The 245,835-nt window shown below is 43.4% G+C and overlaps 2 protein-coding genes and 2 long non-coding RNA genes across 13 annotated transcripts; 2 read left to right on the plus strand and 2 right to left on the minus strand.

Moving 5' to 3' along the window:
- Positions 1-17,008: 17,008 nt before the first annotated feature.
- Chrna1 (cholinergic receptor nicotinic alpha 1 subunit) lies at positions 17,009-36,649 on the minus strand. Of its 5 annotated transcripts, XM_052725580.1 has the most exons (10): positions 31,472-31,654; positions 27,683-27,700; positions 25,068-25,213; positions 24,905-24,949; positions 24,080-24,189; positions 22,252-22,447; positions 21,571-21,820; positions 19,327-19,550; positions 17,659-17,898; positions 17,009-17,340 (listed from the first exon to the last, which is right to left on the minus strand). In XM_052725580.1, the coding sequence occupies exons 1-10, from the start codon at positions 31,512-31,514 to the stop codon at positions 17,209-17,211; spliced, it is 1,404 nt and encodes a 467-aa protein (XP_052581540.1). In that variant the 5' UTR covers positions 31,515-31,654; the 3' UTR covers positions 17,009-17,208. The 5 variants fall into 5 exon arrangements, with proteins under 5 accessions (XP_052581540.1, XP_052581541.1, XP_052581539.1 ...); XM_052725581.1 differs by lacking the exons at positions 27,683-27,700; positions 31,472-31,654 and adding an exon at positions 36,456-36,649 and having other exon boundaries at positions 21,571-21,808; XM_052725579.1 differs by lacking the exons at positions 27,683-27,700; positions 31,472-31,654 and adding an exon at positions 36,456-36,649.
- A 650-nt stretch (positions 36,650-37,299) lies between these two features.
- Positions 37,300-39,664, plus strand: LOC128102072 (uncharacterized). The gene is made up of 2 exons (XR_008215313.1): positions 37,300-37,414; positions 39,134-39,664. It is a non-coding gene; the product is annotated as an uncharacterized LOC128102072 (long non-coding RNA).
- A 6,112-nt stretch (positions 39,665-45,776) lies between these two features.
- Positions 45,777-52,878, plus strand: LOC128102134 (uncharacterized). Its single transcript, XR_008215327.1, has 2 exons — positions 45,777-48,811; positions 50,763-52,878. It is a non-coding gene; the product is annotated as an uncharacterized LOC128102134 (long non-coding RNA).
- Positions 52,879-63,710: 10,832 nt separating this feature from the next.
- Chn1 (chimerin 1) lies at positions 63,711-217,292 on the minus strand. Of its 6 annotated transcripts, none has more exons than XM_052725346.1 (13): positions 217,072-217,292; positions 171,948-171,986; positions 167,134-167,189; positions 162,266-162,297; positions 158,854-158,967; positions 134,603-134,891; positions 108,306-108,383; positions 88,201-88,285; positions 78,915-79,088; positions 78,137-78,214; positions 73,157-73,294; positions 65,866-65,971; positions 63,711-64,490 (listed from the first exon to the last, which is right to left on the minus strand). In XM_052725346.1, the coding sequence occupies exons 1-13, from the start codon at positions 217,088-217,090 to the stop codon at positions 64,319-64,321; spliced, it is 1,380 nt and encodes a 459-aa protein (XP_052581306.1). In that variant the 5' UTR covers positions 217,091-217,292; the 3' UTR covers positions 63,711-64,318. The 6 variants fall into 6 exon arrangements, with proteins under 6 accessions (XP_052581306.1, XP_052581305.1, XP_052581303.1 ...); XM_052725345.1 differs by lacking the exon at positions 217,072-217,292 and adding an exon at positions 206,059-206,137; XM_052725343.1 differs by lacking the exon at positions 217,072-217,292 and adding an exon at positions 187,520-187,673.
- Positions 217,293-245,835: the final 28,543 nt, after the last annotated feature.

The raw sequence follows: 245,835 nt of genomic DNA on the forward strand, positions 1-245,835 counted from the left end.
GCCCCCTAGAGACCACCAGGAGTCCGAGTTTGTATGTAAAAGCAAAGAACCTTTATTGCAAGCTCAAGCTTGGGCTCTCTGTCGGTTCCGACTCAGTGGTTGGACCAGAGAACGCTGAGCTCAGTTGAGGCAGGGTTTTTAAGGAGTAAAGGATGGGGGGTAGGGGACTTCTGGATTCAGATGGGGGTTGAACTCCTGGTTGGGCAGGAGTGGGGTAACAGAAGTCTTGTCAAACAGGGATTGGTACTGGCGCTGCTGCAAGGAAATTGGCAACCTATATACAAGCTATGTAAGCTATCCTTCATGTTCTAGAGCATCTAGTACTTGTTTGTCTCAATTCTGACTGATCTCCCACAGGGTACAGTTTGTGGCTTTTCCTGGTTATTGTAAGGGTGAGGAGCAATTCTGGTATTGTTAGTTTGCAGCCTGTCATGCTGCACTAATGTTAAATTAGGCCTCTTCAGACCGGACTGAATACTGAGGCTGTCTTGGCAGTAGGAGCACTGGCTTCTCAGGCAAGCCTTGGGTCTCCATGGGACATTAGACCTCCTGAAACCCTCACAGGGGCACCTTCACATAAGTGGGAAAATGGTAGGGGGGTGGTGGCGCATGCCTTTAATCCTAGCAATGGGGAGGCAGAGGCAGGTGGATCTCTGAGTTTGAGTCCAGCCTGGGCTACAGAGCAACATTTTAAAGTCCTTTGGCTCCTCTCACTAGGCCTTTTTCCCATCATGACCTGCAGACATTCTAGGGTCCCTAAACTCCTGTGAACAACACCCTTCTTGTTCTCTCTCATGGAGTCCTGGAGTGAGAGGAGGGGTCTCAGATCTCAGCATGTTCCAAAAATCACATGGCCAGGCACAAGAGCTAGTTTGGAAACCTTTGGAAAGGTGAAGCAGGAGAGGGTGGGGGCTTTCAGGAGATAGACACGGACAGGTGAGTCTCTGGGTCCTTTCTCCTTCCCCCTGTAACTGCAAAGTCACTGTCACTTCCCCACTGCCACCCAGCCAAACCACACAGCTGCCTCCAGAAGCTGGAGAGGGAAAGTGAAAGGTGGGCTGGAGGGCGCAGCCCTCACTCTGGCTCCAGCCTACTTCCCCATCACTGGCCTGACCCTTCCCTTATGCATGCTGGGGCACTTCCGATTTCTGCTGTGCCAGGGGCTCTAATTTCTTGATGGTTCTTACATCCCCTGCAGGCAACAGAGAGATGGCTTGTTCAGCAACATTCTCAATGTTTAGGGCAGGACCATTCTGTTGTTGGGCTGTCCTGGGTGTTAAAGAGGTTCTGTGGCATCCCCAGCCTCGGTCCTATAGGTCTTAGCTGGACTCACACATGTACCAAACTAAGACTCTAAGTCATTCTCCGATCCAGTTCGTAAAAGATTCCAAGGAGTTCGGCGACGATGTCTCCATTCCAGCCTCTCGTGTGTAAACCACGCGGGTCCCTTGCGTTTTACTGATTCTTCTTATCAAGGCCAATCTCTGTCAGCTTCGCAGAGGCAGGACCTACACTGAATTCTCCTGGAACAGACTTTATAGAAAGCAGAGAGCAGGTAAGGCCAGATACTCTTCATTCCTGAGGCAGAAGTCTGTTCTCCGAGCCAGACCTACAGGGAGCTCTGGCACACATCAGACCTGACCAGGGCTGAGGGCAGGGGAGAGGCTGGGAACACCGCGTACCTGTGTGGTTCTGTGTCAGCTCCACTGCGGAGCTGTCGGAGTGATTCTGGCCCAGACACTTCCCTACAGAGATGGTAGCTGCCCTGATTCATACATTTTAGCCCCAACCTCTTTTTGTTTGATTTTTCTTGTTGGGACTGCCAGCTCACAAATAACAACATGGAAACTTATTAATTATGAAAGCTTGGCCTTAACTTAGGCTTCTTCCCAACCTGCTCTTATAACTTAAATTAACCTGTTTTTATTAATCTATGTTCTGCCATGTGGCTCAGTTTCCTCTCCTCTGTATCGTAGGTCCGACTTTAGTGTCTCACTGGTAGCTCTTACCTTTTCTCTCCCCGGAAATCTCAACCATTTACTGCCTAGCTATTGGCCATTCAGCTCTTTTTTAAACCAGTCACAATGACACGTCTTCACACAGCGTAAACAAATATTGCTCAACAATCTCTCATCTGTAAAATGACAGTTCTGAGCTAGAAAAAGTGAATTCTATGAACGCTGTGGGCCAGCCAGTGGGCTCCTGGTTGGATGGCAACGAACCAGAGATACAGCCCTAAATGGGGTCTATGTGGTGGACCCTCTCCTCCCAAGGATCGGGGATCAGAGTTGAGTGGGGTGGGGGGAAGAGTGTAAGAGCCGGAGATGGTGCGTGACTACAAGGAACTGCCGTCTGGACACGGAAGAGCATCTGCACAGTCTCAGGGCCTGTGCAAGCCCAAGCCAGACCAATCCCAGCACGGAGAAGGCATTTGGGCACGAAGTCCCATCGCAGCTGATGATCTGTCGCCAACTGTCAGCTGCTGAAAGAGGAGGATGGCTTTTCTCTGGGAGTGTGGCCTCTGGTACGTCAACCACGTCCCCGTAGAAGGCCACACATCCAAGAGAATGGGGACAACACGCATCGGACTAGATGGCCAAGAAGAGGAAGAGGAGGAAGGTACAAAGTTAAGTGAACAGGGAAGGGGGACAGGTTTGGGAGGAGTAGGGGGAGGGTGAGTATGATCAAAACAGATACGAAATCCCCAAAGAACTAATACATGCACAAAGAGCTTAATGTTTCTAGAAAAAAAAACCAAAAACTTATTCTGAGTTTTTATTCTTCTTCCTTAACTAGCTTACCTTTCATTGTCAAAATTTCTTTTTTCCCCCCACAAAATAATGGTTATAATAAAATGGCTAGTTTTAAAACTGTTCCCACTTGTTATTGACAATATTATGCTGTCCTCTGGAAAAATTATTTCAGATAGTCTACACGAAATGATGAAATCTAGGAATCACTGACTAGAATCTTGGCCACCCAAGTATAGAATGGGCAAAGCATACTGCTGAGCTGCAGTGAACTGCCACTCTCAAAGGCCAGACCAGGGGTCCATGGCAGGCAGGATTTCTTCGGTACCATGAGTTTAGGATGAAATAAATCTCCCCTCCCATGGCCATCCTTATGATACCACAAGTGGCCACCAACATCCTGAGAAAAGCCATTAGATAAACAGGAATCCGGAGCAATTGGGGACAGCAACTATGAAATCACCCCAATATACTTGATTCCTGCCCAGTAAATTTTCAAAAATTAATTAACAAAGATTAATGGTGTGGATGTGCTAGTCAATGAAGGGTTACACTGTGCTTCCCGTGCCCCCCTCCCCAGACCCTACAGGACACGTGTGTCCTGGGACAGCAATGAATGTGACTTAACACGTTTATAGATGACAATGTCAGTGTGTCAGTGTCAAGAGGTACACCCCGACTTTAAGCTATTTGGAGAGAGCTTCAAGCAAGTTTTATGTGATTTTACTGGTTGCATTCCTGTTTTAACTCACTGGATGTAGTACTGACGTCTTAGCACAAGGGGGCACTGCTGCCTAGTTTATCTAAGTAGTATTTTTTTTTCTGGGAGTGCCCCATTTATTTTTAATCTTTAAAATTTGTATTGTAGTGGACTTCATAAAACTGTTTCGTGGAGGTATATAATGCACTTCAGGCATATTCTTCCATACCCAGGCACCCTCCCTCCCCTCGGCTCTCTCCACCCTTAGTCCTGTTCCCCATACAGTCTCACTTCCGCTTTCAAGTCCTCTGGACACATATGACTTCACATATTTATATAAAATCCAGGACCCCGAAGTGAGAGAAAACATGATATTTGCCTTTCTGAGACCGACTTAATTCATTTAATACAGTTATCTCCAGTTGTCCATTTTCCTGCAGTTAATTAACGTAACTCCATTCTTCCTTACGGCTCTGCACCATTTAAAACACTGCTGTGTGGTGACTGTGTGTGGTTTGGCCATCTTCCCGAAACACAGCCCCAACTATCCTACCAAAGCCAATGATATCTTTGTGCATGGTGTATTGTTTTCTTTCCTTCCCTTTCTTTCTTTCTTTCTTTCTTTCTTTCTTTCTTTCTTTTTTTGTTGTTGTTGTTTGGGATTTTTGTTGTTTTTTGTGAGTTTTTTTTTTTTTTTTGAGACGTGGTTTGTCTGTGTAGTCTTAGCTGTACTGGGACTCGATCTATAGACCAGGCTAGCCTTGAACTCACAGAGATCAGCCTGCCTCTTTCTCCTAAGTGCTGGGATTAAAAGCATGTGCCGCCACCACACGGTGGCTTATTGTTTTCTAAAGTAAATTTCTCTGAAGTGACATGGTTAGAAGACATAATTTTATTTATTTTTGTAAGCAGACACTACTAGGCTAGACTACAGAGATTTTTTTTCAGTCTTGAGGTTCACAATAAAGAAAGCGATGTTATTCAGACACCTCGGGGTGTGGTGTGAGCACAGCAGGGCTGGGATAAGAACCACTCTGTTGGACTTTTCATGAGGGTCAAAGTCATGCTGAGATGTTGTGGCATCTAGGCCTCAAATGTGGAATGACGTACAAAGACTAAACAATGAAGTAACCCAATTCAAGTGAGCCTTGACTCAAGATCATCTGAGTAGACTGTTGGGGGAATTTACAAGTAATGACATGATTTTGAAGGATTTCTTGCTTTGTTTAAAGGATATGCTACAGAATTTTTTTCCATAGCAAACTCCTTAGTACTGTACATACAAACAAGGCAAACCCTGGGGCCAGGGATGTAGCTCAGTGGTAGAGGATATGCTAACAGCCTGCACAGGAGTCTGAAATCTAGCATCATAAAAATAAAAAAGTTTCAACTGTCTGAATTACTGAAGTAGAATCTACACACTATTTTCATAGGTACCACTTTTTTTTCCCCCAAAACAGGGTTTCCCTGTGTAGCTTTGGTGCCTGTCCTGGATCTCGCTCTGTAGACCAGGCTGGCCTCAAACTCACAGAGACCCACCTGGCTCTGCCTCCCGAGTGCTGGGATTAAAGGCGTGCGCCACTGCTGCCCGGCACAAATGAAGTTTACTGCTATCTTACATGGTCTCATATAAAGAAGTGGCAGGCTACAACTCATTTAAAGTGGGAGGGAGCATCACTGGGGTGGGCAGAGAGCTGTGTAATCTCACACACCCGAAAACGAAATCCACATAGCATGAAAGAAGATTTTCTTCATTCCTGGCTGAATTCAACCTTTGCAAAGAAATGTGCTCAGTGAAGGAGGAGGAGGAGGAGGAGAAGACAGTTTTGGGGGCTTCCTATAATCATTATTTGTGATTCTTCTATGAATGAGTCACAGATTTGAGCTACGTTCCCTGTGGCCAGCCTCTCCCGTGTCTGAATGCTGATGTTCAGTGTCACCTTTCACCCAGTATTGTCCCCTACAGTTCAGTCCTCGAGGGCAGGGCCATGCTAACTTGATTGCTGTGTTAGTGAGAAGCATCCCTGGCAATCATTTAGAAAAGGTCCTAGCCCATTGCCAGACACAGTCCAAGAATGGAGCCGTTTGAGGAGACCACCAAGTACTCTGAGAAATGCCAAGAACGTAAGACAAGAGTCTTGTGACCTCAGTTTCCTCAAAACATGGAGTTGTTCTTGGAGTGTGTTTTTGTGATCCTCACGTGTGTAGTGGATAGGAGTGAGTTTACTTCAGATTACTCATTGCAGGTGGTTATTGTTACTTGTTTATATGCCTGTGTGGAATAACATATTTTAGCCTTGTGCAGCTTATCCACCATGTGCAGCTTGTCTGCCACGTGTGACTTGCCCTTGTGATTGGACACTTTACTCACGTGACTCCTCTAATTGTCTGATGCCCTGAATAAAGTCGGCGGCTGCATGAGATTTCAGTCTGCTTCATTTATCGACTCCGTTCTCCCAGGTGCCACCACCAACTAGAGTGGTCAACAGCCCATGGTGACTGATAAAATTAAGGAGGAAGCAAATGGAACTTTCTGTGATTAAAGGTTGTAGTATTTTGTTTGATCCTATAGCTTGATTGGTAACTCCTTTTAAACAAAAAAAAATTTATTTTTATTTTACTGTATGGGTGCTTTGCAAGTGTAATACATGCATTCGTGATACCCAGGGAGGCCATCAAATCCCCTGGAACCGGACTTGCAGATGGTTGTGAGCCCCTGGGTGGGTACTGGGAATCAACCTGGGTCACATTTGCAAGAGCAGCCAGTGCTCTTAACCACTGAGCCATGTCTCTAGACCTCATCAGCTTCTTTATTATAACTGGAGATGGCGGTGGTAACAAGATTCAACACAGAGGATTTGTAGTGTAGAGAGTGCTCGGGGCATGTCTGACACTTAGTTGAGCGTGTTGCTGTCTGTGAAAGAAAGGAATTGCATTTAATGAAGTAGCTAAAAATACTTTAGAAGCCAAACAAAGCTTTAAGCCTGACATGGTGGCCAATGCCTACAATCTCAGCATGTAGGAAGCAGAGGCAGGAGAATTGTGAGTTTAAAGCCAGTCTGATCCAGACATGAAGTTTCAGGTCAACCAGGACTACCTAAGGAAGGCTGTATCTAAGAGGAGAGAAAAAGTGTAGATGAAGGGTAACAGGGTGATGAAAATATTCTGAAATCACAGGGTGGTGATGGTTGTACAAATTGTTAATATATAAAACCCACTGAATTGTGGGCTTTTACAAGGTGAATTTTATGATATGTGAATTATATCTCAATAAAAATGTAATGGAGAAAAATTCAATTCCATATATATGTGTGGGGACATAATAGGCACTTAACCCTATCCTGACTTTGGAGTGAGTATAAAAGAAGGTCCTGGCACTGGTGGGTCTTGTTTAGGGGGCACTTCAGAGTAGAGTGCCAGCCCTTTCCCCTCTCATTGCTGAGGAAGATGTTGCTATCCACATCTGTGACTTCCGGACTCAGAACCTTTAGTAGGTGACTCGCCCAAGGTCCCATAGGAAGTGTGGAAGTAGAGATAACAGGAAGCAGCTGGCTAGTTCCAACAAACCACCTAGGATCATGTCGAGGACAAAGACTTTTCCAGTCATAAAGTAATCAGCCAAGCAGACATTGCAGGATGTTACTGGGTGCAGGTGTGTGGCAAGGAAAGGTTAAAAAAAAAAAATGGCTGTGAATGGCCAGTAGCTGGGGAGGTTTTCCGGGCAAAGGCTTTGAGAAAAAGCTTGTGGGTAGGTAAGGTTTTCCACTGCAGCGAGCCTGTGCGTTCAGGGACGGGGAAGAGGGGCTCACGGGATAGAAAGATGCACACACTCAAGTTCCCGTTAACACACTGAGATGCGTGTGGATTTTATGTTCACACCAGAATTCACACGAACACAGCTGAAGTCGCTGGTGTTTGTTTTGACCAAGGCATCGAAGGTCAAGTTTCTACCAAAGAAGGGGAGAGGAGTAACAACAAACTGGGCAGTTTGGCTGTCTATTCACTTACCCACTTCATTTTATTTGGTAAGTTATTTTTAGTGCCTACCTGACTATTACCTGAGACTAGAAATAAAAATCTTCCTTTGAGAAGATTCCAAGCCAGGAGCTGTGATCAGATACCCAAGGGAGTAAAATAAAGTGCTAAGTGCCATTCTAGGAAAGGGTTGTAAAGAAAAACAGAAACACAGACCTGAGAACACGATGTTAGCAGGCATGAAGGCTCCCACCATAACAGCGTTTAGGAGGCTGAGGCAGGAGGATTTCTATGAATTTGAGGCCAGCATAGGCTATATAGGGAGTTCCAGGGCACTAGACTATGAATTAGGCCCTCCCTCCCTCCCTCAAACAAACAAAACAAAAACCACTGTGTTGCATCAGAGTTGATTTTTTTTTTCAAGAGTTTTGTTTTTTCTGGCTAAATAAAATTACTCTTTTAGAAGATTCTGTAGACTTCCTTAGCTGAGCCTCCACTGGCTGATGGAGAGGAGCAAGATTTAGGGAAGAGACAAATGGGACTAGGGGTAGGAACCCAAGTGGTTAAAAGTGGGTTTAAAATTTAATCTGGACAATAACTCCTACATCCTTTCAGGATCATTTATTTATTTGCTTTTTTTTTTTTTTTTTTAAAGATTTAGCTATTTATTATAAGCGCCAGAGATGGTTGAGAGCCACCATGTGGTTGCTGGGAGTTGAACTCAGGACCTCTGGAAGAACAGTCAGTGCTCTTAACCACTGAGCCATCTCTCCAGCCCTGTTTGTTTGTTTTCAAGACGGGGTTCTCTGTGTAGCCCTGGCTGGCCTAGAATTTGCTCTGTAGACCAGGCTGGCCTCGAACTCAGAGAGATCCGCCTGCCTCTGCTTCCCAAGTGCCAGGATTAAAGGCGTGTGCCACCACCACCTGGCTCAAACTCATTCCTTGAGGAAAGGGCTGATGGAACAGAAGGATCCATCTCATCCAATGCTCTCTACTGGTACCCATTTTGACCCATTCCACATATAAGAACCCTTTTGGAGAAGAAAAAAGTACAGTTTGTAATTTAAAAAGAGAAGAAACCTCTTTGTGTTGCAAAATAATGTACATTTTACTGTCTTCACTGCATCTTAGTGTGGAGTGGCGTCAGGCACGGTCATGGTGTTGGATGACCACCAAGTCACCATCGTGGTAACTCATGCCTCTATCTGGGTAACCTCAGGTCCCTTCTGTTTCCAAGAACCTGACTATTTAACATCTCTCATGTAAGTGGAATCACATATTTGAAAAAAAAAAATATTTATGTAAATGAGCGCTCTCTCTGCATGTAAGCCTGCAGGACAGAAGAGGGATTCGATCCCATTACAGATGGTTGTGAGCTACCATATGCATGCTGGGAATTGAACTCAGGACCTCTTGAAGAGCTGTCAGTGCTCTTGACCACTTAACCCATCTCTCCAGCCCAACAATTTTTATACTTTCTTATCTTGCATTTCCTTTACCTACCCTCGTTTTGGTGGACTCTGGGCTGTTTCATTCTTCTGACTATTGTAAATTGTATGTATTAAAAACATTAGTGATTAACCCCCAAGTTATCAATAATGCATCAATGTCACATTAAGGAAAGAAATAAAGGCTCTTCTCCTTGGAGACATGCTGTGGGATGGTCTGTATGTCAAATGTGTTACTGATTGGTCAATAAATAAATCACTGATTGGTCAGTGGCCAGGCAGGAAGTATAGGCGGGCAAGGAGGAGAAAAAACTGGGAAGTGGAAGGCTGAGTCAGAGAGACACTGTCAGTCGCCATGATGAGAAACAGCATGTGAAGATGCCGGTAAGCCACAAGCCATGTGGCAAGGTATAGATTAATGGAAATGGATTAATTTAAGCTGTAAGAACAGTTAGCAAGAAGCCTGCCATGGCCATACAGTTTGTAACCAATATAAGTCTCTGTGTTTACTTGGTTGGGTCTGAGATGCTTCGGGACTGGCGGGTGACAGAGATTTGTCCTGACTGTGGGCCAGGCAGGAAAACTCTAGCTACAGAGACATTTAACTAAGAGCAAGTCTGGATTTGAGTAATCTACTTCATGTTCCCTGTGTCTTCCATCTTCCTCACAGAGGACTTCTCAATCTGTATTTATTGGACAGCCCAGAAAGTATCACATGGGTAGGGCCTAGAGACCTGATCTGGCAGTCCGGAGATGGGGGCTTACCTGTTCCCAGTCAGTGTAGTGTAGGCTTATGATTTTGGTGATCTGGTTCGGTGGCTGGGCGGCGCCTTCTTTTGTGTTCTCAGGTCACGATTTGCTCATTCTTCAACTCCTCAGCTGATCTTGTTTCCTCAGACTGCAGACTGTAGGATTCTGAATCCTCTCTCTAATGGATCTCAGCTGAGCAGGTTGTTTAGTAGGGTAATCTCACCAACACCTCCAAGTTGTTGGGTTTCGTAGGATTGGCAGCTGGGCCCTGGGTTGGCCTCAGACAGAGTGTTCGGATCCGTTCTGGTTGCTTCCCACGGAGATGACTCCTTCCCCAGGTGCTGGGATTAAAGGCGGCCCTGTTCCAAGCTCTCAATCTCCTTATTTTCACTAACTCCTCAGCGGGTAATAGCTTAGTTTCTGGTCTTTATTACAACCACATCTCGGCCGCCGCCGCTCTGCCTGCCTCTGCCGAAAGTATCACATGGGAAAGGAGTAGTTTTACACGAGATTAAGTCACTGGGTCCAACTGATCCAGACAAGAAATAATACTATGAACACCATTGTTTATCAACCAATATCTACATGTTGTGTTTAACATTTATGGTGGATATTCATTTTAGAAGACTGCTTTCAACCTTTGTATTTGCTGTTTTCAGCTAATGATACATACACATGCCTTGTTCTGGGTCAGGGGCATAGAAGAATATATAATTTAAGATTATAACTTTGCACCAGGTGGTGGTGGTGCACACCTTTAATCCCAGCACTCGAGAGGCAGAAGCAGGTGGATCTCTGTGAGTTCAAGGCCAGCCTGGTCTACAGAGCAAGTTCTAGGACAGGCTCCAAAGCTACACAAAGAAACTCTGTCTCAACACCACCACCACCACCCCCAAAAAAATAAGATTACAGCTTAAACAATCAGGCTGGGTACACAGTAGGACAGCAGCCTCAAGTCTGAAGTGACTTCAAGGTATATTATTAACTCTGGCTGTGAGGTCTAGCAAAAGTTCCAGTCTCTTAGAATGGAAGAGATACTTTCATAATCTTGGCCCCTCCACAGTGAACAGCATTGCTGTGAACAGTAGCATTTGGGTGTCTGCTCAGGTTCCTGTTTTGTAGATGTTTGGATACATACATCAAAGTGAAATTGTTGGGTCATGTGGTAATTCTGGGTAGCTTTGGAGGAAACTACCCAATTGCCTTGCACGGAGCTGAACCCTCCAGCGTTACCTGCCGGTTCCCACTTCTCTGCCAGCCCTTCTTCCCCGTCAGCAGTTGTGGAAGAGTATGGGCCAAGTCCTGAACTCGGAGGTAGAAAAATTAATAGCACTGTAGGGTGGGAGGATGGCTCAGTGGGTAAAGTGTTTGCTGTGCAAGCCTGAGGAACTGAGTTCCAGCCATGGACTTCACAGAGAAGTGCTAGGCTTGTGACATCCGTCTGTGACGCCATCACTGAAGGGCAAGGCAGGACTTGGTGAGTCCATGTCCGACGTCCAAGTTGAGGATGATAGAACAGTAGACACACTTGCTCAGGAAACAATGGGGCTTATGCAGTGGGGTCTGACTCAGCAGTGTCCCCACAGGCCTGTGTGATGGTACTGTTTGGGAAGGACTGTAGAATTTAGAGGAGGTGGAGCCTCGGAGGAGGCAGCAGCTCACTGTGGGTGGGCCTTGGAGTCTTGTGGACCGGCCCACTTTCCGTCGACCTCTGTAACTCCCCTGTCATGCAACAGCACCTTCAAACTGAGCCAGAAGGAACCCTTCTTCCTTACGTCGCTTTTGTCCGGTGTCTGTCATGGCAGAGACAAGTGACTATTATCTTTTCTGCTTTGATTCCGCTCGGTCCACCAACCTAGTAGATGCTGTTTGCATTCACAGTGAGTCTTTCCCCATGTAGCTGGTCCTGTCTGGAAGTACCTTCGCTAGCACATTCAGAAGTGTGCTTTACTAACCCCCATGTAGCTCTCAATTCACTCAGGTGAAAATGAAGATTAGCCGTCCTACAGGCTTTGCTTTTTAATGTTGTTGTTGTTTTTATTTTGTTTTTGAGGCCGGGGGATGTTAGATTTATAAAAAGGTGGCAGAGGGTGCAGAGAGCCCACATGTGCCCTCCACCCAGTTTCCCTTCATGCTGGCATAGTGCTGTGTCTGTGGAAAGGAAGCCTTTAAGACTGACGCAATACTAATTAGTAACCAGATGTTGGACTTGCTGCAGAGTTGGCCAGGTCTTTTCTCTGTCCCAGAGAACAGCCAGGACTCCCTAATGTGCCCGCAGCTCAGCTCCTTGTTTGTTAATCAAGGCTTCTAGTGCCCTCGGCTCCCAGCCTCATGTTGCCCTGTGTCCAGTGGGAACCATGTTCGTTGACTCTCCAGTACACTTGGAGAAGCTAGAAGGGGACTGAAGAGGTGAACGGGATGGGATAGTGTGCTAGAACACTGAAGGGCGTTACTGCACCTTCAGTGGGCCTGTTCATCAGCTGACCTTCCTGCATCCTCTCATGGTGTGGGAGGGAAGGGGTGGGGAGAGGAAGGGAGAGGGGAGAGAAGCTCTCTGGCATGCCTCTCCCCATCAAAGCACTCACCCCACTGAGAAGCCCCCGAGACTTTGTCTGAAGCTGACTACCTCCCAAAGGCCCCATCTTCCAATACCGCGGCACCAGAAGTTAGCGTTCGGTATTTGGATGTGGGAGAGACACAGTAACACGGTTCAGCCTGTAGTGCAACCAGAACGGAGGGTGAGAGAATCTCTGCTGCTTCCACACCCAGGATGGGGGAGTTTGTTGTAAGACCCCTCCTCACATTCCTGGATCCCCCATCTTCACGGAGCCCTGGAAACTCATCTCCATAACAATGCACTTGCCTGTGTTCTAGGCCCTCCTTTCCCAGGAAGCCTTCCTGCCATCCAGACAGATGTACAAACACAGACACATAGGCCCCACAAGCTGGACCCTTCACAAACACCGCTAGGTGGGGCTGGTTTCCTGCAGCCCCCGCATTAAGTTTATTGGTAGCCTTCTGAAAATCAGGCTTTAACTAATGGAAGAATGAGACTCTGGCTTGAGGCCAGATCGACAGAGCTGTTTTTGGAGTTTAATGGAATGCACACTGGAGCAGACATGTAGCTACCCAGGGCCAAGCTGCTGACTGCTAGGACGGAGGAGGTGGAGGACATGTGGGGGTCATGACTGCTTGGAAAGCAATGGACTGTAGCATACATGATAGGGCTGGGTAGATGGCTCAGTTGATAAAATGTTTGCCTTACAAGCACATATACCTGAGTTTGGTCCCTAGAACTCCTACTAAAAAAAAAAAAACGTCTGGCACAGTGGCACACACTTGAAATCCCAACTCTGAGAAGTCAGAGCCAGCAGGTCCCTGAGGCTAGCCAGCCAGCCTACTTGGTGTGTTCCAGACGAGTGAGAGACCCTGTCTTTTTTAAAAAGAAAATGGTGGGTAAGGGCTGGAGAGATGGCTCAGCCTTTAAAGCTAGACTCACAACCAAAATATAAAAATGGTAAATGGTGCCTGAGGAATGACATCTGAGGTTGTCCTCTGGCCTTCAAACACACACAATCACATGCACAAAGAACACACACACACACACACACACACACACACACACAAACCAAGAAAACTTCCAAAACCCAAATAAGTGGTAAAACAGTAGGAGTTACAGACCTGGTCGTCTGTCACTAGGCAGCTCTGTGATCTGAGAGAACTCTCTGGGGGTTGTAAATTCCTTGAGTGGGAAGCATGTCTTCAAGTCTATTCTCAGAACCTGTAGTCAGAGTTCAATGCTGAGGCCTTAGGGTTACTCTTCTATTACATTTGCTGTAGAATGCACAGACACAGGATGTGACATTCATCCATTTCTAGGTCTACAGCTCTCAGGCATCAAATAGATCCATGAAGCTGTGTGGTCATCACCGCAACCTGCTTCCCAAACTTTTTCACTTTGCCAAAGTCCAAGTCTGCCTCCATGAGCAGTAACCCTGAATTCCTCCCAACCCCCCACAACCTCTACTCTGTGCATTTCGAGGTACCTTAAGTGGATTTTAAACTATGGCTTGTGGTCACATGGTCATGTGACCAAATGTGAGATCACAGAAAAATTTGACAACAGTAAAAGGTTGCCGAACGTGCAATTATCAAAAGTTAACTCAAAATCAAACACGTCATGATGTTGAGATAGCTGGGACAGTGTTCCCATGAGTTGCCTTGTGGGACTTCACTGCAGTCTTGGGTGTGCACGTGCTTCGCACAAACACAAACACACACACATGATGCTTTTCACTGGGCATTGCCAACATGCTACACAACATCCACGAACGCTGCCTGATACGCCTCTGCTCAGATTGGAAGCTAGTGAGTATTAGGAATTGCGCTGTTCCTACTGCTCTTATAAATACTTCATGGTTTAATTACTGAAAGCAAATACTTTCAACATTTATCTCCCATCTTCCCTAGCATGTAAGTATCAAATTAGTATATCTTTGAATGGGATTGTGTTAGACAACAAACACATCCTCCTCAAAGGCAAATTTGTGTTTTATCCTTAATAGGTGATAAAATTATGTGCACATCAAAGGATTTTTAATTAAATTTCTGTTATTTATTTTTATACATACTTTATATTCCTATATGACATTTTTCAAGCAAAAAGTGCTCATGATGGAAAAGGGTTAGGAATCAGATCAATTGCTAAAATGCTTGTTTTGGAGCCATGTAGACCTGAGTAGGAGCTCCAGAACCCATGTCAACAAAACTGTGTGTGGCATGTGCTGGGCAAGAGGAGATGAGCAGATCCCCGAGCCCGGAGCCAGCTGCCTAGCCAGCCTGGCCTACTTGGCAAGTTCCAGACCAGTGAGAAACTCCATCTCAAAACAGATACACAAACACAACAACAACTACAAAAAACCAAAAGCAAAACAAAACACACGCACACAAAGGTGAGTGGCACTTGAGACACACACACACACACACACACACAGCACCCTATGTTCATTTTGCTCATCTGTGGACAGGCACCTATGAGAGATGGCTTTCTCTTGGCTCTTTCCTTTGAGGTGCATTCTCACACAAATAAGTACAAGTTTTTTCTTCCTTGACTCTCTACCTAGGAGTGGAATTGTTGTTTGGTGGCCCTGGGTGCGACTTTTGAGAAACTGCCAATTGTTTTCACTTTAAAACAGAACTGTTTGAAAGTGCTTAGCGCTGCTGCTGCGGGGGTGACGGGTGCCCCTCGGAGAAGGAGATTGAAGCCACCTGGGCTCAGACTGGCCTTCTGGCTGTGCAGTTTCTAGCTCTCCCTGGGGATGACAGGGATCAGATGTGTTTGTGACTCAAAGGCCTTCCCTCACGCCAGAGCTGCATGGTTTCTCGGTCTGGGATCAACTGTACTAAAGCTTAAAGTTCGCCACAGAGAAATTATTCTCCAGACTTCAGAAATGGCCACGGTATGTGTAGACATCTCCAGTTTCATTCCTAGGACTTGAACTCCAAATGTGATTGCTGTAAGGACTGAAGGAAAAGCCAGGAAGTTTAAATGGGAAAGCAGAAAGTGGGATGTCACTAAGATCAGAGTGCCCAACAACATGGACCAGAGGTACAGAACAGCTTAGATCAAGCTAGGTGTGGCCAGGACAGCAAGGGAGCAGGTGACAGGCTCAGCTGGGAGTTGTCTGAGCATCTTTTTATTTAACTTTAAAAACATTTATATTCTTATGTATGAGTGTTCTGTTAGCATGTATGCCCGCATGCCACAAGAGAGCATCAGATCGCATTAAGGATGGTTGTGAGCCACCATGCACCATGTGGTTGCTGGGAATTGAACTCAGTGCTTGTAAGTGCTGAGCCATCTTTCCAACCCCCGTTTTAGAATCTTAAGGTCTGGATTCAGATTTCAGCTTTTCTGCTTCTAGTTGGAGTAGACCTTAACTTTCCCCAAATTTACACTTTTTTTTCATTTGTAAAATAAGGACATTATGGAAACTGTGTGAAATTATTTGGATAAAATAAATCCATATAGGTGAGATGATTCTCATGGTGTCAGCGGCTTACCCTGCTCTTCCTAGGTCCTGAGAACAAATCCCTGGGACCCTGCTAAACTGGGAAAGCTGGGGCTCAGTTATAGCTCCATGCACACGTGCGTTTGCAAGTCTCTGGGTGCAATCCGAGCACTCTTCTGAAAAGGCCTCTCTAACAAAAACCACTTAAGAAACCTTTCTCCCTTTCCTGGTTTCAGAAATGTACTTTATTTATTTATTTTTGTTTTTGTTTTTGTTTTTGTTTTTCGAGACAAGGTTTCTCTGTGTAGCTTTGCGCCTTTCCTGGAACTCACTTGGTAGCCCAGGCTGGCCTCGAACTCACAGAGATCCACCTGCCTCTGCCTCCCAAGTGCTGGGATTAAAAGCGTGCGCCACCACCGCCCGGCTCAGAAACGTACTTTAAATCATGAGTTTTGGGTAGTATTTGCCTGTTGATTGCCCTAAAGTTACCTTTGGACCAGGGAAATGGGTTAGTGGGCGAGAGTAATTATGGCTGCACAAACCTAATGACCTAAACTCCACCCTAGAACCCGTGTTAAGAGCTGGAGTTGGCAGCATGAAGCTATAGTCCCAGCACTCCGTGGCGGGTGGTGGGAAGCATAGAGAGAAGAAATCCCTCCCCGCCCCCCCCTCCCGCCACCTCCCCGCCCCCAAGCTTGCCTTGAGTAGGTAACACAGCAGCAGAAATAACAAGAGAGACTCCGCCTCAAATGAAAGGGAAGATGAGAACCGACCCCTAAAAGTTGTCCCCTGATTTCCATGCATGTGTCATGACATGCACGCGTGCGCTCACACACACACACACACACACACACACACACACACACACACACACACAGACACACACACACACATGCACGCTTTTTTTTTTTTTTTTAAGTTTAAAGCTACCTAATTTCCTTTCTGCTGTTTCCTCTGTGTCCACATCAAATGCTTTGTCTTTGGGGGGAGTCTGGTAGACAGGTTTTCCTAGTAGGTATGAAACTGTATGTCTAAATAAAGGACTCTCTGTGCTTTAAAAATAACAGTTAGTAGGGCTGGAGAGAAGACTCAGTGGTTAGGAACACTGGCTGCTCTTCCAGAAGACCTGGGTTCAGTTCCCAGGTTCTACATGGTGGCTCAGAACCATCTGTAACTCCAGTTCCAGGGAATCCAATGCCCTCTTCTGACCTTCATGGGCACCAGGCATGTGTGTGGTATACAGACATACATGCAGGCAAAGCACCCGTACATGTACAATGTTTTTTAAAGAAAAGAAAACAAAAATAATTAGCAATGTCAATACAACAGAAAACCTTGAGTATCCAAGCAAAACTCAGAAATGAACACTTTTTTTGAAGGCTCACTTTTATTTACTACAAAGGTTTTATTTACTACAAGACCATAGCAGTGTGAACAGAGATCACCACCATTAACAGGACTTGAAGGAAACAGCATGTTTGGTAAGTGTGAAAATACTAAAGAACTTCCTCTTTCCCGTCTTCCCCAGTGCTGGCTGGGGCTGGGGCAGAGGCCGGCTCAATCTCAGCTTCTGTTCACCCTTGCTGATGTAACTCGATGAGCCGACCTGCAAACACAGCCAGTGTCCCGATGAGACATACCAGCATAAAGATTCCAAGGAGAATGTGGTCCATCACCATCGCAACATACTTCCATTCCTCAGATGCCTGGGAGGGAAGAGGGCATTAGGCAGGATCCCTTAAGATGGGACACAGGCTCATAGCATCCCCTACTGGCCTGGCCTTCAATATATAAATCTCCAACCTTAACACTCGAGTCTGATATTATGATCTTATTTTTTTTGTGTGTAATTATTTTACACCAAAATGAGTTACTAAAGTACCCTAGGGGTAGTCAACCCAGCACATCCGAGGTCAGTAGCTGTAGCTTGGAGCCAACTCAATGCTCAGGTCAAACCCACCTGTCACACTCATGCGTTTGATCATTTAAACCCAGAGGTGTAGACTTGAAGCCACAAAGCTTACATTATTGGACTCCTGGTCTGACTTCATGGTCTCTGCGATGTACTTAACACCCTCGATGGCACTTTTCACCTCGGGGTGCTTGATTAGCGGAGAGTGGAAGCCCACAGGTGGAGGCCCCGGCTTCCCGGAAATGTCAGAGATATCTATGTCTTCTGTGAAAATCTTTTTCTCTTGTTTGTCTCTGGATGGTCTTTTCATTGTGGAGAAAAACATAATGTTTGGGATAGTGTCGATAAAAACCTAACATAAAAAAGAAATTCATGGCATGAGACTTCTTGTCAACATTTCAAGAACCACTGTCTTTGAATTTTCCAAAATCTTGGGCAAATCACTCAGCATCTCTAGTCCTCACCCTCCTTGAACTTAAAACCAAAGGACAGCTCTGCAGGGTCAAGGACAATACATCTGGCTGTAGGGTACAGCTGTGTTCTGTAATGTGAGCAGTTGGCCACTGGAGGGAGCCTGTGTGCAGCCACCAATGCTGCAGGCAACAGAACCTTCCTTGACAGCATGTTTTCGGGGCCATATGATTAAAGACCAGTCCTGAAGCCTCAAGTACGTAAACATTTAGCCACACAGAATTACTCGACTGTTTCCTTCTGGTCTTGTTCCTGATGTTAAGTATACAGAGTCGTCTAACAGGAACAGTTAGTGTCCTCCAGAAAGCCTCCATGGTAAGCCATTATTACTGACACTAATTCCACACAGCTTAGTATCTGTATGATGTTTATCAAAAATGGGCATATTTGGCTCAGGGATATAATGCTTGTCAAGAATGTTCAGGGCCCTGAGCTCAATCCCCAGCATGACCACAAAATCAACTGATTAAAATAAAAAGACATACGTGAGGTATTAACACATTTTCAGTTCAATAACATAAATATTCGAGAGCACTCTCCTCACACCAGGGCCCTCCTCTCTCTCCTCCTGCTTATTCTGTTCTCAACTGATGATTTTCACCAGTGAAAACAAGCACGTCTGTTCACAAATTGGGAAACACACCAATAGAAATCTTAAGAATGTCCTTGTCTGGTGTGGTGGCACACGCCTTTAATCCCAGCACTCGGGAAGCAGAGGCAGGTGGATCTCTGTGAGTTCGAGGCCAGCCTGGTCTACAGAGTGAGTTCCAGGACAGGCAGGACTACACAGAGAAACCTTGTCTCAAAAAACAAAAACAAAAAACAAACAAAAAAAATCCACCCAAAACAAAACAAAACAAACAACAGCAGCAAAGAATGTCCAAGTGGGAAGACAGAGATCTATTAATTTCTTTTTTTCTTTTTCTTTTTTTTTTTTTGTTTTTGTTTTTTGAGACAGGGTTTCTCTGTGTAGCTTTGCGCCTTTCCTGGAACTCACTTGGTAGTCCAGGCTGGCCTCGAACTCACAGAGATCCGCCTGGCTCTGCCTCCCGAGTGCTGGGATTAAAGGCGTGCGCCACCACCGCCCGGCTGGATCTATTAACTTCTAATCAGAGATTGCATAAATTTTTGTGGGTTTTATTTATTTTACTTTTCTTCTGTCTTGGGGAAGGCTACATGAGCTGTCCCCACAAAAAACTGTTCCCGCTTCCCTAAGCCCAGGAAGGTCTTTCATTCCCAAGTATTCCAGGTGTTAGCTAGGATGTGGTTGGTGTCACTGAAGGGGAGACCTGTGAGTCTGGGCACTCACCTTCCGCACCCACTCGGGCATGACGTGGGTGCTGGGCGAGCGGTGGTGGGTGTTGATAACAATGACGGTGATGATGATGGACGCGATGACGAACACCATGGTGAACAGCATGTACTTCCCGATCAAAGGCACGGCACTGGAGGTGGAAGGGATCAGCTCCACGATGACCAGGAGGAACACAGTGAGGGATAGCAAGACAGAGATACTCAGTGTCATCTTCTCCCCTGGAGAGACACAAGGAAGAAATGCAACGCCCACCCACTCCTGGAACCCCAGGACTTCAGAGTGTGACTGTATTTGGGTATGTATTAAGAAGATAATTATGGCAAAGAGAGTGGGGGAGTTACTGGTGTCACAGTAAGGGGGACTTTGGGCACAGACGTGTACAGGAAGACCATGTGAGGACGTGGAAAAGGTGTCCATGCCAGGACAGGATATTGGCCTCAGAATAGACGAAGCCTGTTGGCTCCCTCCTCTCAATTTGAGCTTTCAGAGCTATGAAAACCCCACGCTGCTATGGTTTAAAGCCCCCATGTGGCATTCCATCAAGGCAATCCTCATACGCTCATCCAAGGCGAAGGAATGTGGCCGGCATGTTCTCCAAGGATAATCTGGGGATTTCTCCCCTGTGTGACCACAGCGTCTTAACCCTACTGAGCATCAAGTGGCCGCTGTTTCCATTACAGGTTGCCAAGCAGCGAAGGGCGACTTCATTTCATGCCCTAGACTCCTCCTTTTTGTTGGGACTCAGGAAAACAAGAGAGATTCTGGGTTGGCAAGCTAGACTCAGGGTGGAAGTTTGACTAAACCTCAGTCCTGGTCTTTTTGTTAGCCGGCAGATGGCTGGGCAGTTCAGAAATACATTTCTCTCAGTATGAAGCGAGGTGCAAGGCCAAACTGAAAAAAAGATGAACTCTGCCATTGAGGGGCTGTCTTCAGCATGCCCAGGGACCCCTGACCTCCCTCTAGAAACTTTGTCTTCTCACTCATTTTACAAGGTTTTTTGTTTTTGTTTTTTTTTTTAAAGTAGGGATTTCCCTAAACTCCTGTCTTTTTCCTGCAGGCCCCGAGTCTCAGGAGTCCTGGCTAGGCAGATATCAGGAAGGTCAGATGGGTGTTATAGCAAACCTTGGGTTGCTCTTGTTGGGGTCCCTGGTGGAGGGGGTTCTCTCATATTGCCCTGCCTGCTGTTATTATAGACCTCTTCATAGCCTTCCAGATGGTAGATGTACAGTCAGCCTTCTGTATCCGAAGATTTTGCAAGAATTCAACCAAACTCGTGTTGGAAATGTTCAGAAAAATTAAATTATATCTACATTAAATATATGCCGCTATCCCCCAGACAATATAGTATGATAGCTCTTTGTGTAGCCTTTACAGCATATCAAGAAATAATTTTAAGTATCAAAGGTTGTGCAGAAGTTCCCTGTGACTACGATGCCATTGTATACGAAGGACTCGAGCATCCTTGGATTTCAGGACCCGTGGCATCCTAGAACTGGTCTCCTGTGAATCCTGGGGAGTGACTAAACACAGCAAACACAGAGCAAAGCATGGAGTTCTCAATTCTACTCCCCAAAGAGTTAGAATTATGAACGTTAAGCTATCAAGTTACTTAGCATTTCTTCTCTAATAACACTACTATTTAGCTACGTACTAAGTGGTCATAACTCTTTCATTATACAGTCGTAATTCAGCATTTATAGATGCTAATTAGTTTCCGTGTCGCACTAGGCAGTGTTTTCTCCACTTGCTTTCAGAAGTTTCATTTGCTTGGGAAGTTGGAAATATATATTTGCAGCCATCAAGAGCACTGGCTGCTCCGTTCCCAGCATCCACACTGCAGTCACAACCAACCATCTATAACTGCGATTCCAGGGGAAAAGATGCCCCCTTTGGGCCTCCGTTAGCACCAGGCACACCCATGTATGCACACACATACATGTAGGCAAAATACTCATACATGTTAAAATAAAGAAGTAGAAATGTGGGGGTGTGTAGGAGGCTGCAGAGATTGCTAATGATCAAGAGCACTTGGTACTCCTCCAGAGAACCTGAGTTTGATTCCCAGCTATGAGCTCCACTCAAGTCATACAGCCAGCTCAGCAACTGTCCGCCTGCATCCTGTCCAGAGCCGTGATGATTTGGGTCCCTGTGCCTCTGGTAGCACACAGTTATTCCTGGCTACCCCTGAAATAGCAGCCCGGGCTCCATAGCAGCCGTAGTCATGGCAACTGCACTCACCTGAGTCTGTGGGCAGGTAGAACACCAGGCTGGTTAAGAAGGAGAAGAGCAGGCAGGGAATGATGACATTGACGATGAAGTAGAGGGGCAGGCGCTGCATGACGAAGTGGTAGGTGATGTCCAGATAGGGGGTGTTGGGGCAGCAGGAATAAAACACCCAGTGTTTCCAGCCCCGGGCCTCCTTGATCACCCACTCTCCACTCTCCATGAAGTTACTCAGATCCGGCTGGTCGCTTTCCTGAGAAACAGACTAAGGTTTGCGGAGGCCCGCTATACCACTCTGAGGAGGGTCAGTGATGTGGTAACCATTTAGAGGGTCACTTCCCCAAGAGGGATGTTGGGCCCCCTATGTTGGGGTAATGGGTTTTTTCACATAGCACGCATTGTATAATAAGTTAGGGTTATTCATTTTGGCCCCACACTCAAATCTCTGGGAAACTATAAAACACTGATACCCAAGCCCTGCTCAAGACTCATTCATCAGAATTCTTGAGACAACACAGCAAAGGGAACTCTTAGAACTCCCAGGCAGTGCATCAGGGACCTTGGCACGCAATTGGAAGCCATACAACTAGATGCTTCTCTAGTTCGGAGTGAGCCTGTGATTGTCAGGAGGCTGACTTGGATACCTGGGTGGCCCTGTTCCTGAAACCAGCTTCATCCCGGGAGGCCACCGCTTACCGGGTTGATGGCCACCACAGAGCCATCATAGGTCCAGGTGCCCAGCTTCATGCTGCAGTTCTGCTCATCGAAGGGAAAGTGGGTGACAATGATCTCACAGTAGCTTTTAAAGATGGCTGGAGGTGTCCAGGTGATGTGGCCAGTGTAGTCCAGGAGCACCTTGGTGAACTTGACAATGGCGAAGTCGCCATCTGCACTACGGTTGGGATAAGGGAGAAGATGGCTCCAATGCTGCATCCTAATCTATGACAGTGCTCCCCAAAGTCCTCCTATAATAAGACTCACTGCGGTAATGCTCAAAAAGCACACATCCCTAAGCCCTAGCCAAGTGTGCTGGAGTGCTCCTGTGATTGCAGCACTCCAGAGGCTGAGGCAGGTGGATTAAGAGTCCTCAGTTAGTCTGGGCTACATCCCGAGACCTACCCTGTCGATCGGTCAGTGAGCCAATGAAAGAAAGAACGCAGATTCTGAGTGTGAAGCAAGCCCCCAGTCAGAGTATCAGAGAAGAATGTGGGAATCTACAGGAATAACAGGTGACATAGGCCCATGGCAACTCAGCTTTCCTTTCCAGCCCCAAGAGACTCTGGTAATGCCAGGCCCCATCTGTGTACTTGGAGAGTTGACTGGGAAACCTGGAAATTTAAAACAAAACACTCCTAGCAGCTGAATACAGCGGTGGAGGACTGGTGCCCTTCTCAGGGCTGTTTAGAACTTGGTGGGCAGGTCACAAACTCAGACGCCTTCTGGCCAGCAGGGGAGGGGCCATTGTAGCTGAGAGAGAAGGGCGCAGAGCCAGTCCCTCCCCCCAAGTGTGGGCCTTCAGCACCAACCTGCAAGACCCAACATGGCCTCATAGCTGGATCCCCTCTCGTATACCTCTAAAAACCCAAACTTCCGTTTCCTCTAGTTCTGAGGATTCAGTACAAGGGTTTCACGAGGTAGACAAATCCTCTGCCCGAGCTGCATCACCAGCTCTTTTTAGCCATGGAGGTGTTCCTTGTGAGACTGTGGAGAGGACCAGAGCTGTCGTGGGGTTCCCATTAAATTGCGTCCATCAGCATCTCTCTACAGAAAGGGACCGCCAAGCCATGGGGAATTTGGGTCAAGCTGGAATCCCAGCTATAGCTGGGCGGCGTGTGGTAGAAGCTAGGAGGGCCGCCAGAGGGCATCATTTTCATCCACCGCCGAGACCAGCCCCAGGAACATCTGCAGGTACGCACAGCTCTCCCAGCCGCGGTTTGTGTGGGTTCTGACTGCAAATCCTCTAGCTGACTGCGCATGCTCCTACTCCTGCCTTGGAAGGACGCTCTTTGAAATGAATATTCCCTGACAAATGAAGGGCATATGATAATGAACGTGTCATTAAGCCAAGTGTCTTGAATCACATTATAATTTCACAACACGCAGTCTGTTGCAGGGCCTCGTGGATGGCAACGCAGACATCCGGGTATTGGTGCTGGGACGGCGGCGTTCCAGAGACTCCTGGGAGTTGAGACCCATTTGGTGGCGGGATGTGGGGGAGGGGAGGCGGAAGGGGGTGGGGGTGGGGGCGGTATTTGATTCCAAGGAACTCAGAGATGGAAGTCCAGGTGACTCGGATGGTTGCCACACACCCCACTGCGGCTCTCCGGGATTAACGTCCCCACCCACAGCCCTGATTCAATTTGGTCCCATAATTGTTTCTATTCATAACATGGGACGCCATATGGCACCCCTCGCCTGTCAACGTGGCTCTGATTTTAAGGGTTATTTAATGCAAACGCTGGGGAAATGCATGTGGCAGTCCTTCCGAGGGGACACTTGGCCCACCTTTCGTGTCTTTGCTTACTTGTTATAGAGAACAACATCCGGCCGCCAGATCTTTTCCGAGGGGATGTGAATTTTTTTCACTCCGCCATAGTCTTCCGGATTCCATTTCAAGTTGTAATCTACCCATTGCTAGAAGGGGAGACATTTCCCTAATTAGGGCGTGGAATCGACGTCTTATCTAGAGTGATCCAGAGTCCCCATGGGCCAGCAAGCTTTAGGAACACAATGTCACCAATGGATTTGAATTTCGGTGGAATTCACTCCTGCAAGTGCTAGCCCATACTTCAGAATGGGCCCTTAGTTGTATCTTTACAGAGGAATTAAGTTAAAATGAGGTCATTAGGGTAAGCCCCAGGCCAGCGTCCTTATAAAAAGAGGAAATTTAAACACACAAACACACACTCCACACACAGACACCAAATACACAGAGAGAATGTTTAGTGAACATGACAACAGCTATCTACAAGTCTAGTAGAAACTTCTGGAATACATTCCCCCTCACAGTCCTCAGAAGGAACCAACTTCAATGACAATTAACTTTGGAACATCTGGGCTCCAGAACAGAGCAATGACAAATTCCTGTTGTTGAAGGCTTCTAGTTTGTATTTCTTGGCTATCGTCTCCCTAGCAGATGAATCCACACAGAGAAGAATAAACATGAACATTGAACTCAAAATCAAACAGGATATCAAGATATACCAGATATGTACGCTCCCACTGTTCCAAGGGACCTTACTTTCATCATTTTGGTATTCCATCCTATTTCCTAGATTTCCTCATCTGGGCCCAGCTTTGATTTTAGGTGAATAAAAGCAGCGTAAGTGCAATCGCCCAGTCGCATTACCTGTTTCAGACGAACATTGGTTGTCACAATCTGATTGACTTCATCCTGAAAACAGAGAAGCCCCTCTTTAGGACATGTATAGGGACACCAAGGGGAGAGGGTCCAGTGTGAGGGTGGTGGCACATGGTGGGTGCCACAGGGAGCCCCCCAGCACCCCTCTTACCACATTGATGAGCTGGATCAGCTGGAGGCCTACGGTGACCTGCACAATCTCACGGTGGTCCTCCACCGGCCGTACCACGCTGCTATAGCCCTCAAATAGCTTCGCCACCAGACGGGTCTCGTGTTCGGAGCCCAGAGCAAGGCCAGCTGGGCAGCAAATGACACATGCCTTGTCAGACACTGTTCCCCATCTTGCACACACTCTCACCAGGGTTAGAGGCACAGCCAGCTAACGAAGGGCACACAGAGCCCCTGTCAAAGGCACCTCTCTGTCCCCTCCCAAACACAGTTGCTGGTGGGGTCCCTTACCCAGAAACAGTTGGGTCGGACAGCGCATGTTCTCTCGATAGGTGACCTTACTTAATGCAGCCCCTGGCCATCTCACATTTGCCAGGAGACTACACCCAAGAAAAAACCAGAGAAAGGCTTGCACAGGTGCTTTAGTCTCGACATGGTAGAAGACAACCTCGGACTGGCTGGGTCCTATCTCAGGATGCCGTGAACAGTTGAAAGGGGGTGCTGGTTTACAACCCCGAGGCTGGCCACAAGGAAAGTAAAAGGTGTTGGTGAAGTTATGGAAAACTTGAAACCTCACACACGTTGGTGAGAATACAATATGTTGAGTTCCTCAACTATCTAAATCCATAGTTAACATGTGACCCAGCAAGTTCACTCCTGGTGTACACCCAAAAGAATAACCAAACTGCGTATCATACTCAGATGGTGGGAACTACTCTGAGTGTCATTAACAGGTAAGCGGATGGATAAGTTGTGGTACAGTCGAACAATGGAATATTATTGAGTCATAAAACGGGAATGAAGTGAGGATACTCTTGCAACATGGATGCACATTAATAACATTAAGCTAGTGCAAAAAGTCAGATATCAAGGGTACATGCTGTTTGAGACATCTGGAAGGGTAAATCAGTAGAGGTGGAAAGACAGGTGGGTTCCACTTAATGGGATCAGAGTGTCCTTTGGAGACAACAAAAAAGTTCCAGAACTAGGTAATAGTGATAATATCACTGAACTGTGTACTTTAAATGCTTAAAACAGCCAAATTGACGTAATGTGTGTTTTACCTCAATTTTTACAAATTACTTCCGGTAGAGCCATGCACCAATTAAAACAGAGGAAAATAAATAAATAAAACCCAACCCCCCTGTACTTTGATGACCTGGTAGGACTTCTACTCAGAACATAGTTTCCTTCTTGGCTCTACCAGGTACCACCCCCGAGGCTGCTAAGGCAAGCTGACTGTTCTGACCTGACCTTCAGAAGGTGCAGGACTTGCCCAAGGTCACTCAGCTAGCAGAACCCTCACATTCCTTGTGGTAATCCCATATCAACTCTTAAGTTTAGGAGTGTGATCTGGTTGCAACCTCCCAACTGCATCTACCCTCCCCCTAGGAGAAAATCCCTCCCAAATCCATCATATGCTGAGGTTGCCTACCAAGGGGCAATCCATTTGCCCCGATTCGTGTAACCAGATATTCCCTTTCCAGAGGCTGTTGCTGAGGCCGCCATGACTTCTCCATGGGCCAAGACAGCTTGAGATACTGAATGAATGAGGTGTGTTCCATCTTCATGCGGTAGTGTTGATTCTCACTTAGAGCCTGGATCTTTATGAAATGACTGATGCTATGTGATGAATTAGTATGTAAAATCCTATGAACATCTGTAACCCTCCTGAATCATTATAATGATTCAGCTGGTGACCCCTCCCCACCCCCAGCTTCACAGCGGAGAACTCTGAGGTTCAGTTGGTAGTCTTGCTCTCCCATTCCCCTCCTAGTGAGAAGCAGGATTGTAAACAGGCAGTTTATTTCTTCTCTAAAGGTAAAGAGTAATCTCCATTTGGACTTGAACCTTTCAGCATAGTTTAAACCTCTCCACTGTGGCCCTCGTGGACCCTGATGTGGTCACATCTAGCTTCCTGAGTTTCCTGAACCTCAAAACGTCCAACAGTACCAAGGAAGCCCAATCCTCAAGCTGTTGGCAAGCTGATGACCCTCAAGAGAGGGTGCTGTGTAAGACACTTTTTTTTTTGCACAGGAGGGAAGAACATGCTAGAAAGCAATGGATAGAGTGCTGGGTCAGCATTATGTCCCAGGAAAGCTCTGAGTCCCGCCCAATGGCTCACTAAGAAGGGGAGAATTGGGATGAGCATACCAGCATGCCTGAGGCACTTAGCTCCTGCCCTAGCCAATGCAAGGGGCCTTGTTCCCTCCACAGGGAATATCCACCCCACTCTCTTTTTCTTAAACTGATTTCAACAGGCAAGGTGAGGAGTTGAACCGCCCCCTCCCCCCCACACACAGTGTTTATAGAAACCTTACTGTGGCCCATTGCCAGGAAACAGCCCATAGGACCATCAGTAATAGAATGAGTAAGCAAGCCAATGTGAAAGAATTTTACAAGACTCCAAGGAAAAATTCTGCGATCCCCTTCCCAGCTCCGATATGGCTTGGAGAGCGGGAGTCAACACATGCTTGTAAAAGGCTTTCATTAAAAAGGCAGGTTATAAATAGAAAACAAAGCAGGTCAATATCGCCCTTTTTTAGCCAAGTCACACTGATACTCTTTATTCCAATGGTGATGACATTGCTAACTCACCAAACATCAGCCGAACATCTGCAGCATGCAAACATGTTTTAGGAATGGTAAGATATTTGAAGACGTGTAGCAGGCTTTCCCAAATCATGACGCAGAGACTTATATTAGCCATGAATGTTCAGTCTTATCTTATGCTTGTCCCAACTAGCTTACAACTTATTTTAACCTGTTTCTCTTCATCTATGTTTTGCCTCTGGGCTTTTTACCTTTCTTTCCTTCTGTAGTATGTCCTATTTCCATGCTTTCTCTGTGTCTGACTGGCTGGAGGCTGCCTGGCTGGCTGGCCTCCGGCATCTCCGTCTCTTTCTCCTTTGTTTTCTTTCTCTCTCTCTCTTGCCTAGATTCCTTTTCCTACTTATTCTCTCTGCCTGCCAGCCCACCTATTCCTCTACTGCCTAGCTATGGGCCATTCAGCTTTTTATTAGACTGATCATGTACCTTAGGCAGGCACCTGAAAGAGCAACACATCTTTACATAATTAATTTACATAATTACATAACCAAATGTAACACACTTGACATGGTTAAAGTAGTATTCCTCAACAAAGGTGAACCTCTTCTCTCTGTCCACATGGTGATTGACATTTGCATTTACATAAATGAAACTGTGAACACATTGGAAGGCCACGTGTCCTAAGAAAGGTGGCGGTGGGACTCTTGAGTGGAAGACAGGAGAAGATCTCCACGAAAGGTGTTATGTAAACAGAACAGTGACTGCGGTGTGTTCAGTGAGCAGAGAGAGTGGCCCTGACAGGAACGAATGAGAATTTTGCCCACAGAAGACTGATGCCAAGAAGGTGAATTCAGCCACAAGTTTCTATATCATGTGGGTCTTATCTGTAATCTATGTGTGAGACTGTGTGTATTTGCACATGTGTGTGTATATGCAAGTACATATATGTACATGCATGTGGAGGTCAGAGGACAACCTCAGATGTCATTTCTCAGGGATCCACCTCGTTTTGGAGACAGAGTCTCTCATTAGCCTAAAATTTACCGTGCAGGCTCGGCTGGATGACCAGTAAGCCATAGGCATCTGTCTGCCTTCCCTTCCCCAGTTTTATGTCCCTGGGATTACAGACATGTGCACCACCATGCTTGGTTTTTTTAAGTGTGGGTTCTGGGGACTGAACTAAGGTCCTGTGTTTATAAGGCCAGTGCTGTACTTACTGAGCCATCCCACCAGCCCGGTTAGCATTTGTACGCAGGGAACTGGCCTCTGGTTTTGACCAAAGGAATTCTGAACTGCAGTGAGTCACTATAGGTAAATCTTACTCCAATCTCATGCTGTGTCTCTACCTGGGTGATTTCAGGTCGTTTTAGGCTTGTGCATGGGACAAACCAAGTTTTTAAGTGATCACACCTCAGGATTTAGGTCATCTTGCCACCACATGTCAGTTCACACCTTCTAACTTCAGTTTCCTTACAATAAAAAAATTGAGGCTGTTGGGCTGCATTTTATAATTCTAAATTTCTTTTTCTTTTCTTTCTTTCTTATTTTTTTGTTTGTTTATTTTTTGTTTTTTGAGATAGGGTTTCTCTGTGTAACGGCCCTTTGTAGACCAAGCTGGCCTTGAACTCACAGAGACCCACCTGCCTCGGGCTCCCCAGGTGTGTGCCACCACACCTGGCTATAATTCTAAATTACTGTGGACTACTGTCACATCCTTTGCATGGCTCCAGGAAAGGACCTGGCTGGGGCAGTGAGGGAATTATGAAAGAAACATAGACAGACACACGGACACAGAAAAACTTGGGTCAGATGGCTGGTCTCTCAGATGGAGAAACCATAGTATCCTGGAAGCTCAGCATGTTTATTATATAGATTGAACGGGGTGTAGTGGTTATTACATACAGTTAAACAAGGAGGCAGGGTTTATGGTATCCAATTGGAGCAGGGGACAGGATTAGCTATCTCAGTGGGAATAGCTCTGTAGGGGAGCGGTCTTCAGGCCATATTATCCAGGGGGGAGAAAACTAGGGTAGACATTTTCTGCACACACTTTCAGTATTCACACATGGACCAGAGGAAGGCTTTGCCATTTTCCTCTGAGCCTTACTCTAGGGGGAAGGCTTTCCTTCCTATTCCTCTTCGCGTCTGAGGCTCAGGGGTGCTTGACATGGCCATACCCAGGTCACCAGCACACATTACCCAGGACTTCACCCCCCCCCCCCCCCCCCCCCCCCGAGAGCTTTCTCAGCTTCCCACAGGCTGCACATGGGAGTCAATGCAGGAAACTTCAGGTTTGCTCAAAGCAGACAACACATGCTTCTCTGAAGAGCTGCACAGGGATTTGTTGTCCTAAGAGATCTTGTAGATATTTTTAGAAGCATGTCACTTAAGAATTTTCACTGAGGAGGCTGGAGAGATGGCTCAGAAGTTAAGAGCACTTGGTGCTCTCGCAGAGGACCTAAGTTCTGTTCCCAGTGCCCACAGGATGGCTCATAACTATGTGTAACTCCAGTTCCAAGGAATCCAATGCCCTCTTCTGACCTCTGTAGTCACTGGGCACACATGTGGGGCACATACATCTTTTAAATTTTTTAAAAATGAGTTTTCAGTGAGTGTAGTGTTTGCAAACACATGTGTACACATACTGAACCCGATTTGGTTGGATCAGTTTCAAATTCCACAGGATTTAATTGATCTGAGTTTAGATATTTTCTCTAACTTCGTTATTGAAAATAAATATGTGTATGTATCTGCTCTTTGCTCTTGCCTGGAAGGCCTGTATTTATTAGAGCAAAGTCAGATCAGGGAAGCTGCAGGCTGTTGGCCACCTTGCACCTCTGCAGGATGATATCACCAGTAAACATCCTTTGGAAGCAATCAACACACAGCTCCTGTTTCCCTCCACCGGAAGTCTGGGCCTCGGGAGAGCGGGATAGCATTTCAGCTGCTGTGATGTGACACATTCCACAGCAGAGAGTAGGTCAAGGGCTGTGCAAAGATTCCTAAGTCCAACTCAAACTAAACCCACATGTTAGTAAGAGCCTTAGAAAGTGGGGTGAGAGGGCAGCGGCTGTGCGTTTATATGTCTTTTTTAAAAAACAACTCTGAAGTTGAAAAAAGAGACAAAACATTTTCTCTGTAGAGACAGTTTAAACCTCCATTTAACAGGTTTCCCTTCCCAGCACCTGTAGCTGCCAATCAATCCTCTTCATTCTCAGACAGATCCTAGAGCAACAAAAGGCCCATGAATGTCCTTATTTGTGACTATACGTTGCTGTTTTGAGTTCCAATCTTGCAACACATCATCTACAAAGTTCACACCCCAAACCATTCGATCAATTTACCAAAATAATAAAAAAATAAAGTAACTAAAAAAAACCAATTAAGGCTTTAGTAAGTTTATGATTTTGTGTTGGGACACACTCCTAGGTACCTTTGATCACATGCAGCCCTCAGGCTATGTGTTGAACATGCCTGCTAGGGATTTGAACATGGAGGCAGTTCAGAATGCTCCCATGGTCTACTAGCCGCCCAGATTGTACAAGTGACCTAAGGTGTTTCCACGGCTGAGTCTGGGACCAGGCAACACTAGAGCAACCAGGATATCTTGCTTGTGGCCTTTGACTAAACAGCTCCCACTTTAACTGGGTAAACAAACTAAAAATCTATCCTCAGGAGTCTGTTGGAGCCGACGTCAGGAAGTGAGCGGTAGAGAAGCCTGAGGCTGGTGTGGCTGGGCATCCTGGGTTCCCATCAGAGAAACTGAGGTCTGGGGGGAGGGCGGGGGCGCTAGCACTTCGGACTCAGAGGAGAGCCCCCATGCCCGGCGGCACTTACCGGAGCAGAGGACTAGCAGCAGGAGGAACGCCGGGAGCTCCATGGGCTGTGGGCGCTGGTGTGGCCTCCAGCAGCCAGCCGCCTGTCTGCTCCCTGGCACCCTGGCTGGAGCTTGGCTGCTGGCGTTGGAAGCCAGCTGACTGGGCGGCTATTGTTTCACACCACCTGTGTGCATGCATGACAGCTGAGCTGCCCACAGCCCCAGAGCCCGGAGAGCTACTCCAGCCTTCTGCGGCTATGGTCACGCCTCGATTTAAAAGATCACTATAGTCATGCTGGGTGTAAACTGATTAAAGTTTACATATATCATGAGTCAGGGGCTTATTGTTCTGTTTTGTGCTGAAGATCAAACTCTGACCTAACAACGGGTTAAATAAAAATAGCTAAAAAATGCTCTACCACTGGACGACACCCCTAGCCTTACATATGGGGTTTTGAATTATGTTTATTTGTTTGCTTATTTATTTATTCATTCATTTATTTGTTTGTGTGAGGGTAGTGGTGGGTATGCCATGGGGCCTGTGTGGGTCAGAGAACAATTTTCTGAAGTTGGTTTTCCTACTATGTAGGTCCTGGGGATCAAACTCAGGTCATCTCGCTTGGTGGCAAGCACCTTTACCTGCTGAACCATCTCGTTGGCCCATGAGTCAGTTATTAATGGAGAACCTTGTGCATGAATCAGTGGAGGCCACGGGTTTGAGTAGACACCAGTTTGTGTAACTGTCCTTAATCACACAAGGCCACACTCCCTAAACGTGGATGCAGTTCTGTGTCACAGTCGGGCAGAGCATGCCTATCTTCCGTACCTGCAGGAGTTTGGGAAGAGTGGTTGGTGTTGAATCAGCTGCTGGAGAATTCCACATATGATCGCATGCGGCTTTTAACACGGACAGCTTTTCTGTGAACTGGGCCCCAAGTGGCTATCCCCTCCCCCGTCTCTGCGTCAAGCAGAACCTAGCCCACCCAGAGCTGGTAGCTGGGCCCAATGCAGCCTCCCATGTCCTATTATTACAGCAGAGCACTTAGTGGGAAAAGGCGTCCCGCCCCAGTGGCATTTGTTCCAAATTCCTGCTTCCCGCTGTCCCCTCTCAGCCTACTCTCCCTCAGGGACGCAGAAAGCAGAGGAGTTCAGCTTTTCAAGCCCTTTGTTTAAAAGGTCCCTGAAAACAAGATCTGCTCCACAGCGAGTAGCTTGCAATTGTTCAACTCACTGAAGCTTTTCTTTTCAAACCAAACGCGGCTTCTTTGTAGGGTTGGACTGGGTTCCAGCAGAAAGCAGACCTTTGAGAGCACCCTGTCTGCTCCATGCCCCCCCAGCTCCTTCAGGGATTGAGTCCTGAGTAGTCTCGCACCTTGAGCCTGAGGACAGCATCTGGTCAAATCATCCCATTCCACAGGGTCCGAACAACAGACAGAGGACATGCAGGATGGAGGAGAGAGCTGCAAGCCTGCGTTATATTTTCCTGTTTAAATTCTAGGATATCAGTTAACCGGTAAAAGTAATCCGTCTTCCCCCTTCTGTGACCCTGTGACTGCCCAGTCAGGTGAACAACCCTCCCGCTAATTCCTCTCATCCACACAGGAGCCCTGTGACTGAGTTCCAGAGCCAAACTTGAGCAGAGGCTCTGGCGTTTGTCACCTTTCTCCCAGACCCACAAGCTCAGCAGACACTTTGCTCACCCAGTGATCGAAGACCACAGTTTTATTAAATAATTTTCTAGTACCTAACATGGCTTTTAGCCTCTTCTTAGTCTCCGATATCAGTTTTCTTGCCTTCCTCTGCAAAGCTATACATTTTAGAGTTAATCTCTATTTTAATTGTTTTTCTTTAAAAAGCACTTTTTAGATTTATTTATTTTATTTTATGTATGAGCATTTTGACTGCATGTATGTCTGTGCACCACATGTGAGCTTGGTGCCTGCAGAGGTCAGAAGGCATTGGATCCCCTGGAACTGGACCCGAGGATGATCGTGAGCCATCATGTGGGTACAGAGACCCGAACCTGGGTCCTCTGCAAGAACACGTGCTCTTGATTGCCAAGCCATCTCTCAACCTCTAGAGTTTATTTTTAACCACATGGTCCCAATGCAAAGGACCAAATTGTGCCTTAATCACCCTCGCTACTGAACAAATAAGCCCCAGAATTTCTATAGCTGCACACAATAAATACTTGGTTTTCACTCATGAAATTCTGAGTGGGGAGAAGGCAGTGGGGCGCTCACCTCCACACAGTCGCTCAAGGATTCAGGATGTCCCAAGCAAAGCCAAGGCTGCCGTGGGGGCGGCATCCATCCCCCCAGAGACTAGAGGGGCCAGGCTTCTCAGTTGGGCAGTCTGTGGGCGCAGGAGAATCTCTCGGGGACTAACTGGCCTTAGTTAGCGGGTTGGCACAAAGAAGAGGTGAGGGTAGGCAGCAAACAAACCTGGAAATTTGGAACCTTTCGCTTTGAATTCCAAAGAGTAAGGGATCCACATGGCAAGAGGGCTGTGAGCTACAACAGCCGTTTTAGACTTCTCATTAAAGGAAGGGTGGGACAGGGGTGGGTGGCTCGTCGTAGAGAGCTTGCCTGGAAAGCACTGGGTTCCATCTCCAGCACTGAATGAATGAATGAATGAATGAATGAATGAATGAATAGGGCCAATGAAATGGCTCAGCTCAAATCCTCAGATCCATAGGGAGGAAAGGGAACACTGACTTCTGCAGGTTGTCTTCAGATCTTCATGTACGTGTTATGTCATGAGTCGGTCCATACACACACACACACACACACACACACACACATACACAGGTACACACACACACACACATACACATACACAGGTACACACACACATATACATACACAGGTACTCACACACAAATCACAAAGTACAATAAACATTTTAAAGAAAAAAAGCTTAAAAAAACAAACACTTTAAATAAATAAAGCCATGATTGGATCAGGTCAAAGGCATGAGTAGGTAGAGAAGCAAAGGAACCTTCAAGGCTTTGGAGGAAGTGAGGATGTAGCAACTGAGCGTGGGAAGGAGGAAGTCAGAGGCAGGAGAAAATGAGGCTGAGGGCAGTTCTGGGTGCCTGGAGGAGGACCTGAGCAGGGCCTGTGGCTCTGTGGCTGTGTTAACATGGCTGATGGAGCCAACGCAACATGAGTACAGGGTTTAACAATATGCCGACCATTGGTCCCTTTGACATGCACAAAATCCTGGCCAGGGAGGATTTAAGAGAGGTAGAATCAGAGGTGCACCTCTGTAAAGGGTGGCAAAGAGATGAGGTGGGAGCCAGTAGGGTGATAGGAATTCCAGCCACACCCCCATGGTCATGCATGCTCTGTCGGGACACTTTGTTATTTCCGCCTAGTCATTTCCGGGTCATACATCCTACTTAATCCATTTGCTTCGTGGTCATGTAATCACACATGATGTGACCATGTGATCTATGCGCATGTGTGGAGTAGCCACGTGGGCCTGTGTGCACATGTGTGGGGGTTGCCTTTAAAAAGGCAGGCCCCATGTCATTCCACACACACCCCCCGCCCCCACTTCTCCCACAGCAGGCCTGATCACATCTATCCCTTTCTCCATGTCTTAATAAAACTCTTGTTAGTGGATTCTGTTGTGTTTTGTGATTTTTCCTCACAGGGAAAGAACACCACTAAAAACCATCATAGGGGCTGGAGAGAAAAGACTTTGTGTGTGTGTGTGTGTGTGGGGGGGGGGATTGTGCCCCTTTTTCCCCAGGGAAGAAATCACAACATATGTGCATGAAGATCACAGTGATCCAGTAACAATGACAATGTAGCTAGGAGCAGAAGGAAAGAGTCATAAAAATGTTTCTGGAGGTGAGATTTATTACTATAACTTGCAAAATAACAGTAAAATCTCATCCTGCTGGAACCCTGAGGTTCTACTCTTGCATGTCCAATGGCTTTAGAATATTCTTCCTTCCTTTTTTTTTTTTTTGAGTACATCATGATTTACTTAAGCAGCTCTTTATCCAGGGATGCTTGGGCAGCTCTCTTTACATTTCTGTGGTGTGCATTAGCTTTTCTGCAAAATCATACCGTGAACCACCTTTCCTGATTGTCGTTTAGGACACACTCACTCCCCAGAGTAGAAGTGCTTAAATAACCTCAGTGCGTTTCAAACAGCCTGAATCTCTAGTTAGGACCGATGGGTCACTTCAGGCCCACTCTTAATGAAACCCTTCCTCTGGTTCTACCACACTGCACTGTGATGGTGGCTCTGGGGTTGATCAGCCTCTCCCACTGCAAAGAGAGAGTAATGACTGGGTCTCTTTGCTCGCCACTGTAGCCACATCTGGTCGATGGGAAGTCAGTCATGGTTGTGAGGAGTGAATGGAGGTAAATCATAATTCAAGAGTAGAGTGGCTGAGGCAGGGGGATTACTGGCTCCAGGTCAGTCCAGGCTATTGTCAGACCTGCATCAAAATAATCATAAATGACTAGGATAGACCATGCTGCATGCTTTTATTTGAGAATAAAATGAGAATGTGACTATCAATCTATCAATAACCCCAATGCCATTGTGGGTCCGTCCGAAGTGCTTATGATTGACTAATGAGTGAATGAAAGGTAGCATAGTTATAAAAAGCACACCAAAGAAAACAATAAATAAGTAAAAAAAAAAAAAGCACACTCATTTTCATGGTTTGATGAATGGATTATTGCAGATCCTTCACTTCTGTCTCCACTCACATTTTAGAAAGTTTATTCTTAAGTAATTCCATGCATGTATACAATGTATTTAGATTATACCCACTCTCAACCCCCATCCTCAATTCTTCCTGTATCCCTTCTCCTCCCAAATTCACATCCTAGTCTTTTAATCAAAATTACAACCCACTGATCCAATTAGTGCTGCCTCTACCCCACTCACATTTTTTAATTTAATTTAATTTTACGGAGACGGGGTCCATGACTGGCCTGGAACTAGCTATGTGGACAAGACTGGCCTTGAACTCACCTAGTCCCGGGATTAAAGGCGTATGCCACCACACTGGTCGCCATATTTTGATGGGGGTCCAAGGATGCATCTCTTTTGCAGAATGCTGCTCAGCAGCCCAGCGGCCAGCAGGTGGCAACAAACAGTCATTAAAGTGGCGGTAGATAAACGTCAGAGCCCTCTGAAAGGGCTGGTTCTCCGGCCTGCTGTCCCCAGGTCCCCACTGTGGAAACACCAAGCCGGCCAGCCTGGAAGTCCTAGGACTCCGCCCGTAGCTCGGTGCATTCCCAGGAAGCGGTAGGCTCCCCTCAGAAGAGTCTCAGCTAGAATCCAGCTCAGCTCCCACCATTGCTCAGCATAAAGTCCAGAGGACCTGAGCAGAGTGGCTGGAGAGCTGGCTGCGACAGGTTTTATCCAGTTTATACCAAGTGACCTGCCTCTGTCAGGGCTGCCGTCTGCCAGAAATGCTCAGGCTTTTAAATTCTATTTCGTTATTACTGTTGTTTTGAAGTTTTGTTTGTCAGACAGGGTCCCTCTACATGCTCTAAGCTGACCTCAAACTTGTGACTCCCCTGTCTCATCGCCCTGAGTGTTTTCACTTGCATACCTGTGCTCTCAAATCCACCCTCACCCCCAAACACACAGACAAGCTCTGAACCCCACACATCAGGCTGATGGTTTTGTGATAACATGGATCACATGATGCTTCCTATGAGACACAAACCAGACTTTCCAATTCATCAGGGGTCTCCCAGTCTCGGTGCGGTTCATAGCAATAAGCACGGCCGTCCTATCCAGTTATAATCTCTCCTTTTCCATGAGAGGAATAGGGGAAGGGGAGTATCAGTAAGCCAGACAGAGACCTGCTGTCTCCCTGTTCATTTGTGCCGGCAAACTTTATGTCAATTTGCCTCAAGATAGAATCATTTTAGAAGAGGACTCCTCAATTGAGAAAATGCCCCGACTTGAATGGCCTGTGGGTAAGCCTGTTGTGCGTTTTCTTAATTTATGACCGGGAGGGCCCAGCTCATTGTGGGTGGTGCCACCCCTGGGCTGGTGGTCCTGGGTGCTATTACAACAACAACAACAACAACAACAAAAGGCAGGCAGAGCAAGGCACGAGGAGCAAGCCGGCATGCAGCACTCCGTGGCCTCTGCTTGGTTTCCTGCCTCGAGTTCCTGCTCTGCTTGAGTTCCTGCCGGACTCCCTTTGGTAATGCATTGTGACGCAGAACTCTAAGCTCAAATAAACCTTTTTTGCCCCCACGTTGCTTTGGGTCATGGTATTTTATCACAGCGATAGAAACCCTAACTAAGACAACAGTGAACCGGAATTCCAGCTGGGCAGAACCCCTTGGATGATGCGGTAGATGCTTTGACCGGCAGACACTGCTCTCTCGGTCTTGCTCTTTGCTCTTCACATTCCCTGGATCAGGCACAGACCAAGAAAAGGGGGTCTCCTGCGAAAATTGAATACACCCTGCCTCCCAGAGTTCATTACGAACTATTCTTTGTTATGCAGGGTCTCAGTAACAGCAGTCTGCAGAAAACGCTGGTGCCTGGGAGGCCACGCTGAATGACAGTGAATGGGGGCGGGTTTGCTAGCTCAGGGAAGAACCTGAGTGAGGTGCAGAGGCTGGGCAAGCAGGAAGGCAGTAACTGGACCGACAGTGAGACTGGGTATTCATTTTAAGGAGCGTTGCTAGATATTTAGAATACACTCTTACTTTTGGCATTTTCTCAAGAGAGATAAAAGATTTGCTTTCTATTCACTTTTTTCCTGGTCTGGACCAATGCAAAGCCTGGACCACGTAGAATCCTGGATTTGTGTTAGTTACATAAGCAAACTTTAGTCTTTGCCGTGATTTAGAAGAGTCAAAACCATGAGCATTTCGCCCCCATTTGTCAGCTGCCTGCGTTTCTATTCTGAGAGGTGTGAAATGGTGAACATTGTTCCTCACTTGGGTTCCTCAAATAACTTTTAATTAGTTCCAATTTGGACTAAGAATATTCTACTGTTGACACTCTGACAAAAACTATCAAAAAATAAAATTAATGAAGAATTCTTAAAAAACCTTACATTAATAGTACAGCATTTTTTATCTACCTCACCAGGGACAGATAATTTAATTTTTAAAAATTATTTATTTATTTATTTATTTATTTTGGTTTTTTGAGACAGGGTTTCTCTGTGTAGCTTTGGACCTTTTCCTGGATCTCACTCTGTAGACCAGGCTGGCCTCGAACTCCCAGCCTTTCGAGTGCTGGGATTAAAGGCGTGTACCAGCACCGCCCGGCTTTAATTATTTTTTATTTTTATTTTTTTAATTTTGTCTTTTGAAGAGTTTTCTCACAGGAAGAACTGCGTAGGTAAAGAAGTCACCTAAATGTTATTTTTGAACCTGGGTGTCTTTTTCCACAATGGGATTTTCCTGTAATCTTCCGGTGCCATTAATGACATTAATGCAAGAAACACACTCGAATCTTCAACTGTGACTGTCTCCAACCTTTGAAACTGTGTCTAGCTGGATGATGACTGTTTTCACTATGCACTGGAGTGGTGATCAAACCTTCCTAAAATACTGCCAGAGGTGAACGCTTACCGTGCTCCCAGAATATGTAAAGCAGACGCTGCAAACACATGTAAGAGCAGTGCTGGAGTATTAATGGACCCGCTTTCCCTCCTCCTGTCTTCTCAGACAACAGACCTGGCTGTCTACCCACCATCTGAGCAGAGTTCTAACGGCTGCAGATCCGTGTGGCTAAAAGACGGACAACTATGGAAGAGCTGGGACTCCAGGGGACAGCCCAAGGAGCTGGGACTCCAGGGGACAGCCCAAGGCCTGAATCCCTTTGAGCAACAGCCTGGAAGGGATCAAAGCAATCTTTCCAAGGGCTTCTGCTGCAGAGTAGAGCACGTTTGTGGGGACTCTGCACACAAACATGATCTAAGCTTGCTCTAAATTGGCAGAATGATAAATGCATGGGCACGTTTCTTTTCTTTTTCTTTTCTTTCTTTTCTTTTTTCTTTTTCTTTTTTCCCAATACAGAATTTCTCTGTGTAGTTTTGGTGCCTGTCCTGGATCTCACTCTATAGACCAGGCTGACCTCAAACTCAGTTCCTCCTGCCTCTGCCTCCCAAGTGCTGGGATCAAAGGCATGCGCCATCACTGCCCGGCATGGGCATGTTTCTTTAGAGAAGGCCAGAGTAAACTTGACAAGTGCTTAGAGTCTCACGGTCATGGTTTTCTGAAGTCTATGTGACTCATCTTGGGAGTGTATCTATGACGGGGGGGGGGGGGGGGGGGGGGGGGGGGGACGGGGGGATGGGCTTGTGTGTGAACATGCCATGGGTGGGATTGTTAGGGCTCTATGGGTGTTGGGGGGGCGGGCAAAGCGCATGCTTATTGATGGTGTGTGTCGTCCTTTCTTCTTGTAATAAATTAGAATGCAGGTAACAGGTCCACAATCATCTAACTAGACTTTTCAAGCCCAAGTCCAAGCACTGTTTTCATTTGTCACCCTAATTTTAAGTACGTTGACCTCATTCACCTAGTACATGGCCCATAGTCAGTATTATTTACATCACTATCCTCTAGGAGTCCCTTCTGTGTGCTGGACTTTGTCACAATCCAGGTCATCCTGGCAATTCCCAGAGGTAGGGGCGGGGCACCTGGGGCCTCTGGGTAAACACAGTAGTCTGCTGGGAGCACTGATGGTTATTGTTGAAGACTTGGAGGAAAAACATTAATTTAACCGTTTGTTGAATGTACTGCCAATTCCTCATTTAATTTTCCATGAAGCAAACAAAATTATGCAATAGCTATGTTATGACGAAAACCCAAATGCTGATTAATACTTACAGTGATATAATAACAATGTGTAAACCATGAACTATGTCTGCTCGGCTGCCAGACTTCCAGCCACAGGACAGCTGGTGATGCAGGGGAAACCATCCGAAGAGGCTTTGTCTATGGGGAGAAGGGAACAGCCCCACCTGCCCTCCCGGTAAGGTAGCCTGTGCTCAACCCCCAAAAAGAAGAGGAGGAGGAAGGGGAAGACAGAGGGTGTAAATGAGAGCCAATAGGATGGAGGACAGGGCTTCTCAGAAGGTTAGTGTCCTGCTAGACTCGGGGGAAATTCCATGTTTTTCCAAACAGTCTCCCAGCCAAACCCTATACCATGTCTTATCTCCTCCACTCCATCTGCAAAATGTCAGTGTAAAACAGGGGTTCACTTGAAACTGTCCTTTTCTCCCCTCCTTTATCCAGGAGAAGCCCGTACTCCCAGAGAGCAGTGGATGGATTCCAGAGACCCTTCTTGCTTCAGGACAGGGTCTCCTGTAGCCGAGGCTCCAACTTGCTATGCAGCTTGAGGATGTCCTTGAACTCCTGGTCCTCTTGCCTTCACCTGTCCCACAAAACTTTAAGGTCTGGGAATGTATTAATAGCTCGGTGGTAGGGTGCTTTTGTGCAAGGCCCTAAATTCTATCCTCAGCGGAAAAAGTGGGGAGGGGGAGTTTGAGGAAAGGGGGGAAGAAAGAGTGTGCACAAGCTTTCTCCTTGCAGACAAAGCCTCTTCGGATGGTTTCCCCTGCGTCACCAGCTGTCCTGTGGCTGGAAGTCTGACAGTCAAGCAGACATAGTCATGGTTTACACATTGTTATTATATCACTCTAAGTATTAATCAACATTAGGGTACTCAGCTGCTGCAGAGCAAACACCACTGTGAAGTGTCCTTCAAGTGCTAAGGAAAGAGAACCCACCTCTAGATGATGGAGCCTCACCCAGCATTAGACTTCCTGCCCACTGTCTGTCTGGACTTCTCTTCATCCCTCTTATAAAAGCTGTCTGCACCCTAAAACCCCTGGATAGAGACTTGAGATGGGGGGTCTCCTCTGTCCCCTGAGAAAGAGACTTGAGATGGGGGGGTCTCCTCTGTCCCCTGAGGTAGAGACTTGAGATGGGGAGGGTTTCCTCTGTCCCCTGGATAGAGACTTGAGATGGGGGTCTCGTCTGCCCCCTGAGATAGAGACTTGAGATGGGGGTCTCCTCTGTCCCCTGAGATAGAGACTTGAGATGGGGGTCTCCTCTGTCCCCTGAGATAGAGACTTGAGATGGGGGGTCTCCTCTGCCCCCTGAGATAGAGACTTGAGATGGGGGGTCTCCTCTGCTCCCTGAGATAGAGACTTAAGATGGGGGATCTCCTCTGCCCCCTGAGGTAGAGACTTGAGATTGGGGGGGTCTCCTCTGCCCCCTGAGATAGAGACTTGAGATGGGGGTCTCCTCTGCCCCCTGAGGTAGAGACTTGAGATTGGGGGGTTTCCTCTCCCCCCTGAGGTAGAGACTTGAGATGGGGGTCTCCTCTGTCCTCTGAGGTAGAGACTTGAGATGGGGGGTCTCCTATGCTCCCTGAGATAGAGACTTAAGATGGGGGGTCTCCTCTGCTCCCTGAGATAGAGACTTGAGATGGGGGGGGTCTCCTCTGCCCCCTGAGATAGAAACTTGAGATGGGAGGTCTCCTCTGTCCTCTGAGGTAGAGACTTGAGATTGGGGGGGTTTCCTCTCCCCCCTGAGGTAGAGACTTGAGATGGGGGTCTCCTCTGCCCCCTGGATAGAGACTTGAGATGGGGGGTCTCCTCTGCCCCCTGAGATAGAGACTTGAGATGGGGGGTCTCCTCTGCTCCCTGAGATAGAGACTTGAGATGGGGGGTCTCCTCTGCCCCCTGAGATAGAGACTTGAGATGGGGGCTCCTCTGCCCCCTGGATAGAGACTTGAGATGGGGGGGGGTCTCCCCTGCTCCCTCCACCAGGTTGGCAGCAGACCAGGAAGCAGCAGACCTCAGATTCCGGTAACAGAAGCGATAATGGTTGTGCTGATTTCACGCAGACTGGCCCTTTTCTCTAAAATTCCTTTCAGAAGTAGTTCATGTTGTTTTGATAACATTCAACTCCATATTGCTTGTTTTGCATTTCAAGAAAAATAAAGACAGCTTTGGCTGGTGCTGGGGGCCCTATTCCCAGAGCAGTGGACAGCTTCCAGGGACCCTCTGAGCTTGGTGACAGGGTCTCTCGTAGTCTAGGCTGGCTCTAATCTGCTATGCAGCTGAGGTTGTCCTTGAACTACTGATTCTCCTGCTTTATCTTCCAACTTCTAGGGACTGATTCTTAAAACAGCACACAGTGGGCCAGCATGATGGATCAGCTAACAAAGATACCTGCTGCTGAGCAAGACCCACATGGTGGAAAGAGAAAACAGCTTTTACAAATTGTCCTCTGACCACCTCATACACACCACGACATGTGCACACACACATGAACAAGTGCAATAAAAAGAATTTCAGAAAAGAAAACAAAGAGAAAAAAACAGTATACAGGGCCCCTGCCTCAGTCGCTTTCTCAGGATACTGGGAGCCCAGACAGACATGAGGGACATTTAAGAGGCTTTTGGGTTGGCAACAAAGTGCCAGAGGAGTCACAAATGGGAGATTTGGCCATGATAGTCTTTGCTTCCAGCCAGACTGGTTCCAGACGTAACAGGAATTAATTCTGTAAGAAGGATGATGCGCCTGTCCTGCTCAGAGCACTTCAAGCTCTACTTCTTAAAAATGCAATTGTCTGGAGACTGTTTCCAGGGGAAAGCACAGGGCGGGTTAGGAGGGCAGCGCAGTGGTGGCTGGGGGGGCGGGGAGTCACTTCCCGTCCGAAGGCTATTAGCACGTGACTTGAAGAGAAGAGACCTTGTTTTTTAGGACAGCCACCTAAGGATGTATTCTCGGGGGGGGGGACTCTGGGACCAGCATCCTCAGTGGCACACATCCATGTGTAGAATGCACTTGGCCCATATACGTGAAAACTGAGGCTCTGTGGATTCCCTCCTAGAGAGGAAGCAGGCCATCTGCCTCCTCCCCTATGATTTGTGAAGGGCAAAGACGCAGAAGCACTAAGCCCGGGAAGTTGGAAGGAAGTCTGTGGGCGGAGGGAATCAAAGGGAGACCTGGGAAGCAGGTTGGGAGAAGGAGAAGTTGCTGCGAGAACACAGCGGTGTTTCCTGGGAGGTGGCACCGTCCAGATCCTTGCCGCACCTTTGAGGTGAGAGGCCAAGGGGGAAAACTTCGATGCAGACAAGGACCAAGATGGGGGACAGGCCAGGTACAGTGGGGCAACGGAGAGGAAGGACAAGCACGATTAAGAAGAAAACTCAGCAAGGCGGTCAGAGCTTGGCAATTGGCACACTTCACCAAAGCAATTCTTCCCTCTGGATTAGACCAGGATAAATGCAAATAGACCTATGTTCCTGCCACCCCCAGGGGGAATCACTTGGGACACCTGTTTGGGGATCTAAATTCTGACGTGTTTGATTTGTTACAAGATTATTTTCATCACCTAAAAGTCGCCTGATACATTTGTGGTCTGTGTTTGTGTTCTCAATCTGCCTTTTCAAAGCTAGGCTCATTTCCAAAACTCCACTCGGGCAGCAGTCAAGGGTGGGCATGATGCTCACCAGTTAATGATAAAATTCCACAGTGAAGTTTTCCCGGTATTCCCAGGGAGGAACCCAGAATTAGCAATTGGGCTGTGACAACTGTAGTGTGTGTCCCCACACAGGCTGTGTACCATGTCCTCAGCCTGAGGAGGGTTGGCCTACGGCGAGCAGATGGTGCCTGGTCCACCATCCCTTGCATGCCTCTCCCATCTGCAAAGGCTGCCTGCACATCTTTCTTGGAGTCCTCTCTGTACAGCAGAGCCACAACTCTGGCCCTTGCCCCAGGGGTGGTGCTATGGTTTGATCATTTGGACAAATTTGTCCCCAACACCCAGAAGATAAAAGGCAGGAAATGTGCAGTTCCTATTCCCATGTTGGGAGTGGCTGGACCACATCACGCCACTTTAACAGGGAGTCCACGGGATCCTAGAGGCAAACATAGGGTAGGGTGCCCTCAGGCACAGGGCTGGGCTGGCACAGCACATGCTGGGCACTGCCTGGCCTAGGGTAGACTCCCTCCTCCCCAGGGACTGACCACAGGCCAGTTCACATCCAGGGCTGCTTGTAACAGAAGTTCCTTCAGATTGTCACCCCCATGACAGCTACCCACCAGAGGAAGCGATTTCCTCCCAGTCTGGCCGCTGTGGAGCAAAGAATGTGAAACTAGATAAAGGAAATGACCCCAGGGCTTTGGTCAGAGGTTTGGAAAATTCTAGTATTCTGAAAAAATGACAGTTGACCCACCAAGACCCAAGGCAGAGTCAGGAGTCAGGGGTAGGAGGAGAGAAAAGCCAAGGACTCTTGTATTTTCTGAGTGGCCGAGAGCCCTGCTCCGAATGGGCCATCTAACTTGCTGATTTTTCTATAAACAGACCGCCTCTTCCGGAAGACAGAAGTAAGTTTCACTTCCACCCACACGCAGGATGTTAAAACATTTGAAGAATGATTTGTTCTGGACTGGAGTGGGGTGGGGAACACCCATGTGGAAATGTGGAAGCATTCCATGTCTCTTCCTCCAGGTGTATGCCATGTGGCGAGGGTTATGGAAGCAGAGGGGGCTGTAACAGCCTTTGTGAGTGGCCATTTCCTGGCTTTGGGACAGTTAAAGGGAGCCCTGGGTGGCTAGGCTGCTGGGCCAGAGCTGCGGGTTTCGTTTCCCTGGGGCTGACTTTGGAAAGCAGCTCGAATGCACCTGATCACATTTGGATGTGCTCCTGGGGCAGGCCGTCCCAGGGTGCAGCAGGGATCCAGCTCTCACACCCTGATGGAGCTCGGCTTCTTGTTGAACAGAAGTCACTAAAGACAGGAACTCAGGGACAATAATGTCCTTTGGTGCCTTTGTCTGGGCACCTCATTAAGGTAGAGACCAGCCCGGGCTTTGACAGGACAACCTCTTCCTGTGTGTTCCAGAGGAACATAATTGACTACAAAACCCTTTTCTGATGTCACTGGTGCAGATACAAACCCAATTAGCCACAGAGCTAACTCAGATGCATCCTGGGAACATGGAAATACCACGTTCTACAGCTAATCAGCCCCGTGGAAGGATGACACATGTGGATGTCATCAGGAAGGGGTTTCCGGGGACATGAGGGGCTGTGCGCTCTTAGAGCCTCCTACCATGTGGGTGAGTTACAAGGCTCCGGGCATTAATGATCGGAGACCAGCTCCTGTCTACCCAAGGCCTCTGGGTCTCAGGGTATCACTGTTTTATTCAAAGATCATTTTAAAAGACTTGCGGGGTTGGGGATTTAGCCCAGCGGTAGAGTGCTTGCCTAGCCCTGGTTTGGTCCTCAGCTCCAGGGGGTGGGGGTGGGGTGGGGGATGGGGGGAACAGGACGGGACAAAAGACTTGCTCAGGCCTTAATTCCAGCAGTTTCTCAGTGGCTCCCACAAGTCTCCAGGATTGATCTGACATCTTGTATGACTTCTCTCCCAAAGACTAAGGAATCCTTCTTTGTGACTCTCCTGAGACGCCAAGTCATTTCAAAGCTTAGTAGGATGTTCTGGCCCACCCTGAGTTGGTTTGAACTGTCAACATTGACTGAAGTCCCTAACAGGTTGGGCATAGGGATAAACGTCACTGAAAAGGGCAAATGCAGAAAGGACAGTGCCTAAGTTTTGACTGGTCAATATGACGGTGGTGATCATCAGTCATAGTGACATGGACCACAATGCTGGAGAGTCACTGCAGTCTCTGGGCACCTGGCTTATAGTAACAAAGCTCCACTTAGAAGCATCTGCCAGAGTAGGACATTAGGCTTGAATCAAATGCTCAAAAGCCATGCAGAAAGCTGGTTGGTATAGGGACTTCCAATGGCATTGAACTTTACTCTGATTGGTGGCCTTGTCTTAGGTGTCTTCAGTTACCCACATAACACACTAATCCTTGCTTCTGTTCTGGTGGAGTAGTGGGTGGCAGGGGCCTGGGCAAGACCTGGTGGCTTATACACGCTCCCTCTCCACCAAACCCTGGCCTTAGACCCTTTTAACTTGACAGCTGATGCTTTAGGTGGTCTGAGTGTGGTGGCTGGGCCTCTGGCTTTGGACAGGCAGATAGCATTCTGAAAGAAGTATGGTTGACTTGGATGTGATGAATCCATGCTGTCATTACAGCACTTGGGAGGCTGAGGCAGGAGGATCCTGCATTGGAGGCCAGCCTGGACTGGATAATGACACCTTATCTCAGAAAAAGAAAAAAGAAAAGAAGAAAAGAAAAGGGAACAAGTGGGTAGGGTCACCGAGCACAGTGTCTGTGGAAGTCAGCTGTCAGCAGCGGGAAAGGGCTATGTGAGGTTGATGGAAGGGAGAGGCCTGTGGTGAGTCACCGGGAAGTCTGGAGAGTGAGCCTCAGGCCTTGGCCCCAGCCAGCCAGGCACAGTCACTCAGGAGTCCCAAGCCAGTGTGAACACACAGCTGTTGTGACTGCTCTTTGCAGTGGTCCCTCCTGGCTCCTGCCACGCCACACCTCTGTTTCCTCACTCAAGACCAGGTGTCCCTCAGTGGCCTGTGACTCACAGTAAGGCAATAAACATGCTCAAGGCCAAAAGTTGAGTGCATTTAGAGGAGCTTGGGGACAGGGACATATACATAGGTAGGTACTAGGAAGTTACAGCTCTCTCTCTCTCCCTCTCACTGTGTGTGTGCGTGTGTGTGTGTGTGTGTGTGTGTGTGTGTGTGTGTGTGTGTGCGCGTGTGCATGTGCGTGTGCATGTGCGTGTATTGTTTGACCAGGAATGAGGTAGGTTGTTTTAGATACTTGGGCATATTGTTTCCACAAGTGGAACAGAATAGTTAGGCTGGGGGGTGGGGCTAACTCATTCTTCGTGGCTATGGGCTATTACCCAGTACACCCTGACTCAATTCCTCAGGACCTCCGTCTACTACCCAGCAGCCTCTACCACCTTCCAATGGAGAATACCCAACAGCTTATTATCTTCGAGGGTCCACAGTGAGGGTTGAGCAAGGTGGTGTCTCGACCTTCCAAGACTTTCCTTTCTGGGCCGTAGCCTGTGTCTTGGTCCAGGCCTAGTGTGCTCCATGGTGAACATCTGAGCTCTTCACTTCTCTTACCCGCTCCGGGCTGTTCTGTCTCCCGCAAACCTCCACGGGGAAAGGAGAACATGTAGCTGGAGAGTTTCTCTCCTGGTCCCGCCAAGCCCCAGCAGTTCCACAGCCCACTTATAAAATAACCATTTAGAGGCTTATATTACTTATAAAATTGTATGGCCGTGGCAGGCTTCTTGCTATCTAGTTCTTATATCTTAAATTAACCCATTTCTATTAATCTATAAGTTGCCATGTGGCTTGTGGCTTACTGGTATCTTAACATCTGCTTCTCATGGCGGTGGGTGGCAGCGTTTCCTGACTCAGCCTTCCTGTTCCCAGAATTCTCCTCTCTTTGTCCTGCCTATACTTCCTGCCTGGCTACTGGCCAATCAGCACTTTATTTATTAACCAATCAGAGCAACACATTCACAGCATAGAGAACATCCCACAGCAAGAACAGGAGACACAAGCAGACATACTGTTGCTCTAGAGAAAGCTTAGGAGCAGGCTGAGGTCTAAGAATGTATGTTAGCTAGGGCCTCTTCTACCTTACTTTGGCAGGCACCCTACTGGGACACTTTCTGTGAGTCTTGGGTGTCCAGACATTTCACTTAGGAAGTGGGTATGCATCCAAGGGGTGCTACATCCTGTTCCCCACCCTTTTCCCAGTCTCCTGCCTTGGAATCAGAAAGTGTGGCTGCAGGCTTCTGCTGTGAACCTCCTCAAAAGGTCTAAGAAACAGCTCCTTCCTCCTTTATTGTGGCTCTGATTCTCTCCAGAGACCAGATCGTGCTGTATCTCTCTGATGCTAGGGCCTGAACTATCCTCCGAGGTTCTGCCATGCTGATGCCCACCCCCATCTCTCTATCCATGACATTACCAAACAAAGTCCTGAGTCACCAGTAATCTGTCCTGGTGTCTTTCTGAACCAGCACATCTAAAACCTAACAGAGAGCTAGCATCACAGTAGCGAAGGCCAACTTGAGAACTGTTAGAAAAATGACAGGCACTTATCAAGCTGAAACACATCTTCGCGGGGTCTGAGGTTGCTTGAAAGCCTGTAGGCAGCCTCGAGCTGCGAGCGCCCCTCAGATGCACTTTGGAGCGGCAGGAGTCGCCCCTCAGATGCACTTTGGAGCCGCAGGAGTGGGGCACAGCTCTTCCCCCTGGAAGGCAGGAAGAAAACGAGGGGGCTGAGAAACACCAAGCGAGTTCTGAAAAATTCTAACAAGCTTTCTCTGTTTGTCTTCTCCAGGCTTCCACAGCCGGTCTGCATGCAGTTGGGATAAATTCAGCCCAGGAGGAAAATCAGCCCTTCCTCCCCCTCTCTCCTCCCATTTTAGGTGAGAGGAGGAGGTGCCGTGGGGGTAGAGAAAGATCTGGAGAGCTCACCAGCTGGTGCTGCTGCAGAGCTGAGCCGAGCCAGCTTGCTCCGCCCCCACAGAGCAGGGCCAGAGCAGGAACACAGAGGCACCCCCTTCCGTCCCTCCCACCCCCCAGCACCTGGGTAAAGAGCAGGTAGCCGAGACACATATGAACCGCTGCTCCCACAGCTTGCCTGCCCCAAGCACAACCCTGCAGTCAGGCTAGAGAGGCAGCTTCCGGGTTTTGGAGCTCAGCATCCTTTAGAAGGACGCAGTTTGAAATAGAGTCCTGCTTGGGAACAGCTTTCTCCTCCCAGTACAGAGTTTGGCCAGTGGATTATGAAGGGATTGCGGTGGGGGCAGTTCTAGGGATGGGAGTTGGAGATAGGGGGTGTCAGTAAGTGGGGTCGGGGTGCCTGGGAATGGGGATCACATCAGGGGCTTGGGTAAGAAGGGGAAGCCAGGAAAACTGGGGTCGATGGGGGCTTAGGGCCTGGGGATGATAATGCAAGCCCTCAGCATCATTCAGATGCAGCCTCGCCTCTCCGGGGCATCAGGAAGAAGATAGGAAGCCGTGGCCCCAGCCTTGCGCAGCCTTGTTAAAGGCCTTTGGAGCATCTGCATGTAAAGCACGTGACTATTGCACTCCTGGTCCCTGGGTTGGTTCTGGTAGACAAGAGATCTCAGGGGAGCAGAACTCCTTGAGTCAGGGCCGACTTGAGCAGCGTATTTTGTCTCAGGACGCTACAGCTATGGGAGTCAGGTACTTGATATCTACTTTTGGTTCACTTATGGTTTTTAGGTACCACACCAGATGGTGTCCCATCTGAACCAGGTGAATATTATAGTCTTACTTTGGTATCTCTGATCTTTACTTTGAACCACAGGCTGAACTCTGAGAGCCTCGTGGGGTGATGCATTTTTGACTGACTGTTAATGCACATCTTTTCAGGGGGTACATCTTTTCATGAGTGCACATGGGGGAAACTTCATTTTACAAAGGGGCTTTTCCCAGTGTCCTGAAGAGGAACTCCAGCCTCCTGGTCCCTCTGTTCAGGTTGAATCACGCTTGAAAGCATATCTCCTTCAGGCACTGTGCTTACTACGTACCTTTAAGGACTGTTATATACACTAAGTATCATTAAGTCCCTTGGTATTTGCAGGTGACTGGTTCCAGAACCTCTCCTCCCTTGGATACCAAAATGACAGTTATGTGTAACTACACACACACACACACACACACACACACACACACACACACACACACTCCTGTGTTGTTTAAATGGTCTCTGATTTCCATATAATACCTAATGCAAGTGCCATGTAAACAGCTGCTGTATTGTCTTGTTCAGGAAACGGAGACAAGGGAGAAAAGGCCTGTACTTGTTTGGCCCAGAGGCAGCTCACAGGCTCAATTTCACAGTCCTTGAATGAGAGTCCAGACCAATGAGGTTCAAACAATGGGCACTGGTGAAGCTTAGTGTGTGGAGACACTGGGAGGCTCCAACAGTTATACCTTTGCTTTGCTTCATTCACAGGGATGCCTCATGGTCCTTGGTGAATGGATAATTCTAGTCTTGCTTTTTTTTTGAAGCTTCTAGAAGTTTCCCTTCTGTGTCTATTGAATCCTTGGTTGGTAGGGCCAGTGGATGTGAAGGCTCGAGTGTGTATATCTGAGTAAGGACTGCATAGGTGTTACCTCAGGAGGAAGAGGGCACTACATCCATGAAGACATGGCTGGGGCCTAGACAGAACATAAGATTGAAGTGTCCTCTTACCAGCTGTGACAGCTGTGACCTGGATATGTCAGAGGCTGAGGCCATCTGAGAGATCCAGCGCAGCTGAGGACCAACGCATTTTATTGTCCTGATGCTAAAATTCTGGCTATAGTGTTAACTACTATTGCTGCCGCCCTGGGTCTTTTCTGTAGGCTGAACCATGCAGACAGCTCTTCTACAATAACCACCAGTTTGGCCACCTTTGACTTCAGGTGCACACCTCCACTTACCACCAAGCTGAGAAGCTCAATGTTCCCCTGGCTGCGTGGCCAGCAAGGCACTATCTGCTGTCTCCTTTTGGCTCTGGTGGAGTAGCTTGAGATGCACTTCTCACTGCGGCCTGAGTGGAGACAGGAGGCCTGTGCAGCTGCTGTGTGGTTTTGAGTGGCCCGCTGAGGATCTGGACACAGCATGGCCAGTGGGTGAGGCGGAACACTGCGTGAGGCGGTACACTGCTCTGCTACTGTGATAAAGGCATTCTGAAGACACTGTGATGCAGGACTGGGCTGCTTAAGTTACCATACCCAAATCATACGGACGGGGTGACTGAACAGTGCAGCCCCAAGGTCAGAGCGCCTGTGGGGTTAGTTCCTGGAGCATTGTCTTCCATGGCTGGCAGCCTCCTGTTCACTCCATCACCATAGTTGTTCCTCCGTGACAAGCAAGCTTTGGGGTTTCTTTGCTTCTTCTGAGGACATTGGTTAGTTCGGATTAGGCCCCTGTGACCTCATTTGATTAGTTACCTCATGTTTCTACGTGTAGGCACATTGGGTACGAGGGCTTCAAGATATGGCATTTGGGGGAACACAGTATAGATCATGTACAGGCAGAGACACACGTGTGGATACATTAATGGAATGAATATTCTGGTCGTAGAAGGCAATTTTGATTTAGATTTAGATCTGTGTTTTGTGATCTCCAGGCTTCTGCGTTATGAGGAAGAAGACAGCAGATACTAGCCTTTAAGGAAATACATTTTTCTTTTATTTTAAAATGATGTGTACAATAGGATTTTATCCGGATTGTGGTCAATGGCTGGCGTGTCTACTCCTCCTCATCTCATCCACATCCACCTCTCTGTCTGCACGTTTGCACTGAGAGATATCTAGAGCCACACTGACGAAATGCTTCTTTCTAGGTGGTGGAATCAGAAGTGATTTTGCCTGGGCTTTTTTTTCCTTGCACTTACCTCCATGACTCAGAATTTATAATAAGGTACACACATACGTATCCTTTCCAAGCAGACGGTATTGATGAACTTTTATGTGCTGACAGTGCCTCTCATGTGTACTCCTGCCTTGTTCCTGAGTGTCCTGGCTGGTAGGCCCAGCACTGTTACTTTGGCCAAACACAGCTGAGTGTGGGACTCCGCAGGGAGCAGTGAGGAAAACTTTGGAGGACACTCGGGTGCCATTGGAACTCACAGCCAGTGGCATCATGAGCCTTTGAAGTCTTTTTTTATGACTGGCTGGCCAGGCTTGTAACTGGAGTTTTTACAGTTCCTGGAAGGGCAGCAAGGTGTCCCAGATGCTGCGTGATTGGCTGCCCTGTGTGGACAGATACCCAAGGTTTGGAGGTTGCAAAGTCAAGGATGTCGGATGTTTGTGGCTCCTGTAGAAAGCACAGGCAGATTTGCAGGGTTTTCCCTGTATTGGAAAGCCAGCAGGCACTCTCCTGCCTGAGGCAGCTGTGAGACTACCACGGCCAGCATCTGTGCGTGTTGGGCTGAAAGTGGACACAGAAACACTCCCACCCCGACCCCAGCACATGCTGTCCCCTGCAGACCCGTGAAAGAGATCATGGGAAGTCCTTTTCTCCAAGGGGTCCTTGGCTCGAACCCAAGGCCTATCAACAATCATAGCGTACGTTCCCTAAACAGAGAGTGGTTTTGCAGGATGGCACATTATCCAGCTGTGAAGACCAGCTAACCACAGTTAGGTGCCATTGCACCTAATGACATGGATGTCACCCACAGGCACACAGCTGAGTGGACAAAGCCAATGCAAAACGAAGATAGCATCATTTCTTTAATGGGAAGTTCAAGCCAAGCAAAACAAAACCGTGTCTTCAGGGATGCACGCCTCAAAGAGGGCACACAGGGAGAAATGATACAGTTCAGAATAAGACTAACCGGCGGAGAGGGGAGGGGTCAGCACTGGTCAAGGTTTCCCAGGGTGGATGAAGAGTCCTGGACAGTGTTCTCTTTAACCTGGTGGTGGTGACAAGGATGTTTGCTTTATAATTATTCATTAAACTGCTGAGTTTACATCTATTATGTATTTATTTGTGGCGTTAAAGACTGAACCCCGGATCTTGCCCATACTAGGCAAGTACTCTCACTTGGAGACCCGTGAAGGCCACACTTCCAGCCTCCATGTGTTTCTCGGAATATATTTAATATTCATAATGGAAATATTAGCGAGGGTCCTGAAGGCTCCATGTTTGGTCTTGTAACAGATCCTGTGGTGTGCGCACAGGGCGGAGACATCTATAGGAATGACTGAAAATCAACGGCAGAGGCAGAAGCATTACCACAACCCGAGGAGCTCAGTGGCATCCTGTAGGCTGGGTCTGCATAAGCTCCTGGCAGGGTGGGTGGGGGGCACACTGGAGATGGGTTGAGGGTGAAGAGCGGGATGAAGGTCTCCACAAATGGGTAGCTGATATCAATTTTTGTTGGACCCATGGTATGGCTCAAGAGGGTTTAGAGAATGGGAGGATGAATTGATAATCCCCAACCTTGTTGCTAGCACAGGTTAACCAATTAATAGATTCGCAATTCAGAACCATCCTCAGGTATGTTATAGTGAAAGAGAGAATAGAAAAATGAACTAAAAGGACTTGTAGAAACCCTCAGAGAAAAATAGGTAAATAGGAGAGAATTTAAAAATTGATACAATTATGCTTACTGCCAAATTCTATTATAAAATCATCTTCATCAAGGCTCCACAGGGGCTTGCTTGGGGAATAGTTTGGCAGCTCCTCGAAAAGTTAAACATAGATCGAGCTAGCACACGATCCAGCAGTTCTACCTCTGGGGGTATATCCAAGAAACAGAGAGCAGCCTCAAACAGATCCTTGTACAGTGGTGTTCACAGTGGTAGCATCATTCATCATCATACAGAGGTAGAAACAATGCAGTATCAATCAAGAGATGGGCCGGAGAGATAGCGTAAGAGTGCGTAAGAGTGCTTGCTGTACAAGGACCTGAGTTCAAATCTCCAGAACGGTTGTTCATGTGCTTATAACCCCAGCGCTGTGGGGAGGCTGGGAGGAGGAAGAGACATGAGCGAGCATCATTGGGGGCTGCTGGCCACAAACTTGATAAACTTCCTTTTGCTATAAGTAGGAAGGTATTACCGACAGATACAGTGAAGTAGATTGGGCATATATGCACATATGAGCATATTAAAACCATGTTGGACAAACCAGGTCCCCAGGCTTACAGGACTTACCAGACCAATGTAGGGGGCAGTACCTTCTCAATTTTAATTCCATAAAAAAGGATGACTTCTGGGCACAGTGGCACAGGCCTATAATCCTAGCACGTGGGAGATGGATGTAGGAGGATGTACTGTAATTTTCTCTGGTCCTACCTGGTCCCGCCCTGCCATTCCCCCCCACCCCAACCCACCAGTTCCCCCTCCCACAGTCTCTTATAAAATAACCACTAAGAGGCTTAATATTAATTGCAAATTATATGGCCTATGGGTCAGGCTCATTATTAACTAGCTCTTATAACTTAATTCAACCCAGTCCTTTATTCTATGTCTGGCCACGTGGCTTCGTGGCTTACCAGTATTTCCACATCTTGCTTCTCCTGGCTGTGGCTCACAGCATCTGCCCCACACTCCTTTCTTCTCCTCTCTGTCGGGTTGGAATGTCCCGCCTAACCTTACTCTGCCTCGCCACTCGCCAAACAGCTTTATTTATCAACCAATCAGAGCAACGCACGTTCATAGCATACAGAAAGACATCCCACAGCAGGAGGATCTGGAGTTAAATGTTGGATGGATGGAGAGAGAGAGAGAGACAGAGAGACAGAGACAGACAGACAGAAAGAGAGAGAGGGAGAGAGAGACAGGGAGAGAGAGACAGAGACAGAGAGACACATGGAGAGACAGAGAGAGAGACAGAGACAGATAGGGAGAGAGGGAGAGACTGAGAGACACATAGAGAGAGACAGAGAAAGAGACAGAGAGAGGGAATAGACAGACAACACTTAGCACTGTGGTCTGTGATGGCCCACAGACAACACTTAACACTTAGCACTGTGGTCTGTGATGGCCCACTGTCATCCAACCACTCAGTGCAGGAAGAACCAGTAGGCAGAGGGTTCCAAACTGTCCTCAGAGCTCCAGCTCATCATGGTCCTGGCTGCTTGACACACCCGCTCCGTTACTGAATCACTCCCCATACATCCAGACCTGGTCCTGTGCCTCCTGTCCGCTCGATCTGCACGCCTCCTGCAGCTTTCCAGCTGGGTCACACCTGGTGTGGTCACACCTGGTGTGTACACACCTGGTGTAAAACACCTGGTCTACACACCTAGTGTAAAACACCTGGTCTACACACCTGCAGCAACCCTGGTGTGCTCTGTGACCGGAGCACCCCTGCCCTGGCTCCACTAAGACCTCTTTGAACTCGTCGCCTCTGCAACCCTTCTGTAGCCGTTTTGCAAAGTGTCATGTGTGATCTGAGAGCTAATATCAGCAATTAAGATTAGAATATAAGAACCCGGAGGAAGCCGGGCGATGGTGGCGGTGGTGGCGCACGCCTTTAATCCCAGCACTCGGGAGGCAGAGCCAGGCGGATCTTTGTGAGTTCAAGGCCAGCCTGGGCTACCAAGTGAGTTCCAGGAAAGGTGCAAAGCTACACAGAGAAACCCTGTCTCGAAAAACAAAAAAACAAAACAAAACAAAAAGAACCCGGAGGAAAACAAAGATGGCGGTTCTGAGGAGTCTGAGAGACCCATGGAGGCTCTGAGGGGTGACGGCAGCAGAAAAGGAGTCTGCAGGGGGGTGCAATAGCTTCAGAACAACTAAAAAGAAGAAAAAGAAAGAAAGAAAGAAAAAAGAAAAGGAAAGTCTTACGAGAAGATGCTTTTAAAACGTGGACTCACGAATTGGGAAAGAAAGAGGGTGGACCAGAGCGGACAGCAGCGCGCTTCTCAGGCAGCAGGCTGCAGGCACAAGGTCGCGCCCGGTGAGCTCTGGGGCTCCCAGCCCTGATGGCAGGGAGATGCGGATGTGCAGCGGTCTGGAGCTCCCTCGGAAACTGTCATTACTGAACAGAACGGTCCTAGGGGACCGCCCGCTGGCCCCCAACAGGGAGCTGCTGAGGCTGCAGGCCGAACTGCTTGCCCTGCTGCGAGATGATGGGGAGTGCGGGTCGGCTGTGCTACCCGCAGGCTACAAACACAAAGGTTGAGTCAGAAGCCTCAGCGCCGCCGCCTCAGTCACCAAGGGTAGAGAGGTGTGCAGCAGCCAGGAGCTCGCACAGAGCCTGATCCCTGATGCCCTGCCCAGCCACAGCATTACCCTGAATCTGGGCAACAGCAGGATATTCTAGTGAGTCTCAGCAATGCCTCCCTTTTAGCTTTTATTCCGAGACAGGGTCGGTTAAATTGCCTTGGTTGGCCTTGAACTTACTCTGTAGTCCAGCAAAGCCTTAACCAAGCCTCTCACTCGGGAAGAAACAGAAACAAGAGAAAGAATATGAAAACAAAAACCTAAACTGAAGAGACAGAGACAGGTCAGTGCTCCCAAAGACCCGTAACCACTCAAGTAGGAAGGGGTGCAGAGAGGTCTGGGAGGGTGAGCGCCCCTGGAGGGTGACAGACACCACATCAGGCTGCCTCTGGGGAGGCGATTAGCACTAGGATCCTTTAATCAAGAGCAAAGCTATCACTAATTTATTTGACTTTAGGTAGCCACCACAGCCGGGTGGGAGGCAGAGGCAGGCGGATCTCCGTGAGTTCGAGGCCAGCCTGGTCTACAGAGTTCCCTGACAGCCAGGACTGTTAACACAGAGAAACCCTGTCTCAAAAGAAGAAAAAAAGAAACAGTAGCCACCGACCACAGTTGAGGGTGGCAGTGAGGTGGGGCAGGGCTGATGGGTGATGGAAGGTCTTGGCTTTTTTTGATCCTCATGCCTCAGTTTACTGAGAGCTGGGATTACAGCTGAAGCCTTCAGGTCTGCATAACTCGACCTTTAATGTTTAACCCACCCCTGATGCTTCTTGAAAAGAAAACAAAATATTTAAAAAATGAAAGATGTGAGTGTGAGACACACACTCAATGGAAAATTTGCTTCTCAAACAGCTTGAGCAGAAAATCTCTCATCCCCATGGCAACCAGATTCCACTGCGACCAACCGTACATCTCTGCCAGGTCACCCACCCGTTGGCAAGCCTTGCACATCAGCACTTCCTAGCAGAACATGGATGACAGCGCCCACACAGTGGGCGGCCTCTGGGGCCCTCTCTCCGAGCGTTGTGTGGGGAGGGCCACCTGACATGGAGCAGGGAGAGTGCCTCCTGGAAGTCTGTGAGACTTAGGCAAGCCCCTGCCCTTCCTGCAGCCCTTCAGGATTCTGGGACAAGTATGTGCTTCCATACTGAAGCCCTGACAAGATGGGGCTACTTTAAAGAGCCCCTTGTGCCCTCCCTTCATGATCAGATTATCTTTTATCTTTTGACTTTTTTTTTTTTTTCTTCTGAGACAAGGTTTCTCTGTGTAACAGCCCTGGCTGTCCTGGAACTCACTCCATAGACCAGGCTGGCCTCGAACTCACAAAGATCTGCTGCCGCTGCCTCTGACTCTCAGTGCTGGGATCAAAGGCCTGTGCCACCACCGCCTGGCTAGATTATCATCTTTTTCCCTCTTGAAAATCAGCACGTTTAAGATGAATGGGTTTATATGAAAAGAAAAAGACAGGAAGAATTCTTCCAGGCCCTGAATGGGTGCAATCAATATCACCAAAGAAGCAGAAATTCTTCTCTCTTTTAAAACTAGGAGATGTTGAAGACCTCATTTCCCTCAGCTAGACTTGAATAAAACAAATTTTCTAACAGAGAGGGGAGAAAGTCTAGGCCTAGGTCTTCTTTCCCCAGGAAGGGACTCATAGCCTATCCACAAATTTACGTGTTCTACTCTCTATCACAAAGTTATCCTTTTAAATTACATGATGGCCGTAGGCTTATCTCTTCCCACTTCGATCAAACTATAATTAAATCCATTTTCTTTACCACTTTCTTTCCTAACTTCATTTAGAGAGGGAAGCCAGGTCCTGGGCTCATGCACCTGAGTGTGGGGTTACATGTGGGAAGGGGGTAGAGCCGCAGAGTACTGCTCACCGGAACCCCCGAGCCTGGAGTCCTCCATTTGGTTGAGCCCAGTACTAGCCAGCTTGGCGGTCCAGATATGTGATTACAGTGCTCCAGAGAGGCCACAGCCTGAAGGGCATCTTAAATCCAAGGCCTGTAGAAAGCTCAGTGCCACCTGGAGAAACTTACTGAGCTCTTGCCTCAAAAAGTGAAGCAGAGGAGGAGATGGAAATGGAGGAGGACGGGGAGGACGGGGAGGAGCGGGAGGAGCCTGGGGTTGTAGCTTAGCAGTAGAGAGCTTGTGCATCTGTAGGCAGCCTAGGCTCAGTCTTTGATACAGCAAGACAAGCAAACCGAAAGCTGGTGTAACTGCCTGGCAGAAATGAAGACTTCTAGAGACACTTTGGCTCTCCCTTTGGCTATCCGACAGACACCCTGAGGAATTGGAATTTCCCCAGGAATCGCTTGCTGGGAGAAGGCAAGGCCGAAACCTGGTGCCAGTCAGAGAAGGAACTTGTCTCCTGGAAGATTCAGACAGTTCTCCTAACTGTCTGACCACCTAGCAGGAGAGACTGGAGTCCAGATGATGAGCAGTACCACATCTTGACTGGGACTGCTCAGGTATACATGCTGATTCCTTCTGTTTAGAACTGAACCGGGTCAGGGTCCTGAAGATGGACTTGGGAGAATCACTGGACCTCTTTTCTTCTTTCCAACGTGGTCACATTGATTTGATCTCCCTTTTCTGCTTATCACCATATATTGTCTCTTTAATTGACCTATTGAGGTTGGGTGGCTGAATTGAGCTTGTGAGGCTGCCAGGGCTTGGGCTCAGGCTCGGTAACTCCAGGACACTGATTCCATTCTCATGCTTTGCTCCCTTGAACAGATCCTCTGACCCCTTGAGTTGGCACTGTTTCCCGCTTTGATCTCTTGGGAACAAGCCCTTCCTTGCAGGGTGCTGTCAGCACCAGATCAGCCTAGAAGCAGGCTGCTCATTCTCCTGAGGTCTCTCTTTCCCGTGGGAGGGGCCCAAGACCTAGTCATCATCCTTGCGGCCACCCCTACAGACCACAGGACAGCTCTCTTGGTTGTGGGTATAAAAAGCAGGCCCTCAATTTGGGTGATTCGGGGGTTCAGGCCTGGCTGGTCAGTGGTGCTCTATTCCTCTTGCCCACAGAGCAGAATTTATAATCAGCAAGCTTGGTCTCCAGTCCCAAGCTGTAGCCTTTCCCTGTAATACCACAGAAATCCTTGGTTGTGCTCTGAGCTGAGCATGTGTGTTTGGGGGTTGTCTTTGATTGGGACCAGATTTCAGTGCAGGAGGAACATACCAGTAAGAGACTGTGGTATTGCTGGTAGATCCCATGGACTTTCTCTACCACCATACTGTATTGCCTTGTGTTTGATCAGATTTTGGAGGGGAGAGGAAGTGCCTGATGGTAGGCACATCTCTCTATACCTCAGGCAAAAGCCAAGCAGGGCCTGTCCCTTTCTGGGTCATTGGTAGACTCCTTGACACTCAACCATGGAGCAGTTGATGTGTGTGTGTTAGGCACAGGGCCTTTCTTGCTTGTGAAAACTCTCCAGAATGACCTCCCACCAACCCTTTGCGTCTCTCCACCCTGAAGCTAGAAGGAGGAGGAGGAAAACAAATGGTGGTTCATGGGGTAGAGGCCGGGGTTTTTTTCTTTCTATAACCCACATTCAGACCTGAAACAGTGTGAGTTTGCAATATAAAAGACTCTAGCTTCCTCTGCAGATGGCTAACTATGAAACCTGGGAAGCCAGAGCCAAGCCAGAGGGAGAGAGAGAGGAGGGGAGCGGAGGGAGAGAGGAGAAATCTGTCTGAGCAACCCAGACCAGCCTGTCTTCCTCCTTCCTTTCCTCTTTCTTCCCTCCCTTCCTCTTTCCTTCCTGCCTTGTAACTTAAAAAGTCAATTTTCAGGGGACCTTAGTCTGAAGCAGCTTTTGAGTGTGTGCTAACTGTACACAATCCTTGACTCACTTGTCAAGCAACAGTATTTGGGGTATCGGTTTAGGAGTTCCACCAGATAGCTCTCAGAACAATTCAGTCTCAGCCAGGGTATGAAGAATTCTGGAAGTTATTGATCACCTCTACCACAAACCACTGTTGTGGGATGGGGGGGGGGGGGGGAATGTAGAATTACCGGGGATGCTGTCTGCCCAGGCCTTGCCAACATACCCTCGGATTTCATTGACCTGTGGTGATCTAATGGGCGGCTGGGCTCTAGAAACCCTAGGCCAGTGGTTCCCAGAGTGGGATCCTGGGACAGTGTCTGCATCATCTCCAAGTAGTTAGAAATGGAAATCCTGGGCCCTACTCCAGGCCTTAACTTAGGAATTTGGAGTGGGGCTTGAAAACTTGCCTCCCAAGTTGCTCAGGTGAGGAGGATGCTTAAGTCTGATGCGGTTAGAGAGGCAGGAGTGGGTCCAGCCACAGCTGGTCTCATCGCCGTGACAAGGAATGTGGCCTTGTTTTAGGTGTGAAGGAAGTTATGGGAAGAATTTGAACAGGCTCTGGCTGCTGCAAGCTAGGCAGTGAGGAGCTGACTCACCAGAGGGGGTCTCCTGCAGCAGCAGAAGGGACAGTTGGTTCTGGGGAGTGGGGGTGAGCGGAGTCAGCTGAGAGGGAACGGCACGGGTAAGCCTGTATTTCACTCTCCTGCATCAGCAGCCTGGACCATGAGGCAGCTACCATCAGCAACTCAGAGCCCTGTTGTCTTCAGCCTGCTGCTGTTTCCTCAACCACATACTCACAGGCCCAGGGCATGTCTGTAACCTGGGCTACAGGATGGAGACACAGGCCTTGGGGCTCTGAGGCTCTTCCCAATGACAATCTCCACTGACCCACCACAGTACCTCTCTGACACTTGGCATGACAGAGAGAAACAGATCTGTGGTCCCTGGAGGAGTCAAGTTAGCAATTCTGAAACAGAACAAAAAGGGCACATTTTCGGATCTTTAGAACAAAAGCTCTGGAGGGCTGGAGAGATGGCTCAGTGGTTAAGAACATTGGCGGCTCTTGCAGAGGACCTGTGTTTGATTCCCAGCCCCCACATGATGGCTCACAACCACCTATAACTCCTGTTCCAGGGGAGCCAATGCCGTCTTCTGGCCTCCTTGGGCACCAGGCACATACATGTACACAGACATTCATGCAGACAGAACACACACGTACATAAGATAAACAAGCCAGGGATGGACGGCACCCACACCAGTTCAATGGAAGTTTTTAGGTGAAGGTTTCACAGGTCTCCTCTGGCAGCCCACATGCTGCATGTCTGCAGTCCCAGCCACTCAGGAGGCTGAGGCAGGAAGGTCGTTCAAGTCACAAGTTGAAGGAGAGGTTGGGAAACACTGAGTCCCCGTCTCTAAATCAGGAGATAGGTCAAAGCCTCACCCAGCTCCAGGTTCCAGGGAAAACACGGACCAGAGGATCATGTCAAGTGACACTGTAGGATGCATTTGCAAATCTAACAGTTTGGAAAATTCCCAATGAATTACAAGGGACCAAGGAGGACCATCCATACGTGAAGTCAGGGCAACCACATGCAATGCAGGGTGCCTTATTTATTTATTTATTTATTTATTTATTTTTAGAGTGCCTTACTTAAATCATAATGTTGGGAACAGGCAAAAGCACCTTGTCCTAAGTGCCGCCATTTTGACTTCAGATTCCATTTTACCTGTGTGGTGAAACAAAGTTCAGGTTCCCAAGTCACTAGGGGAGCCGAGAACCTTCCAACAGCTGACCCACCTCATCCCTAAACCATAGAAATAGTCGTTATGCATCTTTAGTTCTCTAGAAACATTATGACTGTTCCTAACTATAGAAGGAACAAATGAATCTGACTGGTTGGACTGAAAAGCTTGCATTGCATGTCAATTGACAAGGATGCAACATTCAGGGAAGCCCCTCGTCTCTAAATCTTGATTGGTGAAAACTCTAACTGTAACTTGGCAACAAAAGTTTGTGTTTTTTTGTGCTTGAATACTTGCTTCAACTGGTATTGGGGTCGCAGTTCAGCTCACACAACTGTTCTGCAGTCACGGTTGACCAGCCCCTCCCCTCACCCCTCTTTTGTGCTGCCCTGCAGTAAATCTTGCCTTGCAGTAACCTCTTCTGAGTGCTTGGGTTGATTTGGAGCCTCGGACCACAATTCAGTCAATTACAAAACTTGGGCAATCAGGAAAAATTGGCTCTGATAATTTAGGGTAATAAAAAGGTATTGTGAGGCCTGGCACATGACTCATACCTATAATCCCAGCACTTTGAAGACTGAGGCAGGAGGATTGCTGGAAGTTTGAGTCTTGCTTGCTACATAGTAGGTCCCATGGCCAGACTGGGTACAGAGATCCTATCTCAAAATCCAGGAAGCCGGTCAGCTCTTTTAGATGCCTTGACAGTGTAACTTCCTGTGTTGTGTTTTTTTCCCCAAATAAAAGGCCCTGATCTGCGAGATGTGTGCGCAAATATGGATGAACTTCACGGCTGTAACTTACCATTATTTTTCAGCGTAGTTTTTCAAATTCTCTGCCCTGCTAGGTGAGCAGCACTCTGCCCACCGCCCTGTGGTTTGTTTCCACTTCGAAGGTGATTTACGTTCCGTCAGTCAGTCTCTGTACTTAACCAATCTGCGTGTTCTGTTCCACACTGCTCAGTGTGGTGCCATTTTTCATAGGACACTGGTTGAAAAGACAGCTGTGATGGAATATTCCTGAAGAGCCACACTCTCCCTCAACGTAAACAGTTGTGAAAAAGCAAACTAACAACGTACCCACTACAGCCTAGGGCAGAGTATGTAGTCTTGCATTTCCATCAGTTCCCATTGCTTTGAGGCAGACTTGATAGCTCAGAAATGCATTTCATTTTTACCTTTTACTTTGAGCCAGTTTCTCCATATTGCCTGGTCTGGTCTTGAACCCTAGACTCAAATGCTGTTCCTCCTTTGGCCCCGAGGGCCCTCCCCCCAGTAGCTAGGACCATAGTACACTGCTGTGCTCAGCTGTCCCACTGTTTGCTGGAGACAAGTCTCATGCACCTGAGGCTGGCCCTGAACTCCATCCTCCCACTTCTTCCTCCCGAGTGCTGGGATTACAGGTGTGAGCCTCCACATGAATTTTGTTTTGTTTAAAGCAGGATGGAACTCCAGTCCTAGGTGTGAGCCCTTCTAACAGTCCAAGAGACAGAATGAGACGGTTGTCTGCTCAAAGCCACATGGCTGACTGCTGACAGTCCCAGACCCAGATCTCGGGCTCCTGGCATAGAGTGCAGAACTCCTCTGCCTGACAAGCTGCTTGTGACTCATCTCAGCGGTGTGGTCAAGCTTTAGCACATGACCCCCACTGTTCCAGAAAGACTAGGTAGGTGCTCAGAAGTCGTCCTTTCAGTGAGCCCTCTTCACCTCAGGAATCTTAGAGGAAAACTGCCCCCAAAGTGGAGAAAACACCACAGCTTTCTGTTAGAGTAATAGGAGAAAAAAAAATAAATCCAGGAAGTGAATGTTGACTTCAGGCAGTTTAAGTTATTTTAGGAGATTACCACAACACCTCCGTGACCACAGGCAGGGAGGGGCAGCGACTGCTGTCAAATAAATGCCAGACACGATTTTCTAACTATCCTCTCCCCATGGCAAGACAAAGAGCTATGAACAGTTTTGATTCCTAAAAGCCAAATTTAATAAATTAATAACTGCATGCTAGGTAAAAATATAAATTTACAGCTGAAAACCAATAATTTAACAGAAAATACTGTGTGGTGCATTTTTATTGATAGGATAGCTTACTGAAGTAACAGAGCTGGAAACACATCTTGCCTTTGCTGAAGAGGAAATACTATGGTCGAGGAGAAGAAAGAGAAGCTGGAAAGGAGTGTGTGGAGTTGGAGTATGGTACAGTGATGGTGAGGTTACAGCCAGGGCACTGCTTATGCATGTGTGTGCGAGGGTGCAAGCATCAGAAACCGATGGCATGGACCCCAAAAGCGAAGTCATGACAGTTACTCTGGGAAGCATGCTGGGTGACAACCACAGACAACCCAGGACAGAGAGGCGGTGCAGGTACAAGTCTGTGATTCCTTGATGGGGGGTTTCCTCACCAAACAGGGTAATCATGCAGTAGCTTGAGTGTCTCTTAACATGATGAACAGCCAGGATGACCAGAACCGGAAGGCGTGTGCTCACTGTTTTACAAGGACAGCTGTGTGGTGCTACAGAAAAGACAGGGAGTTCCTTCATTTTAATCTGGGTATTTGGCCAAACCTCTAACCAAGGAACAATTCAGCTAGTGAAGCTAATTAAATTACTAGAAACCATTCCTTCATCTGTAAAACATGTCTTCCTTCCTCAAGTTAAAACTCTAGAATAAAATGTCTTCATTTTTGATAAGCAGCTCCACCACGAGTCTCTGATAGCGGATGTCGTTCAGGGCGGCCATTGGGTCTAGTTCTGGGGATCGCATGAGGGTTGGACCAAACACAATCCCAAGGTTCTCTGCACTCATCAGATTCTCCTTCTCGTGAAGGGTCACTCTGAAAACACAAGTGAAACAGAGTCTTCATCAAGTCTGAGCACCCATGAAAACCAGAGCCACAGCAAGGTCTGTGTCCACTAGCTAGCTCTCCCCAGTTATTTTCTGTGCTTCTCGTAAACTTCAAGGAACGTAACCTCATTTGAAGTAGGTCATGCTGATAAAGAATTCAAAGTCCCGGGGATTGCTGGGGCTCACATCTGGACTGTGTGCATTCAGATATTTGTGGATTCTCCTTCTAAGACATATTTCCAAAAATGGAGGAGGTGGAGGAGGAAGAGGTCGGCCCTCCCTTTCCTTTGGCTTTCTGGCTCCCCCTGGGCCTTTCTGCAAGTGAAATTTGAGTGTCTAGGCAAGTAGCTGTGAGAGCATGGAAGAGCAGCTCACAGTTAGGACAGTATATCTTGCTGTTACCCTATAGCTTCAGCACAGAGCATGTCACAGAGTATTTATTATAGAACATGTCACTACAGCCAAATATGAAGCAAACTTCAATTTACAAATGGCGTTAGTTGTGAGCATACTCAAAGACAGTGCTAACTCATGGTGCCTTTAAAGTGGGAAAGGCTGGGTGTGGTGGCTCACACCTTTAATCTTAGTACTACAGGCAGATCTCTGCGAGGTGGAGATGAACCTGGTCTATAGAGTAAGTTACAGGTCAGCCAGGGTTACAGAGGAAGACACTGTCTCAAAAACCAAAGACAAGAAGGAGGAGGAAGAAAGAAAAAAAGAAAGAAGAAAGGAGCAGGTATCCCAAGTGACTGAAATATGCATGTGCTTTTGGAAGATGCAAGCTTTGGGGCACATAGGATTTTTGTTTCTAATTGATTTTAGAATTTGAGGCCCTAAATCCATTGACATCATATGACTAAGAAATGTTTTATTTCAACTGGTAGAGATTGATCACCATCAATTATAAAACAGCTTAAACTCTAACTAAAAGTATTCCCCCCTCCTCCATCGCTGTTTATGCCACTTTCCACGGTTGGCACCAGCAGTTAAATGGCCTACCATCCTATACCAAGCTTGAAGTGCTTACTTGGAGCACTAAGCCAAGCCAAGTGAGTTGCCTTACAAACTGACAGCAGCAGCCCTTTCCCTTCTACACAATGTTCACCGACGTCTCAGAACACTAGCATACTCACAAGCAGGTCCTAGAACTGCAAGACATGGATGTCAGGATGAAGCTGGCATGTGGTACTGCAATGTACAATATTTTTAGCACCCTTTCCCAACTAACGCAATTTCTCACAAGACAATGCTGCTATGCACCTACGCATTCCCTCAAGAGAACATGTCCTTTCTTTCACCTTTTGCTTAATCTTAGTCTTGAGGTTTGGTTGTATCACAGCAGTAAGCTACAAGCTGCCACTTGCCTCTTGAGATGTGCCATGAGGTACCGGAGGGTTTCGCAGTGGGCAGGCGGCAGCAGTCTCAGAGCTTCGTGAAGGGTCTCCAACTGCTCATCAGGGTCCATCATTTCTACAACAGCAAGGAGAGATGCTCTAGCAGAAACCTGAGGTGAATGCTTATGGACTACTCTTCCATGATGCTTTTGTAAAGCAAGCAAAAATGAGTTCTCACAGAACCTTGCTCATAAACAGAACAGCTGTCCAAGGCCATCTTAGGTCCAGTGTGGGAACAGGGTTTAATGAGCTTCTCCCCCCCCCCCCCCCCACTTTTTGCAGTTGAGGAAAATGGACACACTAAATATCCAGAATGTAACTGTAACAAATCCAGGCACATGTACACATACAAATAAAGCCTTATACACTCTACTGAGTTCATCTGAGAACATTAAAGACATACGTATTGCTCAGAATATTTTAGAAACCCCCCTGTAGTATACAAGCCAGCCAGCCCACTACCTCTTGTGACTCCTGGCAAAATCTTACTGATAATATTTTTTTTCTTTTTTAAATGACATTGTTTTTCTTTGTAGTGTTATGGGCAGAACCCATGCCTCATAAATACTAGGCAAGTACTTTACCACTGAGCAATACCCCAGCCCTTTATCTTTCTAAGCCAAGAAAGTATCAGCTAACATTTGCTTGCTCTAATTATTATACTATGTGTTATATACCAAAATGAAGTCTCCCTTCAAAGCATGAGGACTCTAATTCTGAAGAACACACAGCAGGCAGTTCTAAGTGTGCTATGCCATGGTGGGATCCTGGGATCAGAGGCTCTTCCAAAGGAGGAGCATGAAGGGAAGCTCTCCATCTGGACATCTGAGATCTGCACTGGGGACTCACATGCCAGTCCGTTACTGTAAGAACTCTGCTCCACCTATCAATCATACCTGTAACACAAACAGCTGAAGAAGCCATTGCAATTCTGCACTCTTGAAAAACCACCACAGCACGTTCTCACTCTAGCTACAAGGAGTGCCTTAAATGCTGGGTCTCAGGCCAATCACAACGGGACCTCACTGTTGAGTCCTAATCAAGATGGCAGCCTTGAAACGCTGGGAAGGCTCCATCTGCTCAGCAGCCAATGTTTAACAGAGAAAGCTGAAACTCTGGTCTTTCTCCCGTATCCACAGCCCAGCTCAATGACAACGTAGACTATGTATACTGGTCTGGTAACGGCCAGTGCAGAACAAAGGCTGAGCTAAAGTATGGCAGAGCGGGCCCAATGATTCTCAGAATGTGACTAGTGATGGGCGCTTTTTAGTTCAAAAGAACCTTTGACTGCTTTGCAGCTTTGGTCCAAAGCTTCCTCAATTCCCATTTCATTTCTTTATAACAAAGAATGTGTTCTTTGCCTTTGCCATGATAGATAATGCATGACCTCCAAACTGTGGGGACTTTAAAGAGAATCTGTTCATAACAGCTATTTTCTCAGATGCTGAAATTCAGTAATTGAATTTCTAGAATAAGAGAAGGAAATTCTGTTTACTATGGAAGTTAGCTCTAATCACAGGGCTAAATTAATTTGAAATGACATGATTTCAGAAATTAAAAACAGATTTTTCTTTTTAACTTCTACAATTAATCTTGACCAAGAGAAGCTTGAGACAGTGGGAAGTTGTGACAGCACTAGTGTGCTGTGGGATGGTCTCTATGTCAAATGCTCTGATTGATCAATAAATAAAACACTGATTGGCCAGTGGCCAGGCAGGAAGTATAGGCGGGACTAACAGAGAGGAGAATTGAGAGAACAGGAAGGTGGGAGGAGACACTGCCAGCCGCCATGGTGACAAGCAGCATGTGAAGATGCCGGTAAGCCACGGGCCATCTGGCAAGGTATATATTTATAGAAATAGATTAATTTAAGATATAAGAACAGTTAGCAAGAAGCCTGCCACGGCCATATTTGTAAGCAATATAAGTCTCTGTGTTTACTTGGTTGGGTCTGAGCGGCTGTGGGACTGGCGGGTGACAGCTTTGTCCTGACTGTGGGCCAGGCAGGAAAACTCTAGCTACACTGGTGTGCTAGCACAGGGGAGCTTAGCTCTGTCTGGAGGGGCTGACAGTAAATACTGAGGCCGGTATCACACAGTCTACAGTACACAAGAGTGAGGCAGGCACTGAGAGACAGCCCGGAGGATGCACGTGCTGGGCGCTTGGCTTTTAAAGGTCAGGAAAAACCTCAGTATGAGGGAAAGGGCTTGAGTAAAGCCCCAGAAGAATGAAGGAAGGAGATGAGGAGGGAGACGTCCCAGCTGAGCTGTGTAATGTCCTAAGGGGCATGCCGGTAAGACTGCGGGGAAGGGGAGCAGGGATGGCCGCAGGAGAATGGAGGGGTGAAGTCAGGAAGGAAGACACCTTTTTCTCATGTCAGCTGTGGGCAATTCGGAAGATTTATGGAGAGAAACGGGAAGGTTATGAATGAAGACGGGCTGTATCTGATGCTCATTTAAGCATGCTATTTATTTATGCATTGATTTATTTGTGTGTGTGAGTATGTGTGGCACATGTGTGGAGGTCAGTTCTTTCTACCACATGGGTACTGGAGGTCAAACTCCGGCAATCAGCCTTGGTGGCAAGTGCCCGTTACCCACTGAGCCCTCACATGGCACTAATGTTATTTTCTCTGGTTCCCTTTCCTCTAGCTGCCATGCAGAGCACAGACTACAGAAGGGCAAGAACACAGCACAAAAACCATTTCGGGACCTAACACAAAAATCCAGGTCATGACAGCAGTTTGGCAGGTGAAGCAGTGTGAAGGATGAGAAACTGTTTTATTCCGAGTATATCTTGAAGGCAGAGTCCATAAGATTTCCTGATGGAGATGTCTAAGGAAAGGGAGACCAAAGAAAGATCAAGGTTTGGGTGCAGACAGCTGGAGTGGTAGAGAAGGTCTAGGGGACAGCTCTCTCCGAGATTTTCAGATGTACAAATGAATGCGCTGGCCTGGATGAACCCGCTGTTGCAGGAAGAGCTCCCCCCCCTCCCCCATTCCAACTGGTTCCAGCTGGGAACATGGCAAAATGCACTGAATACCTGACATCACACTGACCAAAGAGTCTTTCCTGGACATCAGCCCTCCTTTCCTCCCATGCACACAAGATTGCCCATTGTCAACTTTCTAGAAAACAAAACTTTTAGCCACAAGACTGTTACAGCATCATTTAAGAGGAAAACAGAAAAAAATGCAAGGTGTTCAGAGACAAATGGGCATTATCAGATTAGCTGTCATCAAATGTAAGAAGTCTGGCATGTGGAGGGCAGGAGGGCATCGAGACAGGCAGGTTTCTCTGTACGCAGGCAGGCTTTGTGACTGTCCCATCTGTCCACCATCAGTGGACTGGCTGTCTACAGAAAAGCAGTTAAGTGTGAAAGTTACTGGAAGTTTCAAGACAAGATTTAAGCTGGCAGTGGCCTTTAATCCCAGCACTCAGGAATCAGAGAAAGATGAATTTGAGTTCAAGGCTAGCCAGAATGAATTCCAGGACAGTCAGGGCTACACAGAGAAACTATGACTCAAACAAAACAAAACAAACAACAAAACAAAAACAAAAACAAAGAAAAACAAAACAAAACCAAAAAACAAAACAAACAAACAAAAAACCAACCCAAAACCAAAACCAGGAAAACCAACCAACCAACCAACACAACCTCCAAACTATGCAATGAATTAAAGGGAAAAGTCTAGCTATACAATCCCGTAGAATATTTATTTAATGACTTAAGTCTGTGCATTTCCAGGTCAAATTCCAAGCTTAATAGCTAACAAATATTTCACACCTATTACTTAAATGAAGGACTAATCCAGGCCTTGAGGAAAATAACACCAGAGGCATCAATCATGTCCTGAAGGTGCCAGTGCAGTGAAGAGACCAAGTCATGGCTACCGCCTGCCCATGATGGGAATGAGGCCCAGGGGTGGGAATGTAATGAAGGAGAAGGACCAGGAAGAGGGTCTTGGAAAGTGTGGACACTGAGAGCTAGGAAGCAAGCCCTCGGGGCCTGATCAAGATCTAATTAAGGAGTGTCTGGAGTGTGTATCGTTAATTCTCTATAGAGAAGTTCAGTGTGAGAGTAAAACTTCCCTAAGCTACAGGACTTAGCAAACTGCAGAGCAGAGGAGACCCAGAAAGTCCTCCCTGCCTGGCTCATCCAAGGCTGCACACTTAGGGAGTGATGTGGCTTTCTAAGATCTTCTGAAAGGAAGTGCTCAGACTCCTGGGCTGGGGACAGCCCCCACGTGGTTTCCAGCATGGTCTGAGAGTGCTCATATAGGTGCTGGCTTTCTGACAAGACCCCATAGCAAGGCTCGCCTCTGGGCCTCTGTTCTAGAGCAACAGAATCTCCACTGGGAAGAGAGTGAAGAGGAAGGTGGCAGACTCAGAGCTCAGGGGCCATTTCCAATTTTAGAGGCTGTGCAGCCGGCAGAGGCAGGGTGATCTGACTCTCCTACACTAGCATCCCTTCTCCTGCCCTCAGCCTCTCACCTCAGCTGTCACACTGGGACTTTGAGGAAAGCTGTTCACAGCTTTTGCAGAAATAAAGCTTTAACATAAACTATGATTTCTGTTGTGAAGGGATGGTAAACAATGCCAGAAATTTCTAGGGGGTAAAAACTGAGGGACTTTTTAAAAAGCCAAGAGTTAACCACACTAGGAAGTATCACCTAATCCTGCCCATCTCCTCTCCATCATATGTCTTCTCCTGATTCCTGCAGAAGCTAGGCAGGGTGCAGAGTGGAGACAGCAAGGGCCTCAAGGAGAGAAGGACAAGCAGGTTGGGGTGCAGGACCACCTCTAGCAATGGGACCTTGGCCAATTTAGGGCCTGGCTCATGGCAGGCACCTCAGGTGCACCCCTGTAATTGGCAAGGCCTTTGGTCTTCCTTCTGCTTTTCTGAGGGATGCCTGTGTCCACACACCTACAGCAAGAAGCTGTAGATTATAGTGGGAAAGGACACTGCTCCACCGCCATCAGCATCCGACAGGAACCACACACTTACATGAGGCACAAGGAGGGCGCCAGGGGCTCTGGTGTCACACACGTCACTTACTAGTTTAGACTATACAGGAGGCATGTATTTATTTGTCTCAAAAATGTGAGGGAAAAGAGGGTTTGCTGATTTCAGACAGGAAGGCTTCCCAAACAAATCCCACAGTAATGGCAAATAGTTTGGAAGAAAAACAAAGCGAAAGATTTTCCTGGCAGTAAGGGTGGGGTGGGGAAAGGTGAGGTCGTGAGAGCCTCAGTGAGGCCCAAGGCCTCAGAATCTGACAAGCGGCTTGGGTGTTACCAGATAGGGTGTGGGGTTGAGAACGGGGCTGTGAGTCACTGCTCTGGCCTGTCTTGGCTCATCTGGACAAAGCAGGTGTCATTCCTTCCCCAGCAGCACAGCAGCAGGAACAGGCACCTGTCTACCTACTGTCATACTGCGGCAGGGCTGTGCAGGCTGGTGAGTACCCTGCACCTGTCTACCTACTGTCATACTGCAGCAGGGCTGTGCAGGCTGGTGAGTACCCCGCACCTGTCATGCAGCAGGGCTGTGCAGGCTGGTGAGTACCCTGCACCCGTCATACTGCAGCAGGGCTGTGCAGGCTGGTGAGTACCCTGCACCCGTCATACTGCGGCAGGGCTGTGCAGGCTGGTGAGTACCCCGCACCTGTCATGCAGCAGGGCTGTGCAGGCTGGTGAGTACCCTGTACCTGTCATGCAGCAGGGCTGTGCAGGCTGGTGAGTACCCTGCACCTGTCATGCAGCAGGACTGTGCAGGCTGGTGAGTACCCTGCACCTGTCATGCTGCAGCAGGGCTGTGCAGGCTGGTGAGTACCCTGCACCCGTCATACTGCAGCAGGGCTGTGCAGGCTGGTGAGTACCCCGCACCTGTCATGCAGCAGGACTGTGCAGGCTGGTGAGTACCCTGTACCTGTCATGCTGCGGCAGGGCTGTGCAGGCTGGTGAGTACCCTGCACCTGTCATACTGCAGCAGGGCTGTGCAGGCTGGTGAGTACCCTGCACCTGTCATACTGCAGCAGGGCTGTGCAGGCTGGTGAGTACCTTGTACCTGTCATAATGCAGTAGGGCTGTGCAGGCTGGTGAGTACCCTGCACCTGTCATGCAGCAGGACTGTGCAGGCTGGTGAGTACCCTGCACCTGTCATACTGCGGCAGGGCTGTGCAGGCTGGTGAGTACCCTGCACCTGTCATACTGCGGCAGGGCTGTGCAGGCTGGTGAGTAGTCCTGCACAGAGGACACGCGTTCTAGTCTGGTGCCCATCAGCTGAGGACTGCCTGCAAACTCCCTAGACAATCACCATCAGCACTGAGTCCATCCTAAGATGGCCGCAGTTCAATCCCCAAGGCAGGCCAAGAGCCACCCATGTTTTCTATCTTCTCATCAGGCTTTCCCATGCTGTACCGGATCTCTCACTGACGCAGGAGAATCAGAGCTCCAGGAGACTAACCATCAAAGGCCAACAAAAGCTCTGAAGAGAAACTAAATCCAGAACAAAGGCTGCCACTGCATTGTGAAAGTCCAAGTGAAGAAGCCAAGCAGAGGAATCACTACGTTACTAAGGAAGTGACGTTATTATTTAAAGATGGGGAGGCCATCTGGGTTTAAAGATAGAAACAAAATGACAGGAATAGACTATTTTTTCTTTAAAAAAGCGACACCAACACCTAAAATCTGTTAAGATCTCCCTTCTTTAAAGGTGAGATGTGAATTGCAGGTATGAATTTTGAAACAGAAATAAAATTTTGCAAATGAGCCATTTTCTTCTCAACTAGAATTAAAAACCAAAATCTAGAATTTTGGCTGAGGAGTAGTGAGGCCCCAGTTCAGTTTCTCAATTCTGAAAACAAAGCAAAACTAAACAAACTCCACATTCCTAGAAGAGTAACTGATGGGCTAGAGGCAGTCTGTGAACTCTGAAGGTCTGAGCATTTGGGGTAAGTACCGAAACTGACAGGAACGTTTGCTGAATCAAACTGGACAGCAGTCTTGCTCTGGCCTTCATTTACCAAATATGGGTCCATGTCCAGGCAGCACTGGTACAGATTATTTTGGAAAAGTAGCACAGTACAAACTTGGAAGGGTAGAAGGCCTGGATAATCTGGCTAGGGAAGTGTAAACGCTTGCAGACACACAGTCCGATGTGGAGACAGCTGCAGGGACATGCTGCAGGGGACACGCTGCAGGGGAAGCAGTTACTCAGAAGAGGCAGCTTGTCGGGTGGGAACTCACTCACTGGTACTTACTGGCAGACTCTATGAACTTGGGGTAGGCATCATACGTGATGAGAGGAATTGGCAGATCCCTGAAGTACAGTTTAAGTGCACCAGTGATAATGTTGATATCTTCATACATGTTCACAGAAATATCCGCCTTTTCACCATCTTTTAAAAGAAAACAAACAGTCAACGCTGAATTCACAGCCAGTATCATTTTAACATGATTTGTTCATGATTATATTTTAGAGTCAGGCAACACTTCAGGTTTGTTTTTGGTTTGGTTTTCCATCAGTAAGTATTTTAGGCTAGCTGTGTAGAAGTTGGTGGAGATGCATCATGCCGGGACTAGACAAGTGTACACTGGAGTGGCTAGCTTAACCTCTGGCTATGATGTTTTTACTTGTCAGTTAAGTGATTTTTATCTTAAAATAAAATAAAAAAACGTATTTTCATTACTAGCAACCAACATTCTAGTTTATAAGACAAAATTCAGCATGAAACATGATCTATACTAGTGACCCACTTTGGTAAAACAGCAAGTAATTTTTCAGATTTTTCTCTTCTTAAGCTACTTATTTTTCCTTGTTCAGCTGTACGTGTGTGTGTGTGTGTGTGTGTGTGTGTGTGTGTGTGTGTGTGTGTGTGTGTATGTGTGTGTGTGAGAGAGAGAGAGACAGAGAGAGAGACAGAGACAGAGGGGGGGCAGGGGAGGGACTGGAGTGGAAATAATTTTACATTTCATAGTGGCCTGACAATTCCCAGGGGAACAATGCAGTGTTGCTTTCCTTTTGTTTTATGGAAACTCAATTTGCAGAAGAGAGCACAGGCCAGGCCTGCCAACCCAAGTTCAATGCCCAGGACCCACATGGTGGGAGGTGAGGGCCTACTCCTTCAAAGTGTCCTCTGACCTCCACACATGTACCACCCCCTAATACATAAATGTAAAATTAACAATGATGATGATAAAAGGTCCCTTGTTTTATTCACCTGGCTTCACAGAATTAACATCTGGATCTTGCCTAACCAAGCCTTATGAGTAAACGAGACAGTGAGAAACAAAAAAGCTAAGCAAACAAAACGCCCACAAGCCCCAAGAAAATGTGCCAAGATTCTGAGTGTTGAAGTAAGAAGAGGTACCATAGAATGGAAGACCATTTAGAAGTGTTGGGCACTCAGATTCTGAAGCAAGACTGTCTTCAGAGAGTCCTCCAGTGCTGTCCTGTGTTTAATAAAATCTGACTCGTGGGCTGGGGAGATGGCTCAGCAGTTAAGAGCACTGGCTGCTCTTCCAGAAGACTGGGGTTCAATTCCCAGCAACCACATGGCAGCTCACAACTGTCTGTAACTCCAGTTCCAGGGGATCTGACACTCTCACAAGACATACATGCAGGCAAAACACCAATGCACATAAAATAAAAATAAACAAAAAACTCAACTTGTACCTATTCAAGACTTAATTAGTATCATTTCCTTGCTAGATATTTGTGCATGTCTTCATGCCTATGTGTGTGCATAGGTGAACAGATTTTAGTAATGAGAAAAAATGTTAGTAAGCTACAAAAGACACACACAAAAGAAACCATCAATGCATAGTGACAGAAGTCAGTCTATAATGCCTTCATGACATACATTATAACTTGAAAAGACAAAAAGGTTTGTGATTACCAAGTATTTGAGGGAAGAATGGACACACAGGTAGAGTTTGAGGACTTTCATGTTAGTGAAATTATTCTGTATGATACTGTGATGTAGACAGAGGACATCCCAGTGTAAACTCTTTTAGTTAATGATGTATCAATGTTGGGCTATCAATAACAACAAATACACAATAGTAATTCAAGATGCTAAACCAGGCAGGGTGGGGCATGCTTGGATCTGGTGTTCAGGAGGTGGGGGCAGGAAGGTCAAGAGTTCTAGACCAGCCTGGGTTAACATAGTGAAACTGTCTCAAAAAACAAAATCAAGTTAGTAACGGGAATTTGGGAATCGGTGCCAATGGAAAGGATTGCACAGGAAATTGTTGTACTTTCAGTTAAGATTTTCTGAAACTCTAAAACTACTCCATAAAAGCCCATACAAAAATAATCCAGACTCTTTGAAGCTGCAGAGTCCTGCAGCCTTTCTGAGCTCACAGTCGATTCTGAGTCTGCTTCTGAGTACTTCTTTCATGCAGGGTAAGGCCATGCACAGGACAGGACAAAGCAGGATAGAGTACTTTCTGGAAACAAAAGGCAGTGTCCCCTGGGGAAACTTATTTATTTATTTTTGAGACAGAGTCTCTCTACATAACCCTAGCTGTCCTGGAACCTGCTACATAGACCAGGTTGGCCTGGAACTCACAGAATCCACCTGCCTCTGCCTCCTGAGTGCTGGAATTAAAGATGTGAGTTGCTATGCCCAACTCTAAACCTGAATTTTGTTTTGTTTTGTTTTTCAAGACAGGGTCTCTGTGTAGCCCTGGCTGTCCTGGAATTTGCTATGTAGACCAGGCTGTCCTTGAACTCAGAGGTCCAGTTGCCTCCGCCTCCCACGTGCTGGGATTAAAGGTGTGCGCCACCATAAACCGGTTCTAAACCTGAATTTAATAAGAACATACGCATAACTGTCTTCCATTTGTCTCACTTTAAAGTGATTTCTGTTCAAAGTAATATAGACAACCTGGAATGTGAAATCCAGGTCCTGCACTTTACTAGCAGAGTGAGAGCTCACTGGCACTGTCTATAACATCTTTGTTCTCTGATTCTTTCTTTCCTTTTCAGCTCTCGGCTCCCCATCCACATGTTCTGGGATCTTGGGGTGAGGCTCCACCACGGCTTGTCAGTGTACCCTCCATATGCTGTTTGTAGTCGCACCGAAGACAGAATGGAGCAAAGCTGTAATAGCACCTGCCGACGTTACTGTAGGTAGTGCTCCAGCTGCTGATCGTCTCCCATCTCCTAGGCGAGGCAAGACTTCCCCAAACTTGCCTTTACCTTGATTTTGGACTAAAGAGACCATGACAGCACTCTGTGGGCCCTATCTTCCTCCTTCTGCAATTTCATTATTTGAAAGCTAAGCTTCCTGGAACTGATCATTCTTGGTTACCTCATTTTACTTGGTTATTTATTTGATACCTGCTTTGAACATTCAGAGATTTGGGCAGCATTTATGTGCAGGACTGATTTAAATGACCTGCACTACTGGTTCTTCCACACCGGTGTTAAAACTCTTTATAGAATTCCTACAGTTGACCTGCAGGACGAGTCCTGGAGGAGGTTCAGAATAGTTCCCAAAGCCCTGGCCATGGGAACCAAAGAAACCATCGGGGACTTTAAAACCTGTTAGCAGTGTTACAAAAAGGTGTCGCGGTGTTAATGAAAGGAAAATGTGTCACTAAGTTGCTTTCTGTGGTTAATGTGATCTCCAGTTTCTTTGCCAGTGTTTATGGAGTTTTGAATATCATGACTGCAGTCTGGGAGTGGTCAGGCTTAGTAGCTGCCTTTCAGATAAAGGAAAGGCCTCTTCTGGTATGGATTCAGGATGTTCCTTGATGTGTCTCTGTATACAACACATCATTACTTTACCTTCTTTGCTTGCATACAACACTCAGGCTGGCCTACATTCTCCCTTGCAGGTTGATAATACTTCACTACTTCCGTTTTCTGCTTTTGTGGCTTATGAGAGGACTGCCAGCAGAAGCGTATGACACACTAGAAGTGTACTACTCATTTTCGGGGGGGGGGGGGGGCTGGGCCACATTGGGAGAGAGAGCACTTGCCAGCACATGAGGCCCTGGGTTCAATCCACAGTGCCCCCCCCCCCCCCCCCCCCCCCCCCCCCAGCAAAGCAAAGAGGCATTTAAAAAGATCACTGATTTAGCCGGGAGGTAGTAGCTGTGGTGTGGACCTTTAATCCCAGGACTCAGGAGGTACAGGCAGGCAGATCTCTTAGTTCAAGGTCAGCTTGGTCTACAGAGTGAGTTCAGGACAGCCAGAGCTACACAGAGCAACCCTGTCTCAGAAAAACAAACAAAAAACCCCCCACCAACTTTGTATTTAAGAAAACAGCTTTTCTTTGGTGCTACCTTATTCTAGTACACACAGGCAATATAAACTGGATGGCCATGGAACAAATCAATCAAAACTAGCCCCTCCCCCTAAGAGAGGGTTTCTGTGTGACCCTGGCTGTCCTGGAACTCACTCTATAGACCAGACTGGCCTTGAACTCAGAGATCCACTTGCCTCTGCCTCCTGAGTGCTGGGAACAAAGGTGTGCAAAAACCACATCCAGCACAGATCAAAACTTAAATGTTATTTTTAATGTCTGATTAATCTGGCCATGTGGCACATACCACAAATCCCAGCATGGGGAAGCAGAGGCAGGGGAATCTCAAGTTTGAGGCCATTCAGGGTTATCAGGAAGATCTTACCTCCCCCGCTTTGCACAACATAAAACAAAACAAACAGCCCACGGGGCTTCCCACAGTGGGCAGGACTGAGGCCACAGCTTCAGCTCCCCCAGCCTTCTGGCTCCTGTATGTGAGTCAGTCAACAGGGGCCTGGGGACTAGAGCTCCCAGGAAGGCTGAGTGGGTTCACTCAGGCTGGGACAGGCGAGATGACCGCACCCTCTCCCACCTTTTCTGTGGTTTGGTAAATTTAATTCACCTCTGTTTGTGATAAAATTGGACCAGTCTTAGATATTCAAATGCTGATGATACAGCTTCATGTTTCTTTCTCACCAGGAAATTTGACCCTTTTAGGTAGCCGATGCAAAGGTAAGAAGCTATAAGTTGACTTTTGCTGTTGTTTTGTTAGGCTTAATTTTTTCAGACAGGCTGGGCTCAGATTCACTGTGTACCAATCATGACCTTAACCACCTGATCCTCCTGCTTCCCTCGAGTGCTGGGATCAAAGGTGTGTGCCACCGTGCCCATTGGGATCTTTTGCAGACTATGATAATCATCAGTCAACTGTGACCTGCAGAGCGCGACTGCCCCAGGTATGTGACGTCTGTGCTGAAGACATACCTCTATCAAAGGCCATCTTGACGTCTTCAATCAGGTCACTGAACCCAGAGACTCGGTACAGTCCTTCAGAGTTAAGACCTGCAATAAATCAGTAAGGCATGGGAACTAAGTTTCTATTCATTTGCACCTTTCCTTAATACTTGAACTTCTCTCCATACCTCAAGCTGGACAAGTGATGTATCAGAAAAAAATAATAAACCACATGCGATTAGAAGTCTTTTCCCACTTTCCTCCTAAAAGGAGTCTGTTTCACTCAGTTTTTACTTCTGACCCACTGTCACCTGGATATTTATAATTTGGCCATCATGTTGCCTAATTAGATCGGGTGACATTAAATCTTGAGGGAAATCACTCATCACCCGATTCTATCATAAAGTCTTTTACATAATGGAAGATGGAGAGTCGGAACCAGCAGGCCTGTGGCAGTTTTCCCTAGTGGGTAAGAATAATTAGGGTGCAGCTCAGGTTTCTGGTCTTCGTGTTTTAATAGGGCATTTCTGCCTTTGCTTCCTGGCCTGAGTAGGATTTAAAACCTGAAAGGTGAATTAATCTCTGCACAGAGATCTTTGCAGACTGCACACATCATCCATTAATGTATCCTAAATATGACTTTCCTAACTGCTTAAATGTTCCTTGAAATCAAGCTGTTTATTAGCACACTGCAGACTTGGAGAGTCGATGTCTTCTGACACCTTTCTCCCCACCACTGAAGACAACAGCTGCACCAAACGAGGGACCAGAGGGGAGGGAGGGAGCAGCCGCACCGGAAACACCTCACCTCTGGATTCGATCTCCCGGATGCACATGTCCACCACCATTGGCCGCTTGGTGATGTGCGCTTTGACGAGTGTTGTAAGGTCACAGCTGTACACCTTCTTCACATGCTTCAGGTCTGGCTTACAGTCATTTGGGACCATCTTGGAACACTGCTTGTGAACATTCAACCCACAATCTGTGAAAGAATGAAGGAAAAAGCCATGATGATTTTCAGTCTGACATTCTGGAGCATTTCTTTGAGCAGAAGACACTTGGTGTGAAGTGCAGCTCCTCCAAGGAGATGGACAGCAGCCCCTCTCAGAACAGTATGAGTAGAACTCGGAGGCCAGGATTTTCTTTCTTTTTAAGATAGTCTCATTATGGAGCCCTGGCTGGTCTGGAACTCTCTACATAGACCAGGCTGGCCTCTAGATATCTGCCTGCCTCTGCCTCCTGAATTCTGGGACTAAATGCATGTGCCACCACACCCAAAGAGGCCAGGATTCTTGCTAATAAGAATTACTGTTAATAAGAATTACATAACTTCATTATTTAACTTCCCGAATGACCCCAGAAGAAGCAAAAACAAAATCGAGATGTGTTCCCCACACCCAAACCAGTGTTAAAGAATTATACGTAACAGAATGTCACACCACCAATGCTAAGATTTGAGTCTGTTTGTTTTCATCATAATTCTTATGACATGTTGAAAGGTGTGGCCTTTTGAGAGATGCAGGGCCCTTTTCACGTATAGGTCAGTGTTGCTGTGAAGAGGCCTGTGGGAGAGAGTTCTCTCTTCTGCCTTCTCTTGACTTTCCACCCTCCGCCATGGAGGATAGAGCCAGGAGCCCCTGCCAGATGCTGGTACCTTGAACTTTCTACTTCAGAACTCTGGTATCTAACACTTGCTCGTTGTAAGTGATCTAGTGGGAGGTTCTTTGATAGAGCGGCACAAGATGGACCAGTCAGATGACTCAAGAAAATTTACATCTACTCTAAGTAGCAATTGTATTTCAAATCACTTGATATAAACTGGAATTGGACACCCAAAATAAGAGTATTCAAGGTCCGTTTAAAATGAATCTGTTCCTATTTATATCTATTTATAAACCCTTTTTATAGGTAAGAGTACATATACTTTCTTGGGTAGTCTAAAATAGCCATTACCATTCTTTTTACTATGATTAGTAGGTAACATTTATGGAGGACTTAATATTATTGCCAAGTACCATTCCAAGTGCGTTGTCTTTATTATTTCCTTTAAAACCACAAAGACCTATCAAATAGCTACTTTTTTTTTTTCATTTCCTACTTATATCTGAAAAAACCAAGTTAAGGGATTTATCCAAGGTACATAGTGTTGCTGATCTCGGCCCTAAGGTGACACTGGAGCCCTCAAGTCTCCATGTTGGATTGCTCTACTGATGCTATTCCTCTGGTTTTGCAGGGTTCTAACATCTTGGGCACTGGAACCCAAGAACTTCCTGGTTAATGTTCAAGATCCCTTTTCAATAGTAAGAGTACAGTGAAGTTTTATAAGGGATGAAGAAGAACAAAAGTGTTCTGCTAAATTAGACTAAAGTGATAAAATATACTGAATAAATAATTCAACTAAAATAAACGCCATCTTTATGTTTTAGAAAATATAACCTTTCTGTTTGTTAAGTTAAAACTCTCATCAGGACCTCTTACAAAACTAGCTAAAATGAAGTAGATGCAGCTCACGGCCAGGCCTTAATGAAATCGTCTTGAGAAACCCAGAGTGCCTTGGCAGCTGCCTCGGCTCTTGGGCAGTTTCATTTTGCTGTCATCTGCAGTATGATGGAGAGGGTGACATTTCTAGGAACTGAGCTACTGTGCTGGAGGGAGCTGGGTCCTTGCACATGTGGGCCTAACTGAACATCCCAGAGAGGGCAACACCGCTGTGACTCACGTCCAAATACTGTCACCACTCAGGACATAAAGGTTCCCAGACCAAAGTCCTCAATCTACCACCTGAAGAAATGAGGCAGCACTGATCCACATAGTTAATCAAGGCCCCCAAAACGGCATGACCAAAACTAAGACCCTCTCAACATCTTACATGAGAGATTTCTAATTTGACCATAAGGCAAACCAGTGGCTGAACAAATATACAGCGAGAAGACCCCTTTCCTCTAAACATTCACATGTTCTAGAGGACTTGTAAAAGTTAGTGTTTGTTATAGAATCTATGAGCTATGTTATCTGGAGTGAGGTATCACACTGTTTGTGTTTAGTTACATAAAACAGTAAGAAGCGTGCTTCTTTTTGCATTGTGCAAGCCTTGGTGCTCCCGTATGGACAGAGCTCTGGGTAGTAATGTGTGCTGGCTGAAGTTAGAGCCTTTTCAAGGCAATGCTGCACAGTGTGTCACAGAATGGTCATCACCAGCTGACGGTGAGACTAAACAGAACTCAAGGTCCTAAGATGGGTCTGAGTCACTAGGGTTGGAGACTTCATATCTACACTGTTCTTCATACACTTCATTTAGAGAAAAGCACCTTCAAGTAACTAAATGTGTTCTTTCTGAATTCACCAAATTTGGTGAGCTTTCAATGAATTTCCCTTTCAGACATCTTACCAGTCTCTTACTCTACCCTCTGAGATCTCAGCAGCAAAAACGAACCCCTTCCTGTCTACGGGTATCTCAGGCCCTGTTCTCTTTTTCTATGTTTAACGGTGTTGGGTCCCACCCCTTGCACATGTCAGGCAGGGGCTCTACCATTCAGTTGACTTTATGTATTTTTCCCACGTTGGAACTGTGTGACTTCCGGGCTTCAGCACCACTGATTCCTTCCCTTGTTCTGTTATCCAATCCATCGCACAGGTATCCTCTCACGTATCAGTTTCCAGTTGCCAGGATTTTCTTCAGTTCTTTTTACAGCAGTATTTCTTTTCTGACAATTCTCATGTTTTCAAGAATGTTTGACTAGAGCATTTTATGACAGCTGCTTTTCTTGTCTGGTAATCCCAACATTTCAAGTTTTGAGTTTAGGCTTTCCTGGTTCTCAGTAGAATAAGTAATTCTGAACTACATCTTGGCTACTATAAATGTTTTGAGTACAGCGTCTCTTTAAATCTCCAATTTTGCCGGGCGGTGGTGGCGCACACCTTTAATCCCAGCACTAGGGAGGTAGAGGCAGGCAGATCTTTGTGAGTTTGAGGCCAGCCTGGTCTACAGAGTGAGATCCAGGAAAGGCGCAAAGCTACACAGAGAAACCCTGTCTCAAAAAAACAAAAACAACAACAACAACAACAAAAAATCTCCAATTTCAGCAAGTTCTACTTTAAACTTACAATGCCAGGCCTGGCTGACTTTTGAAGATAAAATGTTTACCTAGTCTATGAAACACTTTGTGTGTGTGTGTGTGTACCACAGGTGTGCAGCTGGAGAGCAGATGGTGGCACTGGATCCCCTGTATCTGGAATATAGAGTTACAGGCTGTTAAGAGCTGCCCCATGTGGGTGCTGGTATCTCAACTCCTGTCCTCTGGAAGAGCAAGAAGTCACTTAACTGCTGCGCCAGCTCTCCAACCGCAGGAACTTTCTCTCTTTATTCTAGCTCTCAAAGTTTTCTCATGGTTAATGCAGATATCTTGTCATAACTTAATTTTTTGTGTATGGTAGTAGGTGTTGTAATTATTGAAGAAAAAAAGTGAAACGCCTATAGCCAGCTAGAAAACTCTTTTAAAGTGTATTAAAAGTCTGGAATTTAGTAATAGTGTGGCTGTGCCTTGTACTTCATGTATAACATAGGTCACAGGCAAACTTGTGGAGAGAGCCTGGAACAAGCCATCAATGCACAGATGAGGAGGATGAGCCCCACGTGTGTTCAGGCTACTGCGCTACAAGAGCAGAGCTGCACTGGCCTGCACAGTGACCAGCCTGTGCTCTGCTCATCCACTCCCTCCTTTTTCTTGTCCACAACACACTGCACACTCCGAATACTTGTTTCAGCACAGTCTTTTGTTAATAGTGTGTACCGTACTAGTACAAAGCCTTGACTTTAAAAACATGTTGCTATATTTCACCCGTGCCTGGCTTGCGATTATCTTTGCTTGGTCTTGGAGGGCTTTTAAGAAGCAGTAATAAGCCGGGCAGTGGTGGCGCACGCCTTTAATCCCAGCACTCGGGAGGCAGAGGCAGGCGGATCTCTGTGAGTTCAAGGCCATCCTGGGCTACCAAGTGAGTTCAGAGAAACCCTGTCTCAAAATCAAAAACAAAAACAAAAGCAAAAAAGAAGTTAAAAAGCAGTAATAAAACCTAGACATTATATTCTTGTTTCTTAATTATTTAAATAAGAATACTCATAAAAAAATGAATAATTATCTTCTAAAATGTACATTACCATAATTCTGTTAACCTTTAATCTACCATTATAATGTAAATGAATGATGTTGGTTATTTACTTCAAAGCATGGCTCTCTGTGCTTTCTACAAGTGCAGCATGCACGTGTATAGAAAAGTCGGTGCATACAAAATCAGATAGCCTGAGGCTGGGAGTCTAAGAAACATAGGTGTTTTAAGAAAATATAGACTAAAGAGTAATGTAGATTCCTTATTGATCTTTTCCTATCTGTTGAATATTTCTTTTTTTTTTTTTTTGGTTTTCCAAGACAGGGTTTCTCTGTGTATCCTTGGCTGTCCTAGAACTCACTCTGTAGAAACCCTATCTCGGCCGGGCGGTGGTGGCGCACGCCTTTAATCCCAGCACTCGGGAGGCAGAGCCAGGTGGATCTCTGTGAGTTCGAGGCCAGCCTGGGCTACCAAGTGAGTTCCAGGAAAAGGCACAAAGCTACACAGAGAAACCCTGTCTCGAAAAACCAAAAAAAAAAAAAAAAAAAAAAAGAAACCCTATCTCAAAAAAACCAAGAGATGACGGAAAACTTTCAAAGGATAAATATAAGACTGTTGGTGCCATATACATGTTTTGATATGATATGTGGATGCATCAAGTTTTATGCTTGGGTTTCCATTTTTGAGGTTATACATGGGGAAGGATATGAAAAAACGTATTTTTTTCTTCTTTCTGTAGCACTGAAGATTGAACCAGGGCTCTGTGTAGGCTGGGCAAATGCCTACCACTGAACGACATCTGCAGCCAATAAATTTTATTGTTAAATGTACCTCTCTGGTATTTTCCACTATGAAAGATATTCATTATTTTTAATTGTGTCTATGTGTGTCTCTGTGTGGGTATGTACATGTTCCTGCAGGTGCTTGCAGAGGTCAGAGGTGTTGGATGCCTGAAGTTACAGGCAGCTGTGAGCCCTGATGTGAATGCTAGGAGCTGAACTCAGGTCCTCTGCAAGAGCAGTACATGCTTTTAACTGCTGAGCCATCTCTTCAGTCCCTACCCCCTATTAAAAGTGACTATCTCACGTTCTAATAGGCATCACAAGTCATCATTTTCAAAAGCAAATTAAGAGAAATGGCGTATGCCTTGGAATATTTATAAAAATATTACTTTCAACCAAAAGAGGCTACATGAAAATTTTTAAAGGGATTCTTCAAATTCTCGCCAACTTTTAAGGAAAACCACTACTGTTAGGTGTAGCCAGTTGAGGCACTAATAAAAGTAGAGTTATTTTTTTCTCTCTTCAAACTAAAAGTTCAGTATCTGTATACTTAAAATAACTTCTGTTATTAGGAGAAAACTGCTATTTCTCGTTTGAGGGCAGAAATGACAATAATAGTGATGAAAATATTAAAGGATCTTCATAGTTTAAAACTCAGCTCAAATGTCTGCTTTAAAACAAGTATCATCCTTCCTTTTTTCTTAGGGTATTCTGTCAAGGCTAAAATAAATACAATTTAGGAATTCTGGTAGTATAATTTCTTTTTGGGAATAACATTTCCTTGGAGAGGGATATCTGATAAATTTCAGTGATTACATAAGGACAGCAGAATCTAGAAACTTACATTTCATGATTTTAAAAAGTTTGGGAAAATTAATCATTTGAATGAGCATCCTTTGAGTGTGTGTGTGTGTGTGCGCGCGCGCGTGCATGCATCTGTGTATGACTGATTTATTGGTAGACCTTCATACAGAATCCAGACTGGTTTTGAACTCATAATCCTTCTGACTTTATCTCAAATGCTGTACAGGCATATCTACAAAGCCCCTGGTGTCCCCAAAAGGGACTATTATTCCACCTACCACAGTAAGTTTGTGCTGTCTATAATCTTCATTATTTGAATTCTGTTTTAGATAAAGTAGGAGGCTCAAAGGCCAGATGAGTCCTAGAGTCACTTTAGATCTAAAATCCTCACTGTCAATACAAATGTAATTGGTTATCAAAACAGAACTAATGTGAGTCTAAACTGTCTTCTCCTCCTCCCTCCTCCTCCTCCTCCTCTTCTTCTTTTAAAAGAAGAGCGTCACTGTGTAGCTCTGCCTGACCTGGAACTCACTATATAGATCAGGCTAATCTTAAACTCAGGTCACTGCCTCCTGAGTGCTGGGAGGCTACATCTACCAAAGTAGATTCTGATTACTTAAAAAAAATGATTTTTGTTTTCTGAAGATCATCAAGGTAGGTTTGTGGAGTTTTTGTTTTTGAGGCTGAGTTTCATGTAGTTTAGGCTTGCTTTGAACTTACTATGTAGCTGAGAATGATCCAGAAATCCTGACCTTGCTTCCACTTCCCAAGTGCTGGAATTACAACCCTGCACAGTATACCCAGTTTTAAAAACTGTGTGCTGGGAATGAATGATGTGAGCAAACACTCTGCTGAGGCACATCCCCAGCCCCTCCCTCTGTATTAAAAACGAAGGTTGACCTGTGCTTACATTAGGTAACATTTTTAAGGACAGAATGAAAATTCTCCAGGCTTTTCTTTTAGCTTTTGCCCTTTACTCATGGTAAGAGATGGAGGCTATATACGTGGTGCTGGGGGGTAGAGTTAGGTCAGTTTATTTTTCCTTGCTTATGTGAGCACTAACACGGCTGTCCAAGGCATTTCTTCCAAATGGGACTGTAGCATGTTACCACATACAGTCAGACACACTGGGTCTGTCTTTTGCTGGTGGCTGACAGGATTCTCCTGTACATAGCCTTCATTCTTTCAAAAGGTAAATGGTACACATCATTAATTCAGAGGAAACCTTATGTTAGTGACTGTCAAATGCTAAGAGACTCTCTCACTGTCAGCTGGCTAAGGATGTCTCACAAAAAGTAAATGAGGCTGACTGAGACCCTCACTCCTTGAGCAGGTGATCCTGTTGTGGAAGGAGTATGCCATCTGCCTTTGAACAATCATGCAGATCAGTGGTTCTCAACCTGCGCGTCAACCTACCCTTGCATAGGGGTATCAGACATTTGCGTTACAATTCATAACAGTTGCAAAATTACAGTTATGAAGTGGCAACAAAAATAATTTTACTGTTGGAGGTCAGCACAGCATGAGGAACTGTATCAAAAGGTTGCAGCCTTAGGAAGGTTGAGAAGCACTGGTGTAGATGGTCTTCCTATCACATTTGACCAATGCTTTCCAGCCCTGCTGCTGCCCTTTAGTTCAGAGACAATACCACAGCCTTCCAAAGAGGCTTCCTTGTGGATTCTGATACCTGATCCAGGGCTGAAGCACTCCTGGACAGACCCTTCTGCACACATCAGTTCCACTGTGCCATCTTGTCCTTCGCCCCACGTCAGGGAGCATCCTGAACAGGACTGGCCTGTGACATCTGTCTGGAAACTGAGAATTCCTCAGTGATGTTCAGAGAAGTGACTTTGACTGTTTACATGCAATACATACTGTGGTCTGCTACTCAAAGAAAATGCAACTTAGCAACACACATAAAAATGTCTACATATAATGCACAAAAAATTACTCAATTTGAAAATCAGAAAAAAGAAATTAGTGGTAAGTCTGACAGTTATCATTTTGAAATAATTTACTCTTAATATACTTCTAAAAAAAAAAAAAGCCAGGGTCTTAGGTATCCCAGGCTGACCTTGAACACACAAATTGGCGCTACATATAATCTTGAACTTCTGATCCCTCTGCTGTCACCTCCAGAATGCTAGGTTTACATGTGAATGGCACCATGCCTGTTTTTTTGAGGTTGTAGGGACTGAAACCAGGCTTTGGGAATGTTAAGCAAGTACTCTACCAACTGAGTCACACCCCCAGTCCTGTTAGCATATATTTGAGTAAAAGCTTTATGCTAAAAGACATGTAAGAAGATATTTTAGTTTTAAAAATTAAATAGCAGAAATTTAATGATCAAATATAACATTTAATATTTAGAGAAAATACTACATATTTGAGGTTTGAATAATAATTAAGGCCATGCTAATATGTAGTCTGAATAAAGGGCAGTATTGAGAATAGTGGTTCTATGCAAATAAATTACACATGATGTGAATAATTATTTCATTTCCCAAAGTATAACAAATTCCTGCAATGTGTATGTGGATACACACATATTGGTAGGACAAAGAAAATTACATTTATTCAGAGCTATCAGGATCCCAATTTGGGAAAATAGAGATTTAAATTGTCTTTAAAACGTGCTTTCACATGTTAAGAATTTATTTTTTATTTGAATGTAGATTTATTTACTTTATGTTTATGAGTGTTCTGCTTACATATATGTCTGTGTACCACATATGTGCCTGGTGCCCACAGAGTTCAGAAGATGACATCTGATTCCCTGGACTGGAGCTTCAGATGGTTGTGAGTCACCATGTAGGTGCTGAGAACTGAACCCAGGTCCTCTGCAAGGACAACAAGTGCTCTTAACCTCTGAGCCATCTCTCTAGCCTACCACGTTGAGTATGTCTTTATGGGTAAAAATTTCTAAATGTAGACCTAAAATACCATCATCATTTTTCACAAAAAGGATTTGTTACCATTGAATATCTTTATGTATCACAGAGAAAATATTAATGATTAAATGCTTTTTCAGAACTTGGTAATCATCTTTGAGGATAAATCTTCAGACTTTTTACAGCTTTGACTTTGATAAAAAATTTTAGTAAGGACAATTCAGCTTAACAAGTCAGCTTTAAAATTTAGTTTCCAAGGCAACAATCATATGTCCTGGCACACTACTTAAAAAAACCAAAACCCACTACAGAAGCAGTTAGCGCCACACCAAGGGCAAGTGACGACTATGACTGCTGTGCTTTTGTCTCCTGAAACAAGCTGACCTCTTCCTTTTCAGGGCACTTCCACATATCCCTGACGCTCTGCCCACCAAGTGTGAGAAGGTTATGGGCAGACAGACCCAGTCTTCAGAGTGGCTGCTGACCCAATGGGGAGAGAAGACAGGGCTCTTACCTGCACATTTCACTCCCTGAGCAATGAGGCCCCACATGAAGTTGGCACAGTATTCACACCAGTGTGGCCCTCGGAACGTATGGACCTGAAAAAACGGCAAAGTGGAGAGGGGAGACATCCATGAGGAGGTTGTTGCGTATCAATCAAAGCAGCATTATACAAGCCACACTGAACCGAAGATGCAGCATGACTACATTTAGAAAAACTGATTGAGTGGAACTGACAAGTGACATTCATTTCAGAGCTTCAGGTCTTCTTTTAGAAGTGATGACACATCAAATCGATACACTGCAATTTCCTTTTGGAAACAATTTCCACCATGGAATTTTCCAATGAGTCGTCTCCTCAGGCACAAGTCGCCTCTTTGACACTGACATGCATGTCTGAGTGTGACGACTTGGAGGCTAAGAAGCAGAGCTGCCAGTGTCCTGAATCTGTAAAGACTGTCAGGTAATCCAGTTTCTCTGGCAAAGTGCGTTTTACATAGATTAAAGTGACACTGACTGCAACCGAATCACTGAAAAGGGCCGATTCTTCAAAACATTTTATATTTACTGTGTTAACAAACAAATGCATTTTAGTACCTATAAAAGCTACAGTTAATGAGAAACCGAAGGCTGGCATTTCAGGCCTGTGATATCACATTGGCTCCCACAGACTTTTATGTATAGAAAAGGTAAAGTATTCTAATGCTGGTGAAAAATATCACCATAACAGAGAAGCCACGAATCTGAACCCTACACATTAAATAACAGAATTAGGAAATCTTTTCTGGTGTGTGGCACATGCTTTAAATCTCAGCACTGGGGAGGCAGAGGCAGGTGGCTCTTTCTATGAGATCGGATTGAAAGGGCTGTATGGTGAAACCATGCTTTTTAAAAAAAAAGAATGAATGAATGTTACCAATTTTGGGCAAATTCTGGTTGAAACTGCACTAGGAAAATAACAAAAAAGGAGAGGATATAGGAAGTCAGTTGATTTACAGCCAATTAGACTTAATTAAGGTCATTTCCTCCTTCAGGAACAGAAAACATGGAGAAAAATCACCCAGTGTGATGATTTCAATGTGTGGATCTGCCAGAACAGTTCTGTGAAGAGCAAACTGCAGCTAAGGAAGCCAGTTTTCATAACTGTGATATGATCCTACTGACTGGGTCTCAGAAACAAAGTAATGACTCTGAGATATGTATATGAATTTATATATATTTCACAAATGTATATAATTTCTTCAAGCCTAAGATGTTACAAATGTAACATATTTCATTCAGAAAAACTATACTGGTTGGATCATGAAACATCACTGATTATAAAATAAAGCTCAACTTTAAAGATATTGAAATATGAAATAAAATCTCTCTAATATAGTCAGTGAAATTTCTGGTACAAATATCCCTATGGGGCTGCAGTGGGTAACTCACAGTTCATTCCAAATAGGTATGTGTTTGTGATCATAGCAAGCAAGCTTGAGGGTCAGGTTTCACGTTAATTTTGAAAAGTAGGCCATAATTCCTGTTATATCTTTTATGAAAAGGGTCAGGAATACAATACACACTTGCCTCTGAACTGCTAATGATGTTCAGAGCCTATAAACTGAAGGCATTTCATGGAGCTGCTGGCACAGGGCCCAAGATCAGCAGATTCTCTGCAATGGCCTGTGCTTGTCTGTGCTCCTCAGAGTGAATGAAACTGGATGAACCACACTTCACTCTGATGGGAACGTGAAGTAGACCACAGGTCAGGGCTCACACAAAGAGGTATAGATGATGAAATCACTACAGCGCCCTAAAGTTACTTGGAGAAAGTCTTTGGGATACAAAATGGCCCACAGGTTGCTGGGTCTCATGACAAGCATGTATCACTCACATGAGTGTTACGAACGAGTGAAAATGGAATGAGAATTTGGAGCAAGTCCCAAGAATGACTTTATACCTGCCACTTCACCTCGTGGTGACGCATCTGAAGTTACAATGGGGGAACAATAGTAGATGGTATTTTGTTTATTACTTAAACACAAGAGCACTAACTACCAATGTTAGGACAGTACCTTTCTCCCTCGGGAGAGCAGTGGTGAATGTGGCATTTTAAGACACAGGGCATCTGCTCACATGACACATGATGAAGAAAGAAATTTAACTGTGCAGGCCCCATGTTCTCTAACCAAAGGTTGCATATAGCCATAAGCATAAGCGACCCTTGACACACATGCCACCATATTTGGGCTTCCCTCCTCTTTTCTTAGATCTAGGCCTTGCTTAAGTCTCCATAGCACCAGAACCTCATATCAGAAAGCAGCTGTTATGGAATTATTACTCCTACACTTCAGGCTGGTACAGATTTTTTATAAGGGCATTCTGACATTTGTGGCTATTCTGTTCTAAACACTGTTAAGAAGTAGCTTGCACAGCCCCAGCCAACTGCCTTGGAGGCTTCACCTCTGCTTATATAGTGTAGTTAACCAGACTCCCTGTGGACTGTACATATAAAATGCACATGCCTCACTTTTCCTTCATTCTGTGATCACAGTGACTCCATGGCAGTGGATTAGGCCTCTTCTTTTTTATTCCTCTAGAGTTCATCAAAACAAATAGTGACTTCATTAATTAATGGAGCACTGTATTTATCAATAAACATTTATTGATGATGGACACAAAGAATGGACACGAGATTAAGGAATACATGACAGGTTGATCCTGGAAAAAGTGTCAAGTGCCCATGAAGAGTGTTTAGAGTGTGGGGTTGAAGGGAGACACACTATGCTCAGGCCGAAGATGTAGCCCCTGAGCTAAGTTCCCAGCCAGCAGATGAGATAAAGCTTTATGAGGAAGGGGTGTGTGTGTGTGTGTGTGTGTGTGTGTGTGTGTGTGTGTGTGTGTGTGTGTGTGTGTGTTTGCAAGTGCTCACAGGGCAAGGCTACTGGGGTTTTCTAAGGGAAGGATGTAGTCAAGTCTGGAGGAAGACAGACTGGGCAGGATATTCTGGTAGCCACTGGGTTGGGTGATGTGGGTGTGAACTTGGGCAGCACAGAGGACAGAAGGGAAGGAGCCAGGCTAACTACAGAAGTTTAAGATCTAGTATGTGGGGTATAAAGCAGAAAGAGCCAGTCAGTTTGGGAGGGAGAGGATGGCAGGGAGAAAGAGGTCACTGCTAGGACAGGTCCTTAGGGTTAAATGGAGATAGGATCGGATAGTCACCTTTGGAGTTAGCTGGATAGGAGGAACAGGAAGAGCCCCACCCCCCACCTTGGGTCTCAGGTAGCATAGGCTGATAATGAATGCTGCCAAGTCTGACCTTGAACTCGACCCTTCCAACTCCACTTCCCAGGTGCTGGGACTATAGGCAAGTGCTAACTGACTTAAAAACAGCCTTTAATGTTTTACAGCACAGTAGGGCAATTATAGCTAACAACAATTAGCAGTATTATTTTAAAATAGCTAGTAGAGAGAATTCTGAAAGTTATCAACACAAGGAAATAATAAATGTCTGAGTGAGGCTGATGTCATTACCCTGGTCTGGTCATTACACTTGTGTTGAAATATTACACTGTGTCCCTGAAGAATGCATAATCAAGTGTTAATGAAAAGAAACAGCTCTTCGTCTGTACAGAGCCTAGCACAATGCAAACAGGTGGTATTTACTGCACACAATTCTACAGTCACTGACATCTACTAACAGTTTTACTAGAAACAGTTGTATTTTAATGAGGGTTTAAAAAGGAGTTAATCAAAGTGTAATGCATGTTCAACTATATTTGAAAGGTCAAAAGTGGCACTGCTTAGGAGGGGACTAAGAAGAAAATAAGGAGAAAATGGAGGAGAGGTCTGAGGTGGGTTACAAAAGGCTCTGGCAAGAAGCCCAAGACTACAATAGTTAGGACCTTTAGGTTTTACAAATGCTAACATGCTAGGCAAACAATCTACCACTGAGCTACATGCCCAGCCCATTTGTTTGCTGGCCTATTTTTAAAGTCAGGGTCTTTCTGTAGAGCTCAGGCTGGCCTTAAATATTAGATCCTCCTACCTCCACCTCTTCAGTTCTGTTATTATCATTACAGGCCACTACATCTACCCGACAACAGTGAGTAACTTTTGCCTGGAATGCTCTACCCTACATATAGTAGCTGCCTATCAGAGACCAGCAACTGGTCAGTACATAAGAATAAACACCACTGCGAACTTGATAAACACACAACGAAGAGACGTGCGTTGTGCACCACTGTCATTCTCACTGAAACTGCCCGAGGCTTTTGCTTTCCTGTCTTCTTGTTCTCCGAGGTCGCCAGCTTCTTCCTTCATCTGCCCTGCTCCCTTTCTTAATTCCTGGTTCTTAGATGTTGTCCTGGTTAGGTTTCTGTTTGTCAATTCCACACAAACCTAGACATATCTAGGAAGAGGATATCTTGCTTGAAAACAATACCTCCATGAGATTGGCCCGTAGGGTATTTACTTAGCTAATGTTTGATATAGGAGGAGGGCACAGCTCACTGTGAGCAGTGCCACCCTTGGGCAAGTGGTCCTGGGCTCTATAAGCAGCAGGCTGAGCAAGTTATGATGAGCAAGCTAGTGAGCAGTGTTCCTCCAGGGCCTCTGCGTCAGCTCCAGGCTGACTTGCTGCAATGACGAACTGTAATGTGGAACTGTATGCTGAAATAAGCCCTTTGCTCCCCAACTTCCTTTCGTGGTTATGGTGTTTAACACAGCATTAGAAACTCTGATTAAGACCGCTGTAGACTAGGAGATCTAACAACAGAATTTTGTTAGTAGTGGATATAAACCAGGAAAATGGTCCATCTCAGATTTTTCTTTTAAAGTTTTATTTGGATGAGTGTTCTGCCTGCACTTATGTCTCTGCATTAGCTGTGTGCCTGAAGAGGCCACAAGAGGGAGTGACATCCTCTGCAGCAGGGGTTTTGGACTGTTGTTAGCCACCACATGGGTGCTGGGAATCAAACCTACTTCCCCAGGGAGTGCTCTTAACAGCCGAGCCATCTCTCCAGTCTGCCTTGAAGGCCTTTTAAGCATACAAAATTTTTGCCTTTTTCTGAGTTTTAGACAATTGTGTCGATTGAAGTGGTCTTGTGATGAGTGAGAGATTTCGTCGACATCTTACTTTGGCACCTCCAAGTAGAACCCACCTTCTGCTTGCTATTAGACCTTGAACACACACACGGGCTTTGTAAGCTGGGGTGTGGGGGGCAGATTTCTTTATAATCAGTGATACCTGAAACTAATGATTGTATCAATTTAATAGAAATGATGCCTTTGGAGATTCTTTCGGTAAGACAATTCAAAGGAGTAGTCTCTGGCAGCATGGGACATTACCAGTCAGGATGGCCGCCTGGTTAAGAGGACACAGGACTATTTTTCCTAGGCTACCTCTCTCTAAAGCTGTTGGTCCCTCTTGACAGTCAAAGCGGCAGAGTACATGGCACAACACACTCCTCAATGTACAAACAGCATGATCAGGCAGTTTTAAAACCGTTTCCTCCTTTGCTCCTGGAAAAAAGTCGTTATTAACATGGCATGTGTGATTACTCTTCACCTGTGAACAACTCCTTTCATGTTAATTGCTCTGTTTAAACAGTAAGATGAAGCTAATTAGTGAACCCCAAATAAAGTCTTATCATTGAAGGCACCAGCCAAAGCCAGGCTGAAAAGGGCACAGAGGGTGTGAGATGGGAGGTGTGTTGGGGGCAACAGCCAGTGTCACACTGTCTCCCAGGCAAGGACCTTGGTAGACAGTGAGGTCATCCTCGTGTGTGTGTGTGTGTGTGTGTGTGTGTGTGTGTGTGTGTGTGTGTGTGCTAAATGAACACACCTGCTACCTGCTTCTCACCGTGTTCACAGGATTTGCAACTCCACTTTGAATACCAATAACAGAAAGAGCAAAAAAGCAGCCCACTCCACAAAGACACAGAACAGTGCATCAGCATCCTCATTACCCCTCTCAGTCAAACACACTCCTTTAGAGACAGGAACGGAGGCACGCGGCCTTGTAAACCCCAGGGGAACTGACAAGAACATTAGGGCAGGGAGGTTTTGCTGGCAGAGGTGACAATGACATTTCAGCTGCAGCCTTCTCATTCGGGAGGCTCTGATGACTCAGTCCTCCAGCATGGCACTGGGCAACAAAAGAAGGGAGCAGACGAAGACAGACACACGGGCGGAGCACAGAGCGTAGGCGGCCAGGCAGGAAGGGCCACTTGTGCACTCCTCACTTTTATCGTTTAGTGAAGCCACACTACATTTTCCTTCCTGTTAAAAAGTCATCTCAGTGCATAGTGCAGGCTGGCTTGGGACTCAGGATCTCCTGTGTGCTGGGGCTATGAACCTGCACCATCAGGCTGAGAGAGATGATCTTCAATCTTAAATTACCAATGTTAGTCTCACCAAGATAGTTTAAAAAATTTTGATCACTTGATATGAATTTACAATCTTAATCTTAATTTGACTAAAGTTAAATGGTATGCATATATACACACATTGCATACATACAAAGCTGTAAAGAGATGCATATCATATCAGCTGTGAACATTAGCAGTAAATACATGAATTTGTACAGTCTCCTGCAAACAAAGGTGAGGTCGTAATTAAAATAGTGTATCAATACAGTATCTTCTTGCCTGTTACTTAGTCAAATCTCATCAAAACTGCCTTCAAACTCTTGAGAAAAACATACAGAGGACCATTTGAGTTGAGTTAAGCCACCAACACTGTCATCATGCTGGCCATTTTGATGGAAAAGACTGGCAATGCTGTGACCTCAGCTGGGAAGAGAGAAGAGTGTATGGGGCTCGTGCTGAAGCAGTTTTAAGCAAGAGTTGGAGACAGTTAAGTGCCTGCGGGAGGACAAGTCTGTGGCCAGCCGCAGACAGAAATCAGGAAGACGTGGGACAGCTGGTGAGGGGCCTAGGTGCTGATGACCTCTACAGCTAGCTGCTAGAGGGAGGGGCTGCAGGGTCTGCACAGGTGTGAACCTAACTGCACAAACGGTGAATGCATCAACCTCATCAGCAGGACAAAGGAAAGAAGACTGGCGACTTTTTATTTCAAGAATGGGAAAGCCGTTCAAAATTGAGGGAGGTACCATAAAAGTCCCTCCAGACTGACAGTAGCCTACCCAAATCAATAATGTCCTCAACTATATAAGCAGTAAGTCACAGAGAGAGTTGATACAGCATGGCCAGCCTACGGCAGCCAGCCTTCCTTTACCAGAAGGACAACTACTGGGGTAACACAGTCTCTCAGCTCTGCTCCCACATGAGAAGCACCATAAAAACGTGTTCGATTAAATGCATACGAAACAGCACTTTGAATATGGAGAAACTAGTAAATTATTATTACCTCTATTCCTAAGAATCACTCCCTGCCTAGGGAGAGGGCTCAGTGGTAAAGTGCTGCGCTGTCCTGTTCAGTCCCTAGAACCACGTGACAAATCCGGGTACAGCGGCAGGTGTACGGTGAGAGTGCTGTGGAATTGACCAGGGTTCACTGGCTAGCCAGTCTGGCCTTGTGGGTGAGTTCCAGGCCAAGAGAGACTAGGTCTTAAAACAAAACAAAAACCCCAAACAAGGTGGATAGCATCCGAGGAATGACACCTGAGGTTGGCTTTTAGCTTCCACATGCATGCACACATACCTCTATACACACCCGGGCATACATGGAACTACACACAAACATACCTGCAACCATCCCCCCACACAGATAGATACATTTACCATAAAGGGTATTTTTAATAGAGTTAAATTTCTTTTTTTTTTTTTTTGGTTTTCTGAGACAGGGTTTCTCTGTAGCTTTGGAGCCTGTTCTGGACTAGCTCTGTAGCCCAGGCTGGCCTCCAACTCACAGAGATCCGCCTGGCTCTGCCTCCCGAGTGCTGGGATTACAGGCGTGCGCCACCACTGCCCGGCAAGAAATAATTTTTTTTTTTTTTTCGGTTTTTTGAGACAGGGTTTCTCTGTGTAGCTTTGCGCCTTTCCTGGAACTCACTTGGTAGTCCAGGCTGGCCTCGAACTCACAGAGATCCGCCTGGCTCTGCCTCCCAAGTGCTGGGATTAAAGGTGTGCGCCACCACCGCCTGGCTAAATTTCTTTATGAATTCTAGCCAGGCAGTCAGTCATTCTGTCTGTCTACTCACTAATCCTGAGAGACATGTTCTTGCTATGTATATAGCTCAGGCTTACCTGGAACTCACTCTGTAGCCCAGGATGGCCTTGAATTTTTAACTTTCCTGTATCTCTACTCAGTGCTAGGACGACAGGTGTTAGCATCCTGAGCTTTTTTGTCTGTTTTTAATCACACTACACAGTATAAATTATGTAACAAAAAGCAAAACAACAGCAGGGCATGGTGGTCCGTGCCTTTAATCCCAGCATTCGGAAGGCAGAGGCAGGCGGAAGGCAGATCTGTAGACCAGCCTGGTCTCCATGGCAAGTTCCAGGACAGCCAGGACTACACAGAGAAACCCTGTCTCACAAAAACCAAACCAAACCTGTGGTGATATTGTGTTCCCCAAAAAAATATTGTGCACCCTAATAAACTTATCTGGGGTCAGAGAACAGAACAGCCACTAGATGTAGAGGCCAGAAAATGGTGGCACACATACCTTTAATCCTAGCATTCCTAAGGCAAAGATCCATCCAGATCTCTGTGAATTTAAAGCCACACTGGAAACAGCCAGGCATGGTGACTCATGCCTTTAATCCCAGGAAGTAATGGCAGGAGATAGAAAGGTATTTAAGGCCTGAGGACTAGGAACTAGGCTGGTTAAGCTTTTAGGCTTTGGAGCAGCAGCTCAGCTGAGATCCATTCTGGATGAGGACTCAGAGGCTTCCAGTTTGAGGAACAGGATCAGCTGAGGAACTGGCAAGGTGAGGTAGCTGTGGTCTGTTCTGTCTCTCTGATCATTCAGCGTTCACCCCAATACCTGGCCCTGGGTTTGTTTTTTTATTAATAAGACCTGGTAAAATTCGTGCTACACAAACCAAACCAAACCAAAATAAAAAAAAGTCAAACAACAAATACAACCAAACCACTTTCCATTTCAAAACACTGACATTTAAAGCCTATACTTTTCATCCTTTTCTCCTGACAGCGTTCCCTCTAAGTTGATGCTCAGGCTGAAGAATGTCAGATGTTGTAGATGGCAAGACAGCTTAGGAGCACAGCCAAGCCTGATGACCACCTGAACCTGAACCCAGGACCCACATGATAGGAGAGAACTGTCCGCCCATACCATGGCTTTCAAATGTCTCCTACCCTTAGCACAAAATAAATAATGTAATATTTTAAAAATCCAATGTATGGGGCTGGAGAGATAGCTTAGCAGTTAAGAGCACTGGTTGCTTTTTCAGAGGACCTGGGTTCAATTCCCAGCACCCACATGGCAGCTCACAGCTGTCTGTAACTCCAGCTCCAGGGGATCTTACAACCCCACACAAACACACATGCAGGCAAAACGCCAATGCACATAAAATACATAAATCATCAAAAAATCCAATGTAATATCATAAAACAATAGTGTATTTTGAGAGTTCAATTCAGTGGTAAAATTGGACACAGTAATCAATATTAAAAAAAAAAACATCTTTTAGTTACAATAGTAAGTGTAGTAAGAGTCAAGCAGTGCAAACGAAAAGTTGTGGAGTCCCAACCCAAGTGACACATCTCCAACACTGGTCCCACACTTAAGGCTCAGGGGTCATGCAGAAGACGAGGCAGGATGATAGGAAGCGCCAGAAGAACAGAGTTTGCTGTGAGATTGTGACTCCTGAGAGATACCAGAGAACCTACAACCATGAAATCACACCAACATGGCTGCCTAAACATGACCTGAATTAGTACAACACCAACAGACACACTAACGAGGGTGGGTGGGTGGGGCTCAGGAAACCTCAGCCCTACAAAAGAACTATGGCAACCAAAGAACGCTGAAAGTGAGACACAGTCTTCCTGAGGGAGGAGCATGCCACATGGTTATCCAATTGGTACCAAATGATCAGTCCTCTTCAGGACATACATACAAGGAACATTATACAGAGTGGGGAGGTTGTATTTAGGAACACACACACACACACACACACCAACATATATATGTAGCACACAAATACATACATAAATACATCAACAATTAAAAAGAGGTCATAAATTTGAAAGAGTATGGGGGTGGTTTATATGGGAGAGTTTAGAGGGAGGAAGAGGAAGAGGGAAGTTTTCTAATTATAATCTCAAAAAAGTTTAAGATGCTTTATTTTTAATTATGTGTATGCATGTGTATATGTGCAAATGAGTGCCACTGCCCATGGGGGCCAGATGCATCAATTCTTCTGGAGTTGGAGTAGGAGTAATAAGCAGTTATAAACTGCCTGTCTTAGGTGCTGGAAACAGAATTTGGGTCCCCTGTAAAAGCAGTATGTATTTGTAACTGCAAGCTATCTCTCTAGCTCACAGATTTAATTAATTCACTGAGATAGGGTCTCACTATGCAGATCAGGTTGGTCTTGAACTGACAGAGATCTCCCCATCTCTGCCTGCTGAGTGCTGGGATTAACAGTGTGGGTGCCACCATGCTTGGCCAATTCGTTTTCTTTTTTTTAAAAACTGCATATTCACTTTAAAGGTACATACTCTCTGCTGTTACTGAATGAAGTCTTTTATAAGTATCAATGAGACCACACTGGCTGATGAAAGCTTCCTATGCCCCCCTTTGGGTCTGCTCTGTCACTGGCAGCACTGCTGAACCCTCTATGGTGGGGATGGTCTTCATTTGCTGCTCAGTTGTTGTTCTATGTGTCTGGATCCTGTTACTAGGTATATAGATACTTTCAAATAGTCTTCTTGAAGAACTTACCCTTACTTTCAATGATAGTCCTTGTCATAGAAACTACTTCACTGAATATAAACGACTTAGATCTGGGCCAGCTAGCATCTTATCCCCCTGGCAGGAGCTGCTGCACAGAGATGGACACGGACATACCATCAGGCAATGAGTGCCAGGCTTGAGCCTCAAAACTCTCCACAACAGGCCAAACATCGACAAGATGCCTCTGCCACCTTCCTGCCATGGAAATGATTCTAAAAATAAGCTCAAAGTTAGAAGACTGGGTTCTGGTGGCATTTTAAGCCCCCCAGGTTGTAGAGCATTTTTAATGGTGGACTTCTAATTATGTGACACATTGGCAGCCTGGCTTGGGCTTCCTAAGATTTACAAAGAAAAATCTTACAACTGTTCTATCAAATGGTAAATATTCTTCAATAGATCCATGTAGCTAAACAAAAACCAAACCAAACCACTGAGGCCCCACAGTCAGCATTGAAGCAAACCTGCATGCTCTCAGGAAAGGATGTCTCTGTGAACTTGACTGAGCCTGAGCAGAGATGAGGCCAGGCATTTCAAACGTCTGAAGTGGAGCTTCAAAGGCAGTTTGAAAGGCAGGAGAAAGAGCAAGCAGGAAGGAACGCTGAGAGACAGCTCACAGAATGGCAGAAGACACATGCAAACTATATATTTCATGGAGTTAGTATCAGGATATATTAGAAATTCCTGCCACTGAATGTCAAAGCCACCATTCATTTTAATTTTATTTATTATTATTGGTGTTTGTGCACATACATGGTGGGGGCACACCTGCCGAGGCGTGCATATGGAGGTCAGAGGACAACTTCTGTGAGCTGATTCTCTCCTTCTACCTTGGATTCTGGGAATAAAACAGGGAAGAGAGAGAGGGGGGGGGGGAGAGGGAGAGAGGGGGGGGGGAGAGGGAGAGAGAGACAGAGACAGAGAGAGACAGAGACAGAGAGACAGAGAGAGACAGAGAGAGACAGCGAGCGCACACAAGTCTGCTACTCAGGACTCAGGGGAGTCACAGGAGCTCAAGTGCAGCCTGAAAAGGAAGCATGGTGAGCCTCACCTCAAAAAAGAATGGGAGGCTTGAATAAGCATTTATTAATGGAAGATATATAAACGACTAACATGAAAAGATCATGTACTACTATCATTAATAACAAGGAAAATGCAAATCAAAACTACAGTGGGGTACCACCTCACACACCCGTTAGAATGGCTGCTACCAAAAACTACACCAACTAATGTTAGTGAGAACGTGGAGAAGCTGGCAACCCTGAATGGTGTGAAATGGTTTAGCTGCTAATGAAAACAGCATTGCAGTTCCTTAAAAGATGAATCCTATTTCTGGGTATATACCCCAAAAGACTGAAGTCAGGATCTCAAAGAAATATCTTTAGCCTCTGTCAATAGCAACTTTTTTTTTTTTTTTTTTGGTTTTTCAAGACAAGGTTTCTTCCGTGTAGTTTTGGTGCCTGTCCTGGATCTCGCTCTGTAGATCAAGCTGGCCTCGAACTCACAGAGATCTTCCTGCCTCTGCCTCCGGAGCGCTGGGATTAAAGGCGTGTGCCACCACCGCCTGGTGTCAACAGCAGCTTTAACTGTAACATTTGAGATATTTTTTTAACAGCCATGGTATGGAAAAAAAAAACCTAAATATTCATGGATGGATGAGTAAAGAAAATGGGTATATAGCCAATGAAATAGTCTTACTTTGACTTCCCATTGCTGTGATAAAAACACTAACCAAAACTTAGGGAAAGGATATGTTTTGGCGTATATATCCTGGGCCACAGTCCATTGAAAGCCAAGGTGGGAACTCAAGCGAGGCAGGAAGCTGGAGGCAGGAACTGATGCAGAGACCATGGAGGAGTGCTGCTTACTGGCTTGTTCATCGTGGCTGCTCCACCTGCCTTTTCACACCAACAAAGCCAGTTGCACAGGGTGGCACTGCCCAATGTGAGCTGGACCCTCCCACATCAATAATCAATCAAGAAAGTACTCCATAGACTTGGAAATGGGCCAATCTGATGGAGGCAATTCCTTAAATAGATTCCCTCTTCCCAGACATGTCTAAGTTTGTGTCAAGTTGACAGAAACCACCCAGCATAGGAATATTTATTTAGCTTTTAGAAAGAGAGAACTTTTTCCATATGATAAATACAGATGAACCTGAAGGACACTGTGCTAGGTGAAACAGGCCCATCCACCAGGACAAACTACACATCCACTTATGTGTGCTGCCTAGTTAATAGCACACTTATTTAACAAGGTAGATCTCATGTTCTTCTCACAAAAACAAAACCCCAACCTCAAAAGCCAAAACTCAAAACCGAACCCTGCCCAAATTTTAAAGGACTCTGACATTTCTGGTTGTGCTCTGCAGGCTTGCTTCAGGCTGTCACATACTACAAGAGAAGTGTGATGTCCCACAACCATTTCACATCATATTCACACACTGAAGACTGAATTCTGGGGAAGGGGGCATTAGTAAAGTATTTAACATCCATCTTCACACAGAAAACATCATGTTCTGCGTATACTCATCATATTGGGATTTGCTCCTCAAGGATCATGTGACAGTTACTCTACCCTTTGTATGTCTGGCAGGGCAGTGCACATGTAGGAGGTGCTCACAAACACTTGAGGGGTGAGTGATGAGAAAATGGAGAACATGTCAGGGAAGCTGAAGCGCTCTGCTCTCAGATCTGAGAAACACTGTGGCCAACATGTTTCAAGACTGTTAATGTGCTTCTCTTGTAGTATGTTAAACAGTGACTTACCGTGGGTACACAAGAGTAGATCTTTTCTGGGTCAGATGGACATGGGAGGGACTTCTATAAACAAGAGGCTGTTTCTAAGACATATCTGTCCAAATGAGATCATTTTAAAAATGATATTCTAGCAAATATGAGTGGGGAAATAAAGAACATTGTTAAATACTTTCACAAAAGGTAATTTGTACCAGAAAGGCAGTATCAACAAGGGAAGTAAAATTGTGAGACTTGGGAAAATAAAACCAGGCTACAAAATATCTTAGGACTAATGGAGAGATGGACCAGTGGTTAAGAACTCTTAGGACTAATGGAGAGATGGACCAGTGGTTAAGAACTCTTAGGACTAATGGAGAGATGGACCAGTGGTTAAGAACTCTTAGGACTAATGGAGAGATGGACCAGTGGTTAAGAACTCTTAGGACTAACGGAGAGATGGACCAGTGGTTAAGAACTCTGGCTGTTCTTCTAGAGGACCCAGCTTCAGTTCCCAGCTCCCACAGCAGATGGCTCACAACTGCCTGTGACTCTAGTTCTGGGGTGTCTGATGCCCTTTTCTGGCCTCTGAGGGCTCTGTAGTTATGTGGTGCACATGCATACAAGGAGGCACTCATAGAAACACATGAAACAAAAATAAATAAATCTTTAAAAGGCAATGGTTTGTGAGAATATGAATATAATGTGTTGCTTCTGAGATAAGTAGAGTAACTCTTGCCCCATGAAATGGCTGTGAAGCATAATACACAAGCCACCAGGACTCCTTGGAAAATGCTTCTTTCTGGGTTATTAATGACAGGCACAATCTTTTTGATCATCATAACGATCTAGCCTTGCACTTGGGGTATCAGAATCAGGTCCTCAGCCTTTTTTTTTTTTTTTTTTTTTTTTGGTTTTTCGAGACAGGGTTTCTCTGTGTAGCTTTGCGCCTCTCCTGGAACTCACTTGGTAGCCCAGGCTGGCCTTGAACTCACAGAGATCCGCCTGGCTCTGCCTCCCGAGTGCTGGGATTAAAGGCGTGCGCCACCACCGCCCGGCAGGTCCTCAGCCTTTAAACCATCAGCAAGGTGGAGTAAGGGGGAGAGCTGTAGTGCTGGGGTAGCAGACAGGCCACTACAGAAAAGTACAATGGGCTTCCAGACCGCAGAGGCAGAAGGTGGAGGCGGAGGCGGAGTCCTGTCTGCTCACTACTTTGGGGTCTCACAACATCAGATAAGCACTATGCCAGGTAGCAGCAGGAGTGAAGTTCTTACAGGGACCTTATAGGCGAATTTTCAAACCGCCCAGTTTCTGCTCATCAGTCCTTTCCCTGTCTGACTGCAGAGGCAGAGAGAACCCCATTATGTACTGATCTTGACTATTTTTGTCGTCTCTGGCCCACATTCAAAGTGAGAAGAGAGGGAGTGTGCTTAATATAAAATATACATTGCAGTTCCTTTAACCTGTTTGCAGAAAAACTATTCCTTTAAAATCTCATGTGGGATACTCCAAGTTCATGTCCATAAAAGGATAGTACATTACTGCCAAAAATTAATGAGACACTTTAGGCTAACCACACTAATGAAGATGAGGCAGGAGGAGCTGGAGTTTGAGGCCAGCCTGGGCTACATTTTAAGTTCAAGGCCAGATGAGGCTATATAGTTATATGGTCACAACACTAAAAAAAAAGCACAGAGATTAAAACATGATGTGTTCATAGTTCTTGTTTCCTTTTCAAAAGTCTGTAAATTTGGTTAATTTAAAACAATACAGGTCCTCAGAACGATCGTGTATTGAGATTTTCTGCTGTCACGAGAATTGGTTTCAAAATTACAGGTCGACCATGTCACACTGTGTACTCAGTAAGTCAGTCAGTCAGTCAACACTTCTTAAACACGTACCAGCACTTTCCCAGACATAGCACAAAGGGAAAGAGCAGAAAGAAAGAGAAGGTGGTCACATGGTTAGTGGGCACAGCATAAGGGAATGGGGAGGTATATTACTGCAGTCAAAGAAACAAATGCCTCTGAGGTATGTATCAAATGGAAGAGCAGAGGGCCCAAGTCCGTGTGCATCCTAGAGGGAGAGGAAAGACCTCTTCAGCGGGAGTGTGGCCACTGTTGCCCTTCTGGTTACCAAGTGGCAGGACACTGTCTGCTGGCAATGTGCTTAAAATTTCTTCATCTAGAGGGCACTGAATCACTAACCTTATTATGTAAGGCTCCTGCTATGGTGTAGTTTGAATTATATCACCAATTCACACTGTAGGATTCATGTCTGCACATGGCAACATTAAATCTATTAATACCTGACACCACCCATCAGCATGCAGAAGGCAAGTAGTATGTGGAACTAAAATCAACCACTTACCACCTTAATGAATAAACCAAAGTCATATCATAAAGTACATATTCACTGTAATTTCTCTATGCAGTGCTAGGGACTGAGTTCTGGGTCTTGCACATGCTGGGCAAGTGCTCTACTACTAAGCTATGCCCCAGTCTTATAACTGCTAATACGTTTTTCTTTAAGTATTTAAGTTGCCGGTGTAGCCAGGTTTCTGTTATTACTCTGTCTAATATTGATTCTTATGTTATACAACTTTTTGAATCAAGCAACTAACTAGACAAAACATTTCATAATTCAAATGGGAGGACATAAAAAACGAAGAGGATTTCATTGTACTCTGTGGTACAGGAAAAACTCAAATATTCTTATGTAAACCCCACTCTACCTGGGAGCTGGCGGGAGCCCCCAGGATCATTGAAGGCTCTCCACCACACTGTGATCTCTACTATTAGGAAGTAGGTCAGGATTCAGTCACTCTTCTGTATAAATGAATTAATTGATATTAATGCAGAAAAAAATAACCAGTCAGAGGTAATATGTCATAATATAAAAGTAGTGACTATCATGTGCCCCCATGGAGCAGGAACTTAAGTTTCCTACTATAGAAAGCGAGGTTTAGAGATATTAAGCATTTAGGCTAATTAAGCAATGGTACACATCACAAGCAAATGCCTGAGGCAAAGGCTGTCTTAGTGCTCTTCCCAGAGCCTGGGAAAGTAGGATACAGTGACTGTGGAGGGTGGGGCAGCTGGCTGCTTCTGTTTTGCTTTTGATGTATTTTTTTTTTCTGCATAGGGTATTAGGATGGAGTAATACTTTTAGCATTTTTAAAAATTCGCTTTATTTAGTGTGTGCTTCTGGGGGCACAAGTACTCTGGCATGCATGGGGAGCTGGCTCGCTCCTTCCACTGCGTAGGTCCCAGATATGAAATCCTTCAGCCAGGAGCCAAGGAAGCACCTGTACCCATAGAGCCATCTCACCAGCTCAGAAGAGAGTCATCCTTTAAAGAAGCTGAGTCATTAAAAATACATACAATTTCAGGCTGGGCGGTGGTGGCGCACGCCTTTAATCCCAGTGCTCCGAAGGCAGAGGCAGGTGGATCTCTGTGAGTTCAAGGCCAGCCTGGGCTACAGAGTGAGTTCCAGGAAAGGCACAAAGCTACACAGAGAAATCCTGTCTTGAAAAAACAAACAAAAAGCAACCAAATAAAAAAAAACCTATACAATTTTTATGTTAATTAAAAGAAAGTGTATACATATATTGAAACATCACATGGTACCTAATATATATGTACAAATTTATGTATCAACTATAAATAAAAAATGAAAATTATGGAGTAATATGTGATGTTATCATACATATACATGTCTAATATAAAATCAGGATAAACATGTCTCCTGTGACATTTAGTTTATTTTACTTTTTGGTAAAAACATCCAGAATCCCTTCTTCTAGCATTTTTGGAATTATGCTCAAATTTATTCTGACATCTTACGATAGCTTTTATAGAATGTGGTATATTTATCTCTGAAATGATAACTCCCTAAGATATAGTAGCTTTCTATGATGTAAGTAACGATGGAGGGGAGGGGAGGGGAGGGGCGGAGAATGGAGAGGCAGGAGGGAAAGGGGGAGAAGATGTTACATAACAGCAGACTTCCCTTTTTATTTCCCTGTGATCTCCAATCCCAGGGTCCAGCTGCTCCAAATGGCTTCCGCCTTGGTGAATGCTTTCACCAAAGGTAACTGGTGCTCTTGGATTCACCCCAAACTAAGAGCCGACAGCTGTGCACCCCACCAGGCAGCATTACCTAAGAGGCCGGCGAGAGGCCGGCGAGAAAAGCCCACCGAAGGGGCTGTGTGAGGGCCTGAGGTTCCTCTGAACACAGCCACTCAGAGAAAGCCACCGGCAGGTCACATGACTGACAATCATCATGGAAACACTCCAGTTTTCCCACAGCAGACCTGACTGCACATGTGTACAAGAAGCAGTGCCCTTCTAAGCCAGCATCTGTGTGGGAGTGAACTCCTGCTGGGGCTGGAATCCTTCCGGGGAGATTCTCTGAAGTCAAGTATGACTCTTTTTTCTTTTTTTGTTTAATAATGTTACTCCACAGGCACATTTTAAAAATAATGGAGTTATTTATAACAGGAAGAGTCAAATTCTGAGACTTCTGACCTTCTTAGTTAGTGATCCTAAACTACGGAGAATGCGTCCCTGGCTCACAGGAGGCCCTTCCTTACAAGGACAGCGTTAAAGAGCAAGTCTCAGCTGGGCCTCATTGTCTAGCTCCAGAGAAGGAAGAAGTCTCCCACGTTTTATGTGCTTAAAACAAAACAGACAAGAACCAAAACCCAAATCAACAAGAACAAGTGTGCTGAGCCAGGAGTGAGCTCACAGTGCAGCCTGGCATGTGCAAGGTTCCGGGCTCAGTCTCCAGCGGGCATCTTTACAGTGATCTGGGGGGCGAGGGTCACACGATCACACAGCACACACACAACTTACTTCTTATAAAGCTATGTGAAAAGAACTAAAAAATATATCTGCAGGGGACGGGAAAGTACATGCTTGCTTATGTAAATTTTTCAACTTCCAAACAATAATGATAAAAAGCATTTACAGAACCCGATTTATCACTAAAATGACAATCTCACAGGCCTATTTTGCTAGTAAACCAGACTGAACCTCTTTGAAGATGCCTTGGAAGTCCCAGAATTTCTGGAACATGCAGATGATTCTTGCTTACAAACTTAACAGCCACTTTGGGGGCCATTTCCGTGGTAAAAGTCCTGCAGGACCAGGCTATAAATCACTCAAGCTCAGTAGCCTGCAGCATTTCTTTGCTTGTTTACTTGTTTATTTATTTATTTTTGGTTTATAAGAGGTTAAGTTTGGTTTATAATGTGACTAAGACTGGATGTACACATGACTTCTATTTTCTGTCAAGTTTTGATTTGCTGAACTGTCTCAATTCCATTTTAAAGCAAAATTATCAGTTGAAAAATAAGGTTTATATGGTTAACGCCAAATGGTATGAAGACTACACTCTATTCCTCACTATAGAAAATGCGGAGTACATTGAGGCATAGTGTTTTTGTTTTTTAGCATGAGTAAAATAAATGCTGGTGTTAAAAATCAGGGTGGTTTATGAAGCTGGGATGAAGTCACTTGGGAGAGAGCCTGGTACATTCTATATGCCAAATAAATGTTCAAAAAAGTTGAATAAATTAACAGATCAAAGACAGAAATTTTCAGCTCTAACACCTTTTTTGCAAACAAATATTCCCATTCTAACATCAGCATTAATGATAATCTTTCTAAACTGAATACTCTTGAGTCTTAGACAACTTCTGACTATTAGGAAGTTACCACAGAAATGCTGGCTCATCTGCCTATTCAGTGTAACTAGGTCTCTTTACACATGACTTCACTTTGCATACCGCCTGAATTGGAACGCAAGGCCTTATACCATGCAAGAAGTACATGCAAGATCTAGACACATCTCAGACCAACACACATTATCATCTTCATAAAAGAAGATTCAGGTACACTGCATAAAACATGTTACAGCAGTAATTAAAAACAACATATGCAGGGTGCAAGCCAACACCGAGAAAGTGCGGGGAAGCTGCCAGTCACAGCCTCTGTGGTCACAGGGCAGCGATTCTCCTTTTATCGTGGTCAATTTGTTAATGGAGGGAGGAGAAAAGACGGAAACTATGGGAAATGCATACCATCTGCTCACTCCAGATGCAACTGCACATGCCTGCTACAGCAAAGCATGTAACCAGAATCGAATATGTAAGATCTAATCCCCTGAAATCGCCAACAAAGGTATTTAGACATATTGCAACACAGATACATGCAATGCCAAACGCATGATTAGGAGACCTTGATCACATCAGTCAAGACTTACCAGTGTACACACAGTAATTCAGGAGAGCATTAGCACAGCATCTGAGAAAATGGGGCTGGATTTCTGTGAGCTCTATTCAGCCATTCCTTAACTAAAACCGGGATTTAGACATCTCTTTCCTTGAATAGCAAGAACATTTCAATCAAGTCATCCTAATTTTTCAAAGGCATCAGAAGACGAGCCTCTAACTTGCACACTCTAAGTACTGAGCGTTCCTTATAGGAAAAGGCCAGAAACAAACATTCTTACCTTGAAATTGTGAACCTTTTCATATTTTGGAATTTGTTCATTTTCTTTCAGAGTTGCTCTTCTAACAAGCGATGTCAACTGCGAATAAGCAAAGAGTTTCAGAGGTTGCCAGATTGTCACAGACGACTTTTGAGAACCCAGTTTCATTCCCAAGGCTGCTATCAATAAATCTTGCTGCCGGCCCTCTTGTTTTGGTTTGTGAATTGTAGCTCCATTAGTTTTCCTCCCCGACCAAGACTCTTTGGATGGCATTTTGGAATTCAAAGGAATGAAAAACAAACAAAAACAAAAACCAAGAAACAACCTTGCAGCAGCTGTAACTGTTGGTGAACTCTACTCAGCTAACACATGAGCATGCTGCAGCCAGCTCAGAATCCTAACCTAGAGAGCAGCGGCCATGCCACACGCTAGAGCCCGGGAGGTGTGGGAGGTGATGAAGCAGTTCTTCACAAGGCCGAGTACCACACAAATTCTCTCTTCCTTTCTTAACAGGGCTCTACAGTCAAGCTTCTGGAAACTTAAGAGTCTGGAGAGGAATTCAGTCTGTGCTAACACACAAACCATGCAGTATCTCTCTTTGGGAGTCCTTTTAAAAAGGCAGTCAATCGTGACAAATGATACATTGCTGAAAGCTTTCTTCTCTGCTCAATACAGCAAGGTCCATTCTGAATGAGAGATGCCTACATACAGCCTGCAGTCAGTAGCTAGCAACAGACAGCCTGCGAACTCACTCACAGGAGGAGGCGGGGAGGGAGGGATCTGCAGGAGGAAGCACGACTAGACTGGCCACAGTAAGAGACGAGACAACCAATGAAAACCCAGGAACAGTATTTAAGTGCTGTGTTCTCAACTCACTCTGCTTCCCCCTCCTCTCGCACAAGATTTTTCTTGCTGGCTCAAGGAAAGAAAAAAAAAATATGTAGGAAGGTAATGAGCAATGACTGAGTCATGTAATAATGACAGAGGAAAATTAGCACACAGCGCCAGGTTTTTATTTAAGAGCAAAACCAACCAAAGCAAAAACTCTGGTGCCAGGTAAACTGTGAAGGGCCAGCCCATGTCTTCCTTTGTGCATCCTATGAGGTGTGAGCTGCTCTACTAAGGTGAATCTAGCCTTCTTATTTGTGCATTGTGGTGAGGTTGGTTAACTAAAATCCAGTTTTATTAAAGATGAACAAAAATGGCCACATATTTTGATGAAAAAGAAAAGGAACTTAAGTCTTGCATTTTCATCCACAATAGAAAGCATACATGCAGCACTGCTGATATCCTCTAGTGTAGCTTGGTCCACACTGTGTTTATTTGGTTGTAGATCTACACTTAACCAATAACATCAATAAGCTAGTTTTCTAGTCTCAATACTTTTGGTTCGGAGTTTGAGACCAGAGGAAGGGAGCTAAGACTAATCCCTCAGTTGCACAGAGCCCAGATGAAGTGTGGCTGTGCTTACCAGACCCTGGTCTATTTGTCTGCAACCGCAGAAAATGGGCTGCTGGCTGAGAGACTCAAACCCAGTTCTACTCAAGAGCAATGACTACAGCTCCCTAAGGGACTATGAGAAATTCAGTCTGCCTCCCACACCCCTTTTCAAGACAGGGTCTCACTGTATAGCCCTGGCCATTCTAGAACTCACTCTGTAGATCAGGCTGGCCTCAAACTCACAGAGATCCATTTGCCTCTACTTCCCGAGTGCCGGGATTAAAGGTGTGCACCATCATACATAGCTTCAGGCTTTCCCATTTGGGTTCTCTAACCATCTTCCATCTGTTTCCTTGTGCTTGCTACATAATTAATCTTATGATTAATCTGAAAGTTTGTATTGAAATGAATTGGGGGTTGGAGGCTGTAGCTTAGCAGAGAAGCATGTGTTTGGACTGTACAAAGACTTGGGTTTGAGCAGACCCAAACCAAATCAAACCAAACCAGAAATTAAGTCAACTAACCACCACACATTATCTCAGATTTCATAAAATATACGAGGTATTCCACTGAAAATTCTAATTTAACTGAGATATGAGACGTCCTTCAATTACCTTACAACACTGGAAGCAATGAGTGGTATTGGTGCCTATGCGCATGGGCACCTGTAAAGGCCAGAGATCCATGTTGGCTGTCACTGTTGGTAAGGTGTAGCACCTTATTTTTCTAAGAGAGCATCATCAATGAATGTGGAGCTCACTGATTTGGCCAGTCTTATTGGCCAATTAGCTTCAGGAGGGACAGGGCTCTGCCTGTCTCTGATCCTTTGCCCAGACACACTCTGCCACATTCAGGTTTTATGTTCACAAAGAAAGTACTTTACCTCCCGAGCCATCTCTCCAGCCCCACGACTGACTTGAAAACAGGCCCAGTTAGTCTCTATTTTCTTGAGTCTATATAGTCCCATTTATTCTTTTTTTTTTTTTTAACAATAATGGAAATTTAATCCAGGGCTTCAGGCATGCTGGTCAATATCTCCCACCATACTATATTCCCAGATTCTTTGTATTAAAAGAAATTTAAGTAAATAAAAGACAAAGGAAGAGGGGCTGGAGAGATGGCTCAGCAGTTAAGAGCACTGACTGTTCTTCCAGAGGTCCTAAGTTCAACTCCCAGCACCCACATGGTGGCTCAAAACCATCTGTAATGAGATCTGGTGTCCTCTTCCCTCGTGCAAACATACATGCAGACAGAACACTGTACACATAATAAGTAAATAAATCTTAAAAAGAAAGACAAAGGAGACATTAACATTTACTCTATGCATGGCTCAATTTCACAAATTCAGCCTCAGATGATCGATAGCAGATTATAAAACAATACTACTGAGAGGAGACACACTGGAAAAAAGTTTTCTTGCCTGACATAAATGATTTGTCATGTGAGGACTAACTCCTTGGACATGTTCAGCTGAGAGTCATGTTAACCCAGTCCTCAGTAGGCATCAGATTAAAAAAAAAAAAAGACCCCCAAAGGCAAAAAGAATGGTATTTGTTCTTTCAACAACGTATAAAGGAAAGTTCCTAAGTAAAGAAAACAACTAAAGGTGTAACCCAAGTGGTGGGTGTAGCACAAATTGTTAGAAGGTCTTATTAATAAAATCAAACCTGGAGCCAGGTATTGGGGTGAATGCTGGATGATCAGAGAAGCAGAACAAGTCACAGCCACTTCACCTCAACAGTTCCTCAGCTGATCCTGTTTCCTCAGACTGGAAGCCTCTGAGTCCTCATCCAGAATGAATCTCAGCTGAACTGCTGCTCAAAAGCCTAAAAGCTTAGCCAGCCTAGTTCCTTGTCCTCACACCTTAAATACCTATCTGCTTCCTGCCATCACTTCCTGGGACTGAAGGCTCTTTTTACCACACCTGGCTGTTTCCATTGTGGCTTTGAACTCAGAGAGATCCAGATGGATCTCTGCCTCTAGAATACTAGGATTAAAGGCATGTATGCCACCATTTTTTGGCCTCTATATCTAGTGGCTGTTCTGTTCTCTGACCCCAGATAAGTTTATTAGGGTGCACAATATTTTGGGGAACACAATATCACCACAGGTGGGTTTGTCTGTTTTGTTTTTCTTGAATAGTTTGGCCAAGTTTCTATTATGTTCATATCAACCCTTGAGTTTCAGCTAAAATAACTAAAATTCAACTATGCACACAAATACACACTTGCCCCGAAAAATGAATGGTCAGGTAAAGTGAATATTTTGTCTAGTGATAAAGTTTATTAAAGAGTTCTACTGTTTTTCTTAACTTTTCTATTTTTTTTTTTTTTTTGGTTTTTCGAGACAGGGTTTTTCTGTGTAGCTTTGCGCCTTTCCTGGATCTCACGCTGTAGACCAGGCTGGCCTCGAACTCACAGAGATCCGCCTGCCTCTGCCTCCCGAGTGCTGGGATTAAAGGCGTGCGCCACCACCGCCCGGCTTAACTTTTCTATTAATCAAGACATTCTGGGTTAATTACAGCATGGGCAGCAACTAGCTCTTAAAGGAGACAGAAAACAGCACTGTAGGGTGAGTACGTACGTACGTACACACACACACACACACACACACACACACACACACACACACACACACACAGAGAGAGAGAACTGTATCAAGTAACTGCCAAAGGCTTGCCCAGTATTATGCCTGCATATGAGAACAACTGCGCTACTTCTGCATTAATTTTGGGGACCAGCTTCAAGTAAGCGAAGTTCAAACTCTGAAACTCTGAACCACTATCAATGCTCTGATGTTCTAGACAAATGTCTATCATTATGCTCACATGTATCTGGCCACTGCTACCTTGTTAAGTAATAGTTAATGCACTGTTAATTATGGCTATAATTTGTCAGTGAGTACTTATGTGCCAGGTATTCTGCTGATTACATATATAATCTCATGAATGCACAGATAAACTTTGTAAGACATACATACATTATCTTCATTTTGTATTCCAGAGAACTGACACCCACAGAAACCGAATCCCCAAAGCTGCATAGACAGCTAGGAGGAAGTAGAGCTGAGCTACTAAACAGTATGGTATATCCACACGTTTTTGAGAAAACAAGAGGAACTATGCAATCTAAGCGGAGTTATTTTTCTGCTCATGGTGGTTCATCAGATTATTTAATTTCAATTTCAAAGGTTGGTAACAGACAAGAAATAAGAGTAATGAGAACAGTGAAGAAAAGGAAAAGTAACTGATGTTTCCTCAAGCTCAACTTGCAGACCATGGAGTAGGAGATGTTAACCTCAAGGCTCAACCCAAATACTCCTTCCTCCAGGAAGCCTTGGAAAACTTAAACTGATTAGGTGTGCCTTATTTATCTGTAAACCTAGAAGTCCTTTGCTTGTTTATTAATGATAAGATATTACATTCACCCTGTGAACTATAACAACCAGCCTGGCAAGATAGGCCTGTGATCTCAGCAGTAGCATGTTATGGGGTAATCCAAGTGCTTCTGGTTGAATTTAAGGCCCATTCCAGAAGAGAAAGTATGTGCCTGGTACTGTAAATCTGGCCAAGAACCTATGGTTTGGGAGCTCACAGGCCCCAGGGGTGAGCCTACTACTGTTATTCTGCTAAGTGGCCATAGTATCAAACCTCTCTCTAAATTTATTTCTCTTCCCTGTTAATCAGTGCAGCTCTCAGACCTCATCAGAGATGTTTCTTTGTGCAGTGGACAATGGTCAATGCAGGACTTACAACTGGTCAACTTGCAGAGATTAAGTGCTTAGCCACAAATGGGACATCTATACCACAAATACTATACCATAAAATACTTTATGCATATTCTAAATCTGAGGTGTTTCTGGTAGAGTCTCCCTACATTGCACAGCATGACTTTACCACAGGCTTGGGTCTCACTGCACATGTGAACTTTTTACCACGCAAGTGGCCATACCTTGCAATGCCAAAGACTGCTATGTAAAACACTGTATGTTGGGAATCACAGTATTTTTACTGTATGGCAAAGTTTTCTGTTCTTATAGAAACATAAAGGTTTAATTAAACAAATGACTTCCTACAGTCATTCTTCAGGAGGTATCAAATCAGTGTCTTTGGACTGTACTGAGTTAGATAAGAATTACAGCCATCTCATTAGCATGTAAATTTGCCTTTCTTGTTAAGAAATGGTAAATTACACATATGAAAGAATTATTTTTATTTTTAGATGATTTATTATCAGTGATATAACAGTAAGTATATATACTTATACTAAATTTTAAAAGCAATATATTAACATATAAGTATATAAATGTTTGATATATAATAAATATATAATAAATCAAACATTTATATACTTACTTTATATGTCTATATACCCAAGATTCTGTATAAATTTCTTAGGTGGAAAGAAGTTGCAAGCAGAAAAAGCTTAAGAAACCCTGGTCTATACCATACAGCATGCCTGGAGACTAGACTTTCCTTTTGTGTTATGGCCCTTACCCAATGCCCAGTGTCTAGCTCTAATCATATCCTTCCAAGGCATATTATAATGAGAGGGATGCCAACTGAAGAAACAAGGTTGCAAGGGTCTGAAAAAAGGGAAGGAAAGGAGACAGGATGTAGTCAGCAGTAAATACTCTTTGCAATACTGCTTACTGCTTTCCATGGCTGTCACACCAACTCTGAGAAGTACGCAACAATGGCAATCCTATCATCAGGAGAAGAAACTAGTGACTCCTTCAGTTATACAGCAGGAAGTAGACGGTCTGAGATCTGAACCCACGTCTTTAATCTCCAAACTCCTTCTGTGACCTTCAATATGAGCAGGTGATAAAGCTTGGGGTGTTGGGGACACATGCTTTGATAGTCTCACTCCGTAACATGAAACAGAAGGGAGCAAACTTGTGGTACACGTGGTCTGTAAGATCTTTCTTGGTGGAAGCACCAGCAGTGGTTAGCGTTCACTTAGAGCAGGAGTTTCTGGCCTAACTTCAGATCCGACTCTGCCCATCCCTGACACCAACTAGTATCTCTGGGGGTTTATCTAAAGCAGCACAATCACTCTCCTAAAGGATGGAAAAGGGGCAGCTTCTCAGCCTGCATTTTCTCCCTGTGCCATCCTGCGTACAGAGGAGAGAACTGGAGCAATGGGAAGGAGTGAGGAGGGCAGGAGACAGGAATGCTGCATTCACTGCCGTAAATCAAAGGCTCCCAGAAACCCTGCCCCCGTTATGTGTCCTCTATGGACACTGGACCTGTGCTGGGCTGGCTTCCCACTCTCACCAAGTGGACTAGAACCAGAAGCGCAGCACAGAGCCACGCACAGATGCTCACTTCAACTCCATCACTAATTGGCTGGGGAATGTCCTGGGTCAAGTCTTTGTTTCCAGACCTGTGAATTGATTGAAAGTATGCAACAATACAACACTGTCAAGAATTAAATGAGATAATATGTGAGAAGAATTTGCCATTATTTTGAGCCAATAAGTAACCAGTAAGTGGGAAGTTTCCCCTTCTTTCCTTGTACTCAAAGGCCCTTATTGCCGAGATTAGAGCTAGTATTCTATGTGACTATGGCATGAATTAAAAATCCACGGCCGTTGTCTTATACTATGTAAACTTCAGGACACACTGTAAGCCAGGAGCCCTCAATCTGTAGGTCATGGTCCTCACAGGGGTCACATATCAGATATCCTAAATATCAGATATTTACATTATGATCATAACAGTAGCAAAAATACAGTTATGAAGTAGTAACAAAATAATTACCACAACGTGAGGAACTGTATTAAAGGGTCAGAATGTTAGGAAGGTTGAGAAACACTGCTGTAAGCAAGAGCATTCTCTAATTTTAATCTAACCCTATTGTGGCCATTTTAAGTTGTGAAAATCCTTATGCTCAGATTGAGCAATCTCATCAAGGCCTGCTTACAGGGAAAAAAAAGTCTTAACATATTATTCACATTGTCCTGGTCTACTTTCTGTTGTTGTGACAAAGACCACAACCAAAAGCAACTTGGGGAGGAGAGGCCTTGTTTGGTTTACACATCCCTTCCTGATCACAGTGCATCACTGAAAGAAACCGAGACAGGAAATCAAGTAGAGCAGGAACTTAGAGGCAGGAATGGAAGCAGAGACCATGAAGGAGTACTGCTTATTGGCTTGTTCTCTATGGCTTGCTCAGTATGCTTTTTTATACAACCCAGGGCCACCTGCTCAGGAGTGGCCTGCCCACAATGGTCTGGACACTCCCATATCAATCTTAATCAAGAAAATGCCCCCAGAGACTTGCCTATGGGCCAATGAAATGGGAGCATTTTCTCAACTGAGGTTCTTGTTTCCCAGATGACTCCAGCTTATCAAGTTGACAAAAAAAACAACCAGCACATATACCAAATACAAATGACTGATTATGCTTCTTTTTTCCTAAGTGTCTGTTCTTTAAGTAGGACTAAAGCTTAAGCCAAAGGAATAAATCTCCAACTACTGAATGTCAGGACTTACCTGTGGCAAGGGTGTTCTCTAGAAATACCTTTTCCTAAGGAACCTCATGCAACACAAGGAGCGCTTCTCTGTAATATTCTGGCTATGTACATCATGGGTCCGACACACATGTTAAATTAGAATTCTATCCCCAGAGCACCTCATGTCAGTATTCTAGCTGGCATGCCCTGTCGCTTGGGGGAGTAGTGAAACTGGATTAATTTTTGAGTGATCAGGAATTAAAGTTTCTGGTTCAAGTATAGTGAAATCTTGCAATTTCTACAGAATGTAAACACCGAGGAAAGTTATAACAAAGGTTGGTAGATTCACACAAACCTCAGTCCAATATTCAGATGAGTCTTACCTTCATCCCCTGAATTATAACCTGCAGTCTAATTTTTCTCCATGAGAGACAAGAGTCGAAGATATCCCGAGGTACTTACCAACAACATGTAGTGGTTAAATGTTTTACATGCATGATGTCATTTAGATATCAAAGCAAGCAAATAAGACAGATGTGTCAACTGCCATTTACAGATGAAGAAAGAAGTTCAGAGATGAAGAATCTTGCTGAAGGCCATACTGCTTTAAGATGTGAAAATAGGGCTTGAGCTCACGTCTCCAGGACTTCAGATTCTCTTTTTTTTTTCTTGACTACCTTGGCTCTCACAGTATCTATTTTTCCCCCTTTGGTTTCCTGAGATATTTATCAGCCCTGGCTATCCTGGAACTCACTTTGTGGAGCTCTGCCTGCCTCTGCCTCCTGAATGCTGGGATTAAAGGCGTGTGCCACCACCACCCAGCTCTCACAGTATCTGTTTTTAACTTGAATTATTGAAAGGTTAGTACAAATCCTAAATCATTTCTCTTAAGCACATTATATCACTAGGCATTTACAACTGTTACATGTGGGTTGTGGTGTCTATCAGATTCCATGTAGAATCAAAATTTCCAAGTGGACTTTAAGTCAGACATTAGAGACTTCTAGTTTAGGAGTCTTAAATTCCTTTAGTCATGTTCAGATTAACAAATATTTATGTTTCACAGGAAGCTTCCATTTTGCTGGGTTGCTAATGTTTCAGTCACTGAAAGAGTCAGATTATACCTTCTAACTCGGTCTTCATTACACAGCTCCTCTAGCAGTAACCTAATATTGATCAGAACCTCACATAATATCTAATAAACAGATAAGGTACATCGTGTCTCATGTTTAAATGTTTGGTCAGTCAAGGAGCATGTTAGAGGAGATGGTATGTGACAGCAGTGATGCTAGTGTAAAGTATTTTATATGGCAATGGTCAGAGAGGTCTGAAGGCCCAAGTTTCACTTCTTTAAACACTGATACACAAAGAAGGGTCCTTAGGAACACAATTCAGACATGATCACTCGATGTAAACTCCTCTGCGCTGTGACTACTACGCTGCATGCTTTACAGCAAGATGTTTAAGAAAGAAAACTAGATGTGGGAAGATCCAGACCACTGTGGGTGGTGTCATCCCTAAGCAGCCGTCCTGGATGGTATAAAGTGGGCTAGGCAAGCCAGTAAACAGAACTCCACCATGGCCTATGCATCAGCTATTGCCTCCAGGTTCCTGCCATGATCCTGACCTGACTTCCCTGGATGGACTACAAACTTTAAGATGAAATAAACTACCCCCCAAAAAAGAAATAAAACTAGCTTCCTTTTGGGAACTTCCTGAAATAAACCTCTTATATCACATCCACAATATTTTATCTTATGAAATTCTTCCAGTTCAAAGGATCCTAATGAAATCAGAGAATACTTTAGCAACCCTTAACTTTGATGCTTTTCTTCATGCCAGAGACAGTCATTAGATTTTTTTTACTTGCATGTGTGGTGTCTCATGGAAATCAAGGCCTGCATATGAATGGTATATTAAGAAAAGAAGGAACTGAGAGATGGCTCTGCAGCTGAGTGCACTGGTTGCTCTTCCAGAGGACCTGGGTTCAATTCTCAGCACCCACATGACAGCTCACAACTGTCTGTAACTCCAGTCCAGGGGATCTGGCACCCTCACACAGACATGCTTCAGGAAAAACACCAATGCACATAAAATAAAAATAAATAATTCATCAAAAAAATTTAAAAAAATATATACAGAAAGTCAGCTTGAAATGACAGGCCCTCATGAGGCAGAAGAAAAGATTAAAGTCTGATGTAACTTCTTTTATGGTATTTTGTTGTTATCTAAAAGCACCTACCCACTGATGTCCTTCTCTACAAAGGACATTATAGGGAGACAGTCTGAGCAACTGGAGATCTGAAGCTAAACTGGTCAAATGCTATGAAGGTCATCTGGCGGGGGGGCGGGGGCGGGGGCAGTGCCTTACTGTCTTCCCCAAAGACGCCCTTCCCAGCAAAGGCTGGTGAACAGGGATGAGCATGCAGAAGGTGCAGGGGACCGTCCTCAACAACCCAGAATGTATCCAAGCATGTTTAATGCAAAGGTGTTTTCAATCACCACTCCATAAAACTGCTGCTCTAGGAAGACAGGTGGTATTTACCTTTGGGTTTATGAATGCCAATAGAACAGGCCTGAGTGCATGGGGGAGTCCTTGAAAAATCTTTCTGCCCCAAGTCTTACTCTATAATCATGTTCCATATCCAGAAGTAACCTGCAGGGCAGTAATCCCATCCTAGTCCTCCTTCATAAGAATTGTGGTTACTGTATTCTTCTGACAACCTATTCTCTCAAAACAATATCCAGGCTCAGCTTTTATGCTGCCCCACAGCAGGGCTCTTTCACAGAACTAGAGATTCCACAAGAATTTTTGTCACACAGGTTATTTCATTCTGTTCTCACATACTTTTTTTTTTTTTCAGATGGAAAATCCGTCGATATTAAGGCATTTGCTTAGAAGCAGAAAATCAAAGCAGTCGCGATGGAAATCCAGGCCTCATGATGTCATACCCTGCCTTTCTCCTCTCTGCTACACTTCACTGAGATACAGGGACATGATTGACACTGAACTGTAAGTGAGGCTCAGTGTGACAGAGAACCATCAGCAGAAACAGTCACAGCTGAACATAGCCATCCCGACTGAGTTCTAAGCTTGACAACTGGTTTACAGCATTCAGAGTAAAACGGTCAGTGTGCTAGCCAGCTTTCTGCTACTGCAACAAGGCGTCCAAGAACCAATTCACAAGGAAGAAAGGGTTACTTTGGCTCCCCGCTTTTGAGGCACCGGCTCAGTTACTTGGTCCTACTGCTCTGAGCTTCTGACAGCACAGTGAGTCAGTCTACCTCATGCCAGCCAGGAAGCTAGCGGATGTCCTAACATCCCCATCGAGACCACAGACCTACAGGCCTAACTTCTGTTAGCCCCTCTCCTAAAGGCTCCCTACTTCCCATTACTGTCATGGCTGTGGACCAGGTTTTCAAAACATGGGGCTTTAGGGGACATTCTAGTTCAAATTAAAGCAGATAATCTTGACAATTAACTCCTGGCACTTTAAAAGCCTTTGGAAAAACAAAAAACAAAAACCATGATTTTGCCTAAGGCAGGCATTGTGACATGTTGACTGTACTTAGTCACAGGCGGTCCTTTGTCATGTGTCAGAGTTTTAGGGAGAAGTATTACTAAGCTGAACATCTTTTTTGTTTTTACACCTTTTTTTTCCCCTGTTTCTTGAATGAAAACAAGACTGTTCTCTAATATGATCAATTAAAAAAAGTAGTCAGCTAATCAACTAAGAAGCTACCTTTAAAATGTGTAAACTTAGCCGGGCGGTGGTGGTGCACACCTTTAATCCCAGCACTCAGTAGGCAGAGGCAGGCGGATCTCTGTGAGTTCCAGGCCAACCTGGTCTACAAACTGAGTTCCAGGACAGGTGCCAAAACTACACAGAGCAACCCTGTCTCAAAAAAAAAATGTATAAACTTTCAATTACCTCACCAAATAGACATTATAATGTAGAGGACAGCAAGCCATTCCAATTGTATGGACAAAGCCTAAACAGAGATTCTATATTGACCAATATAGAAATTACACAAATTAAGATGAATTTATTTTTAAAAAATAATATGACATTGAATAGAGATCAGATAGCCTGAGAAATATTTTATATACCCCACAAATTCATTAAATAAGGATACTGAAATGTCTAACACATACAACTGCAATAATAAGCACTCATGAATTAAATTCAATCAACAAGTATTTCACTGAGTATGATATGCTGTGGTTTCACCAGTAAAATTGGTGAATAACAGAGTATAGGGCCACATGCTATCTTCACAAGGGCCAGATACTAAAGAGATAAATATATGTTTCATGAATTAGTTATATTTGGAGTATATATTAGTAGATAATAGGTATTTTCACCCTATTAGTCCCCCAATCCCATTTTCTAAGAAAGCCTGAATTTGTCTGTTTACACTCCCCTTCCAAGCTGCTCCATCCTCTCTGGGAGCTTCTGGACAGCTCACTTCCTTCCATCCCTCTGTCTAGATCTGTCTCCTTCCATGACGGGTGTGCCTTTAAACACTCTCAAAGAGCAAACAACCGTATAGTGTGTGATCACCTCATACAGTCTTTTAGCAGAAATAATGTAGACAGGAGGCTGCAGCTTAGTCATCCTAACCACTTTCCCATAACGAGTTAAACTATTTTTTTAAAGTAAGTAAAGCTTAGTGTTATTTATAATTTGGCTCTTGAGTCAGATAATGCATAAATGAATCTCAGATCAACTTAACAATGATCTAAGATCTTAGGAAAGGGATGAAATAACAGATCTTAGATGAGTAGGGACTGTAGGTAAGTCTGTTTCTTTTTCCTAAAACAGGAATGATGAAGAGCACCTCTCCGAGCAGAGATATTGGGAGACTGAGTAGAAATACGTAGCATGTACAGCATGCAGGGAAACCTGTGTTTTCAGTCCCAGGACACAGCATGCGCTCCAAGCTCCGAGAGAAGACGGGAGGATGCTGAGAGTGGGAGCACCACCAGGACTGCTCTCATCACAGTAACGCAGTGCTCAGGAAAGGAAGCACGAACACACGGGGCCGAGAACGGTTACTCCAGCCTCCTCTCTGTGTACTGCTGGAACACACTGAACATAAAGAAAAGGCTGCACAACAATGTCCTTTTGTTTTACAGCTATTAGAGAAACCCGATGGCTGCCCAGGGGTACAAGAAAGAAAGGCTTTAAAAATACTATTTCCTCATTTGACGGTCAAGATGGCTGCAAAATAATGAACTGGAAACATGGTGGAAAGAAAATGTGTGTGATGACAGAAGTATCTTAGCAACACTGCTGAGCAAAGGAGACACTGAATCGAAAATATTTGTAGCACTGAGGGAGCATGAGCCACCTGAAATAAGAAGAATGTGTGGCAATCCTGAACTGCAGGTCTCATTTCTAAAGACTGTTTACAGGACCAAACATTTATTTTTGGAATAAAATTAAAGACTAACAAAGTTCTAGGAAAATTCCTTCATGAGTAGGAACTGTGAGAATGAATCTTAAGACAAGATTAGAAGGAAAAAGAGCATGAGCACTGCTTATCCTTAGCAAGCAGAGTTCCAGGTTTGACCATTTTTTCTTCTATAAACTCAAGCCTACAACTCATTCTGGGATGAGATTATTTGATCATTTTCAAAAGCAAGAAAGACACTGAAATTAGGATAGAGCCAGCTAGGGAATTTAAATGGATGCATTTATTACATTTTTCACTGTCAAAATACCAAACTGTGTTATCAGCTGAATGTTACAAATGCTGATATATTTTACATCATATCTAAAATTACACTGATAATATCAGAACTAATCTCACCAGAAAAGCCCCCTCATCTAGTAGAGAACTTTCAAATTCTCATTTGAGAACCAAAATGGCTACAAAACAATAAACTGAAAACATGTAGGAGAGAAAATTTGTGGTAAGAGGGGTATCTTAGCAGTGTTCTCATTTTTGTAAGAGCCAGTTCTTTAAGATACTGAGCACAGGGTTTAATGCATTGCATCATACCAAAGACACTGTTTCTAATGAATAAAGACAGTGAGCAAGGAACCTGGTGTTTGTCAATGCTCAGCAGCATTGCTGAGTGTGACGTCACTTAGCCTTGGTTCTGAACGCACAATATGTACACTTTGCACTGTGCACGAAGCCCAGCCACACATGACAAGAAATGCTGCCTGAAATCCTCTGGCTCAGAGAAAAAACTACCATACCTTTATATTCCAAAGATTCTGCTCTTAAAGAACTGTAATGGTTTAGTTATGGAAACTTCAGCATCTAAGAACCAAATTAGTATGTCTTTGGGTTATATTGTGTTAGAATGGTTGATTTTAAAAGCTGCCATTTGAGCTGCTGCTGAGTTCTATGAAAATAAATCACTAAATGAAGTTTGGCATGGGGATTAGGCAGAATTACCAACAATTTCTGAAATGGCCCTAAACAGAAGTATTTCTGCATTCTGGACTATGGATTTGTGGGAGGTAGCATTCTCAGCACTAATGATCAAAAGCAAAATAGAATTATCCCTGGAAATGCTAAAGATGGTCTAAATCCTTTTGCATCAAGCATTCAGCCAAGATTTATGTAAAAATAAAGTACATTCATCGTATTAGTAGGCATACACTTTAGTCTTTAAGAAGTAGTAAAATTATATATATCAAAGAATCATTTTAAAATTAATTTCCCTATGACTTATCAGAAATGCTTGACTTGTAGGTTAGTAATATACTTATATGTGAGGGGCCATTCAAAAATGTTGGGTGAAATGTGGTCACGTTAGAAGAGTTGAAGAAGTTCTAATCTGGAAAATAAACAAAGAGAGTGAAGAGAGCCTTCCACTTGGGGAAGACAGGACACTACCAAACTGCAACCTTTCCAGCAACTCAAGTCTGGCACGTTTGTATCTGCTATCCCCAACCCAGTGATTCCGGCCACTGAACAGACTCTCTGAAGAGACAGAGAGCAACACAGGTGCGCTCTGAAACTCTATAAAAGGTGTCAACATTTGTAAGAACCGGGTAACTCTGGGAGTCAAGGAGCAACTTCCAAATGACCGACATACACGCTACAGAATCCTGCACAGTGGGCAGATCCACTCAAAGCTCAAGGCACACCAAGAGGTCCCAGGACAACTAAGGAAGACACCGAAGGGATTTCAGATTCCATTTGGAAACAGATTTATTATGGTATTGTATCAAAGCAAAACATCTACAATTCCATGAAAAAGCTACTAAACCATTCCCCTATTCAGGTGCAGCTAGGTCAGATTTTCCTCTTCTACTCCAATCAAAACAATGTGTCACCATGAACTGAATGCAGAATCATTTCTGAGAACCCTTTTCCCCTTAGTAGCAGTTCAGTCTGGAGAGATTTACAGAAATGTAAAGCAACAGCATTCTTTTTGTTTGTCTATGTTTTGAGACAGGGATTTACTCTGTAGCCCACACTGGCTAGAATTCAATATGTAGCATATGATGGCCTCAAACTCAGTGGAATCCTCCTGTCTCAGCCTCTGGGCAGGCATGCACTACCATGACTAACTTTATAATGCCATTTTCTAAAGCTTTTTGTTTAATCAAATATTATAATAATAATGCCATCATGTTGCCAGGTTATTTTATTATTTCCTTGAAATAATTATTTTTAAAACCTGTTTTAAGTCTCAGTATAATATCAACAGAAAGAAGCCATAGAAGCAAAATCCCTTAATAGTTTTCAATGTTTTAAAATATAATATAGATCTGAGTCCAAGAAATTTGAGAACCACAGACTTAGCTTTTACTGTGCAACCAAACTACAACATGTGCAAACAGAGAGGCAAACACATTCCCCGACACAGACGATGGCTCCCTGTGAGTCTACTGTGACATTTCTGCAGGCACTTCGACTTTATGTTAAGCTCAGAACGAGAACACTGCTCTGACACTTTAGTCAAGTCTCTGTACCACCATGCATTTCAGAACCGGAAACACTGTATTTTAAAGTTGTGTTTTCCTGTGTTTACATTCCATTTCCCCAGCATTAGCATTAGTAATAGCATCCTTATAAAAAGCCAATCCTTATTGTTTCAGGCTTCCCTATTGCCAAGAAGTAGCATGGGAAGAGATACAGTGTCAAGATGTGTTAAAGATGGAGAGGGCCGCTTGTTCCAGTTCCCTTCTGCTTGTACACTGTAACAAACTTCTCCAGTAAGTTCTCTATGTTCTCCGGGGGAATGATTTGAAAAGCATTCCAACTGCCTTGGAAATCTTGTTTACTAAGGAGGTGATAGTAACTGGTCTATTATCAGTTTCTAAGAGCTGAGTATCAATACTGATAATGAAATGCTAACAAGCACTTTGAAGACTGAAATGTTGGAAATCTGAGGTTGTCTAACCTAATTTCAGTCAAACATCAAAAAATGTGAAGGCATGAGGACTTACCTTAAATATAATAAATGTGGTGTGTTTTATATTATTAATGTTAATACATGTTTAGTTATCAATAGTTTTCATAAAGATAAACCATTATTTCATGGTTCAATTATTAAACATCCAAAAGAAATTTATTCATCTCATTCTAAGTACATTACTATTTGATATTCTCATGTTGAATCAGTGTCAATTTTGTACATTTATCACTTTCAATATCAATCCTTTATTAGATATTTAGTTTTGTTGTCCCTATGACACTTGGAATTTGTATTTTCCCCCTCCCTGAATTTGAGTCTTTCTGTGACACTTCAAGAAAGGAGAGTAGCATTTTCCACAAGTGATAGTTGAGAATAAAGCTACATATAAGGAAGGATATTGCTTTATTAAAAATAAACAATTCAATTCAAAATCGAATAGGAACAGCTTTTCTTATTGTGTACGATGGAGTCTTTAGTCTTTTGACATTAGATAGAGATTACTGTAAAGCCGAGAAAAGAGCTGTGGTTCTGCAGTGACATGGCCGGTGGGTGAAGGGCCATGTGACCAATCTCTGGTCGTCTGCCTTCTCCTTCCTTTCTGAGTAATTCAATAACTTAAAGGATAGACAGCGACCCACTTCAACATTGCAGAGTCCAGTGTTCAAGCGCTATGATGGCACCAAGAAAGATTTGGTCAAAAGGTCTGGCTGTCTTTTATGAGTTCATTCTCCAATGAAGACTGTGTTCTCAAGGCTAGCCTAGAATCCCTTGAAACCTCAGCACGGACCTATCATACTGTTAGTATAAAACCCATCCCTAAATGAATGTCATGAAGATTACAGAAAATAGTCTGAAGGAGGTACTTAATACGGTTTCTAACCTATAGACGCTCTGCTTTCATTCGGTTAGAATCTTTAGACTGTATACTAGGGAGAAGAGTGTACACTAGACTCTTTAGATGTATACTAACTAGCAGAGAGCTACATTTCCTGAGCCCAAAGGAAACCATGTGGCAAATTCAAGGACAGACTATGGTGGGCACAGAAACAAGTTGATATTGAACCTGCACATACATCCCTAGCCTGTTCTAGCCTTTAGAATTGAAGTTTCAGAAGTTAAGAATCCTAAACCTAAAAAACCCAAACCCAAACCTCTCAAGAGTTAGCAGAGAGAACTGTGCATGGATTGGGGTGCTGACTAAACAGGATCATCCAAGCTGTCTCTGAGGCTTCTATGTGAGATAAGGTGGAATTCTGTGGAAAACAAATCTCAAAAAGTATGGAATTAAGAGAGTAAAGAAATGTCCAGCTTTTGTGTGCTTTTATTTGGTTCCAGTTTGGTGTATTTTGTTTTTGTTTTTCTCTTTGGGTGTTGTTTTCTTGGTTTTGGGTAATTTTTTTTTTTTTTTTTTTTGAGAAAGAACTTAAAAGTTGGGTGAGTGGGGAAGGGGAAGGATCTGGAAAGACTTGGGTGCTGTGGGATGTCTTTCTGTAGGCTGTGAATATGAGCTGCTCCCATTGGTTAATAAATAAAGCTGCTTTGACATATGGTAAGACAGGATAAGAGTCAGGCAGGAAATCCAAGCAGAGATACAGAGAGAAGAAGGGCAGAATCAGGGGCAGACTCCACCTCGCTGCCTAAGGAGCAACATGCCAGCAGACCAGTAACACCACAGGCACATGGCAATACATAGATTAATAGAAATGGGTTAATTTAAGATGACAGAGCTAGCTAGCAAGAAGCCTGAGCCATAGACCAAACAGTTTGTAATTAATATCAAATTAATTTGATATTATTATTCTGAGTGATATTATAGCCTCTGAGTGATTATTATAATAACAGCAGCTGCAGGACTGGGCAGAACCGGGAAAGTTTTGGCTACACTTGGGGGAGGGAAAGAATATAATCAAAATATATTTAAATTTAAAATTTGTTTTAAATAATAAAAATATAATAAAGAAAAAATTAAAAAAGGAAAAAGAAAGGAAGGGAGGAAGGAAGGAAGGGAGGAAGGAAGGAAGGGAGGGAGGAAGGAAGGAAGGAAGGAAGGAAGGAAGGAAGGAAGGAAGGAAGGAAGGAATTAAAAAGTTCCTTCAGACCAAATACTGTCATCACTTCAAAACTATGGCTAGATGATAATCCAGAACTAAAGAATGCCTTCTTTCCCTCCTTCCCTCTCAGTGCTGGGGCCGTGTGAATGCTGAGCAGCTGTACTGAGCTGGATTCCTAGCCCCTCTTTTGCTTTTTAAGATAGAGTTTTTTTTTTAAGTTGCCCAGGCTGGCCTTGAATTTGTGATCCTCCTGTCTCAGCCTCCTCAGTAGCTAGAATTACAAGGCTGTGCTACTATGCACACCAGGACTTATTTTATGAATCTTAACTTCAGATTAAATAGTAAAGAGCCAATATTATTTAAGCATCCTATTTAGAAAGAAAAAACAATAAATTTAGCTGAACATTTACAATGAATGGCATGATGGTGAACAAGAATGCATATATCTATTAAAATATCGTGATGAAACATACTTATTCTATGTATTGTCTTTTTACACTTACTAATTTTGTATGTGCATGGTATGCATATCATGGCACGCATATGGAAGCCAAAGGACAATCTGCAGGAGTTGGTTCTCCCCTGTCACACAGGTCTGGGATTGAGCTAAGGTTGATAGTAATGGTAGCAAGCGTTGTTACCATCTAAGCCATCTCACTGGCCCTGCTTAATATATGTTCATAAAAACAAAGTGATTGAGCTACTCAACACTACACCTATGTATTTTAGCATGACATGGCAAGAGGCGGCAGATAAACCTTGACACACACAGTTCCTATTCCTTTGGCTGCTGCTCACTTCTTTCCACCAATATGCACAGTTCTCCAAACCTTAAGAAACATCTCCAGAATGTGACCATAAGACTATTAAAGGTCACAAGAGTCCCTAAATCCTGCTTGCTAAGAAAGCAGTTCTAGATCATAAAATAGAAGGACAGATGAAAATCACCTAAGTAATTTCCCAGGCTTCCCCGAAGTTCTCCTCAATCATCACAGCATAGGATTCCTCAGTATGGCCTCCACGGACTCAATATGTGACTGACAGTATGGACTTAGTCTTGGCCCCTTGGAAAACATCCCATACAGAAATGCATTTAGTCACCATCCACACAAATTATTCCACAACAAAAGGACAAGTTTTCTAGCGCCCAGATGCTTTACCTGAAATGGTGATTGGCCCTCCCTATCTTGCAGGAACATTTCAAGGATCCTCAGTTCATACAGGAAAAACATACAGTATAAAGTTTAGCTGAATAACTATGCTTTCCTTCTGTCTCCTGATGGATTTCTATTAGGACCTTGGATTTGGGTAAATTAAAAAGAATATACTTATTTATTCACTCTTTGATTAGTCAACAACAGTTTATATAAAACTCAAGGTGCTGAATCAGAAATGAAATAATACTGAGAGGCTAAGGCCTTGAAATAGGGGTGAAATGGCATAATTTTGTATTTAGTTCCTGTGATCTGCTGGTTGTTGTAGTAGCAGACTCAAACTGAAGTTAGTTTAACTTAAACATGTACTGAACTCATGTTTTATAGATGATACAGGTAGGTGGCTTGCATCTTGCTCTCCAAATGTCTGTTAAACATCTAGAAATAATGAATAAATTTTTTGAGCCAAAACTTTGTATATTTTTTTCTTCCTCCAGAGTCTAGCCTGTTTTTCTGCAAACAGGAGAAAAAAAAAAAACAAATGCTGAATTAAATGAAGTTAATTTTGAAAGATGAGCGTTAGTTCATGGAAGCTTAAAGAGAAATGGGGTTGATAGCCTTGCCTTCTTTAGTTTGTTTAAATTCAAAGTAACTTCTAGTTTACAGGAAGGAACTGTTTTATGGATGGTCCAGGAAGACTGTTTAGAGACCGAAGTCTGAAGATATTTATTAGTGGCTGAGGAAGGAGAGCATTGACTTAGTTGGACTAAAGAAAACAGAGAGTGTCAGGGCAGTGGTAGCTCATGCCTTTAATCCCAACACTCTGGAGGCAGAGGCAGGTGAATCTCAGAGAGTTGGAGGCCAGCCTGGTCTACAGAGCGAGTTCCAGGACAGCCAGAGCTAAACCCAGAGAAACCCTGTCTCCAGAAAACAAAACAAAACAACAGAGAAAGGAATTTGAATGGTCGTAAATGGATTCAACAGGAGAGGTTCAGTCAATGTAATGTTCCCTGACAGGCCCAGTAGCACAAAGCTTGCATCTTAGACACAAAGAAAGGATGGCTGGGGAGTAGCTCATACCAAACAGCAAATGTTAAAGGAGATAACACACTTTAATGATAGTTACTAGAAAGTTATTAGATAAAGACCCAGCATTCCTTTCTGTGGGGAATAAGATAGGAAAGATGAGACTCAAACAAATATTTCCCAGGCGCCACTGGAGATAATTACAAGTATCACCATGTTATTTATTGAGAGAAACTACTTTCTTGATGAAGCAACTAAGAGATTTTTGATGTTTTTGTGAACTGAAAAGACAGAGCATAGAAAAGATGATTTCCCAGAGAAACCTGAAGCTGTGATTTTAGTACAAATTGGGGATTATGTAGTATCCAGGTAGACCCAAGAGAGCAATAATGCCCATGTGGCTGGTGTTTTACATTTTCAAGGAAGACCACATTACAAAATCTCATTAAAACTTATACTAGGGGCCAGAAGATGGTTCTGTGGCTAAAGGTACTTATTGTTCTTGCAAAAGACCCAAGTCTTGATTCCTAGTACCCATATGGCAGCTCACAACTGTCTAAAACTCCAGTTACAGGAGATGTGACACCTTCTTGTTAACTCCACAGACATCAGGCATGCATATGGTGCACAGACATACATGAGAGCAAAACACACATAAAATAAAATTAATAAATCTAAAAACCCCCAATCTCCTATTAATCCATGCAATGGCATCTGTAAACTGCCCTGAGATTGGGATGAATTGAGATTTAGGAAGGCCAAGGTAAAGGGCTGTTCAAGGTCCCGTAACTGATACACACTGACCAGACATGCTCCTTGAAAACAAACCAACTGTGCTACCTTAAGCAGAGTATCTTACAGAGGATAAACCACTATCAGAAGTTCTGTGCACAAGTTGTAGCTTTCTTATAAATCAGCTTGGTAATTAGCAACCCTAGCACACTGGAGAGTTCTGTGAAGGGTGTTCATAAACTGAGCTGATCCTTGAAGAAGCTACAATGGAAACTTGGACACGTAAATTTGTGGGGGAATGAGGTAGACGAAGGTAGGGTTAAGAGAGAACAGGAGGAAGAAGCTAAAACTCAGTATGGTGCCACACACCTGCAATCCCTGCACTTTAGAAGTGAAGTAGGAGGACCAGGAGCTAAGGCCACCCTGGGCCACATGGAAACACTGTCTTTGTTTCTTGGTTGTTTGTCTACAGGTATGCCTGTGCACCACGTGCATGCAGTATGCATGGAAGCCGGAAGACAGCACCGGATCCTTAGGGACTGGAGTTACAGATGGTTGTGAGCCATCATGTGAATACTGGGAATCAAACCCAGGTCTTCTGGAAGAGCAGCCACTGCTCTTAACTACTGAGCCATCTCTCCAGCCACATGCAGGATGAAGAAAAGGAGTAGATTAAACAGATATAAGAAAAAGGGCTGGGTGGTGGTGGTGGTGGCGGCGGCGGCGGCGGCGGCGGTGGTGGCGGCGGTGGTGGCGCAGGCCTTTAATCCCAGCACTCGGGAGGCAGGGCCAGGCGGATCTCTGTGAGTTGGAGGCCAACCTGGGCTACAGAGTGAGTTCCAGGACAGGCTCCAAAACTACACAGAGAAACCCTGCTCGAAAAACAAACAAACAAAAAACAAAAAGAAGGAGAGAAAGAAAAAGAAAAAATGACAAGGTATGGGTCAAAAGAATGTGGAGTCAAGAAAGAGAGGGGGGGGGGGGAAAGAGGGAGAGAGAGGGAGACAGAGAGAGAGAGGAATCAAGACATGATTTTTAAAGATGGCTTCATGCTATCCCTCTCATGTTGCTAATTGTATTATTTAAGATTAAGTTTATATATAGTCAGTCTGTTGACTTCTAAGTTGAGACTGTGTAGATATAGATAAAATGGTACATACTTTTTAAGTAAAGTAAAAACATTTACAAGAGCTGCTATCTGGCCAATCAGCACACCAGATCACCCAGACTCATCCAGTTGTTCCAAGGAACAAAAAAATTGAATGTTTACAGAGATAGCCAAAGATTCTAGTAATAACAATAACCTGGCAAGGTATCAATTATATTTCAATTTCAATTCAACAATCAATACATATTTCATATGTAGCTTGGTAATCCCAAAGAAGTCTTTCAAAATTAAAATTTCAATATAAAAGAAACTCCTAAAAATCAAATTAATGACAACATGTAAGACATTGCATTTATTCTAAACTTCCATAGAAAAAGGAATATATATTCACACACATATATGTGTGCATATACAGATTGTGTGCATGTGTGTTTATGGGAATGTATGGGAGAGTGTGTGTGTGTGTGTGTGTGTGTGTGTGTAGAAAGAGAACACTCTTGTGAGAGGGGTATGCTTTAGCTTACTGAAGTTTGGCTGCAGCAAACATTTTCACACCCATGCCATCAGAGGCATCTTCCTGTGAGAGGGGTGAGGTTCAGATAACTGATCCAAAGCTTAGGACAGTCTGCCTAGATTATGTCCTGGCTCACAGTGTGCTTTCTGAAATGCAAATTACACAGTTTGTCAGTCAGTTTATATTATTAATGTTTATAAGAAATACTTTCTACAGCATGTTTTCCAAAAGATTTAAAATTAAATTAGTAATTTAATTAGTATGAAATTATCATAAAAACTACTGAATGCAGCCATTGGTCCAGGATCTGTAGACACACACATATATTTATTACTTGGAACAAGAAACTATTCAAATTCAGTTCCAAGAGAAATAGAAGTTACTAATAAACTGGGCCCTTGTCCAGTCTGGATTGCTAAATCAAGCTACTGTAGAGAAAAGAGTCTGGCTTCCTTATACACTGCATTTTCACCAGTATATGGATTACAATGCTTGAATTTTCTTGTTTACAATTAATTTTTCAAGCTTAGGAAACAATTTGAATAGTAAATGAGAAAGTATCGTAGTTATCATTTGGAAGGGAAACTCTGGCCATTACAATAGGCTGCCAGGTTTTCTAGGGATAAGAGCTGGCTTGGATTCACTTCCTGTGGCAACGATGTTCATGGCTATGAATCCAAACATTTAACATTTACATGTTCATGTCTGTAAAAACATACAGCAAACCGTGTACAAAATCCATACAATAGACTGTTTACATGCTCATGGCCATAAACACAAGTAATGGATTGCTCACAGAAGTTCAGGTTCAGAACTGACTCCTAAGGACCACAACACACACGCCTGTGGAACTCTTACTCTTTAATTCTGAAACAAAGAGCAATCAACACGCCAAACTTTACCAAGGGGAGCTCCGTGCAACATTATTTCCCAAAACTGTTCTTAATAAGAGCAGGCGACTCAAGTAGCCCCAATTTAGAGCACTACTGGGGAGCTGCAATCACATTAGGTCACCACTGAAGGAGGCCTAAGAACAAAAAAACGGCTCTCAAAAGTCTGATTTTTTTTTCTAATTTATATGAGCACTGAATCCTTCTGTGTATTTTTATTGAAAATCTGTGTAAGTTATCTTTTATAGAAAACCCCTTATCTCATATGAAGAAGCCCAAGTCCAGTTAGGTCAGGTGACAGCTGCAGAGTTATGCGATTAGTTGGTAGGTAACTGACAACCCTCACCTTTCAAGAGTCTCCAGGACATTTTTCAGTCCTGTGTTCTCGTCCCTAGAACACATAATTGAATAATCTAGTCCAAAACTCTTGTGTTAAAGATAACAGATGTCCTCACAGAAATGAAGCAGTTGCCTCATTTGGACACATGAACACATGTCTACAGTGGAAAGCAGTACCCAGCTCTTGATTTCAACACTAGCATCCTGCCCATAGCACCACTCCAATTTCTGCAAAACCAACACTGTTGCCTCTTATGTAAGAAGTCATGGACAAAGAGGGAATTTAACTGTCAAGGATCCATTAAAATGTTTATTAAACCACTTTTGTGTCAATAGGTATTTTTGAATCAATTAAGTACGATTACTTTTACTTACAAATGTCATCCACTGTGACAGGGAATCAGTGTTTCAAGCTGTTGAACAGGTCATCATCCCTGTCTTGTTGGATGACACCTGTAAATAAAATAAATCTATTTTTGAGTGAGATTTCTAAGCCAACTCTATTTAAGATGCATGCAGTTTAAGCAAAGAGTAATGTCCTTAATGATGTACTACTGGAGAGAGAATGCCCAGTGCTAACTACTTGCTATGGTTTTACTGGCCCCTTAACACAACAGTCCTGGGAGTTTAACACAGAGTGTTGTCAGAACCCAATCAGAAGAGTGGGAGTCTTACAGGTGGTATTTATTTCAGTCTCCTGACTCTGTGATAATCATTTCTACTTTATACTGGGGACAAGATAGGCCCTATCAAGTTAAATAAAGATTCTAATGCTAAATAAAATACATTAAGTGTCATTATTTCACCTCCCTAGGATTGAAAAGTAACATATACATTAGCTAAGATAACCATTAGGCTGATAAACTTTCAAAGACTTAAGTTATTTCAAGAATGTAAATTCACATCTACATAAACTGCTATAATGCCATTATTAGATATGGAAAGTGCAGTTGTTCCTGGAAATATCACAGGTAGAAAATAAAAAGTGAAAAAAATGGGAATGAGACAGAAAAGAACACTATTCAATATAGCATACATTTATGATTTTAAACTTTGGCAACTTCTAAACAAGATTTGCATCTCTTAGCAAATATAAATATAAGAAAGACAATACTTAAAGCAAAATTTCAAGGGCCAATGATTTAAAAGGTTGGTTTCTCTGTAGTTACTGAACACCAATTGAGCTAAGATCTGTCAGAAACCAAAATTAGGGCTGGCCAATGAGCACTAAATTCCCAGCTCCTACCCATCCACAGCAAACTAGTCTTATGCTGCTTTACGCTGAGGTCACAGACAGAGACCACACTGCAGGGTTATTACCAGCCAAGCACTGCTGGAGTGCTTACACACTCTATCCCACAACCCTACGACTTGGCTCTTGTCACAAATTTACAAGTAAGGCAAGACACAGAGTGACTAGCTCACAGAAGCTGGGCTCTACACCCCTCTGCACACCCTTAGCCACCAGAGACTCCTGCAGACACCAAGTGAAGTAACATGCTGCAACCTAGACAGAGAATGATCCTTTAACACAACCCACGTAACGTGTAACAACAGGACATTCTCTCTGCAATAAAGGGTGAGGCAGAATGGCAACAAGGGTAGGCAATCTCAACACCAGAGGACTAAGACTTTTCATGCTATTCTGAAATACATCATGACTAAAACATGACAACTCAAAGTTTAAACTGTATTTTACAATTAAAGAAAGTAAATCCTTCTAAATACTAAGGGATAAATCCTCCCACTCAAGGCTGGCTGATTCTCATAACAGTGTAATAGTTATCAACAGACAGAATTAAATCATGTATATTAAAATAAATAACATTGTTAAAAACAGAACTATTTATGAACTACCTTTAAAGAAAACAAAAAGTTCTGATGTGACCCCTCAGTTCCTTATATGCTGGTAGCTGTCTTTCTTAGTCACAAGCTATGCTTCTGACCAAAGCCCCTTAACTTTTTGTTACTGGGCCATTTTCCAACATATTTTTAAAGCTGAAGATGAATTTTTTAAAGGGACACATTCAGGAGCAAATATATACCTGGCATATTTTAATCAAACAAGTAAGAGATATGCAAAGCTCATCCCCACAGACCCGGACACTAAGAAAATCGTACTTCCTTCCGAAAGCGCTGTGAGAAGCAGAGACTTTCAGGCAGAGGCGCTCTGCCAAGGACCCCCGACAAAGACAGTGCGGTTCATGATAGCTTACCCTTTTCTCTGACACCCCATCCTGGCCTGCAGCCTCTTTCTCATCATGTGTTTCTTTCAGGACTGCCATGTGCTGTTTGTATGCTGGCTCTCTGTTTAAGGTTGTGTATCCTATATGCTCATAAATTGGGTTTATCGTCATCTTGGCAATGTATTCTGCTGCCTTGGTTTCAATATAGAGAGTAATCAAGCCATCAGTCACCAGATCGTGGATGGACTCAAAGCGTTTCTCCCCAACAAAGTGCTTTCCATCGTAGTACAGCCTGAAGTTTCTGGTTTGACTTCCAAATCTGCCTCAATGAAATGGGAAAGATGCTTTTAGGAAAAGAGAACAAGTAAATTCTTTCTAAAGAAGAAACAAATAAAAAACACCCCCAAGCTGAAATCCATTGCTTTTGCTTGTATATTACTGTTTAGATCAGCTGTGACTAATATCTATTAGTCACTTAGAATACCCAAAATTCAACTGCTAAACCCAAACAACAGACTTGAAATAACTAGGGTTTTTAGCATGGTGATCCCAGAAAGCATTTTTACTTACTTAAGCCAATTCATTACTCTTATAATAAAGCAGGGAAAATAAATTTTATAACCTAAGAAGGCACATTCAATATGCAATTGGTCAACTATAATATACAAAATTTCTTCAAGTTGAATAATGCAAATATTCAATGTGCTTCAAGGCTAGTATTCAATGTCTTTCAACAGGGAAGTTCTCTTTACTGCTCATCCAGTGGGATGCCAGCAATCACGACACGTGTGCTGCCTCCAGAACTGAGCCAAGCAGCAGAACGCACAGAAACACACTTGGGCATTTCTGGCCAGAGGTCAAGGACTTGTTCTTCCCTTTAAACTCATCTGCCGGTTAGGTACAGGCAAGAAACACTTGTAAAATACAGTACACGGAAGTCCCACACCATCAGACTACAGAAATCTGTTGTCTGTTTGGATGACATGCTTCAGAAACTGGAGATGGGTGGTTTCCCATCACAGTAAATTCAGTATTTTGCTTCCTGCAGGAAACCTCAGAACTGGCTCCAAGCTGGCACAACCGACACCAGTGTCCTTGCCAGGAGGTACAGGCAACTCAATAGAAGCCAACGCCAGAGTGGGGAGAGCTGCCAGTTTCAGAATCAACACCAATAAAACTAAGCAAATCAGAACGCATCTTCTTCATTTGGTTGTAAACGCACGCGCGCTCACACACACACACACACACACCCCAGAAATGAATTTTAAAACTGAAGTATTTTTTGCTCCACACGAAGCTGCAAACTCAGTATGCAACAAAATTCTGCCACAGACAGTATTTCAAATGTATAGGAGCCAGACATTTTATTTTATTTTATTTTATTTTGTGACATGGTCTCACTGTATAGGTGTGGCTGGCCTGGAACTCACTATGTAGACCCGGCTGGCCTTGAATTCACAGAGATCTGCCTGTCTCTACTTCCTGAATGCTGGGATTAAAGGCGAGCAGTACCACATCTTGCTAGGAATTAGACACTTTTAAATAATGGGTCTAGAATGTTGTTGGTTTTTTGTAATTTAGACTTTAATAATACTTAATCCAGAACCCAACCTAATGTCAGTGTTGACCTACATCTAACTACCCACCTTTTGTTCCTTCAAGAACAATCAAGTTTTTACTTCTACTCAAGTACATGAGCCATGTAACTAAACTTCCTTCTAAACTTAAACATTTCTCCCAAGCAAATTTTCATTCTATAATTCTATATGTCTCAAAAGCTAGAAAGATAAAATGTCTATGCAAAAATTAAAGTTTTTCAGTCTAACATACTTCTATGACTTCCCTTTTCTAATATGTATTTAAACACACACACAGAGAGAGAGAGAGAGAGAGAGAGAGAGAGAGAGAGAGATATTAAAAGCTGTCTAAGCTCCTTTCCACGGTGGTTATGGCCATCAGAATAAGGACAGTCTGGGCAGTCGTGTACGTCACCGGGCACACAAGTGTCTTCTGAAGGTTGAGCAGTACAGGGAGCCGAGGGTGAGGGAAGGCAGGTAGTGGAACTGGTCCCAAACGGGTTAGGCATGGTTTGGCTGGAAGAAAGAAGTCTAGGTTTGGACTTCTGCTTTACTCTTTAACTTCAAGAGGTCCCCTCCATGATTTCAGCTCCTTATCAGCTTGCCAGCCTTGAGGGAGCTATGAGATTACTGAGGGAGCACATGGTCATAATGTACTTGATTAAACTTAGTCTCAAAGGACATGGAAGCAAATGTCCATTTTGGAATTTTGATTAGCATTTTCTTTAGAAAAACGACATTTACTAACGGAATGGCAGGTTTTCCTCGTCTGCCAAACCAACCCTCTTTACTTAGGGAGCGACATAGGGAACAGGCTAACAGTGCGGGCTGCCAGAGACCGCACTATTACTGTGTTGTTTTGTGCTCTGCTGTGGGATCTGTGGGATCTGTGGGATCAGAAGTAGAGGTCAAGCAGAATATCCTGGAGAATGGAGGGGAATGGCTGTAACAAACAAAGCAAAAGAGGCAGACATCAGATTGAGGATGAGGGGGACCTCTCCTTGTAACAGTGCTCTGCTGGTATGCTGGTATTCCTTTAGTCAACAAATACTCAAGAAAATACTCAGACATTTTCAACACTAGGAAGTTCATGATGTCCTGTTCACATAGCAACCACAATGGGAAATGATAATCATAGAAACAGATCAAAGAATGATATGAAATGCTGAATTTCAAAAACCTCAAGTTAAGACTGTTTAAAATCTTTTTTTTACATCTATTTATGTGTGTGAACGAATACATGCCCAAGCACACAGAGGTCAAAGAACAATTTCTAGGAAATGGTTCTTTCCTTTTACCATTTGGGTTAGAGACTGAACTCAGAACATCAGGCTTGGTAGAAGCACCATTACCAGCTCAGTCATTTGTGACTGCTATCCCTCCATTTCTTCAGGACAATTCACTTCTCCTGCTTTCTGAAATAATCATCTGCCTCTGCCTGCCCAAGGCTTAGTGAACATGCCTGGCCTGGAGCAGTCCCAGGTCTACCGAGACAGAGCTGAAGAGGATGAAATTCATGTTCTCCAAAGTGGTGCTGGAGTAAACAAGCAGGAAAGACTGAGGACAATCTGCTCTGTGCTGTGATTGTGGTATGGAATTACCATTTCCTACAAACTATCCTCTCCAGCTAGCTTTTCCTCTTTAAAGAACTATGTAATACTGTGCCCAGTTGCATTCAGATATATTTCAAAATTTGTAACTCTACCATTTAGCTTTAAAAATATGAACATAACACTTTTTTCCAGCTTTTGTTTCCTTGTGGGTGAATCATATTCCTAAAAAAATTCAGTCTAGATACATAAAATGATGAAAATATGTATAAAATGTTACTTATTGTAAAACCAAAAATTAACTTTGATTTGAGGCCAAAGTTATTTTGAAGTGTCTGTTCAAAGGACTAGAAGCAAAGAGATGTCTCCTGTTTACAAATAGGAAATAAAGCATACCTACAACTATGTCCACTAATACTGAGGCATCAAGGAGTTTCTAGCAACAAACACACGAAAATGTTTACATCATAAACACAATTTGTATTATTTACCAAAGTATCCAACTCAATGGTGGAACATTAGAAACATCTCAGAAGCACACACAGTCATAAACAAGCCTTCGGTAGACAGGTGGGAACAGGAGTAAGTGATGAGACACTTCATGATCTAAACACCCCCTTTAAAACATTAGGCTATGACTTTTGCCTATCTTGCTACATAATTTTGATGATAAAATGCGGGACATTACTAAAGTGTGTAAATTTATGACTATATTCTCCTCCCATATGCCTAACTAAATTTCCAAAGATGGCACCAGACAGCTCTAGAAGGTGGATTAGGTGACAACCTACACAAGACTCAGCTAAGCACCCACTGCACTCCTCACCCTGCCCCTGGTAGACCTAAGTTCTGCTCACTAGAGAGGAAGAGGCAGATTGGTGGGGCACAGGCAGAGCAGAAAGTAGAGGTGCCATCCTGAACACAAGGAACTGAGAGCACCACTTTACTGGTCCTTAGGAAGCTCCTCTCCTGATAAGAGACCTGAAGACTTCTCTGGGGAATCTCATTAACTCTACAATACAGAGCAGCATCCTGTAACTGTCAGGCTCCCCCGAGCGCTCAGAACTACATCTGAGCCTAACTGCCAAATACACTTAAATATGGTAATCAGCCAGCAACCACCCGGTATCTAAGAAAAACCTTCACAAAGGACAAAGATAAACAGACAGAATCAGGTCAAGTTGGAGGAAACAAATCATTCACAGGCAAAAAATATTATTCTTAAAGTATCTATATGCTAAACTATACGATCTCTCTTATTTCCATCCTTAAATAGAAGTTAGCCCCCCCCCCCAAAAAAAAAGAAAATCAGGATGCCACAAAGAAGACACAAAGTAAAGAGTCAAGGTAGAAATCAAAGAGATAATCCAAGAAAATAATCACAAAGGAAAGACAGAAATGCACATAATTTGCAAAAACAGGCCCACAGTGTGTGGGTAAATGTAATAAGGCACTGAAAAATAGAGCAGGAACTGTAAATGAAGCCCTCAAACTGGCAATGTAATGTCTGACATCACTAAGCACAGCAAGGATGCAGAGCTGCTACAGTGCCAGTGTCTGCGACACTGTTTAACAGAGACTTATTTGGTAAGGCTGAACACCAGCACACATATATACCCCAGGGCACTGAAGGCCAGTCCTAGGAGCTAGATATATAGTTATATACCCATCCTATAGGAATATAATACCTAGAAATATTGCATTATAATTCACATATAATGTAGGCTATTCTATAAATAAACATAAATAAACATATATATATATGACTAATGTCACCATAGGCCAATATAGCTATATGTAGGTATAGATATATAATTTTTGAGATGGGATCTTTCTACTATATAGCTCTGGCTATCCAGGAAGTAGCTATGTAGACCAGGCTGGCCATGAACTCATAGAGATCCACCTGTCTCTGTCTCCTGAGTGCTGAGATTAAAGGCATGGGCCACTACTTCCAGCCACTCTAGGCTATTTTTTTTTTTTTGTGGGGGGGCAGAGTTTCAAGACAGGATTTCTCTGTGTATAGCCTTGGCTATCCTGGAACTCACTCTGTAGACCAGGATGGCCTCAAACTCACATGGATCCGCCTACCTCTATCTCCAGAGTGCTGGGATCAAATGTGTGTGCCACCACTGCCCGGCTCACCATAGGCTATTTTTACATTTAAGTACTTCCCCTAACTTCACATAAAAACACATATATCAACAATCTTCAAAAAGTGAAACCACATAATTCCCAGTAAAATAGAAAACAAAGCTGGGATGGTAAATTCCATGGGTTTGTATAGTTCTCCCATATCCTCTCTCCTTCCTGAGAGTTAACGGCACACTACTGCTTCTAAAGAAAAGGTCAAACACTTAAGCAGGCTGCCAGGCAGAGAGGGTGGATGTCGGTTCTGCCTACTTTAAAGCACCAGGCGCTAACACAATACCTGGCCCTTATGATGTCCAAGCAAATGACTGAATGGGCCTGATATGGTGGCAAATGGTAATCACAGCACTAATCCAGCCTGGGTTTAGAATAAGACCCTATCTCAAAATAGAGGGAGTGGGAAACTAATAGGGGAATTTGTAGGGAAGAGGGGTTTCAGTGTGACACAGGGAGATGGGAGAATGAAACGGGCTGAAAAATCACCCTATTTCACTGTATCCATGTACGAATCGGTCATAATGAAATCTACTATTGGGTGTAACTAATATACTCTATTACAAAGAATTTCTGAACGGTTCCATTAATACTTTCTCCTGAATTGGATGGCAACATATAACAATTACATTTATTTTAAAAAATTCATTGGTGTTACATAGAACTAGCAAAATACAATGAGATTCCTATAGGCTTATTAGTACCATGCCACACTGTCATTACAGATCCCTAACGATCTCAGTGTGAGAAATATGACAGGAAGCTTCTTCCTATATTGACAACTGGAAGTTCAAAGATGCTCTTTCTACTCTAGGGAGTCAAGGAGAATTTTGTTATCATTTTTTACTTATCACTTATGCAGAGAACCGATACTTAATACTTTGCTCAGAACTATATGTATTTATATATTTTATTTACAAAAAAACATTATATCCAGATATAAACCTTTTAGAAACCACAATATGTCCAGAAATGCTCACTGAGTCTATAGAATTAATAATAGATTTCACTTATTTAAGAACTGATGATCAGTTCCACTAACGGTTTAAAATGAACTTGCATTACAGAATAAAAAATTCACTCTACAACACAGATTTAAGAAAGCAGAGTTATCCACATGAATGTCTTTGGAGAGTTCTTTTATACCCTTATTAAGTATGTGTGCACAAACATAAGCAAGCCTACATATTTACAGTCTCTCAGATTCCTAATTCCTTTATACAGTGCAATGCTATTGTAAAATAATTCCTGTATACATTATATACTCTAAGCATTACCTATGGACTACAATTTAAGATTTTTCTTGACAATCCAGGTTCATAATGGATTATTCTGGTGAGTGAAAACAGAAACTCCCCAGAGGCTATTGTAAAGCATTGGTTTGCTGTGATGATGAGTGCTATCAACTTGACTGGATCTAGGAATCACCTAAGGATGGACCTCTGAGCATGCCTGGGGGGATTATCTTGACTGTGTTCATTGCGGGGGAGGGGAAGAGCCATCCATTATGGGTGATGACATTCCCTGTGGGATCCCAGACTGGGTAGTGAAGAAGGGGAGCTGAGCAGCAGTGTGCCTCCATCTCCATACCTGGTTGTGGATACACTGTGAATGCCTGCTTCAAGCTCCTGCTGCCTTGACTTCCCTGTCATGATGGGCCTTTTCTCCCTTCAGTTGCTCTTGTCGGGTATTTTTTCACAGCCCCAAGAAAATTAACTAAGACAGTTGCCTTTCTCCGATCTCCTCTGTACCCAAGCTACTGAACACTTAGTTCTTGGATCTTACACTTCCAAAATCCTCTTTATAGGTTATCAGTTGTGTTTTTCTCATAACCTGTTATTTTTTATTCATCTATTTATTTTACATCCCTGCCACAGCCTCCCCACATCCTCCCCTCCCATTTCTATTCCCCAATTCCCTCCTTTTCTGTCTCCATCCAGGAAAGGGTTGGTCTCCCATGAGTATCAACAAAACATGGCATATCAAGTTGCAGTAAGACTAAGCACCTCCCCATGTATTAAGGCTGGGCAAGGTGACCCATTGTGAAGAATAGAATCCCAAGAGCCAGTAAAAGAGTCAGGACAGCCCCTGCTCCCACTGTTAGGAGTCCTACAAGAGGACCAAGCTACACAACCATAACATATAAGCAGAGTGTCTAGGTCAGTCCCATGCAGGCTCCCTGGTTGTCAGTTCAGCCTACTAGCCCAGGTTAGTTGATTGTGTGAATCTTTCCATGGTGTTCTTGACCTTTCTGGCTCCTACACTCCTTCCTCCTCCTCCTCCTCCTCCTCCTCCTCCTCCTCTGCAGGATCCCTGGACTCCACCCAATGTTTGGCTGTGGGTCTCTGCATCTGTCTCCATCAGTTGCTGGATGGTGCCTCTCTGACGACAATGGAACCAATAACCTGCTATTTTTAAACATACTATAATGTAGAAAAAAACAAAAATTGTTTTAATGTTTAAGACTATATTAAGTAGACTCTACTAGGACTTACTGGGTATTCCTTTGCAGGAACAAATGGATTCTTTGTTTTATTTAGCCAACAATAGCCATTTCTCATTTACTTCCGGTTTTTAGGCCTTGTTCTGGAACTTGATTTGCTTTGTTATATACCTTTAAGTTCAGTCCCAACCATCTACTAATGGTCAACAGATTGTTACATTTTCCTCACTAAATGCCTATTATTAATGCATTACTTACATACAGCATCCCATATTTATCGACAGGGTACAATTCAATGAGTTTTCATCATAGGTAAGATGCAGAAACATCCCAAACAGCTCCCAAAATTTCTGCAAGTTCTTGCCCAGTTTCTCTGACTGTTCTCTACCCTGCTGAACCACTTCACTGTTTGCTGCCGTTACACTTTTCATTTTACATAGACAGAATCAGGGGCCAGCAGGATGGCACAGACAGGAAAAGTGCTTGCACATAAACCTAGCAACCTGAATTCAATTCCTAGAATCCACATAACAAGCCAAATACGGGGGTTCCTATCTGTTATCTCAGCACTACTACAGAGACATGGGAGGCAGCAAGAGGAGACTCCCTAGAAGCTCTCGGACCAGCTAGCTTAGAGTGCCCAGAGTGGCAGGAGCAATATGACAGACCACGCTTCGTTCAGCAAGGCCGAAGGAGAGCACACCTCTGACAGCTGTCCTGACAGCCACATGCAAGTTCACATACACATACAGAAAATAAAATAAAAACAACAGTGAATTAATGAAACCATAGAACACACACATTCGTCTTTGGATGCCCAAGGGTTTAACATAAAGATTCACTTTAAACTGACGGGTATTGTACTCATGAAATTTCAAGTGTGCCCAGACCAGGACTTCCAGGTGTGACGGCAATAAGCTGTACTTGCACATGCAACTTCGCATTTCTGTCTCTAGTGGAGTCTACATTCAGCATCTCCAATTTGAAATCAGTAATGTGAACAGTCGAAAACTTCATTTTCTGAGTACTAGCATGATGTAACAGTGGAAAATACTACATGTGACCTCACATGACACCGACAAGGTAAAAGAGCACTAAAAATACTGTACAAAAATATCTTCAGGTCATGTGTACAGTGTATATACAATATAAAAGAATTTTGTGTTTAGAATTGAGACATCCCCAAGATTTCAATGTATATAGGCAAATATTTAAGAATCCATGATATTTCTATTGTAACTATGACTTTCAATTGTTGATTCTTAATATCTGAAAGGCAGAGGGCTTAAACTATAATTTACATATCTGTTTGTTTCAATAATAACAATAATTTTCAGTGATATGCTAGGATACATGTACATTGCACCATATAATCTTTCTAACTCTAAGAGGTATTACTATTACATCCTCATTTACAACAAAGGAAGCTAAGCATTAAGGAGATTAAGTAACCTGTCCAAAGTCATACAGAGAACTTAAGAATCAAGGTTTGAACCCAGGACTGTGTGATTAAGAGTCATGTTCTGAGTCACTGACCACCTAGATTTAAAACCACAGGGCTAAATTAGTCATCAAAAGCCCCATAATTAGGCTATATGTCTTTTTGAGTAACACAACAAAGGAGTCACAAATCTCTGTCTACTGGAGTGATTTTCAGAGAAGAGTAATGAGTGAAAAACGGCTCTCTGGTTTCCTACTACACAGAGAACTGCATCCTAAGGAGGTACTGGGGATGTGACAGCTCCTGATCCAGGGCAATACTGAACAAATCCCAGGCACTCATCTCCTAGAAGGCAAGAAGGCAAGATGAGTAAGGTGTCCTCCCTCCCCTGGAGGACCTCACTTTGTTTTTACAGACAGTGGGGCACATAACCAGCCTTTCTCTGTATGTGGACCTCCTGCTCAGCTGTGCTTAAAGAACACCGTAAGACCTTTTCAGAAAATCAACTTAGTAACAACAAAAGCACCAGACATAAACATGAAACTGTGTCCCAAATGTAACCCTGAACACTGGGTGCCATTCCTAAAAGGTCACAGCACTTGAGTCAGGAGATTTGTAAGGGAAACTAAGATCCCAGCAGGAAACAGCTTTGGGAATTTCTGGCAAAAATTCTGAAGTCTTAGCAGGAAGGGCCAATCTGTAGAGTTTGCAAATGATCACAATGAGAGCAGAAGCGGAGGCAAAGGCTAACACGAGTACAAAAAACCACGGCAAATGAGGCAGGACAGACACACAGACTGCAAGAACCACAGACGACAGCAAGAGACAGCAGGAGACACTCACAGGGAGCTAGCTATTCTACTCGAGTCAAGGGTTACAGGGCACACAGGGGGGAGTGAAGCTGAAGGAATTGTATAGTTAATGGGCTAAGGGTACTCTGTCAATATATTAAACACCTATCTGGGATCTTCAGAAAGTCATTTAAAGGCTTTAATACTCCAAGCCAAGGCCAGATGAGCTACAGTCAAAGGGAAAGAAAGCTTTTCAATTCCTCTGCAACAAGCACTGCTCCACGCTGGCACAGCTCAGCAATGCCTGTGGCTTCTGGGTGAGTGGGAGGAGAAGAAGGAAAATGCATTCATTTGGGCTTTTCCAGAGCTTCCTGAGAGTTTCGTTTTTCTCGTGCCTGACTCCGAATGCTAATGGAGCCAGCATTGTTTGGAAGTGTGGGGGGCCAGTGAAGCCAAAGGGAGCAAGGACAAGCTTGATGCAGCAAAAGAGGTCGTCCTGCAGTGCCACCCACAAGTCCAGTGCAGCTCAATGTGAGTGGGCAAGGTTGCTCAAAATCATGGCTTCTCCCTTAGCAAGTAGAAGGGCAAGTGCTGCAAGTGTACATGTGACATTCTGCTACTCCGAGAGATGTACAAAGGACTTGTGTGCCGACTCGTTTCCAGAACTGGTACATAGCTGCATAATGTTCTAGGACCCCCAAGGAGACCAAATGCTGCAGGTCCCTTCAATAAAATGGCATAGTAGTCTCATAAAACATATCATATCCTCCATATACTTTAAATATCTCCAGCTACTGAAACATCTAGTAAAGTGTGAACTTTGCAAACATCATATACTGTACTCGTCTGGGCATAATGACAAGAAAAACATCTCTAGGTGTACAGTACCAATGCAGTACTAGAGGAAGGATACTTCAGTCCAGAACCCATGGTTATGCAGGTCAGCTGTATTAGATGACCGGAAACTGATGAGAATGAAGGATGGGGTGTGCCATCTGGTTGCAGTGTACCTCAGAACCTGGTACAACACATATAAAACACCAGCAGAGGGAAAATTTCTCCAATTCAAAGATTATATTCACAAACCCTAAAAAAAAAAAGCCAATCCAACCCCCAAACTTCAGAGCCTCTCAGAATGTCTAGAAAAGCTGATTGATAAAGCTCTCCGCATGCAACCAGCCTACAGAGAATGAGAGAAATGGCTGTTCTGAAAATACACACGGAGGTGGGGGAGACAGCAGACCCGCCCCAAACAAAAACAAAAGCCAAGAAAGCGAAATACATAAAAATACAGCTACAGAAGCACAGCCCAATCAATGAACAAACCTGGGTCTTAGCCCAAAACAACAGATACTCATGAATCACCTGAGGAAGAATTTCAACAAATATTAAAACAACAGAAGGAAAGATCAGGTGGTAGGTAGCAGAGGCCAGGAGAGAGGAGAAAACAGTCGTTCAATGGGTACCTAGTTCCAGTTGCATAGATGAAAAGTTCCAGAGCTCTGCTATGCAGCAATGAACATTGGTTAACAATCATAATTGTATTTCAATTATTAAGAGATTAAAAATAGATTGTATAAGAGTAGTTCAGAAAACCTGGGTACAGATTAAGAAAAATAAAAGACAATCATTAAGACAAATTAAAATCCTTCCTTTCCTGGGTGTATTTAACCACATCTCTTGATGTGAGACGAGAGAAGTTTTTATTCTTAACTCACACACTAAACATGTAGCTACTGGGATAATTCCTCCTCTCTACAGCAAAACTTCAGAGGTTTGTGAAATTTGAGCAACTCCACTTTAAGTTCAGATATATGGACAAGGACAAGGACACACACACAATTCACGTGCTGAATTCTAAAACACATTTGCCACAAGCCTTTGTGGCAACCTGTACAAACATTTTAAAAGCTATAGCACTAATAACACAGCTTATATTTTACAGTTAATTATGCTAGCCTTTTAACACTATCAACTGTGACACTTCAGGACTACTAAATTCTATCGTCATGTGAGCCACCCCTATTCTAATATCCAGAAAATTCCCTTATAACAATTTGTAATCTTAAGTAAAAGAAGCTGAAAATATTCTTGAGAAATAATTCTGCACAGCATTATTTTCCATTTATTCTAAATAGCACAGGAAGCTTTGTAGGAACTGAAATGAAACCATAGCAACCAACTGAACCTATTGTGAGTGATCAGATCAAAAGAACACATAGTACACACCATGTCAACGCCTACTAGCAGCATAATCTTTCTCCAGTTCCTTTGGATCCTTTTTCTAGACATGAAAAAAGCCTCCAACCAGTGCTCAGTACCGGTAACATCTAAAATCCCCTTTACAAACAGCTACTGTGATTCTCTGGGAATTCTGATTCAATTAATTCGAAAACTCAGACTAATATTCCAAAATTCAATTATTTTTATTCCAGTCTATTTTATTATTTCATAACACAATAAGAACGGATTCCTCCTACTAAATCTTCAGAAATATGAAGATGAATTAACATCATAGGAATTCCTTGCTTAATAACATTTTATCAGCATTTAAGGCTAAAGCCACAATAAATTACATCTTATTGTCTAGTCTCTCACCAGTGATCAACCAGCTTACCAAAAATTAAGCTCACAGAATGGGGCTGAACGTGTTTGTAAACGACCAAGTACCTGCGAAAATGAAATAAACGAGGCAACGATGGCCTTCGCCAGGAACAAACTGCTTGTTGCACAACTACATAGCCAGGTAGACAAGAGTGCAGACTTAGGCAAAGACGAAAATCACCTTTGTTGGCAGACAGACCTGCCTCAAACAATTCTCAATGACAACACAGTTTACATACAGGACATAAAATAGGCATGACCAATTTCTGGGAGACCAGACAAATAACTGAATATCACTGTCTCTACAAGGTGAACTAGAAATATATCAGAGAAGTGCCTGATTTACTGTCATAGATGCTTTTCTCTTGGTTGAAAAATCTTTCCCACATCTACCTGCCACTTTCAATACCATAAAGATATAATAGATGACATGGAAGCAAATATCCTTATTTTAATATAGAACCATTGTTGTTTTCCTTTGACTAGTTAATCAAATTTACAATGCATATTCTTGAGGCTAGTATTTAAACCCAAGTCCTTGCTCATGCTAAGCCCAAGCTATACCACCAACTTACACAAACCTAGCACCAAATTATTCTTGTACAAATGATCATAAAGTAATCTGACAGGGAAATTTAGTTTAAATCATTAAATTCTGAACACACTTAATTTGGCTTTCTCTTCTGGGAGAAGTAAATTTTTAGCCCTGGAGATTTAGCTGGTATAATTACTATCTTTAAAAGAATTAAACAATAGTCTCTCTGCTTTATAAAGATGATAATATGTCACTAATTTTAAAATGTTAGTTTTTAAAAGCCCCGACTTTTTTTGTAAACTGAGTTTACTCATGTGCCACATCCCCTTGCACATAGAGATTATGTGTTCAGTATTAGTCAAGCTGTTGCTGTAAAAAGCTGTATTTCTGTTTCTTAGTTTTTTGTTCTACAACAGTTAGGACTTAGTTTTCTCACCTATTAAATGCAAAAGAAAAAAAACAAAACAAAACAAAAAAAAACCCAAACCACTAGGATGTACTGTATGAACTTACTTTATAGATAAAACTGAATTTTCCAACTGGTTGTCATGAACAGAGGTGACTAGTTACAAGGTATTAAACCCATGCAGCCTTCAAGGAAGCCAAGATGGATTTATTGGAGTCCTTGGGTCAGGCACATATGGCCATGTCAGCCTTGTGCATTTATCTCCAAGATGCCATCCAACAGCACTCTTTCTATGGCTGCCACAATACAAAATAGATTGAGAAATACCAAGAGTTACATCACATCAAATATTCACTGTAATGCCTACAACAGTATTTGGAGAATAGTTATATTTATAAAATGATTACATTTGTTGGTACAATGTCTGGATTTGCCAAGTTTGTAGGGTTTTGTTTTTTTAAAAAAGGAATCACGTTACCAACATATTCTGGGGCTTAAAGAGAATTTAGACTTCCTACTTCACTTCCAAGCAGATACACAGGTCTGATTCTAGTTCTCCCTGGCAAAGTAACAACTTAAGAGAATCATCACTGAACCAAATTTCTGTCAGTTGGTTTTGAAGTGTACCTGGGGGCTGGCGGAGATGGCTCAGCAGACTGGAGCACATTCTGGAGAACTGGAGTTCAGTTCTCAGCACCCACTGCAGATGGCTCACAAAATTCTGTCTAGCTTCCATTTTAAATCTACTGCTTATACATGTTTAAGAGAAGTGAAATTTGAAGACAGACTACCAGTGAATAAAAACCATGACAATAATAAAAACGTGAAAAATGAAGTGCCATTTCAGAGTACAATACAAATCAAAAGTAGACAAGATCCCACTCCCCACACTCTCCCCACACTCAAAGACAGCAGAGCACGGACAGGGAAAAGCTGGACTCCTTTCTTCTGTGCTGCAGAACTGTAATAGCATGGTCACCTTGGAAAAGAAGTCGGCAGGCCTTCAAAACTTGTCTGTTGTTTTTGTTTTGTTTTGCTGTTGTGAAGGAATGAACCTAAAGTCTCCTGTCTGCTGAGCACACATTTTAATCACTGAAGCATATGCCCAAGACCCTCAAATTGTCTTTAAGTTATAATGTGACCCAATCATTTAATTCCTAAGAATATATCCAAAATACAAAACCAGATTTCTTCATAAAATTTATATATACCATTATTCACGAATGTTGTATTTATAGCAACATTAATCACAGAAGCAAAAAAGTGGGAACAATACAAATGTCTTTTAACTGGTAAATGAACAAAAAGAAAGTTTTCTCATATGCTGGAATATTTTTTGATAATAGTCAATAATAAAAAGGAATAAAATCTGATACATGCCATGACACAGATAAACCCTGAAAACATCATGCTAGGAGAAAGAAATCAACTACTAAATGTCACATATTATTTGATTTTGTTTATATGAAATGTTCAGGATGCATAAATCTATGGAGACAAAAACAGATTACTAGTTGCCTAGGGCTGAGAAAGCTGGGAAGACATGAGAAGTTAAAATGGTTGAAATCAGGCTGCACAACTTTGTGAGTCTAATAATTATTCCACTGTACACTGTGAATGGGTGAACTGGTATACTGAGTATGTCCCTGGACATGCATATGCCTGGAGATTTAGAAAGATCTTGCAATGATTAGTCCCCAGAGCCATGCTTGGCTGCCAAGGGGAGATGCCTCAGAGCACTCAGGATAAGCTGAGACCTTTTTGGTTGGGAAGGGAGGTTGGTGAGGGCAACAAAAGCTCCTGGCTCATTTTAGTTTCCTATCCACTTGACACGGAAGCAAGTCATCGTTTGGTGGCTGATCAAAACAAGGGTCTGAGAAGAAGTGAAGGGGCAGGAGTAGTGAGGCCTTCAGATGACCTCAGCAAACAGAAAACCTCTGCCTCGGTAGCTCTCTCCTCCTTTGTCTCCCCTGCTCTAAGCCCTTAATACTAATTTGCTAGCTGAGAATGGTAACTAATGCCTAGGATCTTAACAGGCAGACTGTCTATTCACAGTGTTCTCTCCCTGTGAACCAACTGCAAGGGAAGCAACAGCAGAGGATTGCTTGGCAGCATGGAGGCAAGAGAAAAGCTGAACCAAACTGCTAGGTGAAGTGTCTCCCCAGGTATACTCTACTATGACCCTGTGACAGAGTCCCATCAACCCTCACAGGCAGGCCACACGGCAGCTCCCACCACCTCCATGCTGTGGTTACCACTGCCACACTGGACAACACTCCTCTTACACAGGCCCTGCATATTCTCAAACACTGCCTTGACCTGTCCCCTGCTGCCAACCAAACTTCCTTCTGATCAGCCACTGACGCAAGTTAATAAGCTTGTTTATAATCCTCGTATATTTAGGACATACTGACTTTCATTTTTGCTTAAGGTTATAATTAATGTCATTTTTTCTAAAAAGAAAAACAGCCCCATTGATTTTTTTTTCTGATTATAAAATGACACACACATAGATGGTGAAAACAAAATCAATGAACTTAAAAGGTACAAAATAAAAACCATCTTTTAAGTTCAATACTCAGATAAATCCTGAACATTTTTGTGATCATTCTTTTAGACAACTTTCTACTTACATATGCACCACAGATACATAATTTTACATAAGTAGTATGATGCTACACATACTGTTCCGTATAATTTTATTTTTCAGATTAACATAGGCTATATATGCTTCAGAATTTATCAAATAAAAAGTGTGATGTATTTTAAAAGAAAATATAATCTGTCCAAACGTGCTTTTTTGGTTTGAAATAAATAATGGTTTGTTTTCCGTTATTTAAAAATTTTCCAAATAATACTATCTTGGCACATGACAAACAAGGACATGACAAGTACTGTGGGTCTGAGCATCTTCTGGCCCATGTCCAGAACTGTCCCGGGAATGCCTGAATCCAGGTTTGGGGAATGATCAAGATTCCTGCACATATGACATCGTGTTCTTCTCCTAATTTAGAGAAGCTAAAATGACTCAGATTAACAGAAATATTTCTGGAGTTGCCAAATTTGGAGCTAACACATCTTCTCAAAGCAAATCTATAAGTTATTAAGAAATCCTTTTAAAGATCTCCATAACCAAAGGAAAACTGCTTACTAAATTAATTTTCTAGACCCTGGGCTTCATCTCCAGCAAGGCAAAAACCACACATACATATATACATCCTTTGGGGCATGATAAATGTTGCCTGGCATGTATCCTGGGTTGCATCATCAACACTCCCACACCCAAAGTAATTCTGGTAAGTTACTGCTACCCATTCCACTCAACATTCTTTCTTTTCTTTTCTTTTCCTTTTCTCTTTTTTTGGTTTTTCACAAGACAGGTTTCACTGTGTAGCCCTAAATGTCTTGGAACACACTCTGTAGACCAGGCTGGCCTTGAATGCACAGAGATCTGTCTGCCTCTGCCTCACAATCACTCAACATTCTTACTGCTTTGATTAAACTACAAGTGTAAGGTTTCTGTAAGAAACCTTCAGTAGCTGCCATTTCTTACAGGAAAAATAAATTCTCAGTGTGAGCTATCAGGCATTCTGGTTTTTACTGCTAAATTTCCAGTATCCCTAACCCCACATCAGCCTCCACATACCAAATATTCCATGCTGTTTTATACATTAGTGTCATGGCCACTTCCTTCTTCCCCAAGTGCTCATTTTCATATTTTTCCACCTTTTTCTTTTAAGAAAATTTAAATTATTTGTATGTCTATGTCTGTGTGTGGGTGTGCACATATGTGTGTGGATGTCCGTGGAGGCCAGAGTCATTATATATATCTCTCTGGAGCTGGAGTCACAGGCTACTATGAATTGCCTGAAATGTCTTCTTTCTCCACTCGCTGAATGGAGCCTGTCAATTCAGCTATACTGGCTGGCCAGTGTGGCCCCCGCCCCCATCTGACTGGCTCCAGACAGTGCCAGTTTAAGACACATCTGCTGTGCCCAGCTTCTTACATGGGTTCAGAGTACCCAAACTCAGGCCCCCATGTTTGTTCACCACTACAGATGGGGCCATGCCCCCAGTCCTGAGGACTCTAAGTTTTGAGAATTATACTCTGGGTCAATCCTTAGGGCCTCACAAGGAAACTCCCTTAGTGCTACAGCCTACCAAGCTGTGCCTACTGGTACCCATTCCCCCGCCGCCCCCCCCCCCCCCCCCGCAGCCTCTTCCTATTTAAAACAAGACAAGAAGAACACATGTATGTGCTCCCTCAGCTCCCTACAACCGTCCTCTTCCAGAAGAGGCTGGCTGCAGGACACAGGACCAGGTACTAGTTAGACAAGCACTAGGTGCCTACCTGCACTTCCCTGCAGATGCTCCAGGGGTGGGAAGGCTTCGCCTGCACTCCTCTCACCATCCTGAAGGGGAGCTTGCTCACTGCATGATACAGGCAAGGCTCCTGATATCCTCCCATTGGTGATAAAAAGGGATCCCAAGTGAAACCTGACCTTTCAGTGAAGCTGATTATTCATGAAAAGCAACAGAAGATCACAAGTCCTTTGTTTCATCACAAGTGTACTGACATCTAAGCCATCATTACACATCTGTAGCATTAATGGGATTCCCTTAAATCATTTCACATTTAAGCCAGTAGAGCTTGCTGATTTGAGTATCAGATACTTATAGGTAAAAGCATCTCAACTGATAGAGAACAAAATTCTGCAAAGAGGGATAACAGACTTTAAAATGACCTCTTCTGAAAAATACCAGGCCTGTTATACTTGTTTAAACCAGAAACTCAAGATTCAAAGGTTTTATATATATATATATATATATATATATATATATATATATATATATATATATATATATTAGGTAGACAATAAGAGTCCAGTCTGTCAGACTCTAAATGTACAATATCATTTCACTTGCAAAGTTTTAGCAGGGAGAGTCAATATTTTGTGATAGACCTTTAAAAATCTTAACTTCTTAATTTCTCTGATCTTCCTTTTGTTTTTCAATCTATTCATTAAGGTTCCTGTTCAAGTGGCTGTTGCTTTAAATGATTCGTTTGGCTTTATTCCCTGACTATTGTAAACATATACTTAAGATTTTTCTTTAAAGAAAAATTAAATTCAGAAGCTCAAGCTACTGCTGAAAAGGCGTTCATTGTGTAAAAGGGACCCACATTAACAGAACCCAGTGACTGAATACACAGGGTTAGTCCTGTGTCAGGTTGAATATGTGACATTGTTATATGTTTCTTAGGGTTCTGCTGTTGTTGCTGTTGCTTTTACTACTTCCAAGAAAACTCTTGGACAGAGTCCAGGCAAGTGTACCCTGAATTAAATGGCTTAGGGGAACAACAGCAAGAATATAATGTTCAGCAGTGATCTCACCTGTGTGCACTTTTCAGTTACTTGGGTTAAGAAAGTAAACAGTTATTAGCATAAAAATGTTAGTAATATATTTGTTGAGATACAAACAGCTTCTCACATTTACCCAATTTCAATAAAAATAGAATTTTTCAGATAAAAGACAAGTTTTTCTTTTTTAAAAAAAAGTTTAAGTGGGTTGCTGTTGGAACATGGTCCAAGACTGGAGTTGTGTGAGGAGAATTCTGAGTGCTTGTGAGAAAACTCCAAGAAAACAAGAGTCTTACGACCCCAGTTTCTTCAACAACACGGAATTTTTCTTTTGTTGTTGCTGTTGCGTGGTTTTGGAGACAGGGTTTCTCTGTGTAACAGCTCTGACTGTCCAGGAACTCACTTTGTAGACCAGGCTGGCCTTGAACTCACAGAGACCCACCTGCCTCTGCCTCCTGAATGCTGGAATTACACGCATGGAATTACTCTGCCTCACTGCCTGGCTGGAATTGTTCTTGGAATGTGCTTTTGTGGCCCTCCCAAGTAAAGTAGACAACAGTGAATACACTTCAGATTCCTCATTACAACTAGATATTGTTATTTGTTTATATGCCTCTAAGGAAAAACATGCTTTGGCCACATGCAGCTTGTTCTTGTGATTACACACTCAGGGGCCTTTCTGAACCCTGAGAATATAAACTGACGCTCTGTAAAGTTGGCTACTACATGAGACTTCAGCCCGCTTCATGTTTTAGGCTCCGTTCTCCCGGATTTCACTGCCTCTAGAGTGGTAAACAGGTTGCAGCTGTACATATACCCATAAACTGTTGAGATTTTATCAGGTACAGTGACAGCAAAGAGAAAACTTCGTATGATTACTCTTATTAGCTTTCCGTACTTTTCTATACCTCTTCATTTCACCATTGCCAAGGTGTGGATGGAAATCTCAGAACCAGGTAATACAGTACTGGGAATGACAAACAGAGTACGACAGGTTAAACAACAGACCAGAAAGAGCAGAGTAGGGCAGGGAGCTGCTCACTGGTAGAACACCCGGGAAGCATGTGCATGACCAGGGAACTGAAGGACTGCCAAGAGGAAATGTTCAAACTGAACCTGACAAGTTTCCTTCTAGAGAGATAAAAGGCTTATGGTGTATTTTTGTGTCTTTCTGTGTGCCAGAGGACAACCTTAGAAGTTGTTCCCTTGGGGCCACCAACTTTCTTCGAGACAGGATCTCTCCCTGGCCTGGATCTCACCAAGCAGGCTCAGCTGATTGCCCCAGAGAGCCCCAGGGATCTGTCTTCCCAGTGTTGGGGTTATAAGAGTGTTACTAAGCTGCATGTGTGAGTGCGTGCATGAGTGCATGCGTGTCAGACAAGATCTCAATATATAGCACCAGGTGGCCTGGAATTCAGTGCAAACCACACTAGCCTAGGTGTTTGACAACTGAGGAATCTCCCCTGACCAGTGAAGTATGTGTTTTAAAAATTAGTTCCTAAGGGGCTGGCAAGAAGTTCAGTGGTTTAAGAGCATTGACTGCTCTTCTAGAGGACCTGGGTTTGGTTCCCAGCACCCACGTGGAAGCTCACAGCTGTCTGTAATTCCAAGATCTGGAATACATGCAGGCAAAACACCAATGCACATAAAATTAATATATAAGTATATATTATATATATAAATCAATTCTTGAACTGATAGGGTACTTCAGTGGTCGGCATGAAGCCCTAGGTTTGATTCACAGCACTGAGAAAAAAAATATGTCTTAAAACTATGAAAACCATGTTTTCAGCTGAATTTCTTAAACTACATTAAATTACTTCATGTCTATTTCCTTAAGCTGTAATTAATACAAATGTCAAATCAATTCCCAGGAAACCTCCAAATCACTGGGAACAAGAGGCAGGTCACAGTAAGTGTCCTCATCTGCACACTAGGACTTACTGAAGCATGTCCCCTCATTTTGACTGCGGACAACTACTAGCATGGAAGCATTTGAACACTACCCTGATACTCTACAGTACACACAGAGACCATCAGTGAAGGGAGTACAGGAGACGCCAATAAAAGGGAGCCATGTTTTCTCAATCCTGGGTCCTGTCACCTCCACAATCTTACTAATCACTCATCTTCTTTCTCTTCTTTTTTGAGAGTAGGCCCTACTTTATTGGCCAGGCTGACTTTGAACTACTGAACCAGAGTAATCCTTCTGCCTCAGTCTTCCCAGCCAGCTTTTACTCCTGATAACTATAAGAGATTTTAGGATGATCATTTATGGAGACAAAGCTGGCCTCAGGAGATCCTCACACATTTACCAATCCAAGAAATTGCATAAAATTGAAAAGGAAACTTTTAAAGACACCCAAGAGATAAGACTGGCTTGGCTATATGAAACAGGCAAATGAAAACTCCTCTTAATTACCAGGTAATATGGTACAGTATCTAAGGTTTTGGAGATCTATGAAAAGATATGAACTAGAAAAGATATGAATCCAGAGCACTAAAGGAAAACTACAAAACCAAAGTTAATTTTTGAAGTTTATATTAAAAATAATAAACTGATCTTAACAGCAAACTATACACTTGCTCTAAGACTTAGTGTGTGCCCTAAGGGAAGGTAGGAGCAAATGAATGCTGCAAGGATCTAAAACCTGAGAGAAAAACAAAAACAACTTCTTGGTTTCTGTAAGAACAGATTGGATAACAGTGTTGCCAGCTAATAAGGGGAATGGAGACATAGAATATTTGGAAGGCAAGTAATGAGCTCGGTTTGGGACAAACTGGTGTTGATGTATCTACTGGGGACCCTGAGGTTTAAGATTTACTCCTTTTTAGAGAGACCTTGGCCAACACAACAAATGTACAATGAACACAGATGGCGATGAACTAGGCAAGCTGCTTACCACAAACAGATTGTACACCATGTTAAAAACAAACTGATATGAATTGGGGGAATTGGGAGAATTATCGGCTGCAGTGGGAGTATGAGGTAATAATAACAATAACACATTTCAATACAACTTCTATTTCATATTCTTAACATTCCCCTGCCATACATCTAGTTTAAATGTGAAGACTGTTAGTTACATTTCAATGCATAAATTACTCAAAATACATCCTCATAAATTCCTTTTCCTACCCTCCCCCACAGATTTCTTTACTCAGTGTTTCCAAGAATCATGTAGTGATTTTTCAATAACAAAGATAGACTACAGGTTCTCACAGACCTTGAATTAAAAACACTCCCGGTGTGGTGGCACACACCTTTAGTCTCAGCACTTGGGAGGCAGAGGCAGGTGGAGTTCTCTCTGAGCTTGAGGCCAGTCTGGTCTACAGAGTAAGTTCCAGGACAGTCAGGGCTACACAGAGAAACCCTGTCAAAAAAAAAAAACAAAAACAAAAAACAAAAACAAAAACAAAAAAAAAAAAACAGAACAGAACAGAAAAGCAAAGAAAAGAAAAAACAAAAAACAATCCCCCACTCCCTTCAAACTAATGTTCAACTATTCTCCAATCTCCATGGATGGGAAATAAGTAGAATGCCAGGGCAAGACGGTGAGGAGCAGGAAGACCTTTGGCAGTCTGGGGGTTACTTTACTCCAAACTAAATCTGTGTTCCTTGACTGTTTGATGGTGTGAACCAGGGAAAACTACACAGTGATTGCACCTTAAGATGAGGGGCAGAACTGAGTTCAAGCTCCTCAAGTCCTACAACTTCCACATGGTCATGGAGAAAAGTATGACCTGTAGCCTAGGGAGCAGGATTTTGTTCTTCTTCCTTCAAGATACCCTGGGCCATCAGCTGTTACATCAAGGCTCATTTATCCTAAACAATCACATGACTGCCCCAAAGGGGAGATGCAGTGATGCCGAATTCTGGGATAAAGTTAAAGGATAGAAGGACAAAGAAACTGACCTCAAAAACTGCAGATGCAGCTGAGCGATGTCCCCGACACGCACAGGCCCTGTGTTTGAGGCCCCCCAAAAGCAGAGAAAGTAGAAACAAAACCAAAAAATAGGAAAAGTAAACGTCAAATAATTCTGTGATTTTTCTCCAAATCAGTCTTCTAATAAAATTGGTAGGAAAATAAAGATATTTGGGTTGCCAAAGTAGATATTTTCCCCTGTATACCACAATCAAAATTAATAAGCAACTCAGTTAAGTAACTGAAGGGGGATTTATATGTCATAATTTGTAACAAAAGGCAAAGTTACACAAACACTGCAAGAAACTCTTCTTTCCAAGAACACAGAGGACTCAGAACTCTACTTGAAATAATACTGAATTGTATCAGTCAAGTTATCAGAAAGATTAATTGATCTTTTTTAGGACAAGAGGGATTCCATGCTCACTACTAGAGGCAGGGTAGCTGAAGGAGGAGTCAGGCTAAAGCTCTGGCACCTCTCTATCCTCTCTGTGCTCTATGATTTCTGCACCACTTCCTTAAGAAGTTACAGCTGCTTGCCAGTCTTTTCAAAGAGAACTAACCCATGAGGAATTGGACAAAGACAAGTAATTACTCTAAGCCTTTGGGCAGGCAGGAACACAGCATTTAAAAGCACACTCTAAGTCTGACTGGCTTAAAATACTAGCACAACTTATTGTTGTGTGACTGTGGCTGGCCATGTCAGTCGACCTCCAGGCCTCTGTTTCAACTGTAAAGTGAAAACAGTAATAACAGAGAGAGTTGTCTTGAAGATTAAGTACACTGAGGAGCCTGGCACAGGGTAAGCCCAGTGGACAGCCATGCTACTGCACTGCTGTTCCTATGATTGGTTTGAGTGTAATGCTAATGGAAATACTTGTTTCTAGGCATCACACCATCAGCTAAGAACAGCCAAAACATTAGATGAAATCCAATCGCAGAGAAGAGCCAAGAGTTCCCAAGAAAAACTACTTCAACCAAAATTCAACCTAAGAAATGACACTGGCTTTAGGTTCATCAGTTACAAAGAACTTTCTTTTAGTGTCTTTCCTTATTCGAGAAACAGATGGAAGCTGACACAGCAAGACAGAGCAAGGGAATGATGGAAGGAAGCGGCACATCAAACATGCTTTAAGGTGTCGGAATCCTTAGTCACCAAGGGCTACCATTCATGAAGAATTTTTTTTTTTTTTTTTTAGGTTTTCCGAGACAGGGTTTCTCTGTGCAGCTTTGCGCCTTTCCTGGATCTCGCTCTCTGGACCAGGCTGGCCTCGAACTCACAAAGATCCGCCTGCCTCTGCCTCCCAAGTGCTGGGATTAAAGGCGTGCGCTACCACCGCCCGGCTCATGAAGAATTTTTAAAGGGTCTCAAAGCTATTAAAATGGTAATTAGGCCCCAAGAAAACAAGAACCAATTCAATTACTTGCTGTCTTTAAATTTAAAGCCCTCTATTAAGAGGGTCTAAAATAAAGCACAGTTATAATTTCAGGTCCATGACCAACCTTAAAGCCAAAGTGTATGTTCCCGGCTGCCGCTGGCTCTCCCGGATGAGGTAGCTCCCCTCAGCCACACTCAAGAGCTGGTCAGTCTCTTCTCTAGAGATCATGCCATGAAACCTATGGAACAAAGCCAATCAGAGAGCCGGCTCTCCACAGTTCTTCAGTACAACAGGACAAAACACAGCCCCTGCCCTCACCTGCTGGTCTCGGCCACACCGAGGGAGGAAAGAAAGCACTTGGCTTTAACTGTGCTGTGCCTCCCTCGGCCTGGCCCTGGCCAGCTTCTCTGGGATAAGAACAGCACCAAAGCAGCTACTGAGTCTACTTCCTAACTTGGAACAAAATCCACATCCACTGAAGGCAGGATCCACCACCTCACCTAAGAGGACAGACCTTTCTCATGTAACCATTTGACCATATGGGCTTGCTAAAAAAGAATACACAGAATTTATCTCATTTCTTCTGTCCAGTCGGTACTGTGATCCAAGCTTCTGGCTGGAAGTCCATGCTGGCAACTTTCCAGGACCCTGGGTTGTCTTTAATTGGCATGATCACCCAATAATGTGCATAATGTGCATTGCTGAATACTCAGACCACAAGCAAAGAGTGTAGCACATGCCTTGGCTTCCTGTCCAAACCCTATTGTTCATTAACAAAGGAAAAAAAGCAAGAATAAACACAAATAATGAATGCATCTTTTATGCAAAGATTCATTCACAACAACCTGATACAGAACCCTGAGAAAGTAAAAGTGGCAGTGGTGGCAGATATCTAAAATACGGAATCATTTTACACCTGTATGAGGATTTGCAATTTGTAGATTCATATAGCGTGTCCTTTAAGGAACTCAAACGATGAAGGACTCCAGGCCACGCCACCCCGATGTGTTGCTTTAGTATGCAGTCTTCATCTGACAGCACAAGACATACAGCCAGTGGCAGGAAAAGTCTTTCTGAGCTCTCTCTATCTACCTAAGGACAAATCATCCAAAAGGGCCTGAATCCCAGCAGGATCCCCCCACCCCTGGAGACTGAATCTCATGCAGAAGAGGAGATATAAAGGTAACACCGTGCCACACACAAACTTGCTTCTCTCCCATTCTTCCTCCTAAGGAAGGAAAAATCACATTTCCTAAAAATCATTTATTCTTCCCTAAATGGCCCACAATGTCCCTAAGGACATTTTAAATTATTAAAAACTAACTAAACAATAAATATTAGTATACAAACTCTGACATTCCACTGGGTATTCACTCCTTTTTCTGTGATAGCCTTGTTTGCATTCTGCTAACAACACATTTACACTGTCTGCTGTGATCTACCTGTTGAGTTTATCTCAAAGGCTCAGGCACCACAGAAGAGGATGGCAGTAAGTCTCTCCTCACAGCTAACTCACTGCGTAAGAAAAAAAAAAGCATCACAGGCCAGGTGGCGGTAGTGGCACACGCCATTAATCCCAGCACTCGGGAGGCAGAGGCAGGCAGATCTCTGTGAGTTCGAGGCCAGCCTGGTTTACAGAGAGAGATCCAGGACAGGCTTCAAAGCTACACAAAGAAACCCTGTCTCAAAAACCAAAAAAAAAAAAAAAAAAAAAAAAATCACAGCTTCTACAGCACAAAAGGACAATAGGCACTTGACTTTCGATTAAATTTTAAAGGTTCTTCACTGACACCTTAATAGCCCAGGAATTTTGCTTTGGGGTAATTGGCAACTCTCTGAAGTTTTTCCTTGTAGGTCTGGCTCAAGTCTTAAAACTGTTCATGGCAATTATATTTAAATCACATCACCGAGAAATGCTCTAATTGGTCTCCTGGATTTTTCATCTTCCTGAATTTCTCAATCTTTTACAACTAGGTTCATGGGCAATATACTTTATCTGCTGCAGGTAAGAGGGTAACCCATTCCTGATGAAACACTCTCCAGAAATCTATACTTTGTATGTGCCATGCCATCAGGGAATAAAGTTGGCAAAATGTACTAGCTGTTTAAAACAAAGATCAATTGCCTTAAAAGGCAATCAAATTCAAATTTTGGAACACACCTTAACAATGAAATTTAAAGAACCTTATAAGAATTCATACCAATTGATCTACTATTTGTATCCCTTTAAAACTGTGAGAGGTTTCTGAGAGTTTCTATTAATATTAGAGATTAAGCCTCCCTTCCCCATAAAGCCCCAATCTAAAATCTGATACATTTCTGTATCTAGTACTCCTGATGAGAACCTCAATCAGAAGGGCAGCTGAGCGACTCTGAAGACTGCCAAGACTGACTCTCAGCTGTGGAATCACTCTCCCCTCAGCTCCCAGGCAGGCTGCCTAGGGACCACTCCAAGACTCAAAAAACACACCTGGAATTCTAAGTAATGTACAAATAATTGCTGTATACATTGTTATTTGGTATTATCTCAATGAAAAACAAAGGTTTTTATCTGGGGCAGTATTTCTCAACTGTGGGTAGCAACCCCTTGGGGGTCGAATGATCCTTTCACAGGGCTTGCCTAAGACCATCTGAAAACACAGATACTTACATTATGATTCATAACAGCAGCAAAATCAGTTATGAAGTAGCAATGAGATAATTGGGAATGGTAAGGACTATAGGTGATTTTTACTCTTTTCTTGAAAGTGCTATATTTCTATTTCTCAATAATCAGAAAAACTAAGGCCTTGGACACTAAAACGGCACTTTAAATCATTTTCCCGATAGCCAGTTGCCCAGCCATGGAACTAAAACTAAAAGTCAATTTTAAAAATATTATAATGCTCATTACCAATACTAAGCAGAACACTCAAGCTACAAATCTGTATGCACAAGACGTAAACTTTGTAAACCTGAGAGCGGACAGATGCATTGGCACAAGCCTGAAGCTCCACCACAACAGGAGCTGGGCTTCACAGTGATGCTGTCGTAAGTAAGTAACATGAAAACATAAGCAAGTACAATGACTAACTAACACTATGGAAACATCCTCAGAAGGCAGTATGTAAAAATTTTAATATGTCTCTGGGTAACATGAATCATTTTTTTCTGGTATGACACTACATAATATTGAAAAGTAGAAGAAAAGGAGACGATATAAAATAAACTGTCTAAATCCCACTGAATCTTGCTGCATGTTTTATCATGTCTAGTACATAAATATATACACTTTCTTGACACTGATCTAAGAGTATGCATTTATATGGCTTTCTTCTTGCTTCTTTAACATTTTTGCACATTAATTTTATCATAGTATTTTCTTTTTATAGTTGTCTTTATTTTCCTATTTTAGACCAGTGAGAATTATATACCTGTAATCAGATAAAGAGAATTTAATTTCATCAAACTAGAATATTTCTTTCATCCTGTATTTTTACCAAAAGCATACATTTACCTATATCTTTTACATATATAAACCTACAATCCATACTTACTCTCTTCCGTAATACTTTGGTCTGTTTTCTACCTATAGAAAAGAAGAAAAACAATGAATACTTATGAAAATCCAAATGCACAAAATGTGAGTCAACACATTTTCATATGATAAACTAAAGCATATACCAAGACAAAGAATCTGAGTAATATTAACAGGCAGAAGATGGACTGTAAGTTTATTAACTAACTGGGTTAGTTATTTCGTCTCTCTAGACCTGTTTCTGATGCACCCATGTTGTGTGAGTAAACAGTGGAAGTTTCTAGATGGTGATGAATTAGAAAAGATAATCACTTTATTCAAAGAGTAAAATATCCACAAAACTTAGTGTCCTAACAGTGTCACTACAAACTGGTTTTTTTCTCACCCTCCCCCGTCCTCTCCCTCCCTATCACTCCGTATTCTCCATTTTGTTACAAATATCCTAACACAGCACCAGCCTTCCGGCTCCCATCAGCTCTCCCTTCACCAGTCTCTTCCCATAGCATTCCGAGCATGTCACACACCCAGAAGCATGGATTCTGAGGAGTTCCTATTGGGTAGATAGGGAGGGAGAGGGGATTTGCCCAACTCACTCAAGAAATACTGAAGAGAAAATGGGACAGGCATTTCTCTTTTTCTAAGAAAATTATTTGTGTGTGTTTGTGTGTGTGTATTTGTATGTGTGTGTGTGTGTGTGTGTGTGTGTGGGTGAATGCCGCATCATGGGGAGTGGAGGTCAGAGGATAACTTACACTGTAGTTCTGAGCTGAACAGTCTAGATTCTAGAGTGCATTTAGTGTTTGACTTTCTGTGCCGGGCTTATTTCACTTAGTATAATGTCCTCCAGGTTCACCCACAATGCTGCATATAAAAGGACTTGCTTCTTTTAAAGATTGTGTTTGGTGTGAAATACAGTATTTCATCATGTATATGTGCATTTTCTTTACCCACTCATTCAGTGACTAGCCATTGTGACTAATACAGCAAAACATCAGAGTGCAGATACATCCTCAACATAATGAATTCATTTCCTTTGGAGAGGTACCAAGTAGTGGGGGTGCTGGACTGTCTAGTACAAGAAGAAACTGAGTATCAGGGAAGTTACACTTGTTATTGAAGATACTACCTGTTCAAACGGTAGAGACCAAGTTAATACCGTGACTCTTATGCAGAGCCAAAAAGATCCTCCTTTTGCCTGTTTGATGCTGCCTCAGTTGATTGTGGTTAAATGACAGTTCCCAAAGCAACTTCAAAAGCCTATTGAGTGATTTCCTGTAGTTCTGCACCAAACCTAGCTGCCAAGTCTGGATTTCCTATTCACTGGTCATCCAGACCTAGAACTGTTTCTAACAAACTTGAGACATTTATTGCCATCATAGCAAGAAATCTGTTTCTCAAGGGCACACCATAACGATTTCTCAGAATCTAACCTGGTACACCATCTCGGAGGCATCTTCAAATTCTCTCAATTGTAAAACTATGGTAATAACATACTACGCTTCTTTCCCAAATTCCATACTACAGGAAAGCGACAGTTTTATCTTTCTGATACATATTTTTTCTCCCGTGGTAACGATCTTTTCTGCTGGTTGTTTACTATCTTAGTAGTTAAGTTGTTTTTAACATGTTTTCATTTTTTCATAGGAGTCATGATTCTACTTTTTCCTAAGAATTTTTTTTTTTTTAAAGAAGATTTATTTACTTATTATGTACACAGAACAGGGCACCAGACCTCATTACAGATGGTTGGGAGCCACCATGTGGGTGCTGGGAATTGAACTCAGGACCTCTGGAAGAGCAGTCAGTGCTCTTAACCTCTGAGCCATCTCTCCAGCCCCCGCCCCCCTAAGAATTATTCTTAACTAATAAGCCTCTTTATTTCTGTTGCAATTGCAGCCAGGTTATTTCTTATCTTAAATCCCATCTGAGTTTGTCTTTGTTCCACAATTTCTCAGTTTATAAAACTTACTGCACATCTTTTGAGTCAAAGGAAGCAGGGAAGGTTTTCTTTTCCTAAACAAGATCTAGACGTTTTAAGGTTATCTAAGATATTAAGTATTGTCTCCAAACTTACAGACATTACTCAGATAATCAAATTAAAAGATTAGTCAAATATAAAAATGATTAACAATCTCAAATTAGTTGACCTATAAATGTATCAAGTTGGAAATTTAAATGTCATGTAATAGAATAATTTATGCTTATTTAAGCATTTATATGCTTGTTTTTAAGTTTTACAAAACATCTAAATGTTTTTGCAGGAAAAGAAAAATCTCTGCTTCCTTAGATTCCCATGACAGGAGTTTGTAAAATCAAGAGATGACTAGTTCCCCAAAGTCATTTTTTTCCTCTTACTCAGTCCACCAAATCAAACATATTCCCGTACTTCATAGATTCCTTTCTGCCCCTTTTTGGCTATTCCCAGAACCAGTGCGTACAGGTCCTTTCATTCATCCTTAGGAATACTACAACAATCTCCTGAAACAGTCTTTTTGCCTCCAAATGTCCATCTTCCTTCCTAATCCACCTTGCATTGCAGCCAAGTGCTCTAAACCTAATATCATGTTTTTGTGCTGAAAGTATCTGTCCTCTACGGCTACAAGGACAAGGTCTGAACTGTATATTTAGGACATAAAATACTTTTTTTTATTTTTTTGTCTATGTAGATATCTGGTACCATCTTTTAACACTCTACCACAATTCCCTGCAAGTGGCAAAAAGAAAACAAACAAACCCGATACATGGAACTGCTGCCAATTTGCTCCATTGGCTAATCTACTCCACTCGCTACAAGACTCTAGGTTCTTCAGGGAGAGAGATACTGCTTTGATTGAGTTCTGAAGGTCGAGCAGAAAGCAGCACCTCAGAGAACATTGGTTACTCGATTGAAGGAATAAAAATATAAATGTCTGGTCTCAGGTTCTCGGGCTTCAGCACTATCAGGTATGGGTTCTATATCATGGAGGGAAATTAAATTCAATATTTTAAAAAGTAGTCAGCACTCCCATAACATATGAGTCATTACCACACCAGCATATCTTGCATGCAGTCACTGCTGTAGGTCAAAGGTAATAATGATGACTACTTTTCTCCTCCAATAGCACACAAAGTACCTTCTAGCACCATGAACACTGGTCAGCTGAGGTGAAGCTTCTAGTTGGGTACCAGCTCAAGTGATCCAAATAAGTGGAATCTTCAGCAATAGAGCCTTATCATTCAGTTGTAACCAATAGCTGTGACAACAACCTTTGATGTTTGGGAGAGTTTACAGGATCCCTTAGGCCAATGACCCAACTAGATATAGCCCATTCTTGGCACTGGAGGTTTTACTTGGTGGCATAAGATGTCTGTCTGGTTGGAGTATTGTTTTTCCCCTTATATGGTGACTCCATTTAAATTAAAATTTCTTTCATATATGCATATCTTTTAGGAAGCTTCTATAGTAGTACATTTCCACATGGCCTTTCAAAAGTCTTTAGTGTTAGCTGTCCCTTCCCATATTCTCTCCTTTACCCTACTCTCCCATACCCATCCTGATGTAATCTATTCTAGTTTTCCCTGTATCTCTTTTAACACTATATTCTATTTCCCCTTCTCTGGAAGATTCCTCCCCCATCTGGCCCCCCAGGTCCCTTACTAGCTATTTAAACAGTGGTTATTTAGATAAACACACAAATCTACAGATTAAAAGCTAACATTCACATATTATATTGCAAAAGGAAAGTAGCAATGAAATAACAGCTAATGGTACATTCTATTACCATAGATCAGTGTCTTGCTCAACCCTCAACAGAGAAGCTCCTTCTTGTAGTAGATAGTAATTAACACAGAGACCCACAACTGGACCATGTGCAGAGAGAGACTTCAGAACACTCTGTCCTAAATGGAGTCCCATCATCAAACACCTCCCCTCAAGGTTCAGGGATCCATTCAGAAGAGGAAGCGGAAAGATATTTTAAGAGCCAGGGGTATGGAGGACTCCAAGAAAGCAGTGTCTCCCAGACACAACAAGGCTGATGCACATAGGAACTCACAGAGACTGTTACAGCATGCACAGGACCAGCACAGGTTCAAACAAGATAAGATCCCAGCACTGAGAAGGGGAAGTGGACACAAAGTCCCACCCCAACCAAGAAGCGATTTGCAACTGACACCCACTGGCAAAGGGAAATCAGTTTTCTTCACTGGGTAGGCCCTATGCCCAAGAGTCATTGGCCAACACAAAATCGACTCCATCATTTTTTGTGAGCTTTTTGTTTGGGTATTTTGGGTGTGTGTGTGGGGGGGAGTGTTTGCATCTTTTCATGTAATACAAAATATCTTTCCTTGGAAAATTATCCATGTTGTTTGTTTATTTTGTTGAAGTGCCTTTTTCTTTTTACTATTTTGTAATTTCATACATGTATACAATGTATTTACATCACATCCACCCATAACCACCCCTCACCCCTTCTGTGTTCTGTGTGTGTGTGTGTGTGTGTGTGTGTGTGTGTGTGTGTGTGTGTGTGTAACTTGCTATATAGACAGGCAGGCCTAGAACTCAGGGGTCTGCATCCCATGTGCTGGGATTAAAGGCCACATGCTTGGCTCAAACTGGGTTCATTTTGTTAAATTACCCTACAATGATACTCTCAAATGCATTATCAGAAATGAGGAATAAAACACTTTAAAATGTAAGAATGTGTAATTAGCTAAAGAAAGTTATAGTATTTAAAACTATACAAAGATGTTATATATAATGTAAGCAGCATACATATGTCTAATGCGACTATCAATAAAACTGAATCGGAGTGAACGGTCCCACCCACAGACAGGCCTCCAAGGACGGTCAGCTTTGGGAAACAGAAGAAGAAAGGATATCTGCTGTGCCGACTGTGTCACACCCACCTCACAAGTACAGGTGATCCTTCGAGGATGAGGGGCTTCCTGCTGCAGCTGGTATACTACAAGAAGGTAGACAGCAACGTGTCAATTTCCCTTATAGAGAATTTAGGAACATACTAGAAAAAACTGGCTGCTTTTTATACTTATAAGAAAAGTTATAGTCCTTTTTGTTGCTAAATAAAAATTTGTTATGAACAAAACAAAGACTGTCAACCAAATTAAAGTTACCAAATTTGAGGAGAACATGAGCAGAAAAATCATAATCCACACAAATATCTTCTAGAATAGTGGTTCTCAACCTGTGGGTCATAAGCCCTTTGTGGATCAAATGATCCTTTCACAGGGGCTGCCTAATACCATCAGAAAACACAGATGTTTACATTACAATTCTTAACAGTAGCAAAACTGCAGTTACGAAGTAGCAATGAAAGTAATTTTCTGGTTAGTGTTCACAACATGAGGAACTGTATTAAAAGACTGCAGCTGATATCCACTGTTCTAGAACAAATTGGGTCTATAATTTGTACATTCTTCCCTGTAATCCACTCTTTGTTTTTCCTAATATAAACCAGTAATATTTACACTTCTTAAAGCACATTACTGTCAAACATGAGACTAAAATACGGAGTTACCGGTCAGAAGTTAACATACATACTATTTTTCTCCCTCATTTATATTGTGAACATCTATTTTCAAATATAATCTCCTTAAAAACAAAATTTCAGAGACCAAGTTATTAGGACTTACTCAATTTGGGCAAATTAAGCAAAAGAAAGAATTTGACACTGAAACACTTTGCCAAAGAATGAATAATTTTTAGGGTATCTGTAAATGATCAATAAAATTTGAACTGATAACATGACCTTTTCCAGCCTCACATTAGGTTTTAGATTTAAAAATGAGAATAGACAAGATTCGTGGCTATCAGAGGAAGCATGTAAATATGTTTATCTCTTGAGATTATTTTTTTTCCATTTCTAAATGTGCAATCATAGGTAAATGAACTTAAGTTAATACTGCAGTTAAATACTTACATAGTTTGTCAACATCATCAAACTACCCAAAAATCTGGGACTTCAGACAATTCATGCATGACTCATTGGAATGAAGTATCATTTTATAGTTTCTATCTCTTGCCATTGTAATTCATATATAACATGGGAATATATGTGAATATATACAATTAGACAATATAAACATATATAATTAGAATAAATACAGAACACATCACTGTTCTCTACTGCTACTTACTACATGAAACATTGACTATAATCCCTGGTAGACAGGAGTATCATAAAGAGTATTATATGTTGATAACTGATATTAAAATACGAAGTTCACGACAGTAATGTCTGATTCATGATGCATGTTGAGGTCACCACTAGGACACGGAACCTGGATAATGCTATGATGTAAAAGGAACTGAGTACAGACAACTAGGGAATGGTGAGGGCAGGTGGGGAACAGTCTCCCCAGGGAAGAGCATATCAATTGGTTATCAATCCCAAATGGTCAGTCCTGTAACATACACACCAGTAATACTAAACTCAGCAGGATGTATTTACATATTTAGGAATATATACATATACATATATGTATATAACAACCATTGGTGAAAAAAAGGAGGTTATGGATTTGAAAGAGAGAAAGGAGGGTATATAGGAAGGTTTGGGGGAATAAGGGAAGGGAGAATGATGTAATTATGTTATAATCTAAAAAACAATACAGTAAAAATATTTTAAAAAAGAATTGAGCAGCTGCAGCTTCACTTTTGCTTGTTTGTTTGCTGTGTTTGAGACAGGGTTTCTGTGTAGTCCTGGCTGTTCTGGAACTCTCTCTGTAGATCAGGCTGGCCTCAAACTCAATGATCCACCTATCTCTGCCTCCCAAGTGCTTCGATTAAAGGCATATGTCACCACGCCTGGCTCCTGCAGCTTTACTTTTTAATTTTTTTTTTTTTTTAAAAATCTCAAACTAAAACAAACAAAAAAACCACTTCCTCAGAAAAATCTGCAATTCTGATATAAATGTCTTCCTTGGCTTTTTTTTTAATGGCTACAAATATCCCTGGGTTGGTACATTAAAATCGTGTTAAATATCCTATGTGATCTGTGACTCTAGAGATTAAATGGACAGTGTGAGGGACAACCGAGCTTCAGAAGGGGAGAAAGAGCACTGCAGCAGTCACTGGGCCTGACAGTGAGGATGTGCCCTCACTCCAGAGCTGAATGTCTCCACCTAAGAGAAGCCAAACACTAGGCAGACAGTCCATGCCCAGGGCTCCTTACTGGTCAGTACAATGACAAGGTGAAAATCCAGTTCACATGTCTGCTTTTGTCTGTAATTCCCAAAGATTTATTGTCTCAATAAAATGTTCTAGAAAGTACTGTCACCTATAAAACTCCAATTATGGCAACTGAGTCATAGTCAAGAAGATTAAAAAATTACCATTAGAACCAAAGTAAATGTGATTCCAAGCACACAGACTGCAGTTTCTGGTTATAATTAGTAAACATTTGCCTGTCTAGTAAGTAAATAGTAAGATAAGCCAACAAGAATAAAGGGGTGATAACATCACACAAAAGACCTGGTGAAGGATTTACCCCTGTGTTTTTCCTAGCATTAAATTGTGTATAGTTATTTTTATTTTCGTTCAGTACTTCTAATTGTCCAAAAAGGCACGGTTCTAGTATTTGTAGAAAAGTTTCTAGATAAAACACCTCCGGAAGTAATATCAAAGTATATATGTATTTAGGCATTTTATAGCAAAATACAGCAAGTTTAGATTCAGCACACCTGTGAAAAATTTCATTCAAAAATTATATACAATAGGTCAGGTGGTGGTGGCACACATCTTTAATCCCAGCACTTGGGAAGCAGAGGCAGGTGGATCTCTGAGTTCAAGGCCAGCCTAGTCTATGGAGCAAGATCCAAGACAGCCAGTACTACAAAGAGAAACCCTATCTCTAAAAACAAAGAACAATGATACAACAATAATAATTACACACACACACACACACACACACACACACACACACACACACACACACACAAGAGCCAGGTGTGGTGGCACAAATCTATAAACCCAAAACTCATAAGACTGAGGCAGGAGGATTACCATGCGTTCAAGACCAGTCTGGGTTATATAGTGAGTACCAAATCAGCCAAGTCTACATAGTAAGACTGTATGCCTGCTCTCTTCCAAAATAAATAAATATTTTAAAATAAGATAGAAAAGTCTAATTATAATTAATTCAGGAATTTCTTCCTTAGTTTAGAACTTCTGATAATTTGAATTTAAACATAGCTGAATTAAAATTGGCAATCATTAACTTATTTGTGGGAAGTTATTAGCTAAATTCAAGATGACAGGATACACAAGAACCTAACGTATTTTCAGTCGTGTTAGAAGTGTCAATGCTTATGTAATTATTAATGAAATTTTCAGTCCCTAGCAGTAACAACAATCAAATTCAGAGATCACAAATTGTACCTTAAAGTCAAAATCAGCTCACATATGGTTTGTTTGCTTTCAAATTTGAATTTGTTTCAACAATAAAAGCAGCAGGAAACTCCCACTTCTCTTAAAAAAACAAACCTCAGCTGTGACAGCAGTAGATCCAGAGGGGTCTGTGACAACAACAAAATAGCGCCAGTTCTGAGCTACTCTCTCCTCGGCACATCTACCTCCCACCCCACCACGTCCTCACAGTCCCGATACTGCACTCCCTGGGATACTGCACTCCCTGGCTGATTATACGTTAAGACTTCCAGTTTTTACATTTAAGAAGGGTACTAAACACAATTCTGTTTCCCTACTGGTTTATATTTTTAAGGTTTTATGTTTCTGTGTTTTTATAAGTTCAGTTGAGGAAAACACGCAGAACAGAAGTAAAGTAATTGTCTCAAAGACTCACAGAAGAGACAGCACGATGGCTCAGACTGTGGCCGAGCCCAGATACCTAAATTGAATCCTGGAAACCCACACAGAAGGGGAGAATCAACTCCCATAACATTTGCGCACATGCAGACACACTGTGCTACATGCACAGACAATCAAAGTAAATGAATAAAATGTAACAAGTATTTCTAAAGAATCACAGTAAACGGTTAATTTCTTAGAGACTCACACTGTGAAAAGATGCTCATAGCCCACCGTGCCCCACCAAAATCCAACATACACAGCAACACTTTACATTAAATCACCTACTTAACTTTAATATGCATAATACAAAAAGTGAAGTACAAATTTTGATTAAATTTTGAGAAGTTTTTTTAAATAACTAGATTTAAGTCACATCAAAGGAATATTCTGAATTCACTGTTAATCCAAAGCTGTCAACAGAATTGTCAGCTACACACACACAATATACACACACATACACATATACACACACACAAATATACACACACTCTATCTCTCTCTATCCCTTTATATTTTTAGAAAGCAATTTTAAAATCATTTTTCTTTTACTTCCTTTTACTGATTTTTCTTTGAAGATAGACTCCCTCATTTATCATATATATTCCTTTTGTTACATAAAGAATTGAGATCAGAATAAACTGCTCAAATTATTAGTTTCTCCATGCATTAGTGTTATCGGCTGCTCAAATAAGTCATCTCAAGCTCCACTACACGGAATTCTGTACACTAAAACAGATGGGCTGCATTCCAGACATTAAACCACATAGAGCTTTGTAGAAACACATTTTACCATAAAAATCCCTTTTATGTTAATCCCAAACTTTGCTATGAATAATTACATTACTTATAAAAACACTATAATCCACACAATTAAATTTACTTGTATACTTACAGTAAGATTTCCAAACAGGAGGTCTATATTCATCCGTATCTGAAAGAATAAATTACCAAATTAATATTACTGAAGTTATATTTAAATAAGGTGCTTCAATCATTAATTCACATGGTATGTATACTGGCTGTGCCTTATCTGTCTGAGTGCAAGGCACTAAAATGCAAACTTTTTTTTAGCCTTGATCCTTACTTTCTTTAAATACTGTTCTAAAAAAATTTACAGAAAGTTATTGTGTCTACTCAGTTGTACAACATAAAAAAATCAGTTGATTTTGATTTTTCATAATCATTTCTTATATCCATCAAGTAATTGTCAACAAAGCCACTGTTTAGGCTTAATGCTTATTTCATCAAAAAATTCCTCAAATCACTGGAATTTTCCCTTTCCAATCCAATTGACTGCATAATGCTAACCTTCACAGATGTTTTTCTGTTTTTCCCCATTACTTTTGGGGGATTCTTGTATAACTAGTTAATTACTAACATGACGAGAGGAGAATGCAGGGAACAAACGCTAGTCGTCAAATGTCCTGGACAATCAAAACCAGGAAATGAGAAATGCTCCCATGGAAGAGAATGTCCCCAGGGACCAACAAAGAACAGGATGTGAACATCTGCTCTTCAAGTCCATTTCTCTCACTCTATTTGAGTTTAAGGATGCAGGGGAAGGAGATGGAAAGCCAGGCATATGAAGGGAAGGAGATAAAGTAACAGAGAAAGGCAAAGAGCCAAGTGTGCTCTAGATTCTCATTGACCATGGACAGCTAAGGAGTTGTTTGCCAGCCATAGCTTCTGCAAGGCTATGGTGCCAAATGAAGAGACACAGAGTATTTCTGATGTGGAAAGATACAGCCAGTCACATCATCTGGCTCTACTGGCATCTAAAATGAACCCATTAGGAAATCTTGTCCCCAAGGAAGCAAGAAAAATCCTGGAAAGTTTATTGAGGGCAAACCTGATGCTTAAGTAAATGATCACAGAATCAAAACATTCAGCTCTCAATTCTCCACCTTTAAAATGCAATATCACACTTGGTTTATGATGTGTTATCATAAATCACACAAACACTCTGTGTCAGAGGGACAGAGCAAAACTACCAACATGGACATAAAATGTGAAATTCTTGAGTTATGTAAAAACTGCCTAGCAACCTGGAGAAGTATTAAAGTACATCTGCTGAAAGAACAAGAAAAGCTGAGTGAATAAGTAAATAATGAGTCACACAGCAAATACTAGCTCATTGTCCTTATTTGCTGTAGTTCCAGTGGATGAAGTCTCCACAACACTGAATTTAGAAGAAATAATGAACCACACCTCTTAGGAGAAGCACAGAGATCAGATTCTGGGTTTCTGCCACAGCATTTTCATCAAGCAATCAGTATACAGCCTTGCTTTGTGTGTTTTTCTTTAGAAACTCCTTAATGTACACTGTTGACTGGTTAACACTGAACTCCCAGCCCTCAGAACTCATGCTATGAGTAGCTTATCTAACATGTATACTCTCTCTCTGAGCCAGATCACAGCCTTCTCACATTGAGGAACACCATAGGCATTTTACAGAGAAAAAAATCACTAACAGAAATGCCACAAAACCGACCACAAGAGAATGCTCTGCAAAAGGAAAGCTGAAAGGAGGAGAGAAGGATTGACCATAGCTGGTCACAGGCAGGCCAAAGGCTCCAATGACCTAGAAAATGTGGAGTAATTGTTTCAGGGTTGCCAACAAATGTTAGTAAGCAGGCAAATTTACAAATACACATCCTGTGAATTGTGAAAACTGACTATAAATACTAAGCAATTACTTAGGAAACCATCCAGTTTAGGTGAACTTAAAAAATGGTAATTAAGGCTAGGTGTGGGGGCACACACCTTTAATCCTAGCACTCATGAGGCACAGGCAGGCAAGTCTCTTTAGGAGTTTAAGTCCAGCCTCATCAGCATAGCAAGTTCCAGGCCAGTCAAGGCTAGATAGTGCTACCATCTCAAAAAAATAAAAATTAAATTTAAAAATAATAAAAATGTAGACTGAAACAAATCCTTAATGTGTTATGTGGAAACACATACATATAGGTACAAACTTATGACATGACTGCTCTATGGTGTGGTTAAGGGGGAAGGTTTTACTATAGATATGAGAGAGAGAACAGTCAGAGGCATCTGGAAAAGTCCACAGTAGAGTAAGAAAGAAGAAGACTGAACATGGCCAAGGCTTTCTTCAAGAGAGAATAGTAAGGGATAGAGAATAGTGAGAACAATGGGAAAAGCAGGAGGAGAGGAGAGGAGAGGAGAGGGGGGAGGGAAGGAGGATGAACATATCAAGAATAGTAGGGTTAGCTGTGGGAAAGGAAGCCCTAAGCTGAAGGGGGTTTAGGGGAGGGGAGGAAGAGTGAAGGGCTAGGAGGTTAGCATGAACTTTGAAGTATGTAACAGGTACTTGTGATACTGAGGGAGCCGGGAGGCCAGCATGAGTTTTCATATGTGGATAGGAGTCACATGTAACCCTATGTCCCTTTTGCCAGAGGTAAAGGAAACTATTCCTTTTGATAGATGGGAACCAGGTTCACAAGTTCCTGAGGAAGGCTGGCTTTTATCTAACCACCAGAAATCCTTCTAGTCCAGGTTGAGCTCATATCTGGATACTTGGACTGTCTTTTGGGGTTTGGGGAACTAGAGTTTCCTTTGGACCTGACAATATGAACACATGCTGTAGGGATTAATTATATTAACTTTGTTTGAATGAGACAAAATCATAATTCATATACATTTTTCAATACTAGGAAACCTGCTTCTAACTCTTCACTAACAATATACAAACACTGCCATTTTGTCATTGAGTCTTTAGGAGTATGATGTGTAGTCAGTCCCCTCAGGGTTTCTAACAGCAGAGCACAAATTCACCATCTTGGCACATCCTCACAGTCCATGTCTTACTTAGGGCCACTACTGCTGTGAGGAAACACCATGACCAAAAGCAACTTGAGGAGGAAAGGGTTTATTTGGCCTACATAGTCTGAATCACAGTCCACTGAGGGAAACCAGGGCAGGAATTCAAACTCCAAGGAATCTGAAGGCAGGAGCTGACGCAGAGGTCATGGAGGAGTGCTGCTTACTGTCTTGATCCTAGTTTCCTAGTTGATTGCTCAGCCTGCTTTCTTATAGATGCCAGGACCACCAGCCCAGGTGGTACCACCCACAATGGGCTGGGCCCTCCTCCATCAACCATTAATTTAAAAGATAATCTACAGGCTTGCCTACAGCCTGATCTTATGGAGGCGTTTTCTCAATTGAAAATACCTCCTCTCAGATGACATTAGCTTGTGTCAAGTTGACACAAAACTAACCATCACAGTCCATGTCTCGGCCTCCTTTTACTCTGAACTCCGAACCATACAAGTGATCTACTATGTAGAAGATGTCACATGGGGCATAGAAGAGAGTGAACACTGAACCACATTGACTTCTGTATGTGGCTGACTCAAAAAGTGAACTCAATAGCCTAGTTATAGAGATAGGAAAGCATGTGGCATGCAAATGAAGGATTGTATTTATGCCAATCACAACACAGCTTCCAGTTCTACCAACCACAGAACTTACATAACAACCAACCAGAAGTTTCATACTGTACAAATAATGACCTCTTGCTAAATTACTGAGGAGCTGTCCCCAGTCCCCATCCAGGCTGCAAATAAGCAGAGTCCTCTAAAGTTCCCAATGCTTATGAATACCTAACCTCTGTCCCAGTGACCTATGGAGAGCTGGATCCCTCTAACCTGTTTTATAGCCTCTTCAACTTACAGTCATTGCCAAAGACATGGAGAAATAGGGCTTTTGCCTTTAGCTTTCAGGAAATAATCTGGGCTTGCCTTGGGCTGCCCAGAGAGTAGCAATGAAATTGAGAATGCAGCTTTTGTATGGTACCAGTTAACCGACCACAAGGGTACCAATGGCCCGAAGTATATGTGGGAAAATCTCATAAAAGTTCTGAGGAACTAGACTGGAAAGGCTTCTCTTCCAGGTGGAAGCACTCCCTGTAAACAGTCACACCATGAAGGAAAACCATGTGTCCTCACTCAGGAGAAAGGACAGAATCCCTTCTATCTGTCCTGCCCCTGCTTCAAGCCTATCTCCGGCCTGGGCTGAACTTCATTTGCATCCTTTCCATGGAGTAAATCATGACCGCAAGTGTACAAGTGAGGTCAGTAGGTTCTGGTGGTCTTTAGTGAATTGAGACTGGGAAGTCCTCCAGGCGCACTGCCCCTACCCTGCACTTGGTATCAGAAGTGACGAAACTCAGCAGCTTGCTGCTCCAGGTTTTGTCCGTTAGTGACCCTATATTTAGCAACCAGCAGTGTGGCTCACAGCTACCACTGACAGAGTCGGCAATGGCCTGTGGTGTGGTTCTTCAGCCCTGCGTGTGACCCTCAGCTCCTACAAGGCTTATGTTACCGCCTGTGGGCCTTGAGTATCGGAACTCTTGGCCCTTATGTCTTGGTAGCTCCCTGGAATTCTGAGCCACCAGGGCCGACAGCTTCTCATCCTTCCTCATCTCCTCACAGCCCCCCTCTTCCTCAGTGTCCTTCCTTTTCTCATCTACCTTAGCTCTCTACAGTTTTTGTTCTCTGGAATTTTTCATCAAGTTTCCACTGTAACAGCTGCCAGCTGTTACAGCTGTCAGCACTGTTAACAATTGCTCCCTCCCTGTCCTTTCTGTTGTTAACACCTAAGCCTGCCTTACCAACTACAAAGACCACAAGCCAGAAAGGACCACGAAGGAGAAAGCTTTTATTGGCCCTCTTGTTTGAATACCAGTGAGCAGCTCAAAAGGCTGCCTCCCAGTTGATTCAAAAAGTGAGCTCAACAGACTAGTTACAAAGATAGGAAGGCATGTGGCATGCAAATGAAGGCTTCTATTTATGCCAATCAACACAGCTTCCAGGTTTACCAGCCATAAGCCTTTCATAACATGCGAGCCAAAGCCCTATACTACACCAATCGCTGGCTTCTTGCTGAGTTACCTGAGGAGGTGTCCCCCACTTCCCATCCTGACTGAGAATAGTTCACAATGCTGCTAACCAGTGTCCTAAGGAGAGCTGTCTCCCCCAACCTATTATACAACTGCTTCATTTTTACAGAATCATTGCCAAAGTCAGGGACCCTAAACTCTTACAGGAAGGAAAAAACAAAACAAAACAAAAAACACCTAAATCATTTATTTCTGGCTATGAGGTGGCAGCATAGGACTAAGCCCAGCACTCCGGAGGCAGAGGCAGACTCATCTTTGAGGTCAAGACCAGCCTGGGCTATAGATCGAGTTCCAGGACAGCCAGGGCTACACAGAGACACCCTGCTGTGAAAACAAAGAAAACAAAAACAAAACAATGATTGATTGTTCTGGAATTTAAAATTAAAGAGTTGTGTCACACAAAAGCCACCCATAAAGTCCCACTAATAAGAAGAGGCATATACTCTTAAAGAAAACTGGTCTTTAAGGATTAATTGGTATAATTATATATTTAATTTCAAAAAATAAAAAATATATGTATGAAATTATTAAACTACAAATTTCATTAATAATAAAAGATAAAAGATTTTAAGTAAAAAAGAGATATTAATTGAAAATAGTAATTGAGAACCCCACAAAAGACTTCTGCGCTTATTAGGAAGGACAGACCTGACACAGCCTATAAAGCAGATGCTGTATCTCGGACCTCAGCCTCCTGGCACACTACACTGTTACGAAAAAGAGGGAACCAAATACTTGCAATCTTGACCCTCACTGGAGTCACTGCTGTGGTCTTGGCCATGGTCTGACAGCATCCTATCAACCAACAGAGCAGAGCTGGTCTTCAGTTCTGGCCAATAAAATAAACAAATAAACAAACAAACAAACAAATAAACAATGGCAAGCTGCTGCAGGGACCCAGTGACAGCAAGCCTGCTAACCTGCGTTTAACCCGTGGACAGCACGTGATAAAAAGAGGGAACTGACTCCTGAGGTTGTCCTCTGACCACCGCGCATACACACACACACACACCAACAGAAATAGAGACAATGGGAGAAGCGCTGTTCTATCAAACTCTATCAATCTCGCTGGCCCTTGGAAGGCGGACCCTGAGACTAAAGAGGCCTCTTGGGGTTCAAACCTAAAGGATACTGCCTGCAGGGAGAGGCTGTATCTGGAACACTGGAACTATCTGGAACACTGACCACATGGTAAAGGAGTCTGTTCAGTCCTGAGGTTAAGTGACTCTGCTTACCTTGGAAGGCAGTTTCTGTATTTCTAAGTTCACTGTAAAAGTCAACATTTAAATAATACTGGTTACATTATCACCACAATATTACTTATAATAATCAAAAGCAAAGGGTATAGTTCTGTGCAGAAGCTTAAGTTAGTACTTAAGGTAGTGGTGATGGGGGTCACAGACAGACAGACAAAGGCTGACTGACTACACATGACCAAAATGCCAACAGCGGGAAATTAAGCTAAACAATCACAATTGGCAAATACCTTTACTACATAATAAGACTCCATCTTTCTGTTAGTCTGCTTCTGAAAATAGTTTAAACCAGTGCCTGTCGACCTTTCTGGCTTCAGAAATCTGGACTCTAAAAGGCTGTTAATATTGTTGATTTAAGTTGAGTATCCCTTATCCCAAATGCTTGGGGTCTTCAGAAGTGCTTCAGATTTCAGAGTGTCTCAGACACGGAATACTGACATACAATAAGATGTCTTGGGGATGAGACAAGTCTAAACACAAATATCAGAGGCTCACAACTAAAGGCACTTGCCAAGCAAGTCTGACAACCTGAGGTTGATTCCCAGAGCTCACAGTGGAAGGAGAGAACAAAATTCCAAAAAATTGTTCTCTCATTTCAACTATGTGCTGTGGTAAGCGTTTACCCACACTCACGAACATCATTTCACTCAATAATAAATAATAATATCATTGCATATTAATATTTTCATAAAAAACAATCTTTTCAGAACAAAAACTGATCGTCTTTGTAGAACAATTAGCTGCTGATGGATTCTGGAAGGGAGAGTCATGTCGTCAGTGATTTATCCACTGGTGAGCTCCCATGGTCCAGTGGATACAGTTATACCCATACTTATGCTGAAGGCACAAAAACAAAACAAAAAGTCAGAAAGTGGAAGGAAGTCTTGCAGGGAGGGGAGGAGGTGTTGATGAGAGTGAAAGGTGGAAAAAAATAGGGTGGAGTGTGTGATCAGTGCATTATATACAGACAATAAATTGTCAAAGACTAAATTAAAATGTTCTAAAAGAAAAAAATCTAGTTTTCCACTTTACAAATCATTAATGTTGAGCCTAGTTATCTGACAGCTAGACTTCCCTATCTATTCCCATTGTTACACTGCAGGCCAAGTAACTTCTGGAAGTTCAACTAGATGACGGAGGGAGGCTAAATGTCTTGGAACTACCATGGAAACTAGTTTTGACTCTGTAAGAATTCCTGGGGGAAAAAGCAATCCTAGAAACCCTTAGGGGTCCCTGGTCTGCACTCTGAAAATGATTCCTCTAAACCCCCATTTTTTCAGTGTACTGCAGGTACAGGGCAGAGTGGGGTACAAAGAAACTTATGGGAGCAGAGAGGATTAGAAACCTTGTGTTCTCTGAGCACAGAGCAGTAGCTCATTGAAAGAAAGCAGCAGATGCTGATTTCCATGAACGTCTTAAGAGCTCTTGACATCTCTCTGATTGCATCAGAGAATCTAGCCAGACCAAGAACACAAATATGTCAGACTCCCATCATTAGAGAACAACCGGGAATGGGAACCAGACAATACTCACGAACAGCTGCTAAAGACAGTCTGGCATGGTACAGGTGATAAGTATCGGGAAAGAAGAGACAGTCTATAGAATGGAGGAAATATGTATAAACTATATGCCTGGCAAAGAATTAACATCCAAAATACAGAAGCTAAGCAATTCCCCAGTATCATAATTAAAAACAACAACAACATATGCCACCCCACAGCATTAAGCAAGGCCCAGGAAGGTGGAAAAAAAGCTTCATCTTAGATCAAGTGGGTAAATACAAAGATGAGTTCTTCTGAGATATTCTCCTTTATGACACAATGCACAAATGAAAGAAAAAGATAAACTGAGAATACAGACTGGGTTAATTGTCTCGTAAATGAATCATCTCACTTTGAAAAAATAAAAAGATGTAAGTATGTGTCTATCTATGTGTATAAATGAATAGGGCAGTGGAGACGCTATAGGGAACCAGGAGACATCTACAGAAACAAAAACAGGAGCCACCTCTAGATCGTCCTTCTCAACCAGGGTCCTCATCTAAACCAGAGCCCAGACACTGTGCCAAAGAGGTATCTCTAAGGACAATTTAAAAAATAGTTGTATGTTCTTTAGAAAATTATGCAGTGAATATTACCTTTGTACTAACTCAGAAAAACAACAGCAGCAAACCAACCAACTTTGAACACAGAAGACCAGGGCTGGTAAAGGCATCTGCTGTCAAGCCTGATGACCTGAGTAGGGTCCCCAGGACTCACACAGGCTGTACGGAGAGAAGTAACTCCTGCCAGTTGTCCTCTGACCTCTACACCATATGAATGTGTGTCAACGCACACACACACGCTCACACACAGCGCAGATAATAATTAAATGTAAAACTACAAGTTTAACTATTTGAAAGGAAAAGAAAACATGGACACTGAGGCAAATTCTCCTTTAACAAAGCCTAGGAGCTTTGCAAGGCTCTTAACATGAACACATGCTCTCTCCCACTGTGAGGTTCAGTAAACCAGTTCGTTTTCTAATAAACTTACACATAGTAAAGCGCCACCTTCCTTCTGGAGTCTTCTACTCCCTGTTATAAGATTGTGGAATGTCAAGAATTTGTTATAGAGAAAATAACAGTTTCTTAATTAAATTTCCCTTGATTTTGATTAGCTCCTAGAGCTGTGAATTTAAAAAAAATTTCACATGGATTTTTAAACCTAAAGGTAAACATTTTTACAGGATTTAGTATTAGATTTTTTGCTACATAGAATCTCCCATGTTGTCTTTTTCTGTACATAGAAGTATTTTTAGGATACCCATTTTCCCAAAATAGTACAATATTTCAAGATATTATCTGTGCCTAAAGGTAGAAATTTTAAAAAAATCTATAGTAAAACATCTAGGATAATTCTTTTATAATATTATAAATTATATATATAGATATATATAAATTATATTGTTCTATAATATTATAAATTATAATGTTATAATATTAACATTAGGGTCACTTAGGAGACATTTTCAAAAGTGTTCATGTAGTGGTTGGCAGGATTCCAACTATTTATAAATACCCTAATGTTCTGATTCTTTGAGATTAAAACATTATATGATTGAATCTTTATACTTTATCCAATTAGACCGTATCTGTATCTAGTATATAAACAGATGTTAAAAAATGGCTGAATTTTGAAGGAAATTTGCTTCAATGATCTCATTCTTTTATTAAATATGGCTTTATGTACCAGCACATATCATGTCTTATTCTTTTAAGAATACTCCTTTGGTGAGGTTAAACTTGCTAAACCTTCCATTTGAAAGGGTAGATGGTCCACTGAAGAACAGATTAGAATGGTAAACTTCCAATGCTTCTTTACAAAGGTTCAAACCAAACAATTTTTAAATCACAGAATAGATATTCTTTAAAAAGAACATTCGCCTTTAATCCCAGCACTTGGAAGGCAGAGGCAGGGGGATCTCTGTGAGCTCCAGGCCAGCCTGGTGTACAAAGTGAGTTCCAGAACAGCTAGGACTGTTACACAGAAAAACCCTGTCTCAAAATAATAAATAAATAAATAAATAAATAAATAAATAAATAAATAAATAAATAAATAAATAAAGACAACATTCAATTTTAAATGAAGTTTACACTAATGGTTCATGATGAACACTTTAGACATTTTAAGTATATTCATTCAGTTTGCCTCTGATTTAAAAATGAGTAATTTTGACTTCTGTAATAATATTTTACAGCTGGGGATGCAGCTCAGATGGTAGACTCCTATGCACAGGGCCTGGCCTGGGTTCTACCCTCCAGTACCACATAAACCATAAGCTGGTGTACGACTATAAATCCAACACTCAAGAGGTGGATGCAGGAGGGTCAGAAGTTCAGGCCTATTTCAGCTACACAGAGAATTCAAGACTGGCCAGGATTCAGAAGACCCTGTCTCATTTTTAAACTAAGTCCACAAAGAAGAGCGTCTACTGACAACCAAGGCAGTTCTCCCTGTGCTGTCTTATCTAAAGCACTTATGGCCAGGTGCTGATTCTGAGTTCCTGCCCCTTTCATTCTGTTCTACACAGTATCTGGACATGGCAAAATAATAACATGACCACAAAACCCTGTGGTAACAACATGATCATTGAGAACAAGAGCATTCAAAGAATAAATACCAAGTAAGTGTTACTGTTAGTGCTTGAAAGAGTCACAAGAAAATGAACCTCTACAAGAAGTTTCTTGGAAAACAATTCACAGTAAAGAAAAGGCTCTTACAATTTTAAACTAATGAGAAAGCATTTAAAACTGAAGTTTGCTAAATTTCTAGCTACTTCACATCCTGACTGTACCTTTTTCCTAGAAAATGATTCAAACTGTGGAAAGAAGACATTTCAACTGAAATAATTCAAATTCAGCCTGCAAAGTCATGGCCAAATTGGGTCAGTTAAATTCATCCTCAGAAGTAGCCAAAGCAATTAAGCCTACAGTTGACAAGTGGGACTTCATAAACCCCACTAAAAATCTTCTAAACAACAAAAGAAATGATCAACCGGGTGAAGAAGCAGCCCAGAGAATGGGAGAGAATCTCTGCCAGCTATTCATCTGACAGAGAATGAATACCCAGAACATATAAACAAACAAACCAAACAGATGACCCATTTAGTCTGGGACTTGAACAGAGAGTTCTCAAAAAAAAAAAAGAAATAAAAATTTAAAAAATTAAAAAAGGGTAAGGAATATCTCAAAGAAAATAGAGAAGAAAATGTTCATTGTCTCTAGCCATTAGGGAAATGCAAATCAAAGTAACTTTAAGGTCTCATCTTACCCCAGCAGAATGACAAAGACAACAGAACAAGGGACAACAAATGCTGGGGGCTGCAGGGAAAGGGAAACGTCATTCTCTGTTGGAAGCACTGACAACTGGTGCGGCTCCTATAGAACTCAGAGTGGAGAATTCTCAACAGCTAAAAATAAACCTGCCATATGACTCAGCTATACCATTCCTTGACATATGCCCAGAGGACTCAGCATCCTACTCCACTTGCTCAGCCATGTCCATTGCTGCTCTATTTACAGCAACTTGGATGTCCTTCAGTTGACAACTGAACAATAAAAAGTGTGGTACACAGGGCTGGAGAGCTGGCTCAGCAATTAAGAGCACTGCTGCTTAACAGTGGTGTGGTGTCCCAGCACTCAGGAGGCAGAGGCAGGCAGATGGATCTCCAAGTTTGAGGCCAGTCTGGTCTACAGAGAAAGTTCCAAAACAACCAGGGCTACATCAGAGAAACCTTGCCTTGAAAAACAAGAAACAAGAAACAAAAAACAAAAAAATTGAATACAGCAGCCAGACATGGTAGCACACGTCTTTAATCCCAGCATTCAGAAGGCAGAGGCAGATGGATCTCCGTGAGTTTAAGGCCAGCCTGGTCTACAGGGCCGAATATAGAAGAGGGAGGAAAGAGGGTAAAATAACAATAAGGATGCCTGAGAAACTCTTAAGGACTCATACTATTAACTATTTACAAAAAAGAAAAAATAAAAAACACCTATAACATATCTGTGTATAAAAAAATATACATACATAGTTTTAATGAACTTTTCTCATCTGGGCTGACAATGCTCCCTCCAAGACCACCTAACAAAAACTCCACCACCAGGCAGAAGTCCTCTTGAGTTGTTGGTCAGGGCTGTCCAGGAGATTCCCAGAATACACAGGCTATTGCTATTGCCCTTGGTTGCCCCCCAGAGGTGGAAGGTAAGTCCATATCACTTCAGATACAGGGTGCAAAGGCCCCTGAGTTGAAGCTGACTTGAAAGTCTCCTACCAGAAGGCACCACGCAAACTTCCAAAGGAGGGAAGTAACCAACAGTCCTACCCAGCTATGACATCTATGAACCACAACAACGTAGCACGATAACCCTACAGGTGCAGTAGGTTTGGGCATACAAATCCAGTTTCTTTTTCTTTTTGGTTTTTCAAGACAGTGTTTCACTGTATAGCCCTGGCTGTCCTGCAACTCAATATATAGATCAGGCTGGTCTTGAACTCATAATGATCTGCCTGCCTCTGTTTCCCAAGTGCTGGGATTAAAGGTGTACACCACCACAAGCCCAATTTCAATTTCTTTCTTTTTTTAAAAAAAAGATTTATTTATTTATTACATATACAGTGTTCTGTCTGCATACCAGAAGATGGCACCAGATCTCATTATAGATGGTTGTGAGCCACCATGTGGGTGCTGGGAATTGAACTCGGGACTTCTAGAAGAGCAGCCAGTGCTCTTAACCTCTGAGCCCTCTCTCTCCAGCCCACAAGCCCAATTTCTAATTGGACTTAAGACTCACTCAACAAGAGAGAAATGGTCTCAGAAACTTGCCAACTACCTAGGGCTCATGAAGTCATTGGTCTTGGAGAATGTACAACCACCACTTTACTAAACCAACACAATCCTAAGTACACTCAACTATTTGTCCTTATACTCACAGATAAGTGGTCTTCACCTCTTATCAAGGAAACTTCTCTTCAAAACAGATGGAGACCACTGTAGAAAATCACAACCAATCTAAATGTAGTTGTGGAGCCCAGTGCCACTGGATCCATCTACAAAACACACTCCTGCACCTACGGTTCAGGGAACATAAGATGGGGCAGAAAGACTGTAAGAGCCAGAGGACCAGGGAGTTTGCTGTGAGCCTGAGTCTTTCAGTAATGTCAGAAACCACACGTATGAAGGAAGTCTCACTGACATGACTGCCTAAATATGACCTAAACAAGGGCAACATCACGAAACATGCTAATGTGGATGGGCGGAACGGGGGGAGCTCTCACAAGGTCTCAACTTTACATAAAGAACAGGCAACTAAGGAATGCTGAGAGCATTCATATGGGTAACATTATACAGACTGAGGAGGTTATACATATATAATATATATATTATATATATATAACATATATGTATGCATGTAACAACAATTAATGGAAAAAGAGGCTATAAATTTGAAAGGGAAAAGGAGGGTACATGGGAGGGTTTGGTGAAAGGAAAGGGAAGGAAGAAATAATATCAAAATTAAAAATTTAAAAAAAAAAACAAGTAACCAAATCATTTAAAACTGTTCTAACTTGAAAACTGATGTGTCATGATCCAACTGCAACAGAAATAAACTACTTTTAATCCCAAGGATGGTTATTTTTAATTCTTCAGAGAACAGTGACCTAGAAGTGTTGATAAGTTGGGGAGGGGAGTCTGAGATGGTGCAACTACCATGCTCACGGCTAACCTTTGTCAAAGATCTCCAGAAACAGTGTTGATAAATGCTTTGCTCATCCTCTCAGCAGCAGCTACAGCCCAGCCCAACAAAGCCTCCTCCTAAATGTGACCAAAGCCAACTTGGAAACGTTGCTCTTCACAATTGCAGCTTGGCCTTTCACCCAAGACCTAAGCAAAGCTTCCTCTCACCAACCTGGCAGAGCTGGCCACCAGACAACACAAACAAAATCCTGCTGCTCATGCAGACCTTTCCATTCCGTTCTTGGAAGCGAGAAGCTGTAACATACAGCTCAACTCAATGAAAAGGGAAGGGGGTGTTTCTAAGCTAGTTTTTCAAATACAACTTATATCCCTGAGAATTTCTCCCTAAGACATTTGCTGCTTTCTATGTTTGCCCCAGCATGCTGGCATTTTTACACAAAGTCCTTAGATTTGCTTGCCCGTAGTTTCTAAAGGACTCTTCAGGCAAAGATTCAACTCCTGCCAAGGCATCTAGGATCTCAGCATTCCCAAGTCTGCCATATGGACTCTATTGTGTACATAAAACACTCTACCTTTAATAATATGACACACTTCCTGAACTTCTTTAGCCCAGAAAACACAACACGAAAAACTTAGTCATTCGTGGCAACAGTGTATAAAACTCTACTCTGCTCTCACAGGTCTAAAATGAAAATGTAGTAAATTAATTTTAATTAATTTCTTTTAATTAAACTTTTAAAACACAGCATATTTTATATATTACCACAATAAAAATATGTCTGACGAGCACATTTTCTGAACACGGCTTATCTCTAGCACTAGAAATTCCATGTATTAAAATGTAAGCGGTGAACACTATTTTCAGCATTTCTACCGCTCTGCTTGCCCTTCTCTGCTGCTGTGATAAAACACTGACCAAAAGCAACTAGAGAAGAAGGGTTTAGTCGGCTTACAGGTCATAGTGCATCACTAAGGGAATCAGGGCAGGAGTCTGAGGCAGAACTGAAGCAGACCATGAAGAACTGTCACTCACTTCTCTTGGCTTGCTCAGCTACCTTTCTTATACAGTCAAGGCCCACCTTCCCAGGAACGGTACCGCACACAGTGCGTCTCTTTCATCAATTATCAATCAAGAAAATGCCCCACAGACCTACCCACAGGCCAATCTGATGGAGTCAACTCTTCAACTGAGATTCCTTCTTTCTGTCTACGTTTGTGTCAAGTAGACAAAAACTGTGACTGTTTATAAATACAAGTTTGGGGTTTGTTTTTCCTAGAAAATAACCAACAAAAACCAACTCTACATTTATTGGTGCTCTTCCTAATCAGCTACCTAAGAATTCTAATTCAGTTGTCTCAACCTTCATGTCTTTCTGCAGACAGAAAAAAAAAAAATCTTTCTTCCAACTCATCCTTTTGGACAAATAATTCCTATCCCACACTTCTCCTACACTTCAACATAGTTCTGTAGCAATGGCCCACCTAGCCCCTAACCCTGGAAGAAAAGAATCTCCCATCACACTAGGGATCTAAGGGTAAACACTACAATGTGCATTCTTCTTCACATGGTCATAGAACTCCCCAGTGAGAAGTCAATCAAGCCTTAAAATAAACTCTTTCAAAGTCTCCCTTTACCATCGTTTTCAAGGATCGTGAGAGGATGGGTGCTCAGAGAGCGGGTGTACTAACCCTTACATGAGAGTCTATGGGGACAGGAGGATAGAGAAGGCTGTTACTAAGCGGCACCCTGGCTCACTGAGATGAGAAAAGATTACAGCATTCCTTGCCTTATAATAATTTCTACATGCATTCTATTTCATTTAGACTAGTTAAGGAAAGCCACGCAGTCACTAGGGAGGTTAAGTAGACGCTGAAACTACATGACTTTGCTTTAAATTACAAGTTGCAGAGTCAAATATGGAATAAAGAAAGAAGAAACCAAAGTCAGATTTGCCAACCACAAATGACCAGAGTTGGATAGTTCTAAGTAAATGCTAAACATACCAAAGTACAATAAAATACTCGGCATATTTTAATTAACTATACTTTGCTTACATGATAGTAAAGGGTACCAAGAAGTAAAAAGTCTCTGGAAAGGAGCATTTCTGTTCCAAACTGATGGGTGCTTGTTGTTCTTGCTTTGAAGAGAACTAGGGCATAACAGAGCTGGAGCATGGTGACTCAGGCTGACATATGCATCCATCAGGACCTATAACGAACATGTAATGAACTGGGTTGTCTTAAAGAAATTCCTGAAGTATGAAAACATGAGGAACAACTAACTGGAAGTGTAATAACAACAAAGTCCACGTTTTCTCAATTTTAAAATCCCAATGTTCTGAAAAGTGAAAGTATTTTTACAACTCATTTGGCAGCCAAATGTATTGACTTGAACCCAAAGTATTTTTATAATGCTTCTATACTGACTGGTGGTAAAAGCTTCACCTCAATGGATTTGAGAATAGTCTTTATTTCCCCTATTAAATGTAACTGTTCATCAGTTTCACTTGTATGTGATTATTAAGGTGTGATTAAAGACTAATGCCTCAGATGCTGCTGGGGGTACTATAGCATACACACACACACACACACACGTATAATTCTCAAATACCCTGAATTCTAGCATACCAGTCTCTAGGGTTTGGGGTATGAATTATAGACATGTTACAGTTATTAATATTTATAGCTGATCATGTTAAACATAATCAAAACTTGTTCTTCTGCTGGATTACCTCCAATGGCTTTCTGGATCATTCAGAATAACAACTAAACTCTCTGTAACTGCCTACAAAGACTGCTATTTTTAAAAAGGCTGTGATATAAGGCATTACTTGGTAACCTGTTAGACACGTAGTATGCCAGATCTAGCCCCGTTTATAAATCAGAAGCATAACCTGCAAGACCTCAAAAGGTCTGCTACTCTTACCCCAACAGGCCATCTACTTTTCTCTCTCACCCACTTTTCTCCAGTCTCTCTGGCTTTCTTACTGTTCATCAGACATGGAAGATGCACGTTCACTCAGCAGCCTCTTCAGACTGCCGTGTGTTTCCCTCTGTTATCTCTGTGGCTTGCCCAATTCTTCACTCAGTGAGGTCCTCCCTTTCCTTTATCTGAAAAGTGAAAATGCCCTGACACTCAAGTTCTTCAAACTGCACTGGCAATGCAGAAGCAATGGTAGGGAGAACCGCCAGCATCTCAACCCCAAACAAAGCAGTAATAACGTACTACAGTTGCCATCATACACTTCAACACTACACTCGTAACAAAAAAGAAAAAAAATACATTTCACTTAAGAATTTCCTGATGAAGTATTGATTTATTAAATCTCAACCCTGAAGATACACCTTTTTACATTCTATGTAACAAAATGGGAACTAGGTAAAGGTATAGCCAACTACATGGATAGTGAAAGTATGATAAATAAAAAAATAAATATAACAATCTTGAATAAAAGCATGTATGAGATCATCACAGTTGAGAGCTGGTGGCTTCAACTTCAAAAACATCATTTCACTTGAAAGAATGGCTGACAAACTATGACTACTTAAACGTGGGGATTTGCTGTTATTTTCAAAGTAAGCTTGTCATTTCAACAAAACTGACAGTATTTATTACTAGTCATAAAACTCAAGCTTTCAAGTGAAAATTAGAATCTGTGGAAACTATGTCAACCATCATGAGTTTAACAGATTGTTAATATTTAAAGGCTTCCAATGAGATATATGGTTATAATTAAAGAAGGTGATTTTTAAATACACTGTAGAATGAGCTGTGTTAACATGAGAAGATGCATATAATTTCATGAACTAATCTTTTTGAAATATCAAATACACAACAATATAATATCATATATGGGTAAAAGATTCAGTTAAATACAAGGTACACTAATGAATTTTAATGTTAACAGTACAAAATGTTTCCTGATCCTGTTTCAGAATCAAATCATTTTTTATGGAACTACTACATGTTGAGGGGCTGGGGAGATAATTCAGTTGGTAAAGTGCTTGCCACGTGTCTTAATTAGGGTTTCTATTGCTGTGAAGAGACACCATGACCACAGCAAATCTTAGAAAACATTTAATTGGGGTAGCTTACATTTTCAGAAGTTTAGTCCATTATCATCATGGCTGGACATGATGGTGTGCAGGCAGACATGGTGTTGGCAACATCTTGAACAGAAGGCAACAGAAAGTGGTCTGTCTCACTGAGTATGCCTTGAGCATATATGAGACCTCAAAGCCTGCCTCCACAGTGACACACTTCCTCCAACAAGACCACACCTACTGCAATAAGGCCACACCTCCTAATAGTGCCACTCCCCTTGGGGGCCGTTTTCTTTCAAACCACCATCCTACACAAGCATCAGGACTTAAGTTTGACCCCAGCACCCCCATAAAAAATCAGGTAAGGCTGGAAAACCAGGTTTTGTTAACACGTTACAAAGGGTTTGGGTTGTTTTGTTTGGGTCTGTTAGGAAGTTAGGCTGGCACACAGTGGGGTAAGGAATCCCTAAACACAGCCAAGGTAAACTAATTAGCCTCTGGGAGGGCAACATGATCTTTTGTATCCAGAGCTTTTTCCAGGCATTCTCATTGTAACAGTAAAACATATACCATCCCCCAAAACAAAACAGGCCACAGGGCTCTCAATAATGCTGAATAGTGTAAATGGGTCTTGAGATTAGTTTGGGTGCTAAAAACAACTTAAACCAATAGCTAGTTCACAGTAGCAGATTCTGAAGACCTGAACACCTACAATTCACCAGGCTTTTGTTAAATGCTTTTAAACTTATTTTGTTGATAACTCAAAACAACCTTAAGAAGTAGGTATAATACATAGCGTCTTTCAAAGATGAGAAAATCAGTAAGTGAGAGACCAAGGCATAAACACAGTTAAGCATCCCCAGCACACAGCCAATCCTTAACCCAGAGCATATGATTTCACAGCACATGCTCATAACTATGACTGATAACAGAGAGGCTCTAGAGAGAGCAGGTAGCTCATCTAACACTACCCATGCAGTCAGAAACAACCAAACCCAAAGCCAATTACTTGAGAATGGAAAGGAGGCAAGCTAAGGAAGGTCACATGAACAGAAAAGGGCCAAGTAAACTGCTCACAGACAGGTATTTGAGTGGCTGCTTCAAATGTGGGTCTAAGGATTCAACACGAGGCTACAGACCGGATTCAAATCACAGGTTTGGAAGGCTAGCGGAGGGTGCTGATATCCCTTCCAGCCGAGTTCACTCAAGCTCCTGATGCACTCCTGCTACTGCCAGCTTCCTTGCAGTACAACCTTCAAAGTCTTAGGACACTTCCTAGCTCTCATGTCCAGAGGGCGTGAGCATATCTTAAATGCATTAGGGCTGAAGAGGGCTAACTCTCAGGCCCACAGCATGTTCGTATCTTGACACCATCCTGACTGGGATTAGTGACAGAAAGGGCACATACTGTCTATATTTATGCTATTAAAGTCAAAAACAGCATTCTCTTCCAACTTCAAATTCTCCTAAGCTAAAAATTCTGCTGGGATATACAGATTAAACTCTGCATAATCTTGCATTTTTCTCCTTTCTGTAATATTTAAACTATGAATCATTTTTGTTGGGGATGATTTTTTTTAATGAGGGATCTAATATATGGAAGAAAAAAAGAAGTGGGTGGCAGAGCAGCACTCATGGTTTTTCAATGCAGCATTCAGCAACCACAGAAGCTGGAAGAGAAGTAAAGTGAGACCTCAGACTGTTACCAGTATTGGGGAAGGAGGGAGAAAGCCAAAGCCATAAAGCCAGGTTATCAGAGTTCATCCACATCCCTGTACAATGTGTTACTAAGTGAGAGGCGGACCATGTCATCCTGAGAGAAACAGAGGTGGAAAACTGACTCAGTTATGCATATGAACAGAAGGGACAAGCTTCTCTGAAGAACTTTAGATGAGATTAGGAAAGCTTCTAACATACAATGGGTGACAAACGACAATAATACCTTCTCTCTGAGTATTCTCTCACTTTATGTCAGTGACTACACAAAGAAACAGGAGTTTCACGGCTTCATTCATGTCCAGATGACCCTAACACTATTTTTGCCTTGAATCTCTACGTTCATCAGACCCAGCTCTTCTATCTGAAGTTCCTGAACTAACTGTGAAGGTGAGAAACAGAATGCTCAATACAATAACATGTTCCCTGGTATTTTCCACAGTCAAGTGGGCTGCCATCCAACTTCCTGCCTCTTCTAACCACAGCCCATGCTTCACCATATGGTGTGCAGAACAGCAGTGACTCAACATTTTGCTAGATCATAAACAGCAAACACGGATACGAAGCAGTTATCAAGAGCTGTAGATTCCACAGACCACCATGGTTCTCTTGCATGATACAAGTGAAACACAAAGAAAAAAATGGCAAAGATGGAGGGTAGGACTGGGAATGTAGCTTAGCTGGTAGTGGGCTTAGGCAGCACACACCAGGTCCTGGGCTCCATCACCTGAATCACAGTAGCTTATGCCTTCAATCCCGGTACTCAGGGAGGTGGAGGCAGGAGGAACAGAAGTTCAAGGTCATTCTCAGCTACACAGCAAGTTCAAAGCCAGCCTAGGCTAGACACTGTCTTTATAAAATGTTTAAGGATTTTTTTTTTAAGGTAAAGGGTACCTGACAGCTTCCCATGTGGGGCTTAGGTGGAAGAGGGGTTCTACATTTTCTGGCAGGCTGAGATGACTTTCTGAAAGGCAGACTATAAGAACCTGCCTCACTTTGAGCTGCTAGCTTTGGCAATGCAGGAAAGATCAACAATGTGGGATCTAGGGTTATGAAAACCTGCCTATGCTAACTAGAACTTACTAATCAGAATTTTACTTTGGGCAAGTCAAGGGCAAATGAATATTTGTCATTATTATTACTATTCCCCCTGAGATATCCAATATTAAAGAAATTTTCAGGAAAATACACATAGATGTCATTAGAAAGATTTCCAAATAAAGTCTTTAGAACACTAGTGATGCCAGAGTCTACAGAAAAACAGAGGAAAGCTCCTTGCTGGCATTCTGCAGCAAACAGCTCCTAAAGCATTTCCTATACAACAAACAGCAAAGAGCCTGACAAAAGTGCACATGACATAATATATGTGTGTATAATATATGCACACATCACATACACAAATACACACATTCAAATCAAGCACGAAACACAGTGCAGATCCAGATACTAGTTAAAGCCATATAAAGCAAGGGGTGATTTATAAGCAGTGTAAGAGACCTCTCATATGAACACAATTAGAAGTTAGTGAATTCCTACCAACTAATAAGAAGAAGACACATGTCAACAGAATAATTAGAAGACATTACACTTGGAAGAACTTTCCAAGATATCTTTATTTAAGCCACCATTGTTTTCACATTTCTACCACAGGACCCAGATACTGGACCAATGCCAAATATACTTCATGTTTGAAATGTGGTCCAGTAGGGTTTCCAAAATGGACAGGCAAACATTATCCTAGTCTAAAAAATCTAAATAGATTCTTTTGTTTAATTTGAAATTCAAGTTAAAACTTCCTAGTAAACAATGTGGCTATTCTAAAAGAAGACTGAGTGTTTGATGTCAAACAGCTATGCACAAGCATTTAGTCTAAAATACTATATGCATGCTTTACTGCACTAGCACTGTTAGGGTGCCCTCCAAAATGTGGGGTCCTAGAGCCTGGAAAACAAAGGGTCATTGTCACTGGAAAGTGAAAAGTATTATGTGATTCAAACCAACACTAGGCACAGAGAAATAATAGCAATGGAAAAATATTTCCATTGCTTTTATATTCTGTAAGAGATAAATATGTACTATTAATGAGATTTTAAATTCCTGTAATATGACAAAATAAATGATTCTCTGATAGTTCACAACTAACCATCAAATCAAATGAGGACCGAGGAGCTTTCCAGGGAGATGAACTAAGGTGTGCTTGCTTAGAAAAAATCCAGAGCTTACATTTTGTGTCCTTTACCTACTCTCTCATTTTATGTGTATTTTATTTAAGAACATTATCTATTATCTGTTTTTTCTGTATGTATGTTTGCACTTCATTGGTTTAACATTGAGAAATTAGCAAACATGATTCCTTACAGTTAGTTACACTGGACCAAGCGTAAAGAGGGTGTCAAGACCACAGACAGGGTTTGCCAGAGGCCACAGCAAATCAAGGAGACCCCTCCCATACAAGAGTTTTCAGATGACAATAATGAGGACTTAGAAGAAATGAACAAAATGCATCTGAGTATAAACCAGAACACTGTGGCACATGCTTCAAAGCCCAGTTAGGGAAGCAGCTATCCACGTAAAAAGATAAGTCTTTCCTTGACAAACTGCACACATTTGCATTTCACAAGATGTGGCAAAATGATGCACAAAGAAGAGAACTTCATTTAAGCTATGTAATATCCACCTGATGTCAACTGCAGACTACAAACCTAAACACAGAAAATAAAATAAAGACTAGGATGTTTACAGTGTAAAAAGTTTGTTATCATTGGTTGTCCACCCCTCCTCACCCCCCCCCAAAAAAAACCAACTGGAAATGGATACAATTGAAAGCATGGTTTTTATTTTATCAATGAAAAAAGGAACTAAGTCACTTTATAAATAAAACATTACCATCTTAGAACTCAACTATGCCAGTGGGTAAACAAGCCCCAGACGCTGGCAAACGGCCCCTTATCTGTTCCCATACTGCATTCCTCTGACCAGAATTTCTCTAGTTACTAATTCAGAAATCAAATGATGAAATGCAATGTATACATGAAGTCAATGAAAATTAAACTTTAAAAAAGGATGTTTCACACGCTTTTAAAAGGAGATCTTGTGCTAAATGATATGGTGTTGTAACTAACCTGAAACAGAACACTGAGCCCTTGACACTGGAAAGGGCAGGCTAACAAAGGAATGCTTTCTGTGTGCAGCCTGCCCACAGAGCAGTCAGTGGGCAGCTTAGCAAGGACATGCAACAACTGCTCTGAGAAAGCAAGCTTTACGATTCTTTCTTCATGGATAACAGGTTCTTTCTTCACAAACCTTCCCAAGAATGGTGGAAAAGGAGCACTTTCAAAATCCGCCAAAGTATTTGCTTAGGGGCTTAAATTTAGATATTTGTAAATCTGATTCAGTTGGCAACAAAGAAAGTTCCTTGTACTGCTCTCATTCTATGGCTTTGCTTTTGCTGCTTGACCCCATGAAGAGGCAGAGAAAACTCAGAATGTCCCCAAGAAGCCATGCTCCAGCACTAAAGTATACTGAATGTACTTTCCTCCCTCGGCCACTAGGAACATAGTGTTCCTTCCAATGAAACTGCTGACAGGATTTTACAGATCAGCACACAGTATACATTTCTCTACCAATGTCACCATCAGCTCAGCATCATTCCTTTCACACAGCATAATGTTAATGTAAATAGTAAACAGGAAAAACCGTATTTACATTACATACACAGGGGTAAAAAGGAGCCTCAAGTAATTCATGTTATGATCATATTATGATTCCTCGACTGCATTGTTGTTCCACTCAGCAAATCTCAATCATAATTAGAATTAGGAATTCCTAATTATTAGAACTAGAAATATTCCATAGCATATTTCAAACAAGCTTTCTTGTGTCTTTAAATATAAAAATAACACAATTACCTGGAGACAATTGCTAGTGGCAATTGTTTTATAAACTATAAATTGTCATATAAACCTACATTTTCTATCTTCATTTCCCAGGTTTTCTTACAACGAAACATATTTATTAGCGGTACCAACCATAATACAGGATTCCATTAGAAGTATCATTAAATTACAATTTCTTTATAACATACAGTAGCTAGAGTGCTGTGTTCCCCATTTCACAAAGAAAAGTTAAAATGAAAACAGTATGGAGGAGAGAATAAAATGACTTATATGAAACATATAGATTACCAATGGCCATTTACATCTGTCCATCGAGATCCACTCTGGCTAGTTCTGTTTACTCTGTGCTCCAAAAGGTTGGTATCGACAGACTTGTGCTCTGGCTCCTCATTGGATTTGGGTAACTGGAGATACTACCATGAAATAGGAGGACAATGCCTTTTCATAAGGAAATGAAGCTGGGAGTGTGGTGCCTGTGGAGACACCATTATTGTAAAGGCTATTATTGATATATTAAATTTTGAGTGGCTCCAAAATATTACATATTCCACTGATAATATGCATGCGATGTGTGTTAGGTTTGCAAATGGCTTCCATTTCATAATATACTCTATATGTTAAATAGGTACAAAAAATAAACCTCTCTTTTCTTTTTAAGGTGTTTACAGGGCAAATACAATGAAGAGAGGCAGCCCCTTTCTAGTCTAGCGATCCCACTGTGCTTTCAACATAACCTTAACATCTTCCACAGAGGAACTGGCTCCTCTCTAGAAATGAACATTTTTCCAAGTACTAAATTTAAGACTCAAACTTCTTACATTTTACTGAATCTCCTTAAGCTGAAGGGGAAGAGGAAGCAGGGTAGCAAGTGCCATCTTGTGGACTGCCTAGAAATTGTTCTCTTTTGTTTCAGAGTTCCAGAGCTAGTCATTACAAATGTTTACAAGGTTCTAAATAATCAAAATGTTACTGTAACTTAAATCAAGGTTAACTTTGTCAGGACCTTATGTCGATAACTATAATAACTATAATAAGCCACATTTGTGGGAGGAGGGAGTTGAGACAGTTCAGTCCAGGCTGTCCTGGAACACATACAGTGTAGGCTGGCCTCAAACTCCTGTATTCTGCCTGCCTCAGCCTCTCAGTTGCTGAGATTACAGCCATGCACTACAATACCCAGCACATTGATGGACTGGAGTAAGATCCTTCTAAAGAACTTGGAATAGTTATAGTCCCACCACAATATCTAATCCTTACCCTTTAGGAGTTAGGCTGGATAATGAAGTTTGAGACCCCTGTCTATCAAATGGACTTTAAAAAGCAACCAGCTGGTGGAGAAGTTAGACTAATTCTCCCAATTTTATGATATAGCAAACAAAGTTATAAAACACTGTGTCTCATAAAAATGGGGGAGAGGAGCTTTTCGCAAAAACCAAACCAAAAGAAGTTATCATGAATCTAAAACACAGTGGGATGGATGATAAGTCCATAACCTTTGCTCATGAGTCTGATAAGCAGAAGATGTAGGCTGGGGTCCCAGCTCAGTGGTAAGGTAAGGTGAGGCCTGAGTTTGATCCTAGCTCCATAAAAGAGCTATTATGTAGCATACACACACACACACACACACACACACACACACACACACACACACACACAAACAGCTCCACTTTCTCACAACAGTGAATGATGCCCACGCGCTAAACAGTGTGGCCTCTTAATTTGGAGACCTTGTGGTTCAGCAATATTACCACAACCTGTCTGGATTTTAAAAAACATGGATCTTGCCTAACAAGTCCAGGCCCTAGGTTTGATTCCTGGCACTACCCGATATAGTAACTGTTTCCTGTCATGTAAAAGATGTCAATGGAAATACACAGCAGGGATTGGGAAATGGCTACTGGTAAAGTACCTAAGTTCAGATAGCTAGCACCCACATAAAAAGCAAGGTATAGTGGCACATGTCTGCAACCCCAAAGTCGTAGAGGCAGGATCCTGGAGCTCAGTGGTCAACCTGTCTAACCAAACTTGCCTATGAGAAAACCATTTTAGGACATCTCTTTCTTAAATCATCTAATATTAACATACTTAAAATGCATTAATTTTCCTTCCTCATCTGATAGCAGAAAACAGCTTATTATAAGATTAGAAAATGCAACTGTTATCTACTGAAATCTTATCATTTTTAATTAAAAATTATTTCAAAAATTGTAGGGAAATTGCAAATGCTCTTGTCTTGATTGAAGAGTGAAATCACCCAGCATTAAGAGGGTGTGTGTAGTCACAGCTCAAAGAAACAAGGGCTGGGAATTGAGTAGATTGAGTAGTCACTGCCTTCTTCCCCACCAAGCCCTCCGGAAGCTGGAACACTTGTGTGTGCCTATGTGGAGGGGAGGGAGGGAAGGGTGGAGACAGGGAAACAGAGAGAGCAAGGGCTCAGAGCTGCCCTGTCTGGACAGACCTAGGAAAGCAACAGGAGAGGCTGGGCAGGTGCTCTAGAGCATGGCTTCCGTCAGCCTAGAAAACTCTGAGATAACTTATCGTTATGATTTCAACTGAAATTCAACTGAAAGAATAAGATGACAAGACCAGAGGATCTGGTTTTTGTCAAGGAGTTTAAAGTCTAGGATTAACTTTTAAACACCACAATGAAGAAATGAAGAAAAAGTATAAATTTTGTCTTTTAAAAGTTCTCCTTTGTTGCTGTTGTTTGGGGCTGTTTGTTTGTTTGTTTGTTTGTTTGTTTGTTTGTTTGTTTTGAGACAGGGTTCTTCTGTATAGCCCTGGCTGTCCTGGAACTCACTTTGTAGACCAGGCTGGCCTCGAACTCAGAGATCTACCTGCCTCTGCCTCCAAAGTACTGGGATTAAAGGTTCTCTTCTTTAGCCATATAGGCTGCACACACACCATGAGCATCTCTGGAACCTTAAGGAGTTAACAAATGCCACCAAACAACCAAAGCCAAAACATCACCACAACAACGTAGAGAAGTAGCAAAGGCAACTTCACCAAGTTTCACTATTAAATGAATGTTATAAGCAAAACATGAAATGTCCTGTAAGCCACTGAGTACCTCCCTTGCTTTTTAACATTGTCTTCTGTGGTGTGTGCTGGCCTCCATCTCACTATGCAACTGAGCAAGACCTTGACCTCCACACTTCACTGCTTCTATGTCCCAAGTGCTGCGATTACAGATGTGCACCACCATGCCTGGCTACTGGATTTACTTTTTTTAGTGACCACAGCTTAATATATTCTAGCCCATTTTGAAAAACAATTGTGTGAGCTTTGTGTCCTACTGTTTATTCTTTTCTCCTGAGCAATATTGAAAGCACTCGGGGAGCTGGGCACAGTGGTACAGTTGTAAACACAGCACTCAGGAAGCAAAAGCAGGAGGGTTATAAATTCTGGTCAAGCCTGGACTACATAGAATTTAAGGCTTAACATGGGTTACTCAATGAGACTCTACCAAAGTAAAAATAGAAAGAAAGAAAAACAAAATCACTACAGCCCAGTGTCTAGGTAGAGGATGTCTGTGAATGCTCTCTGAATCTGGTTACTATGGTGATATTTTATTTGTGCTGAAATGTGGTTTTATTTGTATGTTAATAAATAAAAGTGACTGGGGGTCAGAGCTAATAGCTAGCCATAGCAGAAGTCTGGCAGTAGTAGCACACGCCCTTAATCCAATCACATGGCAGGCAGAGTCTGTGTGTTCAAGGACATAGCCAGCTTGGAGATACATGCCTTTAATCTCAATACCAACCATAGAGACCTGGAGGTCTGTATAGACAAGCAGTGATGAGGAGGTCATGTGGTTGGGTTTACAACCAATGAGAAAGCAGAACAGAAAGTCAATAAAAAGACAGACACACAGGAAGTAGGTCTCTTTCTGAGGGGAAGGACGGCAGCGGCAGCGAAGGGTAAGAAGGTGGTTTTAAGTCTCAGCTCTTAGCTACTGGTCTGACCTCTTGGGCTTTTAACTCTGCATTTGGCTCTGTGTTTCTTATTTAATAAGACCGTTCAGAATTCCATCTACAGGTTACCCACCAGGTCTGAAAGGGAGGCTTAGAGAAGGGGCTTCCCTTCACTGCTCCTTGAGAACAGCCTGCAAAGCTCTGAAAGAACTGAGAACTATGACACCTGAAGCTTCCTGCATTTCTCTCCCCTACGTTTCTTCTCTCTGGAGAGCAAAGCCCCTCCCGAGGAGGCTTCGTTTCCAACACAACATTAGACACACAGCAACACTGTGTGCAGATGCTGTTCTCTGCTTTCAACTGAAGAGGTTGTTAGATGCTGTAAAACAGTGTAAATCCAATCATTGTTTCACCATCAACTTGAACAACTGTGTTGACAAAAGAAACCAATTTCATAGTAGGAGATACATTTGCCTTTCACAGGCCACACAATTGCAAGAATATACATGTATCTTCCCTTTACTGAAAATAAGATAACGGGTCAACAACGAAAATATGTAAGAAGCATTCTGAGCTATGGTCTGTAGCTAACTCAGTTAAAATTACAAAGTGACAAAAACATGAATTTTTAACCCTGAACACAAACTACAGAAGTGCATTGGTTTAGGCCACCAAGACTTAAGACCTGTAGTTTCAATCCCCAGAAACTACATGGTGGAAGAACATAAACAATTCCTATTTGACAATTCCTAGTCTCTGACCTCCACATGGGCACCATGGCATGTGTACACATATACATATATACATTAAAAAGGAAATAAAGTGTACTAAGCTTAAAAAAAGGAAAAAGCATTCCCATTCTTATGTTTTACAAGTTACTTGGATCACTGGACAAGCACTTCTTGAGCACTATACTGTGTGAAGCACTGTGCCCAGTTTGAACACAGTATGGACGACAGAAGGAAGCTTACCCAGGGATCTGTGAGAGAAAAGGTAGGGCAATGGCAAGATACGGAACTACTATGAAACACTTACTACTTGTGGGACAGTGGTGGCACACGCCTCTAATCCCAGCACTCGGGAGGCAGAGGCAGGTGGATCTCTGTGAGTTAGAGTCCAGCACAGTCTACAGATGGAGTTCCAGGACAGCCAGGGCTACACAGAGAAATCCTGTCTTGACAAATCCAAAACAAACAAACAAAAAACCCCAGAGTACTACTAAAGGACATAGGCTCACAAGCAAAAAGAGGGTTGTCTGAGCTGAAAGGAATGCGGGGTGCCATAGATGAGAACAGAGAAGTAACAGTGAGGATAGGGAGATGGCTCCGTTTAAATGCTACCATCCATGCAGGAGGACCTGAGTTTGGATGCCCATAAATCACAGAGAAGGTGGCACTGTGGTATTCATCTGTAACCCAAGTGGTGGTGTGGGATGAGGAAGAGGCTAATCGCTAGAGCTCACTGGCAAGTCAGTCTAGCTGAATCAACAATCTTCAAATTCAGTGCGAGGCTGTCTCAAAATATACAGTGAAAAGTTATTGAGGAAGACATCTAAGGCTGACCTCTGGCTTCCACATGTACACACAAACACACGTACACACACTCACATGAGCACACAGAGAGAGGGAGTGAGGGAAGGAGGGAGGGAGAGAAGAGAGAGCACAAAAGCAAGTGCACACAGATGTGAAAGCCTTGCAAAGACCCGCTGCAGGAGTTAGCAAATGGCTGGGCATCCAAGGTAGGGAAGCACAGAAGAGCGAACACTAAGCTCTGGGGGTGGAACACACTACCTGAATGTTTACAGGAAGTCCGGACAGACTTGGAGTGTCCAGGAAGACAACGCTAGAGAGCTGGGACTCATCTACACTGCTCCTGCTGAAGGCCGCGGACTTCCAAGACAGATGGGTGGGGCACCTCTTAAAGAACACCATGTACACTGCAGCAGGGAGACCAGCCCGGGGAAGAAAGAGAAGCAGCAGATCACAGCAAAAGAGCCGCTGAAAAGATCAAATAATGCAGAGAGAGCCACAGGAGAACTGAGAAGAGACCACCAGGTACTGGCCACTGACAAAGCACTTCCAGCTGAACAGCAGCAGAATAAGGAGAGCTTGTGGAAGATGCTCTCCTTGACCAAACTTTAGCCAGCTTCCTCTAGGCCAGTGGTTCTCAACCTTAAGGGTCCATCGGCCCTCTCACAGGGTTCACCTAAGACCAGTGGAAAACACAGATATTTACATTATGATTCATAACAGAAAAATTACAGTTATGAAGTAGAAATGAAAATAGTTTTATGGTTGGGGGTCACCTGTAGCTGGAGTTTTCTCCAGTCCCACTCGGGGGCCCCCCAAAGCATCTTCTGATGTGGGACAGAGAAAAACCAATATTTTTATTTAAAGCAGGTTGATTATAAATGCAATCTCTTTCTAAAGAAAAAAAAGGGGATAGTTTAGATATGATAAGATGAAAGGGTAGATTAATGAACCTACTTTTAAAGAACAATTTATTTAAAATGTTTTACATTGCTATAGATTTTAGTTTACTGATACAAGTTTAAACTTAATTTTGTTATACTGTATTATATTTCTACTCTTGTTTAAGGTATTATGTTTGTACAGCTCATTTGATGTTGTTGTTGTTTGTTTTGTTTTGTTTTTCAAGACAGGGCTTCTCTGTAGCTTTGGAGTCTGTCCTGGAACTCACTCTGTAGACCAGGCTGGCCTCGAACTCAAGGAAATCCACCTGCCTCTGCCTCCCGAGTGCTGGGATTAAAGGTGTGTGCCACCACCGCCTGGTGCTTTTTTTTTTTAAAGATTTATTTATTATGTATACAGTATTCATTGCAGGCCAGAAGAGGGCACCAGATCTCATTACAGGTGGTTGTGAGACACCATGTGGTTGCTGGGAATTCAACTCAGGACCTTTCTTTGGAAGAGCAGTCAGTGCTCTTAACCACTGAGCCATCTCTCCAGCCTGCTCATTTGAAATTGTAATGGATAATTAAGAAATACAGATTAATAATTAGTCTTCTCTGATAGTCACACTTATAGTCATGTTAAGTTTTCTAGGTATACATAGATATAATTCAATTAGGTAGGTAATCTTCAAACACTTCAAAGACCGACAGAATATGGCATTTAAAATGTTTTAAAAATTTAGACTTTCTGGACAGTGAGACATGTCTGCTCCTGGCAGCACAGATTTACTTCAGAGAGGAGGATGGGCACTGAAGACACTCTATATAGAGTTTGTCTTCTTCTTGGCAAAAACAGCCATTTGGGCAAGAAAATGTTCTTGCCTGGATTGCTTGATGGACTGGACATGCAGGACCCATAGGAAGGTGACCACTGAACTTAGCTTGGCAAATGGTCCTTCAGGTTCCTGCTTCGAAGAGGAAACTGCCAGACATTCTACAGGACACAGAGAAAAGGGACTGAGAGACTCTAGACCTGTGGGCTGCAGACAGATGCCCCAACTTTACAAAAGAACTTTGGATGACTGTCCAGGCTGCCAGCTGTCTCTGTCTACTCTCGTAAGACTCCAAAAGTTGCTTGCATCCTTTTCCCATTTCTCAGGTAATATTATATCCTTCTGAGGTCTTTGATGTAGTTGAAGACTAGATAGTTATAATTTCCTTTGTTATGATAGATAAGTTGGATATGAAACCTTAGACTCACAAATATAGGATAGATAGGATATCTTCTTTAATTCTGTCAAATATAAATAGACTATATATTATAAATAGACTAGATATTGTAACTGTAATTCTTGCTTGATAATTGTTTTGTTATATGTAATTTTACTATGTTAAAGATAAAATCTTCCTTTTTGAAAAAACAGAAAAGGGGAAGTGCTGTGGGATGTCCTGTGTGCTGTGAATATATGTTGCTATGATTGATTAATAAAACGCTGACTGGCCAGTAGCCAGGCAGGAAGGATAGTGTAGGCAGGACAAGGAGAGAGGAGAATTCTGGGAGGTGGAAGGCTGAGGCAGGGAGATGCTGCCAGCCGCCACGAGGAGAAGCATGATGTAAGATAGCAATAAGCCACAAGCCACGTGGCAAGGTATAGATTTATAGAAATGGGTTAATTTAAGATATAAGAACAGAGAGCAAGAAGTGTGCCACGGCCATACAGTTTATAAGTAATATAAGTCTCTGTGTGTTTACCTGGGGGACACGAATGGGAGAGATTTGTCCTGATGGCCGGCAGGCTGGGACACAGGAATACCACAGTTACCACAGCATGAGGAACTGTATTAAAGGGTCGAAGCATTAGGAAGGTTGAGAACCACTGCTCTAGGTCCTTAGACGGACCTTCTCCTTAGCCATCATTCTTGCCAGACCAGCATAGTCCAGACTTGGCAAGAAGCAAGCCTACCATTGCTGCTGGTTAATTCCCTCCACCTGTGGTATCTAATCACTCTTGTTATCTACTTAAATTCTCACTTGATATCTAGTCACCTGGCAACTCTCAACAAGAACCCTCAACCACAGGGAACCATGGAGCTGGCTTGGCCTAGCTGCCTTGAGAGACAAGCATCATAGCCTTCAGGTTAGAGTGCATGGCTCCTGGGGCGCAATGTGCCTTTCAGTTCCTGAGAGACGAATGCCCTCCCTCAAGTAGTGAAGTGTTCAGGCCACTTTGTGTTTCTCTGCAGGTTTCCTTGGAAGTCAAGGAAAACGTGGAAACCTGACAGAACAATTGGTCTCAGAAATTAACCTTGTGTCCCCTGTAAAGTTTACAAAAATCACTGTATTCTGGCAACTACAACTGTATTGATCCTGGCAATCGACAATATATTCTGTTTCTGATAAAGGTATAAAAGTCTGATTGCTCTCAATAAAACTGTCACAGCCTCAGTTGTGCTGTGGCCCCTCCAACCTGCCTGATTTAATTCCTTGCAGCCATAGCAGGTGACCTTGGCCCAGTAAGTAAGTGTGGGTGCTTCTATCCTGGTAGGTGAGGTTAGCAAGGACTTCTCCCCGATCCGTGATGTCTCCTCTTCCCGCTACCACCCTCCTGTTCCCACCACACACCTGTTTCTTGGTTATGTGCTGTTATAATGCAGGATATAAAACCTCTTTCTCCACTACTGTAGCAGTACTGACACTTAGCACGGTCCTCTGGGTATCTTTCTTAGGAATTTCCCAGAATTCTTTCTTTAGCCCCCCTCTCCACTAGGAGTGAAACACACTCATAAACACCCCACCTTAGCTGGGAAGGAAACACTGCCCAGTGCACTGTGCAGGAAAGATGGGAGATGAGGAAAGGGTGAGCAGGCATGCAGAAAGCCACAGTGGGGTGAGCAGGCTGCTCTTCTCAGGAGCAGTGCAAAACTGTACCACAGCCTGAGGAGCCCCTTATCCCTCAGGAACCTCTGCTCAGGTAAAGCCAGATCCTGGAGTTCACCACAGAAAAGAATTGCAGAACTAAACAGCACAAGCAGAGATGAGGTTTATTAAAATGAGATTTTTTTTAACACAGATTTAAGCATGAAGGTTAGCAGAATAAGAGTCACTCAGGGGGAAAAAAAAAAGAGCACACCCAAGAGCATGAATATGGACATCTCAGAAGAGTCAATTTTGGTGGCTCTCAAGTTACATCCCAAAGGGTTATCAGGACTTTTTTCCTTTTGCGCTCTCTCTCTCTCTCTCTCTCTCTCTCTCTCTCTCTCATGATAAATGAGATATAGGGTGACTCCAGTGTTCCCTTGGATGGGATTACAAGCTGATAAACCATGGGCCACAGAGATTGCACAAGAAGATTCCCATGTGTCAATGGGGTTTCTGGTGTAAGTCCTAGAAAAATGCGGTCAACAGATGGGAAAGGAGGTCTTTAAGAATGTCAATATTCTCACTCAAAAATATTTCTATATAAAAGGAATAGTGTCCTTTTTTTTCAGTTTTGGTTTTTCAAGACAGGGATTCTCTGTGTAGCCCTGGCTGTCCTGGAACTCACTCTGAAGACCAGAGGCTGGCCTCGAACTCAGCTATGGGCCTGCCTCTGCCTCCCGAGTCCTGGGATTACGGTGCCCAGCTAGGAAGTGTCTTTATACCAGCAGCCTTAGCAAATGCTGTTAACTGTGTTAAATTCTTGATCCTCAGAAAGCAAGAGACTTCGACCAAACCCAGGCTGAGGGGATCCCATCCTCTTCATGTCCTCATAATTCTCACTGTCTACCCTCCTCACTCTTTAACTACATTTAGTTTCTTTGTACCCCCAAAACTGTAATTGGGGAATACTGATTATTTGAGGGAAGCCTTTATTACATCAAAAACAGGGCATTATCATAATAAGAGGGAAACAATTCAGGGAAGAGAAAGAAACTAATGATTCAAAGTGTAGAAAGATGAATTTCCCCACAAACTGTTTTCTGTCTTCCTGCACCATATCTTCTGAGTCACCTCAAATCTTCCTGGACAAACAAGAGATACTAATAAATAACAGAAATAAAATCCTTTAATCCACAGGAAATAAAAATGTTTAAACACGTATAGCAAAAGTCCTTTGAAAACTAACAGGCATGTAGCCCAAACATTTACTATGACAAAACACTGTACTGCTTTCACTTTCTGAGCCCTGAAAAACTGAGCCAGCCATTTTGATAAGGAACTCCAATTCCGTTTGATTATGTATGTCCCTACCGCAGAGGTAAAGCACAACCAAACAAGTTAGTTTACATGCAATTCCTTTGTGCTGCTGAAATGAAAATGAACACTAGTTTAACGAAGTAGACATTATTCTCTAATGACGTCAGGTCATTTAGAAACATCCCTGGCTGCCTGGCTGTCAGAGCTGCTGCAGCCTTCTCCGACACGGAGACAGAACACCTGATCCTCTCCCTCTGCTTTACTCTTCCCCACAGCCCGACACTTGGCACACTATATGCATTTTGTCTCTGCTTTCCCTTCTGTAATTATGGATTCTTTAAAGGCGGACACTAATACCTGCCTGGCTCATATTGAACACCCAATAAATATTCATCAAATAGATAGTAAACAAATCAAAAAGCAGAAAAACACACCTGCAGCCCCAGAGCTACTCAAAAGCAAAATTATGTGTTGGCTTCCTTCTGTCGGCGGTACCATCTATCCCCTCCTCAAACCTCATGTGCTCTGTGTTTTTTTTCAGTAAAGTTTTGTTTCTTACACCACCCTCCATAAACCTGTTTTAGTAATACCTCACCCTCTAAATAAAACTGCTTTCTTTTCTCTTACAGTGCGATTCCTTTATCAAATACTTGCCCTGTATCCTGTCTTGTCCCTTCAAGATCCTCAGACTGTAGATTAAATTTCAGGCTCTCTGCAGAATTACCATGGTAGTCATGCAAACATCACGCCTCAGCTCTACTATCATGCCCTAAGGTTGTGTTTTTGGTTTTGCTTTGTCATACAGACCTGCAGGGGAAATACTAAGCCAAGCACAACCCTTGGCTAGACACTGACAGCACCACCTGCTGTCTATCCCATCTAAGTCACTGCAATCCGAAGTCACCTCTACCAAAGTCATTTCACAGCCGGATGGAGCCTGGGACAAGATCCCCATCACAGGAGCAAACAGAAGGCACATGCAGTACAGGCTGAGGGAAAGTGCTAATGTAAACTGGGACACCAAGGAGGGTAGCTGCCGAGCGAGCCGAGCAGACCCCTTTAGTTTGTGGTCAGAAGATCTACTCTAGTAACAATCGTTCTTGGACGACATCTTTGTTGTCTTGCTTCACATCAATAACACAATCTAAACGTGAAAGGTGAAGTCAGGAAAGAGGAAGGGACAACCTGCAGATCATCTGGGTGAGGGACAATGAGGCAGCTGTGGGCCACACCACGCACTTGCCCTGACTCACTGTCCCTTCTCCACAAATCACAGCCTATCTCTCAACAAGTGCACACTTTTCTCCATTTAAAACGACCACTCAAAACACACAGGGGCATTTTTGTTCTCTGGGGAAAGGAAAAAGCTATCTACAAATACGAAATTTTCGTAGAGGTTCTTGGATACAAAGCCATTCTCCTAGTGCTACTACAGTGTGTTTTACAGTGGGAGAACACTCATTCCTGTAATCCCACCCCTTGAGAAATGGAGGCCAGGCGCCTGGAGTTGACGACACAGTTTGAGGTGGACCTGAGCTACACAAGACTCCGTCTGATGGGGGAGGGGTGTGACTTTCCCTTCCATTTCAGCTTATGTTTGAAACTCAGATGGTCTTTCACTAATTAGAAGTTAGCTGAAATCTACTTCACATCCTGTACACTCATCCTTTCTACGTGTCACCACCGTGGGTTCTCAGTGTTGTCGGGAAGAACTTGTTTTTATAACAAAAAGTCCAAGGAGGAATATGAATTATAACTCTCTCTGACATGAGTTACTTAACATGGTTTTTCCAGGTTAAATATGGCCACTTTGTCCTATTACTTTCTTCCTATCTTTCATTTGAGAGCAACAATTAGGCCAGTGAGATAGCTCAGCAGGTAAGGTCATTTCCTACAAGACTGAGGACCAGAGTCTGATCCCCAAAACCACGTAGTAGAAGGGGAGACCTGATCCTCACCAGTTGTTCTCTGACCTCCACATGTGTGCCACGGTGTGCACAGGAAACTGGAAAGCACACATAAATAAAGAATGTAAGATTTACACCAGCCAGGTGGTGGTGGCCCACACCTACAATCCCAGCACTCAGGAGGCAGAGGCAAGTAACTCTCTGTGAGTTTGAGGCCAAACTGATCTACAGAAGCATCCAGGACAGGACAGTCAGGGCTACACAGAGAAACCATGTCTTGAAACAAACAAAAAAAAAAAAAAAGAAAGAAAGAAAGAAAGAAAGACAGAAAAAAGAAAAAGATTTACATCAACCAATAAAAATCAAAGATCTGGATGTGGTGGCTCGAGACTGTAATCTCAGTACTTAGAATGAAGAAAAGAAGGAATCACAGCTTACAGAAGCCATTTTCTAAGTAGGAATAAGTTACAGTTTTACACAGAAAGTTTACTGATTTTGTCTCATTTACATACTTTGGAAATAAAGTTCCGAAGAGTGTTGACACTTCATGTGAGTAAGGAAGCATCCTTTAGCCACATCAAGGAAAACCACTTAGAGAAACTGAGAAAAGTTACACCAGCTCAGCCCCAGGAAGGTCCTGTTTGGTTCAGATGTCTCAAAATACTAGCAAAGTGCAATCCCCACATTATAGCAACCTGGTTAAAAAAGAGCAACCTATTTTGCTTAAGCCATCTCTTTGGAACTATTACTACAACCTAGGAAGCATGCTCAAAGAGTATTTTTCTACCAAAATTGTCTTACACCTGCTTTAAATCAGTCTAAAATACAGAGGTAGCTTTTGGAGATCAAAATCAAAAGACAAATAATTTGCACCTCACCCCACTTTGAGACAGGGTTTCACCAAGTAATCCAGGCTAGCCTCAAGCTCCTGGTAATCCTCCTGCCTCAGACTCTCATGTTCTGGGACTAAAGAGTGCACCACCACTCCTAGCCACTTCCTCCTTTTCTGCAAGAGTAAAATACCCACAGTCTATAAAGAGATGCACAGTCTGAAGTGTGCCCCTGGTGCCACTAAGTTTCCATGCAGAGAACTGCAGAAGAAAAAAAGAGTCTACGTGGGCAAAATGATGTTAAAACAGAAAATGTTGACAAATATGGATGTGAAAAGTTAAAAGTCTTTTCTTAACAACAAACATTAACTTTTTGTAACCATGTATGCTTCCAACTTCTACCTCCAAGGATTAAGTGATTTACAGAAAGTACCCTGAAGGGGCAGATGTGTGTCATCAATAGTCCTTTACATGTTGCACACAGATGTAAACATCAGTGATAACAACGGATTCTTTTCACTCTTTTACACAATACCAGGTAAAGACAAATTTTAAAACTGAAATATTAAGTAGTTGACATCAGTTAAAAAACAGAGTGAGGAGAAATACTTAAAATTAGGGCAGTGGTTTTGATGACAGATGAAAATCTACAACACTGAGAAAGGCAATGGGCTCAGATCATCAGGCTTCCTTCTCATACCCTTTAGAATAAGGAAAGACAAAAATGTCAGTAGAGGGGCTGGAGATGGCCCAGCAGTTAAGTACACTTAATGTTCTTGTAGAGATTCAGTTCCCAGCACCCACATGGCAGCTCACAACCATCTGTAACTTCAGTTCAAAGGGATCAGATGTCCTCTTCTGACACCCTCAGGCACCAGGCATGCACACACATATATGCAGACAGAATACTCATACACACACACACACATACACACACACACAAACATGTACATGTGAAAAATGTCAGCAGAGAGTAAAGTGGGAGTTTCCTTTGCAATTAGCTTTTTTTTTTGGTTTTTCGAGACAGGGTTTCTCTGTGTAGCTTTGCGCCTTTCCTGGGACTCATTTGGTAGTCCAGGCTTTTGATCACACAGATGCTGAAAGCACTCAGTGGACTTGCCTTTTTGAAGATAAATTTTGACTTCAGGACAACCAAAATTTGCTAAACACATCACACACACACACACACACACACACACACACACACACACGCACACGCACACACACACACACACACACACACCCCATTCCCATTTAACTGCTCGGAAGGACTTCTACAGAGATGCCTATAAGCAGGTGAGTCACGACCGTGACAAATCCTACATAGACTAAGACAATGAAAGGTTTCTGTGGCCAAAGGGCTGAGGAAAGATGGCGTCTTAGTACTTAGCTACTACGACAAAGCACCATGACCAAGGCAACTTATAAGAGAAAGTGTTCATTTTAGGGGCCCAGTGATACACCTCCTCCAACAAGGCCAAACCTCCTAATTCTTCCCAAAACAGTTCCATCAATGAGCCAAACATGCAAATATCTGAGCCTATGTGAGCCATTCTCGCTAAAAGCACCACATTCCATAGCCGGGCCCCCAGAGGCCTGCACAAACATCATAATGCAAAATACAGTCAATACAACTTCAAAAGTCCTCACAGTCACTTACAGCCTCAACACTTCTTAAAAGTCCAAAGTCTCTTTGGAGACTCAAGCCAATCTCTTAACCGTAGCCCCCTGTAAAATCAAAAAGCAAATTACATAGTTCCAAAACACAATGGCACAGAATATAGATTACCATCCCAAAAGGGAGGAATCAGGGCATAGGGAGAAAATACTGAGCCAAAGTAAGACAAAAACTAGCCAGGGAAACTCCGAATCCTGTAATTCCATGTCTGATGTCTTGAGTCTTAGATGGCCCTGCCCCTCTAGCTTTGCGGACTAAACCACACTTCTCTCTCTGGGGCTGGCTTCACACCCTGTTAGCAGCTCTCCTCAGCAGGCATCCCAGGGCCCTAGCATCTTCAACATCTTGGGATCTCCAACACAATCCAAGCTTCTTTCATAGCTTCAAGAAATGACCTCTCTGAGCCTCCAAGCAGGGACTCCCCTGCCACACACATGGCCTCAGCAGCTCTCCTGACTCACAGCTGCAGAAGCTTCTCTGTTGGCAACTTCTAGGAGCAAGCCTTTCCTTTTTACAAGTTAGAAGCTTAGCTACAAGGGGTCTTGCCCTGAAGTCAGCCCTCCCTTTATTCCATTTCAGATCAGGCTTTTCTTCACTCTTCTCATCTCTTCTAGCACAGCTTTGGACTCTGTAAATTTCATGGTGCCATTTTCTCCTCGAACTACATTTTGCATTCCTTTTTGCCCAACTTGCTCTTTTCCATTGTAAACCTGCATAATAGTGATTACTAATAACCATGTGACGGAGTCCATAGTAGGCTGTCTTGAAATCTCCTCCACCACGGAAATTAATCCAATACTTTTTAATTTAGCCTCAGTCAGTCTCTTAGGACAGGGGCAGACTATCACAAGAATATTCTCTAGCCCAGTTGCTAATATCGTTCTCCTCTGAAACATCCTGAGCCGGGCTTGCGTAGTCCATACTGCTGTTAGCACTATTGTCTTCCCAGCCCATTAAGACCCATTTACAGTGTTCAATCACTTCCCCCAAAAGTCCTAAAGTCTTCCACATTCCTCCAAAATGAGCAGGGTCAGGCATGCCACAGCAATAGCCTATTCCCTGCTACCAAATTCTGTCTTGGTGACTTTTCTATTGCTGTGATAAGACCCCATGATGACCAAGGCAATTTATAAAAGAAAGCCATTTGCCAGGTAGTAGTGACACACACCTTTAACCCTAACACTTTGGAGGCAGAGGCAGGGAGATCTCTGAGTTTGAGGCCAACCTGGTCTACATAGTGAGTTCCAAGACAACCAGGGCTACACATAGAAATCCTGTCTCAAAAAACAAAAAACAAAACAAAAAAAAAAGAAAGAAAGAAAAAAAAAAAGAAAGAAATCATTTAATTTAGAAGTTTCAGAGGGTTAGGATCCGTGTCTTAGGGTTTTTATCACTATGAAGAGACACCATGACCACAGTAACTCTTATAAAGAAAACCTGTAATTGAGGTGGCGGCTTACAGTTTCAGAGGTCCAGTCCATGATCATCACGACAGACAGCACAGTGGTGTGCAGGCAGACGTGGTGCTAGAGCTGAAGAACTACATCTTGCAGGCAACAGAAGTCAACTGACAAACTGGGTGGTATCCTGGGCGTAGGAAACCTCAAAGCCTGCCCCCACAGTGACACACTTCCTCCAACAAGGCCACACCCACTCCAACAAAGTCCTATCTCAGAGTGCCACTCCCTATGAGATTCTGGGGACCAATCACATTCAAACTACCACAGTTCCTGATGACAGAGCAAAGGCATGGTGGCAGGAACAGCTGAGAGCTTAACTCATAACCACAAAACAGAGAGAGCACACTAGCACACTGGGAATGCCACAAGACTTCTGAAATCTCAAATCCCACCCCCAGTCATACTATACCTCTAACAAGACCACACTGTCTAATCCTTCTCAAACAGTTCCACCAACTAGGGATCAGGTATTCAAATACATGAGCCTTTGGGGGGCATTCTCCTTCAAACCATCACAAATGGTAAAAGTGCTCTAAGAGACCTATGATTATAATGATGGCAACCTCACGATAGTGGGGGTGAGGTGGCACTGGCACCAACTACCAGGACAGAGACAAGCATTGTCCAAGGTTCAGGCAGGCAGGGACTGTCCTGAACTCCCTGTCTCATCACTGGCTTGGTACAAACCACAGCCCCTTAAGCAATAAATGATGAAATTCCTGCCAAAGGATGACCTGGTAGGGTGGAACTTCACCCACTTCTGCCAACTAGAGCTCTACAGGTGTGGCCTGTCCCAACATCCTGTCAGACACAGCAGCAAAAGGCCTAAATTAGATGATCTCAGACTTTCCTACTACCCTAGTAATTACTAGGGAACAAGCACTCCCCTATCTGTTGATTCCAGCAAAATGGCCAAGGTGCATATGACTGACTACAGAGCCATGGTGCATGAACTGCAAGGATGCACTAGAGTCCTGGAAGAGACAAGCAGTACCACAGAAGGCATCACACATCCTGAACACTGCAACAGAGGTGTGCAGACCAAATGAGCAAAGTCAGTGAGATGAGTCTATCTGAAATATGTTTGGCTATTTTTGAGGGCAAAGATTTTAAAACTGTATCAAGCTGGAGATGTGACTCTGTTAGAAGAACATTTGCCTACCATGCATGAGGTCTTGGGTTCAATCCCAAATACAAAACAAAACAAAAACTAACTTTGGTGGTGGTGCATGCCTTTAGTCCTAGCACTTGGGAGGCAGAGGCAGGCGGATCTCTATGAGATCCAGGACAGCCAGGGCTACACAGAGGGACCCTGTCTCAAACAACAACAACAAAAACCTAACTTTGCACCGGTAAGACAGCTGTTCAGCAGATAAATGCCCTTGTTGCCAAGCCTTTTGACAACTCAATCCCAGGACTCACAGGTTGAAAGAAGAGAACTGACTACCAAAAGATGTCCTCTGACTTCTACACAGGCACCCTGGCATGCACCTTTCCCTTTCCTCTCCCATAAGTAAATGTAATTTTAAAACAAAAATGAACTGTAGCAGGGTTGATAGTGAGACATGGATTTATTTGAAAGGCAGAGAAAAACAGTTTCAAATCTCTGAATTTTCAAAGATGAACATTTTCAATGCATATTCGAGTATTAAAAAGAGAAAGTAAGGCAGAGCCAGGCGGATCTCTGTGAGTTCGAGGCCAGCCTGGACTACCAAGTGAGTTCCAGGAAAAGGCGCAAAGCTACACAGAGAAACCCTGTCTCGAAAAACCAAAAAAAAAAAAAAAAAGAGAAAGTAAAACCCTTAGGTCAAGACTGGAAGCCAGTTCCTACATTCTCAGCACTAGAGACACAGGTAGGAGGATCACCACGCTTTCCGGCTAGGCAGTCTAGCCTATACAGCAAAACCCAGGTGGCAGGGAGACTGTCTCCAAAACTAAGAGGGAGCTGGGGAAAGTGGCCACGTCCTCATTGGGTAAGCATAAGTATCTGAGTTTGGATCCCCAGCACCCAGGTAAAAGTGGGTGTAGCAGACACATCTGTAACACACACACACACACACACACACACACACACACACACACACACACACACACACACACCCCGCACTAGGGGGAAAGGAGGATCTTGAGAGTTTGCCAGCCAACCACTCTAACTGAAACAACGGTTCAGTGAGAGACGCTGCTGTTTCAGACATTTGATCGCACTGTGAACCCCGAGATTGTGTTAATTAAATAAAATCAACCTTGGGTCAAAAGGCAGCGCCAGCAACTAGTTGACAGGAAGTAGCCATAGAGAGTTAGAGGGAGTCCACAAAATGGACAGAGAAACACACAGGAAGTAGTGAGGAGGGACTTTGAGTCTGGAGGTCCTTTTTGGTTTGGGAGGGCGGAAGGGAAGCTCTTTATGAGATGCCAGCTAAGAAGGAAGGTCAGATGGTTGCTCCTTTGCTTCTCTGAGCTAGCAGGCTTTCACCTCAGCATCTGCCTCCTGAGTCTTCATTGGTAAAATCCCAAAATTGAGACTTAGATTAAAAACAACACTCTGCCTCAAAATATAACTTGGAAGCAATAAAGGAAGATATGCCCCATGCATGAATATGAGATTGCACACCAAACACATAACACACACACACACACACACACACACACACACACACACACACACACAGTAGGGCTGAGAGATAACTTAGCAGGTAAAGATCTTGCCTCACAGGATGCTCATCCTGAATTCAGATCCTGAAAATCCATAGTGACAGATGGAAACCAGTGGATCCCTAGAGCTACTGGCAAGGTTGGCAAAGTTCTAGCCAGTGAGAGACCCTGCTTGAACATATGGTAAAGGGAACCTGACGGACTACACTGAAGTTTAAATGCACAGTGGGACAAACACATAATCACAGAGGATGGTGCCCAAGGAATGAAACCTGAGGTTGACCTCTGACCTCCACATGAACACATACACATGAACATACACATGCACACACACACAGATACTGCACACTTGCAAACAGGTGCACATATACACACTGAAACACTAAATAAGAGCTTCTAAAATTATCTAAATTAACTTCTAGTAATTACCAATAAAAATATTACAGCTAAGAAAAGTATGAATGAAAATTTAAAACACAAGCTGAGGAACCGACCATATTCTATTGTTGGTGTAAACCAACAAAACCAAGATACTCAAGGCAGACAGTCAGCAGGGGTTACTCCGGGAAGCCACAGTGCCAACTGTTGTACTCTCCCCTGATGACTGACAGCACATTCATCTAACCTCCCTTCTTATCCCCACATCCTTTCACCATCTCACAGAACTTTCCTACCAATCCTGTCAGTGTGTAGTCGAGAGTAAATGGACCTGCAGTCTCAGTCTTCTGGAGACTACGGCAGGAGGATCGCTGAGTTCAAGGCCCTGTCTCAAGAACAAAACAAAAGCAGAATAAAGAAAAAAAAATAGGCTAGGGTGTAGCATGATGGAAGCCGTGAGCATGTCCTCTTCCAACTCCGAAAAGACTGAATATAAAGACAAGAAGGGCTTCTAAACCCAAGTAAACGGCAGTAAAATCTAAAATAAAATCCTTCTCTTCTAACTTTCAGGTACTTCTCTTCACATATGCAAAAAGGTTTTGTGAACTGGGCAAAGTTGATCCAACCTCCTGGAATTTTCCTGTAATTCAATAGCTCTCAAACTTGTGTTTGTGCCTAAGAGAATCATATGAGTGTCCCTTTAAAAATCCCCTTCCCCCCGGACTTTGACAAAAGCATCTACATTTAACAGACCTACAGAAGACACAGGATACAGGAGTGTGGTCTGCAACTGACACACTTAAAAACAGCTGCTGCCCATCACTACCAAAAAAAGAAAGAAAAAGTGGGTGTGGTAGCTTATTCCTATAATCCTGGCACCTAGGCTACAGAGTCAGTCTCTCTCTCTCTCTCTCTCTCTCTTCTCTCCCTCCCTCCCTCCCTCTTGCTCTCCCCCTCCCCCTCTCCCCCTTCTCACTCTTCCCCTCTCTCCCACCCCTACTTCTTTCTGTTCAGAAGTATGCTTTACAATACACTTAACAATGACATTGTAGCAAAGTGAATTTTTGTAAACTGAATTCTATTTTCCACCAGCACTTATTAGAATATAGAAACCAAGTCATTCGTGCTGAGGGGTAGGAGCAATTTCTCATACAGGTAGAACCACACACCCTTCTTTTCCATATTTCCACCTAGGTAAAGTCTTCCAAGTTAGGAATCCTTTAAAAAGAGTATTGCTTTCCTAGTTTAACTGCTTTATTTATCAGAACTGTCAATAGTCTAAAAAATACTAGATGAGGGCAACTTGCTTTTGAAATCCTTAAAAACCGCACACTATCTCACTAGAAACGAGGAGAGATTAATCAGATACAGTTTTAAAAAGATCTTCCTCTGGAAATCTTACTGCTATGTCTCAGCTGCAACAGTTGCTAACTAGCTACCACCATTGCCACCACCATTGCTTCTAAAAAAATATCAACTAAGAGTAAGCCTTGTATCATCTGGAGCCTTTGTACAAAAAAAGTCCCCATTTCTGCTAAATAATGCCGATTAAATACAAGGTAGGGCAAAACAACAGTGAGATTATATTTTGCAGTGAAGAAGGAACAAAAGTAACTGATTCCAGCAGCTGGATTCACTTGGAGGTATTTACAACAAAAAAGCATTTATGGTATGTGGCAACATAACGTGCCTGATCAGATGACATAATTAAAACTTAACTGGAAACTGCATATGCTGAATAACTTAGCAGAAATGTTCTTGTGGCTATCGGTAATACATCATTGTACCTTACTACTTTGAAAAACTGAATTATTTGCACATCTGAGTTTTGACAAACTGAATTCTATTGAAATGATGTACCAAAGGCTGTTTTTGTAAAAGGAAACAATGTATCTTTTCAGTGCTTTTTCCCAACCCACTGTCATTGCAAACCGTCTTAGCCACTGAAACAATAGTGTTATAGTAACTACATCCACAAAATAACATTTCCCATCCAATACTCAAAATTACGATTCTGATCAGTTACCTTCCAGTAACCAACTTTCCTCTGTCCTCTTTCGTCAGAACACACACTTTCAATCTTAACCAATACCAAATTAAGTTCACACATTATTCCCATGCAATGTCCCAAGTCCCTCCCGCCCCCCAAAATGCCCAACAATCCAGCAGGAATCAACACATGGACGGGGGGGCAATTCTAGAGAGGCTGGGGATGCTCTCACATCTTGTCCAAAATAAATAAACTTCCCAGGATCTTTATTTACCGACTTGGGAAAAATTGGTTTGCAAACAACTAGCCAACTTCCCTCTCAAGTTGGCACGTCTGAGAGGCACCATGCCTTGACCACGACCCCAGGACTGGCCCGGGAGCTCACGCCCATCGGCCCTGCCTGAGAGGAGACAATGGGAGCGGGCGCGCGGGGCCGCGCTCCGGGAGCCCCGACTCGGCGGCCGGCCCGCCCCGCGCCCCCGCTCCCCCGGCCCCGCACGCGGCTCCGGGGCGCGGCCCACCCGCGGCGGGGAGCCGGGGGACCGCACTCACCGAACAGGGTCAGGGCCATGGTGGGGCCGCGCCTCCCGGCGCTCCTCGCTCCCGCGGCGGCCGGCAGACGGCACCTCGGCGGGGCGGCGGCCCGGGGGGCGTGGCGCGGAGGCCGCGGGGGGCCGCGGCGAGGAAAAGTTACGCGCGCGCTAGCGAGGGGCGCGCCCGGCCCGCGGCAGCCCGGCAACCCGCCGCGCGCCCGCACCTGTCGCCGCCATGGGCCCGCGGGGCGCGCGCGGGCGGGCGGGCGGGCGGGCGGACCCGAGGCGCGGCGGGCCGGGCGGAGCGACGGCGGCGGGCGCTCACGGCGCACCCCGCGACCTCGCGGACGCCATCTTGCTGGAGCGCGCCGCTCTCCCTCGGGCCCCTCGGGCGGCCGGGCGGGCGTTACCATGGCAACGGGGGGCGCGCGCGGGAGCGCGAGCGCGCGGCCCGCGGGGGCGCGCCCCGGCCGCGCCGCGCCGAGTGAGGCTACGCCCCCCCACCAGGGAGGCGGCGGCGGCGGCGGCGGCGGCCCCGAGGTAGTGATGATGGTGGTGGTGGCGGTTCCTGAAATCCCAGGCTTTTTCTTGAATGGGATGAGAGCCGGGAGGAAGATGCTCGGGCTCGCGGGCAAGCGGGGTCGCCTGAGGACCGGGTTCGTCTGAGGATAGGGGCTCCTGCCGGCGCCCTCAGGGTTAACCGGCAAGCGGTCCCTGCCTGTGGATGGTGCCAGCCTTCCCTGGGGACCGAGGAGCCCCTCGCGTTTTCAGATCAGTGTACCCGGAAACGGGTCATTGAAAAGCATCAGGAATTACCTAAAAATACTTGTTAAAAGGCAGGTGCTTAAACCCACTTTCTCCTTTTTCCATTATACCTTGTGGATGTCGTCTGGGAAAACTCAGCGTTCCTGACTGCCTGGCACGTCTCTGCCACAAAAGATTATTCCCCTGAGCTTTGGGTATTTTATCTGATAATCACAGGCAACGTCTCTCGCTCTGATGTTTTCTCCCTGCCTTGTCTTCGCTTTAATTAGCGAGAGGCCTTGGGATTTTTTTGAAAGGCTCAACTGTGATGTTTTCGTCGTTTTCACTTTATTTCTCTGGTTGCTACCTTTGTTCGGTTTAAGGTAGTCTCTCCTCCCCCTAGTTTCTGTTTAGGGTTTGATACCGTTTCGATGTATAATCGTGTTCGTTTTCTCTTAGCTCCCCATTTTCTCCTGCATGCACCTCACGTTTTACAAGCTCCTCGAGTTCCCTAGTGTCGGTTTCCTCTTTTTCTCTAATTTTCAACCAGTTATTGTGAGATTATATAAATAGCTCTATTTAATATATCTCAGGGATCAAATCTTTATAGAATGGTAATTACTACGTCAAATAGAACTACAGCTAATCCATCATTATTTCACAGCATACTCAAGCATCAGATAGGGAAGAAAAAAAAAACCGGTTGGAAGGAGGAGCCAAGCCTTTTGTTTCAAGTCAGTTAACTCAAAAAGAAAGAAATATTAAAATAATTCAGCACGAGTGGACAAATGTCTAAGAGTCTGATCTTATATAAAATAAAATTTCATTTGCCACTGGTATAAAATATTTCTTGAAATCTCTGGCGTTTTAAATTTTTATTGAGAATAAACTCGATTTGATTTTATTCATCCCCCCTTTTTCGAGAAAGAAATAAATCACATACAGCTCATCAAGATAAATGGAAACTCAAGAAGGCTTTGTGGGACAGATTTTATAACCACGTTAAGATCTCTGCTGACTTCTCTGCAACCAGATAAATCAGTATCTAGAGACCCCATTGTCTCAACCAGTGGTCTTCCACTTTTTCAGTCTCCTGATTTCTTTGAGGTTCTAGTAGAAATATATCCTTCTTCCTAGAAAAGTGTTTTTACACCTAGAAAAGTGTTTTTACGCATAAGCACACCAGTTGTTGTTGTTGTTGGTTTTTTTTTTTTTTTGCACAATTTCAGGAAGGTTTTTAATCTCAGAAGGGTTTTGCCTTTTATAATCTAAAGAATCTTTCACCTTATTTTGAACAGATTTAAAGAAGACAGAAAAATTGAAGACCTTAATGGTTTAAGGATTTCCCCAAAATCTTACCTACTTAATGATAACTAACAAGAAAATCTTGGGTTTGTGCTGTTCTCCCAGACAACCTCCTTCACCCACCCCAGTTCCCCACCAGTTTAGAACATGTTTAGTTTGAATTAAAAAAGACAAATCTGTTTACTATTAGAAGCAAAGAAGCAAGGTATCTACTTTGTCCACAGCAGTTTTACACATTTGGGTCCTCTTCAAGTTCAGGAGGCTCCATCTTGCCCAGAGTCATTATTCATACACACCTCTATTCAGAACTGTATGTCTATGGAGGCTAAGAAGAGGAAAGTGCCTTTTCTTTTGGGTCAGTTTAATGAAATTAAAGAGCATTAAGACTTTGGGTGTTACTGTCCAGTTTGCTGGGAGTTTTCTCTGCCCCTTGAGGAGTTACCCTGAGAGTCAGTCAGAGGGAGCTCAGTACCCTCGGCTCAGGCTCCGATTCACCCATTGTACAGCCAGGCTTTGGTTACTGGACCAACATTTCACTCTTTACTAACAACAGCTAAACAGGGCTGAGTCCTAGTGGTAGTAACAGACCCAGCTGAGACTTCAGAGGAGAGTTTCCCATTGCCTTTCTCCTGTCTGTCCAAGACCTTAGTAGACCACACTCCACACAGACAGCTGTCTTTAGGAAACTGGAGTAACACAGGGTGAACACAGTGTTGCCCTCTTTCTTCTCAACATCTAGCTCTCGTGATGTTTTCCCACTGACTTCCGGGTAGTTTGATGTCAACGAAAATGCTCTCCACACTCAATCCAGTGTCCTCTCTTGTAAGTAACACTGGTGCTTTTAATATTACCCTAGCCATTGAGAAATGAATGTGCGTCTTTGCTCACTTAACTGGAAATAAAGCAACAGCCTTCTACTTCAGATTCAATGTGAGGAAGGGCGTAGCTACCCAGAAGTGATTATTATGGGTGGTGGCTTTGGTCATTTATAAACCAGACAAAGAAAGACTTGACTTTTCAAAACACACATGGTTTCATTCACAAACTTAATTTTATGCTTAACAGGAAAGTAATTAGAAGAGCCAGATCTGTTTGTTCTGTTACTAATTAGTTGTTAGATTTTAAACAAACATTTTACTCTTTCTAGTCCTTATCTCTCTCATTCATAAAATGAAAGGATGAAATGGTGGGAACAGATTAATTCTAACACCTTCCTAAGGTGTGTCTGCTGCTCTGAGATGAAATGGTGGGAACAGATTAATTCTAACACCTTCCTTAGGTGTGTCTGCTGCTCTGAGATGAAATGGTGGGAACAGATTAATTCTAACACCTTCCTAAGGTGTGTCTGCTGCTCTGAGATCTTAAAGTCTTCAAGTGGATTATGGGTAAACTGGAAGATGCTTGGATCTTTAGTATATTTAAGGTACTGTGAAGTTCGTAAGTGTTCACTATAACTAAGAGGCCACATTTCTGAGAGCACTGACACTCTTCTTTCATTCATTATGGGTTATACTAATAATTCCATTATTGCATAAAAGAATCTTTTTCAGGTTCAACAGCATTTAAAATGTATGTGGAAAACCTATTTTAAAATGACTAAAACAGTTTCTCATTTTTATCTAATTTTGTTGACTGAACAGAACTTAGACTATCTTTTGAACTATTTTTTTAACATGGTGAGCTAATGGCGTATCACAGTGTTTAGGTTTTCGGCTGCTCATTTACCGTCATTCCCATTGGTAAACATTGATTTGTTCCTGGGTTTTGAATGAAGTGGAAATTAATGAGGCAGCTTCTGTCTCACAATAACAAGTTAAAATTACAGTACTTTATCATGTCGGCACAGCTTTAAACACTGGAATACCGGCGGTATTAGCACAGCTCCCAAAGCAGTGCCAAAGTCTGCTGTTGAAGGAAAAAATGACACCGTTTGTTTTCACTAATTCGACAGAAAATTTTCTGTTCCTCAGCACAGCAATTACAATGGTTTGGAAGTTCTTTATTTAAGTTTTAACAGTGTCCAACCATGTGTGACAGCTCTGTCCTGTGCTTATGTTACCAGCTGACAGCTTTGTTTCCATTGTGTGAATTAGTTTAAAGTGGTTTGGGTTTGCTGTTAATAATATTTTCCTTAAACCCTTAATGAGGATGAGGTTGCTCCTCCCTTTTTTAAAAAAGATTTATTTATTTATTATGTATATAGAAGAGAGTGCCAGATCTCATTACAGATGGTTGTGAGCCACCATGTGGGTGCTGGGAATTGAACTCAGGACCTCTGGAAGAGCAGTTGGTGCTCTTAACCTTTGAGCCAGCTCTCCAGCCCCTGCTCCTCCCTTTTATTGAACGTATTCTGAATAAACACTCTGCCTGATATTTGTGGCATTTCATGACTTGGAAGTAGCATTTTGAAAGGACACAGCTTTAAACATACAAAAGTACCTCGAACATAAGGATTGAGATCAGAAAACTAGAGGGGAAATTCATCACAAACTGTAAAACTGGCCATTACACTTAAATAATTTAAATTAATGTTCAGAAGAATTGATTGTGTTCTATTACCACCAGAGGGTGCCTAAATTATATCCACTGGAGTAATATCGTGCCTTAGAAATGGCATGAAACTCAATCTGAGAAAAATACATAAGAAACCATAAGAATCAAAGACGAGGCTTTCTATTCAATGCCTTACTTACATCAAAAGTATGCTAAAGGTCATCTGGCTTCTGATGGCATCTTACTGAGGAGATACTAAGGCCTTCCAAATTAAGCAAACCAACTAGCATTTGTGCAGCCCTGTGTTTAGTACCAGAGGAGCAACACAAAGGGAAATTCAATTCAAAAATCAGAATGGCCCAGGATAATAAGTTTCTTGTTAGTTACTCATTAAGAAGAGATCTCAGGTCAGTAGGTCCTAGAGTCTTGGGGCTTACTAGACAACCTAGGTTAGAATGTTCTAAAAGCCACAGGTCCTTTTAAAGAAATAATTGTGATTCGTTTTGTTTTGTTTTGTTTTCTTGTTTGAGACAGAGTTTCTCTGCGTAGCTCTGGCTGTCCTGGAACTCACGCTGTAACCAGGCTGGCCTCGAACTCACAGAGATCCTCCTGCCTTTGCCTCCTGAGTGCTGTACCACGACCGACCGCCTGGCAACAGTTTGTTTTGATGTATCAGAGTGACCACTGGCTGGAGGCGGGGGTGGGGGGGGTGGGGGGGGTGGGGGGGGTGGGGGGGGGTGGGGGGGTGGGGGGGATGGGGGGGGGGTGGGGGTGGGGGGTGGGGGGGGTGGGGGGGTGGGGGGGATGGGGGGGGTGGGGGTGGGGGGTGGGGGGGGGTCTATTTTTAATTTGGTTTTGAAGAAATGTTTGTTTTTTTTTTTTTTTTTTTTTTTTTTTTTTTTTTTTTTTTTTTTTTGGTTTTTCGAGACAGGGTTTCTCTGTGCAGCTTTGCGCCTTTCCTGGAACTCACTTGATAGCCCAGGCTGGCCTCGAACTCACAGAGATCCGCCTGGCTCTGCCTCCCGAGTGCTGGGATTAAAGGCGTGCGCCACCACCGCCCGGCAATGTTTTTAAAAGAATACTTACTTTCTGGTAAGTAGTGTAGCAGATCTCCTGGGACTTTTATATAGACTCACAATTCACTATATTTTCAAATACATGTTAGATAAAAGCACAATGGTTCGGCTGCCAGTGAGTTTCTGTTCTATACTACAATCATATTATAGTCTGTTAAGCCAGCATTGCTATTCAAGTGTATTTTTCTGAGGTTACCATGCATATCTAATGCACAGTGTGGCTAAATGTCTATTTAACTTGGGCAGTTGGATTTCTGCCAGGTTTGCTCAAGAGTATATAAGCGGATTTGGCTACAAATCAAATCTCTCCAACATGGCCATGGTTTTTCTGGCTAATGTGGGTGTCCACAGTAAGGGTGACTTATTCAAGGTGATCACATTGGGAATTATAAATCAGCAAAATGCCTATGATCTCTGGGTGAAAATTAAATATCTAGTCAGTAGCAGCTGAAAGGGATGTAGTGAATTTCCGTAATTGAAATCACAGTCTGGTTCTGTTCCTGTGATGGAGTTTTCATAAAGCTCCCTTGTATCCAATTGTCTAGGACTTTCCCAGACATTTGTGACAATGAACAAATTTAGATTCATACATCCACCTTTCATCCATTCAACAAATGTACCATTAACATACGAGGCCTCATGCAAGATTCGGGCAAAAGAACCTAAAAGCTTATTCAGTTCTTAGAAGGCTTCATGAAGGAACAAGCTGTGCCTTGAGAGATGAGGAATTAAGCAAAGAGTTGAAAGGGAGACTTAGAGTTTAAATTGGAGGAAATGGAGGACTGTGAGGAAATCATGGGCAAAGCAGGCAGGACATGGCTGTGCCTAGGAACTCTAGAGGGAGCAGGGGGAAGATGTAGATGAGACCACTGAGCTGGTGAGTCTTATCTTAGTTTCATGAACTCTGCCAACCTTCTACAAACACTTACGACAGCTAGGAATTTGAGTTCATCATATAAATTCTACTTTGAAATTTTTCTTACTGCCCCGTTTGTGTGTATGTGTTGCTGGAGTCTTGCCCTGGCCTGGAATCTCCCTGCCATTGACTTGGATTGGGTTGTGCGCTGATCCATAAATCCCCACTGTGGTAGAGGCAGAGAGTGAATACATGCCAGCCACAGGTTCAAGTGCTCAGACAGCATGGCCGAGGTGAGCCAGGAAACTGCTGGGAAGAGAGCAGGGATGGACCATGACCACACCTTCTGGGTTATTCTTGGGATTAAACGAAGCCAGAATGGACATTAAACAAATGTGTTCCATCTTCCCTCGCAGGCATTTGCTCCCCTGCTCAACAGTTAAGGTGACATCATTATAACAAGCCTACTAGAAATAACAATTGAGCTGCGTTGTTTGATAAGTCCTGTCTGTCTACAATGCGATGCCAACCAGACTGGTGGATCCTTTTCATTAAACTGGACATTTGTTCCACCCTGTTTTTCATTTTCAAAGTAATTTCAGTCTCTTCTGAAGATTTAATTGATTCAGCATCAGGGAGATTGCTTCCTCTGTGCCTTAGGATCTCCGGTTGGATATGACGTACTGGAGGTCTTCATAAGACAGGCAAGTGCTAAGTATGCCAGTAATCAGCTTCTAATGCCAGCTTTCGCCAGTGAACAGATTCCGGTGTATCATAGACTATCTCTGCAGAAAGTTACACCTAGCAAAAGTATTTTGTAAAGATCAGATTTTGCCAGGTGTGATGGTGCACGCCTTTAATTCCAGCATTAGTGAGGCAGAGGCAGATGGATCTCTATGAGTTCAAGGCCAGCCTGGTCTGTACAGTAAGACCCTGCCTCAAAAAAACAAATAATCATAGGTTTTATTGATATTTTATATTCTAAGTATCCAATTTATACCACACATCATATATACACCTTAAAAACTCCTTTCTCTCCCGCCCCCCACCACAACCTGCAGTTGACCTAGAGCAAAGCACTCTTAACCCCACAGTCCCCTCACATCTCAGTCCCCTTAGCCTTCCTGCCACATCCCATACCCCTAGTATTATGCAGCTTGGTCTCTGTTTTCTGTTTGCTTTCCTTACCCTTCAATTATTGCTGAGCTCTTCACTGCATACAGGACGTAGGAACCGGCCCAACAAGCAAGAATCTTCCTGTGTTCCCTGCCCTTGGTTCTGGTCTCTGTGCTCACAAAGCTGTTGTATACCACCCCAACAGCTGTGAAATACATTTTTTTTTAATTAGAGACTGAACTGGTAAGAAAGATGACAGGTGAAAAGAATTCAAAAATTTGAAAAGAGAAGACTATAAGGGCTAGTGTTTGCCTAGTGTGTTTTGGGGCCCTGCGTTTGAGCTCCAGTCCCACAAAACAGTTTCTAGGGATGGTCAACCTGCATCTCTTGCCTTCAGACCTCTCTGCAAAACAGTGACTGGTGGGAAACAGCTGGCCCAGCTGTACAGACAGGGAGAGAAGCTTGGAAATGGTTGTTGGAGTCTGCCTGTCATTAGATCATCAGTGCCACCAAGACCGTCGGAAATGAAGCTGCTAAGTCCTTCAGCAGATGAAATTCATTTTGCTGAGAAGCATGACTTTAAACTTCCATCCTTAGGTGGAACAGTTTCCTACCCATTACTGTCTAGTCATGAGGGACTTCACTGAGGCCCCTTCCTTTCTCATCTTGGCTCCCAGCCTGATTGCTAGGCTGTAAGAATATTTAAGGGCTTGAGGCCGCGTGAGCTGTGAGGGGAGGGTGGCCGTCCCAGGGAAAGGCTTCCTGTGTTTCTCCTGAGGAACAATGGAAGCTGGAGGAAGATGACCTCCAACCAACGACAGGATGACATAGTGTGCTCTTCCCGACCAGAAGCTTTCCATGTCTGTCACTCAGCTTGGCAGTGGTTCTGTCCACCATCCTTTTCTGTCCTCTGCATTATGTCACGTTTCCCTGCACATTCAAGCCGGGTTTCCTTTTGTCTAAAAAGTTTTTTTTTTAAATGCAACTATAGTGAGAAATATTTTTATTCCACTGATTCCATTACCTAATGGAGTTGTTTAACTCAGTCCTTCGGCTTATCTTTTGGTACAGTACAGTCTCTTGTAGGGAAGTGCTGGTGTTTGCTTGTCCTAGTGACCAGGTGTCCCTTAGTGAGAGACTTAGGCTTAGCAGTCTTTCTCATTCAGTGTGGCGGCACTCTGGGGCTTTAACCCCCACCCTCTGTCTCTGTTAACTGAGAGTTAGAGTTTCTGTAATTGAAAATATTTCCTATCAGGGCTGGAGAGATGACTCAGTGGTTAGGAGCACTAGCTGCTCTTCTAGAGTTCTTGAGTTCAATTCCCAGCACCCAGCAACCGTATGGTGGCTCACCGCCATCTATAGTGGAATCTGATGCCTCCTTCTGTCATGCAGGCATTAATGCAGATAGAGCACTCATCTATATAAAATAATTAAAATCTTTTAACAATATTTCCTATCAGTTCTTTGAGCTCCCTATTGCTTCCAGGCCTGGGCCTCCTGTGGCAGTTTAAGGAATGCAGCCATTCAGATGGTTGTTTACAATAAGGTGAGCAGAGAGATGACTGTCTTAGGGTTTCTATTGCTGCAGCTAAACACCAAAACCAAAAAGCAGGTTGGGAGGCTGACATTTCAGCATTGCTATTCATTACTGAAGGAAGTCAGGACCGGAACTCAGACCCGGTAGGATCCTGGAGGCGGGAGCTGATGCAGAGGCCATGGAGGGATGCTGCTTACTGGCTTACTTTCCATGGCTTGCTCAGCCTGCTTTCTAAGAGAACCCAGGACCACCAGCACAGGGGTGGCTCCACCCACCATGGGCTGGGCCCTCTCCCATTGATCACTAATTGAGAAAATATCTTACAGCCAGATCTCATGGAGGCCTTTCCTAAACTGAGGCTCCTTCCTATAGAATGGCTCAAGCTTGTGTCAGGTTGACACACAAAACCAGACAGTACAGTGACAAACAGACATTGTTAAGCTGAGACCTCAACACATCCGTGTTATCTGAGATTCTCCAGGATGCTATCCCACCCTGAAGTAGTTCATCCTTATCTGGACTCCCAGAGAACTCTTTAAATATGCATCTTACTGCAGTTTACATTGTATGTGTCTTATAATTATTTATGCAAATATATTTTTTATTCTCATTCTCTTCTTCCTTTCACCTGTTCCATCCTGGATCCTTAAGACTAAGCTTTTCTTACTGGTGAGCCTTTCTTTATATTCCCAGCTTATAAATATTCAGCAAGCAGCCGCTGAATGAACTGGTAAATACATTACCTAACATAAACATGAGCATTCACACTGATTTGAAGCTGGCTGCAAATGGACTGGATGTCGTAGCAGGAGGATGCTAGGATATGGCTAGCATTCTGCTCAATGGTTTGCATTGCCTTGCTCCAGACAACACTTTTGATAAAAGCAAAACAAAGTTTTCTTTAAAGTTCAGCTTATCGCATGGTTACGTTATAGAAGTCTAAGGTGCACCAGGATACGGAAGGTTGTAACTGCTGAGGGCTTGGCTTTCCCTGTCTAGTTTGTTTGTGGTTCAATGGGCCGAGCTTTGTAAAGTCAAGTCAGATTTTTTTAATTATTTATTTATTTTATGTGTATTGGTGTTTTGCCTGCATGTATGTCTGTGTGAAGGTGTCAGACCCCTAGAACTGAAGTTACCGACAGTTGTGAGCTGCCATGTGGGTGCTGGGTATTGAACCCAGGTCTTCTGGAAGAGCAGTTAGTGTTCTTAACCACTGAGCCGTCTCTCCAGCCCCAGGAAAAGTATTTTGGGCAGGGGGAGCCAGTGTTCTGAAGGCTCTACTGTGTGTAAGGAGACAGGAAGGAGGAGGAGAGAGCAAATAGGAGAGGTGGAGGCTAGTGAGGTGATGCCAGTTGTCACCAGGTCCGGAGGACTCTGGTCTGCTCCAGGTGACATGGAGAGCCACTGGTAGGATTGCGGAGAGCGATGTAGTCCTATATATGATTCAAGGGTACACCCTGTCTGGGGTATTAAATTAGAAGTGAGAGACGAGTAATGGAGTCTACCTATCTGCTTGACCAGAGAGGGTGTCACTGGTCATTTTTCACCTGGGTATTTTCTATATATGATATATAATACATATATAGATGTGTGTGTGTGTGTGTGTGTGTGTGTGTGTGTGTGTGTGTGTGTGTGAAGTAGCCTATTTAAGGTCTTTGTGGGTTTTCCTATTACAATATTATTTACCTTTTCTTATCGTTTTTTGTTGTTGTTGTTGTTGTTGTTATTCTGGTGTCAAACTCAGAGAGTTTGGCTTGTGGGTTAAGCAACTTACTGACTAAGCAACTTACTGACTAGCCCGACTAGTACTTATTTAAAGGGGTTTGTCTTTGCCCACTAAAGTAGTTAGTTATATGGTAATTTGTTTATTTTGGTTTTGGTTTTTCCAGACAGGGTTTCTCTGTATAACTGCCCTGGTTGTCCCGGAACTCACTCTGTAGACAAGGCTGGTCTCGAACTCACAGAGATCCACCTGCCTCTGCCTCTGGCGTGCTGGGATTAAAGGTGTGCGCCACCACCAGCTGGCTGATTTATGGTAATTTTAAAAAGATGATCCAAGTACTTAGGCAAACATCCACAAGGACCTAGGTTCATCCCCAGAACCAAAATAAATAAATAAAACAATTTTAAAAAATGTTAAATTGGGTCAAGTAACCAAATTATACTAAATGCCAGTTGAGCCAGATAATTTCTAGTGCTTCTGTAACATAAAATTCTAAACTACTACTTTCCCATGTAGGAATATATTGTGTTGTATGAAACATCAAATATTAAACTTCTCAGGGCATTTAAAATCCTTCAAAGTAGGGCTGAGTCAGGAAAATGCCTGTACACAAGCACAAGGCTCTGAGGTCAGATCCCAGCCCCCTCTGAGGTCAGATCCCAGCCCCCTCTGTGGTCAGGTCCCAGCCCCTTCTGTGGTCAGATCCCAGCCCCCTCTGTGGTCAGGTCCCAGTCCCCTCTGTGGTCAGGTCCCAGCCCCCTCTGTGGTCAGATCCCAGCCCCCTTTGTGGTCAGATCCCAACCCCCTCTGTGGTCAGATCCCAGCCCCCTCTGTGGTCAGATCCCAGCCCCCTCTGTGGTCAGGTCCCAGCCCCCTCTGTGGTCAGATCCCAACCCCCTCTGTGGTCAGGTCCCAGCCCCCTCTGTGGTCAGATCCCAACCCCCTCTGTGGTCAGATCCCAACCCCCTCTGTGGTCAGATCCTAACCCTCAGTGGCATCTGCAGCCACAGTGCTGGAGCAGTGGAGTGGAGAGATGGGCAGACCATCAGTGCTGACCAATTGGTGAGCTCTAGGTTCAATAAGAGATCTGTTTCAAAAAGTAGCTGGCTGGAGAGATGGCAGTTAAAAGCACACCCTGCTCCTCCAGAGTATTTAATTCCAGTACCCAATGGTGACTCACAGTCATCTTAACTCCAGTTCTAGGAGATCCAATGCCTTCTTCTGCCCTCCAAGGGCACCAGGCATGGAAGTGGTGCACAGACATACAGGCAGGCAAGCACCCACCCGGAAAGAAATAAAATTTGAAAGCTAAGGTAGAAAGCAACTGAAGAGGAGATGTGATGTCAACCTGGCCTCCTTGTGTGTACCTGTGCGTGAGCATTCGTGGGAGATCAAACGGACAGAAGTAAACACCTCCAAAGGCTAAATTACAAAACTAAGAAAATGGTGGGGCCCAGCTCAGTGGCAGGTCATGTGATTAGCATGTGTGGGGCCCTAGGCTCACTCTAGTTCCTCAACAGTCGGCAAACTAATGATGAAGAAAGCATATACAAGGTAAGTGGGCCCCCTACTGTAGTGTCATTTATAGTAGCTGGGACTATAGTGGGCCAGACTACATGATGAAGGAGGCGTATACAAGATAAGTGGGCAGATAACTGGCCCTCTGTAGTGTCATTTATGGTAGCTGGGTCTGCAGGCAGGGACTACTATGCCCAGCTTCTTTGCCAGGTCTTGAGTTGGTCCTTTGTAGAATGGGGGTTGTTTTGTTGTTTTTTATGTGTGTGTATGTTGTGTTGAGTTTTGTTGTTGTTGTTGTTTTTAGTGCTGGGAGAGAACCCAAAGGCTTCACACACATTGTACAGGTCTTCGGTGGTCTAGCCCTGGCTACATCCCTGCCCCTTAATTTCCTGAAAGGCAAGCTCTCCCTCATCTTTCACTGGTAAACCACATGTCACACCTCCTTGTCACACCTTCTGTCCTATAGATCCTATTGTCTCTGAAGCACAATTTATTTCCCTTTGGGCATACAAACCAAACTAAACCCTTGTGGCTTAATCATATATCTGGCACTAGGAACTCAACTCACCCTGTGCCTAACCTTTTTCCCTCATCAGTGTTGGATGTTATATACCCACTGCCAAGTGTAAGGTCTGGGAGCCAGAAAATGCTGGACAAAGGCCAGTCTCTGTTTTCTGCACTGGGGATTGAATCCAGGGCTTCATGTATTCTAGGCAAGCACTGTACTACTGAGCTATAGCCCAGGCTGAAAGCCAACCTCTTCAAAACAGACATCTTCATCAGATCTCTGTATGACAGAAAACTGGAAAGGTTGCATCCAGAGGCAGTGGCCAAGCACACTTCTTTAGGAGGCAGGCTTCCTGGGTTTGAATCCTCTTCTTCTTCTTCTTCTTCTTCTTCTTCTTCTTCTTCTTCTTCTTCTTCTTCTTCTTCTTCTTCTTCTTCTTCTTTTCTTTTCTTTTTTTTAAAATTAATTTGTGTGCATTGGTGTGAAAGTGTCAGATCCCCTGGAACTGGAGTTACAGACAGTTGTGAGCTGCCGCATGGGTGCTGGGAATTGAACCCCGGTCTTCTGGAAGAACAGCCAGTGCTCTTAACTGCTGAGCCATCTCTCCAGCCCCTGCCCCACCCTGTATTAGCTTCTCTAAATGCACTTTTTCAGTTTGTTTGATCAAATAGAGGCATCAAGAACCAGTCATCCTAGAAACCTTTTTATATGATTAGGAAATCTTTTTCTGTAATTAGTAGTTATATAAAAATTATTGAACATTTTAGAGTCATAGAAATAAATATAACTCAAAAATATCACATATTTTGTAACTTTTACACTGGACTTGTATATGTTTGTGTATGTGAGAGAGAGAGAGAGAGAGAGAGAGAGAGAGAGAGAGAGAGAGAGAGAGAGAGAGAGAGAGAGAGAGAGAGACTCACTCTGTACTTGGCCTGGAATTTGAAATCCTCCTGCCGCAGACTCTCAGGTTCTGGGATTGCAGTGGTGTGCCACCACACCAGTTCAGTGTTACTCATTACCTCTATTACTTTTAAAGGTTAAATTGCCCTAGTGGTGAGTGCTGACTCTAAGCTTCCTCCCTGCCCTGCTGCCCAAACTCCCCACCCCCAGAGATCACAAAGCAGCTCAGCAGTGCCCTTTCTCCAGCTGGTGAAGAACATAGTCTTCAAACACTTGCTGATCACTTTCAACTCACTGGGGCCTCAATACTGATTAATTCACTAGAAAGAAGCACTGAACAGGCAATATATTGATCCAATCCATACTTACGACTCTGTTGACCATTTTGCTAGCAATAAGGGAAGGGTTAAAGGATTCTAGACCAGACATTAGAAGACCAATTTTTTTTTTTTTTTTTTTTTTTTTTTGGTTTTTCGAGACAGGGTTTCTCTGTGTAGCTTTGCGCCTTTCCTGGGACTCACTTGGTAGCCCAGGCTGGCCTCGAACTCACAGAGATCCACCTGCCTCTGCCTCCCGAGTGCTGGGATTAAAGGCGTGCGCCACCACCGCACTCCCCAGCTCCATATTCTGGCCCACAACTCTGACAGAATAACCCTGCTCCACCAGAGACCAAGGTACTTGGAACCCCAGGTAAGCACCAGCTAACATTCCTTAAAGCCACATTAAAACCAGAAACAAAAAGGGGGGACATAACAACAGACACCAAGAAAATCCAAAGAATTATTAGGTCATGTTTCAAAAACCTGTACTCCACAAAATTGGGAAATCTAAAAGAAATGGACAAATTTCTTGATAGATAACACTTACCAAAGTTAAATCAAGATCAGATAAACAATTTAAATAGACCTATAATCCCTAAGTCTCCTAATCAAAAAATGCCCAGGCAGACAATTTTAGCGCAGAATTCTACCAGACTTTCTAAGAGGACCTAATACCAACACTCCTCAAATTATTCCACAAAATAGAAACAGAAAGAACATTGCCAAATTCATTTTATGAGGCCACAGTCACCCTGATACCCAAACCACACAAAGACTCAACAAAGAGAATTTCAGACCAATTTCCCTCATGAACGTAGATGCAAAAATACTCAATAAAATACTCTCAAACCCAATCCAAGAACACATCAAAAAGACTATCCACCATGATCAAGTAGGCTTCACCCCAGAGATACAGGGATGGTTCAACATATGAAAATCTGTCAATGTAACCCACCAGATAAACAAACTGAAAGAAAAAAACCACATGATCATCTCATTAGATGCTGAAAAAGCCTTTGACAAAATCTAACACCCCTTCATGATAAAGGTCTTGGAATGATCAGGGATACAAGGAACATACCTAAACATAATAAAGACAATATATAGCAAGCTGATAGCCAACATCAAAGCAATGAGTTTCTTCTAAAATAAGGAACAAGACAAGGTTGTCCTCTCTCTCCATACCTATTCAATACAGTACTCAAAGTTCTAGCTAGAAAAATAAGACAGTTAAAGGAGATGAGGGGGATACAAATTGGAAAGGAAGAAGTCAAAGTATCTCTATTTGCAGAAGATATGATAGTATATATAAGTGACCCCAAAAATTCTACCAGAGAACACCTTCAGCTAAGTAGCTGGAGACAAGATTAACTAAAAAAATCAGTAATACAATCAGTATATACAAATGGTAAGTGGGCTGAGAAAGAAATCAGGGAAACAACACCCTTCACAATAAGCACAAATAATATAAAATATCTTGGTGTAACGCTAATCAAGCAAATGGAAGACCTGTATCACAATAACTTCAAGTCTTTGAAGAAAGAAATTGGTGAATATATCAGAAGATGGAAATATCTCCCATGCTCATGGATTGGTAGGATTAACATGGTTAAAGTGGCCATCCTACCAAAAGCAATCTACAGATTCAATGAAATCCCCATCAAAATCCCAGCACAATTATTTACAGACCTTGAAAGGGCAATACACAACTTCATATGGAACAACAACAAAAAAAAAACCAAGATAGCTAAAACAATCCTGTACAATGCAAGAACTTCTGGAGGCATCACTGTCCCTGCTTTCAAGCTCTACTACTACAGAGCTCTAATAATACAAACCACATCATACTGGCATAAAAACAGACAAGTTGACCAACAGAATTGAAATGAAGACCCAGACAAAAATCTACACACCTATGTACACCTGATTTTTGACAAAGAAGCCAAAATTATACAGTGGAAAAAAGAAAGCATCTTCACCAAATGGTGCTGGTCTAACTGGATGTCAGTATGTAGAAGAATACAAATAGATCCATATTTATTACTGTGCACAAAACTCAAGTCCAAGTGGATCAAAAACCTCAACATAAAACCAGATATATTGAATCTGCTAGAAGAGAAAGTGGAGAATGGCTTTGAACGCATTGGCACAGGAGACAATTTCCTGAACAAAACACCAGTAGCACAGGCACTGAGATTGACACTTAACAAATGGAACCTCATGAAACTGAAAAGTTTCTGTAAGGCAAAGGACATCGTCAATACAACAACACGGCAGCCTATAGAACGGCAAAACAAAAACAAAAAACCTCACCAACCCCACATCTGACGGAGGGCTAATTTCCAAAATATGTAAAGAACTCAAGAAACTAGACATCAACAAACCAAATAATCCAATTAAAAATGGGATACAGATCTAAACAGAGATTCAGAAATCTTATACCTGTCAGAATGGCTAAGCTCAAAAACACAAATGACAGCTCTTGTTGGCAAGGCTGTGGAGCAAGGGGAACATTCCTCTATTGCTGGTGGGAATGCAAACTTGTACAGCCACTTTGTAAATCAATATGGTGATATCTCAGAAAATTGGGAATTTATCTACCGCAAAACCCAGCTATACCACGCCTGGGCATATACCCAAAGGATATTCCATCATACCATAAGGACACCTGCTCAGCTATGTTCATAGCAGCTTTATTTGTAATAGCCAGGAACTTGAAACAATGTAGATGTCCCTCAACTGAAGAATGGATAAAGAAAATGTGGTACATTTACACAATGGAGTATTACCCTGCTGCTAAAAATAAAATCATGAAAATTGCATTCAAATGGATGGAACTAGATAAGGTGATCCTGAGTGAGGTAACCCAGACCCAGAAACACAAACATGGAATGTACTCACTTATAAGTGGATATTAGCTGTAAAGTAAAGGATAACCAGGCTACAATCCATAGACCCAGAGAAGCTAAGTAACAAGGAGGGCTCAAGGGGGAACTCATGAATCTCCCTGGGAAGGGGAAATAGAATAGACATCTCAGGTGGACAGATGGCGGGAAGATGGGAATTGGAGGGATCAGGTCGGGGAAGATGGAGGGAGAGAGTACTGGGAGAGACAACTGGAACTGGGGAGTGGGCATCTCAGGGATGAGCTAGAAACTAGTGCAATGGAAACTTCCAGGAATCTATGAGGGTGACCTTAGCTAAGACTCCCAGCAATGGGGGTTACAGAGCCTGAACTGGCCATCTCCTATAACCAGGCAAGACTTCCAGTGAGGGATTGGGGCACCAATTGTGGTAGTTTGAAAGAAAATGGCCCCCAAAGGAAGTGGCATTATTAGGAGGTGTGACCTTTTTGGAGTAGGTCTTGTTGGAGGAAGTGTGTCACTGTGGAGGCGGGCTTTGAGGTCTCATATATGCTTAAGCCATGCCCAGTGTTTCAGACCACTTCCTGTTGCCTGCAGGTCAAGATGTAAGAACTATTAGCTCCATCTCCAGCACCATGTCTGCCTGCATGCTGCCTTGCTTCCTGCCATGATGATAATGGACTAAACCTAAGCCACCTCAATTAAATGTTTTCCTTTATAAGAGTTGCCATGGTCATGGTGTCCCTTCACAGCAGTAGAAACCCTGACTAAAACACCAACCCAGCCACGTAACCTTCGACCTACAATTTATTCTGCCTACAAGATGTGCTGGGGTAAAGGTGACACAGAAATTGTGGGAGTGGCCAACCAATGACTGGTCCAGCTTGAGACCCATGCCACAAGAGGGAGCTTACCCCTGATACTGTCTGGAGGGCCAGGACCTGGAAGCTGGATGGCCGAGAGACCTACTATAGAGCCAAACATGACTGGGGGGAAAAAAAGTCAATGAAATGACTGCTAATGATATTCTGCTATACTCATAGATTGGTGCCTAGCCCAACTGTCATCAGAGAGGCTTCACCCAGCAACTGATAGAAACAGATACAGAGCCCCACAGCCAAACATTAGGCTGAACTCAGGAAATACTGCTGAAGAGAGGGAGGAAGGATTGTAGGAACCAGAGGGGTCAAGGACATCACAAGAAAACCCACAGAATCAACTAACCTGGGCTCCTAGGAGCTCATAGAAACTGAACCAACAGCCAGGGAGCCTGCATGGGACTGACCTAGGCCCTCTGCCTATATGTGACAGTTGTGTAGCTTGGCCTTCATGTGGGACTCCTAACAATGGGAGCTGGGGTGTCTCTGACTCTTTTGCTTTTGGGACCCTATTCCTCATGCTAGGTTCCCTCACCCAGCCTTAACATGAGGGGAGGTGCCTAGTCTTACTGCAACTTGATGTGCCATGTTTGGTTGGTATCCATGGGAGGCCTGCCCTTTTCTGGAGAAAAATGGAGGAGAAGTGGAATGGGGTAGGGGAGTTGAGTAGGAGGAACTGGGAGGAAAGGAGGGAGGGGAAACTGTAGTCGGGATTTAAACAAACAATTTTTTAAAAGTTCATTAACTTTTTAAAATTTAACATTAATTTAATGTTAAATTCATTTTAATTGAAATTGTATAAAAGCCTTTCCTCCTTCCTTTGTATGGTTAGTTTGGTTAGTTTTCGTTTCTTTTTTGTTCTTCTCTCTTCCTTTTTTTGGTTTTTTGTTTTGTTTTTTGGTTTTCAAGACAGGATTTCTCTGTGTAGCTTTGGAGCCTGTCCTGGATCTTGCTCTGTAGACCAGGCTGGCCTCAAACTCACTGAGATCCGCCTGCCTCTGGCCCCTTTTCCTTTCTTAAGTCAGAGTCTCACTATATCGCCAAGGCTGGTCTCAAACTCCTGGACTCACACAATCTTCCTGCCTCTGTCTCAAGTAGGAGACAGGAGCACAACACTTGCCTGGCTGTTTGTTCTGTATACATGAGTGGCTTAACTCCTGGTTAGCCTGACCCTGATTGTGAGCATGGTCCCTGAGCCGGCATGCTCACAGCACCTGGTGACAATCTCTCCGGGTGACTGTGATGCTCACTACCTTGAGTACCACCATCCCACCCTCCACACACCCACGCTGGAATTGACTCTAACTGCTTCACAAACTGCATGTACATATAGCGGATCGGGAGCAGGTCTCCACACCTGTTAGACTACTCACAGCTCTCCATTTCGAATGTATGCATTTTGCTGGATTTAATTAAGCCTATATTTAAAACACAGTAACAAGCCAGGCTAAATTTCTGAAGTTGTTTGGGGCTCACTTTGTCCCTCTGAATGGAGGTGATTAATTAAGCCCAGCCACCTTAGACACAGCAGTCCTGTTCTCTGTCTCCCCGGGATATCTAACCTGCCATCATGGGCCATTTCACATACTGCCAACCAAGGCTCTGTCTGCAGCAGCCCTCAGGGGGTAGCTAATGCAGTTTACCAGTGAGTGACTTCTAAGTGCTACATCATCCTGAGTGTATGTCGGGTTGTGAGGTATCACCTGGAGACACCCAAATGTGCCATCTAAATCAGCAGGTAGGACGAAGCTGGAAAGCATGGGAAATTTAGGAAGTAGAGATTAAATCGAGCTGACTGGCAGCGCATGTAAGTCTTAGGCACAGAGGCTGTAGCCAGACACCATGATAGACACAAGCATTGACAGCAGACCTGCTCAGACAGCATGTCCTCTGTGATGTGGCCCGAGAGGGATATAGATCAGCACTGGACTGTTGGGGGTGGGGAGGGGGGTGGAGAGAGGGGACTTATACATGGATCTCACACAGGTCCCGCTGGGCTGCAGCTCCTGCAGGCACCTGCTGGCTGCCTTGGCCTTCAGTAGTGGTAAAGTGAAGCTCCTGATAGCCTTGGTGTCAACTGTGCGGCAGCCACAGAACTGCAGAAATTCTTTACGGGGTGTGTGTGGGTGTGGGTGTGGGTGATCTCCTGTGTCCTCGGAAATGAAAACGCATCCACTGAGCTCCCTCACTCCCATCCTGCCTGACACAGACTCGCCTTCTCCATCAAGCACTCCCTCTCCGGTTTTCAGGGAACTCACTCAGGCTTTTTTACATCCTGAGCTGTGTTACTAACGGCCACACCACAGGAAAACAACAGCCATGTCTAGGGATCGCAGTGAAAGAAAAGCGAGCCAGCAGGTGGACCCAGAGGCCAAACTATCACACACGCTGCTCATGTTCACAGCCACATGGAGGCGCCTCAAAGCCAGCTTTGGAGTCCTTACCATTGTTTTCTGTTTCCCTATACCTTCTGAGTTAGGGGTGACTTTTAAGAACTCCCCACAAGGTGTCTTCCAGCTCCACCCTGACCAGCAATGTAGACAAGCATCGTAAGAACTTTCCCATCGAAATCATAGTTTCCCTTCATTTTCAGGCCACTGCAACCTTGGAAGCAGCCCCAGGGGTGTGGGAGCCAGCTTGTACTCAGTTTCACCTCTGACTATTTATTTTACTTGCTTCACTAGGATGGATGCCTGCTTCCCTTGGCTACTCCCCATCCAAGCCTTTTTTCTAAGTTTGGTGAGCTCTTGCTGGGAAAGGCCTCCTCTCCTCTCTAGAATCTCAAAGAGACAGAGAATACCTTCTCTTTCCCTGGGGAGCCTGGGATACCCTTCCCCCAGTGCCCCAGCAGCTGCTGTGATCAGTGTGATAACTGAGCAGGAGTGCAAAGATGAGGCGCTATTCAGAAACGACTCTCAGGGGCAACAGTGTAGCCTGGTTGTGGGAAGGCAGCATCAGAAGAGGTCCAGCAACTTCCTGTCTGTAGGCTCATTGGATTATGGAACTTCCTAGAACACCTCAGCTGGAGAGTATTTCTCCTGAGTTCTTTGTCCCAAACTCTGGATGTGCCCTTCAACTGTAAACTAGAACTAATTCTGAATCGTGTGCGTCCATCTTTGACCTCTAAGACCCAAGCCAAGCCTGTAAGCATCTTGTAAGAACCACATCAAATGGCAGCAAGGCAGGAAGTTTGCCTTTCTGTTCAGGAATGCTCCCCGTGTTAATTGCTAGGATTGTTTAAAATAGTTTTCTGGGTTTTGTTTGTTGTTGTTAGTTTGCTTTTGTTTTTGTTTATTTGTTTTTTGTTTGTTTGGTTGGTTGTTTGGTTTTTCGAGACAGGGTTTCTCTATGTAACAGTCCTGGCTGTCCTGGAACTCACTTTATAGACCAGGCTGGCCTCGAACTCACAGAGATCCACCTGCCTCTCTATCCTGGGTGCTGGGATCAAAGGCGTGCACCACCATTGCTCGGCAGCCATTTAGTCTTAAGCTGCTGATTTATCCAAGTAAAGAAACATGACTCCTGAAATTCGAACTCAGAGTAGGAGGATTTAAAAGAATCCTTTTTTCAATACTCTGAGTTAGAAAGAGCTTCTCTATTAATGAAATATACAAAAGATTTGAAAATAGAGAAGTCAGCAAAACTTGTAGAATCTTAAAAAGTTGATTCGTTCGGAAACCAGCTAACACTTCATTTAGTCTCTTCCTAGTAACCCTTTGGTAAATTCTTACCACACAGTGATGGTTGATCAATTGGTGTCATTGTTATCTCCTGCTGTGTCCTAGGAATTTTAATTACCAGAGGCAATCCTCCAGTACAGACATATGAAGTTTCTAGATGATCCAAATCTTGTATTGCCTACTCATAACTGTGCTGTGGTAACCTGCTGACTGATATAGTCTAGCAACAATCTTCCTCATGCTACCTTTTTGGCCCATGTAGCAAGCAGATATTCTACAATTAGTTCTTTAGTTATCAGAACAGAAATAAAATAATGTTGACTCAGGAACGGAGAGATGGCCCAGTTGTTAAGAGGACGTACTGCTCTTGCAGAAGTCCTGGCTGGCTCCGGTTCCCAGCGTTCGTGTCAGTCAGCTTACAACTGCCTGGAACTCCACTCCTGACGCCCTCTGCTCTCCACGGGCAACCACATGCCCTTGGCGCATATAAACTCATGAGGACACGTGCATACACCTGAAGAGTCGATCCTGGAGAATGTTGACTGTGTCAGGCAGCCCACTTCTGTGAACATGACTGCATCAGCTGCTTTTACATCTCTGACAGAACACGCAGCAAATCTGACAGAACAGGAGAGCATCACTGGGACTCGCAGCTTAGAGGGTTTCAGTCTACCGTGGTCGGGAAGGCATGTGGAGCAGTTCAGGTAACGGCGTGTGGTGGGGCTGCTCACATCACAGTGGCCTAGAAGGCAGACAAAGGGCAAAGCCAGCCTTCTCCTGGCTTTCTTCATTCCCTTTTATTCCATTTACACATGGGATGGTGCCCTTCACATTCAAGGTGCGTCTGGGCTCTCATTTAACCGTCTCTGAAAGCACCCTTACAGAGGTGTGCCCCGCCATCTTCTAGCTCATTCTAAATCTCACCAAGTTGACAGTGAAGGTCACCATGAAACTTAGGACCTAAGAGATAATAAAATTAGTACTTCTCATTTCAACACAATTCTTTTGACTTGTTATTAACCATTAAGATCTGGACAAAAATAACAAAGTAAACTCATACCTGTTGCTTTGCCCTGTCCCTCTTCCCCTGCTGGATATTTATTCAACTGTGCAAGGAAGTATTTTTCTCAGGATGGGTCCTCTTCACTCAATAACACTTCAAGGAAGGGCAAGGGTCTACTGGCAGCCCTTCCCCACTCCTGGTCTTCACTGATGTCAGCGTGCCAAAGACGTAACCAACATCTGATGGAAATGCATCCAGCTTACTCCATGCAACCTGTCTCCACTAATGAGGAGACCTAGAGAATGGAGGCCTAGAGAATGGGCCAATTAGTGAGACAAGCCTCATGGAGGAACCTTGACACTGCATTCTACTTGATCAGAATAGGTAAGGGAGGGCTGGAGATGCAGCTTGGGGATGAAGCACTTGTTTAGCACATGCAAAACCCTGGATTCAATACTGAGCATGAGAGAGAGAGAGAGAGAGAGAGAGAGAGAGAGAGAGAGAGAGAGAGAGAGAGAGAGTGAGAGACAGAGAGACAGAGAGACAGAGAGACAGACACAGAGAGACAGAGAGAGAGACAGAGACAGAGGCAAAAACAAAGCAAGAGGTTGGTTTAGAAAAGGTATATTCTTACCACAGTAACTTTTCTGTTGCTTAAGAAAATTTACAGTTCTTGCACTAATGAAAACTCACCAAAGAATAAATTAAGGCGCTTCCTCTTTAAGCTGACTTTAAGGTGGGTGTGAACATTAATGGTTCTGCAATGTGACTTTATAGAAAATCTAACAGAAACTTGTAGTCTCCACTTAGCTCCTATGGCTCTGACCCAACTCCTTACTACTGCTCCTAAACCTTTAGCAATCTCCATTCATGCTGAATAAAGTTTCAAAGAGGGAGAAAAGACCCAGGGAAACCATCTACTCTTCAAGCCCAGCGCTGTTGGACTGCATACTCAGGAGAGGGAAGCTCTCTGGAGCATTACATTGTAATCATGTGTAGTGGCATCCTTGACCTTCATCCACTATATGCCAGTAAATAACAATCAGTTGTGATAGCCCAAAATGTCTCCAGATATTGCCAGATATCCTCTAAGAGGGGGAATCATTCCTGGTTGGGAACAACTGCTTTATGCTCAGTGACCTAAGTGAAGGCATCTGTCTATAATGGAGGCCATGCAAATACATTTCAACACTTTATAACTGGTGTGCGTGTATGCCTGTATTGAGGTCCGAGGACGTTAGGGAGTGGACTCTTGGCTTCCACCTTTTTGAGTCAGTCCGGCTTGTTTGCTGTGCCTTCGCTACAGGCTTGCAGGCCCAGGAGCTTGCCGATGGCTCCATCTCTCCGTCCCATCTCACCGCAGATGATGGCATCACAGGTGTGTGCCGCATCACTCAGCTCTTTTCCTTGGGTTCCAAGAAATGAAGACCGGGTTGGAGAGATGGCTCAGAGGTTAAGAGCACTGGCTGTTCTTCCAGAGGACCTGGGTTCAATTTCCAGCAACCACATGGTGGTGGCTCACAACCATCTGTAATGGGATCTGGCTCCCTCTTCTGGCCTGCAGGGATACAGGTATACATAATAAATAAATAAATAAATAAATAAATAAATAAATAAATAAATAAATAAATAAATAAATAAATAAATAAATAAATGAATGAATGAATGAATGAATGAATGAATAAATAAATAAACAAACAAACAAACAAACAAGCAAACAAACAAACAAATAAATAAATAAATCTTTAAAAAAGAAAGAAAGAAAAAGAAATGAAGTCAAATTGTCAAGCTTGCTAGGCAAGCATTTACACACCAAGCCATCCTGCTGCTCCTTCAAAAATGTTCCATGCTCCTTTTCCTAACATCATGAACCAAAGGCACTAACCCCCATTGAACTGTTTCTGTATAGCAAAGAACTGTCTTGGGAAGTATCAAGGGTTATTCTGCACCATGATGCAGTGAATGTCCTTGCTGTCTACAGACGGGTGTAAAGCAGCTTGTCCTGGTGCAAAATGTCCCTAGAGTTCTATGCTGCTTAAAGTCTTAGATCTCCTTTGCGTTTCCATGTCCCTTCTTCCATTAGGCTGGTAGACATGCCCGCTTGTTCTCGCTCTCTCACTGGTGATAGCGCCTGGTGCCTTGCACATGCGCAGTAAACAATCCACCACAGGACTGTGTCTGCCGCGCTCTGGTTTTTTAATTATAAAACATTGTCCTAATAACAGCGTGTATCTGACTGCATTTTACCTTAGACTTGCTTTTCTGAAATGGATTAGTCCCCATTCTTAGTTCCTTGTTATATTCTGGATAGTTGAGGTTTCTATATATCCAAGTTCGACAGAGGTAAACTCTATTTTACTGCCTATAGATAATAATTACAATGATGAACCTCAACTCTCACTTTGGAACTGAGCAACAAAAACATTTTGGCAGAAAAGTAATGTCATGTTGTCTCTCTGGCAACAGTGTGGCAGAGGGTTCAAGGCTGATGAGAGGTTTGATAAGTGTGGCCCAAATCACCTCATTCTGTGTCTACCAAAGTTAAGTGCTGTGCAGTTGTTAACATCGTTTTAGAGCAAAAGGGAAGAAGGAGGTGAGGCTGGGTCTGAGTACAGAGGTCTGTAACACCAGCTGTGTGGGGGGCTGAAGCGGGAGGTTCAAGAGCTGCCCGTGCTGTATAGAATGAGTCCTGGCCAGCCCAGCAAGGTTCTGTCTCAGAATGAAAAGTACAAAAGGAGTGGAAATATAGCTCAGTGGTAGGGCACCTGCTGTGTATGTGTTGTGTGTGTGTGTGTGTGTGTGTGTGTGTGTGTGTGTGTGTGTGTGTGTGTATAATGAAGGAGGCCTTGGGTTCAACCTTCAGTACCAGAAAAAAAAAAAAAAGGATTCCATTGTTTGTTTTAGTTTTGGTTTCTCTGCATAACTCTGGCTGTCCTGAAACTCTGTAGACCAGGCTGGCCTTGAACTCAGAGGTCCTCTTGCCTCTGCCTCCAAGAGTGCTGGGATTAAAGGCATGCGCCACTACTCCTGGGCTTTTTTTTTTTTTTTTCCACTTTGAGTAATGGAGGTCAGAGGAAAAGGAGGCTTCACCGTAAGAGAGCAGTGCTGTGTGAAAGGGGTATGTATCTTTGAGCCTTGGCTGCTAGCAGGGAAGTCTTCTCCCTATTAGCCACTTGGGCAGAGAGAACATGGCAGGGCATGCTAAAAAGGCATGAGGAGAAAGCTGTGTGCCTCCTGATTCTTGGACTCTGCCCGGGAGGTGGTAGTGGAGGCCAACTATAAGCCCACTGCTCTGATTCTGAATTTCAGAGGGCCAGCCTGGCAGGCCCCAGACATTCCCAACAGAAAAAGCCACCCAGGGGAGCTTTATATACCTCTATCAGCTTTGGAAACCTAAAGAAGGGCTTTTTATCATCACCGTGTAGAATGAAATTGAATCACTCATCACTGAACTAAAAGGCATCATTTCAAAAGCAGTGTGCACATTCACATCCTGATAAATTCATTTATCCCATTCAACAAGTATTCACTGAACACACCCTGTGCATCAGATCTCCAGAATGTAGACATTAATCATACACAGAGAAGTCACCATGATTCAGGCCTTCATAAAGTTTACAGTCTAATGGAAAGAAGATTAAAATAATGTGAGGAATGCATGTGTTGCAGGGTGTATGGGAATATATAGAGAGGATTCCAGATTCCAAAGACCATCATCTTTTGCAAATGGTTCTCCATGTTGATTCAACAGTTTTTGTAAAAGCAAACAAACAAAACACTCTCTGGAGATGTATAGTACAAAAATCTGTGCAAACACACATAGAACTTAGTTGAGGAAACCCTTCTCTCCTAAGCGGAGAGCCTCAGTGGCAGGCAGCAACATACACGGTAATTGGTTGTCTTCATGATCTGCAAATAGCTCTAGCTAGAGCTTAGAATGCACAGTGGAAGACAGTGAGGCATGAGTCTGAGAGGGAAGGAAGAAGCCTCACGAACACCCGAGACCCCAGTGAGGAGCAGGGGTTTGCTTTGAAGGCAGAGAGATAGTACTGACTGGTGTGAAGAATTCCTGTAACAGTCAGGGGAGTTGGCACACGTTTATACTCCCAGCACTTGGGAAGTGAAGACAGGAGAATTAGGGATTCAAAGTCATCCTCGCTTACATAGCCATCTGAGGCCAGCCTGGGCTACATGAGGCTTTGTCTTAAAAGAATGAAAAGTATTACGATATTTATGTTGAATAGAAATGTGCTTGTGGAGTGCAGTTGGAAGTGAGAATCCATTTAGGAAGTGATTATATTCATGCTGCTGAGAACTAGCTGTGACCTGAATGAAGGTGGTGACAGCAGCCATATGTTCACTCTCATGACTGATAACCACTCCCTTCTACTGCTCGTGGAAAGATTCAAGAGACAGTAGGGAGACAATATAGAAACATGATTTATGTTTATGATTTGTTAAATATGGAAATCAAGGTTGGGTCCCAATTATATCTATCAATAGCTAATTTAGTGAGATTATAATGTGTAGTCGGAAAGTTTCTTTGGTTCTGCCAGGGCCCCCACAGTCCAGTGTCCTGCTTATAAAATAATCACTCAGAAGCTTATATTAATTATAACTGCTTGGCCATTAGCTCAGGCATAATACTGACTAGCTCTAACACTTAAATTAACCCATAATTCTTATCTGTGTTTAGTCATATGGCTTGTTACCTTTTCTCAGTTCTGCCTTGAATCTTGCTTCCTCCGTGTCTGGCTGGTGACTCCTGACTCAGCCTTCCTCTTCCCAGAATTCTCCTCATCTGCTTACCCTGCCTATATTTCCTGTCTGGCTACTGGCCAATCAGCATTTTGCTATCAACCAATCAGAGCAACACATATTTACAGCATACAGAAAGACATCCCACAGCAGTAATGCATGCTATAACTACTCTTAGTGTTCACTGTAGACTCTCCCATCTTAAAATAAAAGTGTCTTGAGTCAGTTTATGTCTAATTGCAGATAAACAGAAAACCCTGGGCCCCCTGCTCTCGTCTAGTTATCCCCCCAAACTTTGCTGGTCTAGTTACCCCACCCACTCAAAAGTTTAGAGTAGGAAATTACTAACAGCTGGGCTTGCCTCATTAAAGTAGAATACCGTAAAAAGATTAATCATTAGATACTGCTTTATTGATTAATTTAGTGACTCACTTAAATCACTGTTTATACTGTCTATTGCCAAGCGTAACTTCACTTGCTACCTGGAACAGAATGACCTGGAGAAAAGGCTGAAACAGTGGGTCGTTGCCCTCAACAACCTGACCAATAAAGCTGACAGCTATGTGCAAACAAGGTCATGTTCCCGGTGAGCATTAAAACAAACAGGATGTAAAATGTAGAGATGAATCCATGCACAGTCTTGGTGTAGGAAAAGAAACAGAGTCAAAGGGTGAAGGAAAGAGGCAGAGGCAAAGGGAAGACCCAGATGATGGTGGGCTTGGGGGGAGCCTTCGTTCGTTCTCAAAGCTGTTTTTTGTGCTCCATCAGAGCACCCACTGCCCCCAGTGACACTTGCCTTTGCGAAGTTGTTGAATGAACTGCTTCACTTTTGCTACTCAGAGTCTCGCCAACTTCTCAGTACCTAGTGGTAGTCTTCGTTTTCCACAGTCTACCTCTACTCTGCCTCCACCTGATGAGGATGGTATCTGCTGAGATGAGTGAGGGGCACATGCGATTAATAACTCTAAGTGACCTCAGGTGGAGATATTCATCAGGCAGTTGCACATCTGGATTTATAGGAAGGAGATCCAGGGCAGAAATCCAGATGCTGGAATCATCTGTGGGTAGATGGAGGGGAGCCACTGGCCGTGGGAACCATCATCTAGGGAGACTTCTGTAGTAGGAACAAGACGGGTTAATACAGGTCTGCTGGGGAGATGGAGAGAAACAGAAAAGGACAACAAGGGGGTAGTGACCTGGGAGTCAGGAAAAGAGGTTGCCCTAAGAAGGGAAGACCTGCACATTTGAGTCACAGAGAGACAGGAGAGACCCCTAAGTCTTTCTCAAGGACCTCTAGACATACAGGGGGAGGGTCTGGTGCCTTCTGATTGAACCAAAGCTTATAAGAGATACCTGTATGAGTTGTGTGTCCTAAAATCCCTTCTTGAAGCTCTAATCCTGAGAACTTCAGCATGTGACCCCTACTTGGAAATAGTCTTACAAAGGCAGATTAAACAGACCATTAAGGTAGGTCCTGAGTCCCTTGACTGTATTCTACAAG

Source organism: Peromyscus californicus, unplaced genomic scaffold (assembly GCF_007827085.1).
Source record: "Peromyscus californicus insignis strain IS unplaced genomic scaffold, ASM782708v3 Scaffold_7__1_contigs__length_154581171, whole genome shotgun sequence".
In the NCBI taxonomy this organism is placed as follows: Eukaryota; Metazoa; Chordata; class Mammalia; order Rodentia; family Cricetidae; genus Peromyscus; species Peromyscus californicus.

Coding starts and splice junctions, on each gene's coding strand:
- Chrna1 (XM_052725579.1), bottom strand. CDS start 36,525: ATGCATCCTTGGACCCCCATCAAAATATGGCGACCAGTGTGGTGGCAT. Junction 24,190..24,904: donor CCAATGTTCGTCTGAAACAG/GTAATGCGACTG, acceptor CTCCCCTTCTAG/CAATGGGTAGATTACAACTT. Junction 17,341..17,658: donor CAGACCAGGAGTCCAATAAT/GTAAGCTTTGTG, acceptor CTTCCCTCCCAG/GCATCTGAGGAATGGAAGTA.
- Chn1 (XM_052725343.1), bottom strand. CDS start 187,667: ATGGATGCATATGTCAGCCTGAGTCACCATGCTCCAGCTCTGTTATGC. Junction 167,190..171,947: donor TCCTGTTTGGAAATCTTACT/GTAAGTATACAA, acceptor ACCTTCTTGTAG/TATACCAGCTGCAGCAGGAA. Junction 65,972..73,156: donor CAAGTTCATAGAGTCTGCCA/GTAAGTACCAGT, acceptor TTGCTGTTGTAG/AAATGATGGACCCTGATGAG.